The 288,358-nt window shown below is 37.0% G+C and overlaps 4 protein-coding genes across 9 annotated transcripts in view; all 4 read left to right on the top strand.

The window, feature by feature from the left end:
* LOC309961138 (uncharacterized protein) overlaps positions 1-8,763 on the top strand; it is a gene marked incomplete at its 3' end in the record, with an annotated part of 11,086 nt that extends 2,323 nt beyond the window's left edge. The window contains exons 4-7 of the mRNA XM_082838162.1: positions 7,971-8,112; positions 8,172-8,355; positions 8,450-8,573; positions 8,676-8,763. Of these exons, the coding sequence (XP_082694288.1) occupies positions 7,971-8,112; positions 8,172-8,355; positions 8,450-8,573; positions 8,676-8,763 (538 nt within the window). The remainder of the gene's footprint in view (positions 1-7,970; positions 8,113-8,171; positions 8,356-8,449; positions 8,574-8,675) is intronic.
* A 27,618-nt stretch (positions 8,764-36,381) lies between these two features.
* On the top strand, positions 36,382-174,227 carry MTHFD2L (methylenetetrahydrofolate dehydrogenase (NADP+ dependent) 2 like; the record flags this gene model as incomplete). 2 transcript variants are annotated; one of them, XM_082838301.1, is made up of 8 exons in its annotated part: positions 36,382-36,598; positions 53,959-54,143; positions 54,770-54,892; positions 80,283-80,435; positions 81,916-82,023; positions 99,786-99,878; positions 147,773-147,898; positions 174,115-174,227. In XM_082838301.1, the coding sequence occupies exons 1-8, from the start codon at positions 36,456-36,458 to the stop codon at positions 174,225-174,227; spliced, it is 1,044 nt and encodes a 347-aa protein (XP_082694427.1). In that variant the 5' UTR covers positions 36,382-36,455. The 2 variants fall into 2 exon arrangements, with proteins under 2 accessions (XP_082694427.1, XP_082694428.1); XM_082838302.1 differs by lacking the exons at positions 53,959-54,143; positions 54,770-54,892; positions 80,283-80,435; ... (2 more) ...; positions 147,773-147,898; positions 174,115-174,227 and adding an exon at positions 38,404-38,960.
* Positions 174,228-180,573: 6,346 nt separating this feature from the next.
* On the top strand, positions 180,574-186,823 carry EPGN (epithelial mitogen; the record flags this gene model as incomplete). Of its 5 annotated transcripts, none has more annotated exons than XM_082837905.1 (5): positions 180,574-180,616; positions 181,173-181,262; positions 183,899-184,019; positions 184,752-184,904; positions 186,769-186,823. In XM_082837905.1, the coding sequence occupies 5 exons, from the start codon at positions 180,574-180,576 to the stop codon at positions 186,821-186,823; spliced, it is 462 nt and encodes a 153-aa protein (XP_082694031.1). The 5 variants fall into 5 exon arrangements, with proteins under 5 accessions (XP_082694031.1, XP_082694032.1, XP_082694033.1 ...); XM_082837906.1 differs by having other exon boundaries at positions 184,752-184,778; XM_082837907.1 differs by having other exon boundaries at positions 181,173-181,235; positions 184,752-184,778.
* Positions 186,824-242,545: 55,722 nt separating this feature from the next.
* EREG (epiregulin) lies at positions 242,546-261,282 on the top strand. Its single transcript, XM_082838979.1, has 5 exons — positions 242,546-242,600; positions 256,372-256,458; positions 258,354-258,477; positions 259,099-259,248; positions 260,770-261,282. Exons 1-5 carry the CDS (start codon positions 242,552-242,554, stop codon positions 260,849-260,851), a joined length of 492 nt encoding a protein of 163 aa, XP_082695105.1. The 5' UTR covers positions 242,546-242,551; the 3' UTR covers positions 260,852-261,282.
* Positions 261,283-288,358: the final 27,076 nt, after the last annotated feature.

The following is a 288,358-nucleotide window of genomic DNA, read 5'->3' on the forward strand; positions in this document are numbered from 1 at the left end:
CTGTTAGAGAAAGTATTAAGGAAAATTATACTGTGGCAAGCATATAGTAATTTTTTAGGGCAACCATTAAAAAGGGAATGCAAAATTTTGGATTAAAACTCTGAAAAGGGGATAAAATGGGATAAAAGAAAATACGTGAATAATACAAAAGTAGACAAAAATTAAGGAATAAAGGAACAAAACAACAGATGGCACAGGGAGAGATGGCTTCCTTTCAGAAGAATGCCTAATAATATAAGTAAAGCCTCTTGAAGGTGGGGTTTAATTCCCCTCACCACGTGAGTTTGGGCTGGACTTTGTGACTTACTTCCAAAAAAGAGATAAGGAAAAGGGAAAAACAGTATCCTTTCAGTGGAGAATCTGGCAGACCTTAACCAAGAGCTCAAGGTTATTATGACCGCTTACGTCATGTGAATATCATGTTACCCCTCCCCCATATGATTTGATGAGAAGGGCACTTCATCTCCATGATATTCTCACCCCAAACCCACAACCCCAGTATAATCGTGAAAAAAATCATCCTAAAAATCCAAATGGAGGAACATTCTACAAAATAACTAATGAGAATTCTTCAAAACCGTCAAAGTCATGAAAGACAAGACAAGACTGAGAATCTGCCACAGGTCAGAGGAGAAAAAAGAGACATGAGGGCTAAATGCAATGTGGTGTGCTGGACTGGATCCAGGAATAGGAAAAAGACACTAATGGAAATTGATGAGATTTGAAGGAAGACTGGAGTTTAGTCAACAATAATGTACCAATGTTAATTTCTTAGTTTTGACAAGTGTACTATAATCATGTAAGATATCAACATTAGGAAATACTGGGCAAAAGGTCCACAGGAACTCCTTGTACTATCCATACAAATATTTTGTAAATCTAAAATTATTCCAAATTGAAAGTTTATTTTTAAAAAGATAGGACAACTAGAATAGCAAGATAGTAGACTTAAATCCAACTATATTAAGAATTATAGTAAATTTAAATGGAATAAACACTCCAATTAAAAGTCAAAAATTACCAGGCTGTGTAATTAAGGCAAAAAAAATCTATGTTGCTTAAAAGAGGCATACTCTAAATATCAAGACCCAGATTGCTTGAAATGAAAATAATTGAAAGTATTATATCATGTAAAAACCAACTGAAAGAAACTTGGCATGAATACATAATGAATGAATACTTAAGACCAAATTAATATGTTAAGACTTAAGGAAAGAGGTAGTCAGAGACAAAGAAGGCTGATTTAAAATAAAAAGATGGTGGGACTTCTCTGGTGGTCCAGTGGTTAAGACTGCGTGCTTCCAAAGCAGGGGACGCAGGTTTGATCCCTGGTTGGGGAAGTAAGATCCCACATGCCTTGTGGCATGGCCAAAAATATAAAATAAAAAGGTGGCAATTTTACAAGGGACAAAAATAATTCTAAAATTTTATGAACTTAATATCATATTATCAAAATATATAAAGCAAAATAGAGAAACACTAAAAGAAGCAATAGATGAAACCACAGTCATAGTTAAAAATTCTAACAAACCTCTGTCCGTACTTAATAGACAAAGCAGTAAAGAATCAGTAACAGTATAGAAGAGTTAAACAACATGACCAACCAAATTGGCCTGAAGAAAACACATAGGAATGCTTCACCTAACAATTGCATAAATCACATTTGTTTTTCCAACACACAGATAACATTTTCTAAAAGGGAGCATATATGAGCCATAAAGAATGTATCAACAGATTTTTAAATTCTGAAAGGTTACAGAAGATATTCTCCGATCTTCAAGATTTTTATGAAGACTGTAACTTTCCTAGCTGAAATATGTAACATATCACTGTACTTGATGTGCGTGCTGTGGCTTATAACTAATTTCTCAACTTACTAAATTTTGCTTCCACAATACAGGAAGCATCAAAGCAGGGTCATCATGCTGTTTCATGCCCATCACAGCCAAGTGTGATAAAAAACATTTCCACAGAGACATTTCCTCATTTCCTATATCTATTTCTTGACGTATTCTTTGGTAATTTTGGCATTTCTGTCTTTCTTTGGCTTATGCTATATGTAATGTAATTTAATTACTTCTCTAAAAGTTTAAAAAGCAATCTTAAGAAAATGGAAATACAAAGCTTATATTGAAATTGATTCTTTAGAAGTCTTGGAATAACACCCAAATCTAATATATTAGTTGGTATTCAGAGTTAGTTGAAATGAATTTAAATAATCATAGACTTTGAAACCACCAGGTTGTCTTTACTATAGGAACAGAAGGTAAGACTAGCTCTATTGCAGAAGAAAGTATGCGTGAAGAAGTTCATATTTCAGCTTTACCCACTATATGTCTTTTGCAAAACTGACCACAGTCTCTTGTATATTGTGTGTGCTTCATAAATATCTTTTGATTTAATATTTTTGACGTCACAAATAGACTGTCAGATATTTCTTCAGCTAAGATGGGTTTACTTGAGATTAGCAGAGAACTGCAAATTGGGGATCTGTAACCACGGCAAGCTGCGTGCAAGTCCCCACGTGGCAAAAGAAGAACACTTTTGGGCTTCCCTGGTGGCGCAGTGGTTGAGAGTCCACCTGCCGATGCAGGTGACACGGTTCGTGCCCCGGTCCAGGAGGATGCCACATGCCGCGGAGCGGCTGGGCCCGTGGGCCATGGCCGCTGAGCCTGCGTGTCCGGAGCCTGTGCTCCGCAACGGGAGAGGCCGCAACAGTGAGAGGCCCGCGTACGGCAAAAAAAAAAAAAAAAAAAAAAAAAAGGAACACTTTTATAGATAGGAGAAGGAAGTTGGGGGGCTATGGTAAACAGAGTCCACGGATTGTCATTGATCATGTCCTTGCCAGGAAAGGAGTCTTTCTTCTTCCTCTTGGGCTCTGCTCTTGTCCCAGGGTGTGAGAGCTCCCCCTTCTGGTCTCTCAACTCTATTTAACTGAGGTTTCTGCTTATTAATCTTTTCCAGTATCTACCACCCCTCATTTTCCGCACACTCTGTGAAGCTTTAGGTTACCCTAGCCTTTCCCCTTCCCCGTGGTAGATAGCTGATAAAGGTCATGGTGTAGTCCGTGCAAGAGGGCTATGGAAACACCTTGAGGTGCATGTAGAGACTTCCCGATGGAGGCAACACCAGACTGGGTCTTGATGGACAAGCAGAATCCTATGGGCACATGGCCTCCGGTATCTGAGCCCTCCCACCTGCTCCTGCCTCAGTCTCTCCCCTCTCGTTGCTCGCAGAGTGAGCTCCATCTGCATGAGCCACTTGCTCTCCCAGTATTCCCATGCTCTTTTTAATAGCCATGCCTTTGCCCATTTGGCCCTGTCCTGGAATGTTTTCCACCCCTCAGTGTTCCCCCTTTACCTGGAAAACTCCTTATCCTTAAGACTAATGTGAGTGAGCACTTCTTTTAGGAAAACTTGTCTGATGTCTCTCATAAAGCCACTCTATATAAGAGTTGCACTGGGTGTCCCTCCTCACTCCTGATACCTTGGGAATGGTTTGCCATGGTATTTATCAAGCTTTCCTAAAAATTTTCTGTCTGTTGGGCCTTCCCTGGTGGTCCAGTGGTTAGGACTCTGCACTTCCACTGCAGGGGGCACGAATTCAATCCCTCTCCCAGGGAACTAGGCTGCGGGGCCAAAAAAAAAAAAAAATTCTATTTGTACATTCATTTCCCTTATTGCATTGAGAGTTAGAGGGTGGCAGAGTCTCCTATTCCTCTTTATATCCCCAGCACCAAACTTCATTCCCACCTTATAAATGCTGAGAAAATTATCGTTGAAAATGCTGAAACAAATGGAGAAAGAAAGACATTAAATGTGAGTTGAAACACCCTCCTAGGTGTAAGATAAGTAAGATAACTAGCATAAGTGGAGTCAGTAACAAAAACCTAACTCAAATTAGCTTAATGAAGAGGAGAAGCATTTGACCTATGAAACTAAAAGACTGATGAGTAGGTGCGATAAAGCTTGGTGTTGCAGTTCAAAAATTCTCTTCAGTAACAATCTCACTCCAGATCAGGCTGCTTTTCTCTATGCTGGCTTCATTTTAGGCAACCTGTTCTCAACCACTGGCAAAGCTCTAAGCTTCTGTTCTACTAGATATAACCCAACAGGAAGCAAGCGTTTTTTTTTTTAAAGCAATTTCTTGACAAAAAGGGATTTTTCTAATTTATTTATTTATTTATGGCTGCGTTGAGTTTTCATTGCTGCGCACGGGCTTTCTCTAGTTGCGGCGAGCAGGGGCTACTCTTCATTGTGGTGCGCGGGCTTCTCATTGCGTTGGCTTCTCTTTGTTGCGGAGCATGGGCTCTAGGTGTGGGGGCTTCAGTAGTTGCAGCACATGGGCTCAGTAGTTTGGCTCGCGGGCTCTAGAGCACAGGCTCAGTAGTTGTGGCGCACGGGCTTAGTTGCTCTGTGGCATGTGGGATCTTTCCAGACCAGGGTTCGAACCCGTGTCCCCTGCACTGGCAGGCAGATTCTTAACCACTGTGTCACCAGGGAAGTCCCCCAGTGATTTTTCTGACTTGACTAGGCTTAGGTCACTCACCCACCCCTGCACCTATAGAGTGGCTGGGGGCTGGACCTAAACTGGAAGGACTGACCAATACTACTTTCAGTCATCAGCTCACTTCTGGAGCTTTGGAGCAGGGTCACCCTACCTGAGCTACCCAGATTGGGAGGAAGAAAAGATGTTTCCCACAGGAAAGCCAAGGTTTTGTAACCAGGAGCAGTGGGAAGGGGCTCAAGGCAGGCAGAAGTGACAAATGCACTAGAGACTGGACCAGGTGGATGACGTTGACATTGGGTGAAACGCTCTGGAGTGAAGAAGGGATGGATCCAGGGATTTACTTCTCCAACATCTTCCCTCTTCTCCCCTCGGAGCCAAACTCATTCTACTCAAAGTAGTAATTGTGACAAAATAGGGTTAGCAGTTGTAGGCACAACTTCCCAAGGCCAGCGTGGGGAGAGCAGGACGGTACTGCCCATTCCTGCTGCTCCATCATCTCGGGATACAGCAGCAACTCTGGATTTTAAAGGCAGATTATATACTGCCAATCAAATCTGCAAGATGCGGTAAATACGGTAGCTCAAAATAAAATTTAGCAACCTGTGTTTTTATTTTAGGGTTGGCTCTATATTTTTTAAATTGGTGATTGTATTAGTTGAAAGTTTGGGCATATACATCTGCCATTCAGCTTATAAAACAAGTAGTTAGGGAAGATGCTTGTTAAAACAAGAAAGAACGGGATTAGTTTAGTAGGTTTCAGAACACTATTGCTTTTTATTTTTTAATTTTTAAATTTTGTTTTGTTTTGTTTTGGCCACACCCTGCTGTTTGTGGGATCTTAATTCCCCAAGCAGAGATCAAACCCGCGCCCTTGGCAGTGAAAGTGCGGAAAGTGTGTAACAGTCAATTAACACATATTTTGTATATGTATTATATACTGTATCTTAAAATAAAGTAAGCTACCGTGAAGAAAATATTACTAGGAAAATCGTAATGAAGAGAAAATACATTTACATTATTGTACTGTATTTATTGATACTGTAAGTTTAAGTCATGTTTATAAGATGAATCATCTGTCAGTACCTCCATCAATATTGTTTTATTTAATACAAAACACTATAGATGTTATACGTATTACTAACATGATTCATCAAAAATGAAAGATAATGTAAAAAAGAAATTCATATTTATTTCAGATATAATAATTAATTCACTAATAATGAAGAAGCAATATGATTGCTTTGTGGTAGCCTAGTGTAATTGTTACAATTGCTTCACAGTTGCCTAGCCTATACACTAATGAATGAACCATTATAACAATCTTATGGCCTACAGTATTACAGTCATATTCATAACATAGTATTAGAAATATTGTTAAATTAAAAAAAAATTTGCCTGTGATGATAGCCTTATACATAGTTTCCCCAATTAAGAAAGAGAAAGACATACTGTATGGTAATGCAATGAAGGTAATGTAATGAAAGCAAAGTTATAAAACAGGAAGAAAACTAACACACTAACTTTATATTAAATATCACTCACCTTATGCCTATGTAGGAACAGACTAACATGTACATATATTCTATACTTTCTTGACATACCAAACTTTTTCTTAATTTTTTTGACATTTCTAGGCTACGCGGTTAGCCTGCAAGTTTTTTTCAAATTGTCACAAATCTCCAAAAATGTTTCCAATATATTTATTGAAAAACATCTGCACATAAGTGGACCTGTGCAGTTCAAGCCCATGTTGCTCAAGCGTCAACTGTATTCCAATTAGAATCCCAGAAAAATAAAAAATAACAATAATATCTAAACAGATTCTCAATTATTGTTGAGTTACTCATATTTTATAAACTTTAGATCATCTTTCATTCCCTACTCTTTAAAAAAAATTTTTTTTAATTTCCTGTCCTTTTTCTCAGGACTGTACAGATGATTACTGACAAAAAATAAATGTAAAGACAAATCTTTATTTATAATCTACTTGTTCATATTCTTTTCTAATAATCAAGATGGGACATCTTTACTTTTATTCACATTTTGTAGTTGAAATGACTAAAACTAGAATTATGAAATTACCCAGCAATTAAACTAGATGATACAAAAAAATTCATTCTAAGTTTTCTCTTAAGAAAAACAAAAAGAAAAAAACAGAAAACAACCTTTTATATTGGAGGAGTTTTTGTTTTGTTTTGTTTTTTTCAATAATTCTTTTCTCTTTGTACAAAGATTTTCTCCCTAGGTTAGTTTCAGCTTAGTAATACAGAAAAAGCAATTTCTATTTTATTTATTTAAAAATTATTTATAGCATTTAATATGTACTGGTGTGTTCAAATGCTAACACATTTATTCATAACAACCCGCTGAAGTAGATACTACCCTTAATCTCCATTTTACAGTTGAGAAACTGAGGCACAGGCAGTTTAAATGTCATGCACCAGGCAGTTTGGAGCAGAGTTCTGCTCTGTGCCTCTACCCACCCCTGGAGCATCCCCTCCCTGCTCTTGCTTCCCACTGGGTATCCCCACACCTCTCACATATGAAACCTACCTGAGTATAATCCAACTAAGGGCATTAAAACTAAGGGTGAAAAATAAACTACACAATAATAAACTCTCCAGTTAACAGGTTGAAATGTCTTAGTAGAAATTAGAAAAAAATAAAATATGACAGCAATTACTTCTCTAGAGGGAAATCAAATCGCTGGAAGCAGAAAAGTCCATATAACATGGAAATGAAATGAGATTTGTGATCGTAAAACAAGTAAATGGTTTAAATTCACGATCTAGCTCTTAGATACTTCACAGGAACACATGTTTTTTGTGCTTAGATGAGCAAAGGGTGCGACTCACACTAGGCATCCCCTCCTGATTCCTATGACCTATTTTGTTCTTGGATAAAACTAGAAACTGTGTACCTGTGAGCCCCACGCAGCTTTCCCTCCCTGCAACAGCTCCAAATGACCACCCGCTCCTTATTTCATGGATTAATTAACACCCTCTACACAAAAAAAGGTGGTATTCATGGATTTACTCGAGCTCTGGAAGTTCCAAAATTTCACAGGGGAAAGCAGCTTTGTAGCATTGTGACACTTCGTTCTAATTTAAACACTGAATTAAACTTTTGATCCTGGTCATCCCCTCACCACTGCGGGATGATATGACACCAAGTTTGATTGATTTGTGTGTAAATACCAGGAAATAAGGGAACATTCTTATGAATAATTTGAGATGACGTGTTTTAACAGAGTGTATTTATGCAGACGTAAATAAAATCATCAAGCCCCAAGATACGTATGCGTAACACATGAAAAATCAGTTCTGACTTTAAAATGTATATCTCAGAAATAACTTTAAAAAAAAAAAAAAGAAAAACCAGTTCTCTCTGCTTCCCTCCTCCCTCGCCTTAATCCCCTCAGTCTTAACTACCTTTCCTCATGATGCCTGTTCTCCTCTAAGATGTGACACCACCACCTGCAAGGCGACTCACTCCTCCTGCGGGGATTTCGGCGCAGAGACGACACCCCACGTCCTCCTCGAGGGCGCGGATTACGCGGGAGGCCCGCGGGGCCGCGCCCTCCTTCCGGACCCGGGAACGCCAGTGCGTCGGGGAATTTCCCTGGCCCTGGGCTGCCAGCCCCTGTCCGATCGCGATAAAAGGGCTTCGCCCGGCTCGGGGAGCCACAGAATCCGCTCCGCCAGCCCTCCAGCCCGCCTTCCCGCCGCAGGCAGCGACCCTCCGAGCTGAACCCCATGGCCCGCGCCGCGAACCCCGCCGCCGCCCGGCTCCTCCGCGCCGCGCTACTGCTCCTGGTCCTGGTGGCCGCCGGCCGGCGCGCAGCAGGTGAGACCCGGCTCCCGGCACCCCCAGGGCGGGACGGGGGTGGGTGGGCGCCCGTCACGGGACAGCCCCCTGACCGAGTCTGTCCTCCCCGCAGGGGCGCCTGTGGTCACCGAACTGCGCTGCAGGTGCCTGCAGACCGTGCAGGGGATTCACCTCAAGAACATCCAGAGCGTGAAGGTGACGCCCCCGGGACCCCACTGCGGCCAAACGGAAGTCGTGTAAGTGCCGCCGCTGTTGCTGTGCTTGTCACTCCCGCCTTCCCGACGACCCCACCCCGACCCCCAGCCCGACCTCACGTGGATTCTCCCCTCTCTCTGCAGAGCCACTCTCAAGACTGGTCAGGAAGTTTGTCTCAACCCTGAAGCTCCCATGGTTAAAAAAATCATCAACAAGATGCTAAACAAGTGAGTTATGGGTTTTATTCACACGTGTGACTAGAGTCAGTCATCTGCCTCCTTTTTTTTCTATCAGAGAAACTCACGGTTTAGCTGCAGGACTGAAAGTCATTATAATTTCACCATTAAATTTGCTGTTAAGGTCAGAAGGATATTTCTAGTGCCTTCCATCCTCATCCGCCTGTCATGAGTCTGGGTAAATGTGTGTTCCTAAAAGATGAAGTAGATTTAGCCAACGATGCGAAAAAGCTTCCTACCTGTTAAGGAACAGGTATTGTTTACCTCAGTCTCTCACGGCCTTCAGCCCTGAAAATAGAACCCTTGGTTTTGGACAATGCGCACCTCTGAGGCTTAGTGGTGAAGAGCAGGGAATTTGTAGTGAGACCAACCCCTTCCACCCCAATGCGAATCTAGATTCCACCCTTTATATTCCTATAACCTCGGGGAAAGTACTTAATCTCTTTAAGTCTCAATAACATGGGGAAAATAATAATAGCTACTTCATGGAGTTTGCTATGAGGCTTAAGTGATGTCATGCATGTACTTTTTTCAGCCCAATGTGGCATTATGTTGTGGCGTTTTGAAGATAATAGTAAGATTGTGACCACAGGCTCCTTATTCCCAATTAAACAGCATCTAAGAGCCTGGCATTTTCTGCCACACAGGGCAGCAGTGGTTTAGGTAGCAACCACTTGGTGCAGGGCTGTGAGGTCAACGTTTTGGGTCCTACTAACTACCCATTTTCTCATCACAGGGACAGTGCCAACTGATCTAGAGAGCTGGAGAGAGCTTACTGGCTACTACTGCAGCCTTAGTGGAATCAAAGTGAAAGAAGAGAAACAAATAGCTCCTGGGGCCACCTGGACTGTGTCTAATGTTTTTGCCTGTTTCTTATGAGAGTTCTTCTATTTATTTACATATGTATTTATTTATTTATCTATTTTTCAAAGCCTGTATATTACTGTTCTATCTAAAAGGTATGAATGTGTTTGGCAATTCTCTGTACTGTTATTTTAAAAGGTCATTTTTACATTAAATCAAAGTTAATTCAGTGCTGACTATTATTTATTTGAAGGTGATGTGTTTTAAATGTTTTTCATTCATAAAACTATTGTGGTTTATTTTTGGCCGGATACCACACTGTACCATCCATGGTGATAAAAGCTGGAGACAGTAGCGGGGGATCCAAATAAATAGATCACTGTTAAGGTAGGGGAATGTATGTGTACATTTACTTTGTGCACTGATGAGAAGACGGTCAGTTGCTGACGATCTATTTATGGAAATAGTTTCACCATCTGTGGTCAACATTTCTGATGCTGAAACTTTAAAAATGACAATGTTCTAAATATCCCTTGGACATTTTATGTCTTCCTTGTTAGGCATAATGCCTTGTTTCGTGTTAATTATGCAGTATTTTTCTTTGTCTTGGAATAGAGAAGTTTAAATATTTATTAACGTATTTTTATAAATATCATGAAAATAAAGCCCTTTACAAAAATTTTTTGCTTAAGTTTCTTTTGTACTTCTTTTTTTTTTTCTGCGGTACGCAGGCCTCTCACTGCTGTGGCCTCTCCCATTGCGGAGCACAGGCTCCAGACGCACAGGCCCAGCGGCCATGGTTCACGGACCCAGCCGCTCTGCGGCATGTGGGATCCTCCCGGACCGGGGCATGAACCCGTGTCCCCTGCATCGGCAGGCGGACTCTCAACCACTGCGCCACCAGGGAAGCTCTCTTTTGTACTTCTTGAACTTTTATTCCCCTCCTGCGTACCCAGCACTTGGATTTTCTATTGCTGCTGTAACAAATTCAGTAATTTAAAAGCATACAAACTTATTCTCTCACGGTTCTGGAAGTCAGAAGACCAAAATTAGTTCCACTGGACTAAGGTCAAGGTGTCCGCAGGGCTGTCTCCTTCTGGATGCCCTAGGAGGTTCTTCTGGAGTCAATGGAGAAGCCATTGCCTTGATCCTTTTAGCTTCCGGAGGGCATCTGTATATCATAGCTCATGGCCATCTTCCTGTGTCTTCAAAGCCATCAACATAGCAAAGCCATCAACCTAACCACTTCAGATCTCTTTCTAGGGCAGCAAATTTTGTCCCTACCCCAACAAATGTGTCTCTTTGCTGATTATTTTTAACAAACAGAAGATTCAAAAAGTTTTTCTTGTAACCTCTCTCTTAACTGCCTAAAAGAATTTAGATAAAGGACCTGCTCCTAGAATAGAGGTATCACCAGAGATATCTATAAACAATGTGAGCCAGGGGTGGTGAGGGAAACTCTTTAAGCAGGGCCTAAAAATCAGAGTCTACTTTGTGCCCGATTGTCTCTGCCTGGGCCAGCAAATATTGTTTGCCAAACATTTGCTTTTCCATCTCCAGGTAAATTGCTTTCCTCCCCTTTGAAGTCCCATTACCATTACCCCCAACATCCTCTCTTGTCTTTAGCTGAAGGTGGTATTTAAGGTGAGGGCTTTGGCTATTTTGGTGAAATAATTCAGTTTTCCTGGGTCTCTCCCATGTAGACATGCTATTAAACTTTTGTTTGACTTTCTCCTCTTAATCTATCTCACATCAATTTAATTATTAGACCAGCCAGAAGAATTTAGAAGGGCAGAGGAAAATTTCTTCCTCCCTGACATTTTCTTTCTGTCCATCTGCTCTGTCACATTATCTTCTGTCTGATTCTGACTCTTCCTACATCCTTGTTATAAGAATCTGTGTGATTATATCAGGCCACCCAGGATAATACAAGATCATCTTTCCATTGCAAGATCCTTAATTTAATCCCATCTGCAAAGTTGCGTTAACAATGTAAGGTAACATATTCACAGGTTCTGCAGATTCGGACAAGGATATATTTGGGGACTTATTATTCAGCCTTCTGAATTCAGGGTGCTTGAATTTCAGTGTTAAAAGTATTTTTGATTTGTTTAATAAAATGTATTTATACATATTATAGGAGCGGTGTTGGAGATGCTGGGAGAAACCAGAATGGTATCAGCACTGGCTAATGTTCAATAAATGCAACTACTGTTCATGTCTATAAGTTAAGGAGAAGCAGATATAGGTATTTTCTCCAGGCTGCTACTGCAAAGCTTCAGAGTGAACCAAAATATATTTATCATATATCTGGAGGGAAGATGTGAATGACTGGAAGAGCAGGAGGAAATTCTGGGTCTACATTTATCATTGGTCTTCTGGCTTGCTCTCGCAGATATCAACACATATCCTAGAGCAAGCAGAAATGGCAAGAGTGGGTATCCCATTAAATTGTCTGGGAGAGTTTGGAGTACAAGGCAGCCCTCCACTGGGAACATCAAGCTAGGAAGTGGAGAACAGGGGTATTTGAGAGGATGGTCAAAGATTGATGAGCTCAGGAAAGAAATGTTCGCTGCATGAGCGTATCAGTCTTAGAACAGTATGACACAGTAGGACCATGTAACCTTGAGAAGCCACCAGGAAACAGTAATGGCAGCACTGCCTGAGGTTTCCTGGGCAAAGAAACCAGAGCAGAAGAAGAGGAATGATGGGTGATCCCACTCACTGATTATGACTACTTACTTGAGAGTTCTCTTGAGATATCCTCAGGAGACTTTCAAAAATTGACAGGATGTGAGAGATAGGAGAGAAAGAGATTTTAGAAAGCAAGATGGGGGCAATGTTTTCTATGCTGCAACAGGAAAATTAGAAGGTAAGGGTCTTGTTTTATTGTAAGTTTCCCATAAAGCAGTCGGAGGGAAAGGCTAGTGCCTTGTTAAGTTCACCAGCTCACATTTGGGACTAATCTTCATCTATGTGTGTGGGACCCCGTGGAAACATTTTATCCTCTGCTTTCAGAGTGATAGCAGCAGGACTCTTGAATTGTGCCTTTTACTTTTAGCAGTCCCGTGAAAAGAAAATGAGATGGTCTGGGCAATTGTGAACGGATGAAGTGGACCTGCACCCATAGCAGTGGGTTAGAGCTCAGAGAAATCTGCTCAATGGGCCACAAATCCGGCAAGGAGTGCATAGAACCACCCAGCCAGTGCCCTTGTAGAGCTGCCTAAACACAGAACAAGAGAGAGAACCAGGGCTTTTGAACGTTAGCCCAGTTCACACACCTTCAAAGGCCTGTGGTTTGACCTCTGACCCTAGCATTGTCTGGAACAAGTTGTGGGTTCACCGTTTCCCTCTGCTTCTCAAGCTTTTTCTCACTATGAGCCACCGCAGGGTGGACCAAAATAAAGTTATGGGTATTGTGGCCAAACACACTTGAAAGAAAAAACATTATCTTCCTCCTTCTGTGACCTTGCCAAATTACTTACCTTCTCTGAGTTTCAATTTCCTCATCCATAAAATAAAAACAAGCCTGGTAACATCGTTGTAAGGTTTCAAGAATATACACCAAAAGCATGTAGAGTAGTACTGGCATAAAGCGATACTCAACTAATGGTTGCTATTTTTAGTACAGTATATGGTATCTGTGTCGGAATAAACAATTATTTTTGAGGAGGGAAATACAGGACACAATTCAAATTGGAGTATTTAATGTGACTTACAAACTTATACATACAGCCCTCAAAGCAGCTGGAAGATCATGGTATTACAATAGATTATCTTAGAAACCTGAGAATTTGACCATCTTAGAACATTAAGAACTTAGAAATTACTACAAATTAAATATGCTATCAATCTGGCATTGAGTCAAAGCTCTCAAATTACAGACCCATATTTGAAAGCGAAGCTCCCTGAAGACCTAAACAATCGCTTTGACAAATTCCATAATAACATTTACATCCCATTAAATCCTAAACTGTAATTCCAAGTTAGGAGCTCCTCCTTTATTTTGATTCTTCAGACATTTTAATCTTATGTTTGTGTATGTATTTCTTTATTATCATCGTTGGCTACAAACACTGATAATATATAGTTTGATCACCTCCACTTGGAACACAGAGAATTGAGACTCAAGGAATTTAAGATTGTGTCTGAATAGGGTTTCTGATTCATTGTGGAAGCTTTTTGCCTGGCATGAAGGCCAAGAACCCATCAATCAGTTGAATGTTACAAAGTCGTTCAATATTCTTGCATGTGGAACTTAATTCCTAATATGCCATTCCCTGTCACGAGGCTGTGCCTCGTGGAGCATGATTCTGTCTACAATGTTTATCAGTGCTTTCTCTGTGTGCTGAGCTTTTCTTCATCCTTCTAGACACAATTCAATGATTTCTCCCCTGGTGAAGGCAAATGAGACATTCTGTTGAGGCCATGTGTAAAGTGGCAGTGTATCAATAATTATATTAATTATTCATAGTTAAATGGTTTGATTTATTGATGCAGAAAAAAATGTGTTAAATATGATATAACCAAGGCCATTTAATAGAACAGTTAACAGAACTTGAGCTCATAATTCACTGTTAGTAATTCAGTTTTTGGAGCTTTGAACCTTAGCATACTCTTGACAGCACAAGAATGATTAATTTATCAATAGATGACAGATTTAATTAAGACTTTAAATATGATCATGCACACAGACATAAAAGGCAAAGACACATTAAAACATTTTAATTTTATGCTTTGTACAAACATGGTTTTTAAAAAGATGCACAGATTTTTTCATGACAGTATTCTTTAAATCATCATTAACCGAAAACAGCATTGGATCCTTCAGAGTAGCATAGTTCCACCTCCAGGAAATAACAAGGCAAAAAGTTCATATCTCTTTTAACAAATCTACTATATTCTGAGCTCCCCAACCTTCCTGAATAAAATAAACTGGAAAAATAAATTTCACTTCCTTATTGGCTTTTGACTGATAAATACCCCTTTGATAAGCTTCTCCTTTCATACTTCAGCAAGGAGAGAGAAAGCAATAAAAATTAATCTCAAGACCGTGGTGCATAAAGAACACTATAGTGTTAAGTCCACCAAGGTCTGAAATCAGAGGTTTCTACTGTGATCTCATAAACATTTTTATCTTTTCCTTTTATCTATTGGAAAGTTTCGCAAAAGAGAAACTAGATCTAAAGAGATTTTTCTTTTGGCTTTCAGCAAAACAAAAACTGTGACATATCTAAAATTAAACTAGACGTACATGCAGGTTGTCATGTCAAAGAAATCCATGTAGAGGCAGAACAAAATCTGTTAATTACCTTGACATACTGACTACAATGGTCTGTACTTCTCTTATAAGGGGTGATAGTAGTAATATTACTGCAAATCAATCTAGGATGTTTATTTTAATGTTGGTTAGCAGATGGAATTACTACATTCAACTATCTCACATCTAATTATCACGTTAATTAATTTTCATTGAGTGAAAAAGTTCATTTTCTGCTTATATTGGTTATCGCGATGATAATAAAGGCCTAAGGAATGGATTTTTGATCTATTCTGCCTAACACAGTTCCATAGTAGCTGCTCAATAATGCAATGTTTATTATGATATTGGCAAATGGTTGTTTTTTTTTATTTCTCCTTAATTATTTCTATCAATGTTGAATTCTTAATCCAGTATTGTGGCCTGCTACATTGATTTAAAATATTAAACCAAGAGTTAGGAAGCATGACTGCCTTTATCTTCACTCAGAGTTTTGCTATACTTATCTCACATAGCTAATGCCTATGAAAGCCAAGTTGCAATGTCATATATTGACATTCAGGAATTTCTCCTGAAGTTGTTGAACATGTCCAGTTAATACCTGAAGCCTCTTGCTGTAGCTGAAAAGAAATCATATAAGTAGGAATCATGAGGGGGAAAATAAGAACCTCTGAGAGTGGGATTTTCAGAGCTGAAATGCTTACAAAATGAGCTAGACTGAGAATATAGGCGATCAGAGCTTTGGGCATTATTCATATAAGGTGCAGGAAGAAACTGCTCAGTCATTTAAGGTCCCATTCTAGAAATTGCCATGTACCTTCTCCAAAAAACCCCAAATATCTAACATGGGAACATGAGTAAGGTATGAACTAGGGTGTGTAGATTTAATTTTGAAAGGGAAGAATATCCTCATTAAGCAAAGATACATAGTTAGTAGTAAAGGATACATGGATAATTCTAGATAATTTGGAAGTGCCTTACATACTTGGGACATTCAAAAGATGCGGTATGACTTAACAGGTTTTAAAAGTTTTTTTAAATTGTACAGTATATTGTAGATATAAAAGGTTGTATAAAAACATTTTATAAAACATATCTATACATTTTTATATATACAATATAAAAGATTATATAAAATAATATAAGTGTATGCATATGTACCAGTGTGTTTGTGTATCCATACATACATGTACATCTTTAGGAAGAGTAACAAAATGAACAACTGTGCTCATTTCCAAGTCCAAGACATGAAACGTTACCAGGATACTGGAAGCCCTCTGTGTACCCACCTCAAATCTCATCCCTCTCCCTCTGTGTTTGCTCTGCCCCTCAGACACACCGTAACCCTCGTCTTGAGCTCAGCGTCAATAATTCGTCGCTTATTTTTATAAGTTTACCACCTGTGAGTGAAATCCTAAACAATTCTTTAGATTTGTTGGGTTTTGAACTTTTAAAAAATGAGAGAATGTGTAAATATGACTTAATTCTCTCACTTGGCAATATGTTTGTGAGTTTAATCCAGGCTAATTTATTTTTACAGATGACTGCTGTTGCACTTTATGACAATAACAAATTTGGGTTGCTTACAGTTTTGCTATTATGAACAACGCAGCTCTCAACATTTTTGTGCTGGTCTCTAGCTACACATGTGTAAGAGATACTCTAGGATATATATGTAGGAGGGAGATTACTGGCCCAGAAAGTATACACATCTTCAGCTTCACCAAATAATACTATTGGGTTGGCCAAACAATCCGTTTGGGTTTTTCTGTAAGATGTTACAGAAAAACCCAAACGGACTTTTTGGCCAACCCCAAAACCATTTTTCCTAATGGTTGTACTGATTTATTCCACCCACAAGCAATTCATGAAAGCTCCTCTTCCTCTACCTACTGGCCAGCACTTGGAATTGTCAGACTTCTTAAACTATTGACAATCAAATTATTATATAATGGTTTCTTATTGTGGTTTCAATTTGCATTTCTCTTATTACAAATGAAATTGAATGTCTTTTCTCATGTTTACAGGTTTTTTGCATTTGATCCTCTGTGAAATTTTATTTCTTTTGCCCATTTTTTTCTGTTATTCCCTTTGCTATTTCACACAACATTTTGAAAAAACATACATTTTTGTGTACTAACCATTTGTCCCTCATATGTGTGGCAAAAAGGTGTATCTGTGGGTTTTTTTAAATAATTTTTTTATAATGCAACTTTCTTTCTTATGGCTAGTCTCTTCTTAAAATCGTAAAAATATTCTTTTGTGTTACCTTCTAAAAATTCGGTCGTTTTGTCTTTTATATTTAGAACTCAGAATTGATTATCCTCTACAATGTGAAGTAGAAATTCAATTTTACTTTTCACATATAGATAACCAATTGTCCCAGCATCATTTATAGAAAAGTCCACCATTTTCCAGTCTCTGTCATAAATCAAGATAAGTACACGTAAGGGTTTGTTTCCAGACCCTGTTGTTTTCCTCATGGGTCAATATGTTTATACGTACACAAGTGCCATACCATTGTAATGACTATAGCATTATAAAAATTCTTGATAAGTGGAAAGGCAAGCCCCCAACATTATTGTTCTTCTTTAGGAATGTCTTAGCTCCTCTTAGTTCTTTCATATACATCTTAGAGTCAGCTTGTCAATATGGGAATTTTGAATAAAAGTACATTGAATTGGGCTTCCCTGGTGGTGCAGTGGTTGAGAGTCCGCCTGCCGATGCAGGGGACACGGGTTCGTGCCCGGTCTGGGAAGATCCCACATGCGGTGGAGCGGCTGGGCCCATGAGCCATGGCCGCTGAGCCTGCGCGTCCGGAGCCTGTGCTCCGCAACGGGAGAGGCCACAACAGTGAGAGGCCCGTGTGCCGCAAATAGGAAAAAAGAAAAAAAAAAAGTACCTTGAATTAATAGATCAGTTTGGGTAGGGGTAATTGATGCACATTTAAAACATCTTATGTTTTATGTAAATCTTATGTTTTGTGACCTTAATATGGTCCATAAAACAACATTTAAATTTTTTTTCTTCTTGCACATTATTTGTTAAACTTCTTTCTAGAGACTTTTTAAAATATAGGTGCTATTGTAAATGGTGTCTTTAAAACTGCATTTGCTGATGTTTGTTTATTATTTTTGTATCCATCAGCCTTCTACTTACGTATCTGTAAATTATTTTGCATTTTCTATATAGACAATTATGTCATCTGCTACTAATGGCAGTTTTGTCTTTTTCTAGCCTTCCTGCACAGGTTAAAATTTTCCACACAAGCTTGAATGTAAGTGATTATAGCAGGTTCTCATGTTTTGTTCTCAGTAAACCTCTTACATCACTAAGTATAATATTTATTATAGATGTTTTATAGCTTTATGAGGTTAAAGAATCAACCTGCTATTAATGATTTCTTAAGAGTTTATTTTTAAGTCACAAGTTAATATTGAATTATATTATCTTTAAGTCCTGGAATTTCTACTCTGAGTTCAAACTATGGTGACATGGTCACATCTGAAGCTAATGAACTCTGAGGACGCCTAGAGATGCAGGTAGAGACCTGTGGTCCTATGAACAGCAGTTGACAACTTCAGAATTAATTTAATGGGAACTTAAATAGGACACAGAATACTTTCTTGTGATTTGGGCAACGTATACTCTCCCTTCCCAATAATAAGTGAGATCTTAGATTTTAAAAGCAGAACAAACAAACAAACAAAAATAGACCAGAGAGACTGCCAGAAATACAATGCTAAATTATATAGGGTAAATATTCTATCGTGGCAGCTTGGAAGATACATGTGTAGATTACCAAACTTAACACAGAACTTTGTATATAGAATTACTTGTATTATGTACATATTACCTACATAATAATAAATGCTTTCTGACTTGCTTATTGTTGAAAAAATCTACATTACATTTTTCTTTAAAGACACCAATTGTACTTGAACATTTGTTACATTTTTTAAAAATTATTTATTTATTTATTTATTTTTGGCTGTGTTGGGTCTTCTGTGCGAGGGCTTTCTCTAGTTGTGGCAAGTGGGAGCCACTCTTCATCGCGATGCGCGGGCCTCTCACTATCACGGCCTCTCTTGTTGCGGAGCACAGGCTCCAGACACGCAGGCTCAGTAGTTGTGGCTCACGGACCTAGTTGCTCCGCGGCATGTGGGATATTCCCAGACAAGGGCTCGAACCCATGTCCCCTGCATTGGCAGGTGGATTCTCAACCACTGCGCCACCAGGGAAGCCCCGACATTACATTTTGACTGACATTATTTCTAGTCAGTGGTAGAAAACTGTGGTAGTACATACAGAACACTGTATCTTAAATATGTGGTTAGTGTGATATCTGAGACAAATTTGTTTTGAAATACATATATTTTGTAGTTGTTTTTGAAAGCTCAATAAATAACATTAATATACCTTAGAATTTTAAATCAACCACTTTTTAAAGGCAGTGCTCCCAGTTTTAGTAATCCAAATAGTCTCATTTTAGAGTCACAGTGAAAGATAGAAAATTTGTTTGGTTCCTGAGGGTGTATGGGGGATGATCATTATCAAAAAGAGAAAGACAGGTACAGTACATGCCAAGGTGTCTTGAGGCAAAATCTTTTCTTCTTAAATAGATTGATATTTAAACAAAAGTTATGCTATAGATTCGAATTACAACTCTACATGTTATGGAGTGTGGGACCTGTTATCCCTGCCAAGTGATTACTTTGGTTATAAGTTGTCTTATGCAGATCAAAACATAGGTATATTGACTAGGAAACATTTTGAGCAAAACTTCCTCCCTTCTCTTCTCCCTTTGGAGGAAATCCTTGAACTCCAACACAGGGTTGCTAAAGGTTCAACTTCCAGCACACTTGACAAATCACTGGGTAGAAATGGAATAATGAGAACAAATTTTGAGACAAGGACTGAAGAGCAAGTATGCATTGGTGAGGTGCAGGGAAGGCCAGCAGAGAAGTGTACAGAAACAGTATCCAAATGGGAGCAACACCAGTAAAGGGGGCAGTGTTAAGCCAGCTGCCACACCGGGGCATCAGCTGAGCTCCTGCAGCAGGTTCTATTGGAGGAGGGTCTGAGTGACGTACCTCCATGGCCATCAGAGACAATAAGCCTCAGATTCAGGAACCCAACAAAGTACATGCAGGATGAACAGAAATAATTCCACACCTTGTCGCGTCACAGTAAAACAATAGAACACAGAGGACAAAAAGAAGATTTTATAATAAATCAGTGTAATCTTCATGGGTCAGTGCTCCAGGGAAGAGGCGTAGACAGACCAGGTTATCCAGTTTCTGGGTAGTATATAACACAGTTCACCCTGCTGCTAAGTCCATATGAAACTGAATTGATCTGGATCTGGGTTTTGTTTTGTTTGTAAAATAAATGCAATTACCGTGGATTTTCAGAGTTTAGTGAATGTTTAGTGAGTGGTAAGCAAGTTTACAATAGAAAACTAATCATGAAAATTTTTTTGTGGGGGAGGGATGGATTGGGAGTTTGGGGTTAGCAGATGCAAACCATTATATATAGAATGGATAAACAACAAGGCTGTACTGTATAGCACAGGGAACTATATTCCATATCCTGTGATTAACCATAATACAAGAGAATTTTTAAAAGAATGTATATGTATATAACTGAATCACTTTTCTGTACAGCAGAAATTAACACAACATTGTAAATCAAAAATAAATAAAATAAAATTTCCTTTTTTGTTAGTCACAAAATTCACTTTGAGATGGTTTCTCTAACATTCTCACCTTTATTTTTCTATTTAATCTCATGTGACTATTCACTCTATAATCTCTTAGACACACTGGGAAACATTAGGCCTGTATTACCCTCAGTCGCGGTCTTCTGTTCGTATGGTGCTGTAGGGAGGTTGTACACGATTCATAGTTTAAATGCAAGTCCTGGTGCAGACATGCTCAATTCAGAGATCAGACTCTTAACTAGCTATGTGACCTTGAACAAATTATTAACTGCTTACAGTTTAGGTTTTCTCACTTCATCCCTTTGAAACTCTATGCTCTAGTGTATCAGATCACTTCTTGGTTCTCTGAAAACACCATTTCTGTTTGGGTCAGGGTCTTACAAATGCCGTTCTAACTGAAACATCTTTCATCTCCTCCCCACCTCCTAGCTCGTTCATCTGGTTAACTTTTACTTATTTTTCAGCTCTTAGTTTATAAATCACCTTCTGGAGGAGGCTCTTCCTGAGCCCTTCAAGTGTTAATTAGTTAGCGAAGTTGCCAATCATTTTATTTTCACCCTGATTTGCTAGTGAAAGGAAGTGAGGCAAAGGGAAGTCAACTGACTTGCTCAAGGTTATAAAGCCTGTTAAGGGCAGAGGCAAAGCATGATGCCAGGATCATTATCTCCCTTTTCTTTCATTACTTCTGCCTTAGGGAGGTCAGCTTCACCATGGTTGCACCCAGATTCTATGGAATGCTGAGAAAAAACTTCCAGAAAGAGACCCTCTGTGTATTTCTGGGTGAGGCACATTTCTTTCCCATGAGATGGTAATTCATCAGGCCGTCTAAGACATCCTGACTGCTACTCCTTGCCAGCTCTACCAGCCTCCCTTCACTGGATCATCAGGTGCTATGATCTTAATCTGGACCGAAGCCTATCTCCTGCATTTTCTCCTTGCTGCCAGTGTTAACATGTAACCACGGCAATTTACTTAGCTCTTCTGAGATTTTACATGGGGAACCCACTGCTCCTCTGTTTGTCCATTTTGCTTTATAAACAATTCACTCAGTTGTCGAAACCGGGGGCCCTGGTTTCGTCACAGACTGACTCTCTGCTTTTGCTTTGCATCCGACTGGGCTCTAGGTCCTGCCATTTCCATCCCCTTAACAACTCTTATATGAAACTCCTCCTCTCCCTTCCTTGTGAAATTGCCTTAATTATGCCTTTCATCCACTTTCACTGGACCGTTGACGTAACTTCCTAATTGGTCTCCCAGGCTGGCCTGTCCAGTCAGTCTTATTGACCGCAAAGTGATTGTTCAAAAGAGCAGGTCTCTTCTGGTCATTCTTTTATCTGAAATTCTTCAGTGGCTGCCTATCACCTGCAACCAATATCGCTGGGCTTAGTTGTGTATTAATTTCCTCAGGCTGTCGTAACAAAGTACCATACCATAGACTGAGTGGCTTAAACAACAGAAATATATTTTCTCATAGTTCTGGAGGCTCGAAGTCCAAGATCAAAGTGTCATTAGGACTGATTTCCTCTAAAGCCTTTCTCCTTGGCTTGCAGACTCTCTTCTTCTCCTTGTATGTTCACATGGTCTTCTCTCTGTATGCATCTGTGTCCTAATCTCCTTTTCTTATAAGAACACCAGTCACAGTGCATCAAGTCCCACCCTAATGACCTCATTTTGTCTTAATTACCTTTTAAAATAGGCTATCTTCAAATAAGATCACATTCTGAGGTAATGAGGATTAGGGTTTCAACATCTGAATTTTAGGGGGGACAACTTCAGTATATAAATAAGTGGCTTACTCAACTTCTTCTTCTTTTTTTTTTTTTTTGTGGTACACGGGCCTCTCACTGTTGTGGCCTCTCCCGTTGCAGAGCACAGGCTCTGGACGCGCAGGCTCAGCGGCCATGGCTCACGGGCCCAGCCACTCTGCAGCACGTGGGATCTTCCCAGACCAGGGCACGAACCTGTGTCCCCTGCATCGGCAGGCGAACTCTCAACCACTGCACCACCAGGGAAGCCCCTGCAATCTTATTTTTTTAAGAGCTTTAAAAATCTAGAATGGGTGTTTAATCCATCTTTAGCAATAACTACAGATAATTTAATTCATTGTCAGTTTGTTAATATAGGCACATAGTATGAGCTGAATAGTTATCAAATAAAATTTTTAAATCACTGTATTTGTATATTCATAAATAAATACAACACAGCCTTTACAGTTTTGTGCTTTAAGGTATGATTCCTAAATTTACTCATTTTCACACCATATCAGTTAAAAACCATCAATAAAGAATACCATGGGGATGTGTTTTATTCTTTTCTAATTTTAGAGGCGAAGAAAGAGTTTCATTTCCACTCAGATATGGTACCAGAAAGGTGTCTTATAGAACAAATTAATATACTACAATTATCTGTGTATATATATAATGTTATAGCTACCAAAATATAATAGCCTCTGGGCAATGAAGACAATAACAATCATAATTACAAGAGTAAATCATTCCCTATATCGTTATTTGATAAAGTAGTAGATTTAAACCAAGACCCTCATCTTTCTTTTGTGTTAGGAAAGAAATTGTAGTTTGGGTTTGTTTTCAAGGACTGAAGTAAATATCAATTATTTTAAATTATTTCTTTAGGTTTCTTTGAATACAACATGTTGATGGTGATACACATTAAAGTGGCAAAAAGTTCTGTTTTGAAAGGGCTTTATGTGTAAAGTTCCTGGAAATAGGAATGTGTAGGTTAAAGGTATTTCTGTTATAGCCAGACCTGACTTACGTGTGAACCCCAACTTTAGCACATACTAGTTGTGACTTTGAAACAGTTACTTACCCTCTCAGAACCTCAGATTCTATATTTGTAAAATGAGAAGGAAAATAGGAGTTCCACTTAAACCCTTATAGAGCTGTTGTAAGTATTAAATGAAGAAAAGGTAATGCATGTAACACAGTACCTAACATACCAGGAATATATTAAGTTTACAATAAACATTAGTAGATACTGTTTATTTTAATATAATTATTAATATTTATATTAGCTCTCTTCCTTTTATCCCCTCCATCACTTAAAATCTACATATAACTCTTTTGTGACAAATGCATCTTAATAAAATTACAGATAGTTCCAACAAAGCTCAAAACCTATTGTTTAATCATCCAGTTCATTGTCCCCTCTACTTAAGCATGAATAAATTATTGTTATGTGGCAAGGTAGAGCTGAGTTGGAATGCATATACAATTTCCTTTTCTTTGGCAATGCACCATATGACCAATATATAAATAAGTCAAAAAATGTGCTTTTTATCCGAGACTTTTCCTTGCTCATAAATTACATTTTTTTCCCTCTAACAAGTTAAGTGGAGATTATTTAGGATAAGGAAAAAGGATTTTGTCATCCACTACCTGCCCCTTTCCCATTGTAATGACTCAGATTTCCTGTATAAGAAAGTTAGAGAAACCAAAGGACATTTTAATGTGACTACTAAATATTAATAAGCCTTTATTATGACTTTTTGAATTGAGTACTGTTTAAAAACACTTCAAAGACCATTAGTTAATGTAATTACGAGCATTCTACATTCTGTACAATTATTTCATTTATACTTCATTTTCATGGTTAAGATACCAAATAATGGTTAAATTTTAACTTTGTATTATTTGTGATTACAATCAAGTAAAAGTAATATGTACACTAAAACCTCTGGGGCAATACACTCAAATTTTGATAGCATTCTTATTTTCAGATTGTGACTATAGTGACAACCGTACTTTTGATTTTTCTCTTCCTCTTTCTCTCCTTTCATTCAGATTTTCTGTAACTTTCAAATTTTCTGTAATGAACATGTATAACTTCATAACCTTTATTTAAAAAAAAAATTCCAAGGTTATGTTTAAACGACCCACAACATCTAGATGAAAGTCAAGATCAGGTCTACTATTTAAACATACTAGTGAAAGAAGCTTCATCTCTTCCACAAGTAACATTTTAATTTTCTTTATTATTATGGCCAGAAAAGGTTTTACCAAGTTTTATTAAAATTTCTTACAAATATGCTCATGAAAACTTTTTATATCATTATTCTTTTCTATGCATTTACATCCAGTGCTTTTTAAAATCATTGCCAAACTTTTGTGCTCATGAAATATGGGCTCCCTCTAGTGGCCAAATTAATTATGGAAAATCAATGTGAGATGGATAGATAGATGATAGATATAGGTAGATAGATAGACATATATAGATAGACTATACTATGGATCTATCTAGTAGATCTATCTATTTATCCATATCTAGCTAGCTAGCTAGCTAGAAGAGAGGCTTCTTATTGAGACCTCTTTTCTAGATATCTAGAAAAGATATATAAACCCTTACATGTGTGGATTACTTCTGAGGAGAATCAACAAATGCTTAAGCCCTGTATTTAATCAATTTTAATTGAGGTAAAATTTACATGCAATGAAATTTTCCATTTTAAGTGTGTAACTTGTTGAGTTTTGACAATTGTATAGACCATGTACAATTCCACAAGCAAAATATAGAAAATTTTCATCACCCCCCAAAAGTTCTTTTGTACCCTTTTGGAGTCAGCCCCAGGCAAGGAGTATGGAATAGTAATGGTGGAAACAGACATCCTTGTCTTCTGTTAATCTTAGGCATCTTTCACCACGAAGTGAACCCATCGTTAGCTGTGGGTTTTCACAGACGTCCTTTATAAGCTTGATGAATATTCCTCTACTTATAGTTTTCTGCAAGTTTAAAATTTTTTTCATGGATGAATGTTGAATTATGTCAAATACTTTTTCTACATCTATTGAGATCATCATTGTTTTTTTCGTCTTCGATCTCTTGCTATGGTGAATTACATTGATTGATTTTTGAATGTTGAACCAGATTTACATTCCCAGGATAAACCTCAGTTGATAATGATATATTGCCCTTTTTATATATTGTTTTATTAAATTTGCTAGTTTTTTTGAAGATTTCTGTTACTTTGTTTTTGAGGGATACTGGTCTATAGTGTCTTTTCTTGTAATGCTTTTGTATCAGGACAATAGTGGCCTTATAAATGAGTTGAGAAGGTTCCTGCCTCTTCTATTTTCTGAGAGATTCACATAATATTGTTATTATTGCTTTATTAAATGTTTGAGAGAAATCATCTCTGAAGCCCACTAAACCTGGAGATTCTTGGTCAGAACATAATTAATTAATAATTTGATTTTTAAAACTTTCATGGAATTATTCAATTTTTAAATTTCTTTTTGGGTCAACTTTTGATGATTTGTGTTTTTAAGTAAATTTGTCTGTTTTATTTAGGTTGCCAAATATATTTTATTAAAATTGTTTTCACTGTACTTTTTTATTTTTTAAATTTAATTTTTTGGGTTAATTTTTATACAATGTTTAAAGGTTACTTTCCATTTACAGTTATTACAAAATACTGGCTATATTCCCTGTGTTGTGCAATACATCTCTGAGCTTATCTTAATAGTTTGTGCCTCCCACCCCCTCCCACTACATTGTTTTAAAATGAACTAACTAGTGGGTAACAAAGCCTATAAGTGCAAAGGGCAGCAAGAACTAAAACATGTTCTCCCCAGAGTGACACATCCCTTTCTCCTCGTTACAATACCTGACATGATTTTGGAGTTTCCAGGCTTTCTACTCAAAAGGCTACCTGCTTCCTCTTGAACAGTGTTCCTGTACTACAGCCCTGCTCACCTCATGTGGAGTGCGTGCCCCTGGTGGAGGCTGGCTGATGGCTGCCCTGGCACATGGCTGGCCCGTGTCTCCATCCCGCCTTTTTTTTTTTAATAGATCTTTATTGGAGTATAATTACTTCACAATATTGTGTTAGTTTCTGTTGCACAACAAAGTGAATCAGCCATATGCATACACATGTCCCCATATCCCCTCTCTCTTGAGCATCCCTCCTATCCTCACTATCCCACCCCTCTAGGACATCAGAAAGCACCAAGCTGATCTCCCTGTGCCATGCTGCTGCTTCCCACCAGCCAACTATTTTACATTCGGTAGTGTATATATGTCAATGCTACTCTCACTTGACCCCGGCTTCTCCCTCCCACCCCATGTCATCAAGTCCATTCTCTATGCCTACCTCTTTATTCCTGCCCTGCAACTAGGTTCATCAGTACCATTTTTTTTTTTAAGATTCCATATATATACGTTAGTATACAGTATTTGTTTTTCTCTTTCTGACTTACTTCACTCTGTATGACAGACTCTAGGTCCATCCACCTTACATTAACTAACTCAATTTCGTTTCTTTTTATGGCTGGGTAATATTCCACTGTATATACGTGTTACATCTACTTTATCCATTCATCTGTCAATGGACACTTAGGTTGGTTCCATGTGCTGGCTATTGTAAATAGTGCTGCAATGAACATTGTGGTGCATGTCTCTTTATGAATTATGGTTTTCTCAGGGTATATGTGCAGTAGTGAGATTGCTGGGTGATATGGTAATTCTATTTTTAGTTTTTTAAGGAATCTCCATACTTTTTTCCATAGTGCTTGTATCAATTTACATTCCCACCAACAGTGTAGGAGGGTTCCCTTTTCTCCACACCCTTTCCAGCATTTATTGTTTCTAGTTTTTTTGATAATGGCCATTCTGACCAGCGTGAGGTGATACCTCATTGTAGTTTTGATTTGCATTTCTCTAATAACTAGTGATGTTGAGCATCTTTTCATGTGCCTCTTGGCCATCTGTATGTCTTCCCTGGTGAAATGTCTATTTAGGTCTTCTGCCCTGGGCACATGGCTGGCCCGTGTCTTTTTTAACTGGATTGTTTGTTTTTATGATATGAGCTCCATGAGCTGTTTGTATATTTTGGAGATTGATCCTTTGTCTGTTGTTTCATTGGTATATATTTTCTCCCATTCTGAGGGTTGTCTTTTTGTCTTGTTTATGGTTTCCTTTGCTGTGAAAAAGCTTTTAAGTCCCATTTGTTTATTTTTGTTTTTATTTCTGCTACTCTAGGAGGTGGGTCAAAAAAGATCTTGCTGTGGTTTATGACAAAGAGTGTTTTTCCTATATTTTCCTCTAAAAGTTTTATAGAGTCTGGTCTTACATTTAAGTCTATAATCCATTTGGAGTTTATTTCTGTGTATGGTGTTAGGGAGTGTTCTAATTTCATTCTTTTACATGTAGCTGTCCTGGTTTCCCAGTACCATTTGTTGAAGAGGCTGTCTTTTCTCCATTGTATGTTCTTGTTCTTGACTCCTTTGTCATAAATTAGGTGCCCATATGTGTGTGAGTTTTGCCCTGGACATTCTATCCTGTACCATTGATCTATATTTCTGTTTTTGTGTCAGTACCATACTGTCTTGATTATTGTAGCTTTGTGGTATAGTTTGAAGTCAGGGAGCCTGATTCCTCCAACTCCGTTTTTCTTTCTCAAGATTGCTTTGGCTATTCAGGGTCTTTTGTGTTTCCATACAAATTGTAAGATTTTTTGTTCTAATTCTGTGAAGAATGCCATTGGTAGTTTGAAAGGGATTGCACTGAATCTGTAGATTGCTTTGGGTAGTATAGTCTTTTTCACAATATTGATTCTTCCAATCCAAGAACCTGGTATATTTCTCCATCTGTTTATGTCATCTTTCATTTCATTTATCAGTGTTTTATAGTTTTCTGAGTACAAGTCTTTCGCCTCCTTAGGCAGGTTGATTTCTAGGTATTTTATTCTTTTTGTTGCAAGGTAAATGGTAGTGTTTCCTTAATTTCTTTCTGATTTCTTGTTGTTGGTGTCTAGGAATGCCAGAGATTTCTGTGCATTAGTTTTGTGTCCTGCAACCTTACCAAATTCATTGATTAGTTCTAGTAGTTTTCTGGTGGCATCTTTAGAATTTTCTATGTATAATATCATGTCATCAGCAAATAGTGACATTTTTACTTCTTCTTTTCCAATTTGTATTCCTTTTATTTCTTTTTCTTCTCCTATTGCTGTGGCTAGGACTTCCAAAACTATGTTGAATAAGAGTGGTGAGAGTGGACATCTTTGTCTTGTTCCTGACCCTAGCGGAAATGCTTTCAGTTTTTCACCAATGAGTATGATGCTTGCTGTGGGCTTGTCTTATATGGCCTTTATTTATGTTGAGGCAGGTTCCCTCTACGCCCATTTTCTGGAGAGTTTTTATCATAAAATTGGTGTTGAATTTTGTTGAAAGTTTCTCCTGCATCTATTGAGATGATCATATGGTTTTTATTCCTTAATCTGTTAATGTGGTGTATCACACTGATTGATTTGCATATATTTAAGAATCCTTGCATCTCTGGGATAAATCCCACTTGATCATGGTGTATGATCCTTTTAATGTGCTGTTGGATTCTGTTTGCTAGTATTTTTTTCAGGATTATTGCATCTATGTTGATCAGTGATATTGGTCTATAATATTCTTTTTTTGTGATATCTTTTTCTGGTTTTGGTATCAGGGTGATGGTGGCTTCATAGAATGAATTTGGGAGGTTTCTCCCTCGCAATTTTTTGGAAGAGTTTGAGAAGGATCAGTGTTAGCTCTTCTCTAAATGTTTGATAGAATTTGCCTGTGAAGCCATCTGGTCCTGGACTTCTGTTTGTTGGAAGATTTTTAATTACGGTTTCAACTTCATTATTTGTGATAGATCTATTTATATTTTCCAGTTCTTCCTGGTCAATCTTGGAAAATTGTACCTTGCCAAAAATTTGTCCATTTCTTCATCGTTGTCCATTTTATTGGTATATAGTTGTTTGTAGTAGTCTCTTATAATCCTTTGTATTTCTGTGGTGTCAGTTGTGATTTCTCCTTTTTCATTTTTAATTGTATTGATCTGCGTCCTCTCCCTTTCTTTCTTGATGACTGTGGTTTATCAATTTTGTTTATCTTCTCAAAGAACCAGCTTTAAGTTTTATTGATCTTTGCTATTGTTTTCTTTGTTTCTATTTCATTTATTTCTGCTCTGATATTTATGATTTCTTTCCTTCTACTGACTTTGGGTTTTCTTTGTTCTTCTTTCTCTAGTTGTTTTAAGTATAGGGTTAGATTGTTTATTTGAGACTTTTCTTGTTTCTTGAGGTGAGATTGAATTGCTATAAACTTCCCTCTTAGAACTGCTTTTGCTGTGTCCCATAGGTTTTGGGTGGTCATCGTGTTTTCGTTGTCATTTGTTTCTATGTAATTTTTTATTTCTTCTTTGATTTCTTCAGTGATCTCTTGGTTACTTAGTAGCACACTGCTTAGCCTCCATGTATTTGTGCATTTTACAGTTTTTTTCCTATAATTGATTTCCAGTCTCATAGCATTGAGGTCAGAAAAGATGCTTGATACGATTTCAATTTTCTTAAATTTTCCAAGTCTTGATTTGTGACCCAAGATGTGATCTATCCTGGAGAATGTTCCATGTGCACTTGAGAAGAAAGTGTATTCTACCACTTTGGGGTGGAATGTTCTATAAATATCAATTAGATCTATCTGGTCTATTGTGTCATTTAAAGCTTGTGTTTCCTTATTTACTTTCTGTTTGGATGATCTGTCCATTGGTGTAAGGGGGGTGTCAAAGTCCCCTACTATTATTGTGTTATTGTCGATTTCTCATTTCATGGTTGTTAGCATTTGCCTTATGTATTGAGGTGTTCCTATGTTGCGTGCCTAAACATTTATAATTGTTATATCTTCTTGGATTGATCCTTTGATCACTATGTAGTGCCCCTCCTTATCTCTTATAACAGTCTTTATTTTAAAGTCCATTTTATGTGATACAAGTATTGCTACTCCAGCTTTCTTTTGATTTCCATTTGCATGGAATATCTTTTTCCATCCCTTCACTTTCAGTTTGTATGTGTCCCTAGGTCTGAAGTGTATCTGTTGTAGACAGCATATATATGGGTCTTGTTTTTCCATCCATTCAGCCAGTCTGTGTCCTTTGGTTGGGGCATTTAATCCATTTACATTCAAGGTTATTATCGATATGTATGTTCCTATTACCATTTTCTTAATTGTTTTGGGTTTGTTTTTGTGGGTCTTTTTCTTCTCTTGTGTGTCCCGCCTAGAGAAATTTCTTTAGCATTTGTTGTAAAGCTGGTTTGGTGGTGCTGAATTCTCTTAGCTTTTGCTTGTCTGAAAAGCTTTTGACTTCTCCATCAAATCTGAAGGAGATCCTTGCTGGGTAGAGTAATCTTGGTTGTAGGTTTTTGTCTTTCATCACTTTAGGTATATCCTGCAACTCCCTTCTGGCCTGCAGAGTTTCCACTGAAAAACCAGCTGATAACATTATGGGGATTCCTTTGTATGTTATTTTTTGTTTTTCCCTTGCTGCTTTTAATATTTTTTCTTTGAATTTAATTTTTGTTAGTTTGATTAATATGTGTCTTGGTGTTTTTTTCCTAGGGTTTATCCTGTATGGGACTCTCTGTGCTTCCTGGGCTTGGGTGACTATTTCCTTTCCCATGTTAGGGAGGGTTTCCACTATAATCTCTTTAAATATTTTCTCAGACCCTTTCCTTTTCTCTTCTTCTTCTGGGACCCCTATAATTCAAATGTTGGTGCATTTAGTGTTGTCCCAGAGGTCTCTGAGATTGTCTTAAATTCTTTTCATTCTTTTTTCTTTATTCTGCTCCTCAGCAGTTATTTCTACCATTTTGTCTTCCAGCTCACTTATTCGTTCTTCTGCCTCAGTTATTCTGTTATTGATTCCTTCTAGTGTATTTTTCATTTCAGTGATTGTGTTGTTCATCTCTGTTTGTTTGTTCTTTAGTTCTTCTAGATCTTTGTTAAACATTTCTTGTATTTGCTCAATCCATGCTTCCATTCTATTTCCAAGATTCTGGATCATCTTTACTATCATTACTCTGAATTCTTTTTCAGGTAGATTGCCTATTTCCTCTTCATTTATTTGGTCCTGTAGGTTTTTACCTTGCTCCTTCATCTGTGACATGTTTTTTTGCTGTCTCCTTTTTTTTTATTTTTGAGTGAGACCGTGTTCCTCTTTTACTGGTTGTTTGGCCTGAGACTTCCAACACTGGAGTTTGTCGGCTATTGGGCAGAGCTGGACCTTGGTGTTGAGATGAGGAGCTCTGTGAGACCTCATTCCAATGAATATATCCTGGGGTCTGAGGTTCTCTCTTAGTCCAGTGGGTTGGACTTGGAGCTCTCACCACAGGAGCTTCTGCCCAACCCTGGGCTCACGAATTAAGATTCTGCAAGCTGCTAGGGGCAGAAAAAAAAAAAAGAGAGGACAATAAAGTAAAAAATAAAATTAGACTAGGAAACTAACAGATATGTTAGAAAGAATGTAAAAATAAAAATATAGATGAATCAACAACTGGAAAGTACATCAGTACCACAACAGTAAAAAAAAGTGGAGGGAAGAGAAAAAAAAAAAGGTAGTGGGGGAAGGCCTTGGCTGTGGATAGTGGGGCCTAAACAAGGGCGAGGTTTGGGCAGTGGGTGGGGCCAATGCTCAATACCCACAGGGCTGAAAAAGACCCTGGGGGCTGTGGAGGGTGGGGCTTAGGCTCAAGAAACAGAAGGGGCCCAGGCCTGCCCCCACCCTTGTCTCAGAAGGCAGGGGACTTCACCTGGGAGCCCAGCAGGCTTCCTGGACTCGAGTGGGTGGGGCAAATGCCCTCCTCTCCTCTCCTGCTCCTGGGGTCTGGGAGGGCCCCTTTCACCTGCCTCTCCTGATCTCCCCAGCCTCCCTCCTATGCCCCCAGGACCAATGTGGGCAGAGGAGAGGAAGGGGGGGCTTGGAGGGCAGGGGACCCACCTGGGAGCTCAGCAGGGTCTCCAGCCCAAGTGGTCCAGGCAATTACCCGCCACTCCTCTCCCTCTCTTCCCAGAGAGTCCCTCTCACCTGCCTCTCCTGATCTCCCTGCCTCAGGGATGCCAATCTTGTCTGGGCTCCACTTCTCCTACCCCCTCGGTCCCCCTACATCCTACTGGTTCACTCTGGGGTTCCTCCCGTCTCCTTGGGGGTCAAAGTTCCCCACCAGCGGCTGGCAGGCGCCCTAGTTGTGGGGAGACAGTAGCTCTGTATCTTCCTACACCGCCGTCTCATTAAATATTTTTATATTATTACTTTATTAACATTTTAATGCCTTTATATCTGTAGTGATATCTCCTCTTTCATTCCCTATGTTGATAATTTGTGTCTTTATGAGGGAATTAACTGTGCCCTATCTACAGTCTAATAAGTTAGCCCTCTACAGTTTTATGAAGACTTACAGAAGACATGAGACTTCTGGATGGAGACAAAGAAATTTGTTACAGCAAAAGTAGTTGCCAAAAATGACCATTCCAAAAAGAAAATGAAGAAAATATTTCCATTTACAATAGCACCAAAAAGTATAAAATTCTTAAAAACAAACTTAACCAAGGAGGACTTTTACACTGAAATTTGAAAAATGTTGTTGAAAGAAATCAGAAGAGACATAAATAGATGGAAAGACATTCTGTGATCATGGATTGGAAGACATATTATTGCTAAAATGCCAATATAACTCAAAGCAATCTACAGATTTAATGAAATACCTATCAAAGTCCCAATGCCATTTTTGGAAGAAGTAGAAAAATCCATTCTAAAATTAATATGGAATCTTAAGGGGCCTCAAATACTCAAAACAATCTTGAAAAAGAAGAACAAAGTTGGAGGTCTCACACTCTCTGATTTAAAAATTTATTACAGAGCCACGTTTATCCAAAGATATGGTGCTGGCAAAAAGCAGACATATAGAGCAATGGAATAGAATAGAGAGCTCGGGAATAAACCCTTACATGTGTGATCAAATGATATTGACCGAAAAACATAGTTGCTGGAGTATTAACATCATCGTTCCATTTTCCCAAGCCCCACATACCACAGGGTGATGTGGAAGACCAGATGAAGCCTGCATGGGTAGTGGGTTGCACCACAGAAGAGGAACTCTGAGCTTAAGGAGCCCATCAATTTTTTTGGCAAGCAGTAAGCAAATATTCTCTTTGTACACAGGGAGAATTTACCTCATCTCTCAGAATTAACTTGAAGACCCCTGAGAAATGGCCCAGGTAAAAAGTGGTCAAGGTCTAGTCTTAACACTCAGCAAGACAAGTAGGAATGCGAATACATGTAGGAATGCACTGCCTCCCTACAGTCTTTTTTTCTCTAATTAGTCTAACTGAAAGTTTACCAATTGTATTGATCTTTAACAAAAATTTGCTTTTTATTTCATTAACTTCCTCTGCTGTTTTTCTGTTTTCTATAATTTAGCTCTTATCTTTAGTTCAACTGTTCTTATTTTTCTAATTTGTTAAGATAGAAGCTTAGGCCATTGATTTTATTTTATTTTTAATGTAATTTTTATTTTATATTGGAGTATAGTTGATTTACAATATTGTGTTAGTTTCAGGTGTACAGCAAAGTTATACATATATCCATTATTTTTCAGATTCTTTTCCATATAGATTATTACAGAATATTGATTAGAGTTCCCTGTGCTATACATAGGTCCTTGTTGATTATCTATTTTATATATAGTAGTATTTATATATTAATCCCAAACTCCTAATTTGTCTTCCCCCACCAACTTTCCCCTTTGGTAACCATAAGTTTGTTTTCGGAGTTGGTGAGTCTAGGTATCTCCTCACACCAGTCAGAATGGCCATCATCAAAAACTCTACAAATTAGTGCCAGAGAGGGTGTGGAGAAAATGGAACCCTCCTACACTGTTGGTGGGAATGTAGATTGGTACAACCCCTATGGAGAACAGGTTCCTTAAAAAACTAGAAATAGGACTACCATATAATCCAGCAATCCCACTCCTGGACATATATCCAGAGAAAACCATAATTGGAAAAGATACATGCACCTCAACGTTCATTGCAGCGTTGTTTACAATAGCCAAGATGTGGAAGCAACTTAAATGTCCATCGACAGGTGAATGGATAAAGAAGATGTGGTATGTATATACAATGGAATATTACTCAGCCATAAAAAAAGAATGAAATAATGCCATTTGTAGCAACATGGATGGACCTAGAGATTATTAGACCATTGATTTTAGACCTTTACTTTTTTCTAAAATAAGCATTTAAGGCTTCCAATTTCTCCAAAAGTACTGCTTTAGCTACATTGCTCAGTTTTGATATGTTCTCTTTTCATTTTCCTTTTCATGTTTTCTTTGTCCCATGGATTATTAGAAGTTTGTTATCTTTTTACCTACAGAATCAAAGTGATTTTCTTTGATTCCTGGATGTACCACTTACTAGACTTGTAGCTTTGTGCAAGTTCCTTAATTTCTTTGAAATTCAAATTTATAATATGTAAAATGGGAACAATAAGAGACTCTACCTCCCAGAACTATTGTGAAGATTAAATGAAGCAATCTATGTAAAGGACATAGAAGAGTGCCTGGAACAGAATAAGCCTACAGAAACTGCTAGCTATTACTATTGATATTTTTATAACTTTTATTTTAATGAATAGAACAGTTCACAAAAATACTCCTGTATTTTTTTTTAAGATTTTTTTGATGTGGACCATTTTTAGAGTCTTTATTGAATTTGTTACAATATTGCTTCTGTTTTATGTTTTGGTGTTTTGGCCACGAGGCACGTGGGATCTTACCTCCCTGACTAGGGATTGAACCCACACCCACTGCATTGGAAGGCAAAGTCTTAACCACTGGACCGCCAGGGAAGTCCCAATAATCCTGTATTTTTAACATGTAAATTATTTTTAATTTTCTCAATTATGTATTTTGTGCACACTTTTTTCTATATTTTGCATTATCCCTTTAGGCTGGACTACAGGAAAAATTTAAAAAAAATACTTAATTCAAGGGCATAAAGATACTTCTGTCTGTTTCCTTCTTCATTATTATCACTAGTTAGATAAGATGTTTGATTGACCCCTGCCATCCCTAAAGGAAAGTAACCTTGCAATGCCCAAACCGCTTATTTGTCTAGTATAACTTCCTTGTTCCTGCTCCCTTCTGCCTACAAGTCTTTCATTTTGTGAAAGACATGCTCCTTAGAACTCCTTTCTATCTGCTAGGTTGGATGCTGCCTGATTCAAATTGATTTTTGCTCAAATGAACTCTTAAAATTTGAAAGCATGCCTCACTTCATCTCTTAACATATCCCAGCATAATGAATGGCCATTCTGATTCTTACTTTTTCAAAGGGAGCTGATGTTCTGTTTTCTCACTACAAATTCACCACATAACACAGGTTCCTAGGTTGTGTAACCTTGATCATAGACTCTAGAAAATAATAGACATTGGCCAATTTTTCCCCTCCAAAGTGGAGATGATAAGGTAGAGCTACAGAAATCCTTAGGTGCAGGCCTTGCTCAGCTAGGTCCTCCTTCTCCCTCCACACACACACTTTTCTTTCTTTCTCCTGCTCTCAAGTTATCCCAAGGTCTCACCAAGGGAAACAGAGAACCTGTAACACCCTTCTTGCTTTTAATGAAATTCCAGGTAGCCGATTGTGGGGCGGAGCTCTGGTTTGGGAGAAAGGGGGAATGCTGCTTGAACTGATTAGACGCTTTCCCTGTGTCGTCGCTATGGGCACATCAGCAGCGTGCCCAGTGGGTGAGAAGCCTAGTCGCCGCCAGGCGACATCGCAAGCCAACAGTCTCTAGACCCACCTGCCAGTACTCCTCTCAGCTTAGGGTTTGCGTCCCGGCCCCGCCCCCTGACTGTCCAGGGATTCCTTCGGCCCCGCCCCCTGACGGTCCAGGGATTCCTTCGGCCCCGCCTGCAGCCCTCACTCGGCTCCTGGCCCCACCCGTGCGTGGTGCCCTCGGGAACCCTCGGCTGGAGGGACTCGCTCCCGCCGAGCCCGGTCGGGGCAGAGCCCGGCCTGCAGCTGCGAGGACCGGAGCGGCGGGAGGTGGCGCCCCTGTTCTGGAGCCGGGATTCGCGGCCATGACAGTGTCGGCCCGCGCCTTCTGGCTGCTCCGCGGCCGCCTGGGCCGAGTGTCGGCGTTGGGCCGGAGCGCGGCGTCGCTCTTGGCGGCGCCGGGAACGGCCGGGCGCGCGTTCCGGGGCTTTCGGAGCAGCGGCTTGAGGTACGAGCGCTCCCGGACGCTCGACCTCCTCGGGTCGGGGCGCTCCCGGGTGCGAAGCCGCTGGCTGTGGGAGGGGCGGCGGCCGCTGGCGCGGGCGAGGCCCTAACGCGTGAGGCCGGGGGCTCCGGGCAGCCGTGCGGCGCGGCGGGGCTGGGGGCTAGGCCGGCCTTGGCCCCGAACTTGGCTGCGGGCGGGTAGCGTCGTCCTCAAGTCAGGCAACTTGGACGTGCTCTGCGCTCCCTGGAACTGCAGCAGGTGCGGTTGAGTGACTGAGGAAGACCTTTGAGGCCCAGAGGAGAGAGGCCCTAGAAACACGTGGTCTGCTTGTTTGAAGCATTTGTTTTGGTTTGGGTTATTGTTGTGTTTCGTAAACAAAGGAGTGGGCGATGACCAGATGGTTCAGTAGTGTTTGAGTTTCTGACTTTCTTTGTTGGTGGTAATACTGAGGTCTTTTCCAGCTCTAAAATTCTTAATGATTTCACAAAATAAGGCATTAATCTTGACTTCTCAGTCTTTTTCTGTATGGCGCTTCTCGAATCTCTGTAGTCTTAGATTGACGTGCTCAGTCTTAGATTCACTGCATCTCTTTGGACCTTGTTGCTGGCTGGCAGATTGTGAGTATGGGTTTAACTCTTCTGCACAAATAGTGCCCAGGAACACTTCACCCGTCCGTCATCTACTTGTAGCTACAAACTCAAATCTAAGAAGCTAAAAATATATTCCCTTGACCCAGAGCCAGTGAGTCCAGAAGAGATTCTGTTTTCAGACTTTAAGGGCTTCTAGTAACGTGCTTTCACTGTGGTTTCATGTGACCAGAGATTGTGTCTTACTCGTCTTTTTGTATCCCCAATGCCCAGCACTGTACCTGGAAGAAAGTAAAGATCGGCAATGTGGAAACATAGCTACTGCTGTTTTAACTTAAATTGATTAACTCTTCATTGTATATTTGGACCTTAGTCTTGAGTGACTGAAATTTAAAAAAATATTCCCTATCGGGTTTACTTTGGACGAGGTTTCTGTGGACTACTTGTCCTCCACGAGGATATGTGAAAAAATAACAGTGACTCAGAGTTCTGATTGTGGAAGCTCTCATGGTGTCTGAAAAAAGTTGCCAGTTGGTTTGGAATTATCGACTCTACAACCTAGGAAAAGCAGATTCTGTAGAATCCTATTTGTATTACAGGTTTGAAGGAATTATGCACTCTAGTCACCTTTTTTAGATAACTATTTTTGGAATTTCAGTTATTTTACGGCTTCTTTCCAGAGTGAAGGTAACCTTTTACAAATTGTATGACTTGGTTAATTTCCCTTTGTCAGCTGATGTAAATAGACAACCTCATCACCCTATCTTCTCCAAGGACATTGAATGAGAGCCACGACAGTTAAAACCCCAGCATCTTATTGAAGCCACTTGCTACACACATGTGCCACACATACGGATAACTGAGATCTTTTAAAATTGAATTAATGACCTCTATAATTTAAAGTAATTGAGTGCAATAATTTTGGAAAGCTATTTTAATATAAAGAAGTATTGCTTTCAACCCAGCTGCTTTCAGCTCCATTTGATGCAGATTATATCTGTATAAAAATAAATAATACCTTTGATAGGTTTTAATTTTTTCAAGGCAATACTAATTAGGTTAGGATAGGGTGGTGTTTTTGACATCCTCTTGGCACTGAGTACCATATATGAAGGTGAGGTTGGCTGTAAGGTTGAGAAACACCTGTGGACTGGTGGGTCTCGGGTGGGGAGGAATGCAGACAGTGTGTCGATGCTCATTGGTGTCTCTTTTCTCTTCTAGGACCAGCAGAGAGAAGAGATTCCATGTTCCAGAGGTCGCCACTGTCTGCCTCCCCACTTGTCCCCATCCTCAGTCATCTCTTTTAATATGTAGTGACTCATTAGTTGTCTAGTTCTTCTTAGTGAATGTGGTTTAAGTCTGACATCATCCTATTGACTTAAAATTTGAGCCTTAGTGTTATTCTTTCTGAAAAGTGTCTTTGAGTTTGATAAACTCTTTCCACAATGATATTGACTGTTCTCAATTAACAGATTTATTACCAGTTTCTGGTACAGAGCCTTAAATGAAAAATGAAAAAGTATTTTTGATTATTTTTTATATTTTTGGCTAATTAGACACCTGTAGTAATGGAATATATAAATACTTTTTTAGTAGAGAAGTTTCTTTTTAAATAAGCAGAATTTCAAGAAATAATGTTTGACAGAATTTGAAAGTTACAAAACCTTGAGAATATTTATATCTCAATGGTTTCCCTTTAAAATTTGCCGTGAGTTTTTTTTCCCATTTACTCATGAAAACAGATTTATTAATTGGAAGAAAATATATTTAATGTCAAATAAATAGCCCTTCTATTTGTTGCAGCTTATTGTTTCTTAAAATGCATTACTAAACAGCCAAAAAGTTACAAATAAAAAATTCTTGGTGATTAAATTTTCCAATTTTGCCTCACTGTGTGAGGAATTTACAAATCAAAATGTACTTGGGTTGTAAACATCGCATGAGTCCGGCCCTGTGTTTTTCAGTGTTTTGAGCTGGGCAGCAGTCTGTCCCTTTTGGAGGCAAGGTTAACAAACTTTGTACATTAATGCTATGCTCAAATCAGATTTGCAGGGGTTCTACAGCGGGGACTTCCCTAAATGCTGCTTTACTGCCTGAACTCATTTTTAGTAACTAAATGGATATCCCAAGCATTTGTTCCATATTTATGCTATTGCTCAGTATTCCAAAAAAAATTAACTTGGCAGATTTCCCCTTTTTTCCCTGTCTTACTATGATTCCTTTCAGCATTTGCAAAATTTTGTGTACTGACCTACAGCTGTTTTTGGAAGCCTCACCTGTTCTTCGTGTCTCACTGCCAATGGCTTTATCATTTTTGCAGCTAGGCCAGCATTTTAAAAAACTAAATTTTTGGAGCTAGTAAGAGATAAGCGGTTTATGTTATTTAAATAATAATGTCTTGTAGAGTGGATAGTTTAATAATTTTAAAAAGACAAATTTTATTTATAAGGCTGTTCATTTTTCTTCAGACTCTCTCCTCTAGTACTTACTCAGTTTCTCTCTCTGCTATATAATTATTTGGTTTAAAGATCCTTTTATTCTCATGTGAAGCTCGAAGGACCCAGACTCCAGTTAGGACCATTAGTAAAGCTGATTTTCTTTAGCATTATATCAACGAAGATAGAGTTAGTCCCAGTGACTAGCAAAGGCAGTTTCTCAAAGGCATATTTTATTTTGCTGGCAAATATAGTGTGATTTTCCTATCTTAATGCCTTACCTATTCTAATGAAAATGAGATATGATAGTTTTTATTTCTAAGCAGTTCTTTTGTCATTTTAAATTTAGAACTAAAAGTTTCACCATTTAGTGTCTTATATATTAGTTTTATGTCTGTGTCCCAGCTGTTCAGAGATAATGTGTTCTAACATAATGTCTCCAAAATCAAGTTTTCTGATTAAAATGGATCAATAGATGAACAAAGGAGACTAATACTAATCTCAGATCTTGTTACTCAGTCATGGTTTTAGTAGTAATTTAGCAGTTTCTTTAATGACCCATATCTTTGTTTTTCACATGTTTTGAAGTTATATTATCCTTTCATGTTAATACCCTGATGGGATGATAAAAATAGCAGGAAAGAAACCCACCAGATTATCTTCCATGGTTACATACTCTTAATGGAATTCAGTGGAGCTCAATGAAGATTTTTTAAAATAGTTTGGCTTAGGGGCGATTAAGTTGTGAAAGGATGCTTAAAGACATAGGAGCTTGGGTGAAATCTGAACTCTCAATGATTAATTTAGGATAAATCAATGATTAGTAATAAGTGAGTTTTACTATTAAGAAGTGCAATTTGGACCAGAAAAACCCCACCTAATTTGTGTATGGAATATAATCCAAACCTAAATTAGCGTCAAAGGAGAACCCAGGGTTGGATAGTATCCAAGAAAGCTTATCCAGCTCTTCCACTTAATATTACATCATATGCATTTTCTGTTTTGCCATTTTTTTTTTTTTTTTTTTTTTTTTTTTGCGGTACGCGGGCCTCTCACTGTTGTGGCCTCTCCCGTTGCGGAGCACAGGCTCCGGACGCGCAGGCTCAGCGGCCGTGGCTCACGGGACCAGCCGCTTCGCGGCATGTGGGATCTTCCCAGACCGGGGCATGAACCCGTGTCCCCTGCGTCGGCAGGCGGACTCTCAACCAGTGCGCCACCAGGGAAGCCCTTACCATTGTTTTTGTTAACATTTTATTGACTGCATCATATTAAGTCAAGTGGCCATTAACTTACCTAACCATCTTGCTGTTGTTTACTGTCTAGTCCTTGAAACATGAAATAATTTACTCTCAGATTCAGGTCATGTTCTTGTCAACATCATACCAGTCAGGCTTGTTCACTTAATGATCTGAACTCTACTTGGGTTTCTATAATTACTTTCATTAAAGAATGTGCCTAGAGCCAAGAGACTATTCAAAGATTCATAATTCTAAAGTGAGGGCATATTATAGTTTAAAATATATGTTTCCTCTTCCCACTTCAGCTCTTTATCATTAACTCTGCAATGAATATCATCTTGCCTTTGAATAATCCAGTTGTATTGTTGAAAAATAAATTCTTATTAATATTTAAGGGAACATTAAATAACTTGTCCAAGATAACACAATAAATAAATGGTGAAGACAGGATTTGAACCTGCATGATCTATCCAGTGCTTTACTCTACAAGCAATTTATAATTGTTGACATATCTCCCTCTTGCTTTTCCTCTTTCTGAAAACTTATTAAATCCTGTAGAACTTTTGTGAATCAAGAAAACTGATTTTGCATATAAATCTTAAAAATTATCTAGTTAGATTTCCTTAATACAGGGTGTCTCTTAGCCTGGGACTTAATGGATAGAATTTAGGGGATCCCTAAACTTAGATGGGAGGTCACTGACCTCTAATAAACTTAGCATTTTCTTCAATGTTGAATGTTGGCCTTAAACCACAGTAATATTAGTAGTACTTATGATATTACCAGTGAAAACATAGGTATTTTAATAACAGTTGATGCAGAGATCTCAAAACATCATATACACTCACCACTACTTTGATATTATGGTAGTAATTAGACTTGCCACTAGATCCTTTTATTTAACACTTTAAAAAAAGTGATAACAATATTTTAATAAAATTGGTTTCCTTGTAAACCTGTGTATTTTATGTTAAACATTTAAAAAAGATTGTTCTGAGAAGATGTACATCGGATTCAACAGACTGCCCAAGGGTTCTCGTGGTACAAACTTTAGCATCTAAGATGTTTTCTGCAAAAATCATGGATGTTTAGGTTGCTGCTTATGTTCTAAGTTACAGGTTAGGGTCCTGAAAGAGTTAACTTACATAATTGAATAACAGAATCACACATCATGAAAAGAACTTGCTTTACTTTTTTTGACTTATAAAAGTATAATTTCTGATAAAATTACTTCACGGTGTAAGATAGTATCTAGGATGTGAAATGAAATGTTTTTAAAAGGCCATAAACTTAACACTTCTAAGTATTAATTTACTTTAAAAAAAATTCACTTACTTCGAATAGCTCCCTAGTACTACTGATTGGTTGGTTTTATTCCATATGTAATTTTGCCCTGGTTCCCTTGAGTTTGTTTCATTTCTATTGTATAGTTAATTTGAACTCAAAATCTTAAAATTATGCTCTAAGATACAAAGCGATTAAACTATGCTAAGGACTTGCAGAGATATTTGAATTGCTAATGACTGTATTTGGCTTTTTCATCTTTATAGATCATAAAACAGTTTATTGCATCTCTAATTAAAGTTGTGGTTGAAAATGAGATTGAAACATAGATGCAGAAGCAAGATGTGAAGTATACAAATTAAATACACTGTTGATCTTGAGCAGATTTTGTTATTTTACTGTTTTGTGAAGGAGTGTTTAGATACACAAGAAAAGTAGTGATTTTTTTCCTCCTGTTTACTACTTTGTTTTAGTTAGTTAAATTAACTTCATTTAATTCTAGGAATTACAAATTTAATTAATTCTTGGAACTGTAGATTCCAGTTGGATGGTTGCAGTTTATTTTCTGGAAAGTAAATAGGTAAATAAGCTCATAGAAACAGCACTAAATGTTGATGGCTTTTTAGTCGCATATTACTTCTGGTTCTCTGAATATGTCTCCATCTGTTACTTAACAGAAACTAGGAGAGCCATTTTTACAAATCAGCCAATCAACTCTTAGCGAACCATTCCCGTTATATAGATGAGGAAATTGCATGCCTTTGAAAGCAGTTACGAGACTTGTCCAACTTCATTATAGCTGCTAAGGGTGAACCAGGGCTGACACTCGGTACTCCTGTCTTTGGGTGAGTAATTTGTACTGCATTGTGCTGCTCTACTGCTAACTCTCCTCCCTAGCCCCTTCATTTTGATTTATTCTTTCCTAATGAAGCCATATTTAGTGCTAGCCCAGAAATGGAGGGGAGAATAAAGTGCTGAAAGGGAGAGTTCCTTGTTCTGCCTTCTTTGGGGGTGACTTGCAACATTTCTGCCTTTGCAGGAGATGTCACCTGAGCAAGTAATGACAGGGTGCATTGTGTGAAAGATATCTAAGGGGTCAAATTGACTTCACTTTTGATGTGTATTAATGGCAATGTCAGTATATAATTTTTTGATGAAACCACATTTTTAAGAGTAGAAAAACCCCATTAAAGTAATGGAAATTACATATTTAGATTATTTATTGACTTATATTATCGACCTATAAGAGTTCTATTGAAAACTATTTTCAAAATTAACATTTTAAAATATAATTTATACCCTTATACATTAAAAGAATTAAAATTTTTAATATTAATTTTATATTAACACATTTACATTTTTATGTTAATTATGCGACTGTTAACTTTTAACATATGACCCATTCTTGGTACATATACATACAGTTGACCCTTGAACAATGCAGGGGTTCGGGATGCTGACCCTCCAGAGAGTTAAAAATCTTCACAGGTGGCCCTCTGTATTTGCAGTTCTGCCTTCTCAGTTTCAACCAACTAAGAATCGTGTTGTACTACGGTACCCAGTTAATAAGAAAAATCTATGTATAAGTGGACCCATACTGTTCAAACCCATGTTGTTCAAGGGCAACTGAACTTGAATCAGTTTCTTAGCCATATCTTCATTTAATGCCTTGATACTGATAATTTTCTGGAAAAAAACCCAAACTTATGCTTAATTTAAAAATTAAATTTGCTGTGTTTTCTTATAAGTTGCAAATTACTCTTTTCTTTAGACAGTAGTATTTTTAGTTTTAAAAATACTTTCTCTACAGATGCTAAAGCACCTGGTAAACTCAGAGCAAACTCTTCTAAATTGAACATAGTCTCAGTTCTAGTTTTTTTCATGAAGATGTTTCAACCTAAATATTTTCACAAGTGCTATTTTCATGTCTCATTTCAAAGTACCTTTCTTTGACAAATATTTAAGATAAAAGTCATCAAATAAGTTGTATCTATTTATGATTTTTAAAATATTTTGCCATATTTAGATGCAGTAAAATGATAGGTCTTCTCAATTATGTTCCATTACATTACAAAATATAAATTTATTCAGTGAAAAATAGAGTCATCAAAAGTTCTTCCCACAAATGGGATATTTTAAATTGGGATTATAGATGTATTTGTTTACTAAGTCTGTCATAAAGTACCACAAACTAGATGGCTTTGTGAAGGAGGGGATACTCCCCTTTTTTTCCTCTTAGTTCTTTTAGCTGGCAATTAAAATGACATAAGCAGATTAACCAGAGAAAACCAAATTTATTAAGTACATAAGGGAATTCACATAAACATGAAGAATTCCAAAGATAGTAAGGCAAGATGAGGTATATATGTTATTCTGGACTAAGGAGAAGAAGGTAAGGGTCTGGGACTTAAAAGTAAGGTAATTCACAGGAAGATGAAAAGAGTTAATGTTCGGTGAACAAACGTTTGCTGGATCATCTAGAGACAGTGGGACTCAGAGAGGACTTTGATCAAAAACAGGCCTTGCTAGGTTCCTGCTTGTCTACCACACCTAGTTCATACTTTAGAATGGTTATCTGTTGTGATAGCTCCTTCCTGGAACCAGCCTTCTATCTTAAGTTCTTTTGGGCATTTAGGGGGAAGTTCAGAGGTTTCTTCTGGAGTGTATTAGGCCTTGGTTATTTTCAGCTGGAAATAATCTGCATGCCAGAGTGGCACAACTTGGGGCAGCTTGCCCTGAACCCCATCAGTTTAATTAATTAATTAAATTTATTTTTTGGCTGCGTTGGGTCTTTGTTGCTGTGTGTGGGCTTTCTCTGGTTGCTGCGAGTGGGGCTACTCTTCGTTGCGGTGCGTGGGCTTCTCATTGCAGTGGCTTCTGTTGTTGTGGAGCACGGGCTCTAGGCGCCGCGGGCTCAGTAGTTGTGGCTCGCGACCCCATCAGTTTAAAGCAACAGAAACTTATCCTCACACCCGTGGAGGCTAGAAGTCTGAAATCAAGGAATCTGCAGAGCCATGCTCTCCTAGCGTCTTGTTGCTGGCAATCCTTGGTTTTCCTTCACTTATAGCTGCATAACCCCAACTCTGCCTCTGTGGTCATATGGCCATCTTGCCTCTGTGTCTTCACGTGGAGTTCTGTCTTTTCTTCTTCTAAGGACAGCAGTCATATTGGATTTATGGTCCACTCCACTCCAGTATGACTTTATCTACATCATAATTACATCAGCAAATACCTTATTTCCAAATAAGGTCACAGCCACAGGTACCAGGGATTAGGATTTGAACATATCTTTTTGGGGACACAATTCAACCCACAACAATAGAACTTCAAAATTGCTTGTATATTGTTTGAGGCATCATTGTTTAATTAGCTCAGTACTTCCCTTGCTTTTTTTTTTTTTTTTTGCGGTACGCGGGCCTCTCACTGTTGTGGCCTCTCCCGTTGCGGAGCACAGGCTCCAGACGCGCAGGCTCAGCGGCCATGGCTCACGGGCCCAGCCGCTCCGTGGCACGTGGGATCCTCCCAGACTGGGGCACGAACCCGTGTCCCCTGCATCGGCAGGCGGACTCTCAACCGCTGCGCCACCAGGGAAGCCCTTCCCTTGCTTTTGAAGGGGTGCATTTCTGTTTGTAAGCTTTGGTTTCAGTATTTGCAATTCACTAAAAGTTTCAAATCTGAAGCCCCCCGCCACCATGTCTTGGCCTATTTTTTGAATATGTTAACAATTTCCAACCGAGTTTGAAAAAAATGCAACACTTTTAGGTCTTTTTGGCTCATTTACAAAATAGATTTTTAAACACTTATTTCTAAAATCTGATGTAGGCAATGAAGAGAGAGTACATTCAAGTTTTTGTGTTCAATATAAACTTCACAATAGCTTTGTAATTTAGTTACAATAAGTGAGTTTATGTGTACAGTATTTTTAAATTTATCAATTTATACTTTAGTTGGTAGATTATAGCTTGTTTGCATACAATTATGGATATCTTGCTCCATGACCAGTTTCAAGCACATATGCTTCATAGGTTTTTTTTATATTGAAAGTAGCTGACCACCTATCAAGAATACTAGAGTGTGGGGCTTCCCTGGTGGCGCAGTGGTTGAGAGTCTGCCTGCCGATGCAGGGGACGCGGGTTCGTGCCCCGGTCCGGGAGGATCCCACATGCTGCGGGGCGGCTGGGCCTGTGGGCCATGGCTGCTCAGCCTGCACGTCCGGAGCCTGTGCTCCGCGACGGGACAGGCCGCAACGGTGAGAGGCTCGCGTACCGCAAAAAAAAAAAAAAAAAGAATACTAGAGTGGGGATTCCTGCTTTGAGAATGATGGGGATATAAATCAGTGGTTCTTAACTGAGGCTTGGCAGAACCACTTTTTAGATCTTTTTGTTAAACCCTGTGAGATTTTTAGATCTAGCCTGTAGAGAGCCTCAAAAAGTTCCTGGCAGGGCTTCCCTGGTGGCACAGTGGTTGAGAGTCCGCCTGCCGATGCAGGGGACACGGGTTCGTGCCCCGGTTCGGGAAGATCCCACATACCGCGAGTGGCTGGGCCTGTGAACCATGGCTGCTGAACCTGTGCGTCTGGAGCCTGTGCTCCGCAACGGGAGAGGCCACAACAGTGAGAGGCACGCATACCACACACACACACACAAAAAGTTCCTGGCAGTTCCTTAGCCAGTCTGTCTCATCAACTGTGAGTACTGTTGTGTTCTGTAAAAGAAATTTTGTCAGAGATGAAGGTTTTCTTAAGAGACAAAAGTACAAACTCTAGAGGCAAAGATGGTTTTCATATTAGAATTAAGAACTTTTCATCAAAAGTAACCATATAATAAGTGAAAACACAAGCCACATACAGGTGATACTTGATACATAGGTATACTTGATACAAGATTAGTGTTCAGAATGCATAAATAACTACTAAAAATTAGGCACAAGTTAATAATCCATTAGAAAAATGGTCAATGAAGAGGAACAGGCATCCCATAGAAGAAGAACTCCAAATGGCCAATTAACCTATAAGACATCCAACCTCTAGTAATTAGGGAAATGCATAGTAAAACCACAACAAAATGACGTTTAGCTAATTGGTTAATTTTAAAACTTTGACAATATCAAGGAAGTAGAGCAATAGAAATTCTTAAACACTACTGGTGGACTTATAAATTAGTGTAACCACTTTGGAAACAGGTTGGCATAAATTGAACACACATAAATGTATCTTATAATATAGCAATTCCATCCCTGGGTGTAAACCTTAGAGAAATATTATAATATTGCATGTTATTTTATATTTATATCATATGTAAATGTGATATATATCATATATATCATCTATATTATACATTACTATATATAGTATACATATGTATATTATTATATTACATTATATTATAAATAATGTATATTATTATATTTTTAATATTTATAGATATAAACATTAGGTTAAATGATAAAAGAAAGGAATGGAAAGGAAAGCAATGCAATTATAAACCCAAATTTCAGGATTGTGTTTAACTCTATGGGAGAGGATCAGATTTTGGTAGAGGAGGATTACAAAGACAATTTCAATGACAATGGTAATATCTTTCTTAAACTGGGTGGTAAGTTTGTTAATTTTACTATTATTTTTTCTTTTCATGTGTTTTATACATATTTTGCATCTACTCACTTTTAATATAATTCAAGGTCTGTTTTGATAGCGCTTTAAAATATTCTAAGATAGACAAATATCCAGAATACTAACCTATCTCACCAGTTTATTTTATTTTATTTATATTTCTTTTTAATCTTTAGCCATATGCATGCACATTTTAAGTTACAGTTATGTACCTACAATTTTTCATTTAATTTCTTCACTTAATTTTGTGCAATGAGCATTTTCACATATTGCTATTTTTATAATTATTATTTTCAGTGGCTGCATAGTAACTCCAACAAATTATAATACAATAAACAGTTTAACTCCGATAATTCCACAAATATTTGATAAGCACAATGTGCAAAATACTCTTAGGTATTAAGGATGTCATCGTAAATATAAGCTTCCTGTCCTACACAGCTTAGAGTATAGTGGGGGAGACAGTAATTTTAACAAGGCCTTAAGATACTACATGAGGGTAAAAGCTGGGTGCTGTGGGCCCTCATATAAGAGGCAGATCCCCAGGTTGAAGGAGTCAGAGAACATTTCCCAGAGTCCTTTCCAAGCTGAGACTTGAGGGCTGTGTGGGAGTGAAGGAGGAACAGATTTGGTAGGGATGTTAGAGAAGTGAGAAGGAGGATGAAGAGTGTTTCAGATCGAGGGAATAGTGCATGTGAAGGCCCAGAAGTGAGAACCTAGCACAGGTGATAAATTTAAATGCAGCTATGTGTAGTGTGGGACTTGGTGAGCAGCACAGGGAAGCTAAAGAAAGCTCATGCAGGGGCGTGTAAGCTATAGGATGTTTGGATTTGAGTTAAAACTTCCTTTCCTTAGTTTTTCATGTCAAAAATTTGGAAGTCATATTTGACTTCTTTTTCTCACACCCTATACCCAATCTCAGTAAATTCCAGTGGCTCCACCCCCCAGATAGATTCAGAATCAGACTAAGCATCTCCACTGCTACCCCCCTTGCCCAAGCCACCCTCATCTCTTACCTGGGATACCACACTAGCCTCTTAACTGGTGTCCCCACTTGCCCCTTCCTCCCATAGTCTCTCCTCCACATTTTAACCAGTTATCACTGAATAATGAAAATCAGGTCATGAAAATCAGGTCAAAATTTCTAAATGGCTTTCTTTCTCATAATAAAAGCCAACGTCCTTCTGAATGCCTGTAGGACCCTATGTGATCTGATGTCACACTACTTCTCTGACTTTATGTCCTGTTCTGGTCCATTTGTTCTTTCTACTGTAGCCACTGGCCTTTCTATTCATCAAACATACCAGGCACATTCTTGCCTAACGTTCTTTGTACTTGCGGTGTATTTTCCTTAGCCTAAATTCTTTTCTCCAGATAACCACATAACATATTCCTTCATTTCCTTCATTTATGCTCAGATGTTACTCGATTAATCAGAGAAGTGACACCTTAACCAACCTATGTAAAATGGTAACTGTGGCCTCCAGATGTGCCTTTTTTTTTTTTCCATGTTTCACACATGGTATGTTAAATATCATAGAATACTGCCTGGCACATAAATGGTTTTCAATATGTATTTATTAAATTAATAAAAACTGGACATGTAGTGCAGTTTTAACAAGGGAACTGATATGATTCCATTTGGAAAATCACTCTGGCTGCAGTGTGGAAAATGGACTGGCAGAGATCGAGACTTGAGCCAGGGTGAATTCTTAGGAGTTGTGTGCTTCTGTGGCTGAACATTTGAGTGGTTGCTGATATGTAACATTTTTCAACAATATGCATGTTGAAAAAAACCTCATTTCTTTATTCACTGAAGTCTGTATGAGCTATTAATGTGTGTGTTTACCATTTCTTCCAGCATATGGACTGATACAGGCATTCTCCCATTGGGCCTCCACTAAGTCCGGGTTGCTTCATTTATCCTTATATTGTGTCTCCCATAGAGCCGGGCTTGCTGAGGCTCTGCAGTGACTGAGGGAATCAGTGGGATGGGCCAGCTGCTACTGAAAATGCTCTAAGTCCCTATTCATAATTGGGTGGCAGTCTTTTGGGTGTTTACCCATAAATACCAACTAGGCCAGGCCATATCATGTCAGCTATAATTAGCAAGCTGAATTAGCACATCGGTACTATAATATAAAGTAAGCCCTGTCACCTCAGACCCCAACAAAAAATGTGCAGTCAGGTTTAATCTATAGGTAGATTGTCTTTTTGGAAGTCAGGAATCAGTTTATGCCATTGTCATCTGACATTCTCAGGGTCACACAGCTTGTAGTGCCTAGGCCATAATTATCCTGGATTATGTTCAGTTGTTGCCAGTTTCACAATAACTTATGACTAAATCATTGTGTTTAACAGAGAATCAGCTAATAAAACATGTAAGCAGCTGCATTGCTATTCATATGCTATAGAATGCAACATGGAGCTCAGATGGTTTTATATTTTAAAATACAAATGTATGTTCTTTACTATAAGAGTGACTTCTAGTCTATTAGCAGATAAACTTGCTTCTATAGCAGAGTATTTTACCTATCTGAATATTGCTGACACAATTTAATTTTTGGAAAGTATTTTTTTTTTTTACTACCTGAAATTGTTTGCCATATCTGCAGCCCTTAGTACTTGTTAACATAGGAGGTCCTTGTTTTCTTAGTATTAAAAGTCCACTTAAATGAATCAATAACAAATGAGCAACAGGAATTCAAAGTAGATAGTGAAAACAGTTCATTATTTAATCCTGAAAAATAAAATTTAAACTCAAAAGTGAATGTATTTTATCTTAACTTGATTTAGTCTAATAATTATGTACTAATTATTAGAATGTACAGAGACACAAATTACAAACGCTCACTCAAGAAATGCTAGGTAACCTGAAGAGCCCTCTCTGTATTAAAAAAAATTAAATTTGGAGTTTTAAACCTCACCACAAAGAAAGCTCCAGGATCAGATGGCTTCATAAGTGAATTCTACAAACATTTAAGGAAGAAATAATACCGATTCTATACAAACTCTTCTGGAAATGTGAAGAGGATGGGATACTTCCTAACTCATTCTATGAGGGCAGTAACCATATACCAAAACCATACAAAGACAGTACAAGAAAAGAAAACTACAAATATCTGCCAGGTACATAGCCGCAAAAATTTTTTTTAAAAATTGATGAAATCCACACTATCTGGAAAGGATATGTGGGAGGTTTATCCCAGGAATGCAAGGTTGGTTTAACATTTGAAAATTAATGTTATTTACCATATTAAGAGTCTAAAACCAAAAAAAACCATTTGATCATATGATCATCTCCATTGACACAGAAAAAGCATTCAGCAGTATCCTGATATAAAGTCTCTTCAAACTAAGATAGAACTAAGCCATAAAACTAAATGCATAACCTAAACCCATAAAACTTCCAGAAGGAAACATGGGAGAAAACCTTTGTTACCTTGAGTTAAGCAAATATTTCTTACGCACAATACCACAAGCATGATCCATAAATGGAAAATTGATTAAAATACATCAAAATTGAGAACTTATCATACAAAGACACAGTTAAGAGAATGAAAAGGCAAAGCATAGACTTGGAGAAAGTATTTCAAATTATATATCTGATAAAGGACTTGAATCTAGGATATATGAAGAACTCTCAAAACTCAATAAGGAAATGACCTAGTAAACAAAGGGCAAAAAATTAAATTACACAATTCACCAAAGAAGATAGGCATATGAAAAAAATATGCACATGAAAAAAAAAAGCTCAACATCATCATTCATTAGGGGAATGCAAATTAAAAGCACAGTCAGATACTATCATATATCCACTAGAATATCTAAAATTTAAAAGACCGACCATATCAAGGGATAGCAAGTATGTGGAACAACTGGAACTCACATATACTTCTTGCAGAAATGTAGAATGGTACAACCAGTTCGGAAAGCGGATTGACAGTTTCTTACACATTTAAACATATACCATATGATCCAGCCATTCTAGTCCTAGATATTTGCTCGAGACATGAAAGTATATGTGCATACAGTGACTTGTACATGAGTGATTGTAGCAGCTTTGTCTGTCATGACTAAAAACTGGAAACAACACACGTATATCCATCAACAATTAAATGGATATACACAATTTGATATATCCTTACAATGGAAAACTTCTCAGCAATAAAAGGAGATGCACTATTGATACATACAACAGCATGAATGAATTTTAATTATGCTAAGTGAAAGTAGCTAGATGAGAAGGAGCGTGTAGTGCGTGATTCCATTTTTATAAAACTCGTGATGATACCAACTAATATATAGTGACAGAAAGCAGACCAGTGTTGTCTGGAGGCATGGCAGGGACAGGTAGAATGGTGAGATTACAAAGGGTTACCAGGAAACTTCTGAGGGGGATGGATATTTTCATTTTCTTGATTGTGGTGATGGTTTCTCAGATATACACATATACTAAAATGTCAAACTTTTCGCTTTAAATATATGCAGTTTATTGTATATCAATTATACTGTAATAAAACTATTACAAAATTCAGACAGTGGAGCAAGATTGCACCTTCCATGTCTTGAAAGTGGAAAGTAGACAAAATTAGAATCAGAAGTAGAGTTTACTTATAACTGTATTATCTAACCAATGTGTATTTGCTCAGTTAATTGTTTACCCATGGTTATGATTATTATTGAAATATACTTTTGTGTTGAACTGAAGAAGTGGTTTTCAAACACGATCGTGCGCAAGAATACCTGTGGGGACCCGTTAGATGTGCAGATTCCCAGGCTCTCTCCCCTCTCCCAGGGATTCCAAATCATGGGTGTGGTCTTGGGGTCTAGGAATATGCAAGTTCAGTAAGGTTCCCAGGCAATTTTGACATATGTATCCATAGACCATATTTCAGAATCACTTCTTAGCAGAACATTGTTTACATCAAAATTGTTTGAATCTGGATGAACTCTGTGGACCACTGGTGCCAGGTTGATATGGAATATTCTTGATCTGGCCTATGTATGTGTACATCAACCTATTAGAGAGGGGGTTGACTTATTTGGAAGGGGCAGCAAGTTTGCATTTTGTTTGTGCTGGCTGATATTCATGATGACGGCTCTCACTAGAACATAGAAAATGTACAGGTGCTTGAAAAAATTAAGTTGCTATAAGGTTTTTCTTTCCTCCTTTTCTTCTCCTTCACAATATTCATTGACCTGCTTTTGATATTTTGTGTAATATTCATGTGCTGTAGATCATGCTTTCACCAGGCCTTTCAATAGTGAAAGGACAGGGGCCCCAGGAAGAAGGAACCATCTTTTACTTTATCAGGTACCTTTAAAAACTAAACATGCAGTAGGAGCAACATTAATGCACCACTTTTAAGTTTGAGATCATGGAGAGCAGGAAAACCTTCCCATAAGGCATTTTTTGTGCCTTTCCAGAGAGAGATTTATGTCATCTATCAAAGTATAGTACTTCTTACCTACTTAAGCACTTAAAAACTGCCAGGAAGTAATGTTTTGTGCAGTTTTTCTATTAGAAATGATGCCATGGTGTGGGTGTTTGGGTAGGGGGGCAACTGAGCCTTACTGACTGGCCTGGTCCCCACAGTAATCAATGACAAGCATGGCAAGACTGGCAGCTGTCATCACAGTTGTCCTTGTCCTGGAGCTGAGGGATAAAATTTTTCCTTTAGTAAGTGAGAAGAGTTGTGTAGTACGGAGCTCATGACTTCAGGGTCTTGTACAGGATATTCTATTAAGAGTGAACTGACTTTGCCTTTGGGTCAAAAGGCTATGGGGCCACGTATATACACCATGGCCTGGAGCTTTGAAGATGGGTGCTAGTTTTAACTAGACTGTGCTGATCTGTCTCTTCTGAAAAAAATAGCAGAGCTTTTAATACAGCCAATATTCTAGAGCCAATATTCTAGAACTTTAGTATGTGGTTTGATAATTGAAATATATATATGTAAAAGTTATGTATACTATAGATAGATTGTAATGCAGAACTAAAAAGCAGAGTTGGACTCCTTTAAAAAATTATAAATATATTTTTGAACCTGAAGAATGAGTGTCAAATATACCTGAAAGAAATCAAATTTTGGTTGCTCACTTGGGGAGTCATAAATGTTTTGTTCACTCTTGTACTTTAAATTTATGTGGTTGAATATTCCTTATTGCCTTTTTAGTACTACCTTTATTCCTTTGTTTTCCACAGACATGACGCAATTATTATCTCAGGAACTGAAATGGCCAAACAAATCCAGAAAGAAATACAGCGAGGTGTGGAATCTTGGATTTCTCTGGGGAATGGAAGACCTCACCTCAGTATCATTTTAGTGGGTGATAACCCAGCAAGCCACACATACGTCAGGAAGAAGGTCAAAGCTGCTGCTGCTGTAGGTGGGGACGTGTTTTAGTTGTACTTGTTACTAGATAACGTTTACTGGTTTTACTTCAAAGTGTGATAATTATGAATGATAATTGTCAACTAAGTGCTATTTGAATGACATGTATTATTATTATTATTTATTATAGATTATTTAGTTACCGAAATTTATATTCATTTCTTACTCTTTTTCTTCAAATTTCTTATTGAATCAATTCAGTGTGATTTCAGATCTTATGGTGAGATGTGAGAGCAACAGGTTACATTTAAAGGGCCTGTTTTTTTGCTTTAATCACATGATAAACCTGGCTAGTTCACTCTGCCGAACTTGGCCTAATAGTAGTGGTGGTGGCGGTATTGGTGTTCTTACTCTCTTCAAATCCACTAACAGTAGCTTATCACAGATGAGCGTGATTTGCTAAATGGGTTACTGGGCCAAAGAATGCATGTGAATCACGAGAAAGCATCTGTACTATTTGAAAATTCCCTCCTGATGGTGCTTAGAACATCATTTTTGTAGAAGGGCCTTTTCTTCCAGTGGGATAGGAGCAGAGGGAACCAATCACACATTGTGTAAGACACCATCAATGAAAAAACACATCTTTGTTAAAGTGACTTTCTGTACTTGTTTTTCTTCCAGGTATCTGTAGTGAGATCATTCTAAAACCTAAGGATGTTTCTCAGGAAGAACTTTTGGATATAACCAATCAATTGAACATGGACCCAAGAGTCAGTGGTATATTAGTTCAGTTGCCACTGCCAGGTACATAATGCTCTTCTATATGCCTGGTTTGGTTAGGAGCAAGGACATCTTTTCAACATTATATCATGACACTGCAAATAATTTATAAAATATGTTCAGAAGGGGACTAGCTATTATATGAGCATGCAGTAGGTGGCAATTTCTGAATGACGTTTACAATGACTGAAAACTGTGAAAGAAAAACTTAGGCTTTGGCAATACATCCAGTTCTTGTTTTGCACAATAGTGCAAAACCATGAAAATGACTAAGTTGAAACTGGACAAAGCAAATCAATAAGAGAATAACAATTGTTCTGTGACCTTTAAAATGTTTTCTCAAAACACTAAAAACTCTCTTACTGTGGTTTATAAATATATAAGGAAATGAAAAATAGTAAAATTAATATTTATTCAGTACACTGTAATTTAAAACATTAGAAACATTGAGAATTAAAGTATTACTTCATTGCCAAAATCTTGTCAAGAGGAGTTTGAACAGTTACTTGCCTTCTTCTCATCATGCGACTTATTATATGGAGCAGGCATCTTTTCTATGCCTTGGTGAATTGAACTGTCAAATTCTTTTTAAGTTTGGATCAACTTCCATCTTGTCCTTTGTCCTTTCAAAGTCATGAGATATCTCTGAGAGTTTCTTTAATGTGAAGTTTTGTTCTGGTGTCACTTCCTCTGGGGCGTTGTCATCCTTTTTGTCACAATCACATTCCTCATTTATTTTGATCAGTTTGCCTTCACTAAGTTCTTATGGCTGCATAGCTACATTGCTCCAAAGGGCACGGTGTCAACATTCCTGGGTCATCCCCTATTTCTCGTACAACCCATTTACATTCAGTTAGAATCCTGTTGAAGCGACTTCATCTTGTTTTTTACATTCATGGCTCTTACCTTCTTGCTGGCCTAGGTCTCTTCTATCCTTGCTTTGCTGTCATCATCTTCAGATCTTCTATTCACATCCAATTTCATTTCCAGCATCATCACGTTTTATTTCTTTGTTGCACTTTCATCTTTATGGGCTAATAGCCTCTTTTTTTTTTTTTTTTTTTTTTTTTTTTTTGCGGTACGTGGGCCTCTCACTGTTGTGGCCTCTTCCGTTGCGGAGCACAGGCTCCGGACGCACAGGCTCAGCGGCCATGGCTCACGGGCCCAGCCGCTCCGTGGCATGCGGGATCTTCCCGGACCGGGGCACGAACCCGCGTCCCCTGCATCGGCAGGCGGACTCTCAACCACTGCGCCACCAGGGAAGCCCTAATAGCCTCTTTTGATTACTCACTTTTGTGAAATGTCAAGTGAGTTTATCACTGGAACACAAGGAAGCAACATGATTTGCTGTCTGCGTTTGAACTGAATAACAGATGTGCAGTGACCAAGCACTGACCGACTTTGAAAGAAGTGACATGTTAGTCACTGATCATGATGCTCATCTGTTATTTACATAGTGATGTTTGGACCAAAGAGCTAGCAGCTCTTATATAATTAGTCACAGTTAATATGCCACGATAACTGAAATTTGAACTGTGTTGTTGGAAGGCTGCTGTTATTTGACTAAATTGTGGCTCTGAAATTTGTACATATTTCAATGAGCCAGGCAAAGACTGCCTGAATATTATAGATTACAGTAGTTTTGTGCAGTTTTGAGTTCTTCTGTAAGTTCTGACTTGCAGAAAGTAAAGCTGTATGATGCTATCACCTGGGATCTTTGTATGGCATTAATTTTTAATTTATCCAATGATATAACTTAATATCTTAGTATATGTTATAACATTTATGCTGTTTAAATTACACCCAAAATTCACATTTCTAATTCTTTTCTTCCAATATGGCTGCATTTAAAAAAAAATCAGAATGTTGGAAAGGATGTTAGAAGTTATCAAGGTTCCCCTCAAAATGCTTCTGGCAGATAATACTATAGATTCATCATGTTAAAATTAGCATAGTGATTTATCCCTTACTTTTATAACTACAAAACGAATTCAACAGATATAGCATACTCATTTGATATCATAGGAAATTAAGGTCTAGAAAATATCAGCGGTATATTAACATCACAAATCTGTTTTTTTTGTTTGTTTGTTTCTTTGTTTGCCGTACGCGGGCCTCTCACTGTTCTGGCCTCTCCCGTTGCGGAGCACAGGCTCCGGATGCGCAGGCTCAGCGGCCATGGCCCACGGGGCCAGCCACTCCGCGGCATGTGGGATCTTCCCGGACCGGGGCACGAACCCGTGTCCCCTGCATCGGCAGGCGGACTCTCAACCACTGCGCCACCAGGGAAGCCCTGTCCAAAAATTTTGACATTGGGTTTAAACCCAGTTGTTTGGCTCATGCAAAGCAAGAATCTTTTTTTTTTTTTTTTGTACTGTGTTTGCCAAGCAATCTTCTTGTGGTGTGCAGTTTTTAAATTTCCCCCGCTTATATTTGTATTACATTCAAATCATTATAGAAAACATATCACATTTCCAAATATCTAGTTTGTCTTCAAAAATTAAATTCATGTCTGTAGAAATTTTACCCCTTTATGGGCAATATTCCTTTTTGTTAAATTTATTAGCAGTTTGCCACTAGATGGCACTAGTGATCCGTCTGTACTAAAATAGATTGAGTCCTGTGTTCATTTTAGAAGGTGAGAAGCCTAGAGCCAAAGGAATGATAACAAATATTTGGATGCTTTGAGAGAGGGCAATTTTCTATCTAGCTGAAAAGAAAAGCCAATAATATACAAAATAACAGTGACTAAAATGTGTTACGTTAAGCATGTATTATGTCTTAGGCACTTCACATTAGTTGATTCGTTGGATCCTCACAATAACCCAATGGTGGTGGAGCTATTATTATGTACATTTTACTGATGATGGATTTAAGGTACAGAGAGGTTAGGTAACTTCCTCTAAGATCACAGAGCTGGTAATTGAGCTGGGATGTGAATCCAGGCAGACTGGTCCCTCATGCCATTACCGTTATGTTACCACCCCCACCAGCATGCCGTGTTAGCTAGTGGGTAATGTGTGCTTACTAGGTGACAGGTATTCTTTTATATGGATGATTTTATTTAGTCCTCAAAACAGCCTTATGAGTAAGAATTACCTTCTTCATTTTACAGATCAAGAGACTCTATTTTCCTTAACCTACATTATACTGGGACATATAGTTTGTTGGTTACTAGAAAAAGTTGGATAAAGTAGGAAATCATAAAACAATGCATTTTACCTTAAACATTGTATTATGACATAAAGTATTTATATATTAATTCATCAATCTTTTGATGTAGGTTGTTGGGGAGGAAAGTTTCCTCTTCCCTTCTAGGTTCTTCTGGCTGGTGACCTGAGTTAGATTCACAGGAGAAAAACAAACAAAAGTTTAATAACATGTGTACTTGGGAGAGACCCAGGAAAACTGAGTGACTCGCCAAAATGGCTGAAGCTTTCACCTTAAATACGATCTTCAGCTAAAGACAAAAGATTCAGCTAAAGACAAAAGAAGATGTTGGGTGTAGTGGTTTGGGACTTCAAAGGGGAGGAAAGCAATTCACCTGGAGATGCAAAAGCAGATGTTTGCTGGGCCATGCAGGGGCATTGGGACACAGAATGGACTTTGATGTCTAGGCGCTGCTGGGTTTCCCCCAACACAACTAGTCCATTTTCTTTGCAGATATTTCTGGAGATACCTCTATTCTAGGAATAGGTCCTTTATCTAAATTCTTCAGGCAGCTAATGGGGAGGTAAAAACACAGACTTACTGAGTCTTCTGTTTCTTAAAAATAATCAGCCTAAAATAATCCTCATGCCAAAGAGACATTTTGGGGTGGCAAATTGTGCTTCCCTACAAGATCCAAGTCTCTATGGAACCTACTGTTTGGAATTTTGTGTTATCTTCTGGCATTAATAATACCTATGTATCACTGCCTATAATTTTCAGTTTGAGATAAAACTAAGTGAAAATTCATCTATCTATATATATTTTTAAATTTATTTTTATTTATTTTTGGCTGCATTGGGTCTTCACTGCTGAGCGCAGGCTTTCTCTAATTGCAGCGAGCGGGGGCTACTCTTTGTTGCAGTGTGCAGACTTCTCATTGCAGTGGCTTCTCTTGTTGCGGAGCAAGGGCTCTAGGTGCGTGGGCTTCAGCAGTTGTGGCTCACGGGCGTAGTTGCTCTGCGGCATGTGGGATCTTCCCGGACCGGGGCTTGAACCCGTGTCCCCTGCATTGGCAGGCAGATTCTTAACCACTGCACCACCAAGGAAACCCCCCATCTATATTTTTAAAGTGTTTCCCAGTGTTCATGGTTGTCTTGTCCTTATCTAAGTCATTACTAATTCTTTTTAATTCTCAAGTCTTTTGAGAACATTCAACTTAGTCTTCATAGACATAACGACTGTTTGTTTGTACTGTTTTAATTAAATCACATAATTTACTGTGAAAGAACTGGCAAAAACAGGTTGAGAAATACACACACTTGTCTCTTGATTATCATGAAACTCTACTGGTAGGTGCAGGAGTAGTTTATTAATTACATTCTGATATTCTTTCAGCAAGCCCTGGGCATCAACCTGCATGCTTTAAGAAGACGTGGAAATCATTAGTCATTTTGATAGGTTGTGTTGGGGAAGGGCAGATTTCCCCTCTATCTCTCTTGAGTTCTGTGGCTGGACTACTACACAAGACAGATTAACAGGAGAAAAAGAAACAAACTTTAACTTATGCACATGGAGGTCCCACAGTCATGGGACCTAGGAAGTGGCCAAAGCAGGAAGCTTTTATACTTTTTAGACAAACAAACAATAAATTTGTGAGGAATTCACAGGACAAAGAAAATTAGGCTTTGGGTGCTTAATTAGTGAAGAATCTAAGCAGAGTTTGAGTTTGGGATGGTAAACTAAAGGAGTAACAAGTTTTGTTTATATAAGTTTCTTGCCCCAAATTCCCTATCTCTGGAAATCAGGGTGTCCTACCTTCAGATGCAAGGAGTGCACCTTTCATGAGAGATTTATTTCCTGCTTTCACGGAGACAGAGAGGAGAGTCAGAGTGTCCCTCTTACAATGGCTCTTTCTTAAGTAACCAATTCAAAACAATTAGTATGCCATTGAAGCGTATTTTGGCATGGCCTGCCCTGAGCCCCAACAGTTGGCTATGTGCAAGTGGATTGAAATAGCCTCTCTCCGGTACACGTCTTATAAGATTGTTATAATGAAACAATGAGCAAATGAACAAATGAAATGATTCTAGTCAATCACATCTCCAGTTTTCCGTCATTTTGTTAATAATCTGGATTCCAAGTTATTTCATGATTCGAAGTCGGAAATTATTTTTCACAATTAGGGCACTATGTTGAGCAAAAGAAATTCTGAATTAGAATTATAATTCTGGTGTTGGAATACAAGCTTGCATAAGGATTAAACAGAATGTGCAAGCAGTTTTCATGCATCTCATTTGGGTAAGAAAGCAAAGAAATGAGAGAGAATTCTGTCCTATTTGATGGTAATGAATCTATCACAGGCTTAAGCCCATGCTTTTGTTCAGGAGCTGTGTGACTTTGGTCCGGATTGAAAGTACTCAGGATAAAATTGTGTGTCCACAGTCACATGGTCTGACTGTCCTGTAACTGGTCCTACATCTAGGGAGAGATGAAACAATCATATGTGGATGCTTCCCTACTCCTTTCCTAACTGCATAGATTCTATCAGTATCAATAAGTGATCGTTTTGTCAAGGCCAGAATGATGTCTGCTATTTGTGTTGTATATATTTTTCTCCTAATTACGTATTATTTGCTCTTAGCTTTTATTGAGTTACATCTATTAAACTTATATTAAATATCATTTGTAGAGTATGTCAACTGAAGAAAAATGCACACTCTAAAAGTTGAGAGTTAAGTTTTATTTGGGGACATTACTGAGGACTGTAGCCTGGGAGACAGCCTCTCAGGTAGCTCTGAGAAACTACTCAAGAAGTAAGGAAGGAGCTAGGATATCTAGGAGTTTTTTCTGAAAAAAAAAAAAAAGGTAGTTGAACATCAGAAGATTACTACTAATCACAAAAACCAGACATCTCAAGTTAATGATTTTAGTGATTATGTATGGGAAGATGCAAGAGTCTGGGCTCATTGAAATTATTCCTTAGATATGCATCTTAACTATCTAGGATCAGTATCCAGAACACAGAATGTTTCCTGGTTTTCTCCATCCTGAATTACCCTCAGGGTACACTGTTAGGCAGGGGGTGGGGTGACTACAGTGGTTGATAGCTTGATGGTGGGCAACATTTGTTGTTGACTGGAATGGCAGGCAACATTCCCTTTCCACAAGTATGTGTCAGTTTGTAGTGTTAAAAATAAGGTGGAATAATGGTCTTTAAAACTTGGGAACCAGTGACATTCTTTTTGGACTAAAGCAATGAAAGGGAAATGATAATGTCCACAAGCTTGAAGCACACTGGAAATTTGCTATAGATGTTTGTTGTAGGGTGGTACTTGGTACAGGGTGAATTTGGTTTAAAAGGGTTTAAATTATATGAATTATATGAAAGCATTCAGATGTAAGTCTAGGAAACAGCAATCACTCAATTAAATTTTAATGTGGTTTTTTTACAACTGCTCCATGATAACTATTACTAGTATTAGTAATGGCGATTTTTATCATGTATTATTGCCAGACATTGTTATAAAGTGCTTTATATACCAGAAATCATTTAACACTCAGAACAACCCTTAACAGTAGGTACATTTTTTTTGATCTGTGGTTTATAGTTAAGGAAACTGAACTGAGAAACTTGTGTAAGGTCACAACAAGTGAGTAGCAGAGAAAAACCAGGAGACCCAATTATAGTATTCTTTCAATCATAATCACAGTCCCACAACTGAGACTGCAAGTCAAGCACCAAGAGAGGTGCTTAATCACCTTTTTGTATTTTCTTGCATTCTAAGAAATCGACCTCTCGTCTATTTCTGGGAACAAAATTATTAGGTAGAATGGGAAAACTTATTCTATCTTATCTATCTTTTTCTAAAATAGTTTTTCAAATATTTCCCTTCATTTATCTAGTTTGAAGCCTTTGAGGATTAACATCTTCCAATTTATGTAAGAGGATTGAACAGAGAAATCAGAATGAAATACAGGATTAAAGGATTAAATATGGAGAGGGCGAGTAAGAAAAGTGAGAATTCACGGTGTAGATATAACAAAGACAAAATTTTCTAGAATTTAGTAGGCATAAAAATGTGGGTATTGACCTAATTAGTGCATGTAGATGTGTATATTTGTCTAAAACTTGATTCTTCATTTGGAGAAAAAAGGTCTTGCTATAATTGCTCTTCTTGAGAGCTTATGGAATTTATGTATGCAGAATACTCTTTACTCTGTTTTTAATGTTCTTGACCAGAATGGGAAATTTTCATCACTCTGGACTCCTCAGTTTTTGTAGAGCTTCTTTTCTGTTTATTTCTAAATAATTTCTAAATTAGACTTGACCTTTGTTATAGCTACCCCCCTTTCTTTATGGAGAAAAATGATTCCACATAGAGTATTTCATTGCTTTTTAGTAATATGTTTCTTCCACTAGACTATTAGTTACATCAAAGCAGGGGGGATTGGAGTCAACATTTTTATTCCACCTTGCATCATGGTAGACTCTTCGTGAATGTTATTGCTGGAATGAATGAACCCTATAGTTTCACAGCTATTGCTTTGTGTGTATGTGTGTCATTGAAGGTTCATCCTTCTACCTATTTTTCTACATCTAAGAGAGTAGTGTGTAAGTTCTGTCACTGATCAGGATTTGGTGAGGATCTTATACCCCCATACCCTTGAAGGCTTCCTAAGTGATAGTATTTACTATACAAAGGACATGCTAGGATAATGTACATTTTATTACTTGAATAGGACTTTAGCCTCTGACCTCTTAACTACATTGATTATCTTTCAAACATACTGGGACTGACTTCTTTCCAACTTTTAGGCCTTAGCTTAAGTGCCACTGGCTCAGAGAGCCTTTCCCAGCCCATACCTTCTAAAATTACTTTAATTCCGTCAATTCCTATGTTAGATCTGCTTTTTTCTATGGCAGACAAATAAAGTACTCCAAATATCCACATATTCCCTTACATTTCCCAACTTCTCCTAGGTTGGGGCCATGTGACTTCTGGTTACTGGACTGTGAGGGAAAGTGACTTTTTTGAGCCACTTCTGGACTGAGATGGTTAAAATCTATGTGGCCTCCATCCCCTCTCCCCCTTTTGTTGCAGTTATCATGAAAGCTACGTGTTATAGATGATTGCCAGTTATGAGAAGAAAGGAAGTGGGATTCTTAACAGAGGCTTACGTGAGTAAGAAATAAGTATCCTTTCATAAATGATTGGGATTTCAGATTAAAACACACACACACACACAAACACAAATGTGATGAAAACTATAAACACACAGATCTAAGAAGCTCAACGAACTCCAAGCCCATAAAATATGAAAAAACTATACCTAAAACACAAAAATCAAATTGTTCAAATGCAGTGTGATAGAAAAAATTTTGAAAGCAACAAGAGGGGGGAAAATGTCACATTATATACAGAGAAACAAAAGGAAGGAAATAGATTTCTTGTCAAAAACAATGTAAGCAAGAAGACAGTGGAACACCTTGATTTTTAAAGTACTGAAAGAAAAAAAAAAACTATTGATCATGAATTCTATACTCAGTGAAAATATCTTTAAAAACCAAAGGCAAAAAAGCATTTTTTTAGACATTTAGGAAGAGTAGAATCCAGACAGAGCTGAAAACAATCAACAGCACACCCACACTATAAAAAATGGAAGTCCTTAAGGCCGAAAGAAATGATACCAAATTAAAATATGTATCTAGCCAAAGGAATGAAGAACAATGGAAATGGTAGCTACATGAGTAAGTATATCTGACATTTTTCTTATTAGTCATATAATTTTAGAATATAATTGGTATTTATCCCAAAATAAAAAACAATTTAATGTGTGGTTTGCAACATGTACAACAATAGCACAAAAGTCAGAAAGGAAGAAATGATAGGACATCATTATTAGATTCTTATGCTGTATGTGAACTGATATATCACTTGAGGGTAGACTGAAATAAGTTAAAGCTGCGTACTATAAAATCACAAGCAACTGCTAAAAAAACCCCACACAGCAAAGAGTTATAGATAATAAGCCAGTAAAAGAGATAACATCCAATAATTAAAAATGTTCAAATTATTCTAAAGGAAGAAAGAAAATGGGGGAATGATAGATTTAATCACATAAATGTAACATTGTATATAATCCAATTAGATGTCAGAGGTTGTCAGATTGAATAAAAAACAAGACCCAACTATATGGTGCCTACAGAAAATAAATTTTAAGTATAAGGATCCAGAGAGGTTAAAAGAAAAAGGATGTAAAAGACACATTATATTAACATAAATCAAAAGAAAGCTGGAGTGGTTATGTTAATAGCAGGCAAAGTATATTTCAGAGCAATGGATACTACCAGGAATAAAGAAGGTCATTCCACAGCAGTAAAGGAGTCAGTTTATCAAACAGAAATAGCAACCTCAATTGTTTATATACCTAAGAAGAAAGCATTAACAAAAACTAATAGAATTGTAAGGAAAATAGACAAATCCAAAATTATAATAATAGATTTTAGTACCTCTTTCTCAATAACTGAGAGAACAAGTGGAGAGAAAATCAGTAAGAACAAAGATTTGAAGTAGAATATCATCCAATTTGATCTAATCGACATTTATAGAACACTCTCCCTGCAAACAACAGAATACACATTTTTTTTCAAGTTCACATAGAACATTTACCAAGAGATAACATATTCTAGGCTGTAAAACAAATCTCAAATATAGAAGGATTTACATTACCTAAAGCATTTTCCCTCACCACAATGGAGTTAGATTAAAAATCACTAGCAGAAAAATATCTGGAAAATTCCCAAATATTTGGAAACTAAAGAACATCTAAATAATCCATGTGTCAAGTAAGAAAATAAAAGGGAAGTTAGAAATCACTTTTAACTTTTCAATGAAAATACAACATATCAAAATTTATGGTATGCCACTAAAAATTACTTAGGAGGAAATATATAGCACTAAACACCTATCTTAGAAAAGAAGAAAGGTCCCACATCAATAACCTCAGCTCCCACCTTAAGATACTAGAAAAAGAAGAGCAAGTTAAAGACAAAGTAAGGACAAGAAAGGAAATAATAAAGATCAGGGCAGAAATTAATGAAATAGAAAACAAAAAAATAATGAAGAAAATAATGAAATGAAAGCTAGACTATGAGGGAAAAAGGAAGATACAAATTACCAATATCAGGAATGAGAAAAATAACATCACTATAGATTTTACAGATATTAAAAGGATAAAAGGGAATATGTCAGACAACTTTATGCCAGTTAATTTGGCAAATTAGAGGAAATGGACTACTTTCTTGAAAGATACACACTGCCAAAGCGCACTCAAAAAGAAATAGGGGGCTTCCCTGGTGGTGCAGTGGTTGGGAGTCCGCCTGCCGATGCAGGGGACACAGGTTCGTGCCCCGGTCTGGGAAGATCCCACATGCCGCGGAGCAGCTAGGCCCGTGAGCCATGACCGCTGAGCCTATGCATCCGGAGCCTGTGTTCCACTACGGGAGAAGCCACAACAGTGAGGGGCCTGTGTACCACAAAAAAAAAAAAGAAAGAAAGAAAAGAAATAGATAACCTGAATAACTCTTATTAAAAAATTGACTTTGTAGTGAAAATCTATTCCACAAAGAAAACTCCATGTTCAGATGGCTTTACTAGTGAAGTCTACCAAATATTTAAAGAAAAAATAATATTAAAGAGGAGGAAATACTTCCTAAGTCATTATATGAGACCACCATTACTCTGATACCAAAAAACAGGCAAAGACATTACAAGAAGGGAAAACCACAGAACAGAATCTTTCATGAACATAAATTAAAAAGGTATTAACAAAATTTAACAAATAAAATCCAACAATATGTAAAAAGTATCATTCATCGTGACCAAAATTCATCATGACTTTTATTACAGGAGTGCAACATTGGTTTAACATTAGAAAATCAAACAATGTATTTCACCACATTAACAAACTAAAAATGGAAAATCATATGATTATCTCAATAAATAGATTAATTTTTTTGGTAAAGTTCATTGATTCCTGATAAAAAGCTGTCATATAATAATAATAAAAGGGAACTTCCTCAAGCTGATAAGGGACACATATAAAAAATTCACAGATAACATCATAGTTCATTATGAAAGACAATATTTTCCTCTTATGATCAGGAAGAAATCAAGAATGTCCATTCTTATCATGTCTATTCTTGGAGATTCTAACCAACACAGAAGGCAAGGCAAGGAAAAGAAAATAAAAAGCAGATAACATGATTGTCTATGTAGAAAATCCAATGGAATCTAGAAAAATAAAAAGCTACTAATACTAATAAATGAGTTTAACAAGGTTGGAAGATACAAGATTAATATGCAAATATCAATCTCCATTCTATGTATTAGCATCAAATATCAGATACTAAGAGGAAAAGAGACTTTTAAAATAGCATCAAAAATGTGAAATCTTCAGGCATAAATTTGACAAAAGATGTGAGAACCTGTGCATTGAAAGCTACAGAACATTCCTGAGAGAAATTAAAGAAGACCTAAATAAATCAATATATTATGTTCATGGGTTGGAAGACTAAATATTGTTAAGATGTCAGTTATCTTCAAATTAATTTGTAGATTCAAGGCAGTCCCAATTAAAATCCCAGCATACTTTTTTGTAGCAGTTGATAAACTGATTGTCAAATTCCTGTAGAAATGCAAAGTACCTAGAATAATTAAAACAGCTTTGAAAATGAGTAATATTGTTGAAAGAGTAATACTTCCTGATTTTAAGACTAATCAAACGTCTCAAAATCAAAGGATACAAACTTTCAGTTATCAAATAAATGTCATGGCAATGTAATGCACAGCACAGTGACTAAGATTAATAATACTGTATGGCATATTTGAAAGTTCTTAAGAAAGTACATCTTAAAAGTCCTCATCATAAGAAAAAAAATTTGTGACTATATGTGGTGAGGGATGTTAACTAGACTTATTGTGGTGATTATTTTGTAATATATGTAAATATTGAATCATTATGTTGTACATCTAAAACTAATATAATGTTATATGTCATTTATACCTCAATTAAAATTTGTTAAAAAGACTAATTATAAAGCTACAGTAATCAAGACAGAGTGGTATTGGAATCAGGATAGAGAAACATCAATGGGCAAAAATTGGAAGTCCACAAATAGATCCACACCTATATTAACAACTAATTTTTGACAAAGGTGGAAAGACAAATTAGTGCAGAAATGATGTGCTTTTCAATAATGGTGCTGGAACAATTGGATTGCATATGGATACGAAACAAGAACTTGATAAATTAGATTTCATCAAAATTTAAAACCACATGACACAGCAATCCCACTACTGGACATATATGCTGAGAAAACGATAGCTCAAAAAGAGTCATGTACCACAATATTCATTGCAGCACTATTTACAATAGCCAGGACATGGAAGCAACCTAAGCATCCATTGACAGATGAATGGCTAAAGAAGCTATGGCACATGTATACAATGGAATATTACTCAACCATAAGAAGAAATGAAATTGAGTTATTTGTAGTGAGGTGGATGGACCTAGAAACTATTATACAGAGTGAAGTAAGTCAGAAGGAGAAAAACAAATACTGTATGCTAACACATATATATGGAATCTAAAAAAAAAAAAAAAAAGGTTCTGAAGAACCTAGGGGCAGGACAGGAATAAAGACACAGAGGTAGAGAACGGTCTTGAGGAAACGGGGAGGGGGAAGGGTAAGCTGGGAAGAAGTGAGAGAGTGGCATGGATATATGTACACTACCAAATGTAAAATAGCTAGTGGGAAGCAGCCGCATAGCACAGGGAGATCAACTGGGTGCTTTGTGACCACCTAGAGGGGTGGGATAGGGAAGGTGGGAGGGAGACGCAAGAGGGAGGGGATATGGGGATATATGTATATATATAGCTGATTCCCTTTGTTATAAAGCAGTGTTATAAAGCAGAAACTAACACACCATTGTAAAGGCATTATACTTCAATAAAGATGTTAAAAAAAATAAAATACAACTTCTGCTCTTCAAAAGATACTATTAAAAGAATGAGAAGATAAGGCAGACAAGAAAATATTAGCAGAGCATATATTTGATAACATATGTATATGTGGAATATATGAAGCACTCTCAAAAATCAAGATCAAGAAAATGAAAACAACCCAATTAAACAAAGCCCAACTCTAGCCAGAATAACATAAATCCTCTTGTCCTTAAAGCAAGAAAAAACTGAACGAACAAAATCAATACTTTTCTTGACCCATCAGAGAACTGAGGTTGCAGGGCAAACCACCATACCAAAATCTGGAGAGAGAAGAAAATCCAGAAAGTTGCAACCAAGATCTATTTACCTGTACAGAAGCTACTGGAACCATAAACTGATGGAAACAACGTAATTGGGAATTTTGATGAATTTCTGGAAGTAAAGTGTGTACTAGCATAAGAATGAGAAACTCCTGGGGGCCCTGGTCTTGGATGTAGCTTTCAAAAAAAAAATGACAAGACATGCCAAAAGGCAAAGAAAAACAGTCTGAAGAAACCAAAAAGCATCAGAACCAGATTCATATCTGACACAGATTTTGGAGTTGTTAGGAAATTTAAGATAACTATGATTAATATATTAAGGGCTCTGGTGGAAAAAGTAGACAATATGCAAGAACAGATGGGTAATGAAAGCAGAGAGATGGAAACTCTAAGAAAGATTCAAAAAAATGCTGAAATCAAAAGCACTTTAACAAAAATGGAAATTGCATTGATGGTCTCAATTGTAGACTGGACATGGCCAAGAAAAGAATCAGTAAGCTTGAGAATATATAAGTAGAAACTTCTCAAATTGAAATGCAGAGAGGAAAACAAAAAAGACAGAAGAAAACTTCCAAGAACTGTAGGACATTTTCAAAAGGTATAACATACACACAGTTGGAATACCAGGAGAAGAGAGACCAGGGCAGAAGAGATATTTGAAGTAATAATGGCTAAAACTTTTCAAAATTAATAACAGACACCAAACCATAAAGAACACCAAACAGGATAAATACCAAAAATCATTAAAAGATTTGAACAGATACTTAACCAAAGAAGAAATACAAATGATAAATAAGGACATAAGTAGATACTCAACATCTGTAGTCATTAGAGAAACTCGAATGGAAACTATAATAAGATACTACTGGGCTTCCCTGGTGGTGCAGTTGTTGAGAGTCCACCTGCCGATGCAGGGGACACGGGTTCATGCCCCGGTCTGGGAAGATTCCACATGCCGCAGAGCACCTAGGCCCGTGAGCTATGGCCACTGAGCCTGCACGTCTGGAGCCTGTGCTCCGCAACAGGAGAGGCCACAACAGTGAGAGGCCTGTGTACTGCAAACAAAAAAAAAAAAAAAAAAAAACTACTACGCACCTATTAGAATGGCTGATATTAGAACTACAACTGACAATACCATATATTGGTGAGGATGTGTTGCCGGTAGGAATGCAAAATGGTACACTTTGAAAAATAGTTTGGCAGTGTCCTAAAAATTTACATATATATATTTATTATATGGTCCATCCATTCCATGTCTATGTATTTACTTAAAGAAAAAAGATATATGTGTCAATATAAAGACTTGTATATGTATGTTCATAGAAGTATGATTTGCAATAGCCAAAAGCTATAAACAACTCAAATAGGCATCAACAGGTGAATAGATATTAACTGTGGTTTATCTATACAATGGACTATTACCCAGCAGTAAAAAAAGGAATGAAATATCGATGCGAACTCCAGCTTGGGTGAATATCAAGATAATTATGCTGAGTGAAATTATCCATACAAATAAGAGTATGTACTCTGTGGTTATATTTATATAAAATTTTATGTAATACAAACCGATGTATAGCGACAGAAAGCAGATCAGTGGTTATTAGTCTGCTTGGGCTGCTATACCAAAATATCATAGACTGGCTGCCTTAAATAACAAAAATTTATTTTCTCACAGTTCTGGAGCCTGTCTGAGATCAGGGTGCCAGCATGGTCGGGTTGGTGAGAGCTTTCTTCCTGGCTTTCAGACAGACAACCCCTTCTTTCTGTGTCTGCACATGGCAAAGAGAGCAAGCTCTCTGGTGTCTCTACTTATAAGGGCACTAATCCCATCATGAGGGCCCCACCCTGATGACTTCATGTAAACCTAATTACATATCATTACATTAGGGGTTGGGGGATTCAACATATGAATTTTGGGGGGACACAATTCGGCCCATAGCAAGTGGTTACAAGTAGTTGGAGGTGAGGGGACAGGAAAGGGAGAGAGGAAAGGATGAGGAAAAAGGGCCTGTGGAAACTTTTCAGGGTGGTGTATATGTTCATTATGTTGATTGTGGTGATGGTTTCACAAGTATATACATATGTCAAAGCCTATCAAATTGTACACTTTAAATACGTGCAGTCTATTATATTCAAATATTCTTAAATAAAGCTGTTTAAAAAAATCTATTAGGAATACAAATAAATGCAATAAAACTATATGGAAAGGAAGTCAAGGGAATGATAAGCACAGGATGCAGGATGAAGTTTACCTAAGGCTGGAGCAGGAAATGAGGTGGGTTCATGGGTGAAATATATGATTAAATATAGACTATTGTCAAGTCCATAACTTTTGTTTGGGGTGGTGGATTTGCATATATCTAGCTTATTATGAAAAATAACTAATTAATAATTTAAAATTCGATTGTGCTTGGACTAATACTGAGATTATGTCACAATCCATTCAACCAATTTATGCATTTAGGGTTTATGCAGAGAAAAAGGTCCAGATTTTAAACAATATTTTATTCAAATCCTTTCTAACATGATTTTAGTGTTAACATAGATACAAAGGCATCCCCACAATATCATTTATCTACTTAAAAAAATTTTCTCATAGGTAACATTTCTATCAGAGAATTTATGTGGGGATGTGGGGGAACAAAATGGAAAATTCTCCTGCTGTGGTTTATGAAAACCACATGATGGCAGCATCAGGCAAGCAGTGATTTAAAAAAAAAAAAAAAGTTTAATGATTTATACTGAAAGCTGAGTAAATCATTTTGATATGATTTACCTATCAGTGGGATTGGTAGGTCCCTGTAGCCATATGTGTCTCTTCCTATTCATTTCCAGATGGAAACCATCCCAAGAGTTATTTTAGTCACTCAGATCTATATAATTACGTCTTTTTGAGCAGTTGCTATCATAAACATACTATATCATGTAACTTGAGATTATTTACTTTTCAAAGTATCTTCAAAATCTGGAATTTCTTGGATCAACAATAGTTACTTCTTTTCTTTTTCATATTTTTCTCTTTTCTTTATAATGATATCTTCATGTATTTTTGAGTGCGTTCAGCTTTGATAAAGAATTTACCAAAATCAAAAGGCCCTTTGAAACATCTGGGTATTTCTTTGTAGAAAGTCTTTCAAGAGAAGTATTTGTATTATTGCTCTCTGACGCTCTTTGTTCATTTACCAGTTCAAAAAATATTTACCTAGAATCCAATCTGTTCCTATATATGTGTCTGTGATAGTCACTAGGGGAAAGGGGTAGTTAGAAAGCAATTTGAGACTCACTGTCCTTGAGAAGTTTGCAAGCAAGTCCCTAAAACACAGCATCTCTTCTTTTCCCTTTTGTGTAAAAGAAGCTCATCAGAATAGACATGCTCACTTATCCAACTGTTTCCTCTATGGAATAGACACTGCTTCAAGTTTAGTACAATGTATTTGACAGAAGTCACAGTGTATAGTGTCTGGGAAGCCAAGGGCTTAATAAACAGGGTGTCTTCAACACTACTTCTGAAAAATAAAGCAATTTTTGGATCTCCATGTACTTTTCATATGACTCAAGAAACTCGAAGGGCCAAAGGTAGCAACCTTCGCGTGATGTGTAGGTTCCCACTTCATTAACTTTTTTTAATAGCCTATGAAGTAAGCCTGCCTAGGGATGTCCTTGTAGTTTCGTGGCTATAGGAGAAAGAGGCTAAGGAAGGGTAAAGGGCCAGATCCACCCCTTTCTGACCTAGAGAACACCTCCCACTCCACCTCCAAGCTCTATTTTCTCAGGTTTGGGGGTAGAGTAATACAGTGAGATAATAGTCACTTCCCATTCCCTTTTTGTCCTTGATGATGAAACAGTTCTAAAATGATATTGGGTAAGTGGTAAGACCCGATAAGTATTTTCTGTCTTGAAACATTGATGTAGAACCCAGAGGGTGTAACTTATGTATTGAGTTGAGAACAGTGAACACAGCTTCCAAAAGTATATCTCTCATTTACTCCTAGAAAATAATTAACTCATTAAGAGGCTGCAGCTAAATAATTTGATTAGGCAGATCTTTATTTCTTTAGAATGTAAGCTCCAGAGGTTAATAGTTTTGTTTGTTTGGTTAGCTTATATATCCTAAATCCTTAGAACAGTGCAAAGCACGTGGTAGACAATAAATATTTAAATATTATAAATACATAAATATTTATTGAGTGAATAAATGAGTGAATTTTCAGAGGCCTTGTCTACACTTGTTCAGAGTGTTGACTTTACTGTATCAGCATAAAGCTTTGCCTGAGATTTCTTATTTTTCAAGTCTTGAAAGGAAGAAATAAATGAAAAACAAACAGACGTGAATCTTTTACATTAAATTTACATTGGAGGATATAAAAGTGCCAAATATCTAATAATGTAGATGCAGCTATTGACAAATCAAAATTTTAATGAAAGCCATTTTGGTTTTCATTGTATTTGAAAAAGATGGATGTCAGAGGTTGTAGAAAGATCAGACATCTTTCCCTCATATTAGTCTATTCTAATTGTCTGCAGGTTTCCACTAATTTGTCTCAGCTTCTTCATTTATAAATCAAGGGTAATTGTAGTCATTTATTCAACAAATTTCCAAGCACTGTGCTTTGTGCTAGAAATACATCAATGAAAAAAAAAAAGAAGACAGAAAGTTCTGCCCTTGCTGAGTAGTAGGAGAGACAGACAACAAAAAATAAACACAATAAGTAAGTAATTACTGTATATCTATTAGAAGTTGATATGCTATGGGAAAAAAGAAAAAGTAGAGCATGGTAAAGAGGATTGGGATGTTCGGGGGATGTTCAGGGATATTATATTTTTATTTTATAGTATTTAATATACAAAGGACATGCTAGAATAATGCACATTTTGTCACTTGAATAGGGTTTAGCCTTTGACCTCTTAACTACATTGGTTATCTTTCAAACATACGGGGGCTGACTTCTTCCCAACCTTCATGTTTAGCTTAAATGCCACTGGCTCAGAGAGCCCTTCCCAGCCCTTCTGAAATTTTTAAAATTCTGTTAATCCCTATTTTAGATCTGCTTTTTTCTGTGACAGACAAATAAGGTACTCCAAACATGCACATTTTTCCTTACATTCCCCATCTTCTCTTAGCAGCTAGGCTTCGGACTTCAAAGGGGGGGCAGGCAGTTCACCTGGAGATGGAAAAGCAAATGTTTAGTAGACAAATATTTGCTGGGCCATGAAGAGATAGTGGGGCACAGAGTGGATTCTGATTTCTAGGTCCTGCCTAGAGTTTCCCCCAGCAACCTAGCCCATATTCTTTGCAGATTATCTCTGGTGATATCTCTATTCTGGGAACAGTTCTTTTATCTAAATTCTTTAGGCAGCTAAGGGGGAGGTAAAATGAAATCCTCATGCCAAAGAGATACATTTTTGTGTGGCAAATTTTCTCCTTCACAGTATGAAGTAGGGATTGTGGCTCAGTTTGGTTTTTTTCTATATGGCTATCAAATTGTTCAAGTATTAATTGCTGAAAAGACTTTCTTTTTCCCATTGAATTGCTTTTGGCAACTTTGTAAAAAGTCAAATAACTGTATAAGTGTTAGTCTAAAGTTGGGCTTTCTATTCTGTTCCATTGATCTACTTGTCTATCCCTACACTAGCACTACACTGTCTTGATTACTGTAGCTTTGTAGCAAGTCTTAAAGTCAGGTATTGTAAGTCCCTTTTGCTCATTTTCAAGATTTCTTTAGATATTCTAAGTCCTTTGCATAGCCGTATAAATTTTAGAATCAGTTTGTCAACTTCTACCAAAAATACCTCATAGGACTGTGGTTGAGATTACACTGAATCTATAGGTCAAATTGGAAGAATTGACATCTTAATATTATTGAGTCTTCCAGTCCATGAATATGGTACACCCTCCATTTATTTAGGTCATCTGTCAGCAACATTTTGTAGTTTTCATTATAAAAATCATGCCCCCAATTTTAAAATTTACTCCTAAGAATTTTCTGATCTGTGAGTTTTTGTAAATAGAATTATTTAAATTTCATTTTTTAGTATTTGCTGCTTCTGTATGGAAATACAATTGATTTCTTTTGTATATTGACTTGGTATTCTGTGATCTTGCTAAATTCACTTTATTTATTTTTTGTTTTGTTGTTTTGTATATTCTTTAGAATATTCTGCATAAACAACCATTAGAGTGGCTAGAGAGTTTTACTTCTTCCTTTCTGATCTTTAGAACTCTTTATTTTCCTTATTACACCAGCTAGGATCTCCAATAAAATGCTGAATAGAAATGGTGGGGGTGGACACCCTTGCCACCTTCTGATCTTGGGGAAAAGGTTCAGTATTCCATTATTAAGTATAATGTTAACTGTAAATTTTGTGTGTGTGTGTGAATGCCTGTCATATTGAGGACTTCAAGCTTTGCTTTGCCCTTGGTGAGCCACAACTGCATTCTGTTTAGTTCTCTTAGTATTAGATGGGCTGCTTGGAGTTTGCCTCTTGTGTGTGTTGTTCAGGGGTCAGTCAGAGATTTGGGAAGAATTTATAGACACAAGTTGAGTCTCCCCTCTGTGGTTTTCTCTTTTCCTGGGTATATTCCTTCAATTTCCAGTTTCTGTAGTAGCCCCAAACTTTGTCCTTTGATTCCTCAAGCAAGTAAGACTGCAGATTTCTATCCAAATTCTAACTGTCCCTTGTGTAGAAAAACCTCCAAAATGGAAACACTTACAGTGATATTCCTTTCAGATGTCCATTCTCTTCCAAATCTCTCTGCTTCTAGTAACTCTCCAGTGTCAGATAGCTGTGTTTTTATTTTTTAATTTAAAATTTTTACATTCCATTTACAGTTATTACAAAATATTGGCTATATTCTCTGTATTGTATGATACATCCTTGATACCTCTATTTCAATATAATTTCTCCAATGTTTACAGTTGTTTCCTGTGAGAAGTTTGGTCCAATGTAAGCAACTTCAACATTATCAGACATGGAACTTACATTTTAAGATAATGTGGTCGCAATAGTCCTTACAGAGAATGTGGAAATTAAGCAAAGATTTGAAAGAAGAGAGGGATTTAGCCAAAGTGGCAGGTTTTTTTGAAAAGCCTCCAGGCAGACACAAGAGCAATAACCAAGGTGGGAAATACCTGATATGTTAGAGGAATAGCAAGAAGAGCAGGGTTTTCAGAAAAAGAGTGGTGTAAGCAGACATGCATTTGAGAACCATATGGAGGTTCTTTAAAAAACTAAAAATAGGGCTTCCCTGGTGGCGCGGTGGTTGAGAGTCCGCCTGCCGATGCAGGGGACGCAGGTTTGTGTCCCGGTCTGGGAGGATCCCACATGCCGCGGAGCGGCTGGGCCCGTGAGCCATGGCCACTGAGCCTGCGCTTCCGGAGCCTGTGCTCCGCAACGGGAGAGGCCACAACAGTGAGAGGCCCGCGTACCACAAAAAAAACAAAAAAAAAACCCCTAAAAATAGAACTACCATATGACCCAGCAATCCCACTACTGGGCATATACCCTGAGAAAACCATAATTCAAAAAGAGACATGTACCCCAATGTTCATTGCAGCACTGTTTACAATAGCCAGGACATGGAATCAACCTAAATGTCCATCAACAGATGTATGGATAAAGAAGATGTGGTACACATATTCGATGGAATATTATTCAGCCATAAAAAGGAATGAAATTGAGTTATTTGTAGTGAGTTGGATGGGCCTAGTTTATGTCATACAGAGTGAAGTAAGTCAGAAAGAGAAAAACAAATACCATATGCTGATGCATATATATGGAATCTAAAAAAGTGGTACTGATGAACCTAGTGGCAGGACAGGAATAAAGACACAGACGTAGAGAACACAGACTTGAAGACATGGGCGGGGGGAGCGGGGAAGGGGAAGCTGGGATGAGGTGAGAGAGTGGCATGGACATATATACACTACCAGCTGTAAAATGGATGGCTAGTGGGAAGCTGCTGCAGAGCACAGGGAGATCAACTCGATGCTTTGTGATGACCCAGAGGGATGGAATGGGGAGGGTGGGAGGGAGGCTCAAGAGGGAGGAGATATGGGGATATGTGTATACATATAGCTGATTCACTTTGTTGTACAGCAGAAACTAACACAACATTGTAAAGCAATTATACACCAATAAAGATGTGGGAAAAAAATAACCTCTGCTATTTTGTGAATAGATTATATGGATACAAACATAGAAGCAAATAATTAGCTAGGAGAATTAGTTGTTGCAAGAGTTCACAGGAGAGATAATGGCCACTCAAACCAGAGTGGACATGGTGAGGATAGTGAAGGGCTAGATATGTTATGAAGGAAGAACCAAAAGATTTTTCAATTGATCGGATGTTGCGTGTGAAAGAAAGTGAGGTGTTCAGAATGTCTCCAGGTTTTTCTGGCAAGCAAGGATGATTTCTGTATAACACAGAAGGATGGAATTGCCATCAACTGAGTTGGAGAAGGCTATGGGTGAATCAGTTTAATAAGACAAAGTCTGTGCCCTAAAAGGCTCACACTCGTAAGTAAGAGAGATACTTAACCAACGTGATCAACTAACAGAAGTAATGTGGTAAGTGCTTTTTACAGTAGTTCTATGGGGACCAGAAGAGATAAAAATTATCATTTCACTTTGTGATGAGGGAACAGCTGAGAGGGATCAATATATTGAAGAATAAATAGGATGTGAAACAACAGGGAGGAAGGAATTAGTAATGGAAAAATAATCATGAGCAAGAACGTAGAAATGCAAAAATTAATGTTAAGGGCTTGGGAATGGGACAGATTGGTGTGAATTGAGGTAAGGATGTGTCATAATGATGGTAGGGAAAGGGATGGGGCACTTGGAGGGAGGGAAGTATAGGACAAAAGATATAATCAAGCTAAAGAACATATTTGTTCATGAGCTTGCCCTTATCCAACAGGCATTGGGGAAGTGGAAAGAGGTACTTTTGAACAGTAACATGAAAATCCTTGGATGGAAAATAAACCAGTAATTTGTTTGTTTTCTTTGTGTTGTTGTTACTTATCCAAAGGCAATTAAACATATTATAAATAAATCACAGAAATATATATTCAACGTTGTAGTTCTAAAGTGTGGTACCTAAAGACATTCCCCGAGCTGTTCTATTGCATTATTATGAATTCAATTTGATGATTTTTTTTCCTGGCATGATTTAATGACTTCTCATAATATTAAATAGATGGGAAAAACACACACTCACAAAGTGAATAATGCCAGTTTTCCCGTTCATTTGGGTAAGGTATTAAGTGGTTAGTTGTTTGCCAATGTACTCTATGAATCAAAAATGTTTTATAACCATTGTAAAAAAATTAATGCTTTTGAGGCTCATGATTGTTTCTTCTTTTCAAGTCATGGGCCCCAGGGATGAGACATCAGGGGACTCTCAGTAGCAGTCAGTTAAAAGCATGAAATGTATTTATTTCTCTTACTCATTTAACAAAAGGTGCTATAAAATGTTTGATGCTGTTTTGCATGTATTTAGATACATGTTAGTTAATCCAAAAATACTGTTGTTTTTGGAGGTCTAGAAGAAACAGTGCATTCCTTGGGATATTTTAGGATGATCAAAATGTCTTGATTAGAAGAGGCAGGGGCCCTTGCTGATATTAATTGTTGAGTGGTATTTAAGATTGATTAATATTTATGATTTGTGTATAACACAGAAAGAAAAACTGGTTTTAGGACAAACAGATGTGGATTTTAATTCTGGATCCCTCTTCTTAGTAGTAGTTTGAGATTGGCTGAGTCTCAAAATCTTTCAGTTTCATCTTTAAAATGAAGATAATACCTTTTCTATCTTAGCCCTCAGTAACTATGAAGACCAAAGGGGAAACCTATGTGATGGTAACATGAACATTATAAAGCACTCTTTGAATGTAAGATATACTAACTTCTATTATTTCCATACACTGTAGATTACATAATGAAAGGTACATCTTTCCTGGCAAAGGATGTATGTGAGATTTAATCCACTCCTGAGATAACATAGAGTTACATAAAAGTGATGTATGAATTGGTGTCCTTGATTTTTATGATCCTAACATTTTTAATCTACTCATATAGGTTTTTTCCTTTTAGATTAAATAGTAAGCACATTAATAATCAGTTTTCATGTGTTCAGTACATCACACCTTTTATATGTCCACACATCTGTCTTTTAAACAAAAATTACTTAATTAACTTAAGATAAAATTGTTCTGAAATGAAGATCTGGGTTGAAGTTTTAAGAAATACATTAGAGGACAGGTCTATAGTTGCCAGTTTCTAGTGCTTGCCCCCAAATTTTCAGATGCTTACATTTCTTCCTGAGTATTTCAGCTATTGTGTGAGATGAATTGTTCATTACAAGTTAATGTTATTTTTAGTGAGTAAAACAGCACAGACCAGTAGACTGCGAAATTCAATATAGTTCAGACTTATTTGGTAAGAGGATGGCTCTCAAAATCTACAAAAGAACCTTTGTTGAATTCTTTCAATACATTATTGGCCCATACATACAGTAGCCAATTTTGAATTTAGAAATGAACTAATTTAAGCCATAACTCAATAATGGAGTGTTCAATTACAGTTATTTCTTTTTTTATTTACAAAGCTTTTGATTTTGTTGTAAGAAATATCCATGGCATGAAGCTTCTGCATGAGTGGTAGGTGTCTAAAAACTGAATCATCACCATCATCATCATCATAATCAACCAGATTTAAAAAGGAACCACTATTTTTGTCCTCAAATAGTAAGTTAAATATGTAATTCTAAAAAAAATTTTTGCTAGAACTTGTATAATCATCTTCTATCTTCAGAGAAAACAGATGGAGGCTTACTCTGGTAGGACATTATAGAATGAATACAATTATTGAAAGTGACAAACTAGTCATTGGAGAGATATTCCAAAGACCCAATTTCTAATTGAATATGATTCATATTATGACTTTTATATATGTAAATGATTTGGTAGCCTAGTAATGGCAAATTGGATCTATTTAAAGTAAGATGGCAGTAGTGTCACTTTTAGGATATAAAATATCTGAGACATAAGGCATGTCTCTTTTGAAAACTGTTTGAACTTGGGCTTTGATAATGTTTTAAAAAATTATTTCTAAATGGCATTCATTGTGTAATATATAAGGAAACTTTTCTGTAGCAAATATACCTTTATTTTAGTATTTTAGGAATGTGGGTTAATTGTTGGATTTAGGATACCCTAAGCTACTCTGCATAGAGTAGTATTAAGAGCCTATTTTATATTTCTATACTTATTACTTTTCAAAATGAGATGATTGGCATCTCATATCTCATTTGATTAGTTCATTACTCAAGTTATGTTCTTTTCCTTTCGTAAAGGAAACCATAATGATATTTTGGATTTCAATGTAATAATGCTTCAGGGAAATGATGTGTGTGGTACATGTGTATGTGTGTGTGTGTGTGTGTGTGTTTGCTTTTCTATTATGTCATTTGGGAGGAAGCTAGGCATTAATGATGTCATGGCTATTTTTAACACTAACAAAGCCCTTTTAATCTGTAATGCTAACAATATTCAACAGAAGCCTATTCGTGGAACTATCTTGTATAGGAAAAACATACATTTAAATATGCAAACTTATAGAGGCAAAGCCTTATCATCTGACTGTTCCCAGATCTCATTGGTATTGTTTGATTTCACAGATTTTTCCCTTTTACCAGGCCAGCCACTTCTGGCCCTGTACCTGCATATACTCTTACAGCAGTTAATTACAGCCATTGGTCAAGAGCAGTTTGGCTTACTATTTTCATGGCAATAAAAGGAATAGAGTAATGATTTTATATCTTAACTAAAGCTGAACCATAAGAGCTGTGACTGTTGGCCCTCCAATTTAATTTTCCAGACTTGCAAATAGATAACAATTGTAAAACTATATCAATTTTATTTACTTTTCAGACCATGTGGATGAGCGGACAGTATGCAATGGAATTGCCCCGGAAAAAGACGTAGATGGATTTCATATTATTAACATTGGAAGACTATGCCTGGATCAGCATTCTCTCATACCTGCCACTGCTAGTGCTGTTTGGGAAATTATCAAACGAACAGGTTGGTCTATGGGACATGGGTGCTAAGTACCAAAATGAGCATTTTCACATTGTCTTGAAAGAGAGTGAAAGAAAATAAGCATTAAACTTCAATCTACAGGAATATACAAAGTTACAGAAGTCAAAGAATAATCTGAAATAAGATAAAATGAAGAACACATGCCAGGTTACAAGAAACTGCTGTTTCACCTTTCAGGGAGTGAATTTTCCAAATAGAAAGTTTATCTCCCTACTCTAAAACTATAAGCTGAAGGTATTTTCATGTACATTTTTCAAAATGTATTATGTTTTTCCTTACCTTTAAAAACAAAATATGCTGGGCTTCCTTGGTGATGCAATGGTTAAGAATCCTCCTGCCAATGCAGGTGACTCGGGTTCGAGCCCTGGTCCAGGAAGATCCCACATGCTGTGGAGCAACTAAGCCTGTGCACCACAACTACTGAGCCTGCGCTCTATAGCCCGCGAGCCACAACTACTGAAGCCCGTGCTCTAAGAGCCCGTGCTCCACAACAAGAGAAGCCACTGCAATGAGAAGCCCCTGCACCACAACAAAGATCCAACGCAACCAAATAAATTTATAAACAAATAAATAAAATAAGTTTATTTTTAAAAAAATGTGCCGAACATTTTGCACCATCTCTAATGAGCTAGGTTTTCATTATAAACACTTGCCCTTGAATTGTGCTCTAAATTCAATAATGCTCTCAAAGACCCTCGATAGTTCTCCTGCCTTCATCACTGTCTCTTACATTTTTGGCAGCATCTCCTCCTGCTAATCTTCTCTTTTCTAACTGAGGGAGAGAACTTCCAAGGGCAAGCAGATCCTAGAATTATACTCTTAGAATGTTAGTACTTAGAAAAGCCTTAATTCTAATTTTTTCATTTTACTTATGAAGATACTATGCCCCAAAGAGATTAAGTGTGTTAAATCTGGAAGCTTTATCTTTCAGACCTTTCTAAGTCCATAAATTTAGTGCTTCTCTCCTATAGAATAAAGTGCATGAGTTTTGTGAAAAATACTTTTTCCCCCACTTCATTTTGTCCTAGATTTGCTCCAAGTTTGATTGCCAATTAAACTTGACCTTGCACTTTGCTTGCTTTGTGATTAGTAGTTAATATTTTGTCTCCACTCTTCTAACACTTCATATGAATTTTAATGTTTAAAACTAATTTAATGGAAGCTTGAAAATGTCTGTGGTTTTTTAATGAGGCCATAATGAGAGGGAACATGACAGATCCAAGAATTATAAAAAGAAATATTTATAAATAGTGAATTAGATTAGATTATAAATATTTATAAATAGTAAATATTTATAAATAGTGAAAAGAAATATTTATAAATAGTGGGAACATTATAGACAAGCCACAAAATAATTCAAATTAAATTAGAACTTTTTAAAGAATACTGCAGTTGGCTGTTGAGATGTTTACTTTGCTTCTTGTTGCTTATTCTTCATTTAAACCAAACTCTGTGTTTTAAGGAATTGAAACATTTGGAAAAAATGTGGTTGTGGCTGGAAGATCCAAGAATGCAGGGATGCCCATCGCCATGCTCTTACACACTGATGGAGAGCACGAACGGCCAGGAGGTAGGGGCAACCTGGAGATTCTATGTACTCTTACAGTTTTCTCACTTACAATCGTCAAATAAATGTGTTTGAAAATGTGACATAGAATATTTATGGGCTTCTGCAAATAAAGGTTTCCCTTTATTCCCTATCTAATGACATGAGCACCTTGACAATGAATAAAAGAATTACTGGAAAAATGTGGCCCCTTTGTTCCTACTTTATCCTTTGGCTATATATACTTCCTTTATATCATTAAAAATATAGACATTAAGAAGGGTAGAAAGGCTAGATACATACTAGATACATAAAAATCACATGTTGATAGATATCTGTATACCCATACACACTACCCCCCTAAAACACACCACCAATATATAGATATGTTTGGTGTTTTTTTTTTTTTTTTTTACCATTATTAACCTTGGTGAATTCCAGTTTCCTGATCTCAAATTTTCAAATACAGTTGACTGTTGAACAGCACGGGTTTGAACTGCACAAGTCCACATATACATAGATTTTTTTTTCACTAAATACATACTACAGTACTATATAATCTGTGGTTAGTTGAATCAATGGATGTGGAATCATAAATCCAGGGGCTGACTGTAAAGTTACAGGAGGATTTTTGACTGTGCAGAGGGTGGGTGTCCCAGACCTCCGCGTTGTTCAAGGGTCAACCGTACTAATTTTATGATCTTGGTTGACATAATGCATATGAAATATTTTTTTAAGCCATGAAGCCCTTAGGAAAAAGAAGCCCAATGATAACATATCACTTATATAAAATTATAAATTATTAGAGTTTGAATTGTTTTTGCCTGCCTGGACTTAAGGACTTAAATATTGCAACGAATCAAAATGTGTATGTGGATCATAGTAAACTAGGGCCTGATAATGACTCAAAGAAACTTTAAAAAGCCTTAGTTTTGAAGAGCTTTTTGAAAGGCCAAATCTGGTAATATCAACATAGTTTTCATGGTAACCATCTACAAAGTTGCATCTCTAGCTTAACTATTCACTTCTAACTTAATCTGTTAATGCTCATCTATCTCTTAGGGTATAATAAAGATATTGATTCATATTTACCTTTATTTAATAGTTTCTGTTAAGCAAGGAAAAACAACCAGGAAAATTTACCTAGGTGTACCATTTTTGTTGGAAGATTTTGACCAAGAGCCAAAATAGGCAGTTTTTTCTTCATTTTCAACATATTATTTTCTTATTTCATCAATAACATAACAAGCAGCACTATGCAGCTCTATTAATTGCACAGCACTTTCTCATGAACTATCTTATTTCATTCTCAATAATTCTGGAATATATTCATATTCACATTTTGCAGCTAAAGGAAGTGAGCTTTAGAGACTTCAGTGACTTACCCAAGGCCATTCAAGGAGGTGGTGTACAAAGCTGGGAGCTGGGTGCTGACTGTCTGGTTAGGAGGATAGACTTGAAGTCAGACCCCTCCCCTGCCAAGCCCTGTATCCTTGGGTAAGTCATTTAATCTGTGTAAGTCTCCACTTCCCTCATTTGTAAAGTGCAGATAATATTAATATCTCCTTCATTGGGTTATTATGAAAATTGAATGAGACTTGTATGTAAAGCACTCTTCACAGTGCCTGACACAGTAAGTTAAGTAAGCCCTTGGTACATGTGAACTGTGACTATTACTGTTATTTCCATTATTATGCTTAGATAATAATCTGTGGCCATACTAACTAAAAAGTTTAGAATAACATAATCCAAGGTCAATGATGTATTTTTCACCTTCATTTGAAATTTTATTTTCTTTTTCTGTAGGTTTTATATTTACTTTTATTTGGATCAAATCTAATCTTTGTTGTAATAATTTGCATAAACATAGAATTTATAAAGTTAATATTAGATTATAAATATGACATCGTAATATTCCAAAGTTTACATTGCACTTTTTCTTGTGGATATTAATATATTGTGTGCTAATTTCTTGATAAATTTCAATTTTGAATTATTTTTCTATAAAATACCTAAGTCTAAGTAAGTTAATTTACCTCTTATTTATGCAATTTTAAATTAGATAGTCCTATGTCATAAAACACATTTACTTTATAAATATTTTATACTTTGTGTTACAAAATATTTTCACTTGAATGCATGTTAGAAATTGAACAAAATTGGAATTAGATATAGTACTAGTTACTTAAACGCCAGGTGGTTAAATTTACAGTTATAGTGGCATACAGGTGCCGTTATAATTACAGTATCTAAAAGGTAATAAATTGTATTAAAAATGATGTTGGATAGTTCGCAACATGGGTGGTGTTTATTAATCTCATGCATATTTAATAGGAGTATGGTGACATATATGATTAGTATAATGAATTGTTGAGAGCCGCTTACTGAAGATTTGCAGTCTGTGGGAAAGTTAATATTTCAAATGTCCATGTCTGCTAGAGCAGTAATGATGTGCAGTGACTACATGTGCATTGTTAGCTTATGGACATAATGAAGGAGGATTAACTGGGCAAATTCATATCTATAGAACTTGTTCTGATGACACTCAGAATGTTGAGCATTTAGCTCACACTGTACTTCTTTGCCAGAAAAGATTCAGAGCCCAAATGATTCATTTGTGTCTTAAAGCCAAAGATAATTGCACTAGAAGAAAAATGGCGATACTGTAATTTAGCTTGATTAATATGTGTCTACACAGGGCTGGCTTTTAGTCTTGATTATTTAGGACATGGATCCCGGCTGTTTTGTGAGAAAGAGCTTCTTTTAATTCTTCAAGGGCTTAAAATATTTAGAGGACTGAGAATGTGCTAAAATCTTGAGGTAAAGAATTAGTGCTGATACTCAACACAGCAGGATGCTGCAGGGAGATAACCTTCTGCTGAGGACATGTCATCACAGGAGGCTTTAAAGATGACATGACATTCAAGCCACTGTGTACTTTATAGAGAGTGAGAGATAGTTCCTGTCTTCCAAGAGCTTATAGTCTTGGTGGTGGTAGGGTGGGGGGACAGAGTACAGAGGGGGCATGATATGCAAGTATGGGTGATTTAAATGATAAATATTTAGTGGCACAAAATAAAATTCAGCATCCCTAAGAAAGCATTCAATTTGCTAAGGGAAGCCCTTGGTTAATTGAGGAAACGTAAAGAGATTGACAGCGGAGTCTCTTCTCATGAGCCCCACTACTTGTTAGGATGTTTTAATATCATTGTGATCACCTATAATTCACTGGTATTCTTTTAACGTCTTTGTATGTAGTAACCTACCCCGGTAACTTAACCTTTCAGTTTTCAGAATGAAAACTGAATACTATTGGCTTTAGCACAATGTCTTTATGTTTAGCTTACCCTGATGGAGTAAAACAGAGTTCTCTAATTTCTCTGAAACAGTTTTTTTTTTTTCCTTTAAGATAACAAAGTGCCATAATGACCAGGCATTATGTGTATTAATTATAACCAAAGGAATACATAGTCTGATTTTATTTCAAATTCTTTTAGAGTAAATTCATTTCTGCCTATTTTATATTCTTACATAGGGCATGTCATCTAAATAGATCCCCCTAAATGGCCACGACATGCTCCTCCTTTTAACTAAAAGGTTGGGGTACTATTGCAGTGGCATTGGTTGCTGGGACTTTTTAAAAGAGCATTTTGGAAGAGTCAGCAACTAAGCTGATTTTGCTTAGAGTCCTTTGGGATATTCTTGACTTCATTCAGGTAATAGGCGTTCAGTACTTATTCTCTGTGAAACACTGGGGTGGGGGTGTGGTACAGGGGTGAAGAAGACTTGGCCCCCTGTTTCCAGAAGATGACAGACTGCATCTTCAGGACACTGTGTTTCTCAAAGCACAGCTTCCGCATTGGTGTTCAGCTTTTGCACTCAAGCTGCCCACCTGCTGCAACTTCTATATGTCAGGTATTTTTCATTCAAGGGGACATCCTATCTAAATGGAAAACCACAAGATATTTTGTCAGTGAAAATTGGCTCCAGTTGTGAAAATGAACATTTTTGCTAGCCTGGGAGCATTCTCTCTCACCTACAGGAGGGGCCTTCAGGTAGTAACACAGGAATGGATGTTCCAGGCAGTGCAGTGTAATATGAGTGGTTATGTGTGATTAAGCTCAACACAGTGAGGTTGGACCAGGTGCTCTCAAGTTTCAAAGAGAGGAGACAAAAAGGAACACCTAGGAGAGAGGAGTCACGCAAAGCAATCACGCCTCCCGGACGGAGATTCTTAGTCTTGTTGCCAGTGGAATGGAGTGGGACTTTTGCTGCCGCTGTGGAATGAACCATTGTCAAATGGGGGCAGGGGGACGGCAGGCATTTATAGTCTTTTCTCCTCCCATTCCGCTATTCCTAAGGTAGAAGTACTCGTGGTAAGATATTGAGGGTATTATGTTTTATGACGCCTCTGTGTTGACTAAACTTTACTGAATTACAGCTTTGAGTTTGCATAGTGGAAAGCAATAGAAAAGAACAAATGCTTGTCGTAGTCTCATTTTCTAAGTTGAATAGTCGGAGTACTGTTTCATTTTCAACATCTCTGAAATTCAGCCAGCTAGTATCTGGAAAGCAGTGTACTTGGAAAAATGTCACATATTCTCACATCAGGCAGCTGGAACTATTAGTTGCCCTATTGAAAATAACATTAAACACTATTTAAAATATAAAGTGAAGTCCAAATCTTTTTTTTTCCCCCTTTCATTTTCCCTCTTTCCTCATGACCTCAAAGTACCAGGCATTTTTTTTTTCATAATTATCAACACAAAGCATCCCTTTTCTGATGTCTATAAGCCCGATTATTCAAAGCATCACTTGTTAGGATATTCATTTCTGCTCCACCAGCCTTTTCAGCCATTCATCCCATCGAGTTCCCCCTGGTACCTTATGCTGAAGCTTCATAGAACTGCATATTGTTCCCCAAACACACCATCTCTTCCAGGCCTCCTTTCCGTTACATACCCTGTTCCCTCTGCAGGGAATGCTGTTTCCCCTCACTCGCCTGCTTTCCTCTCACCTCCAGCCCACCTTTCAAGATGTGCAGCAAATCTAACTTTTACATGTTATATGTGCTGCCATCCCAGTACTAATCCTGTTGCATATTGATTGTCTACCTGGTCCCCTTTTCTACACAGACATAGTAAATATGAACTGCTCAATGACAAATATTTTGTCTTAGGCTTTTTGTATCTCTGAAATTTAGCACAGGGCTTGGCATGTAATAATGCAACTAGTCAGTGAATCAATAACAGTTTATTTAGTGTTTCCTGTGTGCCTGTATTGTAGAAAATAATACTGCAGGCTAGGGATTTAAAATAAAATACTGCCGTTTATGGGAAAAAAAATCCCTATATAGTGGGGAGGAGGGAACAGAAGTAGCTAGGTACTTACTATAACTCCTTCATATTTTAACATTATAGGCATTTACATAAAAGTATAACTTATGACTCCCCTTTTGCCCAAGAGTCAGATCACAGGAGAGGAGAATGCCTCACAACCATCAGGAAGGGGAGAGGAGACCTAAGGATACTGGGAAGGGAAGGAAAATTATTGCTGACAGCATTAATTGAAAGAGGTCACAGCATTTTTCCAGTAAAACATTTAAAATCTATCATTTTGTTTAGACTTTTTTTTTTTTCTTGAGCTGCTGGCATACAATGCTGCCTTCTTACAGAGGAGCTGATTTCTTTGTCACTAAGCATGGGAATATGATAGTGAATAAATCAGATATTGCCCTGTCCTCTTGAGCTTACAGTTTAGTAGGAAAGACAGTGATCAAACAATTAGGTATGAATGATTAATTATTATAATTGTGCAAAATGCTGCAAAGGAGGAGAGCTTTCTGTAATAAAAAGCTTGGTTGTGGGAAGGAGTGGATGATTTCTAGCTATAGTTATACATTAATGTTATACCTTTTTATGCCTATCTTTTGTACTATTGCAATGGAATGTTTTTATTGTCTACCTTCTGTCACTGTTCTTCACTTCAAACTAAAAAATCCCACCTCACAGACAAAACTAAAACTATATTCTACTTGAAGTTATTAAAAATTTCTAAAATCTCTAGAAGGAAAAAGTTCACTCTGTACAAAATAAATCATTCATACCATAATGGTAAATGATGATTTGATGATTTAAAACAAAATCAGTTCAATGCCAAGCAGTGTTATTATACATATACAGTAAGTACATCAGATAGAACTTATGAAAATCTCTCCCACCCCCTCACACACACCACCATAGACACATTGAAGAACTTTTCCTTCACAACATTTATCAGTTTGTGATTGTCATTTATTATGTCACTATCTGATTAATTTTCATCATACTCACTGGACTATTAACTCCACAAGAGGGAAAACCATATCTCTTTATCTTCCCATTTTATTTCCAGCATCTAGCGTAATAGCTCTCCAAAAAGTCTTTGTTCAATAAATGAATGAATAAATTCTCTTTATTTGTAGACCAAGAATATCATGTAAGTTTTAATATGGCTATTCATAAGCTGTATTCTTAGGAGCACGGATGTACCACAAGATTTTAAATGGTTCTGAGGCCAGCTAAAAAGGCCAAAAAGTGGGAGGTGGCCCAATTTCTGGAAATCTCCACCCCTTCCCCAAAATAGTTGGACTAATCCTCCCACTCATTAGCCTATGAAATTACCCAGCCCATAAAAACTAACCACCCCGTATTTCGGGGCCTCTCACCTCTTGAGATGACCCACACCCTGTGGAGTGTGTTTCTCTAAATGGGTTTAGTTTTTTTTTTAAAGGGACAAAAATTAGTCAAATAAGTCTGGGAAATCTGGGTTAAACAAAATCAAACATATATCTTGACTGTGAATATAGTAATATAATATAACCTTTAATATAGTAAGTACTGTGAATCTGTGAGAGTAAAAGTCTTTAACCCTGAAAGTTGTTTTTATCCCCCCTAAAACTATTATATATATATATACACACACACACACACACACACACATATACATATATATGTGTGTGTGTGTATATATATTTGTATTTATAGTTGCCATATTTGTATCTATATATTTGCTAAATTTGTACTAATACACCCTAGAGGTCTAGCCTTTTTCCATACAGAGAATGAATTCAGAGCCTTGAGAATACTTATTTAGCCTTAGTCTATGGTCTTTTAAGCAAGTTTGCAGAATAAGACTTTGTAATAAGATTCCTGAGTTTCTTTTCATCTGTTAATCTTGGAAAGAAAAAAATAAAAATAAATGTAAAAATTATATAAAGCTTTAACAAATAGATCTCATACATACATCTCCCAGCCAAAACAACTAGAAAGGAAAGGGCAATACTTTGGCTCATGCCCCTTATCCCATGACTGAGCTGACTACCTCATTTTGGCTAAGATTTGGGAGGGTCTGATCGCTTTAAAATTTAGTTAGTTATATATATATATATATATATATATATATATATATATATATATATATATAGCTTAAAATCTGTTTCACAGGCAGGAATACTGACCTAGCTGTTTGATACCATGAGGAATTTCGTCACCTGGGAATTGATTCATGTGGATGATTTAACACATTTTATCACTATTAATAGGAAAATAATCCTAAAAATATAAGGCTCCAAAGCCAATATTTTCCTTTATAACTGGCAACTTGTTTACACCATAGTTGGAGTCTTGATGGGTGAAGATTGACTGCTGGAGCAGGAGAGCCCAGTGTTAATGAGAATAGGCTCTTTATCATATTGCCCGAGTACACACTCTGTTCCTGCATTTCCCTAGAACTCAGTGTTCAGTTCATATAAGCTATTATACTGCATTTATTCTAAAAAGTATTTAAGGTGGTCCACAACAATATATGAAGCACAATGCAAATGAGAACTAGTTAAGAAAAAGGGGAAGCAAGGCCTGGAACTAAAATGGAGCCAAGAATAAAGCTACTATTAAAAATAGGCATATCATTAAATCTTCATGGATATTTTCCCCTGCCAAGCACACTGAATATGTGTTTGGTACATTTATTTAATTGAGTCTAAACTATACTTTCTGTGATAGGGTTACTAATTTCATCCTGTGAGCTTTTAGGCAGGAAAAAAAGATGACTAGTTACCCAAGTAAGTATCTTTAGAGTTAAAAATAAACACATGTTACAAAACAGAAATAGAGTCATGGATGTAGAAAACAAACTTATTGTTACCAGGGGATAAGATGGGGAGGGATAAATTGGGAGATTGGGACTGACATATACATACTACTATATATAAAATAGATAACTAGTAAGAACCTGCTAGCACAGGGAACTCTACTCAGTACTCTGTAATGGCCTATGTGAAAAAGAATCTAAAAAAAAAGAGTAGGTATATGTATATGTATAATTGATTCACTTTGCTGTACACCTGAAACTATAACTACAATGTTGTAAATCAGCTACACTCCAATAAAGATTAATAAAAAGGAAACACATGCTCAGGATAAATAAAATATTTTCTGATATTAAGACCAAAAAATATTTTCTCCTAAAGTTACTTATAAGCAGGGAACTATGTAATGGACTGAGTAATATTTATAACATGCTTTTTAATTTAATGAAACAGCCATATTTTATAGGGTTGTTTCTCTTATTGTTTAGCATAGATCAAAGCTACCATTGGCATACATTTCTCTGATCTCACTTAGACGTTTCTTCTCATTCTCAGTTTTTGAGTCATTCCCTTCTTCCCAAATTCTAAACCAGTGTTTCTCAAACTTAACTGTCCACTGTAATCATCTGGGGGCTTTTAAAAATGTAGCCACCTAAGCCCAACACAGAACAATCATATCAGAATCTTTATGAGTTAGATCTGAATATCGGTATTTTTTAGGAAGCTCCACAGAAGAATGTGTACAGGGAGGGTAACTGAGGAAGACTACTCAAAGCATGGGAATGAGCCCAGGGCTTCACTTCCTGTTCCAGAGTCATTCCCTAGTCAATCTTTTCCGGCCTCATAGCTTTAAATACCGCCTGTGTCACCTCTTACTCTGGACCCATATAACCACTGTCCACTTGACAACTCCACTTGGATGGTCAGTAGGCATCTCAAAATTACCATATACAAACCTTCACTCTTAATTTTACTCCCTTAGTCTTCCCTGTCTTAGTAAATGTCGCCATCAATTCACCCAGTTGCTCAGGCCATCCTTGACTTCTCTCTCTCACACCCCATGTCTTATCCATTAACAGTCTGTGTCAAATATACCCATGATCTCACCATCTTCACTAATAAGACCTTAGTTCAGACAGCCGTTATCTCACACTATAAAATTTACAAACCAGTTTCCTGCCTCCACCCTTGTCTCATCTCCTGCGTGCAGTCTGTTTTCTAACTGGTGTGTCTCAATCATCTGTGGCTTCCCATAACACTCAAAACAATAAAACACCAGAATAACATCCAAATTCCTTAGTACGATATGCAAGATCTTACATGATCCTACCTGGGCTGCCTCTCCTTACTCAATTTTTACCATTCTCACCTTCATCACTGCCCTCCAAGCCACACCTGCATTTTGCTTTCCTAGAACATGTCATACATGCTCACGTGTCAGGATCTTTGCCCTTGGTTTTCCTTCGGCCTAGAATGCTCTTTTTGGAAGTTATTTACATAATTATTTCCTCACTTCCTTCGGGTTTCTGTCCAAATGTTATCTCTCCAGGCTGTCCCTGACCACCTTATCAAAGTAGCACCTATGCTATTACTCTGTTTACTTACTCTGTGCTTTTTTCTTCATAGCACTTATTTCTATGCAAACTTTTTATTATATATGTATTTGCTCATTTATATATTGTCTATGTTAAATGAATGAATCCATGATTTCGATTCAATAATTTTTGGCTGAAACAAGGGGAAGATCTTTTAACTATCTAGAGACAATGGTGGTCAAGATTCAGTAAGTCCTTCCTAATACTCTTTCTCACAAAAGAGATAGATTGAGATAGATGTTTAAAAGGAGTGGAATTGAAACGGTATTTGAGTAACTAAACGTGAAACCATATTCCTTAGTTGTCATCCACCTAGTGACCCAAGGTGTTTGGAAGATAACTGAAAGACTGATAAACAGCAAATCAAACCAGCCAGGTCTTGACCAGATACGAGATTAAAGTCTGGCCCATTTTAAGCATGAAAAGAAGGCTTAGATCTGAGTACTCTGTAACTGTATCTAAAGTTATTTAAACAAAGAAAAAACAGCTCAAGTTGAAACAGAAAACTTATAGTAGATGGAATTCAGGAGCCAAGAGAGTACAGTATTGTTTTAAGATCTGGGGAAATTAGCTCTTGATTATTTTACAAGTGGTAAAAATTAAAGCTGAAAATGTCCTTTTTGTGTTAGAGACACATGTGTTTTCTGTCAGATGCTGTCTTATTAGTACTACCAGTGTGTTCCAGGTGAGATCTAAAGGCAGACTTTATCCCTAAGGAAAAAGAAGTGTCATCCAAGATCCCCCACTGGCCTCCTGGAAGAGTCAGGATGATAATCCCAGAAATGCTATTCTGCTGACCAAAGTGAAAACATAGTGTTTCTCAGCTCTGATTTTACAACTGTGAACTCCAATGGTTCCTTTCCTTTCTGCTTAGGGCGGAGGCTGTGTAGTGAAGTGACTAGCAGCTTGGCCACTAGAGCTGAACTAAATAAATTTGAATTCTGACTCTTATATAGTTTGATGACCTTGGACAAATTATGGGCTTTTTGTATTTTCTCGGTTTCCTTATTTATAAAAATGTAAATAATATTAGTTTCTACCTCATAAAAAATACACTTACAGTGTTTGCTGAAGATTGTGTGAGTTAATACGTGTAAAGTACTAGAACAGTGCTAGACGTGTAGTAAGTTCTTATATAAGAGCTATTTCATCACATATGTTTTGGCTCTGTGCATTTTGTTTTTTGTCTGTTTTATGCTTAAAGATGTAATTGCAGCTTTTGGAGAGAGAAAGAAATACATGTTCAAATTCAGAATCTTTAGGCCTCTCGAGGCATTTGTCTGAAAACAGAACTCAGGCTTCTCTTATCCATCTAGTGCTATTCTGTTGACAAATACTGAGTTTTCCTTCTTGCGATTTCCCTGGTGATTTTCCCTTTCAAACAGACCATGGTATGGATTAATATATTGGGAATGACTCATTTTTCCCTTAAAAAGTAACAAAGCAAAACCCTACATGTGAGATTCTAGCTCCTGTTGGATTTGCCATTTGGCTTCATCTGCTTATACAGGCACAAGCAAGTATGTATTTGAAGATTTGCCTCATGGAAAAGGAAGATGAGACTTGTCCTGCGTTGCTGTGGAAGATAGATCTAGGATCCTAGTAAAATTTGCCAAAAGGGAGACTTTAGCTCTTGTAAGAAAGAACTTTCCAAAAGTCTGGGCGAAATAATATGCCTGTAATTATTTTTATGGAAAATGATTTATCAGTTGGAAGGGATAGGAAAAGCATAAGGGAATTGAAGCAGAAGCAAACCAAATTCCTACTCACATCAAGAACCTCTCTCTTAGACCTTTAAGTGCCCCTGTGCTGTTCTTAGCTAGAGTAGATAATGGTTCTCTGTGCCAACACTGTAACTTATACCTCCTTTTAGTGTGGAGTTACCACATTGTATTATAATTCTGATTCACAGATCTGTTTTCCATGTGAGAGGAGGGAATTTTGTATCTCCATCACTTGGCATCGTCCTGGGATTATTTCTTGATTGTCGAGTAAATAAATGTAGGGAATGGCTGGAAATGTCTGACAAAAGTGAATTCCTCATTTAGGTAATTTTAACAAAAAAATGATAGTCTAAAATGAATCATAGTGTGTTGTTTGTCTTAATATTTTTAAATAGAAAATATTAATTTCCTCAAATTTTAATTGCCAACAACTCTTTGCTACAATCTGCAGTTTTGCATAAATGACAGAGGTAATGATAGCCTAGAAAACTGTGCAGGTGGCTCCCAGTGAACAAGTCTTGATTGACTGTGGACTTTTATATAGTAAGAAGCATATCTTGCCCAGCAGCTAATTTATTAAGTTCTAACAGAACTCTATGATTCTGGGAGATGGGTTCTAAGTCTTTTATTCTTATTATATCTTACAAACATGATGTAAAGCACTGGGCACAGTGAAGTTGCTTAATACTTCTTATAAAACATTTTCTTAACATCTTTATCAGAGTATAATCGCTTTACAGTGGTGTGTTAGTTTCTGCTTTATAACAAAGTGAATCAGCTATACATATACATATATCCCCATATCTCCTCCCTCTTGCGTCTCCCTCCCTATCCCACCCTTGTAGGTGGTCACAAAGCATTTTTATCTGGGTTTGTGTGATAGAAGAATTAAGCCTGAGCCCAGGCTCTTATCATACTCACAATATGAGGATAAAACTGAGTGAGGGAAAAAGTCATCTGAGGGTCAGAGATATACATCATTTTATGGAGTAGCTGCTGTAACCTGTTGGTTCTGATTACCCTAGGGAAAAATTTGAGGTGCTAGAAATGACTAGGTGCAGCAAGTCATAGGATTCATTGAACAAAAGTAACGGGGCGCCAGAATTGAAAACAGAAATGACAAGAATTTTCACAACGCCAAGTAAGACAGTTAGGATATCTAGTTCTCAGAACCAGGAACAGGTATCAAGGGGAAAAGGCAGAAGCGTCTGAGGCATTATTTGAACACATTTGCTCTTAACTCCCTTGGCTCAACTCTCTTTTGCTATCATCATCCATTTTAATGAATAGCAGGCTAAAACCCTTCCCATTGTTTGATAGCACAATAGTCAGAAACTGATCAATCAAGTCTAAATAAGACTTTGATATTTCCATGGGTATTCCTAGCCAAACTCACTTAGGAGTAAAAACAATTTAACTAGATATTATTATTGAAGGAGTGGAGTTATCTAAAAGATCTTTCCGTGCTGATTGAAATTCATCTCAATATTTTTTCTTTTGCTTGAAGCTTTACAGATTGTTAATTGTATGTGTATATAACTCACTGGATTATGTATCACTCAGTTCCTTGATGAAATCATCAGTAATGATGAAGTGGGAAGGTTTGGTTTTAATTTTGGTTTTTGCAGGAATTTGGGAGGCTCTCATTTGGAACAAGAGAATGCTTGAGTGGGCTGCTAATGTATAAGGGGAACCTTCTAAATATAGGAGAATTGTATTAAGATAGAGATGGGAGGATGCTTCATAATTTTGGTGGCTTGGGATGGTTCTAAACATATACTCTACATTTGTTGATTGTTTATAGCAAATGAAAGAAAGAGAAAAAACAAGGGGAACTCAGACTTTTACTCTAAGTATCTGGGCAGAAAGTGGTACATTATCTGAAATGAAAAAGACTGCTGTATCAAGTACAAAGAGTTCCCTCTCATTGTTCTTCCTATTCAAAGATTTCCTGGTTTTCTCTTTTATTTTTCCATATTAACTTTAGAATAAAATTATATTCATCTAGAAAAAAACCATTTTTTTTGTAGTTGTATTCAATGTATAATGAATATAGGGGGAACTGTCATCTGTATATGTTGAATCCTACTCAAGAATATGGTTTGTCTTAAAACCATGACTAGTTCCTCAGTCTTACTTAAATCTTTTGGTGTTGTTCTAGAGATTTTCTTTTACCATATAGATTTTACACACTTCTTGTTAAGTTTACTTCTGAGTATTTTATTTTTGTATTGCTATTATAATGGGGTCTTTTCTTTCATTATATCATCTTACATGTTGTTGTATATGATAGTATTTATATCAACTTTAAAAATAAAATAGCCAGTTACCATACCTGCAAGATGAGTTTATTTGGGAATAGCCAGAGGAATTACAGTTTGGGAGATGCAAGCTATGGTGGACCATAGGCAAATCCAGAGAACAAAGGAGGGGAGCTTACTTTTATAGAGAAAAGTGGGGGGATAGTTTGGAGGGACTGTTCTAAACAAAAGTTTACTGGAGGAAAGTAAGAGTTCAGGGTGGCAATGGCTTCTCATTGGCTGGTCTGTTGCTGGGCAAGGAAAATCTTTCTTCCTGAAATAGAAGACTTCCTCTTGTTTGGTAAAGCAAGATACAGTTCTTCCCACGCGGCATGAAAATAGAGGCCAGTGCATGCAAACAATGGAAAGTGATAGTAGTGAGAGCACCTTCTACAGGTGCTCCTCAACTCCAATTTTAGTTGAGGTTTTCTTTAATTTTCATATTTATTTCTATATATTCATTTTTACTTGGCTAATTTATTGAATTCTCTCCTTGCTTATAATGTTACAGTTTTTAGGCTTAGTTATTATAAACATTTTAACATTTATGTTTATTAATTTTTTTCTAATATCTTTTATTTATTTTATTGTTCTTTATCTAACATTTTAAGTTAAATGATTGATTCACTCATTTTTTAATTTCTATTTTATTTATATAATAATTTAAGTCTGTGAATTTTCCTCTAAGCTTTGTTTTATTTATATTTTATAGGATCTAATCTGTAGTACTATTATTATAAATGTTTCTAGAAATTCTGCAATGTTGTTTTGTGTTTTCCTTTTGCCTCAAGGATTGTTCAAAACAGTATTAAAAATTTTTTCCAATGGAAGTGTTTTTCAATTTCTGATTTTGTCAATACTTATAACTTTATTGATTTGTGATCAGAGAAAATATCTATAGCTTATCTAGTTATCTACTTTTTGGTATTAATTACTTTTTTTGCTGTTGCCAAAGTCATATCATTAAAAATATATTCTTTGGGCACCTGAAAGGAAAATATATGATCTACTTTCAGAGTTTAATATATTGTAATCAGATATATATCATTAATTATGTTGCTTATATTTTCTATACCTTTGACCTGTAATGGATTGAGAAAGGTTAATTGAATTCAACAAATTCAATGTGTTTCTATTTCTCCGTGTATCTCCTGTAATTTCTGTTTTATGAACTGATTTCTTTTTTATTTGTTACTTATATATTTATCATTGTCGTGTCTTCATTTAAATCACACCTTTGCATTATAATATGTACCTTTTTATCCTATTTGATAAATTTGCTGAACTTCTCCTTATTTGATAATAAGAGCATCATTTTTTTTTGATTAGTCATTTTCCTGTTATATGTTTGCCCACCTTTTATTTTCAACATTTCTGAACAGCTTTGTTTTAGATGTGTTTTATATAAAGTGTAGAACTAGACTTTACTTTGTGAGTCAATTTTAATATATTATTCTTTTAATAGATAACAGAAAAATTTATATTTATTATTATGGTAAATATATGCAGTCTGAAATGTCATATTATCTTCTGTTTTGTTGTTTTTATGGTTTTTGTTTACTTTTTATATTTTTTCTTTTTTGTATATAGTTGTTTTATTATTTAGGAAGATTTAGGAAGTTAATAATTATAACTTTATACAGTACTCTTAGTTCTCTATTTCTTTATACGGTATCTATTGATACTCTATTAGAAGAAATGATAAAATGTTTCCTTTTCCTTCCATGATTCCATTTCTTTTGTCTCCTACCTGATATTTGCCAATAAAAATTATCTTTGTAGTGTGTTTACCTTATACTTTTAAATATTCTCATATTTCTATTATTTGATTGGTCAGCTTTAAATTATATCTGTTCATTCTAGTCATTAAATATAAGGCAATCAGCAAACTTTCTCAATTTTGTCCTTCCTACTCTAATTTTGTTAGTTGCACTAATTCTACCTAATCAGAGCAAATAGCATTTAACATTTTGTCTGTCACCCCAATCCTCACACTTTTTTGCCTTAATTTTGTTATTAAATATATTCAAAACACTCCAATAGTCCTTTTGCCAGTTTCCTCAGATACATTTTGATTCATTAAAGTTCATCTTTTAGCTCATTCCTCCGGAAAAACTCATGGGAACAATATTTCCTGTGTTCTTACAATTTCAAAATTGTTTGCAAACTTTAATCTTGGAAGACAATTTGACTGGATATGAAATCCTTGCTCCCATTTTCTTTACATGGGTCTCTTGTAGGTATTGCTCTGCTGTTTTCTGGAATTGAATGTAAAAATCTGAATTTTTGCCTGGTTGCTCATAGGATTCCTTTTTTAGTCTTTAAAATCCAGCAACTTTACTGATATGTGTCTCACTGTTGACTATTATAGGTCAATTTGTATGGACTCAAGTCTTTTTTCTCCATTTTGTATGACTCTGAGTTCTTATTTTTAAAGTGTTTGGCATAGTGTTTGGCCATAATGTTCAACTTTTCCATAACAACATTTTTCTGTTGAGTTTATTACTTTGTTGTTAAATTTAAAATTTTCTTTGTTTTTTTTCCTTGGGTCTGCCACTTTTAAAATGTATCCTTTTATTTACTTAAAAATTTGCATATAGTAAAATTTACTCTTTTTTGGTGTATAGTTCCGTAACTTTAGACAAATGCATATAGTCATGTAACTACCACTAGAATCAAAGTTCCCCTGGGCTGATTCTTATATAGTATCCTTTTATTGATGCTGTGTAAAATCCTTTTTAAAATTACTTATCATGGAATGAGCTGGATTTTCTTGGATCTTATCTTTGCAGGGTGCTTGTGTTAGGGTTTGGGGAGGACATGCTGAGCAGCCTTCAGATTCTTCCTTCACCACTTTCACAGAGTCAAACTGCTTCCTGTTTGAATGGCTCCTCTGAGTCTTTGTGTTACTACCCACTGTGAACTATGCTAGGTCCAAGAGGGCTTCTTCTGCCCTTATTCCCACATTTTCTGTTACAAATAAGAGGGATATATATTGCATTTTATGTGATCCCTTCACCTTCAGGATGTATATTTTTGTAGTCATTTCCAGAGATCTGCCACTGCTGGCCATCTTGTTATTCTCTGAACTTCTTTCTGCCTTTCTCCCTGTGTGGTATCTACTAACTCTGCTGATCCTGGGTAACTCTTCCATGTTTTTGGAGTCTGTGTACAATATGTCTTCTAGTTTTGCTAAAAATTGTGCAGTTTTTGTTGTTAACTGTGTAGCATTTGCACGTTATCTGGGAGGAGAAGAGAGACAATACTGTCTCACGCAGCCCTGTTCTTACTGCAAGTCCTTCCTTTGACTTCCCTCATCACTGCCTTTCCCTTATTCCCCTTCCTTGGCTCACACATTAAGCACTGGAATCCCTCATACTGCTAACCTCTCTTATTCCTACATCTCTTAATTAAATCATGTATGAATACTTCCTGTTATATCCTAGACCTCGTCATCATTTTCTAAACATATAATTTCAAAGTTGGTCCATTTTTTCTTGCTATCCTTTTGGCTTGGAATGCTCTTTTATTCTTTCCCTGATTAGTATAGTCTTGTTCATACTTTATGACCTAAAAATGTATATTAACTCCTTCAGGAAACCTTCCTTGACACCTCCTCAGGATGAAGCAGAATTAATCTCTCACCTATGCTTCCACAGTACATTGTGCCATTTTTAGTGCACTTATTTTGTTGTTTTCAATATTTACATATTATCAAGCCAGTGAGTATCCCCTGCATCTATGTATTGACCTGTCAATACAGAACTTTCAAATCCTGGGTTTCTAGGACTCTACTTACAACTCTCCTATGATGGTCAGCACATACCTTCATTTATCTCATTTGATTTTCCACTGTTCAATTGAGGGGTACAATATTTTGAGTCATCTAGATTATCTAGCTTTTGCTTGTTAAGTGACTTGATAATTTCAAAGCAGTTCTCCTATTCTTAGGATGTAACTAGAAGTCCTCTAGAATTGGAGCATTCACAAATTAAAAAAAACCTCAGTAATCATTAATGGAAGTTATTCTGCATTCCAGGTGATGCAACTGTGACAATAGCTCACAGATATACTCCCAAAGAACAACTGAAGATCCATACTCTGCTGGCAGATGTTATCGTAGTAGCTGCAGGTAAGTCTTTAGTGGCTGTTATTTGGTGAAATGTCATCAGCAGACTAATTCCTGCCCTAATTGCTGACATGTCTATAAGAAGAGCTTCTTGGGAGACTTAGGTATACGTAGGACTGACTTCCATTCTGTCTCTTGGCAATCATCGTATTGGTCCATTATACCTATGTTAGCATTCATCACTTCATTGTGGAAAAACAAAACAGCCTTTGGAATGACAGATTAAGCACAAGAATAAATGTGTACTTTTACAATTACTTTGACAGACATGATTGGTTCTAAACATGAATAAGTTATGGGGAGACTGATAGGAAATGCTGTTGAAAGAGTAGCCAGGGCTAGCTCACATAGGACCTTGTAGACCCTGTAAGGACTTTCATATAAGCCAAAGATGGCTGTGAGCAGGAGATTGACATGATCTGGCTTATGTTTTTAAAATATTATTCATACTGTGTCAAGGGGAATTGAGTCTAGAAGAGCAGGAGTAGAAACAGAACAGTTATTGCACTTCTACTTAATGGATCTAGGTTTTTCCTTAATTTGTTTTATAATCAAACATACAAAGTAATTCTACCCTTCATTTCTATCTTTACTCTTGCCACATAGCATTTCTACATTGCAGACAATTGTGACTCTTCTTGTTTTATCCAAGACTAGAATGGGAGCGTTTTTCATTTTGTTTATCAATTAGATGTTATTGGTAATTTCTAGGCTTTACACTTGATTTGCTGAGTATTTACAAACTATGAAGGGAGGGTAAAAGTTCCAGAAGAAATTGAGTTTGATGAAGAGAATAATAATAGTTTAAATTAGTTTCAACCAAGTTTAATTCACTTTTTATTATAATATAGGCCCTTCTCTGAAAGTCAGAATATATATGTGATGATTCCAGGTGGAGTAATTTGCCTCTTCATAGAGTAAAAATAGAAATATTCCCTTTTCAAGAAGTCACCAGTAAGCTGGTAAGGCTAAGCACATTTCCCATTTTTCTGAGAAATTATATTCAGATGATATATCAAGTGCAAATTTTTGAACCGGGTTGACATAAGTAAGACATCAGATGTTTAGAGAGGCAATACAATTTTTCAGACCACAGGTCAACATTAAGTAAAATACTGCTGCAGCAGCTGAAATATTCACAGAAGACAAATATTGGGTTGGCCAAAAAGTTCATTACGGCAAAGCCTAACGAACATTTTGGCAAACCCAATGTTATGTTGACTTCTTTTTATTTATTTATTTATGTATTATATTATTTTTTAATGTTTATTTATTTATTTTCTTATTAGTCATCCATTTTACACACATCAGTGTATACATGTCAATCCCAATCGCCCAATTCATCACACCAACTCCCCCAACCCACTGCCGCTTCCCCCCTTGGTGTCCATACGTTTGTTCTCTACATCTGTGTCTCAATTTCTGCCCTGCAAACCGGTTCATCTGTACCATTTTCTAGGTTCCACATATATGAGTTAATATACGATATTTTTTTCCCTTTCTGAATTATTTCACTCTGTATGACAGTCTCTAGATGCATCTCCATCTCTACAAATGACCTGACTTCATTCCTTTTTAGGGCAGAGTAATATTCCATTATATATATATACCACATCTTCATCCATTCGTCTCTTGATGGGCATTTAGGTTGCTTCCATGACCTGGCTATTGTAAATAGTGCTGCAATGAACATTGGGGTGCATGTATTTCTTTGAATTATGGTTTTCTCAGGGTATATGCCCAGTAGTGGGATTGCTGGGTCATACAGTAGTTCTATTTTTAGTTCTTTAAGGAACCTCCATAGTGGCTGTATCAATTTACATTCCCACCAACAGTGCAGGAGGGTTTCCTTTTTTCCACACCCTCCCCAGCATTTGTTGTTTGTAGACTTTCTGATGATACCCATTCTAACTGGTGTGAGGTGATACCTCATTGTAGTTTTGATTTCCATTTCTCTAATAATTAGTGATGTTGAGCAGCTTTTCATGTGCTTCTTGGCCATCTGTATGTCTTCTTTGGAGAAATCTCTATTTAGGTCTTCTGCCCATTTTTGGATTGGGTTGTTTGTTTCTTTAATATTGAGCTGCATAAGCTGTTTATATATTTTGGAGATTAATCCTTTGTCCGTTGATTCGTTTACAAATATTCTCTCCCGTTCTGAGGGTTGTCTTTTGGTCTTGTTTATGGTTTCCTTTGCTGTGCAAAAGCTTTGAAGTTTCATTAGGTCCCATTTGTTTATTTTTATTTCCATTACTCTAGGAGGTGGATCAAAAAAGATCTTGCTGTGATTTATGTCAAAGAGTGTTCTTCCTATGTTTTCCTCTAAGAGTTTTATAGCGTCCGGTTGTACATTTAGATCTCTAATCCATTTTGAGTTTATTTTTGTGTATGGTGTTAGGAGGTGTTCTAATTTCATTCTTTTACATGTACCCATCCAGTTTTCCCAGCACCACTTATTGAAGAGACTGTCTTTTCTCCACTGTATATCCTTGCCTCCTCTGTCATAGATTAGTTGACCATAGGTGTGTGGGTTTATCTCTGGGCTTTCTATCTTGTTCCATTGATCTATGTTTGTGCTTTTGTGCCAGTACCATATTGTCTTGATTACTGTAGCTTTGTAGTATAGTCTGAAGTCAGGGAGTCTGATTCCTCCAGCTCCGTTTTTTTCCCTCAAGACTGCTTTGTATATTTGGGGTCTTTTGTGTCTCCATACAAATTTTAAGATTTTTTTGTTCTAGTTCTGTAAAAAATGCCATTGGTAATTTGATAGGGATTGCACTGAATATGTAGATTGCTTTGGGTAGTATAGTCATTTTCACAGTATTGATTCTTCCAATCTAAGAACATGTTATATCGCTCCATCTGTTTGTATCATCTTTAATTTCTTTCATCACTGTCTTATAGTTTTCTGCATACAGGTCTTTTGTCTCCCTAGGTAGGTTTATTCCTAGGTATTTTATTCTTTTTGTTGCAGTGGTAAATGGGAGTGTTTCCTTAATTTCTCTTTCAGATTTTTCATCATTAGTGCATAGGAATTCAAGGGATTTCTGTGCATTAATTTTGTATCCTGCAACTTTACCAAATTCATTGATTAGCTCTAGTAGTTTTCTGGTGGAATTTTTAGGATTCTCTAATGTATGGAGTCATGTCATCTGCAAACAGTGACAGTTTTACATCTTCTTTTCCAATTTTTATTCCTTTTATTTCTTTTTCTTCTCTGATTGCTGTGGCTAGGGCTTCCAAATCTATGTTGAATAATAGTGGGGAGAGTGGACATCCTTGTCTTCTTCCTGATCTTAGAGGAAATGCTTTCAGTTTTTCACCATTGAGAATGATGTTGGCTGCGGGTTTGTCATATATGGGCTTTATTATGTTGAGGTAGGTTCCCTCTATGCCCACTTTCTGGAGAGTTTTTATCATAAATGGGTGTTGAATTTTGTCAATACTTTTTCTGCATCTATTGAGATGATCATATAGTTTTTCTTCTTCAGTTTGTTAATATGGTGTATCACATTGATTGATTTGTGTGTATTGAAGAATCCTTGCATCCCTGGGATAAATCCCACTTGATCATGGTGTATGATCCTTTTAATGTGTTGTAGGATTCTGTTTGCTAGTATTTTGTTGAGGATTTTTGCATCTATATTCATAAGTGATATTGGTCTGTAATTTTCTTTTTTTGTAGTATCTTTGTCTGGTTTTGGTATCAGGGTGATGGTGACCTCATAGAATGAGTTTGGGAGTGTTCCTTCCTCTGCAATTTTTTGGAAGAGTTTGAGAAGGATGGGTATTATCTCTTCTCTACATTTCTGATAGATTCACCTGTGTAGCCATCTGGTCCTGGACTTCTGTTTGTTGGAAGATTTTTAATCACAGTTTCAATTTCATTACTTGTGATTGCCTCTGTTCATATTTTCTATTTCTTCCTGGTTCAGTCTTGGAAGGTTATATCATTCTAAGAATTTGTACATTTCTTCCAGGTTGTCCATTTTATTTCCATAGAGTGCTTGTAGTAGTCTCTTAGGATGCTTTGTATTTCTGTGTTGTCTGTTGTAACTTCTCCTTTTACATGTCAAATTTTATTGATTTGACTCCTCTCCCTCTTTTTCTTTTTTTTTTTTTTTTTTTTGTAGTACGCCGGCCTCTCACTCTTGTGGCCTCTCCCGTTGTGGAGCACAGGCTCCGGACGTGCAGGCTCAGCAGCCATGGCTCACGGGCCTAGCCACTCCGTGGCATATGGGATCTTCCCGGACCGGGACACGAACCTGTGTCCCCTGCATCGGCAGGCAGACTCTCAACCACTGCACCACCAGGGAAGCCCTCCCTCTTTTTTTTGATGAGTCTGGCTAATGGTTTATCAATTTTGTTTATCTTCTCAGAGAACCAGCTTTTAGTTTTGTTGATCTTTGCTATTGTTTTCTTTGTTTGTAGTTCATTTATTTCTGCTCTGATCGTTATGATTTCTTTCCTTCTGCTAACTTTGGGTTTTGTTTGTTCTTCTTTCTCTAGATCCTTTAGATGTAACGTTAGATTGTTTATTTGAGATATTTCTTGTTTCTTGAGGTAGGCTTGTATAGCTATAAACTTCCCTCTTAGAACTGCTTTTGCTGCATCCCATAGGTTTTAGATCATCGTGTTTTTATTGTCATTTGTCTCTAGGTATTTTTTGATTTCCTGTTTGACTTGTTTAGTGATCTCTTGGTTATTTAGTAACGTATTGTTTAGCCTCCATGTGTTTGTGTTTTTCATGTTTTTTTCCCTGTAATTGATTTCTAATCTCATAGCGTTGTGGTCAGAAAAGATGCTTGATATGATTTCAATTTTCTTAAATTTACTGAGGCTTGATTTGTGACCCAAGATGTGATCTATCCTGGAGAATGTTCCATGTGCACTTGAGAGAAAGTGTAATCTGCTGTTTTGGGGTGGAATGTCACATAAATATCAATTAAATCTATGTGGTCTATTGTGTCATTTAAAGCTTGTGTTTCCTTATTAATTTTCTGTTTGGATGATCTGTCCATTGGTGTAAGTGAGGTGTTAAAGTCCCCCACTATTATTGTGTTACTGTCGATTTCCTCTTTTAGAGCTGTTAGCAGTTGCCTTATGTATTGAGGTACTCCTATGTTGGGTGCATACGTATTTATAATTGTTATATCTTCTTCTTGGATTGATCCCTTGATCATTATGTAGTGTCCTTCCTTGTCTCTTGTAACATTCTTTATTGGAAAGTCTATTTTATCTGATATGAGTATTGCTACTCCAGCTTTATTTTGATTTCCTTTTGCATGGAATATCTTTTTCCATCCCCTCACTTTCAGTCTGTATGTGTCCCTAGGTCTGAGGTGGGTCTCTTGTAGACAGCATACATATGGTCTTGTTTTTGTATCCATTCATCAAGCCTGTGTCTTTTGGTTACAGCATTTAATCCATTCACATTTAATGTAATTATTGATATGTATGTTCCTATGACCATTTTCTTAATTGTTTTGGGTTTGTTTTTGTAGGTCCTTTTCTTGTCTTGTGTTTCCCACTTAGAGAAGTTCCTTACATTTTTTGTAGAGCTGGTTTGGTGGTGCTGAATTCTCTTAGCTTTTGCTTGTCTCTAAAGCTTTTGATTTCTCCATCGAATGTGAATGAGATCCTTGCTGGGTAGAGTAATCTTGGTTGTAGGTTCTTCCCTTTCATCACTTTAAGTATATCATGGCTCTCCCTTCTGGCTTGTAGAGTTTCTGCTGAGAAATCAGCTGTTAACCTTATGGGAGTTCCCTTGTAAGTTATTTGTAGTTTTTCCCTTGCTGCTTTCAATAAGTTTTCTTTGTCTTTAACTTTTGCCAATTTGATTACTATGTGTCTCAGCATGTTTCTCCTTGGGTTTATCCTGTATGGGACTCTCTGTGCTTCCTGGACTTGGGTGGCTCTTTACTTTCCCATGTTAGGGAAGTTTTCGACTATAATCTCTTCAGATATTTTCTCGGGTCCTTTCTCTCTGTCTTCTCCTTCTGGAACCCCTATAATGCGAATGTGGTTGCGTTTAATGTTGTCCCAGAGGTCTCTTAGGCTGTCTTCATTTCTTTTCATTCTTTTTTCTTTATTCTGTTCCACAGCACTGAATTCCACCATTCTGTCTTCCAGGTCACTTATCCGTTCTTCTGCCTCAGTTATTCTGCTATTGATTCCTTCTTGTGTAGTTTGCATTTCAGTTATTGTATTGTTCATCTCTGTTTGTTCTTTAATTCTTCTAGATCTTTGTTAAACATTTCTTGCATCTTCTCAATCTTTGCTTCCATTCATTTTCCGAAGTGCTGGTTCATCTTCACTATCGTTATTCTGAATTCTTTTTCTGGAAGATTGCCTATGTCCTTTTCATTTAGTTGTTTTTCTGAGGTTCTGTCTTGTTCTTTCATCTGATACATAGCCCTCTGCCTTTTCATCTTGTCTATGTTTCTGTGAATGTGGTTTTTGTCCCACAGGCTGCAGGATTGTAGTTCTTCCTGCTTCTGCTGTCTGCCCTCTGCTGAGTTCTTTTTAGAAACACTTGGATTCACACACCCGTCTCAGTATTTGGTGAGTAGAGAGGAATTTGAGTGGTCGTCCTTGTTCATCTCTAACTTTAGACAGAATGAAATTTACACTGTCTTTAAAAGGTGCTACTTGACTTCAATGTTACCAACTTGTAAGGACTATTTCACAATTGACCTTAGTTCCCATTTATCAATTATAACATTGAATGAATATTTTCTTTTAGTGGGGAAAAATCCCTCAGTGTACATTCATGCTCATGTTATTTTCTTTGACAAGAAATGACAAATGGGTGATTAAAATCCTCTTTCAAGAACAAATGACATTTTTTTGAGACTAAATCAAACCTTAGGTCCCAAGTATGCATGCGAATACTATCATCATCCTTGAGTTCCTCCTATAGACTCATTGTGTGCTCCTTTGTAAAGGTCTATATCAGCACTGAATACAAGGTGTTAAAAATAAGACAGGTAAAAGAAAAAGGACAATAAAGGAAGAGAAGGGAAAGGAAGGACCAAGGCTATATAAAATGAACAGAAAATGAGTCCGGAGGTACTCAGGCCCCTAGGGGTAGAGACAGCATGGAGGCTCTGTACAGCAGCCATCCTGCTCAGAGTATCCTCTTACCACCAGAGTGCACCAGTCAGGTGTGTAGCTACTTCAGACAGCCAGTTGGCTGCACACCATCCTAATCCTGACCTGGAAGACATTTTGAACAAAAGTAGTGCAAACAGGTCTTACTCCCATCTTGTATTCTAGCTCTAAAGCCTCTAACTAGATACAAAGGTATTCTGAATGCTGGAAGACAGCCCTGCACAAAGCCCTGCTGTCATGCTGAAGAAATACATATTTGGATAATGGGAAATTTCAGGGTAGAAAATTGAGAATTTATAAGAAATAACTAAAGATTGCTACATTTCCACTTCCTTAATAATCACCTGGAGAACTTAAGCGTAAAATACGTAAAGGTAAATTACAGTGAAATTATATAGAAAGCAGGAGTTAATGTAAAAAAGGAATTCTATATAACCAGACAATAGGAATGACATATTACTAAAATGATCACATCGTGCATTATGTGTGGGAAATAACAAATACAATTGGCAGTGGGTATTAAAGAAGGAGAAAGAGGGGGCTTCCCTGGCGGCGCAGTGGTTGGGAGTCCACCTGCCAATGGAGGGGACGCGGGTTCGTTCCCCGATCCGGGAGGATCCCGTGTTTGTGGACCGGCTGGGCCTGTGAGCCATGGCCGCTGAGCCTGCGCGTCTGGAGCCTGTGCTTCGCCACGGGAGAGGCCACAGCAGTGACAGGCCCGCGTAACGCAAAAAAAAAAAAAAAAAAAAAAAAAGGAGGAGATAGCGATCTAATGGCAGAGGTAGCTGGAACAGGGAGGGCTGGATCATTGTCATAACTAGGATGTCAGCATATATGGAAGCAGTCCCATCTAGAAGTCAGGAAGAGTAGAGGAGGAGCAGTGCGTGATGTATCAGAAAGATTAATGATGTCTGATAGATGACAGTACAGAATGTAATGACGAAATCTCAGAATGGGCTTGAAGAAGAAAGCTGTAAAAGAGGAAATCATTGTATGAAGATCCTGGGGCATTAATAAAATTAACTTATATTAATCTCACCCCTTCAGTTTCTCAAATTCCCAGAGTCCTATGCTTATAGATTTAACTATGTATCACTTACTTTTTAAGCATCTACTTTCAAAAATCAAAAATTGGGCTTATTTAGAAGCTTGAATCTGAAAATCAGATTATCAAACTGTATTTAGAAATAAGGAGCTTCAAGTCTCTACTTATAGCTACTTCTGAGTTCACAGAGAGCATGAATCTGTTTCTAGGACATTTTCCTGTATCATGGTTATAGCACTTAACACCTGTTTATGGTTGTTGGTCACCTTCACTAGATTATAGCAGGAACAGGACTGTTTGTTTTGTTTTAGCTTTTTTTCTAAGCCAAGTGCTTAGAACAATATCTGACACACAGTGGGTGCTCAATAAATGTGCGCTGTATTCATTTTGAGATTACGACTGGAGCAAGGATTTCTTCAAATTGATATAAACTTAGATGATAAATTTTTAAGCATAATTTTATAAAGACGGAATCATTCGTCTGAGATATTGGTTGATTCACTTAGTGACAGCATTATTTTTATGACTACTAAGCATACCTACTTTGTCATTGTAAAGTAAATTGATAAAGCCATAAAAGTGAAAGATTTATTTATAGAAGAATAGTTCTTATCATTAAGTGGATGAATGGACTGATTTGATTTGGAAGATTAAGAAATTATGAGCAGGATGAAGAAAGTAAAGCGACTATTATAGACATCTAAAATATAGTAAGAAAGGGGAAAGGTGGGGGGAGGGATAAATTAGGAGGTTGGAATTAACATATATACACTACTATATATAAAATAGGTAATCAACAAGGACCTACTATATAGCACAGAGAACTCTACTCAATACTCTGCAATAACCTATATGGGAAAAGAATCTGAAAAAAAAAAATATATATATATATATAAAACTGAATCACTTTGCTGTACACCTGGAACTAACACGACATTGGAAATCAACTATACTCCAATATAAAATAAAAATTAAAAAAATAAAATAGGGGAAGGCTAAATTGGCTTTGTGTAAGGCTAGTGGTAAAGCAGGGGAAACTAGCCAGAATAAGGCACTAATTCTGAGAGTGTGGTGGAAGACCTTTGGTTGGCCTATATCTCATGCTTCCAGGAAACTGGGGGAAATCTTCAGTTTGTAAAACTTCTAGGAATCTTGATTATCCAGGCAGGATAGGCACTTTTTTCCCAGACATTGTCCAAAGGACCCTCCACCCATCTGAGTAAACTCTGTGGAATTGGCTTCATTCAGAAGATAAGCTGTTGAGTCAATGCCACTGGCATATTAACTTCTGAATGCAGAATGTCATAGTGATAGGTGATGTTTTGTCCACTAAGCTCTCCCTACCAGCATGATGAATGAACCTTCACAATCATAACTGAAGCGTCTCTATTGCAACACTTTTAATGATAGACATTGTAATATAAAACAGGATAAATGGGTAATTCAGTAATGTGGGATATTCTTACTTACTTGTCATAAAATGCAAGGTGACCAACCAACTTCTTTTCACTGCTTCTCCCATCACATTATCAAGTTTTAGACACACTCCCATTACACATCATCCTACTCGGAGTTTTCCCTCTGATCAGTTTCCTCCTCTTGGAGCCAGGTTAGTAATTTGCAGGATGCCAGGACACTGAGAAGTTCCAAGGGGCGGGGCGTGGAAATACTCAACTCCACCATAGGCAGCTCACGCAAGTCGGGAGTGGAACTTGCTCACTTACAGCCCTGGGTGCTTCCTGAGTGGATGCCAGCACATTTCATGGTCTCACTAAAGCTATTGTTCCTCCCATATCCTATTTCTCATTCTCCATCTTCTCACCTTTAGCCTCTGCTTCTCCATTTAGAATTCCTTCCTGCCTTCCCAAATTTGTCATTTATCTTACTTTTGTCAATTATGTTCAATGGTATAGAGTAGTGTGAAAGCACAGGCCTTGCTAGAGTAAGAATTCCAGAATTTAACTCGCAATTTTGCCACTTGCTAATCGTATAACCTTGTCAAGTTATCCCATCTCTCTGAGCCTCAATCTCTTCAGTGTGAAAAATATGATAACCTCTAGCAATAGTGTTGTTAAGCCAGCCAGTCTGTGTAAAGAACATAGCACAGTGACTCGCAAATTACAAATAATAAATGTTATATGCTAATTTTTATATGCTAGTCCTTCTCAGGCCATTACATATATATATATGAACAATAATTTAGAAATAATAAATCAGTTGATTATTAGCTACAACTTTTTTTTTTGCGGTACGCGGGGCTCTCACTGTCGTGGCCTCTCCCGTTGTGGAGCACAGGCTCTGGACACGCAGGCTCAGCGGCCATGGCTCACGGGCCCGGCCGCTCCGCGGCATGTGGGATCTTCCCGGACCGGGGCACGAACCTGTGTCCCCTGCATCGGCAGACGGACTCTCAACCACTGTGCCACCAGGGAAGCCCTAAGCTACAACTTTTATATAACTAAATCAATGTACTTTTTGGTTACTTTTGATACTAACATAGTATCAATGTTTACTAGTCATCATAAATGTAAATAAATTAATCTAAGATGTGACTTATGCATGAGACCAACTTCATAAAAGCTTTATTTTCACTTAAGATTTGTGGCTTCTCATGATACCATGAGCCTTTGCTCATAGCTGTGTACTCTTGTCCCTGGATGAGTCCCTTGTTGCCTCTCTCTCTTTTGGAAGAGTCTGACTTTGCAAGGAGCTGGGGGAGGTGGAGGCACTTCGGCTAAGGGGTTTGTTATCTCAGGCCTTTACCCACCCTCCCAGTCTCCCTCTCTCTCCTTCTGCCTCCTCCCCGTCCCCACTCCAGTCCCCACAATCCATCCCCAAATGAGATACCACATAGGCAAAGCCTCCCTGGTCTACAATAAGTAAGCTTCATCAATGTATAAGAGGGCGCTTGCTTATTGATTTTTTTCCCTTGATGTCAGTAACATATCCCTAAGGTAAAAACCTAGGAAGCATGGACAATAAGAGGGAAAGACCCATAATCCCAGCCAAAGCCAGCCACAGCTAACAATTTGCTGTTCGGCCTTCCGCTATTTTGTATTCGTATGGAAATCTAAATATTTACAAAAGTTCTTTCACCTGGTGTGTACAGTTTGTATTTTAGGGCTCCACACTGTGTTTTCTCATAAAATGCATTATTCTAAAACATGATTTCTTTCTTTCTTTTTGGCTGCGTTGGGTCCTCGTTGCTGCGAACGGGTTTTCTCTAGTTGCCGCGAGCAGAGGCTACTCTTCATTGTGGTGCGCAGGCTTCTCATTGTGGTGGCTTGTCTTGTTGCGGAGCATGGGCTCTAGGCTCACGGGCTCAGTAGTTGCGGCTCACAGGCTCTAGAGCACAGGCTCAGTAGTTGTGGCACACGGGCTTAGCTGCTCCGCGGCATGTGGGATCTTCCCGGATGAGGGCTCAAACCCATGTCCCCTGCACTGGCAGGCAGATTCTTAACCACTGCATCACCAGGGAAGTCCCCAAAACATGATTTCTAATGACTCCATAGTATTCTGTATGATGAGCATACTGTAATTTATTTATTCAGCTCTTGATTGTTGGACTTTTAGATTGTTCCCAGTTTTTTACTATTATGAATATTGCAGTAAACAACTGTAATCATCTTTGTAAATACCTAAGATTATTTGCAAAAGGAACCTTTAATATTTATTATATTGGTGTTAAGTTTTTTCTTTGCTTATGAATGGTTACTTGTATTCTCAAAACCAAAATTAACATTTAAACCTTTGTGAATAACAAAAGCTGTATATAGTATTCATATATGTGTATATAATATTTCATGCCTTACCTGTGTATAATTAAACAGCTTTAACATATACAAAATTGATATATGGGTATCATTTGTAACCCATTCGCTAGGCCTGTTATTATTACAAATAGGTACACTATGAGGCTTTAAGGATACACATACAAGAAGATGGTATTCTGTGGGGTAAAGAGAAAGGGACTAGAATATGAGGCAGGGTATTGTAGTAGAAGAAGCTTGCCTTTAAAGTAAGGAGGATCTGGGTTCAATTTCAGTTTTAACCTTAAAAATCAGATTTAACTCTCTGGACTTCATTTTCAACTATTATAAAATGGAGGTAATAATACTAGTGGTATAGTCTGCTATAGGAATTAAGTGCCTAGCACATGATTGGTACTAAATGAATGTAGTTTCTCTTCCCTTCAGTTTGTCATGTTATGATTCTATGACTAATACTACAGTATGCTTTAAATGAAAATATACAAAAATTTATCACCTAGCACTAAAGGGCTTATTTAAGTTGCTGGTACCTTGATATATATGCTGTGAAAGGTGTATATAAACTTTTACTCTTATATTTTTCCTTGACCCATGTTATCCTAATCAAAAACATTCCCCCCAGAATGAGCATCTGGAAGCATCCCAAGGTTTAATTTCTTTTTCTTCATTTACTTGAGACCCATATATATATATATATATATATATATATATATATATATATATATATATATATTTCAGCTTGTTATAATTGCATGGACTTATGCAATCTTTCATCTCCAAGTGTTTTCATTTGATAGTATCAGTACATGATAAGCAGAGACTGATTTTTTTTCTTTGGAGATTCTTTTCTTACACATATATATACTTCCTAATTTTCATGAATAAGTGTCCATAGCAGTATCCGAAAGAACTTCTTAGGTAAACAGCAATTAAATCAAAGACCTTTCTTTATTATGAAGAAATACAGATTTCCTTTGAACCGTGTTTTATATTGTTAAATGATATGTTGTTTATACTTAATTTTACTTGGTTACATATATGTATATAACAAAGGGGAAAGGCCCTTTCAAGAAATGTCTCTGGCCATTGTTATTATTACTCTGTTATGTTTTTATGGCCAAGTCTTTAAGAAATTTATATTGTGAAATATTTAAAATATGCCTAAAAATAGCAAGAAAACAATGTTAACACCTGTACAACCATCAACCAGATTTGTTAGATCTGAATATTATGTATGTTTTCAATTCTACGTGCTGTACTTTTCTGCAACTTGTTCTGATTAGCATTACGTTCTGGAGATTTGCTCATGTAAATACATGTAGCACTAGTTGTATAATACACAGTTGACTAAGTATCCATTTTCTGTTGATGGATATGAATGTTATTTCCAATTTATTGCTATTATAAACAGTGCTGTGGTGTAGAAGTCTGTACACATTTCCTTGGGTTCATTCATTTTTTGAACAGATACTAATTTTGCCACTACGTATATTAGGGCCTACATCAGGTTCTGGAAAACAAAGATACATAAATTATAGTTTCAGCTCTTGGGAAATTTAGAGCCTAGCAGAGGAGAAAGAAGTACAAACAAATTAGGGTAATACAGTTCACTGACATAGTATTAGAGGTTTGTGTGTGTAGATATATATATGTCTGGCTATCTATCATCTAGGAAGAGAGAAACAGAGACAATACAGAGAGAAGAGAGAGAGGCAGAGTCCAAGAGAGACAGAGACAGAAAGACAGAGACAGACAGAGACAGAGAGAAAGAGCCACTGAGGAGGAGTGACAGCTGTGTTTCACTGACTCTGAAGATGAAATGATTGAGTGGGTCCCATCCCACAGAATGAAGAGAAACTCCCTGGGAAAAATGAAAGGGAAGAGGACTTTTGGTAGATTAAAGCTATAAAACACTATGCATATATCAAAAAATTTTTAACTATTTCAAAATGATAGATGCCTGTCTGCGAGTGGTGAAAAATGAATTTGAGCATCTGAGAAGGACCAGACAGCAAAATAAATGAAAAGATTTGGATTTTATCCTGTAGGTTATGGGTAACCTTTAAATAGTTGTAAACGTTGGAATAACATGATAATATTTAAATTTTAGAACGGTTACTCTGGTAGCCCCTGGGCAAGGATGAGACTGGAAGTAGCATTGATGTGGTTCTAAAACTAATACAGGAATAGTTGAAAATCAAACAGAGAAACAGAAAGTAGACTAGAAAGACTTTCTGGCTTTGGATCCTGGGCAGATGGTGTTACCAGTAACAAGGAAGAGCATACAGAAAGGAAGCGAGGTTTGGGGGGTGGCGGAAGAAGATGAGAGCGTGGGAGGTGATGATGAATCCCATTTGAACTTGTTAAATTTGAAACACTCATGGTATATTCAGGTGGAGAAGTCCAGTAGAGGATTGAGATATATGGATTTGGGGTGAGGGAGAAAGCTCTAATCTGGAGTGATAGGTTTGGAAGTCATTAGCATCAATGGTACCGGACACTGAGGCATGGATAGAACCATGAGAGTGAGTTTGTTTCTACAAAACAATTGTTTATACAATCAATGCCATTCGCCTCCTCTTTTATTATTTTGTTACACTTCAAAATTCACAATGTGGTGCTTGAGAGGACTTTTCTACTTTAAATAAAGATACCCAGTATTGTCCCATGTAAGCATGATGTATTTAAATTTTACATAATATTAAGGTATATTTTATGCCTCACATGAGTGTTGTTAAATAGCTTTTTTAAGAATGAAGCTGTGTGGATTGAGCAGTCCTGTCATGTCTGACGCTTATTGGTTGGTGTAAGTTCCATATGTTTCCTTTTTGCCTCTGCGTAACCAGTGCTAATGAAGGATGGCCTATTCTTGCTGCAGCATCCACTTTGAATAATTGTGTAGGAAAAATATTGTGGGTTTTTTTTCCTGAAGCTTTGCTGTTTCATATTTGTTGTTCCCTTGTAACTCCACTCTTTATCATCTTTGAAAGTACTTTTTGAGTAACATGAGAAAACATCTTTGGGAAAACAAAATACACCATATAGTAGAGGCAAAATTATGCTCTAAAAATAGAATGATTGTCTTAACTTCATAAATGTTGAATTTTTCCACATATAAACTTAAGCATCATTAATAAATGTTTCTCACAGCTTGTATTTTCTGTTTGAGCTTGCGTTTCTGGTATGTGCCTAGTGGACTTGTCATGATCATCCTTTATCCTTTAATGCATTTGATTTCCATTATATGGCTTGGCTAGGTTTCCCAGTTGACTTGCTTTTTTTCCGGCCTCAATTCTCACAGACTATTGTATCTTCATATAATTTTTTTCACCAGAGAGCCTGGTTATAGTAACCATGTATTTCTCATGCTTATTATATAATTATTTTAATGCTTTGTAAAATGAGAACAAATTATTTTTTCAGTTCTTTATGGTCTGATTATCTGATTTCTGAGGCTGGGCTGCTTAATTTTTGCTTGAACCATCTATTGACTTAAATTCATTCTTGCTTTTTAAAAACTAGGACCTGAAACAAAAGTTCTACATACTTTGGATATGCTCTATAGTTTTTCCTGGCCATTTAGGCTATTTTTTTCCTGGTCATCCAGTCTATTTTTTTCTATTTATTATTACCCCTATGCTGTCTATTCAACTCTCTGGAGGGTCTGGTCAAGGCAGACATGGGTATGACATTCAGAGTCTACATGCTAGTAGGGATTAAAAGCCCTCTACCCCTCTGTTAGCAAATTATTCTCTCTGCACTAAAACCCAATAGGTTCTAGGGTATCTAATCCATATTGAATAAAGAGTGGTACCTAAAGCCATGATATTTTCCTTGGTTATCAGCAGATGATTTAAAATCTACCCTACAGCTTCTGTGCCCTTTTGAATATGTCCCTTGAATATTATGACTCACTTCAACAAGTGACTCCAATAAATGCTATCTGGACTACACTGAAGAGGAGGTTTAAGGCATTTTCTTTTTACCATGCCTTCAATGGACTTACCTCTTTCTAGTTTATTAATTTTTTAGTAGCCCTTACTTTATATGAGACTGTATCAAGTCATTGTTTATAGCTGTAACAAAGCTGTTTAACAAGACACATGTAAGGCATAAAATATGCCTTAATATTATGTAAAATTTAAATACATGATGCTAACATGGGGTGACAGTGGGTGCCTTTATTTAAAGTAGTAAAGTCTTCTTTCAAGCATCACATCGCAAATTTTGAAGTGTAACAAGATAGTGACAGAGGAAAAGGAGGATGGCAATACAGAGGACCTAGATGAGATATGTGATGAGTAAAGAACAGTACGGATTGCAAGTGGGACAGCACTGAAGGTGACCACATTAGGGGATAGTATTGATGTTACTCCTACTGCATTGTGACCTCCAGTGGCCAGAGGACCGTGTCTTATTTATCGTTGTATTTCTTGTACCTCGTGAAGAACCTTACATTGGAAACTAGAAAACTCACTGTTAAATGAATAAACTTCCTTCTTTAGAAGTCAGGTGCTTATCTTGGTTTAAGGTTTTTTCCTAAAACTTGAAAAAAGCTTTCATCGGGGCAGATGATCTCTTCAGGATCCATTCAAACTTAGATTCTCCTTAACACCTTATTTAGGGCTGTTCCACTTCCCGAAAGCTTAATATAGCATTGCATCAACACCATTGACTCTGAGCTTACAGGTGCAGAATTCAAAGGTAAGGTAGGGAGAAGGCAGAGAAACGGCTGAGAGGTGATGACTGTCCTCAGTGAAAGAACGAGAAAATACCATTGCTTTACTTTCTCGTGTGGGTAGCAGTATGAGCCCTTCTTTGGTGAAGTCATCATTCCTGCGGTACATTCAGATTTGTGGTATTGATGAACGTCTCTCCCAAATGTGTGATGACTGGCAGAAAGTGAAATTATTTCATTAGAGCTAGAGTCAGTCATTACTAGTTGTGGCTTTGCAATAACACCGCACATCTAATTAAAATTCAGGAAGCTATTTTTTAAAAAAAATTCAGGGATGAAATATCACACATCAACGCTTGTGTAATAATCTATACAGAGGTGGTGTTTGAAATAGGCTATGGAGAATCTGACTGTGCACTAGCTACCTGCTTTAGGTGTGGCTTTGGTTCTGAAGGAGGGCAACGAGAAGGAAGGAATCACTGTGTTGCCATAGATCTCCTCAGGCAGGTTTCTGTGAAAGTCCTTTCTTCTCACCCACGTACGTATTCAGAGAAATGTTTCAGGCTCTGGCTCTCCATCTTTCACCTAAGTGCGTTTCCTCCGTTTCCTCCCTAATTTATTTCTGATTTGGTTACTTAATAATTGATTATTTTAGAATGACGTACCTTTGTTACAAAACTTGAGCATTAATGAGTAACTATGCATGGGTCTGGGCTTTATGACTGTGGTTGGAACAAATTTAAATAAGTCATAGGTCTTCTCTAAGTGTGCAGATTGCAGCCAGTCTGCTCTTAGTATCTTCCTAATGTGTGCCCTTTCAATCAAGATAGAAATCAATATCAGGGATCACATATTACGTTGCAAAAAAAGGGCAGTTGTATTTCCATCATGTTTCTGTTGTATGTGTCTCATAATTCATACTTACAGTTATTTTAAAGATAGGCAGGAAGACTCCTTGTCTCTGTAAAACACACACACAAAAAACCCAAAGGACACATAACATACATCTTTCACAGGATACTTAGGATAGTCATAAAAATAATGTGATACACCATGTCAGAGTGAATGAGAATTCCTCTTTGTACATTAAGAGTAACATAAGTTCTTTTAGGTCATTAAGATGCCACCCCAAATTTACTTTTTTTTGAATAAAAAACTACTTGAAGGAGTTTCCCCCTCTTCTGCTTTACGATACATTTTCTGACTTTTTAGTGGAAGCTCTGTATGGCTTGAAAAGAACTTAGAAAATGGCATTAGTTTACTGTGGGCATTAGATGAGATCGTAAGCCTGAGTACATTTCTTCAAACACAAATAAATAGACTTTAAAACTTGTTTCAGATATAAGCTTGTGAACAGACATTATCTTAGGTCTCAAAATACTACATCCAGGAGTTTATCCTAAAGAGCAATACAAGGAGGCTTTCAGAGAAATATTCAAAGATATCCATCACAGATTTATTTATCATAGCAAAAAGTTGGAAACAGCCTAAACATCCAACAACATGGGAATATTTAATAAATGATGGTGTAGCTATAAGAAGGAATTCTTACGACCAATTATATTTTGAAAAATAATTATATTAGGTTATAGACATGCTAGAAATCTAAATAAAACCACACACACATTGACAACAGAAAATAAACACACACATAAATAAAATAAATAAAAACAACACACACATTGACAACAGAAAATAAAGATGAAAAAATACAACTTGAGAAGAGTTGTTACCTCAGGCTAATGGCTAATAGGTGATAGATAAATATTCTTTATCTTTCTCTGATTTCTCCAAATAAATTCTTCAAGATGTACTGATTTCACAATTATAAAATGAAATAAAAAATATTAAGATGATCCATTCCCAGTCTGTGGCAAGATTCTGCCTGTGGTCCATGTTGTCTTCTGGGACTATTAACCTTTTAAGGTAGAAGAGCGTGGGAGTGGTGTACTAAGCTGAAATGGCTTGTCTCCTGCAAAGTACCAAGAGTGCTAATTAAATGACTCTTCTTGGGAGAAAAGAAGAAATGAAAAGACATGTGAATTAAATGGATAATTAAATTATATGGGATATAAATTATATCTCAATGAAGCTTATCAAAACAGATGGAAAACTGAAAGGCCTAGGGATGCTGAAATTGAGGGTAATTTTGGCTTTTAAATTAATTTAGTAGAAAGAAGTAGAAAGAAGTCATCTAGTTTTCAATTAGCACCAAGAGGAAGGAGTGGGGCAAGAATATGAGGGAAAGAGGTAGGAAAGGAAAACCTGTACCTGCTCTCATTTGGGTTCCTTTTTTCTACCTTTGCCATTCTGTCTTGAATGTTCCTTGCTGCTGAAGGTCTTTCCTCTTGCCTCAAGCCCCTAGAGCTATCCAGATGTCATTAATACCTCATTCTACTATAGTCAGTCACAGACAAATCCAGATTTTAACTGAAGCAAGCTTTGTGATGAATAGAGGCACAGTCATTTTTTACCCCTGTGTTATTTTAAACCTTAGAAAAACCTATTTAGTTTCAAATTTATCTGCTTCATCTCCAGCACTAGCTAGTCCTTGACATTTCTGAAAAAAAGCATGTATAGGGACATTAAGTTTTTTTCTATGTGATTAAATAATTAATACCTTCTTATATTTGAGTATCATGGGACATTATTATTGGGGTTTTTTTGCAGAATACAAAAATCAATACACATTACCAATTTTATTTCTATGTATTAGCATGGAAAATCTGAAATAAAATCAGAAAGCAATTTCATTTCCAGTAACACCAGCAAAGAATAAAATGCTTATGAATAAATCTAACAAAATAACGATATAACTTGTATTAAATTAAAGAAGACCGGGCTTCCCTGGTGGCGCAGTGGTTGAGAATCCGCCTGCCGATGCAGGGGACACGGGTTCGCACCCCGGTCTGGGAAGATCCCACATGCCGCGGAGCGGCTGGGCCCATGAGCCATGGCCGCTGAGCCTGCACGTCCAGAGCCTGTGCTCTGCAACGGGAGAGGCCACAACAGTGAGAGGCCCGCGTACCACAAAAAAAAAAAAAAAAAAAAAAAAAAATTAAAGAAGACCAACATAAATGGGAAAATATCCTATAGTCATAAATCAGAAGACTTAACATTGTTAAGATGGAAACACTATCCAAACTGTTATACAGATTCAATGCAATTCTTATCAATATTGCAGTTGCCTTTTTTGTAGACCTTGACAAGTTTATCTTAAAATTCATACAGAAATGCAGCAAACCCAGAATTGCCAAAACTATCGTAGAACAAAAAGAAAGTTGGAGGACTTACAACTCATGATTTCAAAACTTACTACAGAACTATGGTATCCATAGTACTATAGTTTATGTGGTACAAGCATAAAGATAGGGGTGTGTGTGTGTGTGTGTGTGTATTTCCCTCAGTGGAATAGAATTGAGAGTTTAGAAATGAGCCTTTACATTTATAGTCAATTGATTTTGAAGAAATGTACTAAGATAATTCAATAGGGAAAGAACAGTGTTTTTGAAAAATTTTATTTGGACAAGCAGATATCCACATACAAGTAAATAAAATTGGATCCCTTCCTCACATCATATAGAGAAACTAAATTAAAATGCATTAAACACCTAAATGTATTAGCTGAAACAATAACTCTTAGAAGAAAAGAGAGGTATTAAATAATTAAATAATTATTACCTTCTTATATTTGAGTATTATGGGACATTATTTTTTTTTACCATTTTATTTTTTTGTTTTCACACATACACACTGTATTTCATTTTTACAAGAGATAAATAAACTGACACCAAGCATTGTAAATGGATGACCACAACAAAAGCAACAATGATTGCAATTACCAAACATGAAACACACTTATACTATGTCATGATATTGACATTCAGTCCTCCACTGTAACAGCTTCTTTACTTTGCAGTGAAAATTGATTTGTATATTTTTTGCCTCTGAGTCCTTGTGGGATTTTTTTTTATTCAAACAGAAAGTCTCAAAAATTATAATCATCCTCATCAGTTCACTCAGTCCCATGTAATTAATTCTTTTTTTCATCTTGATCTTTTGTTAGCACTTTTATGAATTCATCAGTTTTCCATTAGAGTTCTGAAAATGCTTCTTCATTCAGTTCAGCAGTATAGTCAGTTACCAGAAAGCTGTACTTGTCAGAGTCTTTTCCATGAATTCCTTGAAGATGAAACCCTTTTATAGGAATATTTTTGCAAAAGCATCAGAGTACACCCAGAACTGTCTGTAAATGACAAAAGACTTAAAAATGACCATGGTTAAAGATTTGATGAAAGTTCATAATAATGCAGTTGACAAGGAAATTTAGTTATTTCTGAGATATACATTTTAAAGTAATAATTAGAATTATGACTTATAACATATACCAGAACATATAAGATTTTTAGAAATTTCATGTAATGTCTGAAACATTTATATTAACATATTTCCATACAAATAACCCAAAGGAAGTTTAGTATTAGTTGTTTTGTTTGTTTGTTTGTTTGTTTGTACTGCAGGTTCTTATCAGTCCTCAATTTTATACACATCAGTGTATACATGTCAATCCCAATCGCCCAATTCAGCACACCACCATCCCCACCCCACCGCGGTTTTATGGAACATTATTTTTTAAAACATAGTGGTTGTTATCAAGCAGATTTGAAAATAATCTTTGAATAGAGAGTTTCAGTATAGGATTTTCATCATTTTATTTAAATATTAGTGTTCATAATGTTTATCTATTATGGTAATAAGGGCTAATAGTTGTTGAGCATTTCTGAAACATCATCTTATTTAAATCTCACAACACCCTTATGAGGTTAGTTAGTTTATTATCCTTACACTATAGATGCAAAAAGTTGAGGCTTATAGTGAATTGATTTGCCATGGTCATATAATGGAGTAGCTGAACCAGCGCTTGGAACCCTGTCTTATACTAAAGCCCCTGATCTTGATTCTTCATTCTGCTTTTGGCTATTGTTGCCATAATTTTGGAAAGTGGGGATGTGCTTTTATTTTCCTTGTTTATTTGTTTTTTCTTAAGTGCCAGTGTTATAATAACTGAAGGAGCAGGCATCAAGCATGCATAACTGTTTCTCAAGAATTTACAGCTATGTTGGTCACACTCCACATTTTATTAGTAACACTTTTTAATAGAACCCAAGGGGCATATTTAAGGAAGACAAAAAACAAGCATGAGTTTAAATTTGCAAAGCTTCCAGAGTTATATCTACACTTCTGTAACTCTCTGCCAATTAAGAATATTTCCCATTCATATATTCAAATAGCAAAACACTTGGCATTTTCCTTATTTGAGTAGAGTATTGCTACATCTTTATTCCAGTTCTGCTTTTACAAAACAGCCTGCCATATGTGTCCCATTCATAATGCATGGCAGTGCTAAAGAGCATAATCTCATAGAGTGAGGCTGACATTCTTTAGGAATCAATAATCTGTTGAGGGGACAAAAATTATCCCTTCATCTCCGTTTCTTTTTGTCATAGACCCATATTTGTTTCTAGCAAAATACGTGCTCCAACTGGAGAAGTTTTAACTCCTTGTACATTTTTTGTGTGTTTTCATGGCCAAGGAATTAATTTAGAACTCAAATCAAAATCTTTTTTTACCTATTGTTTATTCTTATATATTCATCAAATGTTCTCTCATCATCCAATGTGCCTCATTAGGGATTCTGGCCTGTAAACGCTACATGGAAAATGGTTGGTGCACCACTAATCCTAGAATAATTATGTAAGGGAAAGGCTCCCTTCCCCTCCCCTGACCAAAGAGACAAAAATAATGCCTCACTGATTATGACATTGCTTTCCTGGAATCAGCTGGAGGTCATAGTCATATAACAATAGCGGCTAAAACAGGTAAAACTGGGGCAATTTTGGTTTATTTATATGTGGTCCTTTAAGCTATATTTGTTTTTTACCCTAAACAAATAACTAGGGATATTCACAAAATAAATTGAATTGCTAAAATTGCCAAAAGGAAGTTAACAATGACATTTATTTAAAGATATTTAATTATACCTTGACTTTTTTTAAAAAAAAGTTTGAAGCAACTTATAAAGAAAGCAACTTATATAAAGAAAGACATTTTAGTTACCTAGGAATAAGGTCACTTATGGTAACTTAATGTCATTAAAGCTATATACAACACAATATTCATATTGTGTTTGAGATTTCAGTTAGAAAACGAAGAAACCAAAGGCAATTGTCATTCATCAAATGCTACTGTATGCCAAGCACCATGCTCTGTGCTTTCATCTACTTAATTTTATTTTTACAAGAAATTTAGGGCTTCGGGAAATGTCATTGTGTTTATTTTTATAAATGTGGAATATAATCTTACCATTAGTGTAAGAACACACAGTTTATAATTGTCAAGGTGGAGATCTGTTTGCCACCAAAGCCCAGGTTCTTTCCAATGACTCAGACTGCATGCTTGTGCAGACCAAGTGACAAACCTGATTACCCTACTGGGTAACTACTAGTTCCTAATGGAGAAGCTTTCTCAAATCCCTTTGTGTGGATTTTCTTCATTTTTTATAACAAGCATTGGATTTTTTTTTTGGTATTTAGTTTTATTATTTAGTTTCATTTGTTTGTTTTTAATAAGCGTTTTTTTTTTAACCTCAAAAACTTATTCCCTTGATTTCCCGCCTTTCATCTCAAGCCTCTTCAGAGTTCCATGCTCTGGACAGTTTTAATGTTTCCAAATGAATATGAATGTGTTGCCCTTAATTTTGTGGTCCTTGCATCACAGATAATGATATAAACAACTAGTTATTCTCCCAAAACAAAGCTTGTAGGCAAGGTAACAGACCCACCCATTAAATCCCTAAGAGAACAGAGAGTTTTTTTCGTTCTTTCAAGGTGCCCATTCTTTCCTGACTTTGGCTTGCATACTGACCCCATCTATGGTAGTGGACTCTGTAAGGTTTGGCTCCAAACATTGTTTAATAACATTATTGTTATGCTTTATGAAGGACCAAACTTAGAACTAACACCATTTCGGTTTGTTGATAGGTGTGACAGAACAATCCTCTTGTTACTATTTGTCCCAACTGTTGTCATGGGATGATTATATGCTAAGGTTGTGACACTCTCTGTTTGTGGAGGGTGGGGTCTCAAGTGACAAATGAAATCATTCATTATATTCATCACCACAGTCTTTCCAATGTGCTGGAAAGTGGCATGACCCTCAGATCAGAAAGGTGAATGGGGTGGAAAAATCTTGCTTGGCGCTAAAGACAGATCCTTCTGTTGGGCTTGAAGGAAATGGATCAGAGTGCCCACTGGTCTGTTTTTGTCAGTGGGAAGGAAAATATGAAAGCAAAGACTGGTAGCAGGTACAAAAGGCACCCAGGCGAGTTGTGGTGGACTTGTACTAGATGTGTGAGCTAGGCTATAGTTTGATTTCAAGCAAACTTAGAATTTTGCAAAAGCAGTGTCCCCACTGTGAGCTTGACAGTTTCCAAATACTTAATGTTTTTTCTCATGAGAGCAGTGGTGATATTAATGAATAGGATTTTTTAATACTGTAAAATGATATGTCACGACATTTGGAAGATCTGTCCTCCCCACAGGTACTTCTTTCATGCCCATCCCTCCACATCATTGGGTACACCCAGCCATAGTGTTTCCAAGAATTGAATGTAATATAAAACTAGATGTTTCTGACCTTTTCAGTGGAGAAACCAAGTTTCAAAATTCAGGATACACCTGAACTGGAATGTTAATCAATTGAAATTGAATCAGCCTTTCTCTTCTCCTAAGTGAATAGTGGGAAATAAAATGTTTTGTATATCATTTGACAATATGGCAAAACATTTTTTAAATTAATAAACATAGTTATTCTAGAAAATAAGGTAGGTCTCTGTAGAGTAGAATAAGGATATTCCACTAAAAGAAAAAAGCAATGAGGAACAAATAAAATTCAGAACAGTCTGAAGCTGTGAAGTAGCCCACGGGTAGGAGAGGGCTGAGACTCAGGTGAATGCTTGGAAAAAAGTGCTGGCATCTTTATGCCCACACAAGTTGTGCACATAGCTCAGGATCACATCTGCACAGCTTGAGTAAAACTGGGTTCTGGGAAAGGTGCCACCTGCTTTCTACTCTCCTGGCTGAGCTTAGAACAGCAGTACCTCCTGCCATATAGCTTGGGGTTCCTGCAGCACAGCTTGTACAGTTATGGGAGTCTGGATCTGTGCCTTAGCAGGAACAAATCTGGAAGTGGATCTGTGAAGAGTGCAACCCTGAGTGCCAGGCCTGCTCTGGAGCCAGACCACCAGCAGAGCCTGTGTTGAGGCCACCGCAAACTTGCTGTAAGAGACCAGGATGCTCTAGGAGGAGATATCTTGTGGAAAATGACTATACAATCACTTAACAAAAGACAAACAACAAACTTAGTAAACAGAAAAGCTGACTAAGGAAAATAAGCATACTAGTACAACCAGAAAGGACTTTTTAAAAAGTTATTTTGATTTCATTAGCAAGATGAAGACGGGATTACAACCATGAGAGAAGAATGAAATTTTAAAAACAAGAAAAAGGAGGTTATGCAGCAAGAACAGATAATTATGAAAAATAATTAATTAGAAACATTGTAGATGAAGAATTGTTATTGAAATTAAAAAAATAAAACTTTAAAGCAGGCTGAATACAATTAACACAGAGGAAAAGTAAATCCACTGGAATAATAAAATGAACTCATTCCAGAATTAAACACAAAGAGATAAAGTGCTAGAATATATGGCTTGAGATATGGATGATAAATTAAGAAATTTCTCCAGAAGGAGATATTAAAGATAAATGTAAACAAAACATTTTAAGGAAAGATCACTGATAATTTTATGAAGCTAAAGAGAGATATGAGTCCTGAGTTTGAAAAAATTTACCATGTGCTGAGAAATATTACAATAAAATAATTATACTTAGGTACATAAGATGAAAACTTCAGGACATTGACAATCCTAAAATATACAATGGAAAAAGAGAGTGTCTACACACAAATAAGAATCTGCAGTGAAGATTAATTACTTATCAATGGTTTTGGTGCCAGAAGACAATGGAGTCATATCATCAAAATTTTGAGGAAAAAACATTTTAATTTAGAAATTTGTACCTAGCTGAACTATCACTCAGAAGTGATGATGAAACAAAGAAATTTCCAGATACATAAGGACTCATAAAGTTTATCTCCTTTAAAATGAGTCCCTAAAACAGAAGTAGAAGACAAGATCTAAAGGTAAGTCCCCCTGCCAAAAAAATTATACATCATCTGAGTGCTGACTATATAAAATATTAATAATTCAATGTAATGTTTGGTAAGTTGGGAATAAAATTTCCAGTCAATAATAGTATTGGATTTGTGGGGAGGAAGACCATGGAGAGTGAGTAAAAGTGTGGGACAAGAAAACCTCATCAGTTGAAATTTTCAAGAGTTCTGGCTCTTCTCTGAAACTCATTAAAGAGGACCCAAATAAACAGAGAGAGATACCATGTGAATATGTCACTTTTTAATCAAATCAGTACATGGCGAGTATTGTCTGTATGTTCCAGTTTTCCCAGAATAGTTCCAGCTTATTCCATATCTGGAATTCCGTTTAGTTTAGTGCTGGAATATACACACAAGCGCGCGCACACACACACACACACACACACACACACATATGTGTGTATATATATATATAAAACATTATATATACAATGTTATATATATCATGTATTTTATTATTTTTAGTAGTAGTAGTATGCATTGTTATTATTGTATTGAAAATCCAGAATGGACATGGTGACTTCCATATTGTAATTCCAGACTTAACCATCATCTCATCTAGTATAATGTGACACATCTTTGCAGTGAAAAGAATGGTTATTTTAATTTTAATTCGTGATTAAATTTGAAAGACAGAGATAAGCCATCTTTTTTTCCCTCTTCTTTCCTGACACAAAGACACCTCCCTTTGAACAGCATGCATGGTACCTGCTGAGTAAAATAAAAGTGTGCTTAAAAATATCAGACATGGGGGCTTCCCTGGTGGCACAAGTGGTTGAGGGTCCGCCTGCCGATGCAGGGGACACGGGTTCTTGCCCCAGTCTGGGAAGATCCCACATGCCGCAGAGCGGCTAGCTCTCCCGTGAGCCATGGCCGCTGAGCCTGCGCGTCCGGAGCCTGTGCTCCACAACGGGAGAGGCCACAGCAGTGAGAGGCCCGCATACCACAAAAAAATATATATATATATCAGACATGCAGAGAAACTCAATTAATTTTAATAATGGTTTGATTTTTTTATTGAATTCATGGAATCAATGTAAAGCTTTTAGAGTTTTATTCTATAAAATATTAAACATCTGACATTATAGTGAATATTATAGTAAATTTGGTTTAAAAGTTCATCATTGAAATGAAATAGTTTTGTGATGATAATATGAACATAAATATCTGTGCAGAATAATGATCTGGAGAGGTTGCTCAGAGTTCTTACCCAGGGGGACAGGCAGGCTGCAAGAATAGAAAGCCCCATAACTCTTCCTAAGGGAAATGATTTTATTTGGAGAGAGTATAGGGAAGTTCGAGCCTAAAGGCACTGTCAAATACAATGAAGATTTTGGTGGCAGACAATGAAGAAGAGGCTGGTAGTCCATGAAAGCTACAAGCTAAATCACAGATCAGCTATATGTTTAACAGAGAGAAACAAGGAAAGATAAAGCTAAGAAAACACCTCATGTGGTTGGAACAAAAGACTGGCCTCGAAAACTACCCCTGTAAAGAAGCTTGACTCTAACTGAATCAGACTGTAGAACAGTCTGTTCCCCAAGGTATTGTTGAAATAATAGAGCAATCAATAGACAATTAGTGGAGTCTAAAAGCTGGGTGTGATACCAATAGAGGAAGAGTAGCTAAAAGAGAGAGACTAGCTTACCAGAGGGATCAGAGAAAGATATCGTTAAAGAGAACTTTGTTAAAAACCACTGTCATCCCATGGTGACTGTGTTTATGCCCAAGGCTGTGCTCTTTGAGGAGTGATATCAAAGGATGCACACTACAGGTAAAATAGATTTCACTGAAGTAGTATAGCCAAGTCACTAAACAAATAAAGAATAAAAACAACAAAAGAAATTCAAGTAGAGTAGATCAATATCCAGATTTGCTATAATATGTTATTTAAATGTCTCGTTTTCAACAAAATATTGAGACATGCAAAGAAACAGTAAAGTGTGACAGCAATATATAGAGAGGGAGAAAAAAGCAGGCAAAAGAAAATGCCTTTGAGAGGGCCCAGATGTCAAATTTAGCAGACAAAGACTTCAAAGCAGCGATTGTAAGTATTTTCAAAGAAGTAAAGGAAACCATGCTTAGAGAAGTAAAGGAAGCCATGATAACAATGTCTTAGTAAAAAAGAATATCAGTTAAGAGATATAAATTATTTAGAAGAACTAAATGAAAATTCTGAAGTTGAAAAGTGAAATAACTAATGAAAAAATTTTCTACAGAGGTTCAATAGTAGATTTGAGCTGTTAGAAGAAACAATTAGGGAACTTGAAAACAGATCAATAAAGTTGTGCCATCTGAAGAATAGATAATAAAAAGAATAAAGAAAAATGAACGGGCCTCAGAGAAATGTGGAAAACTATTAAGCACACCAACATATGTGTGATGGAGTTACCAGAACGAGAGGAGAGAAAGAAATGAGCAGAAAAAAATGTTAGAAGAAAAAAATGGCTGAAAATTCCCCAAATTTGATGAAAAACATTGATGTACAAATGCAAGGAGTTCACCAAGCTCCAACTAGAATAAACCCAAATAGATACACCCTCAAACATATCACACCTAAAATGTTGAAAAGCAAAGAGAAAACCTTACAGCAAGAGAAAAATGACTCACCACATATAAGGGAACCTCAATAAAATGAACAGTTCATTTATCATCAGAAACAATGGAGGCCAGATGACAGTGAGATAACATATTTACAGTGCTGAAAGAAGAACTGTCAAACAAGGATCTTACATTTAGTAAAACTATCTCTCAAAAATGAAGGCAAAAAACATTTCTAGATAAATAAAAACTAAAAGAATTGCCAGCTGACCTGCCTTACAGGAAATACTGAAGAAGCCTCTTTAGGTTGAAAGCAAATGACCCCAGACAATAATTCAAATGCACACATGCCAAGAAACCAAAGAGCTCCAATAAGGTAATTACATAGGTAATTATAAGAGACATATAACTGTATATTTCTTTTTTTTTCTCTTATTTAAATAGTAAATACATACAAAATATGTATATAATTGTATTGATGGGCTTATAACATATACAAATGTAATATATTTGATAATAACATACAAAGGAGGCAGATGAGAACAAAACTGTAATGAAATGACTCCAGGTGGTAAGTTTAATCCACAGGAACAGATGAATAGAAACAGAAGTGACATTTAGTTCTTGCTCTAATATATTCTCTCATATATTCTAAAAGACATAAAGTTATATAAAATAATATTTATGACAATATATTGTTGAGTTTGTAACATATAAAGATGTAATAAGATACAATATGTATAATAATAATAAACTAAAAAACGGAGGGGCTTCCTTGGTGGCGCAGTGGTTGGGAGTCTGCCTGCCGATGCAGGGGACACGGGTTCGTGCCCCGGTCCGGGAAGATCCCACATGCTGCGGAGCAGCTGGGCCCGTGGGCCATGGCCGCTGAGCCTGCGTGTCCAGAGCCTGTGCTCTGCAACGAGAGAGGCCACAACAGTGAGAGGCCCACGTACCACAAAAAAAAAAAAAAAAAAAGAAAAAGAAAAAAACTAAAAAAGGGAGGAAGGAATAGAGATACTAGGATTAATATTTCTATATCTCATTGGCACTAAATTAAGATAAATCTAGAGTCAATTCTGATAAGTTAGTCTGTAAACTTTAGGGCAACCACTAAGAAAATAAAGAATAAAGTGAAAAAAAATAGAGAAATTAAAATGTTACACTAGAAAATATTCTCTTAATTAAAAAGTAAAGCAGTAAAGGAGAAACAGAGGAAGACAAAACACATGAAATATATACAAAAAATCATGTAAAATGACAAACATAAATCCAGCCCTACCAATATAACACTACATATGAATTGATTAAGCAATCCAGTCAAAAGGCAGGGATTGTCAGACTGGTATAAAAGCAAGATTTAACTATATGTTGTCTATAGGAGACACACTTTAGATTCAAAAATACAAATAGTTTAAAAAGGATGCAAAAAGATACATTATGCAAAAAGCAATGAAAACAAAAACAAAAAAAAAAAAAAAACAAGAGTGGCTATACTAATAGACAAAATAGACTTTGTATATTGTGTATAGCCACAAGAGTGGCTATACTAATAGACAAAGTAGACTTTAAAACTAAGAAACAAAAATGTTACTAGAGATAAAGAGGGACATTTTATAATGAAAAAACTGTCAACCTATCTAGAAGATATAGCAATTATAAACATTTATGTACCTAAAAACAGAACCCCAAAATCTATAAAGCAAAACCAGATGGAATTGTAATGAGAAATAGACAATTCAACAACAATAGTTGAAGACTTCAATATCCCACTTTCAACAATGGATAGCAGAACTAGTCAGAAGAGCAACAAGAAAATATAACACTTGAACAACACTACAAACTAATTAGGCTTTACAGACATCTTTAGAACACTCCACTCAACAACAGAATACACATTCTTCTCAAGAACACATGGAAAATTCTCCAGGATAAACTATATGCTAGGATTTAGAGAAAGCCTCAATACATTTTAAAGGATTGAGATTACATAAAGTACGTTCTCCAGCCACAATGGAATGAAACTAGAAAGCAATAATGGAAAGGAATTTGGGAAATTCACATATGTGTGGAAATTAAGCAGCACACTCAATAACTAATGGGTCAAAAAAGGAATCACAAGGAAAATTAGCAATTACTTTAAACTGAATGGAAATGAAAACATAACACAGCAAAACTTATGGAATGCAGTTAAGGCAGTGCTTAGAGAGAAATTTATAGCTGCAAATGTCTGTATTTGAAAAAGAAAAAATGTATCAAATCAATATCTTAGCCTTCCAACTTGGAACACTAGAAACAGAAGAGCTGGCTGCTTCAAAGGAAGCGGAAGGAAATAATAAAGTTTACAGCATAAATGAAAGTAATAGAGAATACAAAACAATAAAGATTATAAACAACACCAAAATTTGTTTTTTTTGAAAAGATCGACTAAATTGATACCTAGAATGACCAGGAAAAAAAAAAAGGGAAACATCAAATTACTAAAATCAGAAATGAAAGAGAGGATATGACTACCAACCTTACCAAAATAAAAAGAAATTGTAAGGGAATACTATAAAAACTGTAATGGGCAAATTCCTAGAAAGACACAGACTACCACAACTGACACAAGAAGAAATAGAAAATCTGAGTAGACATTTAACAAGTAAGGAGATTGAATCAGTAATTTAAAAGCTTCCTCTCACAAAGAAAAGCCCAAGCCCAAACAACTTCACTAATAAATTCTACCAAATATTTAGAGGCAAATTCATACCACTTCCTCAGAAACCTTTCCAAAAATGGAAGAGTTGGGGGCATTTCCCTACTCATTCTACAAGGCCAATATTATTCTGATATCGAAACAGACAAAGAAAAAGTACAGACCAATATTCCTTATAAATATAGATCCAAAAATCCTCAATAAAATACTAGCAAGCTTAATCCAGCTATAAGTAAAAAGGATAACATACCAAGACCAAGTGGGATTTATACTAGAAATATATGGTTGCATTAACATACAAAATCAATTAATGTAATACACACCATCAAGAGAATAAAGGGCAAAAGCTATGTGATCATCTCCATAGATGTAGAAGAAGCATTCAACAAAATGCAACATTCTTTCAAGATAAAAACACTCAACAAACTAGGAATAGAAGAAACTTTCTCAGTTTGATAATAGGCATTTTTAAAAAGTCCATCGCTAAAATCATACTTATTGGTGAAAGAGTGAATGTTTTTCCCTTAGATGAAGAACAAGACAAAGATGACCATTCTCACCACTTTTATGCAATATTATACTGGAGGTTCTAGCCAGGGCAAGAAGAAATAATAAAAAGCATTCATAATGGAAAGGAAAAAGTAAAATGATCTCTATTTGCAGATGACATTATCTTGTATATACAAAATCCTAAAGAATCTAAAAATTATTAGAACTAATAAATGAGTTTAGCAATGTTTCAGGATACAAGATCAATATATAAAAATCAATTGTATTTCTATACATTAGCAATGAATAATCTGAAAACACAATTAAGAAACAATTCCAAAAATAATAAAATACTCAGGAATAAATTTAACAAAAAGAATAGAAAATATCCTACTCTGAGAAACAACAAAACATTTTCGAAGAAAATTAAAGGCAACATAAATAAAAAGAAAGATGTCCCATATTCATTCATCCCATGTTCATAATTTTCCATATGATTTTTAGGATTAAGTTGTCAATTTCTGAAGAAAGTCTGCTGGGGTTTTGACAAGAATTTCACTGAATCTGTAGAACATGTGAGGAGTATTGCCATCTCAATGATATTAAGTCTCTTTAAACCAATAGCTCTGGAACAACTGGATATCCACATATGCAAAAGAATGAAGTTGGACTGCTTCCTCATACCATACACAAAATTTAACTCAAGATGGATCATAGACCAAACATAAGAACTAAAGTTATAAAACTCTTTGAAGAAAATATAGCAGTAAATCTTCATAACCTTGGGCTAGGCAAAACCTTCTTAACTATGACACCAAAAGCACAATCAACAAAAGAAAAAAATAGATAAATTGAAGGTCATAAAAAATTTTAAAAACGCTGTGCTTCAAAGGATATATCTTCAAGATAGTAAAAAGACAACCCAAAGAATGTGAGAAAATATTTGCAAATCAAATATCTGATAAGGGATTTTTATCCAGAATATACAAAAAACTCATACAGTTCAGCAGTGAAAAAACAACCTAATTAAAACATGGACAAATGATTTGAACAGAGGTTCCTCTAAGAAGTTATGCAAATAGTCAATAAAAATCACATGAAAAGATTCTCACCATCATTATCATTAGGGAAGTGCAAACCAAAACCAAATACGATACCACTTCACACCCACTAGGATGGCTGTAATCAAAACTGCAAATAATATCAAGTGTTTGCAAGGAGGTGGAAAAATTGGAATCTTCATACATTTCTGATGGAAGTATAAAATGGTTCAGCTTCTTCAGAAAATTATTTTGCAGTTCAGGATGTTAAACATGGAGTTACCATATGACTCAGTAATTCCATTCCTAGGTATATACCCCAAGAAAAAGAACACATAACCCCACACAAAGCTAGTACACAAATATAGCACCATAGTATGATTCCATTTATATAAAATGACCAGACTTGTCAAATCCATAAATATAGAAATATAGATTAGTGATTTGGACTAGGGGAAGAGAGAAATGGGGAGTGCTAATGGATAAGAGGTTTCTTTTGAGGATGATGAAAATAGTAAAAAATTGATTGTGGTGATAAATGCACAACTTTGTGATTGTGGTGATGAATACTGAAAGCCACTGAATTGTAGATTTTAAATAGGTGAATCATATATCAATAAAGCTGCTAAGAAAATAATGCTATGGACAGAAATGACTTGGGATTAATTGTGGTACACACATAATTCAGACTTTCTTCCAAATGAGATGAGATATTGTATCAGTTGAATCAGAAGCAGTCATTGTCAAAATTTGCAATTTTTAAAAATATGCATACACATATGCATACATATATGTGTATATATTTCTTTTCTCCTCATCATTGATATTATAGAAATTTTGAACCTTTAAATAATATTTTAGTCAAACTAAGTGTACTAGAGTGGAGTTGAAATTTTATAAATGAATCATCTAAATTTTATTTGCATTTTATTCAAAATCAATTGGAAATTTCAAATCTAAGTATTCAATGAATGGAATACCAAGACTCTGCAGGTTTTATTGCACTTATTTGCATTTATTACAAACCTTAATTTATTGAAATATAGCTTTATGACTCAAAGAATAAATAGAAAAAATTAAATGTGAGCTATCAAAAGCTGTATACACATCTAATTTTTAAATTCTATAATTAAAATTTGGAATAGCTCAGTTAATGGTATGAATCATTTGATGGAGTTCATATTTTCAATAGGATAAATTCATAATCGGTATTAGAATACACCAAAATTTTCATGGATGTATGTAGTCATTAGGATCAAAATTAGGGGAAAAAAGGAAAAAGAGATGGCACAAAAAGTAAAATCAGAAAATATAACTGAGACAGTGGAACACTTTAAAATTATATAAATAATTTTATGCCATTAAATTTTAAAACCTAGATTGAAACTTAAAACCTGGATAACATTTTAAAACCCAGGGGGGAAAAATGACCAAATTGGCCCAAGACATAGAAAATCTGATTAAGCTACTAAGTATAAAATAAATTGAAATGGTAAACAGAGTTCTTCATATTAAAAGACATAAGTAATAGATGATTTGGAGATAATTTCTATTAATTCTTTAAAACATAAATAATTATGCTTTATACAAACTTAGTTATGGGATGGCAAGGAGAGGGATAGGTAGAGGAAGGGTGACAGAAAGGAAGAAGAAACATTACCCAATTTAATTTATAAGATTATTATAATGATATCACAACAGGACAAAGGTGACAGGGGAATAAAAAGCCTTCAGCCTAGTCTTATTTCTGAATATTAGTAAATTAAAAACAACAGTACTAAAGGAAGACAAGAATTCAAATTTTTAAAACTGTTATAACTATTACTCTTATAACCTCAATGGATGCAGAGAAAGCAATTTATAGTAGTCAATACCTATTCATGATTTAATAAAACAACAACAAAGAAACAAATTTCTAAAAAATCAGGAATAATCCTAAAAGCTAGGAATAAAGGAAATTTTCTTAATCTAATGAAAGTTATCAATTGAAAATAAATAGAAAAAATATAATCAATTTTTAAATACTAGAATTATTCCCTTTAATTTAAGGATGAAACATAGAAAACAACTATTTCTTCTATTTTTCCTGGCACTCTGTCATTTTTGCCCTATTCTATTGGTTAGATTGATTTCCATGGCCAGGCTCAGATTCAAAGCACTGGAAAAAAGACTCCACCTCTTAAATAAAGGAACTACAAGGTCACGTTGACCTAAAACAAATAGACTGACAGTTATTTCTCCAGCAAAAATGTATTTATTCCAGGTCAGCAAAGAATTGCAATTCAGGGTCTGCAACCATGGTGAGCCATGTGCAAATCCCCAGCAAAAAAAACAGAGAGAACTCTTTTATAGAGGGGAAAAGGAAGTTGGGAAGACTGAGTAATATAAATGGCTTTATATTGACTGATTTGTGACAGTCTCTCATTGGCTGAGCTCTTGCCAGGAAAGAAGAGGAGGTCTTTCCCCTTCCTGTTGGACTCTGCTATCAGCATAGGGCATGGGAACTCCCCTTTCTGGTCTCCTGACTCTATTTATTTAATGTTTCTGTTTATTAATTTTTTACAGTCACATGGTAAGGAGTTTGAATATAGGGGAATGGGGATAAAAATTAGCCTTTAATGCATTATATAACATATTTCATAATGTTATATATACTTACATATATGTTCATAAAATAAGACAAAATTAAAAAAAATTATTCTATATTGGACTATAGTTGACTTACAGTATTGTGTTAGTTTCAGTTGTACCGCAGAGTGATTCAGTTATTCATATACTTATATCTATTCTTTCTCAAGTTCTTTTCCCATTTAGGTTATTACAGAATATTGAACAGAGTTCCCTGTGCTATACATTAGGTCCTTGTTAGTTATCTCTTTTAAAATGATAGTGTATATGTCAATACCAAACTCCCAATTTATTCCTTCCCCCCACCTTTCCTCTTCAGTATCCATAAGTTTGTTTTCTAAGTCTGTGAGTCTGTTTCTGTTTTGTAAATAAGTTCATTTTATAATTTTTTTTAGATTCCACATATGAGGATATATCATACAATATTTGTCTTTCTCTGTCAGACTTACTTCACTTAGTATGATAATCTCCAGGTCCATCCATGTTGCTGCAAATGGAATTATTTCATTCTTTTTAATGGCTGAGTAATATTCCATTGTATAGATGTAACACATTTTCTTTATTCATTCATCTGTCGATAGACATTTAGATTGCTTCCATGTCTTGGCCATTGTAAACAGCACTGCAGTGAACATTGGGGTGCATGTATCCTTTTGAACCATGTTTTTCTCCAGATATATGCCCAGGAGTGGGATTGCTGGATCACATAATAGCTCTATTTTTAGTTTTTTAAGGAATCTCCATAGTGGCTGTAACAATTTATATTCCCACCAACACAGTAGGAGGGTTCCCTTTTCTCCACACTCTCTCCAGCATTTATTTTTTGTAGACTTTCTGATTGATGATGGCCATTCTGACTGGTGGGAGGAGATACCTCATTGTAGGTTTGATTTGCATTTCTCTAATAATTAGCGCTGTTGAGCATCTTTTCATGTTTGCCTCTTGGCCACCTCTATGTCTTCTTTGGAGAAATATCTGTTTAGGTCTTCTGCCCATTTTTTGATTGGGTTGTTTGTTTTTTTGATATTAAGCTGCATGAGCTGTTTGTAAACTTTGGAGATTAGTCCCTTGTCAGTTGCATCATTTGCAAATATTTTCTCCCATTCTGTGGGCTTTTAGTTTTGTTTGTTTTTTATTTTGGCCATGCCATATAGCTTGTGGGATCTCAGTTCTCCGACCAGGGATTGAACGCAGGCCACGGCAGTGGAAGCGCTGAATCCTAACCGGTAGACCACCAGGGAACTCCCTGTCTTTTCGTTTTGTTTATGGTTTCCTTTGCTGTGCAAAAGCTTTTGAGTTTAATTAGGACAAATTTTTACAGAAGAATACTTACCTTTACCATATGTCTTGCTCTTTGATTTATGCCATAGACGTTATGCTGTGCTATTCCTTTGAAAAAAATGCTGATTGCTACTGCATTGTTTCAAACCCACACAGTTTGAAAAATAGTAGATTATAACATAATATATGCATGTACAGTAACTTTCTCTTTTTCCAAATGTTTTGTCCAGGATAATATATGAATAACTGGTATATCCTCAGTATGTATTGGATATTTTCTATGCAGCAGGCAGTGTGCTAAGCACTTTATATACATTATTTCGTTCACCTCTCTAGCCATTCTTATGAAGTAACTATTATAATTATTCTAAATATGTAGGTAAGAAAGCTAAGGCTTAGGCAGGTAATTCTTCAAGGTAACCCAGGCACTAAACTATAAAGCCTGAGTCTGAATCCGAGTCTTAGATATTGGCCAGGGAACAGAGGACACTAGACAAGCACTTAAAATTTTCCATGGCTAGTATTTTTGTTATGGATAATTCTAAATATATAAGTTAGTAAAATAGTAATTTGGTGTATCGTACAATCTGCTAAGTTTAATATTCTCTATATCCAGATTTGTACAGCAAGATTTCTAGAGCAATACGTTGTGTGGTAGATGAAGAAATACAGTTTGCCTAATTTGCACATACGGAGCCTTCATTATTTGTTTTTCTTTTAGCAAGCAAAGCACTGTTAAATTGTCCTTCCAAAGTACTTAAACATGTTAAAGTCAGTTATTTATGCTTGAGATTCTGATATTTGTAGACCTGATTTAATTCTAAAAACATTTCTGTTATTTGGTGGCCAGTTATCCAAACCACTGTATACTTAAGCATCTATTAAACACTTCCCTCTTTCCTGAGGTTGCCATGTAAGTACCAACGCATGGTGGGGGTATTTAGTTCTCGATATTATGTTTCTAAATTGGTATCCAGTAAGATGTCCTTCACCTTATTTGGTCCTTGCCAGCTATCTGCACAGATGCTGGTCAATTTCTTTCTAGTGGCTTTATCACTCTGCTACAGGAAACTCTTAAAAAGTGTCTAAAGCGTCTTCCTAGGCCCTCCTTGCATCCATTTAATTATTTGGGGCCATGACACCTCCTCAACTTCTACACAGGCTATGAGGAAAATGTCCCTTTGTTTTTGGATATCCCAAACCAATGCTGGATTTTTTTGCCAGTTCTCCAAGACACAGCTCTAGGCAATTTGACTAGCAACCTGTCCCTGGGAACCTCTTAAGTCTAAGCTCTCATCACTTCTTCCAAATTTCCTGACTCTTCATATTTAGCACTCCGATTTTCTAGTTTAAGTCTCTCTACTCTTCTGCAGGGGAGCAAAATTTGCCACCCCAAAATGTGTTTCTCTGGCATGAGGATTCATTTAGGTTGATTATTTTTAAGAAACAGAAGATTCAAGAAGTTTTTCTTGTTACCTCCTATTTAACTGCCTAAAAGAATTTAGTTGAAGGGCCTGTTCCCAGAATAGAGCTATCACCAGCAAAAAGTAATGGGCTAGGTGTGATGGGGGAAACTTGGCAGGGCCTAGAGATCAGAGTCCACTCTGTCCCATCATCTGTGCATGGCCCAGCAAACATTTGTTTACCAAACATTTGTTTTTCCATCTCCATGTGAATTGCCTTTCTTTTCTTTGAAGTCCCAAACTCCCAGCGTCCACTTTTGTCTTTAGCTGAAGATGGTATTTAAGTGAGGGGTTTTGCCATTTTCGTGAGTTACTCAGTTTTCCTGGGTCTCTCCCATGTATACAAGTTATTAAACTTTTGTGTGATTTACTTCTGCTAATCTGTCTCATGTAAATTTAATTCTTAGACCAGCCAGATGAACTTAGAAGGGTAAAGGAAAATTTCTTCCTCCCCACCACTTCTAAAGTGCTAGTCTTTTGAAATCCAGGAGCCAGGGAGCAAATTCTTTCTTCTCGGCTTCTCTTTCTTGTCTGTGTCACTTCTCTAAGTCAATAAACACAGGTTGTCTTAGCTGATGCTTGAATACTTAAAGGAGGTGCATAGTGCAAGCCCTGACAGTTGGCTTTTCTTTTTATAATGCAAGTGCCTAAATTGTGGAACCATCCACTTCAAAGAGGCATCCACTTCAAAGATGGCTATCTTGAATAAACACATTGTCAGCCAGTAAAGACCCCAGCTACCCATCCCCTCTTTAGACTTTAGAGAAGTCTAAACAGACTTCTCTGTTTTAGAGATCTTGGTTGATTTTGATAACTGATGATTTGGGCTGCTTGTTTTCTCTCTTCCTGTGCTGTTAATTCCCATTCTTATGTTTTAAATTCACCAGTAAGGAGTGAGCCTTTGAAACCCTAGACACCCCTCAACCCCAATAAAAAGCAGAACCCCAGTCCCATGCTCTCTCACTCTCTCTCTCTCTCTCTCTCTACCTGTGACCTTGCTCTGTGGCCCCAGGTTTGCCATTTAATTTCCAGGTCCTGTGATCAATAAGGATTTTTTTTTAAAAGTTTCTTGATGGTTATTGCTGAGAGCATCTTGCAATCATAATAAGAATCACCAGGGCAGGTCCAGCCACAGCATTGGTTATGAATAGGCTGAGACCAGCAGGCAACAAGGTGGAAGAAGAGAAGGTCTAAGAATAAGTACAAAGGAAATAAGAGAATTATGAAAAAATAGTTTGTATTTCCTAAATATCGGCCTTATTTGCATACATTATTTAGACTCTCTGGCCTTCAGGAGCTATATTTTTAAGCAAAAGGAATTAGACTCACTGGTTTTCAAACTGGACTCTTGGGAACCTAAGGAGCTGTTGACTGCCTGCAGAGCTCCCCCAACCCTACCTTCTCTTTTCAACTAATACATCTGTCCTTGCTTTGATCATTTTACATACTGAGCTTGGTAAACGTTTTTCCTTTAAAGAAAGGGTGAAAAAATGTTTGAATCCCATTCCATTTGTATGCTGTATATATATTCTCTGTATATAACATGGTGATTGATAATGTAGACCCTTACCTATCACCCCCACTGGCCTCCAACCTCCACCGATGCCCCCAGTGCACCAGTGTCTATTTGAAGGGAACATAGTTTTGTTAATGGGAGGAAGAAAAGAGAAACATGCATCTTGCCCCAAAGGTCCACTGGACTTTGCAGAGAAAAGGTTCAAGGAAGAAGCTGAAAGAACTACTCAAGAGTGATCCTATGAATTTCTGAAAACAAAGGATTCCATACCCCTAAATGATCAAGTAGGGCACAGAGCAGGGCCCTGCTGGCCCTCAGCTCTGTAAGGAACTTAGTACTGGTCTGGCACCCCAAGGACTACAAGCTTTGGAAGCAGCTGGAGGTTGTCCTACGTATAGACATTACTCTCATGACAGGCATCATAGTCAAACACGTATCAGATAGGAATCAAGGAAGCCAGAGAAAAAGAGAAAAAAGAGGGTATGTTCTGTGGTCATTGCCACTGACTCACTGGTTTATAAACATCTCTTCAGGATTCCTAGAAGTAACAGGAGGACACTTTGGGGAAGACACTGAAGTACTCTTACTACTAATGTTGGTTCTATTTAGCTAGGATCCATTTAGCCATCATATGACTGTCTCCAAAGTAAATACTGTTGAAGAAAGTTTTTCTAATCTAGACAGAAACATATACATTCATACGAATTCCATTGCAATTACTCTTGTTATTTATGTAGTAGGACAACTTCCAGCTGAAGGAGTGATCCACCTGAAAAAGCATTTCCGTGGTGTTACTTTTATATCTGAGCAAGAGTTCTGGTTTTGTTCCCAGCCTCACCTCTGACTCATCATTGTGAAACCAAGAAATCATTTAGCCTCTCAGCACCTCAGAATCTCCCTTCTGTGAACGAGGATAATGGGTAAACCTTCTCTTGCTTCACTGAATTGTTGTGAAGTTTAATTAGATGTTTTCACAGCCCTTTGAACTCTACTAATTAAATTGTTGTGTAAATGTGGTGCTTCCTTTTATCAGGATGCCTTGACTGAGCCATTTCATAAAGAAAGATGACTATGATAGGAGGATTCATAGGGAAAGGATTACTTTTAAAAAAAATTCATGTGAACTGAGTTCTGAGATTGTCAAAGAAGCATATGAAAATACCTAGTTGGTGTTCTAATTGATAAGAATAAGGATATAGACTCTATGTGCTCAGGGGGTATTGGTTATACCTTCATATAAAAGTAAACTTAGCTCCCAAGGTCTAGAATAATGTCCTGTTTGTACTTTAAGTATTGATATTGTTTTTTAAATATTACGTCTATTCAGTATACTTTGCTAAGACAGCTTTGGTGATTTATTTCATATTTGTCATATAAGTGATCACAAAATAACAGATTTGCATCCGCTTAATAAGAAAGTCATAACCTTTGAAGTAATGTGATTCTGTATAGACCATCTATTGGTTAGTTTACTTATCAGTCAAAGAGATTTCATCCACAACAGAGAAATCTTAGATGAATCATAAATCTTCTTACTAAATTTTCTGATGAGAATATTTCACTCTAAAATAGTTATCCCAATTATTTTTGAAAATCTGCATTAATAAAGACCTTTTTCTTCTGCTAGAAATAACTTCATAGATGGATTAATTGGCTTGGGGGAAAAAACCACAAGCTACCTCTATAAACCTGCCTTGGGCTTTAGTATATAATTTTATTTGTAAGCTAGAAATTTCCTAATTCCTCTGCAAATTTTATCTTTCTAGGCTTTGAAAAAAATCTAACACAGCTTTCGGCTCAGTATGAGACTAGATCTTAAAACCAATTCAACTTTCCATGTTTCTGGTGGGGGGGGCCTAGTTAATTTTATGAAGTAATTGCACTTTGGGGATTTTTCTAGCCAGCCAGGAGGTAAAAGGAACAAGCCAGAGGAAATGGAGAAACATAGGCTGGGGGAAGAGAAATAATAGGATAAAAGCTATTAGATTTGTACTGAGATTTGGAGGAATCTAAAAGAGAGACTATTTTTAGTTTTTCACCTTTTGCTTGCCTTGGCCAAGACATCTTTTAAGGGAACAATTTTGGAATCTAAATGCCTTTGGATACTTCCTCAAAAATATAAAAAATGCGGCTTCCCTGGTTGCACAGTGGTTGAGAGTCCGCCTGCCTATGCGGGGGACACGGGTTTGTGCCCCGGTCCGGGAAGATCCCACATGCCGCGGAGCGGCTGGGCCCGTGAGCCATGGCCACTGAGCCTGCGCGTCCGGAGCCTGTGCTCCACAACGGGAAAGGCCACAACAGTGAGAGGCCTGTGTACCGCAAAAAAAAAAAAAAAAAAAAAAATATATATATATATATATATATATATATATATATAAAATGCAGACCATTGGATGTTTGGAATAATATTCCATTATGTTCTATGGCACCTCTCAAAAGAACACTTGTTCACATCAGAAGTTCCTCAAAATGTCTATTATAATTCTAAATTATCCTTGGTTAAATGATGCCATTTACAAAGGTAAGGATAAGAATTTGGGATATTGTGCAAATACATGTAAGAAACAGGAGTCTACATCAGAGGTTGAAAGTGCCGCTTCTTTCCCTGGTCCCTCAGCACCCTGCCCCCACCTTGGCCTAGTAGCTGGCCAGTTTCCAGCTGCAAATGACTAATTTACAGTTCCCTGCAGATGGAAAGATTTGGAGAGATTTCACCAACAAAACAAGAGAAGACTGAGGCCAAGTTCTCATAAAATGTTGCTAAGTGACCTGAGGCAAAGATTTTCCACAGGATTTTCCAAAATTCAAGAGACACTTTCTCAATTTTTCAGTCCTCAGGGTCATTTTGAGGAATGGATTTATCCAGCTTACTCCCATCCCCTCCCTGTGAACTCTTCCCTTATAGATATACAGAAAAAGATGACAGCGACAGAGACAAATTGTGCTGTAAGTAATAACACTGATTTCCACCAAGGACAAAAGTTATTTAACTGAACAAATAATCAAAGGATTCCTAAAATGAATTTCTTATTTAAAGAAGACGAAATAAACTCAGCATTTGAGGAGCTTTAATGAAAAGAAGTCAGAGTTTGGACTCAATGCAAAACTTACCTCATCATCCCAGTCACAGAGGCCAGCAGCTCCCTTTACCAGCAAGAGGCTCAAGGGACCACAGAGGCAACCATGGTTTCCAAGTTGAGGTCCTGGACCATGGCCAAGAGAAGTTCTTGACTAGATTTTCACAGGTCCCCAGTATTGTTGAATACTTGGCTTCTCCCAAATATCACCCAAACAATCCATTGATAAGAAATCTGAGTTTAGGTTACAGAAGCATGGGAGAACACTGTCTTGACAGTCGCATAGGAGCAGTGGTGTGCTGGAGCTAGCTTCTATCAGCCTGTGAAGGATCCTGAACATCTCTTCCCAATTCTGTGTTCAGTGATGTCACCTCGGTAGCTTGAAGTCAGCCATGGTAGGAGTACGTATACCACAGAAATCATCAAATTCCACAAATCAGGGATTTCCCCCCCACCCCCCAGGGAGCCACTTTACCTTAGTAACATCTCGGGGTGTGGAAGCAAAGTTGGGATATTTAAGAGATGTTGAAGTTTGTTTTAAGGCAAGTCTCTTAATGTGAAAGTTTGATTAGGATTAGGTAAGGATCATAATATAAAAGTTTAGGATTGGCAGACACAACAAGGAGAGAATTTAATTAAAGCAAGGATTTCCAAGAGTCTTGAAAATTTTGATACTATCTGTTGAAAAGTCAAACAGTTTGATGTTAATTAAAATGAGTCTTTCAATATGTTCTTGAGACAATAAAATTACTTGAAACTTTTATCTTTCTGAGCACGAGTTTCCTGGAATAATAAAGTCATGTTGATGAAGACAGTGAAATAGTAAAATCATATTAATGTATACAGTAAGCTGTGTGGGTGTGGATGGTTTCAGTTCTCACATATAATGCTTGAGCCTTCAAATTATATAAGAATTAAGGATAGATTTCTATGGAATTATCACATCAAAAAAAAAAGCTCATAGGAAATGTTCACTTGAAGGTACTATTCATTTTCAACTTTAACAAAAAGCAAAAATTTTTTTTCTGACTTCACATTCTACTGGTATCTAATGTCTTTTCCAAGTATATGAATAGTTTTTAATGATATTTCACTTTTATCGAACGATAATTTAAATATGTTGCAATTGTATATTTGGGGAAATAAATACATCATGTCTAAGAAATTTCTTTTCAGTGTCCTTAAAGACACAATTAAAGAGCAACTTTACACGTCCAAGCATTTGTCTCTAGAAGACAACAATATAAGTGGACAACTTAGAGTATTTAACATATCTGAAGTAGACATCATACATGCCTATTTGTTATCATTTCAACTAAGTACAATTTGCATTATTTCTTTCTTTTCTTTAGTAGAATAAAAGGTCAGAAGTCTACAAGGGTTCAGAAATGAATGTTAAAGAAGAAAGAAAAAAATTAAAAAAAATTTTTCTAGACAAAAGAGAATGTTTAAATCATAGAACTGGAAAGCCTCATTAACCTTACCAATTCAATCTCTTCCTTACCCTATTGTGAATATTTCTAATGAGGAATAAGGACAGTATTTCTCTTTGTGGCTTATTTTATTACTCTTAAAATTCTCTATATTGAGCTAAAATCTATTCCCTTCCTTTGTCCCTTCATTCTTCCTTCTGAAAATATACAAAGTAAATCTACTCCCTATTCAGTTTAACATATTGGAGACACTGCCGCAATCATTGGGTTTTGATTGTTTTTAGTTTTTTTGGTTTTCTTCCCCTGAGATAGGCAGCCTGAGTTTATTCAACCATTCCTCTATTTCAGAGATATTCGGCGTGTGGACCAGTACTGATCCATGACTGTTTCTTACCCTCTGGGAACTATAATCATAGGTCCACAACAAGATAAGGAAATGTGGCAGAATATAAGTCAACATACTGCTTTCTTCATTGAGAAAGTCTTGCTATGAAAAAATAAAGCTAGCTGAATTCAACAGCTTGTTTAGTGATACAGTTGCTTTACATTGTGGCACAAACTTTTTCATCTTATCGAAGACTGACGGTAAACAGTTGAACCAGTTAATCTGATAGCACTGGCTCCATATGACATGATTTCTAGATCCATTCTAATCGTTCTTCTCTAGATCAGCCTCTAGAATACAACCAACATTTCCAGAGAGTATCTGCTGAACATATAGTAGAAAACATTACATCCCTGTATCTGGACACTATTTGTCTTAGCATAGCCTAATAGTTTTTAATGAGTTTTTAGTCAAGTAAAGCAACTGATCAGAATTGTACATGTAACCCCTTTCTAATTCTTATTGCTGTTTATAGTCCATTATTCCAAAGTGGCTACCTATTAGCTATTCTGTCCAATTTTGTGTCATTTGCTAATATGGGCTATGCAGCTTTAGCTGTGTAAAAAACAAAAAACAAAAAAAACCCCAAACTCAGTTACCTTAAACAACCACCTTTTAAAAAAAATTTCTCATGAGTCTGGTTCGGCTGGTCAATTATGGTGACCTTGGCTCATTTCTTCTGACCTTGACTTGGCTTGTTCAAGCATCTGCCTTCAGCTGGTGGTTGGCTAGTTGACTGATTGAAAATGGCCTCCACTGAAACAACTCAGCTCTCTTCACAGGATTTGAACCTGCCAGTTGGTTAGCTTGTACTTGTTCTCAAGGCTATGACAGGGTTCCAAAAAAGACAGGAAGCACACAAGACCTCTGTGAGGATCAGTCCCATCTCTGCCATAAAGTAGAGCAGGGGAAGGTGGAAAATGGACCTGGAGGAAGACAAAGATAAAGCAAACATTATAATGCCAGTGTGTTCTTCGAAGTTCTTCATACAAAATTTGAAAATGGCACTGAAAAATAGTTTTCATGGAAGACCTCAATAGACCTTTTTAACGGATGCATTGATAAACCATTTCAGAATATGTTATTTAAACAGGCATGACTGTACCAATGAGAGCTTTTATACAGCCCACATTTTTCCGTCATGTTAATAAGGGTTCAATGAAAAATTCTGTCAAATGTGATGCTGCAGTTCAGAAATCATCATAGTTTTCTGAACATAAATGATCATCACTGCATTATTTATAATAGCAAAATATTGGAAAGAGTGTGCAGGAATGAATGACTTATGGTAATTCATATAATAAATTATTTCATGTAGTTTTAAAATTTCAAATAATTGATAAAATAGGAAAAAGTTCACAGTTTAATTTTAATGCAAAGTGGTAAGATATACAATGAAGCATGGTGCAAAAAAATTACAGGCTTTTATATCTAATGTAGAAGTATTTTGAAATCCTAGAAAGAAATACAATAAAAATATACTTCTTGTCTTTGGATGGCAAGATTATAATGATTTTTGTTTTACTCTTAAACTTTTAAATATTTTTCAGATTTTCTGCAATGGACATATGTAACATCATCATCAGAAAAAAATGCATTCAGGTTTTTTCCATTTTGTAATTTTCCTGGGAATTAAAATCAAGCCCACATTCCCCTCTTTTCTGAAAATTGTGCACTTGACCATTCCCAGTTGATATTTTCTGAGATATTGTATTGAACAATTCTAATTAAGAGGGAGATCTGGATCTTTCTCAAAAGCATAGTAGCTGGATTTTAATAACTATTTCATCAACATTTTGATTTTAAAAATATTTCCTGCAGTCATAATCAATTATGGTTTCTTTTTCTATTGAATGCCAAGAAGAAACAGGATTTTATGACTATCTTTAGAGCAATACTCAATATCGATGCTAGAACTGGTAAAAAGGAAGAAGTTCTATGGGATAAGATAGGAAAGCAAGAGAAAAAATATATCTCAAACATTGATGCCATCTTGGTTGTATCATTTTGTGGCTGAGGAACCTATCAGCTAGCTACAACTATTTTGGCACTGTTTCTTTATAGCCTTTCAATTCTTACTAGTAGTAAAAATCATATGCCACAAGGTGACATTTAAACCATCTGGAATGCTTAAATGAATATTCAGATGCTAGAAGAAAGCGTCTGCCAACACAACAACAGGTAACCCTTTTCCAGCAAGGGATGTAGCAAGTGAAAGTGAGTACATCACCCACCAGACAAAATGTCCACCAGAGGCATTCTGGTGGAGTAAAGATGGACACTCAAATTCTTTGATTCTCCTCCCACTGAGAAATGGCATCTCCATCCCTCCTTTTAAATCGAAGTGGATTCTGTCACTGCCTGCCCAATAGAATATGACAGAAGTGACACTGTGCCAGTTTCCAGGTTCCAGTCTTAAGTGACGGGCGCCTTCTATTTCCTATCACTTGGAACACTCACTCTTGGAAGCCAGCTGCCAGGTTGTGAGAAGCCCAAGCTGCATGGAGAGGCCACGCCCACGTGCTCCATTGGACAGCCCCCGCTGAGCTCAGCCACCATGAGCATCAGCTGTAGCCCTGTGAGTGCGCCACCTCGGACAACCAGCTGCATCACAGCTTTAGATGACTTCAGCCGCAGCCACAAGAAGATCCATCCAGCTGAGCTCAGTCAACTCACACAACTGTGGAACATAATAATTAGTTGTTGTTTTAAGACACTAAGTTTGGGAATGGTTTGTTAATTTATAACAAAAAAATTGGAACACTAGCCATTGTTAGCTGGTACTGTTGTGCCTGAAATAAAATTTGAAAAGAGTTATAAAATATAGATGATGACATAACATCTCTGTAGAGCTATCTTTCAAACTTGAATGGAGAAATAGTGAGAACTGTTTCTTACACCATTCCAAGTCATATACAGACATAATGAATCAAAGAAACCAAGAAAAAAATAAATATAAAGCTCAAGATAGCCTTTCATGTTTGGAGTGGATGAGATAATACCTTGTATTCAGCACTTTACAGTTTACCACAACCCTGAGGAATATGAATTATTAGCATTTTCACTTTTTTTCTTTTTATCCTTCCTCCCTCCCTCTCTTCCTTCTCTCCACCTCCATCTTCCAAGTTGTTTTCACTCCACTCACCCTCAGCGGGAGCCTGTTTCATCTCCATAATCTTCCCATGCTATTTATAGTACATGAAATACAAAAGGATGCTGCTCAAGTGGGTGTCCATTTGGAGAAATGCTTTGGTAAGAAATTGCTTTGGTAAGCAGTCTCTAAGGTGAAAGGGTAAATCCTGGCAGGATTTCACCCAGAGATGCCCCCATGTGCTACCTTTCCATGACAATAAAAACATTAGATGTATAAACTAATGTATAAATTTTGTTATACTCAAGGACAAAGCTTAAGTATTTTCCAGTGTTTTACAACTCTGTTTTGCTTTCAGGTATTCCAAAGTTGATTACATCTGATATGGTTAAAGAAGGTGCTGCTGTAATTGATGTGGGTATCAACTATGTCCATGACCCAATGACAGGAAAGACAAAATTAGTTGGAGACGTGGACTTTGAAGGTAGTAAACTATATCTCTTTTGATAAGTGAAGAAAAACAAAGATTCTATGCTGCATGTTTTGATAGTAGAAAGAGAAACCTTCCCTTCGATTGGGGCATTATTATCAACGATTACATTAATCTTTCCTCTGAGGGAAAAGAGTTTAATGACAATTACATATTTCCTTCCTTCCTTCTGCCTGACTTCCTTCCTTCACTGCTTTCTTCCTATCTTCCTTCCCCCTTTCTTTCAGCCCTTCCTTCTATCCTTCCTTTCCTCCTTCTTTCCCTCCTTGGGAGAAAAATATAATTGTACCATTATTATTTAGTTTTAAGATGAAATTCCTTATAGTGCATTTTTTAAATGAAACAATTCAGCCGACCTTTTATAGTGAGCATTATTTTGACTTTTGGGAGTGTGTCTCTATACTTCATCATCCATGCTCTATACTCAGCCATTCACTCTCGGAGCGAGAAGACATCTTAGGGTGTGTTTGCTAACTCTATATTTCAGATCTAGACAGTTATCTGGATAATTCAAGTCAACATTCTTCACTTGTGTTTTAAAGAGGATGAGAAAAAGGAGCTAGGCTAACATTTCCATGGCCAATGAAGGAGATAAAGCACCCACTGTGTAGTAATAAAAAAATTTCCAACCCGATGCCGTATCTCTACAGATGAGGAAACCAACTGCAAGATAGATATATTTTTAGATGCCTGATCCCCCAATCCAATTTTACTTCCAATATCTTTGTCAGATACTTACCTGCATTCAGGTTTTCAGTATAGTCTAGGAATCTTAGATGTCTAATACTACAGGCATATAATAAAGTGGAGATATTTTCATATTAGAAATATTTTATATATTCGATTGATCATTCTGGCCAAAAAATCAGGGCCATGCGAGAACTTCCTTAAGTTATAGGTGTGTCTTTATAGACAAATTGAAAGGAACAATGGTGCTCTTTCTAAAATAATTCAAATTTTACATTTTCTCTTGGAATCTAGTCATCAGCTGATGGTTTGCCTGAGTCCTAGCATGGTGTGGAATACAAATGAATATGCAGGGACTCAGAAGTGTCCTTCTGAGTAAGGTATTGGCCCCATGTATGTGAGAATCCAGGGTGCATCAGGGACCAGGTCCAGGTAGGCAAGGTGAGCCTGGTGCTAAAAAGAAAAAAAAAAAAAGAAAACCTGAGAACAAAATACTCTGGGGACAGAATGGTGAAGAGAGCAAAGTACAGATGGACCTTATCATCTGCTGCCCTCATAGGCTGTCATTCGCAGGGCGCTGCCAGCCTAGCAGGGTGGCTCTCCAAGTGAACATGCATGTCTGTATGTATGTGCGTGTGTTATGTGTACGTGTTGAACTCTTTTGGAAATGACCTTTTTTCTTTATTTCATTTTTTCATGTTCAATCACTAATGTCAGATGTCAATAATATATTTGAATTTCTCAACTTGAAAGAGTAAGGGTACATTTCATTTTAAAATGTATTTTATTTCTGACCTTACTTCTTATTCTTTTGCACTGTCGTTCTGCTTCATGATTACATTTTAGTTACCAGGTTTATTGCAAAATCGCCACACACTTATGATGCATCCAGATGGCACAGACAGCACATAATAACCAGCTCGAGGCAAGAAAAGCAGGGATGTTAACAGCTCACAACCTTGACTGTGCTTGTGGGGCACGCTCACTCAGCAGTTGGCAATGTTTTATAAGACCCTTCTCTTATATGATGTTTCACTGGTCTCAGATCATTTCCATGCATTCTTATGTTTAGCTAAGAATTTTTTTTTGCTTGTAAGGGTATTATGAAAACATTAAAAATGAGCATTTTGGGGTGGGTGCACATGCTAAGTCACACATGGATATGCAATCTCTTGGTAGTATCTATTCAATTAAATTTCAGTTATGTGTATCTAAGTATATAATGAAACAAAAAAGGAAATGACCATGAGAGACAAAGATATAAGATGAGCAGGAAAGAGCATTGGGCTGGGAGGCTGAAGAGACGCTCTTAGACCTAGTATGGCAACCTGATAATTTTGCAACCTTTCTGGCCATCAGTGTTGTTATCAGTTAAATGATAACAGTGTTGGCAACGGCTCCTTCCAGCTCTAACACTTGGTGCATCTGGGACATTCAGCTGAGTGCTACCACATGATTGTGTAAAAACACGGAAACTTTCAGAAAGTCCGGTTTTTCTGACCCTATCATAAATGACGCCCATGTGACTGATAATATTACTCTTGTTGCCCTGCTGGTTTATGGAACCAGAGCCCTAAGGAAGACCTGGACTTGGTAAAGAAAGCCTTGTCGGTGAGGCCATGACTCAGCCACCCAGAGGAGCACGCAAGTGATAGGTTTTGACATGCTGCTCTTCAGGTCGTTGATCAGGACTTAACTTGAGGTGTGGGATGATCCTGCAGCTGAGAGGGAGGAGCTTTCACGTGGGTTCTGATGCAGAACTTACAGGTAGTGTTTGGCTGTAAATTGCCACAGGGAGTGTGGCTGCTTTGTGAGTATCAGTGAAAGTTTCACTATAACCATAGCCAAGCTAGATAAAACAGATACAGGTAAAATCCAGTGCTGAAGTAACTTGTCCTTGCAGAAATCTTTAGCTCACTAATAAAGGAAACAACATGGCCTATTTCAAGTAGATTACTTGGATGGGAATGATTTTTAAAGAAAGATTTCATCCATGACCTCATTTGGGCACTGTTGGAAATATGTAAATAACTGCAAATTATTTTACAAATTCAATGATTTATAAAGCCAGGAGTCATTTAATCTATTTTATTTCTAAGAAAATATAGATGCCTATTTGTGTTCTTCATTATTAGATATTTTAGCTTCAATTTTAAATCAGTCTTCTCTCTAAGAAGAGTGGTACTTTATATCAAATACAACATGAAGATTGCATCACCCTTACTATAGTTCTTGACAAAAGGAAACAAAAAAACACCCTAAATATTTCCTTTTGACTTTAAGGACAGGTTTTTTGTTTTGGTTGAGATATAATTTCCTCTAAACCACCTCTTCCTTCATCTGCTAGGGTTTCCTGCTCTTACTTCCTGCTCTCATAGCTAGTGTTTCTGTAGTGCTTACAGTATGCTAGGTATTGTTCTCAGGCTTTTACATATCATAACCCTATAACCCTCTGATAACCCTATCATTTTACATATGATAACCCTATAATTGTTTAATTTTGATTCAGTTATTATGACAACCCTATAAGGTAGGTATTGTTATGCCAACTACAAATTGGCACTTGCCATCTGCCTCTAAAGGATTAAATCAAGAGCTGCTGCAGTTGCTGACCTTCAACACCCGCTGAGAGGAGTTCAGGGTGGAGATCAGGAATGAGGCACTCTGTACTCTGGGAAAAACTGGCAGAACAGGTCTTCAGATAGAGATTTGCAGGAGAAGATTTTATGAGCCCAATTCTTGCATCTCCTCGTATCTAGAGAAGCACTAAAACCCTTCATGGTGATGCCTGCTCGTGACTAGCAGTAACCTTCACGAGACTGGCAGCAACCTTCTGCAAAAAATATGTGCTTGATTGCATGTACTCCCCCTTCACCAGAATCACTGACCTTCCCCCCCACACCTCTTTAAATCAGTTTCTCAGAGCTTTCCGAAATTCTGTCTCCTGGGCTATAGTCCTCATTTTGCCCCAAATAAAACTTAACTCACAACTCTCACGTTGTTTATTTTTTTTCCAGTTGACAGTTATTATGCCGCATTTTGCAGAGGCACACAAAGCCTGGGCATCTTGCCTGAGAGGACATAGCACAGGGGGCACTGTGGGTTTGTAGCCACTCATCATTTTTACCCTCTATTTTCTCGACTATCCTATATTTCACTTGGTTAATACTTTCCTTTCAGGACGTTGAATTATTTCTTTTATCCCCCGCCCACCTTATGTATAATAGCAGGTTTTAAAGTGCCTAAACAACAGTATTGGTGTACAACAGTCCTCACTTTGCATGGTTCTGATATACACAAATTTCGATTACCACGGATTAGCTAAATAACACCAGTCCCCCAATAGAGTGATGTGAATTTCAGTTAGTAATTGCATCAAGTGCAAACTTCTCTGCTAGCTCTTTGGGGCACACATCATTATGTCAGTAACAAATGTGCATCATGATCTGTGACCAATCATACCACTTCTTTCAAAGTCTGTGGGCGATTGGTCATGGCACATCTGTTATTCAGTTCAGACAGCAAAGTGTGTAGTTCTGTTGACTGTGGTAAACCACGTAACATTTTGCAGAAATAGATCATGCAAAGAGAGAATTGCCAGCAAAGAAATGAAAAGTGATAATTCTGAAAGTGAAATTTGAAATAGCTGACCATGGGATGTTGACAGTGCCACTGTTTGCCATTTGAGACTCTAGATATACAGCCAGATGAACTTATCGACATAAATGAGGAAAGTGGTTGTTACTGAAAGGATGCCAGTGTCCCAGAGGAAGTGACACTGGCATAAAACTCTACATTGAAGGAACTCTCAGAGATATTTCATGACATAAGAAAGGGCAAAGACAAAATGTTGGAAGTGGATCCAAACTTAGAAAGGAATCTGACAATTCATCAAGTCATAAAAGAGGTACTAGCTCTGTGTTATAAGGTATACGACCAGGGGAAGAAAAGCAGTATTCAAACTACTCTTCATAAGATTTTTACAGATAAAGAAAACACTTGGATTCTCAATGTTTCTAATGTTTAAATTATGGTATAATAAATAAATACTAGTTTTACTATAATTTTCAATTCTCTACACATTTGTAAACCACAGTAAGAGAGTTTTTAGTGTTTTGACAAAAAATTTTTAAAGGTCGTTGAGCAAATGTAATATCCCCCCATTGATTATTAAGATTACATGGCACTGTTTCAGCTTGCACAGTCATTTTTATGATCTTACATTACTGTAAAAAGTGAGCCCTCCCTGCATTTATCTCTATGTTCAATAAAATTCATGAAATTAGTGGTCATATAGTTCAAATTCATATCCACTGTCATAATCACCTCTACTACACGATTATTCAATTGTGTTTATTACAGTTTCTCAGTATTACTACCCATGGAGGTTATGTAGTGTTGGAGGCATTGTTTGTTTAGCACCTTTTCTAGGAAATCCACACTCGTGCTTTTGCTCAAAATAGATCCAAGTTAGGCCTCTGTGCAACACCATTCCTCTCTGGGTGCTCTGAGGAATTAATAAAGCCTTAAAGTTATGACTAAAGTGCTATCTTGTTTTGTATTGAACCTCAGTTATAGAACTCAAGATAGCTCATCATTGCTTCCAGCATCTGACAGGTGCTTACTGCTACCTTTCAATTACTTGAACATGCCTCCCCTCTTCAATTTAAGACATTACAAGAAGAAACGGTATTTTAAAACATCAGTGATAAAATTACTGGGTATGTCGAAAAATTGTTTTTCATTACAAACATAAAATAAATAATCTTCTGAAAACCTTAAATTTGCTAATATAGATTTAAAACAAAACAATGAGGCGTACCCACTTTCACTTGGAATTTCTTTTAATCATTTTGGTTGGTAGCTTTGAAAGGAAATTCATACATTCCTAACAAAGAAGGCTGTATTCTCATGAAACAGAAATAAGAGATGATGTGGTATGAGGTGTAAACTGCTTCTTCTGAATAATGAGCTGGAAAACAGTCTATGGGCCAGGACTCAGAAGCGCATAATTACAATGCTTTTATAACAGCCATTCACTGAATGGATTTGGTCAGCTGAACAATCTAATTAATGACTTCCTATGCTGTTACTTCAGCTAAGCTTGTTCACATTGGTGAACAGTCATATGCCTCATTTACACCTTGTAGATAACACACAGATATGTCTGTGGAAGCTTCAATAGCTTTGCTTCAGTTTTGTGATGAATTCTGCAGGGATTGAGGTGGAACGAAAGGAACTGAAATGTCTGCTCTGTATTTCCGCCCATCTCTCTTCCTTGTCTTCAATTCTTCCATCCCTGACCGCTCTGCTCCACTTACTGGTCTGTAAGAAAGCAGGGAGTAAGACAATGCTGGGAAGAACTGGTGAGAAGAAAGCAAAGAGATGGGCAGGAGGAACAGTGTGTAGCACTTTTCTCAGAATCAGAATAGGCGGGGTTAATGTCTAAGCATGATTCTCTTTGCTGACTTAAACTTATAGGATAGTAAATAGAAATTATAGAGGTAAGTCTAAAGGTACATATATTGTTAATGGAACTGATTTAAATTATCGGAATAAAGAAGCCACGTTTGATGTGTCTAATCCTCTAACACAACCAATAGTTTTTTTTTATAACTACAGTTGCTTCTAGACATTTTGTGTATGCATATTTTACATACTTTGAGGAATATATGACTTATGCACTTAAATTTTTATCAGTCATTTTCCATGCTGAGGTCCTAGTTCATGGTTATGTTCAGTGAATATATCATGGTTTGCCTCGCTCCTCCTCTCTTGTGAAATGCTTGTTTCCCTTTTTTCCCCCTCTAAGTATTATACTAGAGTATAGCTTAAGCTGCTATAGCAAAGGGACACCAAAATACATGAACTCAACAGAATAGTTTAGTTCATTCTCATAAAAGTCCAGAGTTAGGCAGACAATCAGCTCTGCTTCACTCAGGGATACTGGTTTCATCCATCTTACTTTTTATATTAGTTTGACAGAACTGCCGTAACTAAGTACCACAGACTGCGTGGCTTAAACGACAGAAATTTATTTCACATAATTCTGGAGGCTAGAAGTCAGAAATCAAGGTGTGGCCAGGGTTATTTCTTCTAATGCCTCTCTCCTTGGCTTATAGGTGATCATCTTCTCCCTGTATCTTCACATCATCTTCCTTCTGTACATGCCTATGTCCAAATTTCCTTTCTTATAAGGACACCAGTCATATTGGATGAAGGCCTCCACCAATGGCCTTGTTTTAACTTAATTACCTCTTGAAAGACCCTCTCTCCAAATACAGTGACATTCTGAGATACTGAGGTTGACTTCAACGTATGAATTTTGGGGGGACACCATTCAGCCCGTAACACTATTCCACTTGAGCATTGTTATCCACACAGTTGAATTGCCTCCTCATCCATGGTTCCTTCCATGGAGGTGAAAGAGAGACGAAGGCAAGTGACTTCACTTTTGAGAAAACTGAACTGGAAGATGCACGTATCATTTCTGCTAGCATCCTATTGACCTGAACATAGTCACATGGCTGCTCCTATGTGGGAGTAAAAAAGATGTGGAATCTATAGTCTCTAGATGGGCACCATATTGGGTGAATGACAATCCATTCTGTATATAAGAACTTGAAGACCAATCTCTTACTTGGGAAGAAAAAAGATTTCTTCATCCAGCATCCATATACCATTCAGTCTATCCTAAATTCTTTCTGTTATGAAAACCTCAGGGACAATCTCATCATCGTCTGCTTGCTTTTCAGTCAGTTTCAAAGCATGAGCTGCTTGGTTTTTCCCTAGGGGGTTAGTGGATGCCTAGTGTCAGGAAGTTATGTCTTGACTCAGTTCTTACAGGATTAACTCTGATCTCTCTGTAGGTAAAGGATATGTAGATTTGCAACAGAATGTGCATAGTCAGGATAGCCTCATCAAACTATCTGGTTCTAACTACACTCATTTTTATTATTCAATCATTGGTAGAGACTAGACACTTTTTGACTACTTCATGCAATGTCAAAAATTATATCAAGACCTTTTGGGGCTTCCATTTTTCATAACTCCACCTTTACTGACCTTATTTTCAGGCTCTTGATTATTACTGATGTCTTCAGTAGCCCTTCTAATTCACTAGGCTATACTTTTTATTGAAGTGTATGTCATACAATATGTCCAGAAGTTGGAAAAATAACAAAGGGAGCAGGTCAGGAGACAGTCCTTGGCCCAGGGACCATCTCCAACATGTCCTGAGAAGGAAAGGCCCATGACTTACTACTTATTTTGACTGGTAAGAAAGAGAAACCTACAAAGTGAGATGTGGCAGGAGAACAGGAGGCCTTCAGGGTGGTATGCTGGGAGGAAAGCCAGCTGGCTCAGGTCCACAAGCTTCCCTCTGCCCCTGCTGGTCTCACAGTGGCACACAAACTGAGAAAGGGCTCCCAGAGGGTCCCAGGCCAGGTTAAGGGTAAAGCTGGGACACCAGATAAATGGGGTAGCAACAGAGATTTGGTTAGCCAAGGCTGAATTGGGCCGTGTCAGCCAAGAGGTGGGCAGGGGGCCACAGTGTAGGGGCCTGACTCAGACTCAGGGCCCCCGGCCTCGGGAGATGGAGCTATTGCCATAGCCACGAGGCTCTTCTGAAGACCAAGGGCCAGGCCTGGGCACAGCCTACAGAGACCCCAGTCGTGGGGGCAATGGTACTTTAAGGCAGCCCGAGTCGAGAAGGCCTGGGTCATACTTGTAGGAACTGGGGACAAGCCTATGAGAAAGCTCTTGGCTACTGTTCCTGGGGCCCAGGGCTGCACAGGGTCCCAAAGACCCATGTTTCTCCTGGTTCAAGTATTAAGATTTTTTGCATATGCCCAGCCAGGCAAGGTGAGATACCTGCTGTTAGAACACAGCCTGTGCATATATACCCAGAAGTGGGATTGTTGGCTCTATTTTTAATTTTTTTTTTTTTTTTTTTGCTGTACGTGGGCCTCTCACTGTTGTGGCCTCTCCCGTTGTGGAGCACAGGCTCCGGACGCGCAGGCTCAGCGGCCATGGCTCACGGGCCTAGCCGCTCCGCGGCACGTGGGATCTTCCCGGACCGGGGCACGAACCTGTGTCCCCTGCATCGGCAGGCGGACTCTCAACCACTGCGCCACCAGGGAAGCCCTCTATTTTTAATTTTTTGAGGAAATCCATCCTGTTTTCAACAGTGGTTGTACCAATTTACATTCTCACTAACAGTGCACGTGTTCCCTTTTCTCCACATCTTCGCTAAAACTTATTTCTTGTCTTTTTGATAGTAGCCATTCTAACAAGTGTGAGGTGGTATCTCACTGTGGTTTTGATTTGCATGTCACTGATGATTAGTGATGTTCAGCAATATTTCATGTACCATTGGCCACTTGTATGGTTTCTTTGGGAAAATATCCATTCAGTTCCTTGGCCCATTGTTTTAATTGGGTTGTTTGGGGTTTTTTTTGCTACTGAGATGTATGAGTTCTTTATATATTTTGGTTATTAATCCCGTATCCAATATGTGGTTTGCAGATATTTTCTCCTATTCTGTAAGTTGCCTTTTCATTTTTCTTTTTAAAGAAGATGTGGGGTTAGGAGTTTATTAATTTTATTTTATTTATTTTTGCTGTGTTGGGTCTTCGTTTCTATGCGAGGGCTTTCTCTAGTTGTGGCAAGCAGGGGCCACTCTTCATCGCAGTGCACAGGCCTCTCACTGTCGCGGCCTCTCTTGTTGTGGAGCACAGGCTCCAGACGTGCAGGCTCAGTAGTTGTGGCTTACAGGCCCAGTTGCTCCGCGGCATGTGGGATCCTCCCAGACCAGGGATCGAATCCGTGTCCCCTGCATTAGCAGGCAGATTCTCAACCACTGTGCCACCAGGGAAGCCCTGCCTTTTCATTTTGTTGTTACTTTTTCTGTACTGGAGGTTTTTAGTTTAATGTTGTCCCACTTGTTGATTTTTACTTTTGTTGCTTGTGCTTTGGTGTCATATCCAAAAAATTCTTGCTAAGACCAATGTTAAGGAGCTTCTTCCCTATGTTTTCTTCTGGGAGTTTTATGGTATCAGGTCTTAAATAGACTTTAATCCATTTCAAGTTAATTTTTGTGAGTGCTGTGAGAAAGGGCCCCAATTTCATTTTTCTTCATGTGGTTATCCCGTTTTCCTAGCATTGTTTGTTGAAGAGACTATCCTTTCCCCATTGAGTATTCTTGTCTCCCTTGTCAAATATTAGTTGACCCTGTATGTGGGGTTTATTTCCGAGTTCTCAATTCTCTTCCATTGGTCTGTGTGTCTATTTTTATGCTGGTACAGTACTGCTTTCATTACTGTAGCTTTGTAATATAGTGTGAAGTCAGGGCGTGTGATGCCCCCATCTTTGTTCTCAGCACTGCTTTAGCTATTCAGGGTCTTCTGTGTTTTCATACAAATTTTAGGATTTTTTTTTCTATTTCTTTGAAAAATGCCATTGAAATTTTGGTAGAGATTTAACCAAATATATAAATGGCTTTGGGTAGTATGGACATTTAAAAAATATTAATTCCTCCAGTCCATGAACATGGAATATCTTTCTGTTTATTTGTGTCTTCTTCAATTTCTTTCCTCAAAGTCTTGCAGTTTTCATTGTACAGATCTTTCATTTCCTTGGTTAAGTTTATTCCTAAGTATTTTATTGTTTTATGAAGCTATTGTGAGCAGAATAGTTTCATTATTTCATTTTAAGATATTTCATTGTTATTGTATAGAAACATAACTGATTTCTGTATGTTTATTTTATGAGCAATCCCACTTCTGGTATATATCCAAAGGAAATGAAAATAGGATATCAAAAAGATATGTCATGTTTATTGCAGTTTTATTCACAAAAGATATGGAAATAACCTGTGTCCCTTAATAGATTAATGGATAAAGAAGATGTGATATATATACAATGGAATATTATATAACCATAAGAAGGAAATCCGGCCATTTGCAACAACATGGATAGATCTTGAAGGCGTTATGCTAGTGAGATAAGCCAGACAGAGAAAGAAAAATACTCTATGCTCTCACTTATATGTGGAATCTAAAAAAGCTGAACTCATAGACACAGAGTTGGATGGTGGTTACTAGGGGCTGGGTGGGAGAATTGGGGAGATGTTAAAGGATACAAACTTGCAACTAGAAGATAAATAAGTTCTGAAGAACTAATGCACAGCATAATGATATAGTCAACAATACTACACTATAAACTTCAAACTTGCTAAAAGACCAGTTGTTCTTGCCACAAAAAAAGAAATTATAATTCTGTGACGTGATGAAGGTGTTAACTAAACTTACATTGGTAATCATATTGCAATATATAAATGTATCAAATTAACAGGTTTGTACACATTAAACTTACACAATGTCAACCATATCTCAATACATTTTTGTTTAAAAGAACACGGCATGCAGGATCTTAGGTTCGGCCTGAGGCACAGTGCAGGAAGGGATGGGGACAGGGACTCTCATACCTGGGCTTCTGCTCCTCAGTGCCCTGCTCGCCCTTCGGATCCTCCTTTGGGATCCTGTGTGCTACCCTGCTGGGCACCCTCCTGTGAACAGTCTGGGAAGGCAGTGGGGCCAAGTGCCCTCCTGCGGCTGGGTTAGCTTCACAGGGAGGCAGGACCAGCACCAGCTCACTAAGCTACCAAGGAAAACAGTTTTCATGATGGAGTCTGTGCTTGAACTTGGGGAGGGATTTGTGGATGAAGAGTGGTTGGTCCTAGAGAGGGAGGGAAGAGGGGGTATCTAGCCCAGCCACCCTGGGAAAGTAAGAAGAAAGAGCAGGCCAAACCTTGAGCTGGTCTGTCCCTCTACTCCAGGCCTATAACCCACTCGTTTCTTAAACTGCCCCAGGAACGAGACACGTCCAGCCTTGGAGGGGAGACAACAGCTGAGCCCACCCCTGGCAGTGATTTCTCTCTGGCCCACAATTCCCTGCACAGTAGAGGCCTAGGGTTCTCTGGCCCCTCACAATAACCCTTTCTAAAAAATGCTGAGGAGGACAGTGGGAAGAGGAGGGGCTGCTCAGGGTCCTCTCAGGAATTCCTGGAGGCCAGAGAGGAACTGTGGGATGGGATACAGGAGGGGGTGGGAGATGCTATGTGTCAGGCATTGTCATAGGCACTTGGGATGCAACAGTGACAGAAATAGGCCAAGTCCTTCCCCAAAAGTAGCTTACATTCTGGTTGGAGAAGACAGATAATAAACAAATTATACATATACTATATTAGGCAGCATTTAATGTTACAAAAATAAAACAAGAAAAGGGGGGCTATAGACTTATGGAGTGAGGTTGTTTAGAAAGGGTGGTCAGAGAAAGCTAACTGCTGACCTGGACAAAGTGAGGGAGAGAGCCATGTGGATATATGGGGGAGAAACAATCCAGACGCATGGAACAGCACATGTAAAAACCTTGAGGTGCAGTGTGGCTGCTGGTTTTAATAAGCTGAAGAAGGCCACTGTAACTGGGACAGGATAAATAGGGGGAAGAATGCTCAGATATAAACTCAACGAGGTAGCAGTAGGGGTGCCACATCATGACCGGCCTTACAGACCATGGAAAGGAATTTGAATTTTACTTTAAGTGCAATGGAAAGCCGTTGGAGGATTTGGGCCAAAGACATGGTATTTTTGCATTTTAACAGGATAACCCTGGTTTTCTGAATGGCAAATAGACCTTAGAGAAGTGAGGATATAAACTGGGTGCCTGTTAAGAGCCCACTGTAATTATCCAGGTAAGAAATTATCCAAGATGGGGTGTGGCCCATGGTGGTAATGGGTGAAAGTATTAAGAGGTAGTTAGATAGTAGATAAAATTTAAAAGGAGAGTTAGAATGGTTGGCTAAATGATTAGATATAAAAGGAAGAGGAGAATTATTTATGACTCTAAGAGTTTTCAAATAGGTAAGAGTGAAGATACCTGTTCTAGAATCCTTTTGAGATGAGTCTGAAAGGATCAATGAATTTCATCTATTTATGTGTATATAGGGCAGAAAGTGGGAGAAGAAAAAGGGGCTCTTTCCATGTGGAGGGAACAGCAGATCAAAGGCAAGGGGGAAAAATTACAAAAGGCCTTATGTACTCAATAATAGGTCCAACATTGTTGAATGAGGAAAGTATGATATTCTTCTTCTTTTTTTAACATCTTTATTGGGGTATAATTGCTTTACAATGGTGTGTTAGTTTCTGCTTTTTAACAAAGTGAATCAGTTATACATATACATATGTTCCCATATCTCTTCCCTCTTGCGTCTCCCTCCCTCCCACCCTCCCATGCCACCCCTCCAGGCGGTCACAAAGCACCGAGCTGATATCCCTGTGCCACGCGGCTGCTTCCCACTAGCTATCTACCTTACGTTTGGTAGTGTATATATGTCCATGCCTCTCTCTCGTTTTGTCACAGCTCACCCTTCCCCCTCCCCATATCCTCAAGTCCGTTCTCCAGTAGGTCTGTGTCTTTATTCCTGTCTTACCCCTAGGTTCTTCATGACATTTTTTTTTTCTTAAATTCCATATATATGTGTTAGCATACGGTATTTGTCTTTCTCTTTCTGACTTACTTCACTCTGCATGACAGACTCTGGGTCTATCCACCTCATTACAAATAGCTCAATTTCGTTTCCTTTTATGGCTGAGTAATATTCCATTGTATACATGTGCCACATCTTCTTTATCCATTCATCCGATGATGGGCACTTAGGTTGTCTCCATCTCCGGGCTATCGTAAATAGAGCTGCGATGAACATTTTGGTACATGACTCTTTTTGAATTATGGTTTTCTCAGGGTATAAGCCCAGTAGTGGGATTGCTGGGTCATATGGTAGTTCTATGTGTAGTTTTTTAAGGAACCTCCATACTGTTCTCCATAGTGGCTCTACCAATTCGCATTCCCACCAGCAGTGCAGAAGTGTTCCCTTTTCTCCACACCCTCTCCAGCATTTATTCTTTCCAGATTTTTTGATGATGGCCATTCTGACTGGTGTGAGATGATATCTCATTGTAGTTTTGATTTGCATTTCTCTAATGATTAATGATGTTGAGCATTCTTTCATGTGATTTTTGGCAGTCTGTATATCTTCTTTGGAGAAATGTCTATTCAGACCTAGAGACACATACAGACTGAAAGTAAGGGGATGATATTCTAAGTAATTGTGATTTGGCCCCGAATAGCTGTAGCTTTACCATGATTTCTTCAAAAGAATCTCCACTGGACAAATCTCTCCTAGAGCAAAAAGAACCCTATAATTTGGGACTCCATCTGGTCAGAATTATTCCTCAAAATTCCAACCCAATAGTCAAAATATGAGGACAGAAGAGGATCTAGAATTACATAGAAGGTACCATTCTTCTGAGAAACTACTATAAAGGAAACTAGTATAAAACTCCCAGAGTGCTTTTTTTTTTTTTTTTTTTGTGGTACACGGACCTCTCACTGTTGTGGCCTCTCCCGTTGTGGAGCACAGGCTCCAGACGCGCAGGCTCCGCGGCCATGGCTCGCGGGCCCAGCCACTCTGCAGCATGTGGGATCTTCCCGGACCGGGGCACGAACCCGTGTCCCCTGCATCAGCAGGCGGACTCTCAACCACTGCGCCACCAGGGAAGCCCTCCCAGAGTGCTTTTAAAGCAGCTTTTCGTCTGTATTTTCTCCTCTTTTACTACAGTTGCTTGCAGATGTCTTATTTATGCATAGTACTGTACATTCAAAACCTGAGAGTTACCTTTTACTCCATGCTGTTTTTATATTATATACAACCTTTCATAAAAGATTATGATTTGGAGTTAGGGTGATTTAGGTTTGAATTCTAGCTCTGTTGCTTAAAACAATTATGATCTTGGCAAATCACTTCACCTCTCTGAGACTTGATTTTATCATCTGAAAAACTGAGATAAATAATACCTATCTTATAGAGTTGTTATGAAGATCAAATGAAATAATCACCTCACCTGAGCTAATGTATGTGACTTGCTGAGCATAATACCTGGCAGAAAACAGTGTATGTTTGTGTTTGTGTACATGCACATTGTTCAGCCTTTCTCTCCATTCCCACTAGAGCAGCAGTCCCCAACATTTTTGGCACCAGGGACCAGTTCCAGTTTTGTGGAAGACAGTTTTTCCATGGACAAGGGAGGAAGATGGTTCAGGCGGTCACTCGAGCGATGGGGAGCGATGGGGAGCGGCAGATGAAGCTTCACTCACTCGCCCACCGCTCACCTCCTGCTGTGCGGCCTGCTTCCTAACAGGCCATGGACCTGTCTGCGGCCCAGGGATTGGGGACCCCTTCACTAGAGTACTAATCCAGAAAAATGTAACTTCACATTTCAATTACCACCCAGCTCCTCATTACTTTTCTGGCCTCAACTCTCTTCTGATCAGGTATGTTTTCACCCAGCAGTCATATGAATAACTTCAAAGCACTCCTGCTTATCCCCATCTTCTCCAAACTCCTGTAGTAGATCTCAGTCTGCCTCTATTCTTTTTGCTTTTAATCCTATACTACCTTGCACTTTTATTTAGTTGTTCCCTACTAAATTGTATGCCTCTGTAACGTAAGCTTCTTGTCCTACATTTCTTTTGTCTCTCCATCCCATACCAGGTCTCAGCCTTCTTAGTCATATCATTGGTCATTTGTATGATCATCCTCGATACTTATAAATCTCTTGTGTCACTCTCAAATTACAGAAGCAATTCCTTATAGTTGCCCTAATGGGAACAAAATCTCCCACTCAAGGTGGCATCCAACACATTATTAATGTACAGCAACCCAGATTCAGTAGTGACACAGCCACTGAGTCATACAGTGATTTGGTCAGCACATAGTTCTCACTCAACACACCTTCCAGGTACTAGGGATATGGCCATGCACAGAGAGACAAAGTCCCTGCTCTCACGGAACTTACATTCTCTAGATTATACGTCAAGGTAAGCTTCTTTTGGAAATGGTTTTGGTACTACTTATTCCAAATGTGTGTTCTACAACAGCGGTCCCAACCCCTGGGCTGTGTGGACTGGTAGCAGTCCTCCGGCCTGTTAGGAACCGGGCCCCACAGCAGGAGGTGAGCGGCGGGCGGGGGAGCGAAGCTTCATCTGCCGCTCCCCATCGCTCCCCATTGCTCACAGTACCACCTGAACCATTCCCCACCCCCACACACATCCCCCACCCTGTGGAAAAATTGTCTTCCACAAAACTGGTCCCTGGTGCCAAAAAGATTGGGGACCGCTGTTCTACAAGATGGGAAAGTAAGAGCATGTTACCAGTTTCTAAGGAAGTAAGACTGTTTTGGAATGACATCACTTTTAGAGAACTATTAATCTGTGATGACATTGTAAAGAACCAGAATTAGACTGGCTCTCTACCAACTCAGCTTCCGTGTTAATCATTTTAATTTGATGATATGTGTCTTAGTCAGTTTGGGCTGCTATAACAAATGACCATAGACTGGGTGGCATAACCAACAAGCATTTATTTCTTACACTTCTGGACACTGGAAGTCCAAGATCAGAGTGTCATCACAGTCAGGTTCTGGTGAGAACCCTTCTGAATTACAGACAGCTAATTTCTCATTGTATCTTCACATGGCACAAAAAGCTAGAGTTCTCTGGGGTCTTTTTTTTTTAAAGAGTATTAATTCCATTCGTGAGGTTGGAACCCTCATGACCCCTAATCATCTCCCAAAGGCCCCGCCTCCTAATACCATCACACTGGAGGGTAGGATTTCAACATATGAATTTTGAGGAACACAAATATTCAGTCAATAACAATATGGTTGATCAGTCCCACTCAAAATATCAGCTTTTTGTGGTAAATGATTACAAGGTAGCTCAAAAGTTCAGCTTTAGTATAAAAGAAGATCTAACACTGTAGCCCAGAGGTGATCTCTTCCAGTCATTTTTTAAAAAGCTGATGGAAATTGGCAAAAGCCTCTGTTAGAGAGACTATTACTAATACTGTGGTGATAGTGCTACATATGTCATTTCAGAAAGCAGGTAGAACCACTGATGGTCACTGTGAAACCCCTACCAGTGAGCCAGTTGCCACCTTGTTACTTACAACATGGGCAAGATGCTTACTGTGAAGTCTGTGTCTTTGAAATCAGGTCAACCTTTAGAGACATACTTTTCAGTAGAACGTATTTGACATTGAGTGATCTATCTTTTTAGAGAAGAGTGAAAGTTGAAGCACAAAAAGGCCGTCTACCAGAACAGGAGAAGTGCCTGATGCCTCTGCAAGTCTTTCTTCTTCTTTTATACTGAAGGATGAGATTTCTTTCTTCTTTTTTTTTTTTTTTGTAGTTGTTTCTCAGGACCTTTTAAAAATAAAAATATCTATGGAAGGGAAATTTTATCTCCTAGTGTCTTGGGTTGATCATGACAGACTACTGGGATCAAGACCCTGCCAAGAGATTTTGAGAAGACTCCAAACAGCCTATCTAGTTTACAGATTTGCCACTCTATTGTACAGATGTTCAGAAGCTTGAGGAAAAGGATTGGGTAGGAAAGTAAAAGGATTGGGGAGAATGACAGGAGTAAATGATAATCTTTTGTAAAGGAAGTCATGAAAGGAAGATATTTTTAGTTATGTTGATAGAGTACTAGAAATATCCTAGCAGTGATTCCCTACTCCTGCCCACCAAAATAGAAACTGGCAGTGGTGGCTGATACCATTCATGGTCAGAAAGGAGGTTCCTCTGGTGGGTCATAGACAGAGTTTGTAGAAAACAATTTCAAATTTTCATATCGGGTGATTGATTTGCTATTTGGCTCCATTGAAAGCCTTCCGAGTTGTATGAGTGGCAGTTTTGGATATTCCTATCTATGATACAGTAGCTGGATATATGTAGATTTGATTTAACATAAGGAGAAAAGTAACTAAAGCAAAAACAAAAAAGAAAGAAAAGGCTTAGCCACCTTACCCATTCAGGTAACACAGTAAACAGGTGAAGGAAGTCTTTGTAAGTACAACTTATAGAAATGTGACCAGAGTCTCATATTCTTGTCCCCAGTAGGGCGTTAACCCTGTCTGTCCCATTAATACCCCCACTGGGTGCCATGATAATGAATATCCTAATATATGTAAAAAAAAAAAAACAACCTTGTAGAAACCCCAGGAATCAGGCAGCTAGGTAATTGCAAGAGAAAGCATAGTAAATTGTCTCTGGGGCACCTGATTCCTCGCTGCCTTGCAAGAAGTCAGTGGCGAGCCATTCACTTCTCAAGGAGCCCTCTACTCTGTCTGGCTCATCATGCTCTCAAGTGCCATTTTTTTATCAACCATATGAGAAAGTAGAGTGTTTTCCATACTATCTCCTGAGTCATACTATTTCTCCAGTCTTATGCCAGTCAGGTTTTTCTGGTTCTTATTCATGCACTTCATTTTCCTGAAGCGTGTCTCCCCTTCATTACAGTGGATATGTTTGAGACGTCATGCCTAAATGGATTGCGTTTAGACGCAAGGGGGAATCTCCAAGGATTTAATTTAGGCAATTGCACATGTATAGGAGGAGGCTGAAATTCACGTGAAAGGAATGAGGAGTTTTTCTTCTGCTGCTCAGTTGCCACAGATAAGGGATCATCCCTTTTTCCTTTTGGAGAAGGGGATTGGTTTTAAAAATTAGTTGTAGCATTGTTGGAAATCTGACATGGGCTATAGAGTACTTCCTTGAAACAGACAGAGAAATGGACAAAATATAAAGGGAAATAAAACAATACTACAGGAACTTGAGATAGCAATTCCTCCTCTTCCACCCAAAAACAGATTTATTCTTTGACTTTACCAGAATATACAATTTCCAAACTGTATTAGCAAAATTAAATTCTGTTTAGGTACATATGGAGATTCCATTATTTGGGAACTTTGGAGTAGTATATCATGTACTATAGCAGAAATTCACTATCTGCCTAAGAATCAGTGAGTCTTCCTAACAAAGTATTTTAGATGAGAGTTATTAAGCTCAGGCCCTGGGAACCTGGGAACGTAAATTTTCCAGAGGAAATAATGACACAGAACACACAAGCCAGAGACACCCTGTAGTGAAGCATGGGTTGCTGGTGCCAAAAGGTTAATGATCACATACTTCTTCCTTTATTCCTACCATAATTGTTAAAAGGCATTTTAATGTCTTATGTTGTTATAAGTATCCTTCATTAGTAATATTTGCACACCTTGTGTGACCCCTGGATTTTTTTGAGGCACACACATACACTGAACACATAGTTTCTTTCATCGTCCCTCTCATCACCTCGAATTTTAAACTTGAATATCTTCTGCTCCATACCTATTCTTCTTATCATGACATTGAAAGATGGTTGACTTCAAGTAAGAAATGTTGGAAATTATGTCAAGCGAAACCTGTGTTAATTCTTCCCTTTAGGAATCTGAAGCCAATAACATGATAAAAAGTAGATGTCTCTATAGTGGAGAAAAGGGAGCACAGCAGATTAGATAGATATTCCAGGCTGAAAAAGGATTTCTTGAATGATAATTTAATAGCATTCAAGAACCTGAAACTTTATGAAAATATAACATAAATTTTTCCTTTAAATTTTCTTCTGAAAATTATTTAGTAGCATACATTTTTCTCTCCAATTTCTTATCTTGCAAAACTGGTTATTCTTAAATATATAAATGCCTAGGTTCATTCACAAAAGATATTTTTTTAAAAGCTCTTTCACCCTGAACACAGTAACTACAGCTGCCATCACCCAATCTAAGTTTCCTGACCCCTCACTTCGGGGTCATGCAGCCCCTGACCACCTTCCTATCCTCATCTCTTTCTACTCTCTGTTTCCACCATGTGCTTCGGTCATAATGAACTTCTTTGAGCTCCTCCATTGCATCAGCTTCATTGTCAAGTCCAAAGTTCCTTTGCTTTTATTATTCCCGATGTTTGCACTGCATTCTCTCCTTCTTTCTTACCCCCTCACACATCCATAAAATCTTGAAGATTTTCTGTCACTTTACAGATATTTCTCTGACACCCATTTGATTTGGGGTGCTCCCACAAGAACCAGAATTTATTCCCATCTTAGCACGTCTCACTTTATGTTGCTATTGATACTTTTGTGTTCTCCCTTCTCTGTCCCAGGTGATAAACTGATCTCATTAGAAAAATGTACACAGAATAGGTAGTTTCCCCATTTGACTTATCCTGCCTCAGAATATTTTTTTTTCCAAATTTTAAAAATACTTTATAAACAAGGTCCTACTGTAAAGCACAGAGAACTATATTCAATATCCTATGATAAACCATAATAGAAAAGAATTTTATTTATTTATTTATGGCTGTGTTGGGTCTTCGTTTCTGTGCGAGGGCTTTCTCTAGTTGTGGCAAGCGGGGGCCACTCTTCATCGCGGTGCGCGGGCCTCTCACTACCACGGCCTCTCTTGTTGCGGAGCACAGGCTCCAGACGCGCAGGCTCAGTAGTTGTGGCTCACGGGCCCAGTCACTCCGCGGCATGTGGGGTCTTTCCCAGACCAGGGCGGGAACCCGTGTCCCCTGCATTGGCAGGCAGACTCCCAACCACTGCGCCACCAGGGAAGCCCCAAGAATATATTTTTTAAAAGTATGTATATATGTATAACTGAATCACTTTTGTATTGCTGTATAGCAGTAGTTAATACAACACTGTAAATCAACTATACTTCAATAAATAAAAATACTTTAACCATTGCTCTTAGGTTAAATGCCCCAAATTTTTAGCATTGTCTGCTGGGCTCTACATGAGCTAGATTCTTTCACGTCATCTTCTGCACTCTTCACTTCTACATGTCAGCCCTGCTGGCCTTCTTGTAGTGTTTCCAGGAGTTGACACCATTTTCTGCCTGGGGGAAAGGTTATTTCCACCTCCTCGCAAACATTGTTCCCCGGCCAAGAACACTGTCTACTCCTCACCTCTCCATTTCACGTGGAAAAGTTTGGTTCATCCTCTGATTTCTGGACTTGGCAGAGATACACCACATGTGCTCAGGCTCAGTTAGGTCCTCCCAACATGTTCACAACTGTAGGAAACATTTTGTTTGTAGGATATTTCATAGCCTTAGCTCAGTTACTACTTAGGTAATTATATTTGTAATATATAGCCCCCAACTAGACTGTAAGTTCCAAGGGACAGTGACTATGGCTGTCTTTCTCATGAAACTTTTGCTGTAAATTTATCCAGGGCAGTTTTTAGCATGTGTGGGAACAGTGAATAATGAGGTTAGGAAAATATGCCAGGGTTAGGCAATAATGCAAACGTGGATGTAGGGCCATATCATAAAAGATCCTAATTGCCATGACAGTCAAGATTCATCAAATGTTTATAAGCTGAAATGATCTAATCTGTGTTTTAAAGAATAAATCTGGCAGCAGGTTATATGGCTAATAAGGTAGAGACTGAAATCCAAGAGAGTGATTATAGTAGATTATAAAAAATGACTATACTGTCTTCTGTTCTCATAAGCACATCCTCTTGGCAATGTGACTTTGCCATTCTTCCTATTCCAGGCCTTTAAATTTGAGCTTGACCATGTGACTTGCTTTGACCAATGGGGCATTCAAGTATTGCACACTGGGGTTTGCCTGGGACCTGACTGGGAAAACTGAGGCCACCATGTGAAGTAGCCTTCACTGAAGCAGTGAATTTTAACCTTGTTTTAAATCTACTCTACACAGTTTATATGTATAATACTCCCCCCTACCCCCACCAGTTAGAAGCATCTCTCATTTCAGCAGTGATTCTCAGTGGTGTGTACTGGAATCATGTGGTGGGAGGGGGCATATCTAATTTGACTACAGTTCTCAGGAGATTCCAACATACTCTACGACTACAAAGTGAAAATCACTCTACTAAGTTTCATGGATCAATGAATGAACAGTTTACGCAGCCTGGGGAGCGAACAAGTACCACTAAGAAAGTGACATTTAGCCAGATCTGAAAAGGAAGAATAAGTATTCATCAGATGGAGAAGTGCAGGGAGTATATGTCGAAGAAAATAGTATGTACAAAGGCAAATCTTGTGTCCAAAATGACTGATTTTTAATGGTAATTTCTTTCCTTTCTATACAATTGAACATACACTCTCTAATGTCTAAATCTGGCTGGTAGAGCATTATTTTTAAGTAAATCTATAGAATATACTTTGCAGGGTCAAGAGTTTACAGAGAGGTCATTCAGATAAATTATCATAATTGTCACCTTTCGTCAAAATATTCTTATTATCAGGTAACTGCTTTAAACATTATCAAGTCATTTCCATCTAAATCTCATTCCCTAGAGTAAGTTCCACACAGGTAACAATAGGATTTGTTGATTATTTTACTTGCCTCCATTGTCAGTTTCAGTAACTCTAAAATCATGTTGACTTTATGAAATTTAATCTAACTCTGGTTTTGAGATACCTGTTCATGAGCCTCTCTTGAAAGCATTGATATCAATCAAGATCTAATACCTGATTCTCATATATACAGAATTGTTAGTATTTTCCTTAAAACCCACACATACTCCCTCACAGTAAATAAATTTCTGAATGAAACTATTGCCTAAAAATTCTTCTGTAATTGTTTTCAATGGAGCATGTAGTACACCTTTTCCTCACACATAATAGGTTTAATCTTTAATAGCATCATCTTCAACAAACAGGTGCAAACCCTTGTCTGCCCTCGGGAAAGCCCAGCCAATGAGAAGTTATTCTGGTGATGTAATGCTTGTTAACTATCTCTTGGACATGATTGGGGAAGATGCTCTTCAGAGCATCAAACATGTACTGAATTTAACTCTCACATGACTGAGTTTAGCTCATAAGCCACTTCTGGTACTTCATAAACATGTCTCTTAGGACAGCCTTGAAATAGTTATGCAAAATCCTTAGACTAGAGAATTTCTTTTAAGCATTGGCATCTGTACCCATTGGTATTGGCCAATGATAATTTCTCATCTCTCTTGAGAAGTCACTTCCATATCTTGGTCCTTATGTAAATAGACGAAGAATACATTAACACTAGCCAGCAGCAGAAAAATTTAACATTTCTTTCTCAGATGTAGAACCTAATGAAAATTAAATTAAAAGGAATAGAGATCTTATATTTTTTAAATCAGATTCATCACAACCTGCCTCTCATGACTGTGTACAAACTTCTTCTTCACATCTGCCCAGTTTATTTCAAAGATAAAAATATTTGAAACAAGTATTTATATAACCAGGTGTGTTCACAGTGATGTCATAAACTTCTGCCTAGTGAGTAATTTACAGGGCTCTGTTGATGCAACTAAATGCTTATGAATGTCCAGAGAAGTCCTCGCCCAGGTCAGGTAAAGACTATCACATAGTCTAATTCTATGAAGTGATAGACAGGACAGGATAAATGTGTGTTAGCTTCCACAGTAAAGTATGCAAAACTACAGACACAGAGCTACAAATTTCGGGTAGGTATTATTTCATGCAACAGCTTATTCTCATTCCCTATTCCTCCACCTCAAACCTCACTTTTTGAGCAAAAGAATGCAATAGTAAGCATGTTGTGAAAAACATAATTTGAAAGAGGAGGGTATAATACCGGATCAGTGGTTTATCTGATCTGAATCTCACCCAAAAAAGAAAGCAACTCAAACTGCTCATCCAGGGCTTCCCTGGTGGCACAGTTGTTGAGAGTCCGCTTGCCGATGCAGGGGACGTGGGTTCGTGCCCCGGTCCGGGAGGATCCCGCGTGCCGCGGAGCGGCTGGGCCCGCGGGCCGTGGCCGCTGGGCCTGCGCGTCCGGAGCCTGTGCTCCACAACGGGAGAGGCCACAACAGTGAGAGGCCCGCGTACAGCAAAAAAAAAAAATAAAACAAAAACTGCTCAGCCAGCTGAAATTTGAAGTGCTGGATATAATTCAAAGATGATGAACTAGGAGTACTCACAGTAAAATTGTAGGAAAATTACTATATTAGAACTCCCCCCCCCACTTTCTTCAGCTATTAAAATGAAATAATAATTAAATATTAATTATTAAAATGATGTGTATAAAGTTCGTGGCAAGTAGTCAACTGATAGTGGCTATGGTTACGACTATTTTTCCATATATACATAATTCCAAGCCACTTCATTTTTCAAAGTTGAAAACCAAATTATAGAAAAAATTATGGTATACCCAGAATGGATTCCCAATTTTATCTAACTTTTGATTGTGAAATAAACCATTTTATTTTTCATTGAAGATTTAGTTTGTACTTCTTAATTTGCCATATTATTCAGTAGTATTCTATTTTTATCTATTAATATTTCAAATTTCAAATATTTCTACAAATATATGATTTTACATACTATCAGTGTAAATATCAGTAGTATAGTATATTTCTTCTAGAGATCTGCTGAAATTTTTAAAGGCATTACTTCTCTAATCCTATAGAAAAGGTTCTGGAAGGCATTGTTCATGCCATCAAGTCAGCTTATTGGAAAATGGAAAATGCAGTTTGTCACCATCATGCAAAATGTGTAGTTTGAGAATTTCAGTAAATTAACTTGAACTAAATGGTTTTGATGTTGTTTGTATCTAGTCAAAAGCACTGACACATTCCTGCAAATTGATTTTAGATTTTAAATTTCAAGGGCTATTTAGTTCACATTATCATAATTTACTGAATGCCTCACCTGTGTATGGAGAAGTTCTCAGATTAAAAATGACAACAATAATCACCACGAGACTTAGTTTCTGCCTTCTTGGTGCCCGTGTCTAATTAAAGGAACAGCACAGTGTGGTAAATTCCATAACAGAGTTTGGTATAAAATGACTGGAAACATAGATGGTGGCACTTTTAATTCAATGCTGGAGGGGTGAATTTTTGAGAAAAATGATGGACAGGTAACATTTTATTGGCTTTTAAAGAATAATAAGGAATTTCTTATTTGGATAAGGTAGCAGCGTATTCCAGGTGGAAGGAATAACGAGAGCAAAGGAAGAAAGGAATGATAATTTGTAGCTATTTATGAAATAGCTGTTGACCTAGCCTAGTGTTTCTACAGCATAGAGTACATTGGATAGAAGTATGGCGGGAAAAGGACATGCTTCATGTATAGAGGCACATTTTGGAAAACTAACATGTTACCTTCTAGATCACAGCATTCTCATCTTTTCTTTGTTATATGCCATGAGAAGATTCATTATATACACTAGCTGGATTTTGTGTGTGTGTGATGCCTTCAAGCTTATCTGGAGTTTTCTTCAAGTAAAAGAATATTATTCCTTTGCTTTTCCTATTATTAAAAAATACTGCATTATACCAATACACTTAAAATAAGGTAAATGTAAATTTTACAAACCATATTTCAAGAAGGCAATATAAATTGTACAAAAGTAATGCTTAATTAAGATTTAGGGAACATCTACTGATTTCATTTATGTAGAAGCATATACGAGCAAACTTGTAAAGGCATTACATCTAAATAGCATGTGATTGATAAGGTCAGAGTATGCATTAAAGAAGTATTGTCTATGCTAACTTTGTACTAAAAGAGTTATCTGGGAAAAGTTCATTATTCTTATTCACACGGTGAAACACTAAACCAGTAGGTCAATTCATGGAACCATTCACCTGTAATATTGTGGGTGTGAGAACATTCTTAAATAAAACTTGATAAAAATTCTCTGCCATTTTCTTTGAGTATGTTCACTGAATAAGAAGTCTTCATTCATACCTTAGAACAGGACTATGTGTATTTGCTCAGTTAATTTTAATATGTTTAATGATTTTTATTAGACTTGCAGTGGAATGTATTATCCACATATACGTGATACTGCTTTTATAACAGGACTATTCTAATTTAACGGATGATGTGTGTTGAACTATCTATATCCTGTATCCCCTTTGTGACCAATATCATGTATTTTAGAAGTAGTTAACTGGAATTACATGTAGTTGGATAAATCATGGGTTATAGATTTTCATTATGTAAAACTAACTGAGCTGCGTAGAGATTCATCCTACAGCGTTGGCCTCTTTGTGTTCTTTCTATACACGTTAGATATCATACACAGAAGTGTGTGTGTGTGTGTGTGTGTGTGTGTGTGTGTGTGTGTGTGTGTGAGATAGCCTACTTCATTCTAAAAATGATTTGAGGATGTTAGGGTTATATGTGTAATGCAGAAAAATCCACTGTATTCTGTTAATTAAACAAGGGAGCCATTCGACTGAGATGGCTCTAATGCCCTGGCTGCCTATGTAAGCAAACCAAAATCTGGCTTGGAGATTTTGCCTCAAGGTTACAAAATCAAAACCCAAGGACAACCAATCACAAACAGCCAACTAGGCTTAAAGCTATAACCAATCAATGATTTCCTTGCTTTGCTTCCACCTTTTCTCTGTAGGTCTCTCCTGTCGGTGGAAGCCTTCCTAGCTATACTTCAGGTTTGGCACTGCCCGATTAGACTCCATTTTTGCTCAGATAAACTCTTAAATTTTTTAAATGCTTCAGGTTTAACAGTTCAGTATGTTTAAAAATATGAAATTCTCAGAAAAAAATAAAGAATCCTTTCTGTTTCCTCCATCAGCTGTTAAGAAGAAGGCTAGCTTTATCACTCCAGTTCCAGGAGGCGTGGGACCCATGACAGTGGCAATGCTTCTCAAGAACACCCTTCTGGCAGCTAAAAAAATCATTTACTAGATCACATGAAAGAATAAAGCAAACTGAAGTCATGCTACGTATCTATTTGACAAAAGGCAAAAACCTTTATATTTTACTACAAAGCTATTTCTACATTGTATTTATTTTTTCACAGATGGAATCATTGTGGATCAGATGATTCACACAATCTTATGCATTTCCTGCTAATAATTTACTGAATATTTTGAATGGATATTGAGTTTTAGGAAAAGAAAACAAAACAACTGCAATGAAAACTTTGGTAACAATTGTTTATTTTGTGATTAATATTTGTTCATAACGTTAAAACTAATAAAGGGCTCATAATAAATGCATATATTTTTGACACAGATAGTGTGTTTTCAACAAACATTTTGTCAGACAAATAAGCTCCCTTGTAAAATGTAATTTAGGTTTTGCCATAATTATGGCCAATTTTTATATATTTTATGTACTATATCATATGATGAAAAAGAGTTTATTTGCTAAAGGAAAGATAAAATATTAAAAATAAAATTTTGATCTCATACACTTCCCAAATGCATCCTACGAGGCATACTAATGAGAAATGATGCTCCATTCGAAGAAAGAAAAACATGCAAGGAAGGCAAAAAATGCAGTGCTACTTGGAAAGGTATTGATTATTTCAAATGGTGAATTACTACTTGCCAAGTAAAAATGCAATAAGAATGTGTTAGGTTTACATGCAATTTCTTTGTTCTTCTAGAAGAATATTTGGATAATACCTTCCTTGAAGAATAGTGGAAACTCCAAAACCAAACAAATATACAAAACAAAACTAAGGTTGTATTTTCCCACAAATATCAGGAAAACACCATATAGTATGAATGAGGACTTCATTAAAGAATAGAAGTTATGTTTGTTCACAAATCTAGAAATCTAATAGAAAAATATGACACAATGTGCCCAAGCTAAGCCTTAGGATATGACTAAAAATCTATTGCTTTGTTACTTACAGTTCTTCCTTCTTCTCTTACAGCATTTGGTTCTCAAAGTAAATGCCATGTTTCTAACACAATTTAAATTAGAAAAAACATGTGACTGTCCGTTGAAGGCTATTTTGAGACTACCCTGGGCATATAATTGTATTGCTTTCAGGCCCAAATCCCAGTCTGTTTATGTACCAGTAATGATTCTTACCCAATGCATGTCGTTATTAGTGTATACTCTTGATCATTTGTGTGAAAATAGACTAGATGTTTATAATTAATATTTCAACTGTATAATAAAACCAGTTTGGAAAGGAATACCTGTCTTCTTTTTCTTTAAGCTATCTGTAAGTTTCTTTGTTCATATATTTATCTGTTTCTTCAGAGCATGCTGGGGAAATGTACAAGTTCCTCAAACATGAAAGAAAAGGTTCTATAGCCCATTCCAGATCAATCTTTGTCTAATAACCCTGATAAAAGTTTAAATTTAAAGCTCCCAAGCAAACATTTCAGAAAGACCCTCTTTTTAATATTTAAGTGCCCCACGTTCGCAAAACAAACATAATGACCCAAAATACATTTACATGGAAAAGGCGAAGTCTGTAATTTTGAGCTTCCTCCTCCCCAACCCCCAAATGCAGGAGGAGTTACTTTTTGGAAATATTTTTCCCCTTTGGTGAGGCTAAAATTCAGGAGTGAGCCTTTCCAGAGACCAATTAAAACACTATAAAGGAAAAATTATCTAACATTTGTTAAAAATATAAGGACAACTTTATTCAGGACTATTGCAATGGGGTCGAGACTATCACAATAGAAGAGATTGAAAACTCTAAATATAGCTGAGACAGCAATGGATTTATAGGCAATGAAGAGAGTGAGGGGATCAGTAGATGGAAAATTACTGAGAGGAACTTGATTAGATAACAAGACTAGAGGGATTCTTGTAAACTAGCTTACCAGGATTCTTGTTACAGTTAGGCCAGATATCAAGGGTGGGAGATAGGGAACTTGATCAGATATGGCAGGGACAAGGGTGCAAGGAGCAGGGCAGGGGGATTCTCCAGAAACTAAGCAGATTTCTTTGCTAAAACTGGGCTCAACAGGCTGAGTTGATGCCTAGTTGAGAAAAGGAGTAGGAGAAGTCTGAAGTTTGGTCAAGAAGGGAGCCTTTGTCATCACACAAAGGAAATAAAGTTGGTTCATTGTTATCATGACTTTACTTATGCATATTTGGGGTCTATAAAAGACATATGATTGTCTTGTGGAGGAGGTTTGGAGAAGTAAGTTCTCTTCTACACGTATCTGTAAAAAGGACCCCGAAGAATTAATGAGGATTGAACAATAACATGAAGATATGGAGGTGAGAATGAGCTTAGCATATATATATATGAAAGCAAGGGCTACAGTCAGACTGAAATGAAAAGTGTGTGTTGCAGAGTGGTGGAAATACAGCTGGAAAACAGCAGAAGTAGATTAGAGAAAGTCTGGATAAATCAGAATTTAGACGATATTTAGTCAGTGATGAGAGTTGTAGTTAAAGCCTAGAAGACGTTATCACTGATTATCATGAGGAAGTTGTAAAGAGGAGCTTATTTTGGAGAAGAGATAATATGTTCAGTTTGACATGTTGAGTTTGAGGTGATGGCATAATACATAAATAAAAGTCCTGACATAGTATCAGTCTGGTATGAGAATAATTCATGGCTAATGATGAAAACTTAAGATGCATCAACATGTGTTAACCGCTAAATTCCTAACCTTGATTGACCACTATATACACCCTGCATCTTTCTACACTTGTTTGATAGTAACAGCTATCTTTAATTGAGCACCTATCATGTGCTAAATGCTTTACTTTTTTGTTATTGTTGTTACTGACAATCCACATTTGATATATGAGGAAATCAACCCTTGAGGTTATTAAAAAGTCTCAGCAAAGGCCAAATGGATAGCAAAGGTAGAACTGGAATTCAAAGGAAGGTCTGTTAGGATGATGTGAGCTAGAACCCACTCTCTTTTCATTCTATCACTCTACCTCCCCTCAGTGCCCACCTCCCCTGCCACCTAGAATCCTTTCTCTTATCACTGTATGTCTAAATTCTACTTGCTATTTAAGATTCACTTCAAATGAAACTCATCCATGAGAAATGCTGTGAGAGTTTGACCAAGTCCCACCCCTGAACTCTTATACACATTTATGTACACATTCATGGCAGTCATCCGTCTCTACCCAGCACTGTAGTTATGTATGTACTTTCCTTAGCCCCCTCTAGTTCTTTGAGGTCAGAGTCTATGCAGGATTTTTCTATTTGTCTTAAAAACATTACATGTTACAGGCATAAAATGGTTTATGAATGGATGAAAGGCAACTGAATTCATGAGAATTACAGAATAAGTTTAGGGAGAGATAAGCAATGGGCTGATGACCATTTCCTGCCAATGTCCAGCAACAAATTTTGGCTATTAGTGAAAGAGCAAGAAAGAAAAAGGGGGCTTCCCTGGTGGCGCAGTGGTTAAGAATCCGCCTGCCAGTGCAGGGGACACGGGTTCAAGCCCTGATCCGGGAAGATCCCACATGCTGCAGAGCAGCTAACCCTGTGCATCACAACTACTGAGCCTGCACTCTAGAGCCCGAGAGGCACAACTACTAAGCCCACGTGCCACAACTACTGAAGCCCATGCGCCCTAGAGCCCATGCTCTGTAACAAGAGAAGCCACCACAATGAGAAGCCTGAGCACCACAAGGAAGAGTAGCCCCGCTCGCTGCAACTAGAGAAAGCCTGCGCACAGCAACAAAGACCCAATGCAGCCAAAAATAAAATAAATAAATAAATAAAATAAGTAAAAAAAAAAAAAAAGAAAAGAAAAAAGGAAGGAAAAGAGAGGAGAGATGAAGAAAGGAAAGGAGGGGAAAGAAAGGGAAAGTAGGAGAAGGGAAGGAAAAAAATAAACAGCGAGGGAAGGGAAGACACTTCCAGAGATGCTTATAACTACAGAGAGATGAATAAATTAAAAAGATGAAAAATGGTCGGAGGGAAAAATGATAGTGGGGTGCTGCAGCTCCTAGCCTTCTTTTTGACTCTAACATGTATCAAGAATGAATACGAGTATCCGTGAGGCCATGTTACAGTACCCACCTCTCCCATTCTTCAGGATTGCGGAAGGACTCCCTGATGAGAGGATTGAAGATGTGAAGATAGGAGGTTTTCCTATATAGAATGTAAGTGGGATCCATTATAATGAGTCCCAGAGGAAAAGAAACATATGGGATGACTTGGAGCTATTTTCTTAAGCTCAAGTGGTAGGTGAGTTTCTATATTATATGGCTTAATTCACCAGAGTGGAGAAACATCTAGAGAGACAGTGGTCCACTTCTTTCAGCCCAAACATGTGTAAAAGCCATAATTCATTTGTTTAGATTCTTATGGTAAGGTAATTTACTTAAATCTTGATCTTAGGAGATAATCTGAATTTCTCTAAGGTCAGTATACTGACTCCTACCAGAGGACACAGCTGGGGAACTGGAGAGGGCGTATGATCTGGAATCTGAACATGGGCTCAAGTCCTGACTCTAGGGTGTGTCCTCTGGCAAGTCACTTAATTCTTTTGAGTCTTCATTCTTTATTTGTCATATGGAAATAAAAATAAGGCCTGTTGTTTATTTCTTTATTCACTCAAGACAGATTGATTGAGTATACTCTACACTATATATTAGGCACTGGATTTGTTGGGGCCGGGATTACTGAAGACAGAATTGAGATATGTATGAAAACCTTCCGCAAAATGCAAAGCACTGTCAAGTGCCAGTTAACAGTCACTATAAAGATGGTTGTGGTACTATGTCCCAGTCTTAGAAATAAACATATTTAACATTAGACCTAGCATCTTCCTCCTGGAACTGCAGTTGGCTGTGGTTTATCTAATCCTTTGTAAATGATTTTTCCTTAAATTCTTACCAGTGATACAGAGATGATTATTTGACTTATAATTCAAATATGATTTGCTTGGGAAAAACAGTATCCAGAACTTGTCTTAATAATAAATAGTTGTTTAAAACTCTACGAAAGTAGGAATATGAACTGTAGGCACATTTAAAGGAAGCCAAGGATAGTCTTTTAACTTTAAAAGGATGACTCTGTGGCAAGTGATTGCCCAAGGTATAATGAGTTCAACAAGCTCATTCTTGTGTGATTTCTAAAGCCAACTTCATATTTGAATAGTGAAAGGGATCCTTTCCGGTAAACTGAATTTTCTGGGTGGACATGATGCAAATGACAACCTATCTTGACTTAAACAGGTTTTTAAGGTACAGAAAATATTAGCAATTGAAATTACTGGTCGAAAGTTGCAATACTTCAGCAAAACATATTTATAAATTATTTGTAATAACTTGGGGCAAGTGAAAAATTTATGGAAGTTCCTATAGTCACAAAAAGTAATAGCAATAATTACATATTTTGGCCTTAAAAGTGGTACTTTAATAATCATAAGTAGATTAATAGTAAGAAAAATTTGAATGTTGTATTAAACTAAAAGCTTTCTATTCATTAGATGTACCAAACATAAATATTTTAATTTTATCTTAATGGAGATGACATTATTATTATTATTACTATTATTATTATCATTATCATCATCATTATTTTAGTGCTTTACTGGTTCTCTCTAGAGCCTAATCATTAGGGCATATACTTAAGAACTGTAGTTCCTAGAACTCGGTAGCCTATTCCATTTACTCAGAAAAATAATAAATGGCAGAATGACATAAATGTAAATCTTATGCTCTTAAAAACAATTATTTTTACAGAAATTGAAATAGTAAAACTAAGTAGCAAAAACCAAAATGGAATATTAAACCTTTATTTTTACACACATTTAATTGTTCTCTCCTGCCCATAAATTACAAAATATCTTGATTTGCAGTGGAACCCAATCTGTACTGAAAAGTAGTGTAACTGACTGCAGCTTCAGGGATATTTCTTTTACGAACAGGTTAAGATGTTTCCGACTTTGGAAATATCAAAACTCCCCTTTCTTGGAATCATTTATAGGTCACTATCAACTTTGGAGCTGGGATAATTCTGTTCACACCAAGGGGGCTTTTCCTGAATTCAGATTCTGTTTTGTTGTTTTCAGTATGTTTACAGACGCGATTATGCCCACAGGTAACAGGAAACCAGTGTTTCAAAAGAAAATTTGATCACAGTGCTAGATAACACAGGTATCCTAAACGAGTACGCGAATGCCTCAAGGCTTCAAGCTGCTGCCAGAAAGACATATTTTTTTGATTGGTAAGAACTGCCAGATGACGCTTCATGAAATATAAATGCAAGAAAGCCTCCGAGAGAGCTCAATAAAAGCCTTCCACCCGTCATTCTAGGAGGATAACAGCAAGATACTGTGAACAAGTGCAGGAAATGGCTTTCGGAGTTTCAATATCAGTCTATATCTTATTCAATGGTAGGTCATTTCTTTTTGCTGTGTTAATTTTGTGTCATTGTAAAATGTGAATAGGATTTGTTTTATCTGAATTAGTGAGGAGTTGGCTTTTAGCAGTTGTTCTTCATGACAAAGATCCAAGCAAGGAATTTGTGAATTAATTTAGTTTCTTATGTAATGTATGTTCCTCTTTTAACATATTTTGACACCTCCTTTTCTGAGATCTTTATATTGTTTGTTCTATACAATTGAAGAGTAGTTGATACATATGATTGATAGTGTCCTTGTGATTGAATGAGTTTATAAAATGTAATAAAATTTATCTTATGAGTTTATAAAATTTATTTCCTCTTAATAATTAATGTGTTTCTACTTTCTCTAACTATATTGTAGTGAGTGGAATTGATATGCATGAGAAACTATCAAGAAACTGCCCTTGTCAGCTTATGGATTTCAAATGTAAATGAATTAAAAATAGAACAGATGTGGGACTAGATAGAATAACTTTTGATCTGTTGCTGGTATGTAGAAGGAGGCTCACCTGCTAAAGATGCCTTCCCTCCCCCCCTTCACACAGCTGTGACAGCATTGACTGAAGAGGCAGCCAGGACTGTAACACCCCCAATCACAACCCAGCAAAGTGACTGGACCATTAACAAAACAGAAGGTATTTTCTTCACACTTTTGTATTTCAAGTGACTTTTTTTTTTTAAGTGACTTTTTTTTAATGTTTGAGAGAAATTTGGATTGTGATAAAAGCAACACTGGAAATTTTTAAATATATATTTTATCTTTAGATGATCTTTTATCAGGATGTTGTTAAATGGAAGTGACGGGTAAATGTATCAGCAAAGAATTCTCTTTTTAAAAGGAGGAAGTGAAGCAGATGAGAAAACGTTGTTTTCAGTTACTGTTCTGGATGTGAAACATGCCACCCTTTCTGCTTGATTCCTGCTGGATTCCCAATAACCCATGTGCTTCCAGAGGCAGTTTGTCCCTATTTTGGCATTCTTGATGAGTGACGTTATAGTTTGATCTGTGATTGTGAGCTTTGCAGCCAAATAAATTATGGCTACCAGATGAAGCCTTAATCCACTTTCCCTCATCTTTGGAAAGATCTTTCTTCTTGTCATTGGGAGCTTTTGTTGTTGCTTTAGTATATGCTATACCTCCCAACCACTTGTATCCAATTTTTGTTGTTGATGGTGATGATATATTTTATTATTGTTATTAAAATAGCTTCTGGCCACGGTTGAGCATCAGCATTTTCCCAAACTCTTTGAACTCTTAGAGGTGACCTTGGGAAACTTACCTGCCAAGACCTGTGTATCAGGTGGTTGTGATTCTCACACAAATCACATACCACCCCCTGATGTGAAGATGAGCTTTGTGACTTAGGACCAAAGAAACACCATATCTTGCTCTCAGAGCCACGCAAGTAAAAGAAGATCAAGTTAAATATTTTGTTTCTGAATATGAAAGGTAGTAATATTTAAGTATTCTTCATTTCACCAATAATTTTTTTTTTTTTTTGTGGTACGCGGGCCTCTCACTGTTGTGGCCTCTCCCGCTGCGGAGCACAGGCTGCGGACGCGCAGGCTTAGCGGCCATGGCTCACGGGCCCAGCCGCTCCGCGGCATGCGGGATCCTCCCGGACCGGGGCACGAACCCTCGTCCCCTGCATCGGCAGGCGGACTCCCACCCACTGCGCCACCAGGGAAGCCCTCTTTGCTTTCTTGATGGGTGAATTTTAGTTCCCTGCTTTTCATTTAACTTAAAAATCTGAATCCAGTATCTCAGGAAAGTTTCATGAAGTTATAACTAATATTCTTCTCCTTAGAGGAAAGATGAGTCTCTAGTATATTCTTTCTTTGGAAATGTCTTCTTTCAATTCTCACATTTTCTAGTAAGTCCTGGTTCAGGCTTGGTTAATTGAACTTATTTAATCTTGAAGTAGGAAGAATCTACCACAGTTTATAATGAGAAATTCCCACTCCCTTAGAATTAATTATCAAGATGAGAAATTAGATTTACCATACCACAGTTAACAAAATGAATATGAATTTTAAGGTAATGTTGTGTCTTCTCAACCAAAATGAAGTTATATAACAGTAAGTTGTTGGTGATTTAGTACCTAAAGATTTAGTATTTTCAATATAAATAAGTATGCCTTTTTAGATCTTTTTCTCCTGAAAACAAATAAGTATGATTCTCTTAATCTACTTAGCAAGGTGAATATAATATGATAACTAAGGTTGAGGAGATATGTTTATTCGTAACAGTGACAAAAATAAAATGCCACTAATTCTTCTTGAGAAGAATTTAAGAATCAGTAATTAAAGTATACTAAAAAGGACACATTTATGCTGTTTTGTCATTCCCACTGCATAAACCTCAAGGATAGTATAGGTATATGTCTTTAGTACATCAAGGAATGAAGGATAAGCAGCCTGAAATCTAAGTATTTTGCCACCGTACAGCTTCCCAAAGGGAAGTTTCCCATAAAGAGGCTTCTGGACACTTGACCACAAAGGTTTCGCCAAGTGTGGTCATTTGCATAGTGTTAAAGCTAGAAATCAAAACCCAGGTTTTCTAATTCCAACTCCATGGCTTTTCCCACAATCTCATAATGCCTCTTAACTGAGTAAATTTTCTAATTAACATCTGAAGTTATTGTCTTAGCTATGTTAAGCCTGAGCCATAAGTTGTTTCTGGCTTCATGTATACGTCATAACAATACCTCTTCTGAAATCAGTTAAACAATCCCTTTTCCATTAGCTACTTAAGGTAGTCTGCATAAGAAGGGGGGATTCTCATCTCACTCTTTTCTGGGGAATGAAAAGAAATCAAGTTCATCATCTCCCAACCATAAATCCAAATCTTCCTAAGTGCTTACTTCTCAGGTGTAAAGGGGAGAATGAAAAAAATTGTATTATTTCATTTGTTTCTAGGCATATATTTGTATCCAGGCATATATTTAGGAAGCCTTGCCCAGGACAGCATGCTAAGACTAGAATCAATGCTGCCACCTTTTGGCAAACTTGCATCTATATCTTATTACATAGTTTCCAAAGAATGGAATGATCATCAATCTACCTCCAGCCCCTAATTCATTAATATGTCTTAGATGATATTAACCCAACCTTTGTAAATATAACCTGTCAAAGGAATCAATCAATAGTTCAAATGACAGAGCACTCAAAGAATATTCCTAAAATTAAAGGCCTTTCTGTATATGTGTTACAAATCTACTGTGGAAGTGGGACCCACCTCATCTGTTAATACTGTATCTCCTTTCTCTAGCTGGCTACACAGAAGGACCCATAGCGTTGAGGGTCTCACATCCTTGCCTGGAAGACCACCATAGTTACTGCATCAATGGTGTTTGTGCATTCCACGATGAGCTGGAGAAAGCCATCTGCAGGTAATTGCAAAGAACTTCCCAAGCCCTAGAGATGGGGAAGGAGAAGGTATGCCTCGTTTCACATGGTGTTTCACATAGTACATTTCCCCACACCTCCATCTTATCTAGTAAAAAAGGTACATGATCTGAACGTGATTCACCAATTCTCTTTGTATTTGAATATCTAAGGGGTCTTTTTCTAACCTACCTAGTTTTCATTACTCAAAAATATGGTTCCTAGATTAGGAGCATCTGTATAACCTGGGAGCTTGTTGAAAATGAAGACGCTCACACCGTACCTCAAAACTACTGAATCCAAATCAACTTTTAACAACATGCTAAGAAGTTTCCAAGTTTTTATGGATAGATTATAGGATAAAATGAAACAGACTATGGCGAAAACACTTCAGGAATATAAAGTTCTAGATCAACTGAGATACCATTTTTATGATCGTTGATTTGCTCAGCATCCTCCTATGAAAGAGTAGGTTAACAATTTTCTAGATCAACTCATGCAAGGGTCCTTACCTTTCTCTCCTACCAATGAGGGAAGTTGCATTAATATGGGGTCTTAATCAAATGATTATTGTAAAATACATGGCTTCTTCAATACATTTAATAGATTGGCTTTCATTTGGTATTGGCCTCTTTAATTAAAATCACTTTTTATTAAATTTTTTTCATTCTTCGAAATTAGTCATTTGTGTTTCTATCATGAGTTTTAAAATTATACATTCTTTTCTTTTTTTAAAGGTGTTTTGCTGGTTATACTGGAGAAAGGTGTGAGCACTTGACCTTAACTTCATATGCTGTGGATTCTTATGAAAAATACATTGCAATTGGGATTGGCGTTGGATTATTATTAAGTGGTTTTCTTGTTATTTTTTACTGCTACATAAAAAAGAGGTATGAAAAAATACAAATTATGAAGTCACTAGATACTCATTCATTTGAGAAATATTCACTGAGTCCCTACAATGTACCAGGCACTGACATATGTAATTTTTTTTTTTGCGGTACGTGGGCCTCTCACCGCCGTGGCCTCTCCCGTCGCGGAGCAACAGGCTCCGGACGCGCAGGCTCAGCGGCCATGGCCCACGGGCCCAGCCGCTCCGCAGCATGTGGGATCCTCCCGGACCGGGGCACGAACCCGCGTCCCCTGCATCGGCAGGCGGACCCCCAACCACTGCACCACCAGGGAAGCCCGACATATGTAATTTTTTAGTGAAAATATGGCTGTAAATCTGGCAAGTTCCTGCATATCTGTTTTGATGCCTTTTCTCATAAACCCAGACAAGAGGTAAAAATTTACCCACAGTTGCAATAGGATAGTTCCAATTTACAGTTTCCCTTCATCCCCAACTCTGTCTGCCTACATCAAAGTTATAAATGTGTAGGACAGTCGGCCCACAAGGGTAAAGATTAATGTGTTTTGTGCACAATTATATGAAGTGTCGAATACCATGTCTGGCACACCACAGACACTCAGTAATTATTTGTTGAATGGACAAATCAAAACATGAGTGTTAAATGAATGAAAATGTGTGATAAATGTGGGCCATCTTCTTCCCAGACATTAGTTGAGGGTATATTCAGGAGATACTGTCTACTGTTAAAAGTTAACAAGATAAATTTGATCCACTAAGTATAAATTACTCATGCACTAATTATTAATCATTATTTCTGGCTTTTCCACACTGGTAATTTTTCCTTTAATCCATGTATAGGGAAAAGTCAAGAAATAATGTGATATACATTAAAGAAAAGGTATAAATACATTTCCCTTGCTGTACTCCATTAACTAAGTTGTCATTTTTAAAATGACCAAAAATTATTATACAACATTAAAAAAAAATTGTTTGCTTAATAATTGCATCTTAGAGGGCTTCCCTGGTGGTGCAGTGGTTGAGAGTCCGCCTGCCGATGCAGGGGACACGGGTTCGTGCCCCGGTCCGGGAAGATCTGACATGTCGCGGAGCAACTAAGCCCGTGCGCCATGGCCGCTGAGCCTGCGTGTCCGGAGTCTGTGCTCCGCAACGGGAGAGGCCACAGCAGTGAGGCCTGCGTACCGCAAAAACAAAAAACAACAACAACAACAAAATTGCATCTTAGAATAAAATCTGTTAATATCAACTGTGGATCAATTGATATAAAATCTGTTATATCAGTTGCCTAAGAGACCAAGAAAGAAAATAAAAAAGGAAGTAAGACCTTTTAATATTAACAAGATAGCTGTCTGGGATCAGGTTCCCTAGAAGCTGAACCTAAGATAGAGATTCCTGACTGAGTGATGACTGGTCAAGGGAATGCTCAAAGGTGAAATCTGTAATGAAGTAGGAAAGCTAGAACAGAGGAAGAAGGTAAGCAAAGATGTAGTTTAGCTGAAGTCTATCCTCAGCCTGATTCCAAAGGGAGACCTAGAACATGACTGACATCGCTGACCCATCCCAAGAAGGTGAGGGATCTTGGTTGTAGTACCCAGCATCATCAGGCATGGGTGTCAGAGTGCTCCTGGCAGGGTAAGGGGCAGGGGCTTGGAATCTCCTAGGAATCTTCAGGCAAAGTCCTCTCTTGGCTGAGGACAATCTTCTAGAGAAGGATGGTACTGTGAGCCTTATTAACACCCACAACTGCTGGGGGATGGGTATACCAGTGGGTAAAGAGGATATGGGTGGGATACCAAGAGCAATTGCTACACCAGAGCATTTATATAATCCTCAATAAGCTACACAAACAGCAAATTCATATGAAAACCAATACTCTGTTTCAGGTGTCTAAAACTGAAATCACCTTACAATGTCTGTTCCGGAGGAAGACCACTATGAGGCCTTTGTAAGAAATTTTCATGAGTCATTGGTGAAAATCAGTGGGCCCAAAACTGAAATTTTCAAGTGAAACAACAAAACTTCCTAAGCTGACTAGAAAGTTGGGATCACGATGAAACAAGAGAATAAATTTCAACATTGGTCCTTTGGCTTTGCCATTTTTAAAGTGCCACGGGAGCCAAGGAAACAAGGTACAGTGACAGAGGTCAAGTTCACAGTCCTACTCTGGGTTTGTTGCTGTTGTGTGATTATTGTTCTCACTGCAGAGAGACTGAGTTTTGTGCTTCTGACTACGTCAGATGTGAAATTTCATGGGAATAATTATCAACCTTGCAGCCAGCCAAAGCAATGCCAAGCTTGGATCCTTCACTATGCTTGCTACCAGGATTCTGGACCACTGCTCTACGGACCAAATCCCAAAGATGATGCTTTCATGGTGTCTAAAAGAATGCGATGTCAGCTATTCAGATGACATTCGTATTATGGCACCTCCAGTGAACCAAACTTATGATTAAAGTCTAAGCTAGAGAAAAGAAACGGAATGTCCAAGGCAAACATAATGATACCCAACTTGTGACAACACTGTGAAATATGGAATAAGCTAAAGAGTTTCTGATGACTGAAAGCTACCTGGATATTGAGCCCTGAGGAGGCAAAAAGTTTTTGTTTCTGCATGGATTATAAAATTTTGTGTTGGACTCACTGGTCCCCGAATGCTTATGTTCATCACTTTCTCCTATTGTTAGTGGAATTACCTGGTGATTATCTATTTGGACTGAAATTCTAAAATTCTACTAACAAATAAAATTCTACAATTGGCTCTGAAATAGAAACTGAAGAACTTGACATAAGAATTTTTCACCAGCCAACAGTGGGTGGACATTTTCTTTACCATTTCTGGGTACCGGAGAGAAGATTTGCACAGAGGGAGAGAAAACGGAATATTGGTAGAAATAACAATTTGAGAATTAGGGTCCTTCCTCTCTAATCATATTTCTTCCACCTAATTCGAATAGTCTTGTTCAGGTCCCTTAATTTCTTTGGGCTTTGATCAGTTTCTACAATGTCCTTCTAGCTCTAAAATTTGATTGTGACAGAAGAGAGAATATTTTCCACCTCTCAACTCCATCTCTGTCCCTGATCTCACCTCTCACCCCACTGGATATCATCTTAGGTGTATATTTTATTATTTGGTTTGTAAAATAATAATTTAAGAATTTGTTTTTAAAGGAAGTAAAACATGACATTAAAAATAATAATATCTACCATTTTTCTTTTAGATTCAATCTAAGACTATGGACTTTTTTCTATTGTGGTGTAGATAAGCAAAATAATTTTGATCATGAGATGGGTTAAAAAAAAATCAAACATGAATATTCTTACAATGGTAGCCTAGTAGCAAGCCTTTCTCTTATATCAAGTTGTGACTTTTCATTCACTTCTAAACAAAACTACATTCTGCTTTCCTTTGAATAGAAGGCATTTCACTTGCTTTGTTTTTCCTTCAGAAGGAATTTAATGCAGATGAATTGCATGTCAGCACTTTCTGCATGACCTCTCAAAGTATGCAGAGGTTACATCATACCAAGGAGTGGGGAGATGAAGGTTCCTCCCAGTGACTCCAGTGACCGCACCTAGAAAGCTGGGCTTTTCCTGAGCATTTCAAAAAGGTTTTAAAAAGCTGGGTAGAGTCCAAGAAGAAACACTAAAGTTTAATTAAGGACTGCCTCCCGATGAAAAGAAGAGGAAGTAAGGGTAGAGTCTGGGGAGGTGATAACCTAAAAAGTTATAACATTTGCTGTCTATAAATATTTCTAAAATGTAAACATAATTGAATTGATATTAATCAACAAATTACAATTCCCAAAATGCCAAACCAAAACATAAAACCAATAGAAATTCAATTTTTTTCACCTGTGGAAGAGTATACATTAACATTATAAAATCCACCCAGTGAGACCACATATATGGAAATTTATTTATTTATTTATTTATTTTTATAAATTTATTTATTTATTTTTGGCTGTGTTGGGTCTTCGTTGCTGCGCACGGGCTTTCTCCAGTTGCAGCGAGCAGGGGCTACTCTTCATTGAGGTGCACGGGCTTCTCATTGCAGTGGCTTCTCTTGTTGCAGAGCACAGGCTCTAGGCGTGCAGGCTTCAGTAGTTGTGGTACATGGGCTCAGTAGTTGTGGCTCGTGGGCTCTAGACTGCAGGCTCAGTACTTGTGGCTCAGGGGCTTAGTTGATCTACGGCATGTGGGATCTTCCTGGGCCAGGGCTCGAACCGGTGTCCCCTGCATTGGCAGGTGAATTCTTAACCACTGCGCCACCAGGGAAGTCCCTAAGTATACGGAAATTTACAGTGTAGCTAACGAGAAGCTATCTGTTTATGGTCCGTCATACAAAAGAATCTTGTGATAAACTCCTAGAGTTCATTTTTCCGGGAAGGAATCCCTGGCATTCCTATGGTAATATTTACACATGTAAGCAGGCCTTAAGTAGGAAAATGCATAAGTATAAGATGTTCTGCAAATTTTTCATTTTCTATTTTTTCCTATATGCAATAAGACCCTGAAAAAAGCCTACCAGTGAAGCCCTGGCATCAGAACTACATTTTCAGCTATTAGGTGAGGTGGGTCATTTAGGAAAGAAATGAGAACATGTTTCTGGCATCTTTGACTAAATCAAACGGGCCAAGGGGTTCATCAATTTCTTTTATTTCCCATTTTGTCTCCTTCCTGTTTCTGCCCTTCAGTTCTTGAGAACACATTCTTAGGTCATCGATATTCATGAGTGAGTCATTAGTTAGCCTTTTGGAGCATAATGGCTGTGGGAGCAAACACTATAACTTCAGTCGTGCTTGAGTGAGTAAATTTACAAAAAGGGAATTATAACTGCTTGTTATTGTATCTTCTTTCTCCAAATTACTTTTTTGTATAATTATGTTTTTATAATGTTGGAAAGTAGATGAAATCATAACACATTCCATCTTTTAGTGTTTCCTGGCACCATACAACCCTTAATTATGAAACATCTATTTTGATGATGTCAAGAAGATTTCTATTCATTACACATAATTGAAAAAAAAAGTCTGACTAATTTAACCTTTTGATGTTGAACATAGGATGATGTGCCACAGAGGACATAAGTAAACAATTTAACTTCTCTGTCTTACAAACTGTAACACATTCTATGGTATGATATAAATATTGATATCCTACAACTCATACTCATGGGAAGGGTTACCAGAATCTCTCTGTTGCAAAATACCACTCTTTCTGGCTTACATCATGATTGCATGACATCAGGCTATTAGCAGTTGCCAAGATGAGCTGGAAGTGTTGAAATTTAATTTGTGAGCCTGGCACTGCTAATCTGCATGAGTCCACATTTCTGTCCAACCTTCTGGCACAGCTCTAGTCAGTAGCATATTCAGAAGCATATCTTCCAACTTCAGCTCCAAATTTCTGTGAGATGTTCAATGAATGCACAACTCAGAGTGCAAGGGCCTAAGTAGTCAATATCCTAAGAATTCAAAGGCTAGACTCCTTGAGAATACCCACATGAATAAATGTGTCCCATCTGGACATTTCACTCCTCTGCCAAAACTAAACACGAGGGCTGTTATAGATTGTGGACAACACCCACAGCTTCCAGAGAAGCATCTCCTAAAGATTAGGAATGTGATGATATGGTAACAAGAAGACTTGAATTGTTTAATCGGGTCTTATCTCTATACTTCATGGCCTTTCTTGGTAATTTTTACGTCTCAGATAATATTGGAGCAGAAGTCATTTAGATTGAAATTCCGTTAAGACCATAGCCAAGCAGATATCAAACTAGCAGTGTTAAGAGAGTGTTAATTAGGCTTCCCATCTTTCTGGGAAAAAATGGCATATACAGATTTTTTTAATTGCACAAAAATATTGATTCAATATTAAGTCCCTTCACAAAGCAAGTTGAAGTAATAGTGTAATATGGCTATCATTTATAAACACTTATAATATTTGAAAAGCATTGTTAACTTTTTTTTTTTTTTTTGCGGTACGCGGGCCTCTCACCGTTGTGACCTCTCCCACCGTGGAGCACAGGCTCCAGACGCGCAGGCCCAGCGGCCATGGCTCACGGGCCCAGCCGCTCTGCGGCATGTGGGATCCTCCCGGACCAGGGCACGAACCCGCGTCCCCTGCATCGGCAGGCGGACTCCCAACCACTGCGCCACCAGGGAAGCCCTAGCTTTGTTTTAATTAATCCACACCTATATGTAATTGAGGCTTAGAGAAGGCAATTCACTTTTTCAAGGTCACATAGCCTTTAAGTGGCAGAGCCTAGACATGAACCAGATAGATCTAATGCCAAAGTCCCTCATCTAAACCCTAGATGATAATGCTTCCCAATATTTTATGAGAAATACTAGTGTTGGGGGTTGGTTTCTTGATGAGCTTGGAGATACACCCAAGAGATTTGTATACAAATGAAAAAAGTTCTTTTCTTTAAAATATATAAAATAATGACCTTTGTCATGGATAAACCACAAAAATTCCCTGCTGTCATCTGCAGATTATTAAAATATGCAGCAGATGTTCCTTAGGGTGGGGCCAGAACAAGCGTCAAGTACCTGTTGACAGTTGAATGTACAGTCAGGGGAGAGACTTTAGACTGTAAATGAACCCTGGTTTATCCTCAGGACATAGAGAATGAGGTGGTCATTTGGGAACACTTGATCCCTGTTTGTGGACAAGGGTTTGCTGGTACCAGTGTTATCCTAACTGGGACACTCTTGGTTCAGTTTGGTAATGAGATGACGAGTGAGTGTTTTTCACATCTGTAGGAAAATCTCATCAACCTCCTTCCAACACATCACTCTCAACCCTACCCTAGTGCCATATATACCTTAGAGAAAAACAGTCAATGGTAGTGGTCCAGCTTGGGGCAAAAACTGGAAGCAACATTAAAAAAAATCTGCAATGGATGGACACTTCAAGGACCTGTGATCTAGTCTGGCTGTATGATTGTCTAATTTTGCTGGGGCCCTTTGGACAGGCTATCCTTGTCTGTTAAGTGAAGAAGTTATACTCTAGAGATGACCTCCACACTCCCTTCCTAGTCGAAAGTCATATGTTGAAAATGTGCAGCCTAAAAGGCAGATCCAGTCCACAGGCATATTTCCTTTGGCTTTCATGCTGTTTGTTTTAAATCAAGCCCATATTTAGAAATCAAGATGTTTTAGTATAAAAATCCAGCTTTTCTAGATTCTAGAAAAATAGGAGATATAGGGGATGTCCTAGAAAAATAGGAGATAGAGCTCTGACCCTGTATTCTTACATAGCTTTGATCAGAAGGAGTGAGCCCTTGACATCCAGCCTGCTTCTGTCACTATGCTTCCCATTCAGAGTTCCTATAGACCTTAAAGTCTGCCTCCATGGTTCTTTGATTGGATTAATTTTAAGATCCTGCCTCATCTAAATTCCTCTGAGTCTAGTCATCAGAGTACCTGCAGAGGGCCTTGTTGTACTGAAAACCACTCAAGCCATAAAAGAATCTCAGATTCTTTAGGAGAACCCACACTCACCTGGAAGCTGGCAGGGGCAGCATCCAATGACTCAGACTCTCTGCCCTGCCCATGCCCTCAGTCACTCTCTGCTACAATCTTTGTCAGATTTGTTTTCTCAGTGTTCAATCCTGCTTATGTTAACTCCCTGCTCAAAAACAAACCTGATTCCCCATTGCGCACCATGTTTAACAAAGGCTCCCCTCCCAGTAGTGTGAGGCCTTCCACAGGGAGGCTCTGGTGGTCTCTTTCTCATGTACCCTCCAAGGGCTCCCTACTCAGACCATCAGCTGCAGCCACCAGCTGCCCTCTGCTCTCTGAACAGACCTCACAGTTCCTATCTCTGTGTTAGGGTCTCTGCTTTTCCCTCCACATGTATTACCCTCCTCCATCTCTGTGTGTCAAGATCCTATGCAATTTTTTTCAAATCCTGCCTTCTCCCTGAAGAATTATGTTATTTACAAATATCTCTCCTTTCCTTTGAACTCCTTGATTATTATTTTCTTTAACCTCTCAAATAGTGCTTACATTCTGCCTTGTGTTATAATGATTTTTGTTCTTGGCTAAGTTCCAGTGGTGGTAATAATAATAATAATAATAGACTTCATTAAGTTCATACCATAGACTGGGCACAGTGCTAAGTTACTTCTATACAGCATCTCTTTCAGTCCTCAAAGACAGCCTGGAGGAAGGTTTTATTGGGAACTGTGATGAATAGCAGTTAAAAATACCAGTCTTTGGAGTTGAAAAGTCTGTGGCTTAGATCCCAGCTCCACCCCCTACCAGCTGTGCTGCCTTGACCAAGTTTCTTAACTTTTCTAAGCCTGAGTTTTGTCATTTGTAGAAAAAGGATAATATTTATCTGCTAGAGCTGTTTGGAGAGTAATAGTGAGTGTTTAATGAATATTAGCTATTTTATGATTACTTTTCAGATCAGGAAACTGAAATTTAGAAAGTTTAAGTAACTTGTTCAGTGATATGCAGCTAGTAGGTGGTGGAACCTGGATTTTACCACAAGGCTGTCCAGTTCTGAGGCCTACTTCACTTAGCACAGTACTTTGACCATAGCTGTCACTTACTTGGTTAATGTTGTCTAAAGCAGGATCTGAAATCTCAGAGGGCTGGGTTTTGAGTCCCAACTGTTTGTTAGCTATGCGATGGAGAATAAATTATTTAACCCCTCTAAATCTCAGTTGCCTCCCTTATAAAATGGAGATAATAATTACATCTAACCCATATGGTCATTTTAGGATTAAGTTAAATTTGATAGCTAAGTATGTAAAATATCTAGAACACGGTACTCATTCAATAAATTTTACTTACAATTATTAAACATTTGAAACTCCTGTTGAAATTCTTATCGATACTTAATACAGTCACAGTTTTCTTTTTTATAACATGACATATGCCTTCCTAAAAAAGTTATCACACTGCAAATTTAAGCAATAAAAACCACAAGTCTTATGAGATAACTAAGGCTAAGGGTATAATACTCAAAAACTTTGTCAGTGACGCATTAAAAAAAAGAAACACTAAAGAAAATCATCAAGCCACAAGGGAAGAGACAAAGAGAAGAAGAAGGAATAGAGAAAAACTATAAAACAGAAAGCAGTTAACAAAATGGCAATAAGAACATACCTATTAATGATCACTTTAAATATAAATGTACTAAATTCTCCAATCAAAAATCTTAGAGTGGCTGAATGTATAAAAAAACAAGACCTATCTATATGCTGCCTACAAGATCTAAATACACACAGACTTAAAGTTAAGGGATAAAAAAAGATATTCCATGCAAATTAAAACAAAAAGAGAGCCGGGGGCAGCAATCTCATATATGATAAAGTTAAAAAAAAAAGCTGCAGCAAAAGACAAAGAAGGGCATTACATAATCATAAAGGGATCAATCCAAGAAGAGGATGTAACATTTGTAAATAATTATGCATCCAACATAGGAGCATGTAAATATATAAAGCAAATATTAACAGATATAAAGGAAAAATCAACAGTAATGCAATGATAGTAAGGACTTTAACGCCCCACTTACATCAAAGGATAGATAAACCAGACAAAAAAATCTATGAGGAAACACTGGCCTTAAATGACACATTAGACCAGACGAGCTTAATACATGCATACAGAACACTGCATCCCCAAACTGCAGAATACACTTCCTTTTCAAGTGCACATGGAACATTCTCCAGGATAGATCACATTAGGTCAGAAAATAAATCTCAATAAATTTAAGAAGATTAATATCATATCAAGCTTCTTTTCCAACCAAAACATTATGAAACTAGAAATCAATTACAAGAAAAAACTGGAAAAAACACAAACATATGGAGATTAAACCACATGCTACTAAACAACGAATGGGTCAATAAAGAAACCAAATAAGAAATTTTAAAACTACTTTGAGACAAATGAAAATGGAAATACAACTTTGCAAAATCTACAGGATGCAGCAAAAGCAATTGTAAGAGGCAATATCAGAGCAATACAGGTTTACTCAAGAAACAAGAAAATTTTCAAACAAGCAATCTAACTTTACACCTAAACGAACTAGAAAATGAAGAACAAGCAAAGCCCAAAGTTAGCATAAGGAATGGAATAATAAAGATCAAAGTGAAGATAATAGAAATAGAGACAAAAAAAAACAATAGAAAAGATCAACGAAATTAAGGGCTGGTTTTTTGAAAAGATAAACAAAATTGGTAAACCTTTAGCCAGACTCATCAAGAAAAAAAAGAGCCCAAACAAATAAAATCAGAAATGAAAGAGAAGTTACAACTTATACCACAAAAATATAAACAATCACAAGAGACTACTACAAACAACTATACAACAACAAATTGGACAGGCTAGAAGAAATGAATAAATTCCTAGAAACATACAGTTTTCAAAGATTAAATCAGGAAGAAATAGAAAATATGAACAGACGATTAGTAGTAATGATACTGAATCAGTAATCAAAACCTCCCAACAAAAGTCTAGGATCAGATGGATTCACAGGAAAATTCTACCAAACATTTAAAGAAAAGTTAATACACCCTTTTACAACTATTCCAAAAAACTGTAGAGGAGGGAGTGCTTTCAAACTCATTCTATGAGGCCAGAATTACCCTGATACAAAAATCAAAGACACACAAAAAAGAAGAAAGAAAGAAAGATGAAAGAAAGAAAGGAAGGAAGGAAGGAAGGAAGGAAAGAAAGAAAGAAAGAAAGAAAGAAAGAAAGAAAGAAAGAAAGAAAGAAAGAAAGAGAGAGAAAGAAAGAAAGAAAGAAAGAAAGAAAGAAAGAAAGAAAGAAAGAAAGAAAGAAAGAAAGAAAGAAAGGAGGAAAGAAAAAGAAAGAAAGAAAAAGAGAAAGAAAGAACATTACAGGCTGGCAGGGTGGTGGTGGTGGGATGAATTGGGAGATTGGGATTGACATATATACACTAATATATATAAAATAGATAATTAATAAGAACCTGTTGTATACAAAATAAGTAAATAAAATTCAAAAGAAAAATTACAGGCCAATATCCCTGGTGAACATAGATGCAAAAACCCTCAACAAAATATCAGCAAACCGAATTTAACAATATATAAAAAGGATCATACACTATGATCAAGTGGAATTTATTCCAGGGATGCAAGGATGATTTAATATCTGCATATCAGTTATTGTGAAACACCACATTAACAAAACAAAGGATAAAATCATATGATCATGTCCATAGATGCAGAAAAAGCATTTGATGAAAGTCAACATCAAGATGTGATAAAAACTCTCAACAAAGTTGGTGTAGAGGGAACACAACTAAACATAATAAAGACTGTATATGACAAGCCCACAAGTAACATCATACTCAATGGTGAAATGCTGAAACCTTTTCCACTGAGATCAGGAACAAGACAAGGATGCCCACTCTCACCACTTTTATTCATGTGGTACTGGATTTCCTAGCCATAACAATCAGACAAGAAAACGAAATAAGTCCATCTGAAATGGAAGGGAAGAAGTAAAACTGTCACTATTTGCAGATGGCATGATATTCTATATAGAAAACCTAGAAACTCCACCAAAAAACAATTAAAAATAATAAATGAATTCATTAAAGTTGTAGGATACAAAATTAATATGAAGAAATCTGTTGCATTTCTATACATTAATAACAAACTATCAGAAAGAGAAATTAGGAAAACAATCCTACTTACAATTGCCTCAAGAAGAACAAAATACCTAGGAAGAAATTTAACCAAGGAGTTGAAAGACTTGTACTCTGAAAACTATAAGACACTAATGAAAAAAAATTGAATAAGATACAAACAAATAGAAAGATACTTTTTGCTCATTGGTTGGAAGAATTATGGTTAAAATGTCCATACTACCCAAAGCAATTTACAGATTCAATGCAATCCCTATCAAAATACCCATGGCATTTTTCACAGAACTAGAACAAATAATCCTAAAATTTGTATGAACCACAAAAGACCCCAAATAGCCAAAGTGTTCTTGAGAAAGAAGAATAAGACTTGAAGCATCACATTCTCTGGTTTCAAACTATACTACAAAGCTATAGTGATCAAAATAGTATAGTACTGGCACAAAAACAGACACATAGATCAGTGGAACAGAATAGAGCACCCAGAAATAAACCCACATTTATGTGGTCAGTTAATCTATGACAAAGGAGGCAAGAGTACACTATGGGGAAAAGACAGTCTCTTCAATAAACTAGACCGTTACCTGAAAAAGAATGAAATAATTTTTCTTACACCATAAACAAAAATAAACTAAAACTGGATTAAATGCTTTAATGTAAGACCTAAAATCATAAAACTCCTAGAAGAAAATATAGGCACTCTTTGACATCAATCTTGGCAGTATTTTTTTTTTTTTGATCTGTCTCTTCAGGCAAAGCAACAAAAGAAAAAATAAACAAATGGGACTACATCAAACTAAAAGGCTTTTGCACAGGGAAGGAAACCATTAACAAAACGAAAAGGTAATCTACTGAATGGGAGAAGATACTTGCAAATGATATGTCTGATATCCAACATATATAAAAAACACATACAACTCAATAGCAAAAAGAAAAAGAATTAGATTAAAAATGGGCAGAGGATCTAAATAGGCATTTTTCCAAAGAAGACACACAGATGGCCAAACAGGCACATGAAAAGATGCTCAACATCATTTATCTTCAGGGAAAAGCAAATCAAAACCACAATGAGATATCACCTCACACCTGTCAGAATAGCTACCATCAAAAAGAAAACAAATAACAAGTGTTGGCGAGGAAGTGGAGAAAAGGGTACCCTTGTGCACTGTCAGTGGGAATGTAAATTGGTGCAGCCACTATTGAAAACAGTATAGAGGTTCCTCAAAATTTTACAGTAGAACTACGATATGATCCAGAAATTCCACTTCTGGGTATTTATCCAAAGAAAATGAAAACACTAATTGGAAATCATATATGAACTCTGATGTTCACTGCAGCATTATGTGTAAGAGCTGAGATATGGAAGTAACCTAAGTGATCATGGATAGATGAATGGATAAAGAAGATGTGGTATATATATATATATATATATATACACACACACACACACACACACACACACACACACACACACACACACACACACACAATGGAATATTACTCAGCCATAAATAAGAATGAAATTTTGCCATCTGTGACAACATGAATAGACCTAGAGGGTATTATGCTAAGTGAAATAAGTCAGATAGAGAAAGACAAATACCATATGATTTCACTTTTATGTGGAATCTTAAAAACAAAAGAAATCAACAAACAACAAAACAGAAACAGACTGATAGATACAGAGAACAAATGAGTGGTTTCCAGAGGGGAGGTGGGTGGGGGAATGGGCATTGTGGGGCGGAAGGGAACTAAGAGGTACAAACCTCCAGTTACAAAATAAATGTCCCAGAGATGTAATGCGCATAGGGAATATAGTTAATAATATTGTAATTACTTTTTATGGTGACAAATGGTAAGTAGACTTATCACAGTGATCATCTCATAATGTACAAAAATATCAAATCACTGTGTTGCACACCTGAAGCCAATATAATATTGTAAGTTAATTATACTTCAATATAAACAGTAGCATAGTCTTATTGTACATTTTAAATGATTAAAGATACACAAAGAAATAATTAAATATGTAAATAGTTCAGTATGTAGGGTACTTTATCTCAAAAAACACCTGAAGTTTGCTTGTGAAATGATAGGGGAAGGATTATAGAAACTGGATAGAAAGTTGTAACAGCAGATGCTCTTAACACCAACCTGAACCAATGTAGCTGGCACACATTTGAGATTTGGGCATGTGTGTGTGTTTGGTGTAGTCTACTAAGTTCAGATCAACAGCTTTGTGCATTCATCTAGTGCTTCTCTCGAGTGAAATCATGTGTAAGCAAACAGAATTCTTATTATGCTCAAACTCTTCCTTTATGTTGGAATAAATGCACATTTTCAAAACAAGCATTCAAATAAAACTGACTGTGTCTTGAAATGATCATAACCCTTGTATCTAAACCTTAATTATTATTATTAGGCACTTGAAGTATTCTGATTATATTAGACACTCAAGACCTTGAGGGCTGGGGGTTATGACGACCCTTATTTCTCAGTCTAAATTTTAACAGGGGTGTCAAGGACATATTTCCAAGGACCCACGATACTGGGCTTTCGAGTTCTCTCAGGCAGACTTGTTATCATCGTGTTTGTTCTTTTCTTTATCAAACTATAAATGGACAGAAAACCTCATGATTATATTTTCCTTCTTAAATCATAATCACACTAAGATGGATTTCTTCCAAATATTATCGACTTACCATCTAATGTGAAGAGTCCCAATTCTTCTTTCTTTCATCATGATTTATTCCCTTCCTCTTATTTTTACTCTCTGAGGGTCAAAAGTCTTTAAGTGGTGCAGCAGAAAAAAAATTTGGCTTCCTTCAGCAGTCTATATTAGGCAATAAATTATGCCAAACTGCAGACCTTTGAGCAGCAAGAACTTACTTAGGAATTAACAAAGCATTTAATAGAAAAAATGGGCCATTAAGCAAAAAGAAGTCAATAAGAAAGATGAGTCAAACTTGGTATATACTAGGGTTCCCAGCTTGAGCCTAACACATGTTACCATCAGGGTTCAGGCCTGTCTAGGTGGACTGGACAAAAACGTGTGTCTACAGATTGGTGCCTTGGATAGATTGAAGTCCATTTGCTTGAGGGACTAAGGAGCCTTCTCTGAGTGAGCACACATTCAGGTGCTTCTCACACCTGATCAAAATTGATTTAGCCTTCAGACAGTTTGTGTTTGCATGGCTAGGGAAATATATGGTATGTAGTAAAATGCAGTAACAATTCATTTGTTTGCCTTGCCAGCATCCATGCCCCTTCTGAAAATAGCACTTCACTTTTGCTTTGGAATATCATCCTCCTTCACCTTCATTGTACCTGGTTTAGGTGTACTTACCTCACCTCTAACCCCAGGGGCAATCAGAGCATTCCATCATCCAATACTAGCTATTAACTGAGAGGCAGGCATGCTATCTAATTCAGACCAATAAAAATCAGCCCTGGGATTTTTATGGGAATTGTCTGGGAGGAAAAGTTCTCTTTTTCAGATTGCCTTGCTAAATTAGCACAATGAAATCTTAGATTTTTCTAAAAGTCATCAATGCCACCACAAGACAATAGCCTGCCTGAGAATGAAATTACAACAGAGAGAAAAAAATGAGAAGCATGGAAGAGATTCTAACTCCTGATGACAGTTTTTGAGGCCCTGATTTTAGCCATGTTTGGAGTTCCAACTCTGTCCCTAGACTTTTTAAAATAAAGCTAATCAATACATGTCATTGCTAGCTTAAGCATTATTGACCATCTTCCTAAACTATGAAATTTACTCCAAGATTAAAGTAGAACGTTCTGAATTTTTTCTCCTTTAGAGTTTTTATAAGACATTATGTTGTCTCACTTTTCCATACAGTACCAACTCATTCTTTAAGAAATGAAAGTTCAAAGACAAAAATTTGTGCATGCAGAGAGAGACAGAAAAATATGACATTTTTTTAAAGCTTGGGAGGATCTGGATTTTAACATTACAGCCAGTAACCCATATGGCTATGCTGGAAAGTGTGTTTCCTAGATGTATTCAGGAGTCCTGCACAGAGAGCTTTTCTGAAAAATTAGTTTATAACTTCATAAATTCGTGGAAATTTAAATCTTTTGATTACATAAACCACTGGCTTCCATAAATCAGTTTCACCGTCAGAGTTGAGCTATTCTCCTATTCTATATACACAGCTCCATTGTTCTGCAATAAGTTCCCAAATAACACAAATAATTGAAAATTCCATTTTTTAAAAATATTGTTCTTCATTTACTTAAAATAAGAAATCTTACTCATATGCTTATAGAGAAAATGTTCATGGTGAGATAAATTCAGAACAACCTAAAATCATGAAGCGTGTTGAAATAAAGTAATTGTTCTTTAGGTCCCCTGAACTGAACTTGAAAGTAAAGCATTTGAGAGCAGCCTCTCAACCACACATAGTGGACCAGTAGTGGCAAACAGGAGCAGCAGATCTACAAATTTTCAGAGATACTTAGATGCTTAATTAAAGATCAGTTTTATTGTTGTGAAGCTGCAAGTGATCCAAAATAGTGGTGTTTCATTGATGAGAAACCGCCAAGATATAAAGCGTGAAATCATCAGTGTTAAAGTATATTTAAAAACTATCTTACACATTTGAAAGAAAATCATCGGTCTATTTTGCAACTTCAAACAGAGATGTCTTAAGTAGGCAGAATGGAGAACCCAATCACAGGACCAAATTAAAACTGTTCAAAGTTTCCTTCAGAGTCAATTTTAGAATCATCTTAGAGGGTAAACTGGATATAACTAGAGAATATTTTATGAAGCCCTGAATTGCTCATGCAACCACAAGCTGAAGCCAAGCTGAAGTATGTGTCTTTATAAAACAAGTTACATTTTAATTTTAAACAAATGATTGAAAGATTGAACTCAATTCAATTTTATTTAACCTTAAAATTGGATGAAAGTAGAGAATTTTGTCGTTGAATATTCTGTTTTTATTGAATTTATGGACAATGTTTGTGATAACATAAATTTGTGAACTGCTTTACGGTAAAACGACTGAAGACATTTTAAAGAGTTTTTGGTATCCTTGGTACTGATATTTTTTAAAGTGCAATATTTACATGTATGTGTAAAATTTATGACACAAAATTTCTGATGGGTGTAGCCTACATCAGAGCTACTGCCCACTGTATTTGGGTTCTCCTTACCTCAAAAATTTGCTTCATGATTTTCTCAGTCTGTCATATGGGTTGGTACAAATGTTAACATTTATTAAAAGAAAACAAAATAAAAATTACAGTAGTTTGAAATGTTTTGTTTTAGACAAATGTGTGATAAAATAACAAGTAATTAAGAAGTAAAAAAATAAGAAGACTTTAAAAACTTGTTTTACTGATAATGGTAGTACAGAGAAGCATAGGTGCTCATCAAGCTTCAAACCGAGAACTGGATAACTGTTTTCTATATGAAAAATAATTATTAAAAAGTAATAATATTGCAACACTGATTTTTTTCGATTAAAAAATGAAAATGAGTCCATGGCTTATCTTAATAACATAAAGTTTAAAAGTTGGCTTACTTAACAAGTAATATTTTTAAGACTGCTCAACCAACTAACATAAATGCTGCCAGGAATAATAAATTTGATTTTGTGTAATTTTAGCCAATTATTTTATGGCTTATTTCTACTAATGATATTCTAGTGATCAGTTTACTTGAATTACAAATTCTAGTAATTTGCGTATTTCTTACCTAATCCCTCAGAAAATTGTAAGTTATTCCCATCAGATATATTAGAGTGACTCCATTACCGAAATCCCTATGGGTTGAAAATTCTTCTTTATATTTGTTCACATTTTAATCACTTCTCTCTGGTGCCATTTCTCTCTGAAAACTCTTCTTGGTCTTTTCTTAATTTAATCCAGCAGATCTAGTGTATGAATTCCAAACCACAGGATGACATATTTTCAATTCCACTTGCCTTTGCTATATGTAGCTTGGATGAACTGTTTGCAGAGTTGTTAGTATCAGTAGTTCTTCTATAAATTAGCATGGCCTGGCAGTAATCAAAGAAAATGACCAACTTCCACAGAAATCCAGTACTCTGAATACCTGTCTTGGTGTATTTACCACCATGCTTTTAATTTAGCCTCTGTATCAATGGTTCTCAACATTTAGTATGCATAGGAATCATGTGGAGGGGGTGTTTATTAAAATGCAGATTACTGGACTCCAACACAGATCAAGAGAATCAGAATTCCAAGAGTCAGTGCATAGGAATTGATATTTTAAATAGTAATATACACCTCCTCCAATCCCAAAGTCATAGAAACACACCATTGGAGATCTTTGTTGGCAGAGATGAAAAGTAAGCAATACAATAATTTTCTTTGCAAGGAGAATATTGCTCCTAACTCTGCTGTTTGTTTGTTTTTTTTCTTTATGCTTTTAAAAGATGGGGAAAAAAACCCTGAAATATTCAGCACCAGGGATATTCAAACAGATTGCTTTTAAAACCTCTTATTTAGAGTACATGGATAGAGATGCTGATGTAGAATTTAGCCACAAGATTTTTTTTGGCTTCAAAATTATGTGAGGACATTTGTTCTAGCTTGTTGAGCAGCAGCATGAATAAAACAGGAAACACAAATCTAACTGCTGCTAAATCATGTGTCATGGCTTTTCTTATGTGTTATCCATGTAAAGTTTTTCATATGTTAATTCTTATTAACGTGAAACTGTCAGGCAAAAGTAAAAATGTGATTAGAGTCACTCTCACCAGAATAAATGAGGAAAAAAAAGTCTGTTTCAATATAGGTCTAAAATGTTTTGACATGTCAACTGATGTCAAATCCTTTTGTGCTGGCACTAGGAATGTTCTACACTTTCATTCATGCTGCATTAGTACCTTTTCAACACAGTTATTTCTGTAATTTGCCTTTCATTGCCTATCATGCTATCCAAGCTGTATCTTCAATAGTACAAATGACTATTCAACTATCAGTTCTATTTTGAAATACTTTGAAAACTTTGAAGTTCAAAGTGAGACAGGTTGAAATTCAATTATATCACATCAGTGAGAATGTTCACTTACCACTAACACAACTCTGTCACAGAAAAACTATGTACTATAGATTTGCTTAGCACAGCAGCAGAATCAGATGCCATCATCTGATGGGGCTCAAAACATAGCTTTGCAAAGTTCTTTTCCTATGCTTTCTGATGTCATCATAATTGCACCATTTAATGTGTACAATTTAACTTGGAAAATGATTTTTGTGTCACAAATTGCTACTGCATGACTAAACTCAGAAGAAAGAAATGGATCTCACCAGGTATCAAAAAGAGTGATCCCAGAATCATAGAGCAGAAGGTGAAGCTATAATGAGAAGAAAGGAATAGGTGGTTGGATGTGTAATAGATGTATGTCTTAGGGCTTAGGATGTTAAGATCTCATGGGCACATGTTTAGAGCCCTGAGCTAGGAAAGCTCTACTCTATTTATGCACAAGGACTAGAAAATCACCACCAGATAGTCAAGATCTCAGTAGATGGAAAAATACCTAACCCAGGCTGTGAATAGAAACACAATCAACTTCAAGAAAGCAGAGCTTGAAGATATACCAAGCAAAGACGTAGGGGCCTGAAATCACATTATTCATATTGCATAAGCATCTCAAGCTGGCAAATTGAGTGTAAGACAAAAGAAAGATTCAGAACCTATGGTCCTCATTGTACGTAAGCAGAGTTCATCATAACGCCTTATAGAGAGGTCTCCATAACCAATGGCATGTGACAGCTTTCCAGAGAACATATTTCCCACTGAAGATGGTCTCATAAACAAAAATTATAAAACACATAAAGAATTTCAGATAGGAGAGAGTCCACAGACCCAAGAAATGTGGAATTGACACCTAAGTAATTAGAGGAAGTGTGATCTAAAACACTTTTTAAAATATGTAGCTTAAAATGTTCAAAGTGATGAGAGAAGGAATCATAAAATAAGAGCAGTGAACTGGAAAATAGACAGGCTTTAGGATTAAATAAATCCTCTAGATAGATTAAACGGTAGCTTAGGCACAACAAAGGGAGAATTAGAGAAATGAAAGATCTGAAGAAATCATCTAGAATGTAGCTCAGAGAAATAAAGAGATGTAAAGCATGAAAACTTCCAAAATAAGTGTAATATGACTTCCAGAAGGAAAGAATAGGTTAGAGGAAATATTCAAGAAATAATAGCTAAGAACTTTCAGAACTGAAGTAAGACATGAATCTTCAAATTGAAGATATATACTTAGTGTTGAGAAAGAGAGTGAAAAGAAGTCTACACCTAAATAAATCACAATGACACTGAAGAACATGAAGGATTAAAAACATTTAAGATTTGTCAAGAAAAAAATATATATCTTCTAAAAAAAATCAGTCAGAATGAAAGCATATTTCCTCTTAGCAAAAACACATTATTATTATACAAACGAATAATTTTCAAAATATTTAAGTAAAGTCAATGTTACTATAGAATTCTACCTCCATTTAAGAGCAAAACAAAATAAAGACATTCAGCCAAAAAGGATATTAATACTTTACAACAAAAGTACTCAAACCACTGATATATAATTGAGATTACAGAAATTCAGTGAAATCCTACATAATGGTTTCATTTCACATTTTTTTCCTATTACATACATAGTTTACAACTTCAGGTGAACAGTTTGATGAAGCAAATATTTTAACAAATACAGTTTTTTAAAACAAACATGTTTGGTTTCTAGGTTACAAGTCAAGCTGCAAGTTTCTCTGTCTTTAGCAAACAAACTTAAAGAGATACTCAACTTTATGATGATAAGATAAAAAAACTGAAGTTTAATGCAATTTTGTAGTAACTCACCAGTTATTATTTGCTAACCTGTTATTTCTGCGATCTATGATTTAATCAGAGATCTACCATTCTAAAGACCATGGTAACTATCTTCTCATTCTCAAGATTTCTAATTAAACTCAATAAAGGCTTAAAACCTATGATCATTCTTTTTAGGAAAGTCTAAATTAAAGAAATTGGGCTTAGAATTGTCTATTTCTGCAAAATACTAAGAGTTTCCTATCTCTAAATTATCACTGAAAGAACTGCCAATGAATATATTTTAACAAGATGAAAAAAGATCGCACAGGAAAAAATGTCAGGAAAGTAGCAATGATGAGCAAGAAAATCAGAGATATGTTTTGGTAAACAGAGATAAATGTTGAGTTCTGGTTACAATTAACCTGGGGCAACAGTTAGAAAATGATGTAAAACTTAAACACTAGAGCACAACAAGGATATTGGAGAAGGAATTTAGAAAGAAGTTAAACTGTACTGAGGTCCTCGTCTGTTCAAACAAGGATAGAAATATTGACTAAAAAGAGACTATGTTATAAAATTATAAAAATTAAGAATAAGTGGAAAAAATAAAATGAAATTTTAAAAAAGTTAAAAAATAAAAGAATTCAGTGCAAATAGCAGGGGGGATGGATAAAACAATACTGGCAAAATGTTGATAATGGTGGTAATTTTTGTAGCTGAATGATGAGTATATATGGAATCCTTATACTATCCAAAAAAATGAGTGGAAAAGAATATGGTAAATCATTAATAATATTAAATATTTATAGCATAAGGATGAACACACTGTATTACTCTTAAAATAGGAGAACAAATAAAAATATACCAGAGAAAACTTTCACCAATAAAAGTCAGAGAGGGAAAAGTAAAAGATGGAAAAAATCATACTAAATAGAAAACAAAATGAGATAGTAATGATAAGGTGGAATATATTATGAATTATAATAATTGTAAACAGTTGGAGACTTTGAAACTGGGATAAAAAATGAAACGCAGGCATTCAGCTACTTTCAAAAGATACACATAAAACCAAATGACAGAAGCCTCTCATGAAAAGAGAGCTGACATAAAATATTAATTGGAATAAAGTTTAAGGCAAAAAGCTTGAATTGAGATATAGATACAAATAATGATGCATTTAAAGCTGTAATAATCCTGAACACATATCTACATAATAACCTGAAATCTATAAAACGAAAGTTGGCAGAATTACCAGGAGAAATGGACAAGTATATGCTCATAGGTGGAGAATTTAAAATGTCTCTCAACAAATTCTTGTATAAGCAAACAAAAACTTAATATGAATAAGAAGAGTTGAATAGCACAATTAATAAATTCAATGTAAAAGATATGCACACTATCCCATAAAGTAGGTCCAGACATTCTTTTCAAACACATTAGGAATGTTTATAAGAGTCCACCACAATAGGACTCCTCAATGAGAATCCTAAAAGGGAAATTATACAAATGTCCTTTGATTAAAAAGCAATGAATGAGAAATTAACAGCAAAAAGCTGAGAATGAAACAAAGCATATGGCTTTGGGGGTAAGAGCATGAACCCCAGTGCCAGGCACCCTGGGTTACTTAGGTAACCAGCTATGTAACCTTAGGCAGGCTACGGAATCCCTCTATACCTCAGTTTCTTCATCCGTAAAATAGGAGTAATAGTAAAAGCTAACTCATAGGATTGTTGTGAGGATTAGTTAACAGATGAGTTCATATTAGTTAACATAAGAAATTCTGAGTTAATATACAGAAAGCACACTGAACAGCATCTAACACAAAAGAAATGCTAAACAAGGTCAGCTATTTTTATCTATCATATCTTATTAATTTTAGTAAGAAGAGTTGGTAGCAAATACTAAAAATATGCAATTCCAGACCAGAGGGCAGACAGCAGCAGCAAGAAGAGCTACAATCCTGCAGCCTGTGGAACAAAAACCACATTCACAGAAAGACAAGATGAAAAGACAGAGGGCCATATACCAGATGAAGGAATAAGATAAAACCCCAGAAAAAACAACTAAATGAAGTGGAGATAGGCAACCTTCCAGAAAAAGAATTCAGAATAATGAAAGTGAAGATGATCCAGGACTGTGGAAAAAGAATGGAGGCAAAGATCGAGAAGATGCAAGAAATGTTTAACAGAGACCTACAAGAATTAAAGAACAAACAAACAAACAAACAGAGATGAACAATACAATAACTGAAATGAAAAATACACTACAAGGAATCAATAGCAGAATAACTGAGGCAGAAGAATGGCTAAGTGACCTAGAAGACAGAATGGTGGAATTCACTGCTGTGGAACAGAATAAAGAAAAAAGAACGAAAAGAATGAGGACATCCTAAGAGACCTATGGGACAACATTAAATGCAACAACATTCGCATTATAGGGATCCCAGAAGGAGAAGAGAGAGAGAAAGGACCAGAGAAAATATTTGAAGAGATTATAGTTGAAAATTTCCCTAACATGAGAAAGGAAATAGACACCCAAGTCAAGGAAGCGCAGAGAGTCCAATACGGGATAAACCCAAGGAGAAACATGCTGAGACACACAGTAATCAAATAAGCAAAAATTAAAGACAAAGAAAATTTATTGAAAGCAGCAAGGGAAAAACTACAAATAACATACAAGGGAAATCCCATAAGGTTAACAGCTGATTTCTCAGCAGAAACGCTATAAGTCAGAAGGGAGTGGTATGATATACTTAAAGTGATGAAAGGGAAGAAACTAAAAACAAGATTACTCTACCCGGCAAGGATCTCATTCACATTTGACAGAGAAATCAAAAGCATTGCAGACAAGCAAAAGCTAAGAGAATTCAGCACCACCAAACCAGCTCTACAACAAATGCTAAAGGAACTTCTCAAAGTGGGAAACCCAAGAGAAGAAAAGGACCTACAAAAACAAACCCAAAACCATTAAGAAAATGGTCATAGGAACATTCATATCAATAATTACCTTAAACGTGAATGGATTAAATGCTCCAACCAAAAGACACAGGCTTGCTGAATGGATACATAAACAAGACCTGTATATATGCTGTCTACAATAGACCCACGTCAGACCTAGGGACACCTAGAGACTGAAAGTGAGGGGACGGAAAAAGATATTCCATGCAAATGGAAATCAAAAGAAAGTTGGAGTAGCAATTCTCATATCAGACAAATAGATTTTCAAACAAAGACTATTACAAGAGACAAAGAAGGACACTACATAATCATCAAGGGATCAATCCAAGAAGAAGCTATAACAATTGTTATATTGTTATATATGCATATAACATATAATTGTTATATGCACCCAACATAGGAGCACCTCAATACATAAGGCAAATACTAACAGCCATAAAAGTGGACATTGACAGTAACACAACCACAGTAGGGGACTTTAACACCCCACTTTCACCAATGGACAGATCATCCAAAAAGCAAATAAATAAGGAAACACAAGCTTTAAATGATACATTGAATAAGATGGACTTAATTGATATTTATAGGATGTTCCATCCAAAAACAACTGAATACACATTCTTCTCAAGTGCTCATGGAACATTCTACTGGATAGATCATATCTTGGGTCACAAATCAAGCCTTGGTAAATTTAAGAAAATTGAAATCGTTTCAAGTATCTTTTCCAATCACAATGCTATGAGACTAGATATCAATTACAGGAAAAAATCTGTAAGAAATATAAACGCATGAAGGCTAAACAACACACTACTTAATAACCAAGAGGTTACTGAAGAAATCTAAGAGGAAATCAAAAAATGCCCATATAGAAATGAAAATGAAAACACAGCAATCCAAAACCTATGGGATGCAGCAAAAGCAGTTCTAAGAGGGAAGTTTATAGCAATACAATCCTACCTCAAGAAACAAGAAACATCTCAAATACACACCCTAACCTTACACCTAAAGCAATTAGAGAAAGAAGAACAAAAAAAACCCCAAAGTTAGCAGAAGGAAAGAAATCATAAAGATCAGATCAGAAATAAATGAAAAAGAAATGAAGGAAACAGTAGCAAAGATCAATAAAACTAAAAGCTGATTATTTGAGAAGATAAACAAAATTGATAAACCATTAGCCAGATATATCAAGAAAAAAAGGGAAAAGACTCAAATCAATAGAATTAAAATGAAAAAGAAGAAGTAACAACTGACACTGCAGAAATACAAAGGATCATGAGAGATTACTACAAGCAACTCTATGCCAATAAAATGGACAACCTGGAAGAAATGGACACATTCGTAGAAATACACAACCTTCTGATACTGAATCCACAAGAAATAGAAAATATGAACAGACCAATCACAAGCACTGAAGTTGAAACTGTGATTAAAAATCTTCCAACAAACAAAAGCCCAGGACCAGATGGCTTCACAGGCAAATTCTATCAAACATTTAGAGAAGAGCTAACACCTATCCTTCTCAAACTCTTCCAAAATATAGCAGAGGGAGGAACACTCCCCAACTCATTCTACAAGGCCACCATCACTCTGATACCAAAACCAAGATGTCACAAAGAAAGAAAACTACAGGCCAATATCACTGATGAACATAGATGCAAAAATCCTCAACAAAATACTAGCAAACAGAATCCAACAACACATTAAAAGGATCATAGATTATGATCAAGTGAGATTTATCCCAGGAATACAAGGATTCTTCAATATATGCAAATCAGTCAATGTGATACAAAATATTAACAAATTTAAGGAGAAAAACCATATGATTATCTCAATAGATGCAGAGAATGCTTTTGACAAAATTCAACACACATTTATGATAAAACCCTCCAGAAAGTAGGCATAGAGAAGCCACAGGAAGCCACAGGGCTTCCCTGGTGGCACAGTGGTTGAGAGTCCACCTGCCGATGCAGGGGACGCAGGTTCGTGCCCTGGTCCGGGAAGATCCCACATGCCGCGGAACGGCTGGGCCCGTGAGCCATGGCCACTGAGCCTGCGCATCTGGAGCCTGTGCTCCACAAGGCGAGAGGCTACAACAGTGAGAGGCCTGTGTACCAGAAAAAAAAAAGAAAAAAAAAGACAAACCCACAGCCAACATCGTCCTCAATGAAAAAACTGAAACTATTTCCACTAAGATCAGGAACAAGACAAGGTTGCCCACTCTCACCACTCTTATTCAACATTGTTTTGGAAGTTTTAGCCACAGCAATCAGAGAAGAAAAAGAAATAAAAGGAATCCAAAGAGGAAAAGAAGAAGAAAAGCTGTAACTGTTTGCAGATCACATGATGCTATACATAGAGAATCCTAAAGATGCTACCAGAAAACTACTAGAGCTAATCAATAAATTCGGTAAAGTAGCAGGATACAAAATTAATGCACAGAAATCTCTTGCATTCCTATACACTAATGATGAAAAATCTGAAAGTGAAATTAAGAAAACACTCCCATTTACCACTGCTACAAAAAGAATAATATATCTAGGAATAAACCTACCTAAGGAGACAAAAGACCTGTATGCAGAAAATTATAAGACACTGATGAAAGAAATTAAAGATGATACAAATAGTTGGAGAGATATACCATGTTCTTGGACTGGAAGAATCAACATTGTGAAAATGACTCTACTACTCAAAGCAATCTACAGATTCAATTCAATCCCTATCAAACTACCACTGGCATTTTTCACAGAACTAGAACAAAAAATTTCACAATTTGTATGGAAACACAAAAGACGCTGAATAGCCAAAGCAATCTTGAGAAAGATAAACAGAGTTGGAGGAATCAGGCTCCCTGAGTTCAGACTATACTAAAAAGGTACAGTAATCAAGACAATATGGTACTGGCACAAAAACAGAAATATAGATCAATGGAACAGGATAGAAAGCCCAGAGATAAACCAATGTACATGTGGTCACCTTACCTTTGATTAAGGAGGCAAAAATATACAGTGGAGAAAAGACAGCCTCTTCAATAAATGTTGCTTGGAGAACTGGACAGCTACATGTAAAAGTATGAAATTAGAACACTCCCTAACAAACACCATACACAAAAATAGATTCAAAATGAATTAAAGACCTAAATGTAAGGCCAGACACCATCAAACTCTTACAGGAAACATAGGCAAAACACTCCATGACATAAATCACAGCAAGATCCTTTTTGACCCATCTCCTTGAGAAATGGAAATAAAAACAAAAATAAACAAATTGGACCTAATGAAACTCCAAAGCTTTTGCACAGCAAAGGAAACCATAAACAAAACGAAAAGACAACCCTCAGAATGGGAGAAAATATTTGCAGATGAAGCAAGTGACAAAGGATTAATCTCCAAAACCTACAAGCAACTCATGCAGCTCAATACCTAAAAAACAAACAACCCAATCCAAAAATGGGCAGAAGACCTAAATAGACATTTCTCCAAAGAAGATATACAGACTGCCAATAAACACATGTAAGAATGCTCAACATCATTAAGCATTAGGGAAATGCAAATCAAAACTACAATGAGATATCATCTCACACCAGTCAAAATGGCCACCATCAAAAAATCTACCAATAAATGCTGGAGAGGGTGTGGAGAAAAGGGAACCCTCTTGCACTGTTGGTGGGAATGTAAATTGATACAGCCACTATGGAGAACCATGGAGGTTCCTTAAAAAACTAAAACTAGAACTACCATATGACCCAGCAATCCCACTACTGGGCATATACCCTGAGAAAAGCATAAGTCAAAAAGAGTCATGTACCAAAATGTTCATTGCAGCTCTATTTACAATAGCCAGGACATGGAAGCAACCTAAGTGTCCATCAACAGATGCATGGATAAAGAAGATGTGGCACATATATACAATGGAATATTACTCAGCCATAAAAAGGAAAGAAACTGAGTTATTTGTAGTGAGGTGGATGGTCCTAGAGACTGTCAATACAAAGTGAAGTAAGTCAGAAACAGAAAAACAAATACCGTGTGCTAATACATATATACGGAATGTAAAAAAAAAAAAAAAAGAAAGAAAATGGTCAGAAGAACCTAGGGGCCAGACGGGAATAAAGATGCAGCCCTACTAGAGAATGGACATGAGGATTCAGGGAGGGGGAAGGGTAAGCTGGGACAAAGTGAGAGAGTGACATGGACATATATACACTACCAAACGTAAAATAGATAGCTAGTGGGAAGCAGCCGCATAGCACAGGGAGATCAGTTCAGTTCTTTGTGACCACCTAGAGGGGCGGGATAGGGAGGGTGGGAGGGAGGGAGATGCAAGAGGGAAGAGATATGGGGACATATGTATATGTATAACTGATTCAATTTGTTATAAAGCAGAAACTGACACACCATTGTAAAGCAATTATACTCTAATAAAGATGTTAAAAAAATGGGGAAAAAATAATAAATTTTTAAGGTTTATTTTAAAAAATGGTAGGAAGGAAGGAAGGGAAGAAGGGAAGAGGGAAGGGAGAAAGAAAGGAAGGAAGGAAGAATGAAAACAGGACTAGGAAAAATGGGAAAGGAAAACTTCAGGTGGCAAGGCAGAAGGAGCAAAAGACAGGAGATAATCTTTTCCCTGTAGCCTAAAATCTGTTGCGGTCTAGTAAAATGCAGATTATCTTTAAATAAAATAGAAATATATTAACATAATTAAGTAACAGTTGTAAGGAGAATATTGCCAAATGGAGAATAATCACCTAGGAATGTCCAATTATAGTTACCTGTCTCTTAAAACTTTTGCTCTTAAATTGAATGAAAGTATCAGGCCATTCACTTCATTCAGAGGAAGTTATGCAACAACACATTTCAAATTCATAAAATTCAACCCATGTCTTCACCCTCTATCACCCTTACCCTGTATCATATTTTTTCTTTTTCCATAGTGTTTATAATACTCAAACATACTATGCAATTTAATTATTTATGATGTCTATTGTTTATCTTTCCCTCTGCAAGACTGTAAATTCAGAGCGTATGGGTTTTGTCTATTTTTTTCACTGATTCTTCTCAACACCTAGAACAGTGCCTGGTACAAATAGTAGGACCTCAATAAATACTTGCAAATGAAGGAATGAATGAACAAGGGCTTCAAAGCAAGTTCACTGTATTTGTTTCCCGTTTACAAGTATAGCGTAAGTAACATAGTTCTAACGGAGACAATTTTCAAATTTTTATAAGGAAAACTTGAAACAAATCATCAGGGGCTACTTTTTAATTTCAGAAAGTATCACAGGGTTATTATTTCTTGAAGAAATTTAGAGTTTGTTTTTAAGAATTTATTTAAACTGCACCTTGTTTCAGAAAAAGATTTCAGGTAGTTGAGTATCTTAGTCAGATGAAGCTAAAATTATTTTAAATTAAAATTAAGGGGACTTCCATGGTGGTAAAGAATCTGCCTTACAATGCAAGGGACACGGGTTTGATGCCTGGTCAAAGAACTAAGATCCCAAATGCCGTGGGGCAACTAAGCCCGTGCGCCACAAGTACTGAGCTCTCGCGCCTCAACTAGAGCCCACGTGCCACAAACTACAGAGCCCATGCACCCTGGAGCCTGTGCGCCAGAACTAAAAAGAAAAAACCCGCACGCCACAACTAGAGAGAAGCCTGCGTGCCTCAACAAAGATCCCGCGTGCCACAACTAAGACCTGACTTAGCCAAAAATAAATTAAATTAATAAATCTTTAAAAAATTAAAATTAAGAAGAATTTATATATATTTTTTCAAACATTAAAAAGGTATTTTAGTGTTATTATGAATGCAGGTACAATTCATATTTAATCAATATTCTTACTGCTACTTATCAATAATTTTGAAAAATAGAAAAACATATCTAAAGTTAGATTTTGTGGTATATTATTTTAGTCATTCATATCTGGAGACAGACATGTTGTGAGCTTATTGCTATGAAAGACATTCGTAGAGTACAATTGCAACTGTAGGAAAAAAAAGACTTGAAATGATGTAGAACATGCTTGCTAAAATGCATATTGCATGAAATTACATCATATAATATTTATTGAGCATTCAATCTGCGCTAGGTTCTGTTCTAAATGATTTACATATATTAATCATTTAATTCTTACAATAATAGTATGAGTTATTACCCCATTTTACAAGATGAGGTCTTACGGGCCCAGTGAAATGAAGTAATTTGTCTACAATGGACAATTAGTAAGTGTTGTAGCCAAGTTCACTTGGACCCCTGGGCTCTGTCTCTCTTCAGACACTTATCCTGCAGACTCAAAGTATTTCAGTCCCTATTACAGGAGAACTTTACTGTGAAAGTAAAGAATACATTAAAATAATCAGCCAATTTCCCTGACAGAGAGGTAAAGGTTACAAGTAATAAAAGAAAGCACACAGGAAAACAGAATCCCACAAAAACTGGTGTGGTGGTTTTGCAAATAAGAATCTCATTAAATCTACTCAAGTGGTAAAAGGTTGTGAAAGACATTACAGATTAAATTAAAATCTGAGGTATACCAGGCTATATATGTGATGTGCTGGGTTACCAAAATCAGTATCTAAGAAGAGATAAACAATTCCAAACCAGGAACCGGACTGGGGCAGGCAAACCCTGACCCATCTGAGTAATTTCCTCCACAGATTATGTGACCATGGATGTGCCCAGTTTCCTTTCCCTGCCTACCCTAAATTGCTGATATGTGACACAAATTCACTGCTTGAGAGCAGCCCTGAGCCCAAGTTGTTCAGAGAGGAAATGGGTTCAGAGGGAGTGATTTACATCAAGGCATGCACTGGGCGTAATAACTAGCTAATTTACCACGAAGAATATTGGTCATAAAATCGAAACATTCATGAGAATTGTTTCTTCATATCTATGTTGCAAGATTATAGACTGGAAAAACGAAGTGAAATTGCCATCTCAGGCTGGAACAAAATTAGCTTTTTTCATTACGAGTAAGACTGAATATTTTTATATGTTTACTGATCATTTGTAATTCTACTTTTGTGAAATTCCTATTCATCTTCATAACTCATTTTTTTTAATTAGGCTGTTTCAGTTTCTTATTGACATATAGAAAATGTAAAAAAGTTCAAATACTAACCGTTTATCATTTGGGTTGCAAACGTTTATTCCAAGTTGTTTTCCATTTTTATTTTGTCTATATTTCTCTTTGAAATACGGAACTTGAAAAGTGATTTTTCATATCTGAAGATCTTCTCTACATTAAAGTTGTTTTCACTTGAGAAAGTTTCTCATTCACACGAGAAGTAACTTTTTATTTTTAGAGATTCTTTGTACAGAATGCTGAAAATCTTAGTTGTTCTTTTTCTAATTTGTGATGAGTCTTTCATCATTTATCAAGTTATTGTATATAATACAAAAGTTATATATATTATATATATATTTAATTAATATTTATTTATATTTCCAAACTACAATTCTATTTCATTGATCTCTTTTCCTCTTCTAGCACCAGTATAACACATATATTTAATAATTGTAGCTATATAATATGCTTAAAGATCAGGTAAAGTTAGAACCTCATTATAAAGCTGATTTTTCAAAATTGTATTGGCTATTCTTGCTATTTCTCCAGATTAAGCTTTTGAAAAAACAACTTTTAATGTTTTATATAAACACAATATAGAGAATTTAAAAAAAATTGAGACTAGTAATTATTTTTTCCGTTATTGTTTCTCAACCACCACTTACAGTTTTCAGAGGTAACAATTATTTTGTACCACTTCAGAGATATTCTATACGTAAACTAATATAATCATTTATAAGCTTGATATCAAGCTTATCTAAAAACTGTTTTAGTGTAAAGAGTAAGCAAATAAAGTTGTTTATTTTTTAAATGCCTATTCCAATTTTTCAACAATATTTATTGAATAATACCTATTCTTACACACTGGTCTGCAATACTACCTTAATATGATATACTACTCCCATATTGCTCTCTGTGTTTGGAGTCTGTTTCGTTTCATCAATTTACCTAGTCTATTTCAAAAATTGACATGCTGTTATTTTGTTATTATTATAATAAGTGCATACCCTTACTTTAGAGAGAATTTACATTATCATGATGTTCAGTGTTTCTGTCCAAGGTTAGGTACTTATTCAAGTCTTCTTTTACCTCTCACAATAGCATTTTAATATTTTGTTTATAGAACTCTTGTACATTTCTTGTTAAATTTATTCATAGCTATTAAAATTCATTCTGGTACTACTGTAAGATGGATCAACTTCTACTTTAAATTGTAACTGGTGGTTAATTCTATATAGGAAGGCCATCATTTTTGTATGTAAATATTTCAGCCATCTTACTGAAGTATCTATTTGATTGTAATAGTTTATAAGGTAATTCCCTTGTTTTTTAAAGATATAAAATCATTTCTTCTATTAAGAATGATAATTTACCTCCTACTATTCAAATATTTTTGCCCCTTCTTTCTCTCTCTCATCTAATGCTGACAATTATACTAGTTAATAATAATTTATCTTACTCCCAGGTTTATTATGAATATATCTAGTGTTCTCCATTAACATGATATGGACTCTTGACTCCATCTATGTATAATAAAAATAAATCCTATTGTTTATATTTTAGTAAAAGTATTTTTAAAGTCAAGAATGGATATTGAATTTTATCAAAAGAATTTCATCATCTGTGGAGACTGTTATGATTTGCCCTTGTTCTCTTAATATGTTGAATTAAATTAATACTTTTCTTCATGGTAAGTCCTATTTACACTGTTGGTATGAATCACACCTGCTCTTATTTTTTCTATTTTTTTAAATTTGCTGCTGAATTTTATTTTCTTTTTTTTCAAGATTATTATGGCAAAATTAATATGTGAAATTGTTTCAAAGTTTTTATTTGTGCTTTGTTGGATTTGGGTGTCAAAATCATGGAGGCTGAATACTGAACTGTGATGATAAAAAGCATGAACGCTGAAGCCAGACTAGCCAGGTTCAAATCAGCTCTGCTGTTAGTGACTGTATGACTTTGGGCAAACTATCCAACCTCTCTGTATGTCTAGTTCTTTCTTACTATTAGGATGTAACTCTTCAAGTCCCAAATGAAAGTCTAAGTATGTGGTAACAAGGACGCTCCTTTTTTTAAAATAACTATGTAAACTTTGTTCACTGTCCAGCCATTACATTTTCATTTCTACTATGCCCTTGATATCAAAGTTTACACTTTATTTGCAGCTTAGCATCATCCTACACTTTAGTTTGCTTCAATATAGGGTAATGAATGACATTCTTGTATAACGTTTTATTTGCCAGCAAGGTAAATGTTTTTGCCCTTTTTTAAAAAAATTGCAGTATAGTTAATTTACAATGTTGTGTTAGTTTCAAGTATACAGCACAATGATTCAGTTATACATATATATATACATATATATGATTTCTTTTTCAGATTCTTTTCCATCATAGGTTATCACGAGATATTGACTATAGTTCCCTGTGCTATAGAAAAGTCCTTGTTGTTACATATAGTAGAATGTATCCATTAATCCCAAACTCCTAACTTATCTCTCCCCCCACCCCCGCTATCTCCTTTGGTAAACATAAGTTTGCTTTCCATGAAGGACTCTCTTTTTGATAGGATTTAAACTCTAACTTTTGTCCCCATCCTTGTAAGTCTGTCAATAGCTCTGCTCAGTTTTTCTGTCCATCATCCACTACTTTCTTTGTTGAGAATCATCCAAAGTCCAAATTGTGGGGCTCACCACACTCTCTCCCAGATGTGGACCCCTCAATACCTACTGCTACCTATCTGATGCCTTCAGATCAATGCTTTCTTTTACTTTGCTCCATCTTTTCTAGGTATTCTCAGTGGAAAGGTTAATCCAAAATACCATAGTCTCCCCACTTTTTATAATCAGTCTAAAACCTAAACAAACTAAGATTTTTGGCTATAGTAATTATTTTACTTTTGTTTATATCTATTATTTTACTTGCTTTTCTTACTTCTGTCCTCTATGTCCCCTCTTGTGTGTTAAACAATGTCTACTGGCTTGTTTTGCTATTTCAAAAAGGTGTTTATTTATACAAAATTTTACTTTTCTTCTATATTTTTCTTGAGATCTGACAATGTGTGCCTCTGGTCATTCTACTGTCTCATCACAAGGCCCTGAGATCTTCAATGATATCTAAGAGAACTTTGATTAATACTCTGAGCCATGCAAGTTTATGGCAATGTACTGTCATGGTTTGTATCTGCTCAGTGGAAATATCTTTCTTGTAAGTGTTCTAAACATGCCATGCTTTCTCTTTTTCTTTTCTCATTTTTTCTGGTCATAATTTATAAGTGGTGTTGGGAAAGTTGGACAGCCACATGTAAACCAATGACTTTAGAACACACCCCAACACCATACACAAAAATAAACTCAAAAAGGCTTAAAGACTTAAACATATGACACCATAAAACTGCTAGAAGAGAACATAGGCAAACCATTCTCTGATATAAATCGCACCAATGTTTTCTTAGGTCACTCTCCCAAGATAATAAAAATAAAAATAAACAAATGGTACTGAATCAAACCTACAAGTCTTGCACAGCAAAGGAAACCGTAAACAAAATGAAAAGAAAACCTACAGAATGGGAGAAAATATTTGCAAATGATGAGATTGACAAGGGCTTAATTTCCTAAATATACAAACAGTTCATACAACCCAACAACAAAAAAACAAACAACTCAATCAAAAAATGGTCAGAAGACCTAAATAGACATTTCTCCGAAGAAGACATAAGATGGCCAATAGGAACATGAAAATATGCTCAACATCACTAATTATTAGAGAAATGCAAATGAAAGCTACAATGAGGCACCATCTCACACCGGTTAGAATGGCCATCATTAAAAAGTCTACAAATAACAAAGGCTGAAGAGGGTGTGCAGAAAAGGGAACCCTCCTACACCGTTGGTGGGAATGTAAGTTGGTGCAGCCACTATGGAAAACAGTATGGAGATTCCTCAGAAAACTAAAAATGGAATTATCATATGATCCATCAATCCCACTCCTGGGCATATATCCAGACAAAACTATAATTCAAAAAGATACATGTACCCATATGTTCATAGTAGTACTATTCACAATAGCCAAGACATGGAAACTACCTAAATGACCATTGACAGATGAATGGATAAAGAAGATGTGGTACATACATACAATGGAATACTACTCAGCCATAAAAAGAACAAAATAATGCCATTTGCAGCAACAGGGATGCAACTAGAGATTATCATACTAAGTGAAGTAAGTCAGAAAGACAAATATCATATGATATCACTTATATGTGGAATCTAAAATATGATACAAATGAACCTATCTATGAAACAGAAACAGACTCATGGACATAGTGAACAGTCTTGTGGCTACCAAGGGAGAGATGGAGTGGGAGGTTGGGGTTAGCAGATGTAAGCTATTATATATAAGATGGATAAACAACAAGGTCCTACTGTACAGCACAGAGAACTATATTCAATACCCTGTGATAAACCATGATGAGAAGAATATTAAAAAAAGAATGTATATATATGTATAACTGAATCACTTTGCTATACAGCAGAAATTGACACATTTCTATAGTAAATCAACTATACTTCAATTTAAAAAATGTTTGTTTTCACTAAAAATGTACTCAATTAGACAGTAAAAGAAATATGTACAATATAAATATAGTTTTAATAGCATTGTATATAATATACAATAAGGGAAGCATAAAAGTCTGGCGGTCAAAAGCAAAGCTCTGATTCTTTACTGCTGGGTTCAAACCCTGGTTCCTTGTGCCTTAGTTTTTTTCTTTTTTCTTTTGTATAAAATAATAAATGAAAAGAGACTAATAGTCATACCCTTTTCATAGGGGTTTGTAAGAATCAAATCTGTATAGTTTCCTAGGGCTACCATAATAAAATACACAGATTGGGTAGTTAAAGTAACAGAGTCCTGGAGGCTGGGATGTCCAAGATCAAGGTGTTAGCAGGTATGGTTTCTTCTGAGGTCTCTCTCCTCGGCTTGCAGATGGCTGTATACTCACATGCTCTTTTCTTTGTGCATGTGTATATATCTGATGTCTCTGCCTGTGTCCAACATTCCTCTTCTTATAAAGACTCCAGTCAGATTGGATTAAGGCCTAGCTTAATGGACTCATTTTAACTTAATCACTTCTTTAAAGACTCTATCTTCAAATAGTCACATTCTGAGGTACTGGGGGTTAGGATTTCAGCATATGAGTTTTGGAGGGACATAATTCAACCCATAACACAAATCATTGTCCATTCTATTTCAAATGATAATTTTTTACCTTGATAGTGCAAAATTATTCTCACTCAGACTGGTGAAATCAACATAATTAGTTTAAAGGAATGGTAAAAGAATGAAAAAAATAGTGATTCTGTAAATAGAAAAAATTGTTTGTAAAATTTGTTATATTTTAATGCCAGCAATAAAATCATGTGGTCCATGACTAAGGCTGAAATGAATAAATAATGTTATGAGTATCTGTAGCAAATTTCAGTTAACCTGTACTTTTACAGATAACTACAGAATTTATACATTACTGAAACTTTCAGATTTCCTACAATGTCACTATTGTTTAATGATGATTATTTGTAACTTTAGATCAATAAAATGTATGCTTTCAAGAGTCCTCTACTCCAAAGTTTATCTAGTCTTGTTAAATAACTTAGCTATATCCTTGAACAAAATAAGACTTCAAATATGCAGCTATTTCAAAACTGTTGTAATGTTTATGCTTTCTGAAAAAAATTCTAAAGAAAAAATTAAGCTGAGCCTTTCCAAGTTTATATTATAGCATTTAGAATATAAAATTGATATCAATTCAGGAACCAAAATGAAGACAGACATCACATTTATAAATAAACAAAAACTAGAGGAAGGAATCACATTAAATTATTTCTTCTTGTCCTTCATGCTTGAATATGTAGTACAATATAAACAGCTGAAAGTAAAATTAGTTCTCATACTGTACCTAATGGTAAGTACTCCTATTTTTTTTATTACTTATCCTCCCAAAGTTTAGACATTCAAAAAAATATGTCCTATCACTCAACTCTGTTTTGTGAAAGACAAAGATCCTATTCACTCTATATTTTGAAGAGTCATTGTTTATAATTTAAGTATCCTACAGATATCCAGCAACTGCGCATACATGAAAATATTGCTTAAACTGTCACAACATTGCAACACTCCTCACTGAGGAAGTTTATATCTGTTAAACTTTTATTTATTTAATAATAAAAGTAAAGGACCCTTTCTGACATTTTGGCATGGTTTATCTCTAACCGTGGTCATGCACAAGTTGTGTGTGTGTGTGTGTGTGTGTGTGTGTGTGAACACATGCGCGTATGTGTTCAGGGGGGAACTGACACTTTATTTCTTGAGTACCTTCTATGTTCCAGGGATTATTTTCAACATTTTGAATATGTGAAATTGTTTCAACCTCAAAAGTATCCCCTGATGCATGTTATGTTAACTCAATTCTACAGATAAAACTGTGATTCAAGCTTGCTAAACCACTTCAAGCTAATAAGTGTAGGGGCTGGGATCCAAGAATGAAGTTTAAAAATAGTAAAAAATCATCATTAACAGAGTCATTACCCCATGGAGTTACTTAGTCCATTCTCCTGTCTTTGGACAAAATTGCACTTCAAACATAGATAGCAGTCTGCCCTCCACCTCTGCTGCCCCCCCTTAAAAGCTTCAAGGACAAGACTCTACACCAATCCCTTGTGGTCCATTCCAGTCTCTAGTCTTAACTGCCAGAGTACCTCCTGGAAGCCTCTAATCCTTTAAGAACATTCTGATTTGTCCTGTTGATACCACGCAGGACCCGTGTGGCTCCTGGGCACTAAAACCTTTCTGTATCTCCCATTTCTTGATTACAGCAAATAGGCTTCATTCAGCCTCCAGAACATTCCTTGAGTTCCAAGGGGAAGGCTCAAACAGTTGCTAGTTAGGGAACAGAGGGGATTCAGAGACAAGGGAGGAACAGTCAAGAGAAACAATAGTGCAGCCTTAGGGCAGGGTCCTGGCTCCCCCTCAAGGGATATACACAACAATATCTTTGAGCTGTTTTGCAGCTACTGAAACCCCAGCAGGTGGGAGAAATTAAGGGAACCCAGCCGGTTGGAACCAGAAGGTTGATGATGACTCCCACTTATCTCACCACCAACCAATCAGAAGAATGTCCACGAGCTGATCACACCGTCTTTCAACCATTACTGTAAAACTTCTCACCACCCCCTCCAGGTTGGGACACACAGTTCTAAGGGCATTAGCCCACTGTGGCCCCCTTTGCCTGGCAAAGCAATAAAGCTATTCTTTTCTACTTCACCCAAAACTCTGTCTCTGAGATTTAATTCAGTGTCAGGGTACAGAGGCTGGATTCGGCTTCACTATCTCAGCTAAAGGACAGAAAGTCTGTTCACCACCACTCAAAACTGAAAGATTTTCTTTCTACCCAACACACCCCATTCATGTGGCTGTTCTCAGTTGCCTGCTCAGCCCAGAGATTCCAGCATAGACACTGATCTGAGTCTGTTCTCATGTTTCACCCTGGGTTCCCAGGGCAATCCTGCCACCAAATCACAAGTTCAAGTAAACTCCTGGAGTCCATTTGGTAACTTACATGAACAGACTAATCACCAGCATTAATCCATGTTTTCATTTCAAATGGGAATGGCTCTAAGTTGGGCTAGATCTCCTAGGGCTTACCCGGGCAATCTTAAGTACCTGTACTGCATATTCAACAAGGAGATCAATAGGAGTAATGGGATAAATTTAAATACCTCCAAGCTTCCCAAATAGATAAACAAAAGAAACCTAATGAGTTTTACCTATATTTTTACACGTACATTTCTATGACCATATCTATGCCATAATTATTACTCATTCTTAAATGAATATAATAATAATAGTTATCACATGGGTTCTTTTGCGTATCCAATGTTGTCTTTGTTTCCAGTTACAAACAGTAGATTCATAGGCACCTCTTTGCTAGATACTGTCTTTATCAGGTCTCTGATGTTACTATACAATTCTATAAGCCAAATAAATTCATAGGTTCTGTACTGGGTATGAGAGAAACTCCAAGGGGGAAATGAGTTCACAGATAGAGGTTGACTAAACCTCTGCTTTTCAATGGCAAAGTTGTTTCATCTCATGATAATTTTTATGGACTGTTTTTTTTTACAAATTGTAAAATACATATGTTGATCTTATTTGAGGAATGCTGTTAAGAATGAGGTTAATCTATTCGAAGTAAGAATGTAATTTCTGACTGACATCTTTCCTACTTAAAAAATTGTAACAGGGAAGAGCCAATTTTGACTCCATGTTGGATCTGTTTCTTTGATTTTAGCCTTTGCTTTTCGTTGCTTTTGTTATTATAACCATACATAATGGCCTGCCTCAGGGAACCCTACCCACCTGTGAATGGCTGAAAGAAAGAAGATATTAACACATCCCCTCCCAGAGGCTGGCCATTCCAGGAAATGTTTTGTAAGACCCAGGGCCCCTTTTACTTTACTTCCTCCCTGCCTCTCCCTCCCTATTCTGCCTTTTTACTTTACTTCCCTCTCAGATTCTATAAAAGAAACTGGCATCCAGACCCTGATAAGATGGTTGCTTTGAGACACTAGTCTGCCATCTTCTTGGTCTGCTGGCTTTCCGAATAAAGTCGTGTTCCTTGCCTCAACACCTCATCTCCTATTTATTGGCCTGTTGTAAGGAGAGCAGAGAGACCTTGGACTTAGTAACAAAATGATTTGATGGCTATCCAGTTCCAGTTCTGACATGCAAAGAACTTAGAAGATATCACTCCCATTCTTAGAATAAAAAAAAAGCTGACAAACTGAAAATCAACAGATTTCCTTGTACCTATCAGAGAACTGAGGTTACAGGACAAACTGTCAGCCAAAAATCTAGAAGACAGATGAATTCAGAGAGTCACTGCTGAAACCTGCTTATCTAATGCAGAAGTCGCTAGAGCTATAAACTGGTCGGCACACTTAAATGGTAATTTTGATGAATTGTTAGAGGCTGAATGTGGAGTAGTATGGAAGTAAGAAACCCCTGGGGGTTGTCATCTTAGGGAGTCTCCCATACTTTCATGGGTTTTATGTCCAGGAATCCATTAGTTTCTCATGGAGAAGACCCAAGAAAACCTCCTGGCTCGGGCAGGAGGAGGGGAAGCATAACCCTATAAAATATGCACAGAGCATTCTCCATAACAGAAGCCTATTCTCCATAGGAAACACTTTACCAGAGCCTTATCCCATCTAGGAGAAGGACATTTATCCAACTCCAGCCCCTTCTATTCTTAGTTCATATAAGGGAGTCAAAAACAAGCTAAGGCACACTTTCGAAGCTCACATCCCTGGGACACAGACTGATTAAAAGGCAGATTTAATCATAAGATTATAGAACACTTCTCTTCCCACACCTAATCACCATGACACGGGGCTCTGGTATAATAAGAGTAGATTATAGCTGAAAGAGCTGTAAGTCGTACAGACTCTTTGAGGAGGAGTACTTAGAGAAGCCCTAAGTAATGAGGGAAGACTGAAAACAAGGACTCTAGAGGAATTTTAAGCCTCTCAAACCTACAACTGCAGCAAACATTGAATACAGCCCAACTCATAGCCAGATTAACATAAAACCTCACACTAAAAGCCGATTTACCTCAGTTTCTGTTACCTGATACATCATGTCCAATTTTCAAAAATCACAAGCCATGTTCAAAGGCAAGAAAAAACACAGACATATCAAGTGACAGAACTCAGATAGGACACAGATGTTGGAACTATCAGATAAAGAATTTAAAATAACTATGATTAATATATTTAGGACACTAATAGGAAAAGTAGACAACACACAAGAACAGATGTGTTAAAGAGAAAACCACAGGCACAAAATGTCACATGTGCTAAAGCCCATGATACCAAACTTAGATTTAACACTTGACTTAATTGCTTGACCTTCCCCAGGAATGTAATCTTAATTGGCCAGTCTAGAATTTTCTGATCAGCACCAATAAGGTAGTCTGTCACCTGAGTCCTCTCCATTCCCCAAAGGAAGAAGAGGTAATCCGAATGATTGATCCTCACACTTCCCCCAAAAGAAATGACCTGGCCTGAAATAATCCTTTCTTTTCTTTTACTAATAGCTTCCTTGGGCCACCATCTTTCCGTCTTTGAAAGCCTTCCTTTTGTACAACTCCTTGGAGTGCCCTTCTAATTTATTAGACGGGATGCTGCCCGGTTCATGAATCATTGGTTAAAGCCAATTAGATCTTCAAATTTACTTGGTTGAATTTTGTTTTTTAACAGATGGGTAATATAAACATAGAGATGGAAATTCCAAGAAAGAATCAAAGGGAATACTAAAGATCATAATACTGTAACACAAGGGAAGAATGCTTTTGATGGGCTCAACAATAGAGGGGACACAGCTGAAGAATGAATCACTGGACTTGAAGATAAATCAACTGAAACTTTTCAAAACTGAAATGTAATGAGAAAAATGATTACAAAAGTAGAACAATGTACCCGAGAATGTGGAAAAATTTTTAAAGGTGTAACACACACACACACAGTTGGAATACCAGAAGAAAAAGAAAGGGGATAGGACGGAAGAAATATTTGAAGTAATAGTGGCTGAGAATTTTCTGAAATTAATTATGGACACCAAAGCACAGATCCTGGGAGGTCGGAGAATATTAAGCAGGATAAATAACAAAAAATCTACAACTAGGCAAATTACATTCAAACTGCAGAAAACCAAAGACAAAAGGAAAAACTTGGAAAAAGCTGGAGAAGCATGTTCTTGTAGAAGAAAAAGGGTAAGAATTATAGTCAACGTCACATCTGAAACCATGCAAATAATAGAATGGAGTGACATAATTAAAGTGATGGAAGAAAAAACAAATTCTATATCAAGCAATATTACCCTTCAAAAGTAAAAGAGAAATAAAGACTTCTCAGAAAAACAAAAACAGAGAAGTAATTGCCTGCAGACTTGCCCTGTAAAGAATGTTAAAAGCAGTCCTTCAAGAAGGAAAACAGTATAAATCAAAGACATGGGTCTACATACAGAAGAGAAAAAGCACTGAAGAAGGAATAATAAAACATTTTTCTTGTTAACTGACTAAAAGATAGCTGCTTAAATTAATAACAGTAATAGCAATGCATTGGATGATTGTAACACGTGGGTAAATGAAATAAATGACAGTAATGTGTTAAGGGATGGGAGGAAAAAATTGGAAATACCCTGTCATAGGATACTTGCCCTACATGTGAAGCAGTATTATGTTATTTGAAGATGGCTTTAGATTAGTTTAAAATGTGTACTTCAAACTCTAGAGCAAGCATTACAACTTTTAAAAAAGTATTATAATTGATACACTAAAAGGGGAGGTGAAAGAAAATCATATAAAACAATCAGTTAAAACCAGAGAAGGCAGAAAAATAGTTGAAGCCAAAAATGGAAACAAAGGACAAATGCAATGAATAGAAAACAGTTTCAGATATGGTAGGTATTAATCCAATTATATGAAAAACACCACTTTAAATAAGAATTGTTCTAAATATAGCAACTAAAAGAGAGATTGTCAGAGGTCATAGATAAGAAGACCCAACTATATGATGCCCATAAGAAACCCACTTTAAATACAAAAACTCAGAAAGTTAGAAGTAAAAGGATGGAGAAAGGCATACCATGCTAATGCTAATGAAAAGAAAACTGGAGGAGTTTTTTGATTTCCAAAAGAACATACTTCTGAATAAGGACAATTACAAAGGATAAGGTGGGGCATTACATAATGAATAGGGCTTAATTCTCCAAGAAGACAGAACAGTCCTAAATGTGTATGTGCCTAGTAACAGAGCATTAAAAAAAAAAAAAGTGAGGTAAAACTGATAGAAGTGAAAGGAGAAATAGACAAACCCATTATTACAGCTGGAGACTTCAACTCCTCTCTTTCTGTAGTTAATAGATCAAGAAGGCAGGAAATAAGTAAAAATATAGTTGAACTGAAGTGCACTATAAATCAACATGCCCTAATTGACATTTATAGAATACTCCATCCAACGACAGCAGAAAACACATTATTCTGAAGCTCCCATGGAACATTCACCAAGACAGACCATATTTTAAGCCTCAACAAATTTAAAAGAATAGAAATCATAGAAAGTCTGATTTCAGAGCACAGTGGAATTAAACGTGAAATCAACAACAGAAAAATAGCTGGAAAAAATCCCCAAATATTTTGTAATAAGACAACACACTTCTAAACAACACTTGAGTCAAAGAAGTCTCAAGTGAAATTTTAAAATATTTTCAGTTAAATAAAAATAAAAATACATCTTATTAAAATCTGTAGGATACGGATGAAGCAGTGCCTAGAAGGAGCTGGGATGCTCCGCTGATTTTGGACGGGCTTCCTCATGAGTCTGGAATTTGGCTGGTGGTGGGCTGATCTTGACTGGTTTGGGCTAAGGGCTTAGCTCTGCTCCACATGTTTCTCATCCTTTTGCTGGAACCAGTGGCTAGTCCAGGCAGTGTTTTTCATGATGATGGCAGAGATGCAAGAAAGCAAGCCCATCCACGCATGTACTTCTTAAACCTTAGCTTGCACTACATCTGCTTACGTCCCATTGGCCTAAGCAAGTCAGGTGGCAGAAACCAGAATCACGAGGTAGGGGAGTGGCAGTAGGAGGGTGAATATTTATGAATAATAATCTATTTGAATAATCTATTACAATGATTGTGCCAATTTCAAAGTGTTGTATTGGATGAGATATTAATTGATGCAAGTTATGTTAGCTTTTAGCCTCGTAGCTAGCACATAGTAAGTGTACCATATTTGTTAGCTATATTTATTATTGTGTTAGGCTCTGAAAATAAGACAGGCATAGTCCTTGTGCTCATAGTGCTTATTAAGAAAATAGATAATGAATATGTGAATACAAGAAGTGTCAGGTGCAATATTTGGGGGGCACACGCTTCAGAGATAAGATTCATCAGAGATAAGATTCATCTTGCATACAAGTCTAACAGTATTGACAATTGAAATTCATGCATAAGTAAAATTACAAATTACTCCAAGTTACAACCATTAAGGCTGAGAATAAACAAACTTAAAATATTATACACTTGAATTCCATGGGTTTACTGTATTGCATTAGCCTTTTATCCAATCTTGGTCATTTAAAAAACAATAAGAACCTGGTATGGTTTGTAATTTTCAAGTTGCTAAGTTACTGAACCCTTACTATGGACCAGGCACAGTTCTAAATACTTTATGCATATTTAAGACCCACAACATCCTTAAGGGATAGTAATACTATAATTTCTTCTTTATCAATGGCAAAAAACTGAGGCACAGAAAGCTTAAGTGACTTGCCCCAAGTCACACAATTAGTAAACTGGGTTGTATGGAGTTGAAACCAGGCAATCTAGCTCCAAGCACTCTTTTTACCTTCCACCCTCTTCAGTACTTCTGCATATATCATCCTGTTTGATGCCAAACCCATTCATTCACCTAAAGAACATTAATGGAGCACTGTTTATGTTCCAGGTACAGAGCCAGGAGCTGGAGGATATGAAAGAAATGTGACACATGGTGCCTGGTTTACCATGGGGAAAAGGAAAGAAACTTAAAAAGTTCCTCAAAGCTTTCTAGAGTCGTCTGGGGAAATTCAATCCTTCTCCCACATCCATCTCTGACCTACAAAAGAGGAGGGTCTTTTGTGAATTCTACACCAGAGTTCTCCAGATTGTCAGTAGGATCCCACGTGCAAGAAACCTCTATTCCTAAGGATCTATAAGTCACCTGAGAAAAAGCTCTTGATTGTTTTCTGCTACTCAGGTTTCACAGTAAGGAGAAATCCCGTTTTCCTCAACAGCATTACATTCTGTTATGTCACACACACACAAAAACAAAAAAGAAACAAACAAACAAAAAACTACGTCTCTCTACTGTTCATTTTCTACAAAACCAGATGGTACAGCTTCATGCTTGACTTACTCATAATTCCAGCCTTTTTGTTCAGCCTTTGGCTAGAAAACATTCCGAGTTTTATGCCCTCCATGCACCCAGTCACTTCTCATCCCCAACCACTACTGCTTTTCTACTTCAAGCTTATGACCCTCAACTGTCTTCCCCTCTGAGTGACCCTCTTCCTTATCTGATGAGCTGTTTGTGCTGGGGAAAGGGTTGACTCTTGGCTCTGCAAGCCTCCAGTGGCTTTGTCTGGGAACCAGTTGCTGACCTCTAATAGTTTACTCCTTTGGGCCTCTCAATTCTCCAGCTCCTCTAATTCTCATGTAAATAGACCCTCAGATCCTGAACTTAAAGGCTTTCTCTCCAAAGCCTGAGTTACTGTGAGGCAAAGTGTCTGTACCTGTGTTAATCTTATACTTTTGAAGTACATACTACACTGAGGAGATGTGCCTTTCTTGCAAGAAAGAAAAGTGGGGCTCTGGTATTGCTTTAAACCAAGGGGCTTATTAACCTAAGGTAGCCTAATGTTGCGTAGTTAAAGGTTAAAGCTAACCTGGGGTCAAGTGGAAGCCAAGGAACAAGTGGAGCAAAGAGTGCTGCGTCTGAAGGGTGAGATGGGCCCCCAAATGGGAGGAGGAGCCACAAAGGGATTGGCTTTTAGAGGACTCAGGAGATGGAGAATAGGATGGAATGTGGCTGGGGATTCAGACCTGATCAGTGAGAACCAGGTGCTTGGGCAGGAGTGAGAAGGGCAATTTACAGGAACCATGCCAAAACAGACAGTCTTGGGAGCCAAAGGAACACAGGGAAAGACCAGGGATTCAAAATCTCACAAACCAAGTTTCAAACCCCAACTCCATCACTGTTTGACCTTGTAAATGTTATTTAACCTTCAGGTTCTTATCAGTAAATTGGGAATCATTACGTCTACCAGTGGACTGTCGTGAGGATTAAAAGGAGGAATATGTGTAATAGACTTAATGTTTCACACACAGCAAATATTCAATAAACACAAATTCTCTCCCTTCTTTTGCTTCCTATTCCTCTCCCCCTCCACCATCCACATCCCAATTTGAGTCATTTTTATAAACTGGGTTTGTGTCCCCATATTACACAAATGTGATTTTAGGAAGTTCTAATAACCATTTTCAATTCTTCTTAATTAGTTTAAAACAATGGAATGTCACCTTTGTGCTTGAAATACCACTTATCTTTCTGAGAATAATCTGTTCCCATTCCTGACAGACTGATAAAATCTAAAGAAATATTCTATTTTTTCTTTTGAATGAAATGAAATGGTCTTTATCTAAACAGGCACAAAGAGTAAAGCAATAAATAAACTATCTTGACCCTTAAAGAAGAGAATGTCTTCACTTACCAGAAACAAAAACAGCAATCCCTCAAAACTTAGCACTGAATTCTGAGCAAAGGGGTTAAAATTCGTGTAAATTATCTAACCAAATTAACACAAGCCCGTAATATAAATTCCAAACTTCTGATGTCAGTTTTAAAAGATGTAAGAAAAACTGCATTCTAAGAAAATATAAGGACCCGAACAAATACTTCAGTTTTACTGCAACTTTGTGCCTAAAGTATTGCTTGAAATACACAGAACAACATATAAGAAAGTTTTTAGTTTATATAGTGACTTCAGGAATAGTCGTTTTTGTCATAAGAGGATTTGACCTATAAGTTAAGGAAATTATTATGTGCAGAGACAGTTGTCAAACTTTTTACCCAATGACATGTTTCCTTAAATGAAATTTTCTATGGAAAACCTGTATATAGAGCAAAATGTAGCAAAAGTGGGAGTGAGAACCTGGAATCCATCCACTCCAAGAACACACATTTTCTCTCCCATTTCTGACCATGACAGAAACTCTGAGCCCCCATCCACTCATATAGCCCCTATGGTTTTAAGTCCCACAGGACTCACCACTGCTCTAAAGCATCACTGATCTATGTGTTTCTTTTTTCTAAATTGCATATCACAGCCAATTAGTGTGTAATTAAATACATTTTAATGATTCTCACCTATTCCATCTTTCATATGAGATAAAATAGAAGAGATCACAGCAAATTTCAACAAGATAAAAGATTGCTTTTAAGACACTTATTTCGGAAAGATGTAATTATATATTCCTGGGTATGCTGCGTCAGAATGTAAAATGGTTTTAAGCCTCAGACAAGAAAAGTCTGACAGACCCCACACTACTTCATGAGGTTGAGGAAACCTCATGAAAATGATAACTTTGCTAAAACAACTTTGCTAAATTTTGCTAAAATAACTTTGAAACGACAAACTGCCAACTCTAATATACATAATGGAACTGCGTTCAGAAAAAAAGTTACAACTGAACACACGTACAGGCCAATCAATGAAGAATCTGGAGGCATGAATTTTGTTAGTAATAAAAAGAAGTAATTTGGTCTTCTTAGCTGTTTATTTTTATTTATGTATTTATAATTTATTCATTATAAGTACTATGCTATTTTTTCCTGTCTATCAAAAACTGTTCAGTTAAACCTAAGATTGTTGAATAACTTGGGCCGTCTTATGCCTTCTATCATAGTTGCTAAGTTCTTCATACATCAGGGATATAGATGTAAAGGTATTTCAAATACTTCAAATGTAAAAAGTGGCAATAGCAGTAACTTGGTTAATCCATGAACTTGGGTGACGCCACTTCTCTTAATAACAATGCAGATGTGTTTATCTTTCAGGCCTCAGTATCATTCCTGTATTAATTTTCACAATGATGGGCATCCAAATATGATAAGCATATTTGTCTTTTTCATGTGGAACACAAGAGTCTTGTGTTGGTTGGGCTCCTAATTGCTGGGTTACCAACAGAAGGAGTCCCTTGGCTCCTTAAGCTGTAGGATTTTCTCAAAATGATTCATCTCATCTCTGAGCAGTTCTCAGCATGATTCAAGATGTTATAGTCTTTAACAAGCAGCGTTTTCTGGAGATTGCTTCAAGTATTTCTTTTGTTCAAGAGGCTTTTGGCTGTCCACATCCTGTGTGGACAGGATCCTGTCCACCATCCTGTGACACTGTGACTTGTGAGTGGTACTGATCAGTGCAGAGAAGTATTGTTAAACTGACCGGGGGATTTTTTGCAGAAACTAACGCCTACGGCCATAATATGTCTCTGGTCAAAAATGTGTTAAGTGCCTGCTTAATGGGCAAGTGTTCCTTACCATTGGCCCTAAATTTGATTCGCAGATATCTAACAAAACCAGTCTAGGAGCTTGTTGAGATAAAATGCACACTATTAATGTAATAGGATTATACTGGCAATAATTATTAACATTGTCATGTTGGATCACTGCCAGATATAGGACAACTGAATCCCAATGTAATTTCCTTCTCTTCTTATAATTTATAATATGGAGTTCAGCTTTGGTAATCAACAAATTCATTCAACAACTATGTATTTAGTGCCTACTATGGGCAAGACACTAGGTATAGCAGTGTATCCAAACACAAGTAAGGCATTACTTGGGCTTCAAGAGTATTAGAATCTGGTATTCAGAATACAACTTTTAAATCACCCCTAACAATAATAAAAGTCAATACTTATTGTGTAACTTATTATGTGCCAGGCAATGTTCTAAAAATTTTAACTTCAAGTTACTCAAAAGCATAGTTATGGATCCTTTCCTCATAGCGCTTATTCTTCCATGAGAGAAGCAAAGAAGCAAATACATGAAGAACTGATAAGTTTTATGATGAAGAAAGTTCAGGATGTAATAAAGGCCATCACTGGAAGTCCTTAATATGGTCTAGAAAGATGAGGGAAGTTTCCCAGAGGAAGTAATAATAAAGTTGACACTCATTTGAATGTGAGCCAAGACAAAAATTAAACAAAATTGCCAAGAACCTGTGGCTCAAGTGTCATAAAACTATTTTGAACTAAAAAGTCACAAAAGCAGAAATGTATAAACATCGAAGCTTCCATCCTCAAATTTATCCTCTAACATCAAAAGCTATCCCTAGCCTATCCCAGCCTATCCCTATCCATTGTTGAGCTTGATTTTGAATATCTTTTATTGACTTGTGATTTTGGAGAGTCAAGGACTTATCAGAGCCACCAGAGACCTTGGTACAACAGACACCAGAACAAAGAGTGGAAGGTTTCCTGTTAGGATGCCATGATATCCATTACAAGACTGGCAGCACAGGGTAACTGCAAAGGGAAGGGCAGTTTACAATCATTCCTTGTGGAGCCCCACAGCTACCTGGGCAATCTTCTTTCCAAATCCAGAGACACACTCTGTCATCTAGGTAGGGTACAGGAGGCCTCTAGGAAATTGGTTCAAGATTCATGTAAAACGCAGGTTTCCTTTTGGTGAGATTTTGGGTTTCCTTTATTTTTCTTAAATTCTTAGGAATGCAGTTACACTAACCCAGGACCGATAGATCTGAAGAACTATTTCCTCTGGTACAAAGCTAGAAAGATAACTAGATTTTACAAATAGGTATGTATTAAGAGGCATCTTTAGAGGAAGGAAAATTAATGCTGTTACAGGGAGTTCGGGGAGTTGATTGGTGAGATGATGGGAGTTTTGAAGAATCTTGAGTCTGAATTTACAGTCCAAGAGCCACAGTAACTTGAGAGGAGACTCTAGGAGTTGTAGGACTGGCATTCCTTTCACGTCATTTTTTAAAAAAATACATTTACTTTTTATTTATTTTTGGTTGTGTTGGGTGTTCATTGCTGTGCGCAGGCTTTCTCTAGTTGTGGCGAATGGGGGCTACTCTTCATTGTGGAGCTTCTCATTGCTGTGGTTTCTCTTGTTGAGGAGCACGGGCTCTAGAGCACAGCCTCCGTAGTTGTGGTGCACGGGCTTAGTTGCTCCGCAGCATGTGGGATCTTCCCTGACAAGGGCTCAAACCCGTGTCCCCTGTATTGGCAGGCAGATTCTTAACCATTGCACCACCAGGGAAGCCCCTTATTGTTTTGATCTTATGCTATTCTGAAGTCCAGATCAGTTTAAGTTCTACAGCACCATATAAAGATTGAAGATGATGAGCCATGTCTGTTTCTCTAGAGTCAGCTAGTTGCCCTCACTGCAGATACAACAGATACTATATATGTGTGTGTGTGTATATGTATGTATGTATACTCTCTATAGAGAGAGTACCTGTTGTATGTATTGGGTTGGCCAAAAAGTTCATTTGGGTTTTCCCACAACATCTTACAGAAAAACCTGAACAAACATTTTGGCCAACCCAATATCTCCCTGTACCCCCTCACCCTCACATACAAATAGTGGAATAGGGATAGGTAGGAAAGGAATAAGAGGAGAGACCAAAACATTTAAATAAGGAGTGAATGAGATAGTATGTATAGAATCTCAATATGTATGTATAGATCACTTTGCCCCTAATCCCTCTATTAAAATATATAAGGATACCTTCTTAGAGCTATGTAGAGGTGAAGAAAATTATTTTTGATATTTCCCTCCAAATTAAATAAGCAAAAGATAAGAAAAGCATGTTCTAGTAAGGCCCACCATAAGCAGCTTCCTTATCTTGTTCATTTGAATACTATATGAGTTAAACAGAGGCCTGCCTGGAAGAATGACTCATCTCTATTACATGAGTTTTACACGTAGTTTTGATGACTTATTGGGAGGCCTGTGCTATGAATATTCCCATGCTGAGGCTCACTGACAACTCCTCTGCTAGTAATATTTAGTATCAGAAGAAATACAGGACATTATGTGCCTGTAATCTGACTTCTGTCCTCTTCATTCCACTGAACTTTCTCCTGAAAGGTTACCAGTGACCTCATTCTTGCCAAACTTCTTCCTCCATTCCTATTGTCTTGACCTCATTGTTCCACCTGCTACTGGTACCTATGCCTCCTGTTTGGAACGCCCACCTTTTGCTTTGGGAATCCAGCACTATCATGGTTGCCCTTTTAAATTTTTGACCCTCTTATATATCTTGGCACTAAATAAATATCTGAGATGAATGCAAGGAACAATTATTTCCAGGTTTTACAGATGAGGCTACTACAGTATAAACAAGCTCATAAGGTCAAAAGACTCACAAATGATAGGAGCCAGGATTGCAACTTAGTGCTTCTAACTATTATTGATTTAGTGTCTTTCTTTCTTTTTTTTCTTTCTCTTCCTTCCTTCCTTCTTTCCTTCCTTCCCTTTCTTTCTTTCTTTCTCTTTCTTTCTTTCCTTCTTTCCTTCTTTCCTCCCTTCCTTCTTTCTTTCCATAAATTTTTTTTGTGATTTTTGGCACATTTATCATATACCCTTTTTTCTCTCAGAAAAAGTGAAATTTTTGTCATAAATGTGATTTGGTTTATACTACAATACAGTCCTCTTTATCTGCAACAGGATCAAGATTTTCAAGTTTCTAAACCCCACATAGTTTTTGTGGAGTTTATGATTATAAGTTGTAAGCCAGGGGAAGAAAATGACCAAAACACCTAAGCAAAAATACTACAGGAGATGAAGGCAAGATTTAGAGAACTGGAGCAGCCCGTTTGGAAGATAAACTACTTTTTCAAATCCTGAGGACATTATCTATGCTATCACTCTAGGATATTTTAGCCAATGTCTAAAATTGCTCAATGCTTAAAGCACATACAGTCAAGAGATAAAAAGCTGTGCTTCCATCTTCTCAGTACCAGATTCAGAAGTCATAGAAAGCTATACCATTGGAGATCATATGGTTCAAACCTGTATTTTAAGAGTGAAAAAAATCTAGCCCAGAGCTGTTAAATGACCTATACAAGATCACACAAAAGTTTATGTTCAGTCAGGACTAGAACTTGGATCTAAACCATGTGACTCAGTATTCTTTCTTTTTTCCATGTTTTAGTTAAAACATCAAGCTTTCTGCTTATAAGGATACATTCATTTGAAGCCCTTCCCAAACCAAATGAATCACAACCTTTGGGAAAGTAAGGCCCAGACTTCAGGAATTTTTTCCGAAACTGACTAAGTGAGTTTAAAGTGCAGCCATGGGTGAGAATTGGTGTCTAGCCAGCCGTACAATAAATTAGTAGCAATTACACAAATCATTCCTTACAGAGTAAGATGCATTGCAAGAGAGAATACAATCTCATTTGTGTGTAATTTTATTGGGGATAATTTCTAAGTCAAATAGATACCAGCGATAGCCAATGCAATAAAAATGAAGGCTTTCATAGCTATTGTTTTATTGCTCTCACTAGCAGGGTTTTTTTTTTGTTTTTTTTTTTGCGGTACGCTGGCCTCTCATCATTGTGGCCTCTCCCGTTGCAGAGCACAGGCTCCGGACGCGCAGGCTCAGCGGCCATGGCTCACGGGCCCAGCCGCTCCGCGGCATGTGGGATCTTCCCGGACCGCGGCACGAACCCGTGTCCCCTGCATCGGCAGGCGGACTCTCAACCACTGCGCCACCAGGGAAGCCCACTAGCAGGTTTTTAACCTGTCTGTTAGTGGTAGTGCTAAACTGAGAAAAAATATTAATCATAAAACAATTCCTAGGATTTTTGTGGCAGTCTATCTTCTAGATATTTTTACCCCCAGGGTCTGCATCAATTAAGCAATCCTAGGTAATGTTTATTGAGACATAGATTTAGAAAGTAATTCAGATATCTTTGAAGAGACTGACAGACAAGAAAGTTTCAAGCTTAAGTATCTATTGTGTATGTTTTGTCCTTTTTCCACACCTGATAATGACATTAACATTAAATATTTATGAAACTACATAAATCCATAAGCAATCATGCAATAATCATGCAGATGATTTAGAAATGAATTGCAAAGTTTCTCAAAGGCTGATGTGTGGTTGTATGAGACATAAAATGCTTATGGAATGATTGTTGAATCAGTGACTCTGAAAGTTAACCTTTTAACTGTAAAATGTTGCTTAAGGAGTAGAAGCACCAACGTAGGCAATGTATGATCACATCCTACTAGGAGTTAGCTAAACATGAAATAGCAGTGCTTTAAATAGGGATAGCTGCATTCCTAATTCATCATCACTACGTGTGTAATTAATGCTCTGTGGGTATAAGCGACGGAAGGGGAGGCTCTTCTATTACTAGGGCACAGTTCACGGCAAGTACAAGAAGCAGCAGCGTCAGATATCAGGTTCCTAATATCACGTAGTATCTGTCTTTTTCTTACATTTTGCGATTACTGAATGATTTTTTCAGAGGATTCTGTTGATGAAATTCACAGGTGACATTTCTGATGGGACATTTGTAGAATAAAATGTTTTACATAAGCACAATGAACCATAAAATAGTAAGATTAACAAATGCTTTGGCAATGGAAGCTGGAAGGCTGGCACACCTGATTTTCTTCTTAATAGGATAACAGCAACATAGGACATTCGTCTTAAGGAAGGAGTATAAAAACTATCTGCAAAGGGATGTGAATGCTCTTTGCAAAGAATCTGAGACTAGAAAACTCCAGAAACGTGGATTTTAATGAAAATATCTGAGAGTGTCGCACATATAACAAGCACTGCACTTTCAGTGAACCAGGTGTTGCTATGGGTCAAAGCAATACAGTGTGATGGTGAAAGAGTCTGGTACCACCTGGAGTCAGGTTGCCTGGTTTGAATCCCGTCTCTGTTGTTTATGAGCTGAAGGGCCTTGAACAAATTCCTTACTATTTTGCCTTAGTCTCATCTGTAAAACGGAAATAAAAATGTACTGACCTCACAGGGTTATTTAGAGGAATAAGTAAGCCATTATATTTTAAACTACCTAGTGAGTTAAAAATGTTAGGTATAAATAGTAGTTGTCATTATTATTATTAGGCACATCCATCCACATTTAGATTTAAGAACAAATATCCACTACTTTCATGTTCCTTTCCACCTATGGTTCTGAATCTAAACAGAACCACAAACAGAAGATAGTGTCTTTGAGTGAATTCACTGATCTGATCAGTTAATCGGCCATCCACACCATTCAGTCAACATTCAAATGGTACGTAAATTTTTAAATGTTTTGGAATCATTTTTGGTTTCAGAAAACTCCTCAAATTATCAGGTCAATCAATAAGAAATAATAATTTACTATTTATTAGACTTTAAAGCTTTCTAAATTTTTACTTTCCTCTACCTCTGTATATACTGAAAGAAAAACAAGGAAATTTTCCTTTTTGAATTCTTATACTAATTCTCAATTAAGAATGGATTAGTCCAGAGGAAAATGACTTTTTTAAAAAAGTCTATGATAAAGGTTATTTAAAAAAAGGGAGGATCACTACATTCAATATATATTCCTCCCTTCTTTATTTTTGTCTCTAACTGTATATGATATGAATAAATAAATCACTGAAAGATGGCATGGCAGTCTGTTGATTTTTGGTCAAGGAGAAAAGCAAAGCAGTCACTTTCCCATAAAGGTGATATATGGGGATAGAGAGAGCCCAGAATTTTGCTTGGAAATCTGTGTTTTATTTGTAGTTTATAAGACACTATTTAGCACACAGTTTAAAAATTATCCTGAAGGACATAAATTCTTCATTCAAGTGGAACTTGCTAAAAAGTTCCCATATGGTTAATATTTGGCTAAATTTAGAATAAAATCAGTTTTCTTTTTTCAGAAGTTAGCATCTGATAGAACAGAATTCATGTTCTAGGACTCATATTTTGAATATCAAATTTAATAACTTGATCTTGAACACTTTCCTATATTTTTCAACACCTTCATTGTAAAGAAAAGTAATCCAGCACCACTCCACTGTAGCAGTTCTTGCTAAGGATTAGCTAATAAAAGACTTTAAACATTTTGTGTTATATAAAAGCTAATTCACCAAAGCAGGTATTATCTGTTGTTAGTTTGAAAAGCAGTAATTTCATAATAAACAAGTGCCCGTTGCAGTCCCAAGGAGCACTGACTTGAGGAGAAAAGCAAGAGATGGAAGAAGAATTGTGAGGTTTTATCCATTCTTGTCTGAGGCTAGATGCTAGTTTTTTAGGTTCGGCCCAGGGCTGGATTTGGCTGTGGTCTGTAATAGGTTTATTGCTGATACCCATTCAGGCCTGTATGTGGATGCTGCCAGCCCAGGGTTTCCTAAGTCCCCTAAGAAGACCTCTTATAATGTAAAAAGATTATTTTGCCACATCTCCCCCCCTGACAGAGGTTACATGTTTGTTATGTATCAATTAACCTACAGGTGCCACCAAGCCACCTTAAATTCATTAGCAATTGAAAATGAATACATTTTAATAATCACAATACTCAATGTACTAGATAGATATTTAGACTATAAATATTATTTATATTTACTAACCATTTGACAAAGAAGATCCCCAAACCTCTCAGATTGGGAATTGCTGATCTGGTTGATGTCTTTAAGTCACTTCCTAGTTGGAAAATTCTCTATGAGTTGATTATTTTCTTCCCAAACTGTCCTATCTTCAAATATACTTTGTGCCTTTAAGAGGAATTATGATTGTACTTCATACTATGATACGTTTAAATGAAAGATTAATGAAAATTGTTTCCAATTATTAAAAAAAAAAAAAAGAAGAAGACGGCTATTTCACAGCGGCAGTGGCAAATCTTCCCTGATGTATCATGATGGAGTCATTCTTGAAAACTGATGGCTAGAAAATTGAGTAAACGTAGAACCAATAAAGAAAAGATTTCTTCACACCATGTGAACTTAACCCGTAGAGGAGTTCCTTGCTGTGGAAAATTTTGGGATAAGCACAAGGATTTTTTTCACGATGATGATATTTCATGCTTGCAGGCACTAGCTACAAAGCACCAAAAAATTCCTCTTCACATATCAATACCAAAGAGTCGACTGTTGCTGCATGACCCCCTGTTCCCCAATGTGTTCCCACCCCATCCTTCTTTTGAGCACAAACCACAACACTGTATTTATTGAAATAAGACACTAATTAGGACTAAGACATTCTTCTTCCTGTCACTCCTCGTAGGTCAATGACAGGCCATTGTGCAAAATAAGGAAATGCTCCCAGTTGACCCCTCATTCTTTCCAATGAATTCTGCTTTAATTTTTCCGACACTTGAGTTATTTCTTTTCCAGATCCAATTTGTAAAACAAAAACTATTACGAGCCAGCAGTCCCTTTTCCTAATTCTAATTTACCAAATTTGGGATCCCTGTCAATGTTCCATAAAACTAACCCATTGCCAGGATCATCTTTCTTGGTTCCATTTATTCTTTTACAAAAGAGCAATTAAGTGACAAGTTACTTACTGCTTGTTTTCCCTCTGGATTCAGAAGTTAAGACTTAGGAACCCATAATCCTACCTCTACCTTACCATGCATTCATTCATTTAGCTCATGAATACTGCCAACCTATTAAGTACCATCATCCTAACATGTGTTTACATATCACAACAGGTATTTTTAACGAGTGCCAACTCTGTACTAGGCATTACAGAAAGCACCTTCATTATCTTCCGATGAGTTAGATACTATCATTATCCCTATTTTACATACGAGGAAATGGAGAGAGGTTAAACAACTTGTCCAAGGATTCACATGCAGACAATCTAAATCCAGAACCCATGATCTTAACCACTGAGGGAAAGACAAAGTGTTTGTTTCCAAAATGAGAGTTCTGGTGAGGGAGAAAGAAAGGAAGAAAGGAAGGAAGGAAGGAAAGAAGGAAGGAAGGAAGAAACAAAGGGAGGGAGGGAAGGAGAAAGAAAGAAAAAGAAAAGAAAGAAAAGAAAGAGGGAAAGAAAGAGAGAAAAAGAAGGAAGGAAAGAGAGAAAGAAGTAAAGAAAGGAAGGAAGAAGAGAGAGAGAGGGAGGGAGGAAAAGGAAAGGAATAATAAGAAAACAAAAGTAGAAAGGTAAGGAGTTAACCAACATCCATTAGATTCCATTTTCCATTCAACTATGCTGTCAGTACTGCTGTATTGACACACTGTTTTCAGGCCCTACAGGGGAAATACAACAACAAGTAAGGCAATTTATGTATTCATACAGATCTGAACATATGACTGACAAACAAGAAAAGTTAAACAAATCAAAGTAGTTTCATCAGGTATGAAGTACCAGATCTAGAATTCTGAGTCTAGGGGAAAGATAAACAATACAAGCTGTAAGAGATCAGAATGGAGAGAGATCCCTGTAGGGTCAAGAAATCCAGGCCCTTGAGGAGAACCAGGAAAGTGAGTAGGATTTGACCAGCTCCAGCAAAACGCAGCCATTTCCCCAAACTGTGACTCCACCAGCACAGGGAGGAAAGTGGGAATAAGCAAAGGCAGAGTGAGTTTCCCAGCCTGGCTGGGGTGCGAAAATTTGTCCGGTGAACTAGTGGGAGCTGAGGTTGAAAAGACTGTTGGCTTTACATTTGTGTCTGGCCTTGTCCAAAAGGCAACGGGAAGTTACTGAAAGATTCTGTACAGCGGAGTGACAGGATTAAGTTCAGGGAAGTTAAATCATTTAGGGGAAGAAATGATGATTATGAAGAAATAATTATGATTATTTCTTCATAATCACTAGATTTTGAAGCCATAAATGCCTGTACCACGTAGGAAGCCGAGGGACTTCGAAAGAAGGTGTAGACACAAAAAGCAACTCTGGGCAGTGGTGGGTGTGAACACAAAGAAAGTCCTTGAGCCACTGACAAGTTTCAAGAACTTCCGTAAGTCACACACACACACAGTTCTCCAAGTGCACGTACTGGGAACTCCAGCCCTGGCAGGAAGACTGGCTGACTCAAGTTACGCCTGTCACCCAGAGCAACTAAAACCGCCCACTATCCAGCAGGTGGTCCCACAGCGCAAACCAACCCTTCTGGTCCACGCTCCCTACCTCCGCCCGCAGGAGCCCGAGAGGGAGCTGCAAAAGTGTGGGGAGTCCCCGGCTCACCCGAAGAGCATTGTTTCATTCCTCAGCCACTCGCGGGTGTTCAGAGAGGAAGGATGACATCCGGACAGTCCTCCGGCCACTCCTCCCCCGGAGGCGATTATGAAACTCCGGACACGCAGTTAGTCCTCAGTCCCCAGGCCCCGCCCCGTACTTATAAAGGTCTCGGCGCGGGCTGTGGAGTTCACTTGCCCTACAGACCGGGTGTCGGAGGGAAAAGCTGCTTAAGTGACGCGTGGCCTCCGCAGCTCCCACAGCGCCCGCCGCCGCTACCGCCACCGACGCCTCCGCCGCAGCCCCTCCGGTCCCCGCCCGCCCACCGCCCAGGCCACGCCCGCGCCCCGCACACGCTGACGCGGGGAGGAGGATGGAGCCGCGCCGTGCCCCCTGGGTCCCCGCGCCGCTGCTCTGCCTGGGTGAGTCCCCCGCCCCTTCCCGCCGCGGAAGACGAGACTGCGCGGCCCCGGGGCAGCTGTCCTTTCACAAGTACCGCGCTTTTCACCAGACTCAGGTGTACTCCGTTTCGAACGACGTCTCTCGTTAGGCGAGCCCGTCTTTCCCTCCAGCAGGCGATGGAAGAGGGTGGGGTAGGGAAAGGGGCTGGTGTTAAAATACCTTGCACGGATAGATGAACTTGGTCTGTGTGTTCTGCATGAAGTAATATAGCTCCGTATTAGGCGAAATAAAAAGTTGAAAAGATTTCGGGTTTGTTGTTTCCTTTTGAAAATCTGACAGTTCTAGAAATCCAAAAGACGGGGGAAAACCGGGCTGGGGGCGGGGACAGGAGGCGGGAGTATGGACAAGACCCGCGCCTAGGAAAGACCTTTTGGAGAGAAGCGCTGTTCCGCCTGTCTTGCCTTAGGTTTTCTAAATCAAGGCAGGTTAAGCGTCTGGGGGCGCTGGCGTGCGGCGGTGCCAGCTTCGCCGAAGCTCCAGAGAATGAAAAGGCTGTTTGCGTACCCGGAGCGGGAGGGACACGCGCAGGTCCGGGTGCTCCTGGAGGCCCTTGGACGCCAACACCTGCTGCTTCCGGTTTCCCCCCGCGGGCTGGTCGGGCTCTTTTCGCTCGCTGCTACTTGCACCCTTGTATTCTGTAGTGGCTGAGCGTACTTTAATGCTTCTTATTTGAGATAATTTAGTTCTTGTGGACAGGGAAAAAAAAATCTTTAACTTAACTGGTTTAAAAATATATATTGTGAATTCCTAAGCTTCAAGAGGAATTTGGAGCTGTATATGAAAATTTTAATAAGGAAATAAAGGTTGTCAATCTCGCCTTTTTTCTGGAGTTGCAATGAGGCGAATTCCCCTAACTCACTCTACCTGTGCAGGATGTGACAGTTCAATTATTATTTCGACACGCCTTATCTTAACGGGTTGGGAAACCTAATGAAATGCATACTATGCATAGTTGTAACAACTATGCATAGTCGTCCAACTTCAAGGACATAGGTGCAAACTGGATCTGCGGTTTCTACCAAAACTGTACTAAGAACGACGTGCTAGAAGGTTCTCAGTAAATTATGTGGCTTTGCTATCTTTGTTTTGAAGTCTCCGTGAAAAGAATGAATTTACAAAGGTGACAGTCTTCCTAAAGTTAGAAATTAACCTAGAGATCAGAATAGCTTAGCGCTTTTTTTTTCCACCTGTAAGGTTGCTCTGAACAATGCAAGTGAGTGTCTGTTCTGGGCCACTCATTGAATATGCTAATTTGAGACAGCAAGAGCCTCTGAATAACCTGGTTACTACCTACCTAGCATATGTGTCGTGTGTGTTTTTGTTGCCATAAAAGTGCTTAACTCCTTTATTGCATTACTTAATTATAGTTCACCTATTTCATAAGTGGCCAAGCCCATTTCCAAATGAGCTAGGTCAGTTTCTGTTTTCCCAGTTTGTTTAGATATCTCCCTGCCACTAGAAAGTTCCTGTTTGAAGTTGTATATCATATCTCTGTACTCTATTCAGGTATGCAAGTTCAATAATCTTATTCCAAAGCACATGGAAAAAAAGGCAAGGCCACCGGTTACTTGTGAAATTGCCATTTTCCCCCCAAACAAAAGATTACCTAGAAATACTTTTCCCAAATGTCTAGCCTTCAAAAGAAGGAAACAGTTATTTTAGATTTCAGCATTTTATTTTCGCTTTTTTTTGTGGAATTCACATGTATTTATATCTGTGGAAAAAATACAGACACTTTCATTTCCATCCTCTGTCTCCAACACATGCAGATTTAAATTGCTACACACACCCTACAATCATTTGGTTATCTTTACATTTTATAAATATTTGATATTGATGTTCTTGCTTTATGTATGGGGAAACTGTTACCCGGTGTCCCATAGAAAAGCAAAGCTACGCTGAAAAAGTTCGCACCCAGGTTTGCTGGCACTTTTAGCTTACTCATCGTTAAGTAAAAGGGTTGAGATACCTCAAACTAGATAATGCATTCTAAATAATATATAATTTTAGAGTTAAATTATCATTTCTTTTTTTTTTTTTTTTTTGTGGTATGCGGGCCTCTCACTGCTACGGCCTCTCCCGTTGTGGAGCACAGGCTTCGGACGCGCAGCATCAGCGGCCATGGCTCACGGGCCCAGCCTCTCCGCGGCATGTGGGATCCTCCCAGACCGGGGCACGAACCCGTGTCCCCTGCATCGGCAGGCGGACTCTCAACCACTTGCACCACCAGGGAAGCCCTAAATTATCATTTCTAATCTTTGATTGTTGCAGGATGAAGAGGAGAAATTTTTCTCTTGAGTTCTGCAATTAACGTTTAGGGGCTCTTGATCTAAAAGTCAGACATGGTCATTGATACCCAAACGGGCTTTTGAGCGTGTTTCTGAATGACAGATCCAAGACAACTGATGTCCGCTTCATTGCACAATGACAGAGAATTGAGCAGAATAAACATTCTTTCTTGAAACCTGAGAAGCGTGGATCTCAATGAGGCAATGGCTCACCTCAGATCTTTTCCTTTGACCCTGAGAGTTTATGAGCTGCCCGGTGCTGGCACAACCTGAGATGACACATCATAGGTAGAAACAGGATGACAGGCCTCTCCGGTCTGGGTTTTGGTCGAGGTATTCTAGCTGCCTTCCGCATCATGTTGCCACATGAACAACTTGGGCAATTGGGGTGTGTGGTTCAGCACTGAGGCCCAAATCCAGGAGCTGGGAAGGGAGCTAACAGTTACCAAATGCCTCCTGTGAGCCGACCATGTCGTGTGTTAGGTGTTCTCCACGTTAGCATCTCCTTTGCTCCTTAAAACACTATAGGAGGTAGGTATGATTAGACCAGTTTGACAAATGAAGAAACTGAGGCTCAGTGAATCAGGTACCTTACAAGGATTTAGAGATGGCAAATGTCAAGGTCACTCTGGAGCAATGTGTAAAGAGCCAGAGGTTCTCAGAGTTATCAGAAGCATAATAAAAGTAACAGGTTCTAGTAGAGAAGTTCCAGAGTAGTCTGGGGACTGCCCCAGGGCTTAGAATCTGTTATGGGGACTGGTATTTGTGCAAAAATGGTACTTTATGGTATCACTCAAAATCAAGCACAGAAAAGATACAATTATTTCCTTAAGCTCAGCTCAAATATGTTAAATTTTTACTTAACCTATTTCAGCATTTTTAATACCCAGGAAATGACTTTTATTATGAAGCCATCATTGACATCAGTTGACTGAGGCCTTTGTTTCTATTTTTATACTTTCCTAGATGTATAGTAAGTAAAGAAATCAAGGAGAAGGAAACCCACATCCTTTTTGTTCCCTGGATCATTCACAATATTGTGAATTGAATGTAGTATTGATAAGGGGTCAAGTTGGAATCTACAGCACACTTCTATTAACAGTGAGGAAATAGACATAGTTCTTTGGTTAAAAAAAAGTGTAATATTCACATAATCACTTTGGAAAAATTGAATTTGAATGTCTTCTGTTCATTTTTGCCCAAGAATCTCCCATTTCCTGGTTAATAATCACCCAGGAGATGCAAATGTCAAGTAAGGAATCCTTTTTAAAAAGACTGTAAATTAAGGTGTGGCTGGGCTTCCCTGGTGGCGCAGTGGTTGAGAGTCCGCCTGCCGATGCAGGGGACACGGGTTCGTGCCCCGGTCCGGGAAGATCCCACATGCCGCGGAGCGGCTGGGCCCGTGAGCCATGGCCGCTGAGCCTGCGCGTCCGGAGCCTGTGCTCCGCAACGGGAGAGGCCACAACAGTGAGAGGCCCGCGTACCGCAAAAAAAAAAAAAAATTAAGGTGTGACTTCCTCATCTGTCAGTCTTCGTCCTGAATATAGGCCTATGCAAATTGTCTAATTCATGTGGCTGTAACTACTGTTGAGAACATTCCTTCAGAAGACAATAGGAAGACTCCCTAGAGCTGTAATAGGAGAGGTCCTCAAGGAGAAGCACCCTGAAAACCATTGCCTTGGTATGGCAATTCTGGAACCTTTGGAAAAATGAAGTAATGCGACAGACTCAGTGTCCTCTGGCAATGCAGTTTAGGTAAGAGTGCCTGTCTGGTTATAGGGCAAATAAAGCTTCAGTGATATTCTAGGTTAAAGTAATGACTTAATTAACTAGAATTATACTTATAACACACAAGACAACTTGATAATTGTCCAGAAAAAAATGTTAACCCTTAATTACTTAGGTCAAAAATCCTGAATTTTAAATTTGACGCTTGAAAGTGAGTTAAATACAAATCCTCTTAAAAGTCCTCAGGATAAGGGGAAAAGCCTCTCTTCCTCATATGTATGTATAAATATATATGTGTGTGTATATATACCCACACACATATATGTATATGTTTATATATACGCACACGCACACGTACGTGTGTCAAACTGTATATTTTTTAAACGTTTTTATTGGTGTATAATTGCTTAACAATGGTGTGTTAGCCAAACAGTATAGTTTTGAATCAAGAGACATAGTATATAGAATATAGGTTTCACACCCCAGTTCTTTTATTTCCTACTTTTGGAAGGATTTATTCCCCTTTGAGCCTCAGTTTTGTCATCTGTAAAATGGAGATCATAATAACTATGTCATCAGGTTATTATGTACGGACATTATAAATATCATAATATTAAAATACTAAAAAACACTTTTGAAATTAGAGCTGTTATCAGTAGCAGCAAGTGCTCTTTTAGAAAAATGCCTCATTTGATCTTTATAATAACTCTCTTTTAGCCAGGAAAAGTGTTACTATTCCCAGTTTCCAAATGAGAAAACAGACTCAAAAAGAAGTGAGTTACCCAGAGTGTAAGTCTCCACTTATGAATATGCTGTATCGTCTACTGTGGATGCCCCCAACTCAGTCTTCACTTTCGGTGAAAGTTCCCCCCATCCTTTAAGACTGAAGAAAAGTATCAAGCTTTCTCTGATAGCCCCTTTCATCTTTCCCTCACCACTGGAAAATAAATGTGCAGTCTTCCCCCCCCACCCCTTTGCATCCCTCTGAATCCTTCGGTTCTACCCTTTTCACGTCACCCTGTAAGTGTGTATCTGGCCCTGTCTCTCCTAACTGGTGCTGTACTTATCTTTTATCATTCACATTGTAACAGACTTACGTTAATCACTCAATAAATGTTGTTGGATGGGTGATTAGAATGGTATTTTATTTAGAGTTCTCAGCACTATGTTTTGACTCAACCAGCTGTTCTTTGAAAACATGCTTGAGAAGCAAAATATTATGACTGAGCAATAGTTTTTGAAAATTCAGTTCTATTTAATAATAAAGTTGAGTCTGTCATACAGAGTGAAGTAAGTCAGAAAGAAAAAGACAAATACCGTATGCTAACACATATATATGGAATTTAAGAAAAAAAAATGTCATGAAGAACCTAGGGGTAAGGCAGGAATAAAGACGCAGACCTCCTAGAGAACGGACTTGAGGTTATGGGGAGGGGGAAGGGTGAGCTGTGACAGGGCGAGAGAGAGTCATGGACATATATACACTAACAAACGTAGTAAGGTAGATAGCTAGTGGGAAGCAGCCGCATGGCACAGGGATATTGGCTCGGTGCTTTGTGACAGCCTGGAAGGGTGGGATAGGGAGGGTGGGAGGGAGGGAGACGCAAGAGGGAAGAGATATGGGAACATATGTATATGTATAACTGGTTCACTTTGTTATAAAGCAGAAACTAACACACCATTGTAAAGCAATTATACCCCAATAAAGATGTTAAAAAAAATAATAAAGTTGAATACCTTTTCTTCCCTATTTTTCCCATTTCTATCTTTAATGTAGTCTGTATTCACTGATGGTATGCCTAACAAAATTTAAGTATATCACAGTGTGTGTGTACGTGTGTGTGTGAGAGGGGGGGGGGGGAGAGAGAGAGAGAGAGAGAGAGGTCGGGCAGTGATATGACTAAATGATGGATAGTCAGTAAGAAAAAGAAAAGTATTGTTTTAGAAATGAATGGAACCTTAGAGTAATCTAATCTAAATTCCATCTCCGCCTCCACTCCACCCCAAGCCTAGGTGACATTTTCAGAGATAAGGAAACCTAGCTTCAGAGGGATAAACTTAGTATCTGAGCTAGAACTGTACTCCATACCTCACGGGTCTACTGCAGGGTTTTTCAGCCTTGGGTCTATTTACATTACAGACTGGATAATTCTTTGTTGTGGACTGTCCTATGCATTGCAGGGTGTTTAGCAGCAATCCTGGTCTCTACCCACTAGATGTCAGTAGCACCCCACCCACCCTGAGTTGTGACAAACAAAAATGTCTCCAGACATTGCTCAGTGTCCCTGGTTAACAAAATTACTCCAGGGTGAGAAGCATTAGCTAATGTGTTTTCCATTGCTATAACACATTGCCACTGATAATTCACAGTTTGAATAATCAGTGCTTGAGTTACCAAGACAAATAAAATTCATATTAATGGTAAGCTGGATGCAAATATAAAGCCAATTCTAGTGTTAAAAAAAATCAACTTAGCAATTTTTATTGCTGATTTTAACACTATTTTCCCTGAATAATGATGAATCTTATTTATGATGGAGTCACTCATACTTTCTTCAATCATTGCATTGCTGACCACCCCATGCCTCCTTTATCTATCTTTTTTTTTTTTAACATCTTTATTGGGGTATAATTGCTTTACAATAGTGTGTTAGTTTCTGCTTTATAACAAAGTGAATCAGTTATACATATACATATGTTCCCATATCTCTTCCCTCTTGCGTCTCCCTCCCTCCCACCCTCCCTATCCCACCCCTCCAGGTGGTCACAAAGCACCGAGCTGATCTCCCTGTGCTATGCGGCTGCTTCCCACTAGCTATCTACCTTACGTTTGGTAGTGTATATATGTCCATGCCTCTCTCTCGCTTTGTCACAGCTCACCCTTCCCCCTCCCCATATCCTCAAGTCCGTTCTCTAGTAGTTCTGTGTCTTTATTCCTGTCTTACCCCTAGGTTCTTCATGACATTTTTTCCCTTTAAATTCCATATATATGTGTTAGCATACGGTATTTGTCTTTCTCTTTCTGACTTACTTCACTCTGTATGACAGACTCTAGGTTTATCCACCTCATTACAAATAGCTCAATTTCGTTTCTTTTTATGGCTGAGTAATATTCCGTTGTATATATGTGCCACATCTTCTTTATCCATTCATCCGATGATGGGCACTTAGGTTGTCTCCATCTCCGGCCTATTGTAAATAGAGCTGCAATGAACATTTTGGTACATGACTCTTTTTGAATTATGGTTTTCTCAGGGTATATGCCCAGGAGTGGGATTGCTGGGTCATATGGTAGTTCTACTTGTAGTTTTTTAAGGACCCTCCATACTGTTCTCCATAGTGGCTGTATCAATTCACATTCCCACCAGCAGTGCAGGAGTGTTCCCTTTTCTGCACACCCTCTCCAGCATTTATTGTTTCTAGATTTTTTGATCATGGCCATTCTGACTGGGGTGAGATGATATCTCATTGTAGTTTTGGTTTACATTTCTCTAATGATTAATGATGTTGAACATTCTTTCATGTGTTTGTTGGCAGTCCGTATATCTCCATGCCTCCTTTTGTAACCCTGCTCTCTTGGCTCCCGCAAGACTGAACTTCCTTTTTTCCCCAAATTCCTTGGCCATTTCTCTCCACTCCTTATCACCTATTTCCCAAAGTTCATTATTTTCCATTGCGTACTATTTCCCGTGGAACATTTGAATGACTCCTGTGCCTTTAAAGGTGATATTTCCTCATTTGATTTTCAAATAGACTCCATCAACTCCATTCTTATTGTTTTACTCCAGATGTGTTTTCCCAAGTGCCTCATAAATATAAACAGATGATATATGAACTAAAAACTCAAATTCCTTCTCTCATGATGTCCTCCTTCATGTCTACTAGCTGCAGATGCCACCACAAACCTGCTGCCCTGCCTATGTTGTCGACTCTTTTAATGACACCACCTTCCTTGGTATTTTCTGGCCAGAAACTTGGTGTCATCTATGAATTCTCTCTTTCTCTCGCCACCACCTGGAGTCTAGCCTCATTAACTCTAGCTAGAACAGGAGCTATGTCCTTTGCATCAGTTTTCCTTTCAGCAGCTCGTTCAGTATCTTGCATATAGAAAAATCTCAGTAGATATTTATTGAACAAATATTCTTAGAGACATGTAGTTACTAAAAGTAAGTATAAGAGAGCTAAGCTGCTCTCCTCCTTTCCCATCTATCAAGCATAATTAAGCCAATCCCACCCTACCATCATACTACAGATGAACTTGTGCTTCTCACGAAAGTTGGAGTCTCCACTGTTAACCAAAAACTATATATTTTCACAAAATAAAGTTTCTTAGCACCTTCCATTATGCTAGGTGCATTACATAGATTCTCGGAATGAAGTGTAATTAACTTTAAGCCTTTTAAAATTATCTTTTATGTACTCATTTTCTCCTCTTTTTTGATGCTTACCGATTAAAACTCTATCCTTTTGCAAATTCGTTTTTGGCAATAGGCTTCTATAAAGAATGAATGATATGATAGACAATATGCTTCTAAAAATGTCGTTAAGTTTTCAAAGCTGTAGTACACAATATGACCCTAATGAAAAAAAGGCAAATGACAAACGCTTATAATCTAAACTGTTGCTCCTTTAGAAGATTTTTTTGAGACAATAATGTAATAGTCATTTAAATTTCTGAATTGGATCAATAGGGATAGTGTGAGAAGCATGATGGAAGGGAGTGAAGACAGAAAAGGTTCTAAAAAGACCTTCCTGTGTAACATTATCTTAAAGAAAAAAAAATACAGTTTCAATAGATCATTATGAACCTTTGGTTTTAGGAGGGGCAAGTTCCATATTTAGAGCTTTTAGTCACAAAATTCCAAAACACCCAAATTAGTACAAAGTGTATCCTTTATACAATAGTTGATACGATTTCTCCTGCATTACAAGAGCATTAAGTATAGTATTGTATGATCACTAAAATATATGAGCACTTTGAAGTATGATTTAGAAATTACTACTGAAATTGAAGAGTTTAGTTTAATGTCTCTGAACTGAAAAACATGGCGTATTAAATCTTTTCTTGACACTTGACAAGGAAGATCTTATGGCTATATTTGAAACTCAAACTTAAAGACTTATTAGTAACCCATTACCACATCAACCTCTGGTTTCACCCTGTTATCCTGTTTTTATCTCAAATAGTTGTTGGCTTTTACTTTAATGAAGCTTAGTGATAAGGTTAATGTTGAAAAACTGTAGGAAGAAAATGATTGCTGGTAGGAAGCAAGATTTGTGATATATAGATATATATTATGATATATATGTATACACACACACACATATATATATATATATTCCATTCTCTGAAAACATAGGCTGTTACTAGAAAGTACTGACAATAGTTATTTTCAGTGTCTGATGTGATAGTTTACAGTTATTTTAATGAAGTGAAGCAGGACGTTATCTAATAGTGGATTTAAGACAAAAAGGCATCTGGAAGTGGTAAAGGCATATTCACTCCTTGAAAGTATACAAGACCTAACAAGCCTACTATGTTACAGACAAATCCTAGAATTACAGACTGCCCTGGAAGAAGGTAGAAAACTAACAGTCCATAAATAGGTAGGCATGTGACCACAGCAAAAGTGTGAACAAAGCAGATTTTGCTGCCTGTTTGGGGGTTGGGCAAATACTATGATTCATTATGATTTGCTGTTCCAGTCCAAATAGCCTAAAAGGTGAAATTGGGAAAATAAGGTGCATTCTTTTCATTCTGTAACCTATCTCATTTTATTTCGGGTCGTTTTTATTTGCTTGATTGTTATTCAGGAAAGCCATTTCATCTCCGAGAATTGCAGTTGATTATTGAGGAATAGGCTTGGTCAGCCAGTCACCAAATCTCAGCCTCCTTCGAGATGGCCCCTCCATGTGGCCATAAGGAAGCAAGGACAAAAGAAACCATATACAATAAAAAGGGTGCTTTCTACATCTGGCATTCCTCCTATCAGGCGAGCACTTCTTACTCAGTGCTCCCCCCACTGGGGTGATGGTACTCCACCGCTCCCACGCACTGTCCCCAGTATCGTGCAAGGTGTAGGCTCGGCCCTGACCCACGGAGTAGAGGTGATATGCATGCTGTGAGTCACCGGTGTCACTTCCTGCTGGCACATTTGAGGTTTCATGGAAACAAATCTCTGAAAGACGAAGGTAGAGAGATGAACAGGTGAGCTTTACATTACTGAAACCCATCTGGAAATTTGACAGGAATAATGGCCTCCAAAGGGAGTTTTGTTTTCATAACATTATTGAAACAGAAGTTCCAATGGCCAGTTTTGAGTTTACAGATTATCATTTAGCACGGAATTCCTCTGTATCTTAGTTACCAATGTAGAGCTTGCTACCAGATCTGTTTTCTGACACACTGACCCTGTCTAAAATCTTTAATATCACATGGAATTATTTTCTTAGCAGGGACCCATGGTCAAGATTGAAAACTCAAATATAAGATTTGCATTTGAATTACTGAGAGATCATTATGTTCAGATAACACTAAAGTCAAGAACAACTGAAAGATTAAGGAAATATATGGATAGGACTTTAGCATCTATTCCTTCCCTGTATGACTGTAATGAGTAGTGATTTATAAGGGTGACAGGGTGCTGGATATCAAAATTCTCCATGGGTGGACTTTTTCGATCTTTTGATCATTCCCACTTACTCCTCTACCCGATTTTGCAAAGCCCTGGGCCAGAGGTGAGGTTGAGAAAAACCTGAGGACCACTGCTTTTAGGCAATAGAGCTTTGCAGCTGGACACACGATTTAGAACCAATTTTGATAGTTTATTGGCTACATGCTTCTATGATGGAACTGTAGTGTAAACACTTTCATTTGAGAATAGCATTTAAAATTATTTACAATTCCATCTGTAAAATACCCAAATGTTGGATTAATGTACCAAGTCTCACAGAAACCATCCTGAGCGCTGGACTATGTCCAAGAGAGTGTCATAGGTTAGGACAGCCCAGTTTTTGTGGAGGCACGCCCTGCCCTGAATATTCTTTAATTCACAAAGGCAAATATTTCACTTATGGCCTGACTAACTGGAACAAAGTTTCCAACAGTGGAAAAACTAACAATACGAAAAATCTTTGAGAAAAAAAAAAAAGCCTAATAAACAACACCTCAAAGCAATTAGCTGGATTCTATAATAGTCGCAGGTTGCATTTGTAAGCAATTCTGAGCAGGAAAGGCTAGTATCTGATTTCTGGAAAGGATGAAGAAACGATCCTTTGCAAAGAGAGAAATGTGCATTTGCACAATGGCCCTTCTGCAGTGGGAGAATCGGTAGTATCTCCTCCCATTAGTTGAAGAAGTATGGAGGCATAGGAGTGTCAGGGATATAAAAACACACATCTAGAACTCCACTTTGTGTTGAGCAGACTGTATAAATTAAAGGGGGTAATTCTTCAACAGTGAAAGTGTATGGCAAAATTATATTGAGAAGTAGAACAAAATTGGCTTGGATGAGAATCTGGCTAATTCACCCTAGAAAGCTATGTGGACAAAGTTATCCTTTTCCATCTCTGTTCAACTGACAATGGAATCCAAACTTTAGCCACTTTTTGTCATTTAAGAAAGAAGCTTTTTGGGCTTCCCTGGTGGCTCAGTGGTTGATAGTCCGCCTGCCGATGCGGGGGACACGGGTTCGTGCCCCGGTCCGGGAAGATCCCACATGCCGCGGAGCGGCTGGGCCCGTGAGCCATGGCCGCTGAGCCTGCGCGTCCGGAGCCTGTGCTCCGCAATGGGAGAGGCCACAACAGTGAGAGGCCCGCGTACCGCAAAAAAAGAAAGAAAGAAAGAAAGAAGCTTTTTGTTTCCCAATAAGAGCAATTGAAACATCATTTATATTGTAGGAGAACTATGGAGTGGGGAGGAGATAGTTCTAAACTTTTCAAAAGACATTTTCAAATCACTGAAAGGTTATGAGGCTTGATGTCCAAAGATGGATTCCTAACTCTTATCTTCTATGGTCACTAGATAATTGGTCTTGGACCAGACATGTAATTTAACACGGAGGTTGTTTGGGGCTAATAACTACTTCACAGGATTGTTATGTGTCAAGTTTGAAACATTAAGAAATTGCAAATTCTGATGCTTATGTGTAGTTTAGTTTTTAATTTCAGTTTTACCCAAATCATATGCAATTTGCTTAACATATACATACTCCTCTGATTGTGAAAAAATAAAATAAAATTCTCTATTACATGGATTAATTATCCTTTAAAATACCAAAGTACAGAGAGATTTATAACATTGTTATAGACCAGTAGAGGGCACTACCCACATATACTACTGCTAAAACCAGAGGCTAGATGTTGAGTGGCATGGAACATTCATGAGTCTCTGGTATGTTAGATGTTTCAGAAAAATATAATTTCATTTAATTCTCCCCAAAACTCTATAAACTAGGGGAAATGGAGATCCAGAGAATTTAATTAATTTGTCCAAAATTACATAGCTCAAGTTTTCTCCCAGATTGCCTTTCCGCATACTTTGTTGCCTCCCTATGGGGTTAAATACTCTGCTTCAGTTACATTATCTAAGTTTATTCCCTGTGATGTCCATTATACTCGAGTATTATTGCCTGTTGCCAGATTCTGTAATGCAGCCCATTAACATTGCTATGTACTCTTGGGAAAGTTACTTAACTCACTTTTCTCATATGTCTAATGGGGAGAACAGTAGTATCTTCTTCAAAGAGTCAGTGAGTGGATTAAATTAGATAGTATAGGTAAGGAGGGTGGAACCATGCCCACATACAGTACGTGGGCAAGAAATGTTAACTGCTACCTACTACTCTCACCATCACGAGTAATGTTTCTTATATAACAGTTACTCATACAGCCTGGAAGAGTGAAGAGCAACTACATGACTCCTAAGGAGAGTAGAACTCTCTTCAGTCAACATCCGTGCAATTAAAAGGTTTCTCTTATTCTTACTACGCAATTCAGAAAACTCCTTGAATCATTCTGGTGCCTGTTTCCCAACATTTATCTTTTCAGTGGAGAAACACCACGAAACGCCTTGTTTAAACTCTTACTGGGCTGACAGAAACCAGATTCTTGGGCACAGTGTGGTTCATCTAGCACGTGTGTTCCTTTCCATATTAGATAAGATATATTCCGACTTTACTTAGATTACATTTCATTCATTAAAATGGATTTGAATGTGTAATGCAAAGAGTAACTTAGGTACTTAAATCAACAACTGATGTATCTTAGGTTGAGAATCCTGTTTAGTTGTGACTGTAAATAGAAGCTGAGTTTTATTTGAAGCCTTCTTTGTGATAGTTTCTACCTTGGAGCATTGCTCTGAACACATCATGACCTAAAACTGTGGAAAATTTCCAATTTTCCAATGGCTAAGCTTCTTAAGAAATCAATCTTTAAAATCAGGTCTTTGAAAAGGTTACTGTGAAATGTTTAGAGTAGGTCAAATCTGAAACTCTGAATGTAATGCCAGGGCTTTTACCCTTGGACAGAAGAGCTGGGGGTTCATTTAGTTTCAATGATATGCCTGTTTCCATGAATTATTTTTTTTCTGGTTTCGATGGATCAAATTCTTGAAATAATTTAAAAAACTTTATAAATACTGTAATTATGTGGAAATCTGATTAAGGTTTCTTTCCTTGAAGCATTAGTTGTATATTTGATTTTTCTCCATAAATAGGTTTCCATCTTCTACAAGCAGTTCTCAGTACAACTGTGATTCCTTCATGTATCCCAGGAGAGTCCGAAGATAACTGCACAGCTTTAGGTAAGCCCAGCTTTGTCAATGTTGCATCAAAGAATTATACATTCTTAACAGAAATGTAACTCAAAGACTATAAATATGTGGTAGTGGAAAAAAAGGGGGGGGGGAAATAGCTGCTGTATTAACAAAAGAACCCAGTGAACTAGGGATCTGGAAAAATTATATAAAGGAATAACTGGAGGCAGAGGGACTGAGCACCTAGTTATATATATAAAGATTTGATCTTAAAGAGATAGAGAACAAAGAAAATCAGTTTCCCTTTGGTCATTTCAGAGCGTCGCTGAGAAACCATTGTGAGGAGTTGGATCCCAGGCAAAACAGGAAAATTTAAACTTTTTACACAGTAGACAGTCAATATATTTTGTTGTTATTTTTTGTAAAAGGAGCAAATGATGTCTTTCATTTTGAGTTACAGCATTCATTCAGAAAAATCTACGGAGTACTTAATACATGCTAAACACCGTGCTTAGGCATAGGGTTACAAAAATAAGTGGTGCGGGCTTCCCTGGTGGTGCAGTGGTTGAGAATCTGCCTGCCAATGCAGGGAACACAGGTTCGAGCCCTGGTCTGGGAAGATCCCATGTGCCGCGGAGCAACTGGGTCAGTGAGCCACAATTACTGAGCCTGCGCGTCTGGAGCCTGGGCTCTGCAACAACAGAGGCCGCGATAGTGAGAGGCCCGCGCGCCGGGATGAAGAGTGGCCCCCGCTTGCCACAACTAGAGAAAGCCCACGCACAGAAATGAAGACCCAACAGAGCCATAAATAAATAATAAAAAAAAATATATTAAAAAAAAAAGTGGTGCATGGTCTTATCTTTGGGGCCCAGAGTACTCTGAGTGTGGTTCAAGAGAGATCTGCTTTATAGCTGATTCACTTCGTTGTACAGCAGAAACTAACACAACACACAACACATATAGTAAAACAACTATATTCCAGTAAAAAATAAATAAATAAATAAAAGAAATAAAATTTAAAAAATAAAATTAAAGTAATAGCACCTAGGCACCAAAAAAAAGAGAGAGAGTGAGAAAGAGAGAGATCTGCTTTATATTCACTCTGAGTTATTAAGTCCAGAGTTTTCCTGAGGAACCAGAGCATTTCCTGCAACAAATTCACCTCCTTTCTTGTCCTTCCTCTTTGTGCTCTCTAGAGGTTTGGTGTGCTTCACTCCCTATTTCTGGCTATTTGAACAAGAGTGTTACAATCAAGATGATTTGTTTGGTTATTTCATAAAGATCCGTCACATTTTAGTAATTAAAACGTTCTAAAGTGAATTTTATGTGTAGGTTGCAACACTATTCTAAAGAGACTACTATTTTCATTGTTGTATTTGTGTAACCGAGGCATTTATAACTCAAGGTTTGTCTAGTTCATGTCCAGGTCTCATCGTTAGAGACTGTGATTGATTTCCCCGAACCCGGAAGTTTGGGAATGCACACCAAAACAAGCCTTGCTGGCTTAAAACCCACTATAGATTTAAGCTCTCTTAAATTAATTAATGGATTCAGTTTACAATTGCTTTGGGAGTAATGAATGTCAAAATTATTTTGAGATTTGAAAAAATTATACACACTTTGTTTGGATAAGTGAATAACTGTGAAGGATCATGATTGCGTGTGTGTGTCTTCAGCTTACCTTTTCTATTTTAAACATTGTCGTTTGAGAATTTTACCCCCAGGTTTTGTTTTGCTTTGTTTTGTTTAGCCTGTTGGCCATTTTCCTTTGGGGGTTCAGTGTTTGTTTATTGGTCTAGGGAGCGTGACAACTAGAGTGACTTTTTGTCCTGAAAATACCTGACCTGCTTTGTTCCAGTAGCTCAGTAGTTACTATTATGAAAGGGTGATTGATTCTTCAAAGAAAGCAACAGACTATATTCCACTTTCTATTTCTTTCACAGTTCAGACAGAAGATAATCCGCGTGTGGCTCAAGTGTCAATATCAAAGTGTAGCTCTGACATGAACGGCTACTGTTTTCATGGACAGTGCATCTACCTGGTAGACATGAGTGAAAATCACTGCAGGTAATATGCCAAATACAAGCAAACAAAAACAGTTTTTAAAAAACCCGCCTTCTCTTTTTTATTTTTGTAATAATTACTCTATTGTTTCCATGGGCTGCCGTTTATATGTACTATTAGCATGCAGTTTATATGTACTATTAGAAACTTTATTGAGTGAGTTTTTTTAAAGTTAGGGAACAAATAGTAGAGCAAACAGCAGTTATCAAATTGTACGGATGCTTCAGGGCTGCAGAATGGGCAGGGCTTCACATGCCTTCCTCTCATACTTACCGCAGTCGTAGCTTAGCCTTGAATCTGGACTTATATGTCAGCCATTGTTATAAGAATCGATTCCACTGACTTAGACAAAAAGCACTTCAGACTTACAAACCACCATTGTCAGCCACCCTGGCAGTTGAACCAGACTATCATTCTAATACAGCAGTTGAGCTTGAGAGCAGTGTGGGCCTCTTTTATCCAAGTTGGGCCAGCTTTAAGGTCAGTCTTTGAATTCATCTTTACAACTTTTGGCAAACCTTGTCAGTATCTTGCATTACATTGTAAGATTAGCTCTTACAAAACTAATTCAGAACCATGATTTCTTTCTTAAATAACTGACCTTTCTCTTGCATTGTCCTTTAGGTGTGAAGTGGGTTACACTGGTGTCCGATGTGAGCACTTCTTTTTAACCGTCCAAAAGCCTCTGAGCAAAGAATATGTGGCTTTGACTGTGATTCTTGTTATCTTGTTCCTCGTCGTAGTTGCTGGCTCTGTATACTATTTCTGCAGATGGTAAGCCACTGTTTTTGTTTTTAACACTCTGCTTTTGTAAATTACCTTTATACAATCCACACTTACAAACTGGGTAAAAATATGGCAAAGTATTATTTAGTGGGATAAGATAGACTCTGCACTAATGATATTTATAAAGAAGTTTTAGCAGTGGAACATCTGGATTAGTAGAAACGAGTGTCCAGATAACTATAAGAGCTGACTTTTAAAGATTGGTTCATGTCAGTCCCCCAAAGTTCCATCTTCAACACTCCATCTTCATGTACTATGCTGTACTGATATATGCTAATAACTGAGAAAATATAGAGTGGGCACCAAACTACTGACAGTATATCAGATTGGCCATTTTTTAGGCTTAGGACCAGGGTATAGGAATAGAATGACTTAGTTAATAATAGCTACCTTTAAAATGCCTCCATGAAACCCTTCTTATTTTGGAAGTGGTGCAGATTTTTCAGTGTAGATTTGAGTGAATTTCATTTTATTTTTGCTGATAGTAATGCACTCCAACTTTTGAAGCTCCAAAAGTGTTACTTTTATAAGATTAAATTTATTTGGTCCATGCTTGAGTCTGAGTATTCACCAAATTATAATGCCTTTTTAATTGGTTACGATCACATAACTGAATATTATTAAAACTGAAATGCACCTGAAAGGTCTTTGACTACAATCCTTTCTTTTATAAAGATGGGAAAGTAAGATCCAGAGAAGTAAATTGACATGTCCTGGCTCATCTAGTTGACAAGTAGCTAAATCAAGGCTAAACAAAGGTTTTCTAATCATATTCTTCCACTAAGCAAAAACATTATGCAGTTTCCTTAAGGCTACATGCTTCATCTTCAAAATGGGTAGAAAATGAACTCAAAGTATTAGGAAGATAGCTTTAATGAATGAGTGAATGAAGATTCTGAATCGTGATAGATTTATGAATCCTAGCTGGGAGAACTTGACCAGGTTATGTAACCCATTTGTACTTCATTTTCTTCATCTGTAAGATGAGGATGATAATGGTAAGTGTGAGGATAAAATAAATAATGGATATATAGCATTTAGAACATTGTCAGTCACTTAATAAGTGCCCGATTTATTTTCATTATTATTGGTGACAGCATTATATCAATGTGATGGGTAGAATGAAAGAAAGAAAGAAGGAAAGAAAGAAAGGAAGGAAGGAAGGAAGGAAGAAAAGCCAGAGGAAAAAAAAAGGATAAAACAGACCAGGATTAAACGTGGTCACAATGCTCTCCTGGAATTTTACAATTTTCATGATCATGTGAAAGCCTTTGAAAAGTCCTTTAACAGCATTTCACCATTTCCTCCCAAAATTATTTGTTCAGAGAAACTACTCCTTCCTCCCTCCTTCTTCTCTAGCATCCAACCTAAACCTATTCACCTCTGTCATTTTGGAAACACTATGCTAATGTACCTTTAGCGTCCATATATTTGTTTCTTTTGTTAACATACTTTGATCCTATTACTGTTAACTTCAGTGTTAACGGTTTAATTTCTGAATATTTCTAGGTACAGATATCGAAAAAGTAAAGAACCAAAGAAGGAATATGAAAGAGTGACCTCAGGGGATCCAGCATTGCCACAAGTCTGAATGGCGCCATTAAGCTTATGGGCAGGGATGAACTGCATACCTGGTTATGTTAATACTCCTATTTTATTAATAATATTTATGTGGGGTCATGTGTTAAGTCAACAATGATGTATTTTAATATACTAAGAAGAGTTTTTATTTTTGTTTTTTTTTGACAGACTGTTTGCTAATGTATAATGTACACAAAATATTTACTGTAGAAAGAAAATAGATATTTTTGTAAGAAATCATTTCCTGGGCTAAGTGCTTTATTGAAAGCTTTTTTGCCTGCTGTACAATGCATAGGAGTGAGCAATGCCCAGTTCATTGTTCAGGAAGTGTCAGCAAGTGACAGGTTTCTGTAAGCCTAAATATATGGTCAAATCAATTTAATAAGTATATATTTCTACTCCTCGAATCAATGATAGTTGGTTTGACTATATCATAGTCTGATGTATGAGTTGGCACCACTGTGCCATGTGTCAAAACGGTAATGCTGTGGAAATTGGGGAGAAGCAAATATAGGTCACGTGCTAAACACTACATATTTGAAACAAACTAAAACCTGGAGGGCTCTGCTCCCTCCACACACATCCTTAGCTATAACTCGCTGTTTGTCTGCCTGGAGAGAAGGTGCATGATTCCCTATTCCCAACCACAACTCCTACGTTATTTGTCATCCATCTAACAGAGTCTCCTTAAGAAAATGAATTGAGAACTTAATTTTATACCATCTTTTATGTAAATAGTAGATAATTTATAGCTTCACAATGTTCTTTTTTTTAGTATGACATTTATGCTAGGTAACTGCTTATGAGGCAATTACAGAAATCCACACGTGAAGCCAAAATTTGTGCTTCTTTTCAAGATTATTTATTTCTGTAGGGACTTGGCTGAAGAATTCTAAGATTAAATCATAGTCCAAAATCTGATGGACTAATTATTATTTTAAAGTGTGATATAAGACAATAAGTCTATATATGGTCTAAAGAGATCTAAAAGGATATTTCTGTTTCCCACGAATACAGCTGAAGTCAAATGTGCTGTGTAAAAATACATTTTAAATCCTACACATACTTATTGATATCTACTGTATGTAAAGGAGGTCTGCATATTTTGAGTGACCTTGATTGCTTCAAAGAAAATGTATTGACTAACCAAGAAATCAGCTGCAATCCATTGATTTTGTTACAAAATGGAGTCATATTGGTTTATCTTAAGCATCTCAATTCATATTACATAACTAATTGTAGATAATAGTTTGGGGTGCTTTTTAATCTTTATTTAAAAACTAACCCCTGTAAAAGTTAAATTTTTATTTATAAATGCATATTAAGTAATAAAAAAGGTATGAAACAGATTGCTTTTATGGGAGAAAATTAGTAAAAAAATTATTGTTTTAATGAGGTTGATGCTGAACAAACATAAAAAAATGACTGCTAAAAAAAAAAAGATGGCTAGCAACTCATGTTTCCTGCAAACAATGGAAACATTTTGGCTCATATTTAGTCTATCTTCCTTATTTTACAGATTTCTCACTGTATATATTTCTAGAAAGGGCTATCTATACCCTCCGTATTGAGAATAAATGCAAATCCAATGCATAAATCCACAGTTTGTGGCTTCCCACCAAGGCCACAAAGTAACCCAGTAGACATACTCTATAACCAAAGAGGTAAAGTTCTAATATTGGTACTAAAGATAGAACCTCATAATTAAGATTTGTGTAATCTATTAAATATTTAAAATACAGTCAAATGCTACTATTCTTTTGGACATTCTTTTGCTCTTATCTCTCTGCCAAAGTCAATGCAAGGGGAGAAATGGTGCACTGGTAGGACAGATTTTTATTTTTGAGTCCTTGAGAAGAGATTTAGCTAAATTCAACTGCTGTGAGGTATCAAATCAATTTTTATGTAGCAAATACATGATACTAGCTTCTAATTTCTGTTGAATTTAGTTAAAAAACTTATGTCTGATCCATTTTGCCATTTTTGCTGCAATAGTCTGTCAGTAGACTTTTGGAAAAAATGTGTTTAATTTGCTGCCCAATACTTTCTGATTTTTTTCTGCTCTTATTTGTATGGGAAAAGGGGGGGTAATAACTGGTATATGCAGTGCTGCTGGAGTACATTTTAATGTTTTGACTGAAGAATAATTTTATCTAAGACATACCTGTTATTCAAACTGGATGAGGTTAAATGTAAGATAGTGAATTTCTCTCTGCTTTTTTTGCACTCTGTAATTGCACTTTGAAGAGCCATTTTGGTATAGAGTTTATATGAAAGATGCCATGGAACATAAAGTTGTATCACATGCAGTTTAAAGTAACTTATTTGACAATGAATTTTATCAGAGTACTGAATTGTATCAATTTGTTTGTGTTCAATATCAGCTTTGATAATAGTGTACCTTAAGATATTGAAGGAGAATATAGATACTTTACAGGATGTTAATTTTTATTTATTTTTGTTGGAAACTGGAAAAAAACAAAATTGAAAAATAAAAATGAAACACCTTGCATTAAAAATGTCACTGATAAGTTTAGTCTCTTTCTTTCTTTTTTTTGTTTTGTTTTTCTTTTTTTCCATACTACATTAAAGGGTTAAAAGCAGTGACAGGACTTTTTCTTTCTTTTTTTTGTTTTGTTTTTCTTTTTTTCCATACTACATTAAAGGGTTAAAAGCAGTGACAGGACTATAATGTGTTTAGACATAAAGACATATGGTTTTAGTTTGGGAAAGCATTATATAAATTTATCATATTTTATGGCCTACCATAGTGAAGAATCTCTTTGAAATGTAAGGAGTCACATTAATTATAAAATTCTGGGGGTTAGTATTTTTTTAAAAGAATATTTTTAAAGAGTATTTTTAAAAATATTTCTAGGGACTTCCCTGGTGGCGCAGTGGTTGAGAGTCCGCCTGCCAATGCAGGGAACACGGGTTCGTGCCCCGCTCCGGGAGGATCCCACATGCCGCGGAGCGGCTGGGCCCGTGAGCCATGGCCGCTGAGCCTGCGCGTCCGGAGCCTGTGCTCCGCAACGGGAGAGGCCACAACAGTGAGAGGCCCGCGTACCACACACACACACACACACACACACACACACACACACACACACACAAAAATATATATATATATATTTCTAAAAAGAATAAATATTGTATTGAGAAATGACTTTTGGAAGGACACATCAGCCAGAAGCATGTCCCATGGTTCCCTCAGCATCTGCCGACCAAGAGGCTTGGCTTTCCCAAGCCTTCAGAGCAGGAAACATCATTCCTCTGAACCTCCATCACAGTAATGGCTTCCGAAGTACATACTTCAAAACCTGTAGAGTACTTTGCCCATTTATTAGCTCCTTGGACCACTTCATTAGCCTGTGGATAGGGCAGGGAGGCATAGCTATGACCATTTTCCAAGGAGGTAAACCAATTTTTCCAGGGTCACAGTGGTAGTAAAAGATGAAGTTGGCATGAGAAACAAGGTCTTCTGATCCCCGATTCTACCACAGCCCTGGCCATGTCAGGGCAGCAGAACAAACCATCATGTGGAGTTAGTCTGAGATTTAGTTTGGAATTTTGTGGGGGAGAAACAGAAATTCCTGTAAAATGAAATTCTTGGGATCTCGCAACCATCAGACTGACTCTATTTGAAGTCTGAGAACCCAGAGGGTTAATTAAGGAAAAGAACTCCTTGAAACACTTCTCACTCGGCTTACAGGATGTCACACTCTTCTGGTTTTCCACCTGTTTTCAGTCTCATGCTGGATCTTCCTTAATATCTTCCATCCCCCACCACTCATTTGTAAATGCTGGAGTGCCCCCATATCTCAATTTCAGAACTTTTTCTCTGTGTATCCACTCCCTTCTTTATTTCATACAGTCTTCTGCCTTTAATAGCCAACTATATACTGATTATTCCTAAGCTAGATACTTTCCCTGATTTCCCAACTTCATAATCCAATGACCTATCAAACTACCCATCCACTTGGATATACACTGGACATTAAAACATAACATGTTCAATAACTGACAGTCCCCTAAAAAGTCTTTCCTTCCACAATGTTTCCATTCAATTAAATTCAACTCCATCCTTCTTGTTTCTCAGGCCAAAAATCTGGTATCATCCTCTGGAAGGTGCAGAATGGCTCACTTTCAAGTGATTTCAGAGAGGATTACCCTAAACTTTTTACAACAGTGACAGAATTGGCCATTTTGAAGGCATTATGCAGAAGGAAAAAAAATTCCAGAAAACCAGACTTCGATTATCACAACTTTTTAAAAAGAAGAAACTGTAGGCACTGAATTTGGTCAATTCTAGAACATATTTCTCCCCAAATGGTCACAAGACATTATAAAACATAAGTGCTGTTCTTTAGGATCCAAACATGGATTCATTAAGGAGGAGACATAAAATATGGATCTTTTTTTTTTTTTTTCTTCGGTACGTGGGCCTGTCACTGTTGTGGCCTCTCTTGTTGCGGAGCACAGGCTCCGGACGCGCAGGCTCAGCGGCCATGGCTCACGGGCCCAGCCACTCCGCGGCACGTGGGATCTTCCCGGACCGGGGCACGAACCCGTGTCTCCTGCATCGGCAGGCGGACTCTTAACCACTGCGCCACCAGGGAAGCCCTAAAATATGGATCTTTTAAAAAAATCCTGCCTGATAACCAGCTAATGGTAACTACCCATCATATAAAACCAAACACAGGTACGACATTCAGTTTATTTGAATTCAGAGACATATTTGGGAAAAGTCTTCCAAAAATTTTGTATGAGCCTTTAGTGCCATGTGCCTATTAAGAAACAAGCACAGCCAAAGCTAATATAATGCAGGTATTGTTAATGGATCCAACACATGCGAAATGGAGGCCATGTGACAGGATGATACAAAGCTTTGGGTAAGGGCGTGGTTATACTCATTGGAAATATAGAAAATATACATTAAAAGATCAGTGGAATGGTGACTTTTCCAGTCAATCTATCAGAAGGGAGCAATTTTCTATTTTCTATTTTTTTCTATTTACTATTTTTCTATTTACTATTTTCTATTTTATTTTCTATTTACTCTCTTTTTCTCTGGATGGCAGGATAGATAGCAAGGAAATATATGTCATATTCCTGGCCCTCAACTTGCCATCAGGAGTAATTCACATTCTGGGAAAAAATGATAAAAATTAATAGTTTATGAATCAGTCAGTATTTATTGAAAATCTTTTTTTTTTTGTATCTAGTAATGTATAAGGGGTATAGAGTATTCAAAAGAAGTATAAAATGTACTGTGGTTTTCAAGAAACTTAGAAGAGGAATTTGAAGTTATGGGGACATATAAAGAATAACGCAAGGCTTTAGTAGTTAGAGTTCTTTGGTTTTTAGGGACCAAAAACGACTCTCGCTTAACCAAGAAGAAATTTGTGAGAAAGCTATAGGGGGTTCGATAGAATTAAAAGCCAAAGAATCAGAGAAGTTCTAATGATTTAGTTAGCAGTGTACTGCTTCTAGAAGGTGTGAACTCCAACTATTTTTAGTTCTTGGCTGCATGTGGTCAAGGGAGACAGCGTCTGATTACTCAGCTGGGATCACAGGCTCACCTCTTGGCCAGGCGACCAATACATTGTAGTTGAAAAGCCACCAAGCTTGTATCTAATGGGGGAAATTTTTCCCACAGGGGAAAATCAGAGAGCTATTACTAGAGGAAGAAGAAATGAATTCTGAACAGGCAAACAACAGAAGTCCACCATAGATACTAAATAGTATCAGATCAAACAATTTAGAGAAAGGTGATGTCAATGGGGAAGCTTTTATTGAGGAAGTGAGACTTTAACTTGACTTGGAAGATTGACAGGACTTTGATAAGCAAAGGAGGGACGGTAGGACATTTCAAATGGAAGAATAATCAGGACAATCATAGCATGTTAAAGGTATGTAAGGGAGACTACCCTGACAGTAGTATAGGATCTCTATTTGGGAATAGTTTAGAATTTAGTTTGAAGGATCTTCAAAGCCATACTGAGAAGATAAACTTCACATTAATGGGTAATAGGCAATCATTTAAAGTTCTTGATCAGGGGATCCATGCCATAAATTGGTATGGTAAACAGAATAATGCCCCCCGTGCCCCAAAGATGTCAATGTCCTAATCCCTGGAACCTGTGAATATGGTACCTTACATGACAAAAGGGACATTGCAGGTGTGATTAAAATTACAGACTTCGATCTGGCGAGATGATTCTGATTAGCCTGGTGAGCTCAGTCTAATCACATGAGCCCTTAAAAGCAGGGAGCTGCCCCAGCTGTGGTCAAAGCTGTAGTCTGAGAAGGACTTGACTCATAGTTACTGACTCTGAGACAAGGAAAGAGGCCATAAACCATGAAATGCAGGTGGCCTATAGCAGCTTGAGAAAACAAGGAAATGGATTATCCCAGAGAGCCTCCAGAAAAGAATGTAGCCTTGCCAACACCTTACTATTTACTCAGTGCTGACACCTTGATCTTAGCCCAGGGAAGCCTAAGTTGGACTTCTGATCTACAGGATTGAAAAATAACCAGTTCTGTTGGTTTAAGGCACTGGATTTGTGGTAGTGTGTTACAGCACGAATATAAATTGAAGATAAATGGTGTTTTGGGAAAATTGAAATGAGCTTATTTGAGAAGACTGATTGAGAAAAAAGATACTGGAGACAGAGATCCCAGCTAGTAGAGTGTTGTAACAACCTAGATATAAACTGAAGAAAGCTTATGTCTGGGAGAACAGAGAGCAGGAGGAAAATTTTAGACACATCATGGAGAGAAAACTGGAAGTGTTTAGTGATTGGATATGCGAAATAAGAGAAACTGGAGTCAAAAAGAATTCAGTTTGGGAAAAAGGAAGTTAATTTAGTTTAAATATGTTGAATGTAAGATAACAGCAGGGTATATTTGTAGAAATAGCATGTTCAAGGTATTTGGTAATACCTCAAAATTATATATACTATTTTACAATTTACAGAATACTTTCACATCTGTTAACTCTTTGTTTAAATGCACTCTCTGAGATGGAAGGAAGAGATTAATAATTATTACCTATAAGAGAATATGGTCTCCTGAAAGGTTGTGGTTTGCTCTGAGTCACAAAACAAGTAAAGTCACAGAACTTACATGTTATTCCAGGTCTCCTGCGTGCCAAATTTCCATCTACTTAAAGCTGCCTCCTTGATGTGGAACTTGGTAGTGTGGTGTGAGCTAAAGATGTAATGGGAACTCCCAGCCCAGAGACTACAGTTGATTCCAGAGAAACATTTCAAGTTAAACACTTCAAAGGAGTGAGGGTAGAGGAAAAATGCCAAGAAAACCAATGATTGACGCCAAGGAAACGTCTTCACCTGAGGAATTGGTAAAAGGAAAAAGAGCCAGTGAAGGCAAAAGGAATGGTTAAATATTTCCTTCATTCATTCAGCAATTACTTACTGAAGGCTTAGTATGTGTCTTACTGTTCTACATCCCAACAGTAAGTGATGAACAAGAAAGATAATGCCTGGAATTTGTATTTCTAGTGGGAAAAGAAAGCAAATAAATAAATACTAATAACAATAATAGTATCAAACACTTATATAGGACTTACCATTTACTGTAAAGCTTTTAAAATGTAATAACTTATTAAATACTTATAACAACCCTATGAGGTATGTAACTACTTCTATAAGACTCAGATGAGGAAACTGAGGCAGAGAGTAACTGCCCGAGGTCTTGTGGGTAGTGATAAAATAAGGTAATAATACATAATATACTCTGGTTTTGGGGCTGCTTTAGCTAGGGTGTCCAGGGAGGCATCTATATGGAAGTAATATATGACCATAGATGTAGAGATGTGTGGCAAACTCGGCTATGCAAATTTGTGGAGCCAAAGTATTTTGGACCTGGAGCGGTGTTTGGGGTGCGGGAGGGTTGGATTGGGAGTTTGGGATGAGCAGATGGAAACTATTATACATGGAATGGATAAATAAGGTCCTATTGTATAGTACAGGGAACTATGTTCAATATCCTGTAATAATCCATAATGGAAAAGAATATGAATATATATATTCATATTCTGAATCACTTTGATGTACACCAGCAACTAAACTAACATGACATTGTAAATCAAGTATACTTCAATTTAAAAAAATGTGTACTCCAAAAAGACCAGTCTATCTGCTCTGGGGAAAATAGACTAAGGAGGGGCAAAACAAGCCTGGAAGACAAGATAGGGGGTTATTTTATTCATCCACTTAAATTATAACATGGCTAGGACAAAGATAAAAGTAGTGAGGGTCATGAGAAGTGGTTGAACTTGGGCTGTGTTTAGAATGAACCTCATATCAACAGGACTTGATGATGGCTATAACCAGGAGAGCAGGTGTGGGAGCACAGTGGCATGAAAATCAGGAGAAAAAAAATCTAAGATTTGCAACAATAGCCAACACTGTCCAGTACACAAGAAACCCAGAAGAAAAAAAAAAACTGAAGAATAAAAATGTCACTGCGTTTGACTTCTGAATGTCATGCATTTGAAAGAATGTTTTTAGTAGTTGTTGAAGTGGATGATGAAGTTAGATCGCTCTAGACTAAAGGAGTTGGTGTTGGCTATTGTGTTGGCTGGTAGAAAATACTTATCCAGAGTCTTGACTGTGAAAGAGAATGGAAATGGCAAGCTCTCAACTGTTCAATAATTTTATATTTTTTTGATTTACCAGACCCTATGCTTTTCTCTTTGGCCTTTTCTGTGTTCATTAGAATCAGTAGTTAAAGAAAGTTGACATCAGGGAGGAGGTTAACATTATTGGCTAAAATGCAATTAGGACTAACCAATGGATTTTAGTACTTCCAGTCAACTCTGGCATTTATGCCACAGGCAACTGAGAGTTGGCTCTCATCCCAGGTTTCAGGAAAGAGACCAATGCATATGAGTCATGTGCTTACATAAGATGAAGTCTGGATTACAGTAGGAGAATTTGGCTGGGGATATATAAATAAGCCCCTATAACTGGGTAGGGCCTCTTTATAAAACATGGGTTGGACTACAGAACAGAAAGTCGAACTGGAGAACATGCACAGCAGCTATATTGAGAATTTGTTCCCCTCCAATGTATGTGATGGTTCCTGATCTGTTGGTCATGTCATATAATTTAGAAATCATGAGTAGGAGATTTCAGGTTAGTGGATACAATCATAGCTGACTTCTCAGAGGTAACAATCTGCTCTCCTTTACGTGACTAGACTGGGAATCCTAGTGAGATCTGGTAGTTGAAATAAAGTGCCACATTATAGCATTGTTTCTGCTTTTTTAATTTGTGCTTCAGAATCTCCAACAGTCCATAGACTCCACTGTATTATTTCATAGCTTGGGACCCAATCTTCAGTAGTTTTTATGCTTAATATATATTTGCTTTCCAGCCATTTATCATTCTGTGATACTTAGTAGAAGAGTTCAATATTTATTACTAAAATGATAATGTAAGTAATGATTTGTCATTAGGATCAATCTAGACTGTAAAAAAGCCCCAAACCAAGACTGTACAGACAGTGTCTACCTCTTTAGGCATACACATACAGACAGACAGACAGACAGACACACACACACACACACACACACACACACACACACACAAAATGCAGTTTGTTTTTAGCAATCTGCATATAAAACTACAAATAAACACATCCAGAGTTGAATGACAAAGAAAAGATTTTTTAAAATCACAGAAATACGTTCTGAATCTAGGCCTATACTATTGGAAATTTAGGTCTTAAAACACATGTAAGAAACCAACCTTGGAAATCAAATCACAAGAGAATGGAATTCCTTTGAAAGTCCTTGACATTGAGAAAATGCAAATTTAGCATATAATAAAAAAATTGCCTTTTCTCACAGATTTTAATAAATTTGTATTTTCTTATCAGAATGGGCAGCATTAGCTTCAGGCTTGATACTTCATCAGGAAACAAATCCAAAAGGCCATGGCCCTTAGAGCAGCCACAGATCTGTTTACTACAATGGTAAAAGGATTTCCTGGTATTGGGTCACAAAGTGGTCCCCATACAGGGAGGGCAAGGAGATACCAAAGAAAGGGGCAGAACACTCCAGATTGTTAGGTGGCAGATTGAATAAGAAAGGAACTTATATATGAGGGCTTGGGCAGTGGCAAGATGGGTAAATCTCCAACACCACCTGCCAGATTCTTAAAACTTTATATAGAGGGCTTAACGGGGTTCAGTCACATATACTTTCCAGATGGTCTCAACGACACGTTATTTTCTCAAGGCTGCATCCTTGAAAATGGTTCCCACTGTGGGAACAGTGGACAGAATGTATGTTCCAAGGACAGGGGATGGGATGAGGAAACTAATTGCCCTGGTCCAGCTCTAGGGTCAACAGGTGATCATGTCCTTTAGCTGACCTCTTCCAACATCTGCATGTATCAATATATTCCACTAAAGGAAGAGTTTAGGGGTCATGCTCTAAATGTCACTCACCGACTTCAGCTGCAAGATCTTGTGTCATTGGAAAAAGTTATAGTATGTAACAGGTGTGTGTATAACAAGAACCAAAATTTCATTAAAATTTATGGTTACTTATGCCTTTTTTAAAACTATGTGCTCTATATTTGCAATAAATTATTTGTTTTATATAACTAGTTTTTAATTACAAAATAATGTTTGTTTTTAGCAAAATTTTAAAGTACTATTAAGTAGAAATAGGTTTAAAGTTACCCCTTTTCCCTACTTCTTAAATTACCACATCTTGATTTATAGTTTTGCAGTCTTTTATGTGAATGAGATTGGGAGTATATTTATATGTGCAGGAATGGAGTAATTCTGTGTGTACCATTTTGCTTCTTGTTTTTAACACTTAACAATGGTACTTTCACATGCCATTAAATATTATTCGATAGCATTTTAATGACTGTGTAATCTCGAAGCAAAGCTATATTACTGGATGTGTAAATTGTTTCTAATTTTCCAAATTTGTACAAATTTTGATGAATGTACCTGTAACACAACCATTGTTTCCTAGAATAAACACCGGAAAGTAAAATTACTGGAACAAAGTTAAGGATATATAAAATTTTACTTTTGATACAACTTGCAGTAATCATTCTCTAAGTTCCAGGTGATAAAATAAAAGATACATTTTAATACCAATAAAACACTCTGGCAAATTAGTTGATCATGAGTTACCTATGAGTTTTTCATCCCATTCCTCCATCATTCCTTCCTTCTCTCTCTGCACAATTTGGGAAAAGTTCCAGATATCTGGAACTCTGCTTCTAAATACATCAGTATTTATTTCCAAAGAATATGGATACTCTCTTACAGAACCGCAGCAGGTTATTAAAATCAAGAAATTTAACATTGATATACTACTGTCTGATATTCATTCATATCTAAATTTCATCAACTGTCCTAATATGTCCCCATGTTATCTCTTGTTTTTTTTTTTTTTTTTTGGTTGAGAATTCAATCCAGGATCACACTTTGCACTTAGTTGTCAACTTTATTTAATTTAATCTGGCACAGTTTAATCTGGAACAGTTCCTCAGCATCTTGATCTCCTAAACCATAAATGGTCTTCCCAGAATTAACGTCAACCCTTTAGATTAAGACAAATGACCCCTTTAAAAGACCAGTGTCACGGAGGAGGGATAACTCATTAATTCATTAGCACTTTTAACTACATTAGCATATTTTCATGTGTCATCTTAGCAGTAAAGTGTGCCCCACCAGGAGAGGGATTTTAATAAGAGGAGAGTGAAGGAAAATTGCAGAATATGGAAAGTTATTGAAGATGATTATCCTGGCTAAAAAGTTAGAGTGATTTTGTGAGAATTGAGACAACAGAAGGAAGGTTTTGAAGGCTGGAGTCGTGATGATATATAGAGAAAGGGATGTTACTCAGAGATATGGAGGACATCAACATATAGTTTTGGTCTTTTTACCAATTTTCCCAAATATAAGAAAATTCTGTAACTAATGCAATGGGGTTTATAAAGTAAGCTAACTATATCATTCTCTTCTATCTGTAATTCACCTTTCTCCTCCTGGTAACTAATAATACTTTCTCAAAGAGCAACAGTATGATCTGCGACTGATTATTTGTTTGCTTTTTAAGTCAGTTCTCAAGTATATTGGTTAAAAGGCGAGAATTCCCACTTGGTCAATTAAATCCATAAATATTTCATTGAACTAGTTAGGACTAACATTATTCAGTATAGTAAAATTCACAGCATAAGCAACTAATAAGAATTGTAGCAGTTTTATGGCTACAAGTCCTAACTTTCTGAGGTTAAATTCATTTCACCACAACTTTGCTAAATAACTCTCATTTGCTCTGTCCATGCTCACCTGTGAATGTCCCCTGGGAACACTCATGTGGTCAGACAAAGCCATGTTTTTCTTAGTCTGCTGGGAGAATGCACTTCTTCTAAGGAGGAACTTTTTATAGGGTTTGGATCTGTGCTGGATGCTTTTGGGGAAAATATGAGGAAGCCAAGGTTTTTTCTGGATTGGACGCCGTCAGAAAGCTTGGGTAATTCAACTTAGGTACCTTAAATGTTTTTATTTAAGAGGCAGGAGGAAGTATGCAAGGCTAGATTTGCCAGTGGTTAGAAAATAATAGTCACTCAGGTTAGTGGGGATAGAAGGGCATTTGAATATTTTTGTGATTGCTTTGCACCCTGTCTCTGTTCACACACAGTGGGATGTGGTCTTACTTTTGTTATGTCTCACCATGGTCACAGTGTGGCCCTGTCTGACTCTTGATATTTGGTGGATGTAGTTTATATTTAGTGGAGGACACCATGGCCTAGCTGTGAGATGCAAGCTGCCAGGGCCTTTTATTTTATCTTATTTTTTATTTTATTCTTACTCTTTTCTCAGCTCATTTATTCCTACATTCAACAAATATGTATGGGTTGTAAGATGTGCCTGGCACTGCGCAAGGTACAAGGTATGTATGGATTGGAAAAGAAGACAATCAGGTGGAACTCAGGTAACAATAACGTGCTCAAGGGTATGGCTTTGAGTTAAAGTCCCAGGTTTAAATCCTGGCTTTATCACTTACTGTCTCCTTGGGTAAGTTATTCAATATCACTAATTCTCAGTTACCTCATCTGTAAATAGGAATAATAATAGCTCCCTAAGGAAGTTGTTATTGATATTAAATAAATGTTATCATCATCATCATCATTAAGGAAGACAGATATTAAGTAAAAAATCGTAAAGTCATTAAGCGCTACAGAAGAGGAACCAGAGATGCTATGACGGTATATACGGTATATACGAGAAGGACCTCAACTCTGGGGAATCGGGGAAGTGCCCCTGAGGAGGAAATGCTTAAATGGAGCTCCGAGCACATTTTAGTTAAGTGGAAGGAGCGAAGAGAAGGGTTTCCTTTCCAAATAGAAGGAGGAATTTGAGCAATGACTGAGATGGAAGAGACGTGTCACATTTGAAGCCCTGGAAGAATGTCTATGTGGTCAGTTTAGCACAGACGAGGTGGGTAGTGGGAGATGAGACTGTGAAGAGGGCAGTTAGGTAGGGCCTTAAGGCCGTATTAAAGATTTGGGATTGTTCTAGAAGCAATGACACACCGCCACCAACTGTGTCCTGCCTCACCTTTCACAGGAACTGCTGTGAACATCTACAATAAGGAACTTGAGTTTTAATTTCTTTATTCCCCTCTCTGGCTCCCAGACATGCTCCAAATGAAGGGCTTTGGATTGTCAATTCAGATAACTAGCAAAGCCCTACTTATGCCCACCTCTGGGAAGAAAAAAAAAAAAAAGATCTATTTAAAAAGAAGAGGAAAGAGGAATATCAATGGGCAAGTTAGTATAAGTTTCAGATAGTAGAATATATGACACATGTTTTTTTTTAAATCCCTTTATCCAAGTATGTTTGACATGACATGTTGTATTTGAGAGTACAGTATTTCACGGATTTTCTTTTTTCCTACATCCGTAATTTTTTTTTCAATGCCTGTAATTCACTTAGCTGCCAAGTCACTTAATTGTTATGGAATCACTTGAGTACAAACAAATAGTCTAAAATATAGATGTAGATTTTTTTCAAATTATATAATTATATCTATAAAAATTAACATGATGAAAAATTTAAAGACATAAAAATTAGTTATTTCTAATAATTTTTGTTTTCTTCACTTTAAAATTAGTATAATTATCTCCCGTAACTTCTAGGATTGTGATGTGAATTACATGGGATAACATATCCAATGGATATACAGTATGTGCTGGTTACCTTCCCTTGTACTGAAAGAATGACTCTCCTCAGCAGAAGCAGAGGATAACCAGGAGAGCTGACCCACTAAGTCTGTCTTTCATTTTCCCCAGTCTGATTTGGAGAGTGTCACTGCCAGGGTAACAGTGGAGTTGACTTGAGGCCATGATCAGTTAGAGGATGTGTAATAGAGTTGAACAAAATCATCAGTGAATGCAATGCTGTCTTGCATTCCTTTTATCATCAAAATTGCTTTCGCCAGAGAAGATCTTTGCAGTCACAAATCCACAATAACTTGTCAGACTTTGTCCAGGTGGAGCTGAACTTAGAAAAGAAAAAAAAATCTAGCAAAATAAACTGCCCTAGGCTACAATCTCATATGATTCATTTGAACGGAAATGTGAAATTATTTGAAGGCATAAGGAAAACTTTATATTAAGTGATCTAAATAAAATGAATTAAATGTTGAGAGATGAGTCAGTTCTTTTATCCAGAAGTGCTAGAATTACTGCTGACATCATTTAGAATCATTAGTTTTCCTGTAATTATTCCACCTTTTCCTTCACCTTGTATTCACCCCTCTGTTCTTCTATACTTAAATCACATAGACTCTCTCAAGATTATAAAAGCAGCATGCTATTACTTAAATTTTGAAATTAAGGTTGTTAATTTTGCCTTTGATGAAAGGTATCTGAGTTTTTCAATAAACTTTCAATTCTGTAATACTTTCTTTTTATAAACAGTTGATAAAATGCATCAGAAGGAGACACATCTCAATGGTTCTGAGAAACTGGTAATTCAAGAAATTTCCGAACTGTGTCGTGGATTATACAATAGAAGTATTTACAAACTAAAGATAGTTGAAATAACACAATGTTTTGTTTTATCCATGTAAGATGTGCAAGGAGTAAACACATTTCCTTCCCACATGGTAGTTTGTATAGGTGGTGACATCTGTGTTGAAATGATCACACAGGCTTGCACGCTATTCATGCCCAGGTTTTTTCTGTCAAAGAGAAATGACTAAGAGTGACCACACCAGCTCACAGGCCAAGAATTTCAGGGCAGTCTTCTTGCCTGCCCAGACCCAACCTGGCATAGGTTCAGGGATAGAAACCCTTTCTGATCATCCTCATAATCACTTATGAGTGGGAAAAATTAGGTAAACAGGGTAGTCCTTTAAACTGGATATTACTTCGTTATTACAGATGATCAGTGACAAAAACATATTTTTCCCACAATTAGATATAATTTTTTGTTATTCCTTAACTCTGTGTTTATCAACCCTGGTTGCACAGTACTAAAGAATTTAAGAGATTTAAAAAAATATATCTATGCCTAGGTCCTACTCCAGACAAATTAATCAGAATATCGTGTTTTTAAGGCTTGGTTCTTAGAAGCTGCTTGTGATGCTTGCTTACGTGCAGAAATGATTAAAAATAATGGTTTTAACCAATGGGATCAGTTGACATCCTACCTGTAGAGATACAGACTTAATTGGTCTGGGCTGTGCCTGAACATTGGAAATTTTGAGAATTCCTAAGGTGATTCTAATGGGCAACCAGGCCAAGATGATGATCTTATAAACTGTCTGCATCTTTTGTTTAGAGATGTGTAGAAATCCACAAAGAAAAAGCCTTCTAAAGCAGTGGCACTAGCATTGGATCTCTTCAGAGACAAAAGACATTTATAATTATAATAATTTTTCACATTTAGTTAGCATGTAGTACATTTCAGAGTGTATCCCAAAGCATTAGATCATATTAAATTGGTATGGAAATATCTTGCAAATAGCTTAAAAATATAAAACTAATACCTGTCTAATATTGCCTATCTACTTTGTATTATCAGTTATTTTAACTCATACTTAGCTCCTCTGATAAACTAAAAATTCCTTAAGGTTCTGTATCTTATTTATCTTTGTATTCCATACAAGTGTTCAATAAATATTTATACTTGGTAAGTATTCAGTAAATTGATCTTGAACAAATGATTGGATAATTCCATTTGCTTCGATGAATACTAATAGGTACTCTGGGCTCACCTCTACCTAGGCCTTCCAGATACAGTGAAATTTATGTTCACAGCTCCTGTTTTCATGGTGCTTATCTTCCAGGGAATGAATGAAATCTTAAGATTTCAACTTCCAGAACTACTCCATAAGCCTGGCATCAGTACTGACATGCCGCAGCAGAGTTGCAGACTGGCACAAGCCGAAAACTCAGGAGACACATGCCTTTTCCTTTGCTAACAGTCAAGAATCAGCCCGTCTGGAATCGTTGCAATTGTTCTATCATTTTAAATGAACAACTTCCTATTACTCTGAGCTTCCTCACACAGGGATCTTGAAAAGCACAACCAAAGGAGGATATTGGCAATGTTTAGAACAGAAACCTGAAAGCTTAACACATGATGCAGATGCCTCAGGTTACCGAGTAATCTACGTTTAATTTCCCCATTGGAGGGACTGTACCTGAGGCTTCTCTTTGAACTGGTGATTTACACCTGCAATGTATAAAATGGATATACGTGCTAAGGAGAAGTCTTGGCGTTGAGAGAACATTTAATATCCAATTAAAAATTATAAATATACATGTGTAATGATCCCATTGACAATACTGAAGTGAATAAGGGTGGCTTTTTCTTGGGAACTGAAGAAGTGACTAAAATTGAAGAAGTGACCTCCAAAAGCCTGCTGATAATATAAACATTCCCTCTCCCAAATGACTCCAGAGTCAGATGCTAGTTTAATCATCCTTTTAAGCAAAGACTAAGTTCTATACTCCCCTTTCAAGGGAAATGGGGCATCATCATCAACACGGGATGGGGACTATAACATGATCTGTAAACAGGAGACAGTCTCATTGGCCCTTCTGATTCCAAAACTGCCCCTGAGAAGGAAGAGGAGAAGAAATTTGCTCCTGTTTCACTGGCACCTTGATTCTGGGATGGGCTAGATGAGGTTTGGCCTCCAATAAATTTGCCTTTAGCTATTAAAATTCTGCTTTGGATTTTCGAATTCAGGCTTGTTGGACTCATAATCAAATACATTTTAGGAGTATTGATAGACCTAATGGAGCAATGGCAGTAATTCCGTTAAAAAAAAACACCCAAAAACCAAAAACCCTGGGCTTACCTTGGAGCCAAGATAATATTTCAGGCAAACAACTGACTAAATAATTACCATTTTACTGGGAACTGAACTGTGGAGCTAGAGGTGGGGAGAAAAGTTATTTTGAGTTTTGAGGCCAAACATACAAGTGATAAACACAGAAGGAAAAATATTAGTTTACTTTCAAGTTCAACTTCCAACTGAAACCATTTATCATAGTAACCATAATTATTTTAAAAAGCATTTTGAAAAAAATTGGAGAGTGGAAAATCATCTGAAGATCAGAATCTTAGAGTCTCATCTAAAATTAGTGTTTTCTTTGTTAATAGTCCTTTCTATGTTTCTACAAATGCTAATCTCAGATATATGTTTTCAAAAACAGTAGCTGTTACCCAGTCCCTTATTACCCTTTTGAAATGAGGTAATAAAAAGAGCTAATTAATAGGGAAGAAAAAAAAAAAACCCCTTATCTAAGGAGCTGACCCATATTAGGTATCACTTTCCTTTTCTAAGGCAGGACAGGATGATCCAGTGACTACTTTTAAAGACTGGAAACTAACAGGATATAATCATCTTGTCATGAGGCTTGTGTAGAAGAGAATTTAGTTAACACCAAGTAATTAAGCAAGATGAAAATATCAGTTGATTCTTGGTATAAAGGCAAGGGAAATTTTATTAAAAGCACATTTCTATGTTGCAAATATTAATATTTAAAGGAAGAAATATAGTTACATTGGTTTTCTACTAACCAGCATTTTATTAACCAGAATTCTCTATTAATTGGCACTTCTGAAAATTTCCAGTACACATAGAGTTATTATTACAAGACTGGGATATTAAAATATTGTGAAGAATTATTTAAATTCTAAGCATATTTGTATTCTCTAATACTGGAAAATAAATATGTAAATCATGTTTGGTATTTCATATAAACCACACCATTATTCCCTAGAAATCCCAGATTTTTTTTTTTTTTTTTTTTTTTTTTTCGGTACGCGGGCCTCTCACTGTTGTGGCCTCTCCCATTGCAGAGCACAGGCTTCGGACGCGCAGGCCCAGCAGCCATGGCTCACGGGCCCAGCCGCTCCGCGGCATACGGGATCTTCCCGGACCGGGGCACGAACCTGTGTCCCCTGCATCGGCAGGCGGACTCTCAACCACTGCGCCACCAGGGAAGCCCAATCCCAGATATTTTGAAAATAACTTCTATTTTAAGAATTCCCTCCTAAGTTACATTAGTTGAAAAAGATTTGTCATTGAGGCCAATTAGAAAAGTGAGTTACATTGGAGAAAAATATTAATAAGTGTCATCAGTCTCATACTTCAAGTGACAATGAATTTGAACTCATCAGTTTCCCTTCTCCATCAATTTTCCGATAGTAGATTGTTTCTCATTAAGGTTGGTTCTTCTTGACTTGCCTGTCACTTTTATAATGGTTTAGGCCCCCATTACTGAGTTCAAGCACAGATGATCAGTGGTGACAGTGATTACAAATTGTAAGAGTTGTGAGAGCTCAATCACTAAAAGGGATTAAAATGGCATTTTTCAAGGCACAGTCCTTGGACCACTTGCAACAAGAAACCATCTGGGATGTTTGTTGCCCATGTGATAAGTAACTCAATTTATTCTTACTCATACGAAGAATGAAAATATCTGCCTTAAAAAGACTTCTTTTCCTAATTTTTAAGACCAAAGTGTTATAAAATCTGGGAGTACTTAAACATTTAAACTTTTGCTGAGCTTTAAGCTCTGTCTAATGTAAGACTGTTTCTGATGGAGCTCATCAAGAGCAAGTGTTACGAAGCCTCTAGGAAGCTCTTCCAAAGTTACATGATTATTATGGTGATGGTGATGGTGATGATGATGGAATCACATTAATTTTTGACCAAAATTCCAGGCTGTTTCTTGAAAATTTTAAGCACAACCCTCATCTCAGGACTTTTGCATTTAATCATGCTGTCTTTGCCTGAAATATCATCCTCTAGATTTTAAGTGGCTTACTTTCCATTTGTGCTCAAAAATCACCATATCTGAGAGATCTTCCCTGATGACCCTAAACTGTACCACCTTCCCTTACTCTCTGTCTTCTCACTTGGGTTCATTTCTCTTTATAAAAGTATTATCATGCTATATATACTTAGTTGTTTACTTGCTTAATTTCTTCTGCACTAGAACATAAGACTGATGAGAGCAATGTCTTCATGTGTTTTGTTCACTGCTCTGTTCCTAGTGCCTAGGACGGTAACTGGCACATGAGAAATCTTAATAAATACTTGTTGGAAGTGCATGAGCCCACATACATAGTTGTTAGTTAATCCCTCAGGAAACATGTTTTAAAGGGGTTTAAAGGGGAATGGAATGTGAGCTTGTAAAACCCTAACTTGCCTCATGCTTTTCATGCTCCCGCAGTTGCTTACACAAAGGGTGTGCTAAATGTAAATTTGTGTTCCAGTGTTTTAAGACACTCCCCTAATAAACTAGTCTCCTTGTTTCCAGTATAGTCATCAGCTTAAACCCACCCTGCTCCCCACTCCTTGACTTGACCAGCTCCTACTCATTCTTCATGTTTCAGGGGAACTGCCACTTTGTCTCAGAAACATTTCCTGACCTTGCCATTTAACTTAGTTCTTCTTGATGCATTTTCTGCTAGCATCCCATAATTTTCTTCCATAATATGGATCACAATTCATATAGTTTTTCATGGTATAATTATTATTAAAAAAATACTTATCTCTACTAAAATCTAAGTGTCATTTTAGAAGATCTTTGAGTTCTTTTTGTGTCCCAACTACAGGCACAAATGCAGTGTGGACTCTCAATCAATATATGCTGAATGAATGAATGAATGAATGAATTGTCCCAAGCTAACCTCTGGGAAGAATGGAGTTAAAATATAGCCATTTTACACCATTGTGAGTGCTTTGAAGTTCCCGGAAAGCTGAATTTTTGTTAATAGTTTTATTTCAATTCTAGGGTCCTCTTTTATTGTTAATAGTAACTCTTGAATTATCTGATGATTTGATTTAATCCTTTAAAATCTTTCCAAGGTGATTATTATTGTTTACTCAGAGACGAAGCTCAGAACAAATGATGGACACCAGTATTTGAGCCCGGTCCTATTGATTCCAAAGCCTGTGCTTTAACCTCTCCACTGTACTGCCTTGGCAGGTTTCTGGTTCCTTCCTGAAGCCTTAGACACTTCTATACTTGGGGAGTGCCCTGAGTTCACATTAGTGAAACTTAGTTCTTCTCTGTTTATTTGGGTATTTACAGAATCTAATGGAAGTAAGCTAAAACATCCTACTTCATCAATAGATACTGTAACCAAATACTCAATTGAGTAATCCATTTATGGCCTTGTGTTTTTAGGTTCTGGGTTCGGGGCCTTGGAAGGCAAATTTGTACCTTACCTGATATTTCAATACTATAGTCAAAAAATTGTAATGAATACAATGACAATTATATGTATCAGGTTTGCCTAATGTGCAAGATTTGTATCTGACAGCTACCCGGCATGCTAAACACTGAGCTGAAACATGCCTTGCCATGTAAGAATGAGTTTGCTTTCTCTGCCCTCTTTATGGCATTCTGGCTGATAAAGAAGGCCCTGGAGTCAATGAGAATGCCAGATCAACTGTGGAATTTGTAACATTATTTGCTTTGAATCAAAGTTCATTTGATCACCTCTGGCATTCCGGATACTGACTTGGGTCCTCCTAAATTGTCTTTGTTTATTCTCAGTTGATGTTTTAAAATCTTGTTTAACAGGAAATCAATGGACTCTGGCGAAGTAAGCAAAAGGCAAAAATTCTTCCTGTGTGAAAGTTCACTGGGCCTTTGAACACATGCATAAATGACACGTGAGTCACCAATATGAATGAGTTTATTATGCATTACTATGATATTACCTTTAATCACTAATTTTTTTCATGTGAGACAATTGTACTTATTTTAAAACCATTGCAGATTTTCAGTACTCTATATACCTTTATGTTTATTTTATATTAGACCCCCAAATCTGACTATTCTTGCTTAGATTAGGGCAACATGCCAAGAAAGGAAATCAGAAACCTAACAGAACTATCTATTTTGTTATATGATTTACAAGAAAGACCGAGGATAGCATTTAAGAAGTTTAGAATAACTGGCAAAATTTTCACCCACTTTTAAAATAAGAATTAGCTCATTTGATAGGCCATGAAGGTTGCTTAAGAGTGAAATGAGTATGAGTAGTCATTTAGCTTCTTGTTCTTCCAGGCTTATTACATAAATGTGCACCAAGTTAGTGCATTTGGACTTTAATGTACAATTGGGCTCTCCTGGGTATCTTGTTAAATAGAAGACTGTGATTCAGCAGGTTTGGACCTGAGATTCAGCCTTTCTATCAAGCACCAGCTGTTGCTGATGCTGAAGGTTCTTGAACCACTCTGTTCATGCCTTACATAGAGTTAGAGTTCAATAGAGACTGATTTTAATTGAGCTCCTGAAAATTGATTTCATGAGGTCATGCTATGACTTTGTCATTCTTTTATTTATTGAACAAATGCATTGAGAGCCTACTATGTTCTAGGCACTGTGGTGGGCATGGGGTATCCCTGGTGAAAAGACTAGATTCATAGCAACCCTTTAAAGGGCCATTGTAGAGAAACAGCTGAGAACCAGTCCTGTCCCTGCCTCAGAGTCCTGTGGAGAAGATAAATACTAAAGAAATAAATACATATGCAAATATAACATTATAAATCTTAACTTTGCAATAAAGAGTGTAATAAAAAGACTAACAGATTTATACTGGGGTGTGTAGATGTGAATTTCAGCAGACTTGAACGATGCCTAAATGTTAACCATAAAAAGGAGAAATGTGTTCCAGGCAGAAGTGTGTCTTTGGTGGGGACCCTAAGACATGAAAGAAACTTTACCTTTAGACATTTTTGCTTCCTCATGAAACTTTAGACATTTTTAGATGACCAGTGTAGCTCAAATGTAGTTAAAAAGTAGAAGGGGCAAAAAAAATGAGATTGGAGTTGAGTGACCACCTACTTAATTTATTATCAAACAGTATTTTGGAGAGTGACAGAATGCATTCTTAATAATGACTTTATGACAATTAGTTATACACCAAGATGTATGGTGACCACCCTAGTGTGGATAGGCAGGCAGAGGTCAGATCACACAGGTGCTTTGGGCTACGAAATTGTTAGGGTTTTTTGTTTGTTTGTTTTTTCCTCTTATGAGAAGAACTTCTAGTTATAAGAGTAACATAATCTCATTTGTGGTTTAATAGATCATTCTGGAAGTTGTAGGAGTATGATGGTAAAGTCAAAGTCTTTATATTTTATTTCCAAATAGTTTTTTAGCTTACTTCAGAAAAAACAGTCAAAAAGTTAGAACATTACTTTGGGAAAGATTAAGGTCATGTTTTTATTTTGTCCATTTATTAGTTTCCTGTGGTTACATAGTATTTAGTGACTATATATAGCATATGAATTTACATAGCATTTCCATTTGTTTAATTAAAAGTGAATAAGGATTAAGTAAGAAAGTCCTATAAAGAATTTTAAGAAATATCAAGTGTTAACACAAATGTAAAGAATTTTTAGATGCTTGGAATGTAAATATGGTGAACAGTGGTTTACCATATCTTTAAGTAAGGTTAGGAAGAAGTCGGACTATGGAATGTGGAGAGGATACATTAGGAGGAAAGAATTAGCCAGTGAAACTTAGTTTTAAATTTTGTACATTAGATTCCTACAACTTATTCATCTTATAACTGGCAGTCTGTACCCTTTGATCAACATCTTCCCATTTCTCCCATCCCTCAACCCCTGGCAACCACCATTCTACCCTCTGCTTCTATGAATTTGTCTTTTTAGAATACATATAGAAATAAGATCATACAGTATTTGTCTTTCTCTATCTGACTTATTCTACTTAACATAATGCTCTCAAGGTCCGTCCATGTTGTTACAAATGGCAGGATTTCCTTCTCTTTTGTTGCTGAGTAATATTCCATTATGCTTGTGTGGGTCTGTGTGCATGTGTGTATGTGATATATATATATATGTATATGTCAATATTTTATTATCCATTCATCCATCAATAAACACTTGTTTCCATATCTTGGCTATTGTGAGTAATGATGCAATGAACATGAAGAAGAGATTTTTTTTTTCAAAATAGTGATTCTATTTTCTTCAGATATATACCCAGAAGTGGGATTGCTGAGTCATATGGTAGTTTTGTTTTTAATTTCTTGAGGAACCTCCATGCTATTTTCCATAGTGGCTCTTCCAATTTACATTCCCACCAACAGTGCAAAAGTGTTCCCTTTTCTCCACATCTTTGAGAACACTTATCACTTGCCTTTTTGATACTGGCCATTCTAACAGGTGTGAGGTGATACCTTGTTATAGTTTTAACTTGCATTTTCCTGATGATTAGTGATATGTATTATTTAGATAAATGTATACTTTAAAGAAAATAAAGAGTATAATCCCCTCTAATTGTTCAATCCTCTTCATCAAGAATCAGGGTATTTTTCTTTTTTTACTAATTATCATCTCCATCAACATTTTACCCCAAAACTAAAGCTTCCACTCTAATAATGTCAAAGAATTTTAAGAGTCACAAAGTACCAAAGGCCACAGAATTCTATGTCCACCAAACACTGATCAAATTTTTTAACCTGTGTTAAGCATCATACTTGTCTTCTGAATTTTGTCTTTCCTCATTTCCCTTGTTCACACTTTGACACTTTGATAAAAGTTCTGGTTTTAAAGGGTCTAATGCTCCAGCACAAGGCCATTTCCAGACCATAACAAGGGGAATAAAAAACAGTTCACCGAGTACATAATGAGTCCCCAAGTTATTAAGAGCTGATCGTAATAAACTAAGAATAGCATGTAACTAACTTCCAAGTCGTTGATGTTAGCTCTTTCATGCTGACAACAGGGAAAGTAAACAGTCAACAAAATTATTATGACTTAGACGTAGTACACAATATGTTTATAGAAAGCCATATCTGGCTCTTTCTTTGTATCCCACATAGTTTCTCCTTATCCTGAGTTCCTTGTGAAGTCAGTTAAAGCTCTGTGATGTAAATGCACTAAGAAACACGTAGAAGAAAACAATAATGTGATGGTCAGTGGTTTAGATAACAGTCATTTGGGAAAAAAATTACGTCTGATTAGAAATGTATCTCAAATGATTTCTAACATCATACAGATGACAAGCAATTATACCAAAACTAGAAAATGGATACACAAGTGTTCTCTCTTTCTTAACACTTCTTTTGCATAATTACATATATTTTATAAGTATGCTTTTGTTTATATAGCATATTTGATGATAAAAATGGAAAAAATGCATTATAACACATTTCCCATTTAAAGACACATCAAGAAACTTTAATGCTTCCTCCATTTCATCATCTGCATTATTAAGCTTTTTTATTTGTTGCACTAACATTTCAGTTAAAATTATTTACAGCTGGAAAACTTAAGTTTACTTACACATGAAAGCGTTAACAATTCTTAGTAAAAGAGAATGATAATCTTCTTTTTGATTTAAAACCAATATCTAAAATCCATAACCATATGTCCTAAGAGAAAAATCCTAAAAGCTTTCACAGAGACAAATGAAAGGTGTCCTGAAAAGAGTGAGAGTCAGGCTGATGATGGTGAACCTCTCGGCAGCAACACGGAGCACTAGAAGGCAAAGAGCAGTGACTATAATGTTCAGAATAGAATTATTTTGAAACTAGAATTTGATACACAGCTATCTATCAATCAAATGTGAAAGAAAAATACATTTTAAGATGTATAAGAATGTGGACAACTGACAGTTCACAAATCCTATGTCAGAAAGTTTATTGGAGGAGACATTCCAGGGAAAGAAGGAAGTAAATAGAGAGAACATGAAAGAGGATGACACGTGGTTCAAGAAAGAGTAACAGCTGATTGTAACCTATAAGAAAAGAAGGAAACTAAACAAGAGACACTTTGAGACAGGTGGACAGATGGAGATTCTAGGAAGGTCCTCCTTTGAGCAGCAAAATTTAAGTGACATCTCTTTCTCTACAGATGCAATATATGCTCAGTTCTGTAATGTCCCAAACGCTATTCATTTATTTTCAGTTTTTAAATCATCTATATAAATATGCAAAATGACACTAATTATAGTAATAGAATAGGACCTCAAAGTTATAAAATAGAGTAAGCTTAAGAAGAAGCTAAGAAGTGAAAAAGAAGAAGACTAAGAAGTGAAAAAGAGTAAAGTGAACTCATTTCAATTTTTTATTTGAAGGCAGTCAATATTCTCTATATAAATTCAATAACTCCAAAGCAGTATTTTAAGTTTGTTGTTTGAAATCATAAAGGCAACTGATAAAAATACAACTACAATATAATTAAAAAATTGAGGCCCAAATGTGATTGGGTGACAGTGTTAAGTATTATATTTCTTTTCCTTCAATGGGGGAATTAAATAATACCTAAAACTGATAAGTCAAGAATAGAGCTATCACTGTATTATATAAAGTTATAAAAAATATCAGAAGAGCCAAAAACAAATGGACACCAGTGATAACATCTGAGAAATGGCACTAGGGAAGTGGTAGTGGAGATGAATTATTTTATTCACACTTTGTCTCTTGATCTGATCTATTCACATCTAGTAATTACTTTGAAAATTTAACAATGAGGTGAATAAAACAACTTGTTTTAAATTGTCATAAAGTGTCATAAAGTCATAAAATGTCATAAAGTCAGTTATTTTTAATTCACTGACATTTCAGTAAGAAATTTATTAAAACTTTTTTGTGTCATAAACAAAACATTTTAAATTTGTTTTTTTTCCAAGATACACTTTGGACATCTTGAGTATATAAGAAGTTGAAGGAAATGTTCTTAAAACAAATCCATGGTTGCTGCAAGGAGACATGTTAATGATTTAGAAGGCATCAGAGAATCTCATCCTCATTATCCAACACTGACGTTTCTTGTGTCCTTGTGTTGAGAAGAGCTCAGATCAACATTAGATGACACACAAGTAAGCTTTCTTTTCCTTTTCTTCTCTTTTTTTTTTTGCTGCGCCACACGGCTTGTGGGATCTTAGTTCTGACCAGGGATCGAACCCATGCCCCCTGCAATGGAAGCACGGAATCCTAACCACTGGATCACCAGGGAATTCCCCCAGTAAGCTTTCATATGTAGGATATGTCAATATCCCCTATTATTCTATACTATTCCCAATATTATTCTATACTAAAATTCACCTTTATCATGTTGAAATCTTGAAGAACATTCTCTTCGGCTTGCACTGTGAAAGCCATTCTTTGATTCCTCCTATATTTTACAGAACTATAATATACTAGAGGCTTCTAAGGCCAGGCTCCAAATCCCTGAACTCTGTGTCATTTGCAAACAGTGCACATATTGAGAACTCCTGAATACATGAAGGGTTCTACATATATTAAAGTGTCCAGGATGACTCATGTTTAATAGAACTGTCACAGCAACTGTTCCACAGTCTTTCTCAAAACATGAGGAAACAAATCAAGATGATGTCATAGAGGATCAAGTCCAGAGGTGTGCCACTGACTGCCTGGGCTTTGGCTTCCTGTCTGTTTATGTGGCTTGTGTAAAAGAAAAGCGGTCAGAGAAGAAGACTATTTGTTGTTACAAGGACGAAACATCAAATATGTCTTAGGTGATCTATTTCATCATAATGTTGTAAGGCTGCTGACATGGGCCCAGATAGCTGATAGACAGAGCTGTCAGCAGCTAGTCCCTGGGTCCTGATGAGACACAGGCCTTTGAAAATGCTGTTAGCTTTGACTGGAATGCTAGCATTCTCCTCACTCTCACCTCCACGCCCACAATAAACTTATATATACAATCATCTACTCTTCAGCTAACTAGGCCAAGTCGTCCTTCCTAGATATCATTTCTCCTAGGAAGCCTCGCTGAATCTCCTAATTCTAGGCTACATTCCCACACTCTGTAAATCTCAGGGTACCATGTCTTTTCCTTAGTACCATGCCACTTATCACAATGCACTGTAATCGTCTGCTTCTCATCTGTATCTATTTCTGTGCTGTAAACTGTTTAGAAGAATTGTCTTTTTCGTTTTTGCATTCCTAAGGACTATCATAGTTCTTGGGATAT

Source organism: Leucopleurus acutus, assembly GCF_964270905.1.
Source record: "Leucopleurus acutus genome assembly, chromosome: 4".
In the NCBI taxonomy this organism is placed as follows: Eukaryota; Metazoa; Chordata; class Mammalia; order Artiodactyla; family Delphinidae; genus Leucopleurus; species Leucopleurus acutus.

Excerpts from the sequence above, each read along its gene's own strand:
- EREG (XM_082838979.1), top strand. The coding sequence starts at position 242,552 with ATGGAGCCGCGCCGTGCCCCCTGGGTCCCCGCGCCGCTGCTCTGCCTG. Across the intron at positions 258,478-259,098 it reads ATGAGTGAAAATCACTGCAG|GTGTGAAGTGGGTTACACTG; the intron begins GTAATATGCCAA and ends ATTGTCCTTTAG. Across the intron at positions 259,249-260,769 it reads GTATACTATTTCTGCAGATG|GTACAGATATCGAAAAAGTA; the intron begins GTAAGCCACTGT and ends GAATATTTCTAG.